The 256,641-nt window shown below is 37.9% G+C and overlaps 2 protein-coding genes across 9 annotated transcripts; both read left to right on the forward strand.

The window, feature by feature from the left end:
- The first annotated feature begins 32,853 nt into the window (after nt 1–32,853).
- Nucleotides 32,854–63,889, forward strand: LOC113434629 (melanopsin). 2 transcript variants are annotated; one of them, XM_087935907.1, is made up of 10 exons: nt 32,854–33,348; nt 45,814–45,950; nt 48,939–49,072; nt 52,536–52,739; nt 56,022–56,193; nt 57,516–57,674; nt 58,524–58,631; nt 61,119–61,290; nt 61,822–61,953; nt 63,337–63,889. In XM_087935907.1, exons 1-10 carry the CDS (start codon nt 33,328–33,330, stop codon nt 63,718–63,720), a joined length of 1,623 nt encoding a protein of 540 aa, XP_087792033.1. In that variant the 5' UTR covers nt 32,854–33,327; the 3' UTR covers nt 63,721–63,889. The 2 variants fall into 2 exon arrangements, with proteins under 2 accessions (XP_087792033.1, XP_087792034.1); XM_087935908.1 differs by having other exon boundaries at nt 33,081–33,348; nt 48,939–49,039.
- Nucleotides 63,890–97,798: 33,909 nt separating this feature from the next.
- On the forward strand, nt 97,799–237,648 carry PDLIM5 (PDZ and LIM domain 5). Of its 7 annotated transcripts, none has more exons than XM_087935910.1 (15): nt 97,969–98,172; nt 103,466–103,599; nt 141,544–141,695; nt 165,758–165,800; nt 167,787–168,202; nt 174,602–174,616; nt 176,245–176,262; nt 177,182–177,354; nt 178,986–179,022; nt 206,312–206,490; nt 224,725–224,881; nt 228,454–228,634; nt 229,740–229,860; nt 232,716–232,831; nt 234,269–237,648. In XM_087935910.1, the coding sequence occupies exons 2-15, from the start codon at nt 103,504–103,506 to the stop codon at nt 234,356–234,358; spliced, it is 1,794 nt and encodes a 597-aa protein (XP_087792036.1). In that variant the 5' UTR covers nt 97,969–98,172; nt 103,466–103,503; the 3' UTR covers nt 234,359–237,648. The 7 variants fall into 7 exon arrangements, with proteins under 7 accessions (XP_087792037.1, XP_087792036.1, XP_087792038.1 ...); XM_087935912.1 differs by lacking the exon at nt 167,787–168,202 and adding an exon at nt 173,905–173,921; XM_087935911.1 differs by lacking the exons at nt 174,602–174,616; nt 176,245–176,262 and having other exon boundaries at nt 97,799–98,172.
- The last annotated feature ends 18,993 nt before the right edge of the window (nt 237,649–256,641 follow it).

Consider the following 256,641-nt stretch of genomic DNA (forward strand, 5'->3'; position numbering starts at 1 on the left):
TTAATGAATCCCTGTTAGGGTATATTTCTACGTTTGGGGATAAAAGTTCTCTTAAGTTTATGGGAATAGACAGGATGCTAACTGTGAAGTGATTAAGATTCCTGATGATGCTCAGAATGCATGCAAGGCGTAGACATGTCTGGTCGGATTGCAATCTTATTAGTCTAATAAAGTGATATCTACCTTATCATGATCATCATCTTTTAATGACCCCATAATCCCTTGTGGGGTGGAGACTGGGCAGCTGAATGGAGCTGAGTGGATGCCCTTCCTGTCTCCAATGCGGAGTTATATTCAGCAGATACATACTCATCGTGCCAAGAGAGAACTAGCTACCTCTACCTAGGATCGAACTCGCAGCCTCCAGATTGTGAGGCGAGAGCTCTACCTCTAGGCCACCACACCACTCATCACAATGCTGGAGTGATATGCTTTGCCTTCATCCAATAGTGTAATAGAGGAACACGAAATCTTCACAGCTCAGCTGCTTAGGAAGTGGTAATCTAAATTGGGAAAATATGTTGTTAGATTTTAAATATGCTTCAATGTAACTTTCTGTATTTTTGATAAAACAATTTATGTGGAATGTTCTTCATTAAGCAAGGATGGACTAGTTTCCCCTGCAGATGTATTACAGTGCGTTTTGCATTTGGTCAAGCACAACTTTAGACTGGCTGGACAATTATAAATAAATATAAAGTAATAAAAGGAGATACATTTTCTACCCACCCACTCCCCAGCAGAGCTGAGATCAGAGAAGAAGGGATTACAAGACAGTAAACAGGCACACAGTGAGGAATAGCTTTAAATGCAATTCATCAGCAGCCACAAGCACACAATGGTTGCTAACCAGTGGGCTGGGGACCACTGGTGGTCCGCAGAGAAATGTCACACCCAAAGCACCCCCCAAAGCAATTAATCCAAGCTGCACAGGAACACAAGGCTGCACTGCCCACATGGCCCATGGGAACACAAAGCTTGCGTCACTTGCGTTGCAAACAACATGAGATAGTGAGGGGAGGGGGGAACTTGCACCACGCGCCCCACACACCTCGCCTGGCCACCAGGATGCTTCTTTCCGCTTCTGCTTTTGGCTGCATGCAAGGAAAGCAGCAAAAGTCTTACTTTCTCTCTCCCAAACTCCGCCAGAAATCAATCTTTGGGACCCTGAAAGACATCCTGCTCCAAGAGGCTGTGCCAGCAAAGACTCATTTTTGGTGGAGTTTGGGGGAAAGAAAGACTGCTGCTGCTTCTGCTTTCCTTGAATGAAGCCAAAAGTCAGTCTCTCAGTCTCTCTCTCTCTCTCTCTCTCTCTCTCTCTCTCTCTCTCCCTCCCTCCCTCCCTCCCTCTCCCTCTCCCTCTCCCTCTCCCTCTCCCTCTCTCCCTCCCCCTGGGAACAGAACTGGAGACGGTATCCTGCGATCCCAAATTGATTGATCAGCAGGAAAACAGGGTGAGGAATTTTCCTGCAGACTTTTGGGGGGATTTTCCCAGGGTCTCTGGTCCGCAGGATTTAAAATTATGAGTTTGGTGGTCCCTGAGGTCCAAAAGCTGTGCGACCCCTGCTCTGTGGTATACCAGCTTACTCTCTTGTAATCCCTTCAACTCCAATTTTCTTGTGGGAAAGTGAAGGAAAAACACAAGCAATTTATGTGAGCAATCACTTGCACCTGATACACCTACCTCCAACCCTGCAGAGTAGAGAGCTTAGAGAGAAAAATATTAAAAGACAGGAAGACAATGAGGAATACACCAGCCTATTTGCGTAGCATATTGCTTTTGATATGTATGTCCTGTAAATGCAAACATGAACTTGCTCCTTGCTAAATATCCAAACACTTGGGTAAGCATTCCAAAAGTTGGGCAACTGATTATGAGGAAAACAAAAGTGGAAGGGTAAAACAGATTAGTCTTGTCAGTTTTCAGCCAGCTATCTAGGAGGTAGTGAGAAGGAAAATGCAGTTCTGGTCGTACGATTTCCCACTTAACAACTACATCACTTAATGACAGAGCTTTCAGGAACAATTGTGGACCCAAAACAAGTATAAAATGTTTGCTAAATTACCCTGGGCCACATACTTTCATTTAGTCCAATTTAGTTCCCAGATTGTATAAAAGATGGGAATCTTTTGTATCTCAGTGAATAATTTTATTTATTTATATATTTATTTGATTTGTCAATTGCTTACAAGATAATAGGTATAAGTATAAACATAGTTATGAATACATGAAATGGATACATCTAAGAAAAATAAAAAGAAACAATAGGACAGGGACAGTAGGTACGATTGGTGCGCTTATGCACGCCCCCTACAGACCTCTTAGGAAAGGGGTGAGGTCAATAGTAGACAGTCTAAGGTTAAAGTTTTTGGGGTTTGGAGAAGAAACCACAGAGTCAGGTAGAGTATTCCAGACATTGACCACTCTGTTGCTGAAGTCGTATTTCCTGCAATCAAGCTTGGTACGGTTAACCTTGAGTTTGTATCTATTGTGTGCTCTTCTGTTGAAGCTGAAGTATTCATTGACAGGTAGGACATTGCAATGTATGATTTTATAATACCATACTTAGATCAGACCGAAGGCGGTGTAGTTCTAGGTTTTCTAGATCTAGAATTTCAAGTCTGGTGGCATAAGGTATTCTGCAACGAGTAGAGGAGTGGAGAACTCTTCTTGTGAAATATTTCTGCACACTTTCTCAACTGTGTTAATATCAGATACGTAATGTGGGTTTCAGATTGATGAGCTGTATTTGAGTATTGGTCTAGCAAATGTTTTGTATGCTCTAGTTAGTAGTGTGATATTACCAGAGAAAAAGCTACGTAGGATTAGGTTAACAACTCTTAATGCCTATGTGGTTACAGTGGGCTCTAGCACTTAGATCATCAGAGATGAGTATTCCAAGGTCCTTTACAGAGCTTGGATCATCAACAAGATCTTGACTATTCAGCCCGTATTTTATTTTCTAATTTATTTATTTTTTTGCCAGTATGTAAGACAGAGTATTTATTTGTTGAGATTTGAAGTTGCCATTTGTTTGACCGTTCTGATACATAGTCAATGTCTTTTTGAAGGGTAGCAGTATTGTCTGTGGTATTGAATAGCTTTACATCATCAGCGAAGAGAACACAGTTGCTCTTGATATGATCACAGAAGTCATTTATGTAGAGTATGAAGAGAGTTGGTCCTAGAACACTGCCCTGGGGGACACCACTTTTGACAGGTACAGAATTTGGTAGGACGCTCCCAATTTTGACCATTTGTTCTGACTTACCTTCTTCCTGACATGAATGGCTATGTTTGCCACATCCACATTAAAGTTGCTCCACAGGGAAAGTGGAAGTTAAACTAGATAAGGAAGCTAAGGTCACAACAGTGACAAAGCACTTAGCTGAATATTCTTAGAGCCTTAGTCACCAATGGTACAATCCCACCAGACCAGAACCTGGGAAAGAAACAGTGTTTCTAAACAATTGTTGCTTTTTTTTTTCATTCTGTGTAGGTGTGCTCAAAGGTCACTGAGGACTATCAATTTTAGTTTCTTTAACGCCGTGTGTTCAGTGGTGAAAAAACATTACCATAAGTAGAAACAGCCTGTACGTATATCTAATATTGTAACCCTTTATACTTGGGATTTCTACAAAGCTGTTCAATAGGTTTTTGTGACACGTAAGGAGAGTGCACTGTTCACATCCCTCTAATGCAAGGGTCCCCAAACCCCGATCCTCAGACCAGGATGGACAGTCTGTGGCATACCAGCAACCAGTCCGCACACAAGCGAAGCCCCATCCAGGTGACGCAGGCAGCATGCAAAACCATATATCCTCTGGTCCATAGTAAAACCATTCTCCAAGGTACTGGTCCCTGGTGTCCAAAAGGTTGGGGGACACTGCCCTAATGCACCATTGGGGGGAAAATTCTAGAGTTTTAAGTAGAAGCATTTTCTGATCTGGAGATTTCAAGTATCGAAGATGCGTCTATATACAGGGTTTGGGCTTCCTTATGCTCTCTCTCCTCTGGTTGGCCATTTGTATGCAAAAGAAATGCATATTCTCTTCCCTCCCTCCCCCTGCCTCAAAAAAGAGGGAGATAATGCAACATTTAGCCCTTCAGTAAATTTTTGCTCCTAAACATAATAAATGGTTCCTTTTGTTGTGTATCAGAGGAAGTAAACTTACGCTGAATCAAGCCATGCAGATCACAGTATTATCTTCATTGATTGATTAGCCATGGCTCTTTTTCATCCCTTTTTCCAGATGCCACAGACTGAACCTGGTATCTTTTGTGTGCTCAGCATGTGTTGTCGCCAAGCCGCTGTCTTTCAACCAATTCCATGCCTTCCTTCAATATATACCATAAAGGAGGCTGTTGTGGTAGAAGTTCTGTTATGGATCAGAGGTTGCTCTGGGAACATCATTAAGGGGAATAGCCTGTGGAGAGCCATATTAAATTATTGATCTCTGGGTTTTGCTACATTTTCTTCAGATGGTCACAATATTTCATACTGCATAAATGAAAAATGAGCCATCTATTTTCTGGAACAGAAAAGGGACAGTCCCAATTTGATCTGTTTTTAAGTCATGGGCAATTAGGTCTATTAGTGCCTATAGGAGAGGCAGTAAATATTTGACTCAAAACACTAGGAGTCCCTCTATTGTATGCTTCTCCTTCCTTTTCATGCAAACCATAGTACAATTATTGTGGACTTTAGAAAGAATTCAAGAAACCATGCCATCCTTATTTATTCCCCCCCCCTTTTTTTTTGTAAATGTGAAAATCAAGCAAAACATTGTTCTCCACAATTAGTTTCCAGTCTAGCACATCTGTGGTCTTCCACATTTCCAGAAAATATCTGATAAGCCACAGTGTCAGACTCAATTTCGTTGAGGACCACATCAGGATTGTGTTTGACCTCAAGGGGCCAGGGTGGGCATAGCTGGGGTGGGTGTGGCCAGCTTGACATCACTTGTTTCGGAGGGGCACCTGTGGCCTGAGCGCTCTGCCAATAAAAACGGGGTCCTGAGCTCCATTTTTGTCTGTGATGGCCTCCTGCAGCCCTCTGCCAGTAAAAATGGAGCTTGGGGCAGGGTGCACATAGCCTTCACGAGCTTCGTTTTCAGCCATAATGGCCTCCTGCAGCCCTCTGCCAGAGAAAATTGAGCCACAAGCTCTGTTTTTGGCCACGAAAGCCTCCTGAAGCTCTCTGTTAGCAAAAAAGGAGCTCGGGAGGGCCCTTGCGTGCTACGTTTTCAGCCACAACGGCAGCCTGCAACCCTCTGCCAGCGAAACCAGAAACCCTCCAAACTCCATTTTTGCTGGCAGAGGGCTGCAGGAGGTTGCCATGGCCAAAAACGGAGTTTGGGAGGGCCACTGGAGCTCCATTTTCACTGGCAGAGGCATTGTGGGCCGGACCTTCGCTGTTTCCAGGACGGCCCTACGGGCCGGATCTAAGCACCTTGAATTTGACACCCCTGTGATAAGCACTTGTAGCCCAAGCCTCTCAACAAGCCTTGGATCCTTTTTTTTTTTTTTTTAAATGGAATGATTGGAAATTAGCTTGATCAGTATATTGTTTTTGATCAGTGTACTGTTTTTCGATGCCATGAAATTAAAAAAAGTATGTGGCTTGCCGCTTCGCTGCCGTGGAAAACCTCTTCCCACCCATTTTGCCAGATGTTTCTAATTTTTCCTTCTACAGTACTTTGCACATCGCTCTGCAGTGTGCATATCCCTGGCTTTGTGTGAGAGAGATTTCCAAGCATAATCTGCAGTTTGCTCCTTTACTTAGAGTAGAAGGAAGCAGAAAACACGCCAAGAAGCATCTGTTATTTGTGGGTGTCATTGCCTAGCAGAAGGATATAAGAACTGCGCAGGATGACTTTTGCAGAATTGAAAGCAGGGGTCATATCGGACTACAGATTAGGAATGAAAACTAAAATGCATTCTGAGAAGCTTTCTTTAAAAAAATGAACAGCCCTCCCAGTATCCAACTCGTCTTGTCTAAAGTGACCATACATTTGTATTTGGTTTTATTGCACACCCTGGTCAAAATTAGCAAATACAACTTGTCCTATTTAATCATTGAAAGTAAGGAATGTTTACTTCCTTATTCCTGCTGGAATTGGGCATGTCTGCTTTTATGAAAAGAGGGACTAGGAGTAACATGATAGCAGTGTTCAAATATTTGAGGGGCTGCCACAAAGAAGAGGAAGTCAAGCTATTCTCCAAAGCACCTGAAGGCAGAACAAGAAACAATGGATGGAAAATAATCAAGGAGAGAAGCAACTGGAATTAAGGAGAAATTTCCTGACAGTGAGAACAACTAATCAGTGGAGCAACTTGACTCCAGAAGTTCCAAATGCTCCCAAACTGGAAGTTTTAAAGAAGAGATTGGATAACCATTTGTCTGAAATGGTATACGGTTTCCTGCCTAAGCAGGGGGTTGGACTAGAAGACCTCCAAGGTCCCTTTCAATTTTGTTATTCTATTTTATTCTATAGAAAATCCTTATTTTGTCTTATGGCCTTGCTGGCATATAAAACTAAAAGCTACAAATAGCATTCACCTCAGAGGATGAAGGTCTCCCTCATTTCCTCAGGAGAGGCCCATATTGCTTTCACCAAGAAATATGCTCTAACCATTTTCATTTCCCTAGGGATCTACTTGCCTGATATATGATTGCCTTTGTGTCTGCTTATCTCTAGACAGTCTATTGTGGTTCCGAGAGAGATTGCCTGTGTTTCCTTTCATTTTCAAATATTTCTCACGGAGCCTTTGGGACTGTGCTATTTTAAGAGCCACAATGTGTAAATACTAAGTAGGAATGGCTGGTGTGGGTTGTGTTGTTAAATTCCAGGTAGAACCGTAGTGGGGAAAGGTTCTTTTGACTTATGTGAATTAGGCCTTCTTTGATACCTCTGATTTTGTAGTCAAATGCATGCAGTCGTATATTTATGCACATCACTGATAAAAAATGCAAGGTTCTTGCACAGATGTTTCATAAGCACCCATCTCCATTCGCTATTCTAAATACTGTGAAGAATTTACTAAAGAACACAGTGCAACAACATAATGTCTGTAAGTTTTAGTTTACTAAAGTTATCAGAAGAGTTGGATTACTATCCTCAGCTGAGATCTAATGATAGTTTGTTCCCGTATGAGTCCTAATAGAAACAATCAAATAAGATTATAGTGTTCCAAATAAGAAAATTGAGAAAGCACAATAGGAACAAGTATTCAGAAGTCTATTTAGAAAGATGAAAAAGCATATTTTAGGCCTGCCCTCAGGAAAGAAAAAGATTACTTCAGAATGGGAGAACAGAAGAGGCACCAAATATATGAAGGAAAGGATTACTATGAGTTTTTAATAGCTGGCAATTCCACATTACAATTAAATGAGTAGAAATTATGGAGCCATCAGAATCTGTTTACAGTGCTGCATATGTCTGAAAAATCAACAAGTAAACTGATGTGAAATAATTCATAAGGAAGAAGCAGATATAGGGGATATGGAATGAATAGATTTAAAAACAGAAATAATTATATTGGAAAGGTATTTAAAAATTATTTTTAAGGATTGTATCAATTTATACCCCTTTTGAATATTTTAGTTGAAATAGTTAATGGATTTTATATCTAACTGTATCAAAGTAAGTTAAAAGTTAGCCTTTCTCTATTTCTTTCTTTTTTTCCCTTATTCCTTTGCACTTTCCCCTTTCCTATTGTTTTTCTTTAGATGTTGTGTGAATATACCATATTTCAAAGTGATACTTTTTAACAAGCATTAATGCCTCTTCTAAGCTGCTGCAGCTAAAAATGATTCCAAGGCTTTAAACTGAGCAGTTTAAACTATCCGCTTGATACTTTGATTCAAGTGAACAAAATAATTGACCATTTGCACTAATAATAGGTACAGGGCAGAGGTGTCAAACTCACGTCGTCATGGCAGTGTCACGTGACATATCAGGCCTTTTTTCTTTTCTTTTTTTTAGTATGTTTTATTTTTATCCATAAACATTTTGAATACAGTGTATTGTCAGAGTATATCATTTACAAAAAATCAAGAAGAGTACAAACATGCACACTGATAATAATAATAGTGGTGTAACTCAATAGTTTTAACTAAGTTTATCTTTATATTACCTTATTTATAGTTCTATAAATTATATCAACTTGTTTGTAATTATAAACCCTCTTATATATTTGATTCATACATAACAATAATCTTTATTCACCTATTTTTCTACCTCTTATCTCTATTGGGCCTTTCTTCTTCTTCACTAAATCGGTTGTGAGCGTGGCCAGAACGTGATGCATCTAGCCCATGGGCTGAGAGTTTGACAGCCCTGTATTTGGAAGAGTCAGGTTCTAACCCAATCTCAACCATGGAAGACTGGTCTGGGTGACTTCAGGTGAGTCATTTGTCTAATTCTAACCTACCTCACTAAAATATCTAACAAAGCTTGGAAACACAGTGCAGGAAATGTGACCACTATAGGAGAGAAGTTCCTGTTGTTAGTTGCGAAGGCATGTCCAACCCATCACGACCCCATGGACAACATTCCTCCAGGCCTTCTTGTCCTCTACTATCCCCTGGAGTCCATTTAAGCTCACACCGACTGCTTCAGTGACTCTATCCATCCCCCCCATTCTCTGCCGTCCCCTTCTTCTGTTGCTCTCAATCTTTCCCAGCATTCGGCTCTTCTCTAGTGAGTTCTTCCTTCTCATTAGGTGGCCAAAGTATTTGAGTTTCATCTTCAGGATCTGGCCTTCTAAAGAGCAATCAGGGTTGATCTCCTCTAGGACTGACCGGTTGGATCACCTTGCAGCCCAAGGGAGAGGGGAAAGAAGAGACCTCTCTTATTATTATTATTACAGAAAATATTCCTTAGTCCATGGGAGCAGGAAAGCGTGAGAAAGACACTTAGAGTAACTCCTCTGTAATTATACTGCATAAAAGTTGATCAGGAGAATTGATTTGGTAGACTTTTAAGATTCTGTCCAGTAACCTGTAGAAGTAAAGCAAGGGATCCAAATGATTGCTGTTTGCCAACCTTGGCCCTTACAAAGTCAGAATGTTTTAAATTTCTTTAACTTGCCATTCTTCCAATGTTGGCAGACAAAGCAATCCAAGTGCTTCTGTATTACCTTTAATCTGGGCATTGATGCTTAATTCAAAATTGTAGGACAGACACCAATGAACAAGAACACCAAGGGAGAAGCCAGGACAATCATAAATATTGAAAAAAAAGTTTATAAGAAAGCACCCCTGAACATACTTACAGCCTCAGAAGGATGTGATTCCCCAAACAGCCAGGTAAACCCAAATAGAGAAGATTTTGGGAAGACAACTCATAAGGAAACTGGGAAAAGGCAGTTATCATGAGAATAAGCAAGTACATAATAGGAATACATACTGCACCGGCTGTTTGATTAGTGTGCTCCCAGCTGCTTAAAAAGCAAACAAAAATCTTAAAGGTAGACTGATTAGGGACTAGCCAATTTCAGATAGGGAGTTAATTAACTTAACTAAGGCTACCTCTGAGCTTGTTAACCTGCATTAGCTCCTTTTAGGAAAGCTCTTTGCTGGAAGTAATAGCTGGTTTAATCAATCTTTTGCAAGGTGGTGGTGGGAAGGAAAAATAAATACAAAAATATAGGTCAGGCACAGGATACAGTGGTCTTTCACAGAATCTGAGAGAATATGTTTGGTTTTTTTTAAAATTTTAACATCAAATTTAGAAATTGCCCATGTCCCTCACGGATTCAATTTTCCCCTGTGCAGTCAGGTAAGACCCATTCTCCATTTGCAGGAACCAATACATCAGTCATTCCCCTGGCTACGGGTGATCTCATGTCTCCATAAATCAAATATTGTTATTGTGAATTATTTTCATTATTCTTCCATTCACTGTAAAAGAGTCCCGTGAGACTCTCTCTTCTGAGGTCCTTTCACTTCAAAAAAAGAAGTTAAAAATCTGCAGTCATCCTGTGGGGATTAGCACCATTACAGGCTGGAAAAATCATCTACTTCACTTTTGCTGTCTTCTCATCCTTCCGATGGATGTAGGGAGAAACAAGAAAAGAACAGAGACCGAATACAGTATCTAGGGAAGCCTTGCTGTTTTATTTGGAAGGACAATCTATAACTCTGGATTTGCTTTGGACAGCTGCATAAGAGGGTTTAATCCTCCAGTAAGTTGATTTGCTGTTCACATGATGTGCTAATTCCCCCCATCAGACCCAATTAAATGTGCTGTGTGAATAGCACCAATGAGTTCTCAGGGAGTTAATCTGAGAAAGATGAGTCCTGAAGTATGGTTTAAGGATTCTTACAGTTGTAGACTGACCCTCCAACAGATTTAATTAAATTGACAGAGAGGAAAGTTCCCGCAAGCTCCAATTATAATTTCTAGTATCTACAAGGCAAGGAATGCAAGATAGGGAGAAGAAAACATGCATTTTCAACGTTTCAAATTGTTGTCAAAGAGTGAACTAGAATAATGACCCAGTTACGAAATTCCTTGTTCTTTTGTTCACTCGGGTAAGAGTTCTGTTTAATTTCATTGAATTATTTTTTTCCAGGTAGTTATTGGATTTTCCCCCCAGAAAATTTCTTTTTTATGATGTTTCATAAGCTTTCTAGGATGCTTTTTACGAACCTCTTGATGTTTGAAATATGGCACATTATATCACTGCTCATTCACTAACAACAGAATACAAGATGTAGCCAATGTGTCCTTTGGAGCTACATATGGTGAGCCAACTTAGCACTTCTGGGGCCTTCTTAAAACTTTGAAAAGAATGGATAAAGACTATCATATAAATCTTTCCAAACAGGCTAATCCCTTTACTTATCGTCCAGCAATGTAAGTTTGTATTCACTGTACATGCAATTCCCATATATTACATTGCAGAAGTTCATTTTAACTGAGTCTATTAATCTGGTTCATCCAATTGATGTGAGTCCTCTTTATTTCCTCGAAAAATGTAAATATTATTCCATATTTAGTACATAATAACATGTATGCAAAACTTTAAAGATTCATAATAGAATAATGAGAACAGCTACTGAAAAAGAAAATTGGTATTAAATGTTTTATAAATGGTATCTGTAACTGATTATATCCATTAATAATTACCAAGATATATAAATCATAAAACAACAAATGTTGCAAATGTTACCACAAAAAAGAAGCTTCCACCACATGGGGTCATCATGAAGTACTAGAAAGGCATACTTCAAAACTTTCAGAAAAATGTAAACATTAAATTTTAACTGAAACAACAACATTTTTTGCTAGGAATAATTCCTGAAAATACAAATGAAAAGTAACACAATTCACTATGACATGTTGACAGCTTCAGGAGCCTATTTGGTAGAACACTTGAAAGGGAGACCAACATTGGAGACAGCATGCAATGGCAATACTAACTCTATGTATTAAACAATAGAAATTAGCTAAATTCAGCAGGGGTTCTAACTCATATACAACAAACAATGAGGCATATTCAGATATATCTAGAAAAAGAGTGAAGAGAACAATAAAAGACAATATATGAAAGACTTAGAGATAAGCTGTAATGTTAATATACAGTAGAAATATTAGTGGTTAACAGGTGTGTCAATACATGGAAAGAAAAGGAAGAATGTGTTACAAAACGTTCTCTCACAGACAGACAGACAGACAGACACACAGACAGACAGATACACACACACACACACACATATAGAGGGGGGGTTGTATCTTTATGTGTGTGTGTTTTCTATTTAACTATGTCAAAAGTTATGCAATAAAAAATAGAATTGTTTGGAAAAAAGACGTGGGTAAAATGTGGCCTTTTCAGGCTATACAGGTGAAACTCAAAAAATTATCTTGCAAAAGTTCATTTATTTCAGTAATGCAACTTAAATGGTGAACCTAATATATGAGATAGACTCATTACATGCAAAGCAAGATAGTTCAAGCTGTGATGTGTCATAATTGAGATGATTATGGCTTATAGCTCATGAAAACCCCAAATCCACAATCTCAGAAAATTAGAATATTGTGAAAAGGTTCAATATTCTAGGCTCAAAGTGTCACACTCTAATCAGCTAATTAAGCCATAACTCCTTCAAAGGGTTCCCGAGCCTTTAAATGGTCTCTCAGTCTGGTTCAGTAGGAAGCACAATCATGGGAAAGACTGCTGACCTGACAGTTGTGCAGAAAACCATCATTGACACCCTCCATAAGGAGGGAAAGTCTCAAAAGGTAATTGCAAAAGAAGTTGGATGTTCCCAAAGTGCTGTATCAAAGCACATTAACAGAAAGTTATGTGGAAGGGGAAAGTGTGGAAGAAAAAGGTGCACAAGCAGCAGGGATGACTGCAACCTGGAGAGGATTGTCAGGAAAAGGCCATTCAAAAGTGTTGGGGACTTTCACAAGGAGTGGACTGAGGCTGGAGTCAGTGCATCAAGAGCCACCACACACAGACAGAACCTGGACATGGGCTTCAAATGTCATATTCCTCTTGTCAAGCCACTCCTGAGCAACAAACAATGTCAGAAGTATCTTACTTGGGCTAAAGAAAAACAGAACTGGTCTGTTGCTCAGTGGTCCAAAGTCCTCTTTTCTGATGAGAACAACTTTTGCATCTCATTTGGAAACCAAGGACCCAGAGTGTGGAGGAAGAATGGAAAGGCACACACTGCAAGATGCTTGAAGTCCAGTGTGAAGTTTCCACAGTCTGTGTTGATTTGGGGAGCCATGTCATCTGCTGGTGTTGATCCACTGTGCTTCATTAAGTCCAGGGTCAACGCAGCCGTCTACCAGGAGAGTTTGGAGCACTTCATGCTTCCTTCCGCAGATGAGCTTTATGAGGATGCTGAATTCATTTTCCAGCAGGACTTGGCACCTGCCCACACTGCCACAAGCACCAAAACCTGGTTCAATGACCACGGGATTACTGTGCTTGATTGGCCAGCAAACTCGCCTGACCTGAGCCCCATAGAGAATCTATGGGGCATTGCCAAGAGAAAGATGACAGACATGAGACCGAACAATGCAGAAGAGTTGAAGGCTGCTACTGAAGCATCCCGGTCTTCCATAACACCTCAGCAGTGCCACAGGCTAATAGCTTCCATGCCATGCCACATTGAGGCAGTAATTGCTGCAAAAGAAGCCCAAACCAAGTACTGAGTACATGTGCATGCTTATACTTTTCAGAGGTCCGATATTGTTCTATGTACAATCCTTGTTTTATTGATTGCATGTAATATTCTAATTTTCTGAGATTGTGGATTTGCGGTTTTCATGAGCTGTAAGCCATCACCATTACAATTATGACAAATCATGGCTTGAACTATCTTGCTTTGCATCTAATGAGTCTATCTCATATATTAGTTTCACCTTTTAAGTTGCATTACTGAAATAAATGAACTTTTGCAAGATATTCTAATTTTTTGAGTTTCACCTGTAGTAGAATGACTTGCTCTTTTGGGATGTAGCCTGTGAGCTCTGCAGTTGGCATAATTGACCATTCCTGAAAAGATCCTTTTACTCACTGACAAGATTTGCTATGTTAGGGATGTAGCTTGTTGACAATATTGTATGTTAGTTAACAGAGACATCTGAAGCAAGATGGCCCATTGAGATAGGTAGATCACAGAGAAAGTAACATGTTTCCTTTACCATCTCCTATTCTTAAAAACAGTAAAGCTTTGGGCCAATGTGCCTCAATGTGCCCAGTGTTAGTCTGGGGCCCATTCACTCATTATCAAGAGTCTTAAACCTGTCCAGCTCATATAGGTTAAAAATAAAGACTTCTCCCCAAAATGCATTACTGGTCTAATCAGCACCCAGCTCATATTCAGACCATCACATATTTATTTATTTATTTGCTTCTCGTTGGGTTGGCAGGACCAACACAGAAGCCAAAAGAGAGCAAATTTAAAAGTTTTTGTGGCTGGTCACACTCAAGAAGCTGAGGTCCGAGAAAGCGAATGAATATAAAAATCATATTAGCTTTGCCATGCTAGAATTGTTCTGCTGGCAGAGTTTAAATGAGGTATTAAACGGATTGGCTGCCCATTCGTGTTAATGTTAGAGATACTATTGCACTATTCCCTTCCTCCCAGTGCTTTCTCCCAACATAAAAATGAAGCTGCAGTACTGTTTGCAGAAGAGCCATTCCGTCTGTGACGCACCTGCAAAACAAGGAAATCCTTTGCAGCATTCCGATTCATTTCTTCAAAGCAGGTCTTAACCCAGACTTGCAAATCTTCTTCGAAGGAGGGATCCAATCAAAGCTTTGTCAAATTAAGGCACTTTGTCAGAATTCTGCACTATCCTTATTGGAAATGCATTCCAAATCATAGATGTACGCAAGATTGAAATACTTCTATTGCTACTATTAATTATTATTATATGATTATTATATACTTCTATTTTGCTCTCGGTATTTCATTTTGTGTTTCCTGCTTGAGTTGTGTCAATACAATGTGTTAGGGGAGAAAAATGTTCATATTTACTTTCTCCATTCCATGCATTAGTTTGTAATGTTCCCTATAGATATCTATTTTCAAAATTCACGCTCAGTTTCAGTGTATGAAAAGAAACTGGGCAGAGGGGAAGAGGGAGATAAATGATAAAGTGTATTTATGGCCTGTGGGTTGGAAGATGGGAGAAACTACTGCAAGGGATTTCAGGTCAAAAGGCTCTCACATTGCTGTCTGTCTCCTGGACTGTTCTTTTTTATTTTTTAACCATTTGTATATTCCCTTGCTGATTTCTAATGGATGCTTTTCAGGTTCTGTTATGAACTGATACTAAGTTTTCCCATGACACAAAACTCTTCAAAAATACATTGCTTGAGGTGGCTTCTCACTTATAAAATTAAAAGCTAAACTGTTTGACCTCTGGAAATTTCCACAGGAGAATGTGATATAGTTCTGCAGAAACAGTCCTACAAATCTTCAATGCATTAAGTAAAATCTAATATACTTGGATTTACCAAGTATTCACAGTTCCCAAGGACTATATGCTTGCACTCATAATTGTGAATGCATTGATATTTTAGTTTTGCTTTAACTGCTGTAAAAATAGTTTGGTGATTTTCCATAATGATTTTACGCTCAGGATATTCTCATTTTTCTCCTGCAGAGAAAGCAAATGACCTCTTCTGGAAAAAACAGACTATTCTGTTTTGAAGTAAACACAAGATCAAAGTGTTATATTTGGATCAGCAAGGGCTCTGGCTAAATCCCAAATTATTGGCTATCTTGGAAGCCAGTTTCTAATGTAGCTCAGAGAGATATTATAAGATATTTCCTGGAATAGAAAAGAGGTGATTGCACTGGAAGGATTTTTTTAAAAAATATAGTTGCGATATTAAGTAATACAAAAAAGAAAGCTCCATTTGAAAGAGAAAAAGTTGTGTCTGAGCAGTTGTTATTCTACATAAACAGATTTAATGTAAATGTGTTAAAACCAATGATAAGGAAAAGATGTTTGTGGTAATGTGTAGATGTTGTAAAAACTCTAAGTTCATCATCCTTTACTAATAAGATCAATCACAAATAGTGAGAAAACTAATCTCTAGATAACTAAATATTTCTTTCTTTTAAAGCTGATGTTTGAACTAGACTCGAATTAATTTTTTTTTTTAAAAAAAAAAGCTTAAAGTTTAAATTATTTATCTTAGCAGATTCTAAGAAATAATTAAGAAAAGACAACAATACAACATGTGATGAAATTCTTACTCTTCGGTAACACAATACGAAAGAATAAGTATTTCATGACATGTTCTATTGTTGTCTTTTCTTAATTAGATCAAACTTGTTATTCTTTAGGATGAACAGTTTCTCCTTGTCCTACAATATTATAAATGGATAGAAGTAAAACAGAAAAAAAAACTATTTCTAGATACAGTACAAAGTAATGTCAAAAGAGAAAGAACCAAGGATGAGCACGCAAAATTTGAGAAGAGATTTTTAGAATCTAGTTGAAAATGGGTTTTCATATTTTGAGTCTTAATTTGTTTTTGTTTAGTGCTTTCACAGTCCAGAGCAAATGTAAGAAATGTGTACTACATCACATCTTTTGCTAGTTACATTATTCCATTTACCATCAATGGCAAGTGTTTTGTTTGTTTGCAATCGCTCTAGATGAATTACATCTGTTAGGAATATAAGTCACCTAACAGGCATTTGGGTTAGAAATATATAAACCAGGATAGACATTTTAATACTGTCTCTTTAAAAGCATGCTCAAAACTGCAATTGGGTGTGGTTACTCAAACAGCCATAAGATGGAGCCAGAAACCTGGGTTGTTTTAGTCTTAGTCTGAGTCTCAGAAGAGGGTGTGTCTGAGTGAGTATCTCTGTTTCCTTCTGTTGGAAAATATTGCCGTTCCTCCATTTTTCCTAATTGACTGATATTTCTGGATTTAATGTAAGTCTGATACTGAACTGTTTTGTTCACACTGGACTTTGATATTTGGATTATCCCTGGATTGAAAAACTGACTGATTTACCTGTGAATGAGTTTTGGATTGCTTATTTTGGACTTTGCTTAAACCTTTCTGGAAGTAAAAACCTACATTTACTGTATACTGTGCTCTGTGTGTATTATTCCAAGACTACTCTCTATACGTCTCCCTGTATGCGCTCATTCTCCTAATGGGGAATTACCTCAACAACATCTCCTTGACTTGGATTGTATAATGGGGACCTGACTGAGGGAGCTGGCTCATCTGAGCTGCATGAAGCCATAGTCACTTTAATAGAAAAAGAAACTCTAGAAAAAGTGCAGAGAAGAGCAAGCAAGATGATTAGGGAACTGGAGACTAAAACATATGAAGAACGGCTACAGGAACTGGGCATGGCTAGTGAAGAGAAGGACCAGGGGAGACATGATAGCAATGTTCCAATATTTGAGGGGCTGCCACAGAGAGGAGGGGGTCAAGCTATTTTCTAAAGCACTTGTAGGCCAGACAAGGAATAATAGATGGAAGCTGATCAAAAAGAGTTTCAACCTAGAAATAAGGAGAAATTTTCTGACAGTGAGAACAATCAACCAATGGAACAGCTTGCCCTCAGACGTTGTGGAGGCTTTCAAGAAGAGTTTGAACTGCCATCTGTCAGAAACAGTGTAGGGTCTCCTGCTTGGGCAGAGGTGGGGTTGGACTAGATGACCTGATAATCTGTAAAAGATAATACTCAAAAGTATCTGTTCAGGGCTGTAGATATTAGGAATGCTAGAATGTGTGACATACAATGAAATGCCCACATAAGTGCATATATATTTATTTAAAAGCATTTATATGGTTGGCCTATTCAAACTGGCCAAGAGGAAAAGGAACACATATGAAAACTGAACATATTATTAAAACTTCACAAATAATAACATGGTAATCAAGGCTGAGATAGTGATCAAATAAAACCTGACCTGCAAGAAGGCAATGGAATCTCCATTAATCTATTCCAATAATCACAGAGTTGCCCTATACTTAGAGACCCATGTCGGCTGCAGAATATATCCATCTAATTAGTAACTAGCCATCAGAAATTGAAAAACTTATTTTTTTCTCCTGCTGGACTGTTAACTATATTGTTCTAAGATTGTACCAATTCTTTGTTACAATCATTTCTTGTTGATGAGGAATGTACAGGTAATCCTTGACTTACAACAGTTCATTTAATGACTGTCTGAAGTTACAACAGCACTGGAAAAAGTAACTTATGACTGTTTTTGACGCTTATGGCCACTGCGGCAACCCCTTGGTCACATGATCAAAATTCAGGTGCTTGACAACTGACTCATATTTATGACAGTCGCAGTATCCCAGGGTCATGTGATCACCTTTTGTGACCTTCTGACAAGCAAAGTCAATAGGGAAGTCAGATTCACTTAACAACCATTCACTTAACAACTTAACAACCGAAGTGATTCTCTTTACAATGGTGGTCAGGAAGATCATCAAATGGGAGAAAACTCATTTAATAAATATCTCACTTACCAAATGGAAATTGGGGCTCGATTGTGATCATAAGTCAAGAACTACCTGTAGTTAAACGTGACCAAATTGCTCTTGGCTTTTTTTCTCATGACTAAAAATAATTGTCTCATCTCAAATATTAATAATAATAATATCAATGTTATTCTTCCTAAGGAGCATAATCATCTGTAGATGCTAGTCAAATTACCCACTTAGCAACAGAAATGTTGATCTCCATTGTGGCTGTAAATCAAGGACTACCTGTGTATAGGTATAGGTAGAAATAAATAGAATGTTTGTTTCATGAGCCCTATCCTTTTTCAGATAATCTTACATCTAAGATTTGGTGGTGGATTGGTCTACTTATTGGGCACATGGAATGTATTACTGGTATTTTCTCTTTGTAGATCTTGAGATACCCCCTTGTGCCATACCTACCTAGCAGAACAATATATGTCTTCTTTGTTAATGTATAGGGTGATGCAGTAATGCCTATAGGGTGATGCATTAATGTCCTTCCTAATTCTCATTAAAAAAAATAGGATCCAAGAGAACTTTCTGATGTCCACTAAAAGGATTTGGAAGCAGACACTGTACTAAATCCATGCAACGGAACTTTGAATTTCTTATGTTCTCCTGTCTGAAGCTTAACTCTGTTAGGAGAAATTCCAGCAGATCTCAGCTAATTTTATTTTTTTTTAAACAAAATATTTTTTTATTATTTTATATCATACATTTCCTTTCTACATTGAGCAGTGTGCTCTCTAGGTGTCCAAGGTAATAACATACAAACATGCAAACATCATCAACTTCATTATGATCATATATAAACAAATATGCAGTAATATATAAATAAATATGATAAGATCAATTATCTTCCACTCTAGTATCGATTATATAACCTTCAGAAATATTTATTCATTTGTTTTTCTTTCTCTTATAAAACATATTTCACCTAACTCGGCTAATTTTTCAAGTGCGGTTTTCCTACTGAAATTCTGTATCCAAAACAGAAGCACATATACACTCTCACTTTCTCTGGAAAATTCTTAGCGATGTTTTGCTTTCTGAAAACTATTTACACAACTGGATCTTTGTTTAGATAAGCCGTAGCTTAAATGTCTGACTAAGTATGAATTGCAGACACAGTAGTTATGGATTATTGCCAATAATATCTGCAGAAACTTCCTTTTTTATCTCTATTGCTCCCAGTGGATGGTATGATGCACAATAAAATCTATGTTACCCTTTTGTTGGTCAGATCCTCATGCAGTATAGATAGAATTGATAACAATACGACTCCTACTAACTGTTGATTTTCAAACTTTAGTCTGGTTTGTTTAATGTTAATCCAACTGTATTCTATTTAGGCACAGCCCCATTCTTAAGTGCAGTTGAATCTGCAAAGTTTACTCTGCATATCTAACTTAAGATAAGAGAAAGAAAGCCCAAAATAAGCTTGGATTAAGAAACTTGGAATTCCACATACAACACTAAAATTACGACTACTTCTGTTGTGTCTGAATAGCAATAGTAATAGCACTTAGACTTATATACCACCCCACAGTGCTTTACAACACTCTTTAAGCAATTTAGATTGCCCCAAACAATCTTGGTCTTCATTTTACCAACCTCAGAAGGATGGAAGGCTGAGTCAATCTTCAGATGGTCAAGACTGAACTCCTGGTAGTGGGCAGAGTTAGCACCACAATGCCTACTAAAATAATAAAACTGAGCCGTTGCACCAAGACACATTTTACTGAATAAACCACAATTAGATCACAGCATTGTGAAACCATGGTGCAAAAATTACAATTACTAGGTTCCAAAGAATTCATTCAAACCAAACAAAATAAACCATATTAGGTTTAGCATATTGTATACATATGGCCTAAGTCAGGGGTCTCCAACCTTGGCAACTTTAAGACTTGTGAACTGAAAGGAACTCTGGGAGTTGAAGTCAACAAGTCTTAAAGTTGCCAAGGTTGGAGACCCCTGGCCTAACTAATCAAGATTCAGCAACCAAAAAAAAAACCCAATACAACTTTATTTTATGTGTCCTTTACCCCTGAACTTGGAAAGTATTCAATTATTTTCACTCATTTAATTAAAATCTTTATTAATTAGCCTTATTATAGTAGGACATTTTGTAATTAGTTTTGAAGTTACCACTGTGTATAAGATACTGTTTCACCACTAGAGGGCAGCAGAGAAATAAAGAAAAGTAACTAAAGTCATATGATTAACAACAATATTTTTATGGCCCAGATTTGGTAACACTAACACTGTTATATGTTACTACAGCTACTGTACTATCACTACTATCATGAATCCATGAAATCATATTTATGCCATTCCATAAATGTTGCCACCTTTGACTGTCAAGGTCCCCCGTAGATTGGCCACTGTTCTTTTCCACTGCTAAGGCAAAACAAACAATTAAGATTTCATCTGGCATTCTGCCTAATGAACTTAGGGTTACTTTTTTGCATTTTGTATGTTGTAAAAGAGAAAAGAGATGTTCAACCGGCCCTCACACTTACGACTGACACAGTATCCATAGTCATGTAATCAAAATTCCAGATATTCATAAATAAATGTATTTGTGAGAGTGGCAGCATCCTGGGGTCATAAATTCACCATCCGTGACTTTCCCAGCCAACTTCTGACAAGCAAAATCATGGGAGACTTCAGATTTGTTTAACGATCCTGTGATGCACTTAACAACTTCAGTGATTTGCGTGGCAAAAAAAGTGTCATAAAATCAGCCAACTTCACTTTACAGCTGCCAATTCTGCTCCCAATTTTACTTGTTAAGTTGAGGAGAGGGCATGGCTAGTCTAGTGAAGAGAAGGACCAGGAGAGACATGATAGCAGGGGTCCAGTATTTGAGGGGCTGCCACAGAGAGAAGGGGGTCAAGCTATTTTCCAAAGCACCTGAAGGCCAGACAAGGAATAATGGATGGAAACTGATCAAGGAGAGATTTAACCTAGAAATAAGGAGAAATACTCGGACAGTGAAACAATCAACCAATGGAACAGCTTGCCTTCGGAAGTTGTGGGAGCTTCTGGAGGCTTTCAAGAAGAGATTGGACTGCCATTTGTCAGAAATGGTATATAGTGAGTAGCTTATCAGAAGGCATTGAGGAGTAAAAATTGACTTTAACCTTCAGATCAGATAATCAGAGTTGGAAGGGACCTTGCAGGTTATCTAGTCCAACCCCCCCCACCCAAGCGGGAGACCCTACACCATTTCTGACAAATGGCAGTCCAATCTCTTCTTGAAAGTCTCAAGTGATGGCATTCCCACAACTTCCGAGGGCAAGCTGTTCCATATAGGGTCTCCTGCTTAGGCAGGGGGTTGGACTAGGTGACCTACAGTACAAGATCCCTTCCAACTCTGTTAATCTGACTCTGCTTTTAGTAGCAAAGTACCATGGCTTCTTGACTTCACGAATGAGAGGGGAAATCACAGGAAGAGAGAGGAAGCAATTCTCTTTTCAGTATTATTCTGATTGTACAATTGACGTAAAATAGCACAATGATATTGTTACGATATGGGGGCAAGGTACTCCATTTTTAATTGGTTTAATTCTCTGTATGTAGAAGCTGGACTTTTGGCCTACTAAAAACACATTTCGTCTCTAAATAATATTGTATTTTCTGATGTAACTAGTTCTTCAGCAGAACTACAGAACCTGCTGTTAAGGAGTGATTCACAATCCTATCCTATTAGAAAGCCCATATATGTTTACTTCAAAGCGGCAGGAGACAAAAAATATTTGAAATTAAAATCTTGGGGTTGATATCACACAGGATTAGACATCATGAGAATGGAACTTTTCTTCACAGAAAATCTTCAAAAGAGATGAGATAACCAATAGATAGAATGAATAAGTATACGCCTGGTGAGCTCATAGTCACGCATAAGGCTGAGGAGATTTGAAGGATGCAAAATCAACTTCACTGTTTATTTTCTTACAGCCAATTACCTTCCCGAATATGCATTTTGGAAATAGCTACTTAAGGGAAAGAGAACAAGGTGGGTTTTTTCCCCCCAAATAGGATCATGAAGCCAGAGTAGTCACGGCAGATAATTTTGAATATATTTACACAACCTAAGAACCTACAAATATTATGGGCTGGAACTCCAGACCACAAATCACAACGTAAGTATTTTTAAAATGTAAAAAAGTGCTGCTACCTTCATGCTCAAAAGCATGGATAATCTCCACAAAGCATGACCAAATTTCATGAGATTTGCTTGCCAGGTATTCATCTAGAACAATGTTTCTCCACCCACTGATGATGATGTGGGAAGCCACCCCTTCTACTAGAAGAATGACATATTTTGAGGAATATTTAAAAAGGCAGATTATATTTTCCAAAGGAAGAAATGGAGAAAAATGTCTCCTTAGAGGCAGAAAGCAGCCTCCACTTTTTCTTAATACCTCACAGCAGATATCAGCACTTAAGAGATAAAGAGCTTATTGAAAGAAGACAAGTATCTAGATAGCTCTATTCATAAGCAAATATCCTCACCCAAGAACCAAACAGGACAAAAGCCATTAAGCCACAATAGGAATTACTCAACACCCTTTTCAGAACACAAGCCCCTTCATTGCATCACTTTCAGAGCAGCCCAAACTTCAACCAAACTTATCTCAAACACCTAGGATTTGTATTTCCTCTTTGCCTATAGAGCCTCTATGACCCTTACATAACCCCTACATGATCCCATAATGATACCCAGCCTAGTAATGAAACATCTGAATAAAACACTCAATCAAGAGATCACAAAGAACCCAGTCTCTATCATTTCAGATTCTCATTTTTTAATGTCAGCAGCAGTTATACAGATAAATTGTTTAGCATCAATTTTCCTTTTTTCTCTGCTCCAAGCAGCATATGTGACAATCAAAATAGCAAATAAAGCTTTCAGAAATCAGACATTTTGTTATATTGTTGTCTCCAAATGTAGCTCTCAGCGGTGTTTGGCAGTTTGGATATTACAAGCCTGTTCTTATTCCTTGAATCAATCAAGTGGAAATTATCTCTTCTGCTTTGTATATGTGTATAAATGTGAAGGAAGAGGAGAAAAGGAGGCTATAGAACGAAAGACTCCTAAAAGATATTTTTTTGACCTTCCACAGTTTGGGCTTCATTTCCACAAAGAACTGATTCATATTCCATCCTGTACTGACCCATAACTAGTGTTTTTAACAAGTTTCTGATGAGTCAACTACATCTCCTAACTAAGGAATGCTTATTTCTAATTAGCCATGTATGTTGTTAAGTCATATCTAATTATAAAATTCTGATAAAGGAGTATGTTATTCTCAGAATCTTAACCAGAAAATTAACATGTTTTTTTCATATTTCATTTGAAAAATCTGACAAGCTTCATTTAAGCATGTTCTACTTTAATTCATAATTTACAGTCAATCATTTTTAATAATATGTTTTATCAATATCAATATTTCATTTTGTTTCTGTACTATATAACCTTTCCCACAGGCTTTGTATTTAATGCACAATTATAAATGATTCCTATTATATTTAAGATTTATTGTAGCCCCCCTACTCCAAAGGGCTCTGGGTAGTTTACTACGTATCAACAATATATTTAAAATAATGAAATAACTTTAAATTATTATAAACAAAATAGCAAAGAAAAATAGAAGAAACATATAATCCTTTAAAGCTTAAGAAGATTCAGGAAATTTATTCTTAGAAAAATTAAATTTTAATTGCAATAATGATTAGTTCTTAATTATATATGCCAATGATTGTATCATAAAAGATTCAATTATTTTATTATCATCACCCAAAAACATTGTAGCAACCCACATTATCCCCACTTGATTTCAGAATTAGTAGTTCCTAAAATTGCATGCTAAGTGGAGGTCTGAACTTCTTGGCTTAATTCCCAATCACCCTAGCTTCTTCAGCTTGCATGACAGATAATTCCTTCCTGAGTATTGAAACGATTAATTGCAAAGAGGGGTAAAATTCAAACAAGGATCACATAGGTTTAAATAGATGATCATTAGTTACCCCTTCTGTGCTGTATGGCTCATTGTTACAATTTCATTGTTACAGCAAATACAGAATCTAAGTTTCCTAAGTTGACATAAGACTTTATTAAAACTTTGTGCAAAAAATAAACAACTTTCAGGTGCAAAAAATAAACAACTTTCAGGTGCAAAAAATGATTTATTTTGTCTCCCAGAAATCTGCGCGTATCTTTTGATCTATTCAGCCAATATCTGTAGATTACAAAACCCTTCAAAACTTGTTCATTTCCTAAGGTTCTACTTTGACCATCTTGTTTTTCTAGTCAGAAAACTGAATTGGAAAATATCAGGAATGAAATGCACAATACCTCAATCACTAATAAAGCTTCTTCAAGTCTTCTGTTTGTGTGCAAAAGTTGCTTTAAATTATTCTTACTTTCATTGGGTACCAAAACAGATACTTTTATCAAACAATATAAAAAAACTAAGATTTTCTTGTTTCACGTCTCCTGAGTTTACACAACTCACAACACATTTCAAAACGAATCTTGGATTTTGCTTTTCCTGTGAATGAAGGGCAGGTATATTTTCAAGCTACTATCAATTAGGTTAAAATACACGTTCTTGCCATTTTTAACTTAGGGCAAGTTAAATTATTGCTTATATTAATACATTTATTTAGAGCCCTAGAACAGCACCTTGTTAAGTAGGCCATTTGGCAAACAGCAACAGCCAAACTTACTAGGTCCACTGCAGTATATCTGACTTGTAATTGTATCTTTTATATCCCAAGACAGCTTTGTTTTCTTGTTTAGTGTTTTCAGTGTCGTATTTCCAATCTTGGATCAAACTGTTCTAGTAATGATATCCCTATGTGGATATTTGCCCTCTGCTTCCTTGGCTTTAAAATAACTATTTATAGCATACAGATCTGAAAAGAATTTTCCATCCTTTCTCATTTTTTATTTTCCAAGTAAAAAAAGAGGAGGCAGAACTGCCAAATGGCCTGTAGTCACATTTTTCTATTTTTTTTGTAACATCATCTGATACTTTTATAAATATCCTTTCTCAAAACAGATTATTAAAAAAACCCATCTTCCAGATATAGTAGAAAAGAAAAGAAAAGATCATTCACATCTAATGTTATAGTGGAATAAGTGTTCCAAGGGTACACTTTTGTTTCCAGTATTGTCTTTACTTTTCTTTCACCATATGAAAACTTGTCCTACTTGATTAAAAGTGAACCTTTGAAACTTTAGATTTTATTTCTCTTTCCTTCTAGAGAAGTCTATGAATTTGCATGGATTTGATTCTATAGAATTTGCATTAACTCGAATGAACATATTCTTCCACCTTAGCTCAGTCAAATCCAAACTAACATCTGCTTTGTTATTTTTTTCAAATTCTTATTTAAAAAACTATTGGGGGCAATTTCCTCCTCTCTTTGCTTTTATTTTATACAGCATTACATCTTACAGCAATAGTAAATTTAAAATTCAGTGTATATATATATATATGAAGACAAATGGTGCATAGTGAGCATGAGTTTATTGCATAGCTGCATTTTTTTCAGTATTGATTCATGCCACTGAAATTAAGTTGCTTATTATTATTAGCGATAGTAGTATTGATAGTTATATGCCAAATAATTGCAGTACGGTTCACGGAACAATTTTCATGATATCTCATAATTTAGGTTATACTTGATACACTAGCAAACTACATCAGACCTTAAACATCCCATTGTTTAGGTGCAAAATAAACAGGATCATTTGTAAAGTTGCAGCATAGAAGATGTATTCAAACCTATACACAAGAATCTAATGGTCAACTAATGGTCAGCAATAAACTGGCGCAAGATTAGGGTCAATGGAACTCAAGGAGGGTGGGACTGTGATCTTTTGTGGCAATTTAAAGCCTCTAAATTGTAAATTAATTTGTAATTATAATATAATTATAAATCACATATAATTTTAGAAGAATGAAAGTAATTATCCCTGGAGGATAAAAAAAAATTAACAAATAAAGTAACAAATCACTACAAAAAAGGAAGTGGCATTCCTCAAACTTATGAGCTATTACAAACAAGATATTTGTATGTATTTGAATGACACTTTGCTGATAAGGTATTCTCTTCACATTTCATTATAATTCCATGATGTCTTGAAATTAATGTCTATTTTTATCTAATTAAAAACAGAATGCTGGCTAGGCCATTATTATTTTTCTATTTTCATAAGATATAAGTCTGTATGGATTCCCAGTGTCAGATAACAGATAACAGATAATCAGAGTTGAAAGGGATCTTGTAGGTCATCTAGTCCAACCCCCCGCTGCCCGAGTGGGAGACCCTACACCATTTCTGACAAATGGTGTCCAATCTCTTCTTGAAAGTCTCAAGTGATGGCGCTCCCACAACTTCCAAGGGCAACTTCTGTTCCATTGGTTGATTGTTCTCGCGGTCAGAAAGTTTCTCCTTGTTTCCGGTTAAATCTCTCCTTGTTCAGTTTCCATCCATTATTCCTTGTCTGGCCTTTGAATGCTTTAGAAAATAGCTTGACCTCTTCCTCCCCATGGCAGCCCCTCAAATATTGGAAGACCGCTATCATGTCTCCCCTGGTCCTTCTCTTTACTAGACTAGCCAAGCCCAGTTCCTACAACCATTCATTGTATGTTTTAGCTTCCAGTCCCCTAATCATCCTGGTTGCTCTTCTCTGTACTATTTCTAGAGTCTCAACATCTTTTTTATAATGTGGTGACCAAAACTGGATGCAGTACTCTAGGTGTGGTCTTACTAAGGCTTTATAAAGTGGTATTAGTACTTCCCTTGATCTTGATTGTATCCCTCTGTTAATACAATTTCGGATTGCATTAGCTTTTTTGGCTGCTGCTGCACACTGCTGGCTCACATTTAGCTGGTTGTCCACTAAGACTCCAAGATCCTTCTCACAGTTACTGCTATTGAGCCTGATTTCACCCAGTCTATATGCGTACTTTTGGGTTTTCTTGCCTAAGTGTAGGACTTTACTTTTCTCTAAATTAAATTTCATTTTGTTAGATACGGCCCAGTGTTCTAGTCTGTCAAGATCCATCTGGATCTTGAGCCTATCTTCTTCGGCGTTAGCTATTCCTGCCAGCTTAGTAAACATAACACATCTGTCCTGTTTTTGTCCCTTCCAAATGTGCTGGACCTGTAATTCCAGAAGTCACAGATTTCTACCAACTGGAACATCTGTAGCATCATCATGCTATAATGGTGCAAATCAGAATTTTTCCTGCCACAGCTAAAGCAGATTGTTAAGATTGGATTGCTGGTTAATGATATCGTCGTCAGAAACATTATGTCAAAACTTTAAGCTGCTTAGTCAATGATTTAAGTAAGGATTACAAGCAGGGAAACACAGTTACAATCATTCTCTATACCTTCCCACCCCCCGTATATGTTCCTGTTGAATTAAGAAGTGTCTGTTGTGATTTTTCTCATCCACCAACATATACAGAAAAGCCACATGTTAAATTTCTTATGTAATGACAGCATAAGATGTCTTCCTAAACTACTTTCCTGAGCATAAATTTCATTGAACCAAAGCAAGTTTTCTTTCAAAAATTCATGTATAGAACAATTCAGCACAAATATACTGCAGTAACCATTTTTATATCCCATATGTTCAAGATGTTGCCCTTAAGTCATTCTTATCCTGTAGCTGAAGTATGAAACAAACCTATAACACATGTCAAGGGTGACACATCACAATATTTTGGGTGACATACCAGCATTCACCAACATGTGACAACTATTTTCAGAAGAATGTCCTATCCTCAAACAGCTTTCAGAGGCTGCAGAGGTCATGTGAGAATGCCATATGTTCTCCCATGGCTGCCAAAGCCTCCCCAAAACATGCAAGAACAGGGCATGATTGTTGTGGTTTTGCAGGCTGCAGAGGCCGTGGGACAGTATTCTCCAAAACCGCTTCATGAATACGTGCCTCAAGATCTTGTGTAATCCAGAGCTGCCTCAGCTAAGCCACAGGGAACTGTTGACAGAAAGAGAACAATAAAGGATAATATTTGTAGGTCAGGATTGAAATGAGAGGTCCTTGGTCAGTGGTGGGATTCAAAAAATTTTTACTACCTGTTCTGTGGGCATGGCTTGGTGGGCGTGGCTTGGTGGGCGTGGCTTGGTGGGTGTGGCTTGGCTTGGCTTGGTGGGCTTGGCAGGGGAAGTATACTGCAAAATCCCATTCCCTCCCCACCCCACCCCACCAACCTGCTTTCCAGTTCCATTCTCCTGTGCAGGGCAACAAAAGAAGACTCAGCCGATCAGCTGGGACTCAGGAGGCAGAGAATAGATGGGGGTGGAGCCAGTCAAAGGTGGTATTTGCCGGTTGTCCGAACTACTCAAAATTTCTGCTACCGGTTCTCCAGAACCTGTCAGAACTGGCTGAATACCACTTCTGTCCTTGGTGCTCTTTGAGCTTGCTTGTTTTCTTACAGACGTTTCACTACCCAAACCAGTACCATTATCAGAGCTAGCAGGATGGAGGGATGGGCATCCTAGATGTGGGGTTTGCAAGCACTGATGATGTTACCTAGTTTGGGTAATGAAACATCTGCAAGAAAACCGAAAGGATGCAAATGACCAGCTGTCTGCAAAGAATATCAATCTTTCCATTCCCCACCATCCAGTCAGACCTGAAGAAGCTTCTGGGATGAGAAGTGAAATGTCTTCAAAAGAAAAAAACAAGAAAGTCCAGTTGCTTCCTGAAAAAGCAACCATGACCTGGATGATTGAGAATCTCCACAGGGGTCTGCAAGCAAGCTCAGAGAGCGCCAAGGACCCTTCCGAAAGAGAACACCACCTGAAAATAAGCAATGTGGAATAGGTCCCGAGAACCACACATATGATTGACGGAATTCTTTTTAAACAATTAAATATGTAAAGAATTGTCTCTCTGGGTAGGGTAGCAGAGTCAAGTGAGGCATTGTCTGAGTTTTTGACACCAAAAGGCTCGCCATCCCTAACCTAAGCTCCTCTGCAGACCTCTCTTGGCCCACCATTAAACAAATACCTTGCAATTAGAAAGGCATTCTTAACGTCAGGGGAGAGCTAGGCCTGGAAAGCTACACAATACAGGTAGTCCTTGACTTACAACAGTTCGTTAAGCAACCATTCAAAGCAGTGGTGGGATTCAAAAAAATTTACTATCAGTTCTGTGGGCGTGGTATGGCTTGGCGGACATGGCTTGGTGGGTGTGGCAGAGGAAGGATACTGCAAAATCCCATTTCCTCCCCATCCCACTAACCTGCTTTCCAGCTCCGTTCTCCTGTGCAGGGCAACAAAAGAAGACCCAGCCGATCAGCTGGGACTCGGGAGGCAGAAAATAGATGGGGGCAGGGCCAGTCAGAGGTAGGATTTGCCGGTTCTCCGAACTACTCAAAATTTCTGCTACCGGTTCTCCAGAACTGGTCAGAACCTGCTGGATACCACCTCTGATTCAAAGTTACAACTCTACTGAAAAAGTAACTTATGACCATTATCATTACCGAGCCTTGGTGGTGCAGGGATTAGATTAACAGAGTTGGAAGGGACCTTATAGGTCATTTAGTCCAACCTCCCACCCAAGCGGGAGACACCATTTCTGACAAGTGGCAGTCCAATCTTTTCTTGAAAGAGAAAAGTGTTGAAGCTCCCACAACTTCCAAGGGCAAGCTGTTCCATTGGTTGATTGTTCTCACTGTCAGAAAGTTCCTCCTTATTTCTAGGTTGAATTTGTCCTTTTTCAGTTTCCATCCATTATTCCTTGTCTGGCCTTCAGGCGCCTTGGAAAATAGCTTGACCACTTCCTCTCTGTCAAATATTGGAACACTGCTGAGGTTTGGGTTTCTTCAGTGACAGACCGAAATCCGCGATCGTGCACAGTTTTGATCTGTGCTCACTGCTGGGGCACCCCGATCCTTTGGATTTGGGGCTGAAGCCACCCAGTAGAAGTGGTGGAGAGGGGGGAAATTGCTAGCCGAGTGGAGGGGAGCTACATCTTTCCTCCTTGGCTGGTCTAAACTCCCTTCCCTGAAGGAATTTGCAGCAGTGGTCAGAAATGACCACTTCAAAGAAGAACCTGACTGGATAAGATTGTGCAGGAGGAAGACAAAGAGGAAAGCAGGACAGACCGGGCTAAACAACAGAGAACATCTAAGCAAGGTACCCTGAATCTAAAAGTATTTAGAGGGATAATTCTGAAAGAAGATTTTTAAGCGATGAAGGAGAGAGAAAAGGAGGTTAAAACCCCTTGTTTTACATTTATATTGACAATTACAAATGGTATGGAAATTTATATTAATCTATTTTGACACTAATAGGCAACCTTAAGCTGAAATCTAAGTGTCAAAAGAAGAATAAAGATTTTTTTCTTCGTCATTTTAAAGCCCTAAAAAGGAGAAGAGTGGAGGCAAAAGGGTGGGACTTGGAATAATGCAAAAATTGAGAGCCACCTGGAAAAATAAAGAGGATTAACAGTGAAACTTTGAAAAGACTTCCAAATCTTTTACTATATTAAAAGATACAGTAACCCACAGAAAGGAAAAGTAAAGGAAAGAAATAAGAAGGAACAGTCTGGGATCATTTGGTGATATTTTTTAAAAAAAAGTTTTGGCATTGGTTTTTTCTTTCTTTTTCTGTTTTTACTTAAAGTCAATCGAGTGATTGTTCAAAAGTGTTTAAAATGGCATCATTTTAAATTGAAGGAATTGAAGATGAGTCTTAGAAAACAGAAAGAAGATGCAGAAAGGGGAGGAAGATCCTCTGGCTTCATATTTGAATTTTTTGAAATGGAGATCCTGAACTATGAAAAGCAAAAGGAAAAGCTTCAAGAGCAAGAAGAAGGGCTGGACAGAGAAGAAGCCATTTTCAATGATCAAATAATGCAAAGTGTGGTAAGGGGGGAAAGGAGTTAAAAGTTTGAGATCAAAGGGAACAGCCAAAAAGAAAAATAGTCTTAAAAAAAAGTATAACAGCAAGGAGAAGCAGAAAAGAACAGAAGGGAAAATTAGAGAGAGAAGGGTATAAAAAAAGGGATGAGAAAAAGGGGGGAAAGATAGAAAGGGAAAGAACTTATGAGGGACAAAAGCAGGAAATAAAGAAAAAAGGGAAACGTACTAGGATTAAAGGTATTTGCTCAGCTAGAGAACACAGAGACAATGGCTAAATTAAGTTAAAAGTGAGGATTCTGCAAAGGTACAAAAGATAGTGTTGTGACAGTAGAATACTGTAATGAGTTAGAAATGAAATAAGTAAATAATCTATGAGATAAAACTGTATTGTTATGTAATGGTATATTTATTTATAATTAATGCAGTTCGAATCCCACCAGGCTCAAGGTTGACTCAGCCTTCCATCCTTCTGAGGTCAGTAAAATGAGGACCCAGATTGTTGAGGGCAAGAGGCTGACATTGTAACCAGCTTACAGTGGGCTGTAAAGCCCTATAAAGCGGTATGTAAGTTTAAGTGCTATTGTTAGTGCTATTTTCAGTTTTTAACTTGTTGCAGCCCAGTCATGTGAATAAAATTCAGACACTTGGCAACTGGTGCCTATTTATGACGGTTTCAGTGTCACATGATCCCCGTCTGCGACCTTCTGACCAGTGAAGTCCATGGGGAAACCAGATTCCTTTAACAAACCATGTTAATAATTTTAACACCTGCAGCAATTCACACTTAATAAACGCGCCAGGAAAAGTCCTAAAAACCCACCTAACAGACTTCTCACTTAGCAACCCACATTTGGGGCTCAATTGTCAGTCATAAATCCAGGACTACCCGTATCAAGTTTAAACAAACAAGCTCGGCATGAGGTTAGAACCTGTCCTCCCGCTACTCAGAAGTTCCTTCATCTGACAAAAAGCTGAGAACAGTTCCTGCCATCTTTCCATTCCGACCTCTCCCCAGCAGCCCCCTCTGTTCTGCAACCCAACAGGGCAGACACCGACTTCAGAGGATAATTAGGACTGCAGAAAAAACAATTACTACCAACCTGCCTTCAATCGAGGACCTGTATACTGCACGAATCAAAAAGAGGGCTGTGAAAATATTTACAGACCCCTCACATCCTGGACATAAACTGTTTCAACTCCTAACTTCAGAACGATGCTATAGAGCCCTGCACACCAGAACAACTAGACACAAGAACAGGTTTTTTCCCAAACGCCATCACTCTGCTAAATAAATAATTCCCTCAACACTGTTCAACTATTACAAAGTCTGCACTACTGTTACTATTAATCTTCTCATCAATCCTTATCACCCCTCCCCTCCCACTTGTGACTGTATGACTGTAACTTTGTTGCTTGTATCCTTATGATTTATATGGACTGTTTTCTAGTATGATTTGATTACTTATTGTACCCTATGACTATCATTAAGTGTTGTATCTGATGATTCTTGAGTCTTGATGAATGTATCTTTTTTTTTTATGTACACTGAGAGCATCTGCACCAAAGACAAATTCCTTGTGTGTGCAATCACACTTGGCCAATAAAGCATTCTATTCTATTCTATTCTATTCTATTCTATTCTATTCTATTCTATTCTATTCTATTCTATTCTATTCTATTCTATTCTAGTCAACTTAACTCAACTCTACTCTACTCTACTCTACTCTACTCTACTCTCTGGCCGGCGTCATTTGACGGGCGCTTCTCTCCCCCGCCCCCCGCGACCCAGCCACCCTCCCGGCTTTCTTAGTAGCTGCCCAAGAAAAGAATCTGCAATCTAAGCTGGAATCGCTCTCTCGTCCCACCCCACCCTACCCCCGCAAGTGGTACAGTCCCACTCCGACTCCCTCCTTTCCACGCGCCGCACCTGCACTCAAAAGCCCGCGAAAATTCGTCCGGGATGGGGCTGCGCGCCGGTTTCTGGACTCGGAGCTTCCTCCGGGCTTCCCCACCACCCTGCCCTTCCCTCTTTCTCCGCAGCGCTGCCCTCCTTCGCTTCCCGCCAGACGCCCCGGACCCCGGGGAGTGGGGAGGCGGGGAAAGCCGGGCGCGCGTAGTGGGGCGTCTGCTCCGGGACGGAGGGCGGGGAGGGAGTGTGTGTGGCGGGGTGTTGTTAAATAGGCTCGCCCCGAGCGTGGAGTCTCCGCCACTGCCTCCGTTTCCCGGCCGAGCTGGAAGCGCCGCTCGCAGCCGGAGCAGCCTGGGGCCCTTGGTCCGCTAGGAGGGCGCCCGCGGGACGGCCGGACGAAAGCCGCGAGTTCGTCGGTGGAGCGTGGGAAGCGGGTTCCTTGGCGTCTTGCGTTAGCCTGCCAGGCACAGAGGCGCCCGAGGGATCGGAGGAGCGTTATGGAAGAAAGGTACCGGCAGGTAAGTATGAGGGGGTATCAGCCGTTCAAGCAAGAGGAGAGAACAAATGTTTATCTCTCCCTCCTTCCCTCTCTTTCCTCTCCTCTCTTCTTCTCTCTCCTTTCTTTCTCCATCTCTCTCTCTCCTTCCTTCTCTCCCTCTCTCTTTCTCTCTTTTCTCTCCTTCCCTCTTTCCCTTCCTCTCTCTTTCTCTCCTCTTTCTCCTTCCCTCTCTTCCTCCGGCTCTCTCTTTCTCTCCTTTCCTCTCTCTCATCCTCTCTTTTGTCTCCTCTCTCCTCTCCTTTCCTCTTTTCATCCATCTCTCTCGCCTTCCCCCCTCCCTCTTCCTCTCCTGTCTCTCTTCTCTTTCTCCATTCCCTCTTCCTCCATCTCCCTCCCTCTCTCTTTCTCTCCTTTCGTCTCTTCCTCCATCTCTCTCTCTGTGTGTTCCTGCCACTCTTAGTGCAGCCTTTCTTTCTTCAGAGCCTCCCAAGCATGCTGGGACCACAACTTGGAAAACTCTGCTCATCCATCCAGCAACACCTGAAGAATATAGAGGAAGGCTGCCATAAAAAGAAGAAGATATGCTTTGGGAGGTCGCTATGGGCCATCGTAGTCCTCTGCTTGTGGCTACAATTCACACAGAAATCCCTCCATACTGGAAAAGTATCTTTAATAGTCACTGGCCATTTGATGCCAAAGCCTAACCCTAGCAGGTTTCAGTGCCAAATTCCAAGCACTGCTTGGAAGCACTGCCAGTCGCTGCCTAGAGTGGGATTTGAAATCAACTTTTCTTATCCAGAAGAAGGCATGGATAAACCAGGAAGGAAACTTCTTGGAGTCTCTCTTGGATGGAGATTTTGCTGTAGTTTTTACTGCCTTGCTCTTAGACTTTGGGTACTTTCAGATGGACAGCTCCTAGCACTACAAAAAGCAATCTGTAACTACTCAGCCTTTTTTCTCTCAATTTCCAGATGAGATGATCATCTTCTTGTGAAATTCCTATGTTTCCTATGACCATTCTTAGAGTTGGATTTTTTGGGGAGGGTAGGACATTAAAAATGTGTTGAGAAGGGGCAGCTCTCTAGGGTGAAAGTTCTGTAGACTTTGAACAGTTGTGCCCAATAACAGTCTAATCCTATCTGTGTTCACATAGAAGTTTTCTATGTCTTACATCTTGTTAAGCAGATATAGGCATGTTTAGGGTTTTAACAAATAGGAATATATTCCCTGCTGAGGAACATTCTTAACTAAGGCATTAAGATTCCTGTCATATATCGTGACACAGAACAGGGAAAGGGGCCAAGTTCTAAAGGAACAAATTTCTTAGCTGCAGGGATTTATTAGAAAGATTTAGATTGCCACTTCACTGACTTCCAGATCTGTTACCATCATCAAAAAGATCTTACAATTTATTTATTTATTTTGGTAGTGGTAGTGAAACAACTTGTTATGATTAGGAATCTGTGGCATATTTATTCAGTTTCTACAGATGCCATCTCACATTCATGATTTGGGTCAGCTCACATAATTAAAACAACCACGCACACACAAAAGCAAAATACAGACCAATAAAACAATAATCCCATTAAAACCAAACTAAATCCATGACAATTAATTGAGCTGGCCTCATAACAAGATTCCCAAAACACAGTTTAGAAGAGAAAAATCTACTTGTTCTTCTGAGAGTAAGATCAGGCTAAGGAATAAAGTGGAATGTTTGTGGAGTACATTGTTGCATTTTGAGTTAATTGGTTCCCATCTCCCCTCCCAAAAGTAATCTAGAACTAAGGAGAAATTTCCTAATGGTGAAAAAATCAACTAATGGAATGGCTTGCCTTCAGAAGTTGTAGGTGCTTCATCACTGGAGGCTTTTAAGAGCAGACTGGACAGTCATTTGTCTGCAATGGTATAGGGTCTCCTGCTAGAACAGGGGGTTGGACTAGAAGACCTCCAAGGTCCCTTCCAACTCTATGTTCTATGTGAGCTTTTGTGAGCTTTTTCAAAAAAAAATATCCATTGAAGCAACAGTGGGCATATAATACAATTACAAATCAACAAAAGTTTATATAGTTTTCAGGACTTCCCTGTCTGCCTATGTTTCTGTTCATCTGTTAGAACTTGGAGCATTTACATCTTTTTGAGTTCTTGGTATAATTAATACTGTTGATGGAGGGATGTAAGTATTTATACAATTCTAGAGTACAGTCTTGAGAAGTGTAAAATGGAATTCCATTAACTGAACCAAGAGAGAATAGCAATTATCAGTTGAGTTGAAAGTTTAGAAAATAACTATTGTTCATCTTTTAATGGGGATACTTGATATATATTTTTGAGTGTGTAAAAACTTGATAAGGAATTTATGAGAGATCAGCCAAGCACAGCTTTCTGTTTTGCTGGGAAAGTAATGTAAATTATTATATATACCATCAGAATCTAGCCTCTTTCATATTCCAGGACAATACAGTTATAGATTAAGGTTAACATATGTACAGTTATAAATAAATCTCATTAAAAAAAATGTATCCAGCTTGTCCTATTTGCAGTTTGTTAAGTGTGCACCTTGTTGAGGTATTCCCCGTTAGGAGAATGAGTGCACTCAGGGAAACATAGTGACAGTGGTATTGAATAATACACGACCAGCATACTGATACACTGAATAGTAAAATGTAGGTTTTACTTCCAGTAAATTGGTAAACAAGGTCCAACAAACAGTCCAAATCATACACAGTTAAAGCAGTTAGTATCAGTCCAGGGATAATCCAAAAATGAAGTCTAGTATCATAAACAAAGTTCAGTAAATGGAGTTTGCTAACAGTTGGAAGACTCACAGCAATCCGAGCAGAACGGCGATCAGGCAAAAGGCAAAACAGGAAATTGCAAGAGAGAACAAACCAGGTTTCTGGCTCCATCTTATGGCCATTGGAGGAACCTGAGCCAATCACAACTACAGCAATCTCTTAAAGATATAACAGTATTAAATGACTATCTTGGTTTATATATTGCCAACCCAACTGTTAGGTGACTATTGTTCCTAACACACCTCATTTTAAAAATTACTGGAAGATAGCACTAGCACTTAGACTAATATATTTCACTTCACAGTGCTTTCCAGCCCCTCTTTAAGCGCTTTACAGAGTCAGCATATTGCCCCAACAATCTGAATCCTCATTTTACCGATTTTGGAAGGATGGAAGACTGAGTCAATCAGGATCAAACTCCTGGAGTGAGCAGTGAGTTAGCTCTGCAGCGTTGCATTCTAACCACTACACCACCATGGCTCTATGTAGAGAGCTGTATGTAAGATGTAGGCTTACATCTTTTGGCATTTCTTCTGTCATTGCAATGAATGGTATGGAAGTAGATTCCAGTCTACTGCCCTTTCTTTCCAGGAGAGTTATATTGCCCAGAGTGTAACGTACTATTTTTGGTCCTTATCTGAACTGGGAATTAGAGTAGCAATACTTTTTTTTCCTACAAAAGCTTTCATTGCATGTTGCAGACTTGGAATTGGTTGTATTAAAGTGTTAAAAGGATTTGATACATAACCCAGTCCCGCCTTTTCTTCCACACAGAAATACATTAAATGTCAATATCAAGTATCCACAGCTACCCAGCCTTCATTTGAAAGCCTTAAAGGAGATTCCACCCTGTGCAAGACAGATTGTTCTAATGCTTAAGAACTCATAATCAGGAAATTTCTTCTAATGTTTAGTTCAATGTCCCATTTTTAAAAAGGTCTTTCCTCTTCCCTCATTTTCAGAGGAGAATAAGCTTGCTCTCCTCTTTACTCACTACATTCTTTTCGATATTTTGTAGACCATTATCATGTCACCATTTTAGTCTCTTTTTCAAGCAAAATATAGGTAGGTAGGTAGGTAGATACATACATGCATAGATACATAGATAGATAGAACCTTTAATTCAAAAGTCTTGGTTTCCAGATTTTTTTTTTAAAAAAATATGTCCATCTTTAAACTTGTTCACACATTTCCTTTTCAATGATGGGACTCAGAATATATACACAACATTCCAAGGTCACATTTCTAGTCCTATATCTGTCTTGCTCAGATGCAGGACCTTGATAATATCACCCTATTAATTTGAGGTAGTGCCCATGCATACAGAGGTAATTTTAAATTTTGATTTTGCCTCTTACTTGTTAGCCAATGCTCCTAGTTTAGGTTATCTCTATCCTTTTCATTTCATTATCCCTTCAGTTCAGCTCCATCCTGTAGTTTACTTATAAATATCTAATAAAGCCGAATAGCTTTGGGACAAGATCCCTGGAGATTCCACTCAAAGCATAACCATTTACAAGCATTCTTTGGATGCATTTGTTACAGCCAATTGCAAATTCAGCAGACCACAGTACACTCATGTGTTTTTCTTGTTCAGAAAGATCTCATGGGAACTTGCCAAACCTTTACTAAGGTTATGGTATATTTCAAAAACATTTAAAATATTTGTCACAATGGTACCTTTTCAGCTCAGTTTAACTCTACAGACATTTAAATAATTTGGTCTTGAAAGAGACAAAATAATATGTAGCGATTTATTTATTTATTAGCTCCTCCGGGAGTTCAAGGTAGCATATGTATGTACCATTTTCTCCTCCAAACTGTCTGCCAACAACAACCTGATGAAGATTGTCTGGCTTAAAGTCACCCAGTGCACTTTCATGGCTGAAGATAGAACTGAATCTAGAACTCTTCAATCCTAATCTAACTCTAATCATTGTAGCATACCGGCTTTCAGTTTTCAGAAATTGTTAGAAAAAATATTAGGACCATGCAATGCTTCGTATAGCATTTACTTGCAAAAATGCATTGCAACTACTATGCATTTTTTCTGGCATTGTGTATTTGTCTTCAAAAATCTTTTATCTCTGAGAGCTACCTAAAATTTTCTTTAAAAAAAAAAGAATCTTTTAAGTGTTCCATCTTAGCTGTGTAATTAGAAGCAATGTTTTCAAATTTTATTATAGTTTACTTTTTAAAATTTTAATCAGAAGCGAACAGGAAAAATAAAGAGTTGAACAAAATCTGCCTTTCTATTTTTTGTTGATAAAATTGTGACAGAACTAACTAAGTACTAATTAATATATATAAACATTGCTCTGTTATCCAAACTATAAATAGTAGGTATCTTGGGAAATTTTTCCATCATAATCTGTGCCAGTATGTGCCTATCAGTGATTAATATATATTACTCGATGTTTAAATTATTTTAATAACTTTTGTAATTTCATATTATATCCACTTCCTCGTGTATTTTAGTATGGTAACTGTGCTAATAGGGTTGTTCTCTGAAATATAACATACACCAGATGATAAACATTAGAACTGACTGCCCTATACTAATTGTTTACTCCTATTATTGTTTTGTACCATTATAAATAATCATTATATAACAATCTTCTCCAAAGTGATATGGCATTGGTGACAGCTGCTATACAGCTATTACACCTATGTGACTTGCAGCATACATCAGGCAGAATAATATAAAACAAGGTTTCCTGTCCAGTTGTGTACAACTCTAAGGTGAGATGCTTATCTTCATGGTCATTGCCTATATGCCAAAGGCACCCAGAATTATTCAGATAGAATAGAACAGGGGTGTCAAACTCACGTCATCATGGTGGTGCCATGTGATGTATTGAGATTCCCCCCCCCCTTCGTTAAACTGGGCATGGGCCTGGCCAGCACATACACATCTGGCCTGCGGGCCGGGAGTTTGATAGCCCTGAGATAGAAGAATTCAGGATTTCTTTAGCCAGCCACAGCCTACTAGCCAATATGGTAGCTCACTGAAATCTAAGATTGGAAAAGTGGGAAAGTTCCCACCCCGGTGTAAAAAAATTATATAGTTCAGCACGCAATCTTATTTTTGTGCCTGCTCAACAAATAGCTAATTTAGTCTCTCCATCACTTCCTCTTTATCTTGACTTCATCTAAATCAGTCCTCAATAAACTAAAGTTTTGATCAACCAACACTTGTTTGGTTCTCAGCAGCTATTTACAGAGTAGAATTTATTTATTTTATTTTGTTTATTTGATTTGTCAATTGCTTACAAAATAATAGGTACAAGTATAAACATGAGTAAGAATACAGAAAATAGGTACAATAAAATGGGAACAATAGGACAGGGACGGGTGGCATGATGGTGCACTTATGAATGACCCTTATAATTATTCTATTTCCCTGTCCCCAGATAACAGTCTTGTCCTATTTCTGATATAAACAAAGTTATGCATAACATAGCCACATGTAGGATAGTTTACACTAACCTTCCAGGTACCCCCTGAGAACTCAGCTTTTTTCTCTTCTTGGTACCAGGTTGCAGAAGACAATCCAGATTTTTGTGGGGTTTATGGATTAATTTCATATAAATAATATGGTTAGGATACTTAATGTACTCATTAAGTGAAAATATGAGTTGCTTCATTGTGGTTAATCTTCCTTATTGTGATAGTTTCTGAACAATATTTTATGAGAGGCTAGCCTATGTCACTCATAAATCAGCTTTATAGGTTACTGCAATACAATTTTAACTTATTTAATAAGCAATGATTGAGTCATTTGTGGAATTACTTTGCTTTTTAGGCAAGTCCTCCTTTTCTATATTGTCAGTTTAGTTGCAACAGACAATGCTTGAATGAGGCAGAGAGAGAAGTCCATAGAGGTCTAGTAGTTACCATCAGATATGGAAAGAATGATAAATGGATTTAGCAACACAAAGTACAAGAACACCCATAAAATAATTAAAGCCGGTTTGTTGAAATGAGGGGAAAAATCAGTGCAGCAGATTAAAATAAATTAAACAGTCAAGTAAGCTGAAATAAAACTCAGGCTGTTTAATGTATGCCTGAAAAAATGCTCTCCTGACCAGATGGTGGAGTGAAAAAGCAAGGAAGTTAACTGAATCCGTTACAGGAGAGACTCTCATTCTTGGAGTTCTGCCATGCAGAGAAAGCAGTCATTGTGTCCCAAATACTTTTGCATCACTGATTATTCCAAGAAATAGGAGAGCCTCTCCTTCAGACTTTGTAGAAGGTATGGGAGATTATCACATTATTAGCCTTTCCCCCTCCTCTCTGTTGCTGTCTTTTTCATGCAGTTCTTCTTTCTTAATTCATTATATGCAGGCTGAGAGATTATACGTAGTATTTAGCTTAGGGATGGATGTTTAGAGATGTATTTGAGCGTAAGCAGGTCCCCAATCTGCTCCCTCCTGCCTTCCATCCCCATTATTGAACATTAAGCTCTACATTAGGACAGATTTAGTTTTTAAGCTGCATGTGCTGCTGCTGTCAGTTTGTTATCTTGCGTCCAGTGTGTGATTTCAGATTGTTTCAGACTCAGTGTTCTACCCTAAATATTCTCCGAGGTAAAAAACACAAATTAGCTCATTTCTGAACCTGCTGCTGCTTTTTAAAGAATAACAGGATTTTAAATTATATACCCTTAGAGAGAGAAAACAAAGACCGAGAGAGTACATTTTATCAAATTTGACTCAGAATATAGAAGAAACAATTTAAATGAACAAGTTATGCTTTCGATTCATGTCAAATTGGATAGAAACACCTCTTTGGAATCAGAGCTATAGAAATGGCTTGGATAACTGTCTGAATCAGAATTCTACCTTTGCCTCATCAGGGACCCAGAGATGCAATCAGAAAGAAATTATCTTGGATTTGTTGAAGGATTATGTGGGAATAGCAGTGGAATAGATAAAGGAAATGAATTTGGCTGCCTTCTTCTCAGTCTCCTTTCCAAGGATCTTCTAGATGAGCTTCATTTTCTCCCCCTGCTGGTTTGAAAAATATAACTTTCACCGGCCCACTTAGTGTGGGAGCTTTGGGGAGCCAAACAATGCAACAAGCTAAGACCTAGCTAACAAGAATGAAATTGGAAAATGCAGAATATGGCCTGGAGAAAGCGATACGATACGTTGCTCAGGCAAAGAGCAATAGGGAAGGAAGGGAAGGAATGGCGAGACACTCCATCAACTTCCAAGTAGAGAGGCCTGGCCATTCCTGCAGTTCAGAACATCAAAGATTAATGAAGATGGCGACATTTATTCTGTGTGGTGCTGAACAACAGGTAGAGAAAAGAAAGTGTAGCAGGTAGCCTTGATTACACAGCATCTTGATTGCAAAGAAAGTGTAGCAGGTAGCCTTGATTACACAGCATCTTGATTGTAAAGAAAGTGTAGCAGGTAGCCTTGATTACACAGATAACAAGTAGGCCAGGAACAAGCAGCCTCAGATACCTCTTTGTGGAATAAAAGGGAGGTAATTAGAATTTTGGACATAAGTAAGAGTAAAGAAATACCATTGTTGGGCCCCACCAAGATCTCCAGAAGTAGATTAAGAACTGTTCTGTAACACTTGATATGGAGAGGTTATAAGTGGGTGGAAAGGGTTATATAGAACAGTGAAGATTAAGGAAAAGTTATTCATGTTCCAGTCCTAATTTTTCTGGAAGCCATTCTGTTTGTCTTAATCCAAGAACGCTAAAAGGATTTTCCTACAGGTCATCTAGACCAGGGTTGTCACACTCCCAGTCCACGGGCCAGATGCGTCACATGCTGACCACACCCACACCCGATTTAGCGAAGGGGGGGGAAAGTCCCAATACGTCACATAACGCCACTGTGATGACATGAGTTTGACACTCCTGATCTAGCTCTTTGAACAAACTAATTTTGTTTAAGTCTGGGGGAGGTGTGTGACTTTTTTTTTTCTGTAATGTACTGTAAATGTTCGTGTACACGCACCCCTATCGCCAAATGGTTTGGACAGTTGCATGCAACATTTTGTTGGAAGCTCCAACTTTTTAGTTACCAAAATCAAAATACCATTTTATGTCTGCTGCTCCCTGAGTAGCTAGGTAGGAAATGTCTGTGTGTTTACAGAAAAAGAAATCCAGCAACACAAACTTATAGGGTCTGTTAGCTGGTACCAGTATTTACATTATTCACTTCTGTGTTCCATAATGCTTTGGTGTCAATCATGCTTATATAAAGCTGCCATATACTACTGTCAACCAAATCTAAAGAGTGACTCAAAATATTAATTTATGTGTGTCAGTGTACCAGGAATTATGAGATAATGTTAGTTACATAAATTGAGCTGTTCTGTTTGATCACCACCAAGCAGAAATATTTAGGACATATAAGTTATATGTTTTCTACACCAAAGCAGGGATTGCAGCTTAACTTTATCTGTTTCTCTTCACAATATATTCATATGCAACTGAAAGTCTTTAACTTCCATAAATTGTTTTCTTGCCATACTTTTCTTAAGCATTAGGGAGGTTAATCTAAAAATAGAAACATTATGCCAGTTCAACAATGAAACCGAAACAGTGCCTTAGTTTAATCCAAACAAAATTCTATCCAGTTTTGAAATACTAATCCACATTCAAGTTTAGTATGCCATTCAATAGCTTTTTAATTTTTCCATGAGGAAGAAAATGAATGGGATTTGTAGCTTATATAAGACGTCGAATGTATTATTAAACTCTTTAATGGGCAAATGACATTTGGACTGAACAGTAACAGATGGTCGATTGAGGATGTGTTTACTAACATATATTAAGCAAACTGTTACAACAAACAGTTTGGGTTTCTTTCATGGATTTTATTTTTCTCTCTATTTTGAGACATATTAAGGTAGTAAGACCCTTGTTCTTGGGTAACTTTATATCCCTTTTCTGGATTTTGACTCTCCAGAAGTACTTTGATATTATTTCAAGTGGAGAAAGAGTATTTTTCCCTGTGTACATTCTTAGTAATATATTCAAGCATTGCGTTTAAGTATCATTATGTTCCAAACTTCTCTTCTTCATAATATAGTGATAACTGTTCACCCCACTGTTCTACAACAAAAGATCATTATAAAATAGCAGTGTAGCACAATTACCAATCTTTACAGGGAGTAAAAATACCATCAGTTTGATTGATTGATTGATTACTGGTTTATGGTAGATAGACAGACAGATAGACAGATTTTTTTCTTTCTTCCTGTTCTTCCTTCCTTCCTTTCTTTCTTCCTTCCTCCTTTCCTTCCTTCCTTCACTTCTTTCATTCTTTCTTTATTTTTTTTGTCCAGGAGGATATGTCCCCATGATGCTCAGATCTTTACCTTGCATTTCTGTAATTGAGCCCTTCCACCTCTTCTGTATGTCCCCTTTTTCTCCTTCCTATCACCTTTCATAGCATTATATTCTTCTCTAATGACACATAAAATGCATCCAAAGTATAATTTGTACAGCATGTATGGGAACTCTGATTTGATTTGTTTAATGGACCATTTTGTTTGTGTTCTTGGCTAAAATACAAACATAATTTATCACTGGAACAATTTCAGTAGGAATCGTTGAATTTTGATAGAGTTCATTTTCTGTAGACTATGAATGCCTTTATTGGGGATCCTTAGGGAATGACTTTACCTGTGCACTACACCATACTTCAGTTTTGTTTAAAGAGGTAAAAATTCTGTCCAATCACTCCCATATCTTTGTGACCATATGGACACAGCTGTGTTATTTTCTTGGCAAAAAAATGGAAGTGGCTTGACATTGGCTTCCTGGATGCTAATCTACAGCCTTGATATTCCCTACTGTATTGTTCGATTTGAACCTGCTTAGCTTTCCAAAATCACTTCACCACCCACTAATCTTATATTTATTATTTTTATTTCACAATAAATTTATACTTGATAAACAGCATTGGAATTTGCTACAAGAAATGAAGCAATATAGAAATGTTTTTATTAATTATTTAACTAAACAATAATAATCCCTAAATATCTGTCCTCTGGCAAGTCTCAATTATTACTTGACTATTGTGGCTCATAATGCTAGTGTTACTCAGTTTTTACCAGTGTGAGGAAGAACCAGTTGTTGCAAAAGACTTTACACTTTGCGGGAAGTGCTAAAAAGAAAAAGTAATAAATTCTGTAGTTCCATGATGGGTCCCAGAAGGAATAGAAGATGAGACAGTGAGAGAATTTCTGTGGTGCAGTACCATTTTCTTCCCAGCTTCTTGTCCTTCAAAATTTTCTACTAGCAGTTTTTCTCCTTGAGATCCTTTTCCCCTTAAAAATAGAATTCAACATCTTGGTTAAAAAAAGTGGTTTTTAGCCCCACGAAACACGTAAACGGTCATTTTCTATCAATTCGTTTTCTGCATTAATTATGAAGCTCTTCCTCATTCCCCCTATAATGTACAACCAACCTCATATTGCTTTTCGTGGGCCAAAGAATTACAGAAACACAACCTTCAAATTCATAATCAGAATATGAGGCAGTGAGCCTACTGTACCTTGCTGATGCCATTGGAAGCTGCCCGCCTGCAAGGTGGTTGCTGAGATGAACACAGACCAACTGTCAACAGGCTCAAGCAACAGATTTGCAACTAATCGATCAGCTGTGATATTCAGTGTTGAATAATATGAGGGTGTCTCACAGAAACGACACATTGGCCTGACTTGTCCACCACAATGAGGCAAAGAAAAAAAATTTAAAAAATCATTTCTATCTTATCGCTGAGCAGTTGAATTCTGCTAGGGAAAAAAAACCCAACCATATAAATATGATGATATTTCCAGAGAATATTTTACTCCTTTTCAGTCCTTGTCACTGTAGCATCTAGTTGGGAGGTTCCATAATTGATTGGTGGGATAATTGATGAGCCAGGGTGGCGCAGCAGTTAGAATGCAGTACTGCAGAGTATTTCTGCTGCCTGCCGGCTGCCTGCAATTTGACAGTTCAAATCTCATCAGGCTCAAGGTTGACTCAGCCTTCCATCCTTCCAAGGTGGGTAAAATGAGGACCCAGATTGGTGGGAGTAATAGGCTGACTCTGTAAACTGCTTAGAGCTGTAAAGCACTGTAAAGCGGTATATAAGTCTAAGTGCTATTGCTATTGGACTTGGGATGCTCCTTGCTACTGATACAATATCTGTCCTTGTTAAGAAAAATAATTCAAAATCTCACTTCTGTGTATAGTGAAATATATTGTACCCAAGGTTGCTAGTAGGTCTGGTTAATTAAATGTTCCAAGATTTGATCATGGAAATAGAGCATTGGTTGGCTCAGAGTCTTCTATTGGAATGCATATACTCTTCTATTAATGTGTATGTGTGTTTGTGTGTATATATGTATCTATCTATGTGTGTATACAACATTAAATGTCTGAACCAGTAATAATGTCCCAAAGGTGCTGTTTTCAGGAGGCAACTGGACTTTCTTGTTTTTTCTTTGAAGACTTTTTACTTCTCCTCCAAGAAGCTTCTTCAGCTCTGACAGGATAGTGGGGAATGGAAGAGCTGAAGAAGCTTCTTGGATGAGAAGCAAAATGCTTTCAAAAGAAAAAAACAAGAAAGTCCATTTCCATGACCTGGGTGACTGAGAATCTCTACAAACCAGTAATAATTTTAATTTAATAATACTTTGTTCTTTTGCTATTTTACTTCCAGAACCACACTACGGCAAGTGGTCGCCTGACTAAAGTGGATGTTCCTGACCATGTCCTATACACTGTAGGCTCTTGTGTTCTGGCCATTGGTTGTGTTGGAATTATAGGAAATCTCCTTGTCCTCTATGCATTTTACAGGTATAGTTTTCTCAAGCTGGAGATAGGAATGAAGGAAGAGGGAAAAATTCACAATTAGTGGTCTGTTCAGCTAATAGTTCACCTTTGTTTTTTTATACTGCTTCCTTATAAGAGCGAACGAGGTGAGATTAAGTCGGGCAGATCTGACTGTTGCTCTTAACATTACAACCCTTTATTTAGCGATCATTTGAAGTTAGAAGGGGATTGAAAAAAAGCGACTTATGGCGGGTACTCACATTTATGATGGTTGCAGCATCCCCACAGGTTGTGATCAAATTTGGACCCTTTGCAAGCAGGATGTACAGGTAGTCCTCAACTTAAAAACAGTTCGTTTAGTGACTGTTTGAAGTTACAACAGCACTGAAAAAAAGTGACGTATGACCGTTTTTCACACTTATAACCTTTGCAACATCCCCATGATCACATGATTTACATTCGGATGCTTGACAGCTGGTTCATATTTATGATGGTCATGTGATCCTGTTTCGCAACCTTCCACCAGCAAAGTCAACGGGGAAGCCAAATTCACTTAACACCCAGGTTACTAATTTAACAACTGCAGTGATTCACTTAACAGAGAGTTGCGCAGTGGCCTAGAGGTGTAGCTCTCACCTCACAATCAGGAAGCTGTGAGTTTGATCTTAGGTAGAGGCAGATATTTCTCCCTCTGGGCCCGATGAGAATATATCTGCTGAATATAACTCCACATTGGTGACAGGAAGGGCATCCGGCCAGTAAACACTCAGCTCCATTCAGTTGTCCAGACTCCATCCCGTAAGGGATTAAGGAGTCATTAAAAGATGATGATGAATGATTCACTTAACAAATGTGGCAAGAAAAGTCATACAATGGGGCAAAACCCACTTAACAATTTTTTCACTTAGCAGCCTAAATTCTGGGCTCAGTTATGGTCATAAGTCCAGGACTACCTGTATTTACCACATACCGCAGTGTTTTCTGTGATTGCCATTTGTGACTTTTCCAGCACGATTCCGACTAACGAAGTCAATGGGGAAGCCAGATTTGTTTAGTGACCACATAATTCACTTAAAAGCGGTGATTTGCTTAATAACCATGGCAACAAAGGTCATAAAATTGGGAGTGACTGTCAACTCCTTGCTAAGCAATGAAATTTCTGGTCTCAATTGAGGTCATAAATTGAGGATCCCTGTATGGCCATCTCATATTTGGGCCTGAAACATTTTGATTAAGAGCACTGGAATTCCTCATTTTATTCCTCATGATAGATGGTGAATATCAATTTCATTTTTTTTTCTCAGTTTCTTCTTTTTGCAAATTGGACTTCATATTTAAAAAAATGTTGCTGCAAACAATACATGTAATTCTATACTGTCCATCTCCAAGCTCATTTAGTTTTGTTTGCAAATTTGCACAATATACACATTTTGTATAAACAGTTCGTAATATTACCCATGTTCTAAATTTGTCTATTTTTAACCGACATCTTAATAACTTATGCATGCTTTATTAACAAACTGAATGAAATATTTGAAATCTGTAGATTTCAAACAATTACTAATACATGATTTCATCTATTCCATACAGAGATGAAATCAGAAAAGGCAAGCTAAATTAGTAGTTGAGTGAGTTTGCATGCCTATAACTTGGCTCACAAATATATCCATGATACTTGGTTTGCTTATATTTTGCATGTGTTAAACTGCATGAACATGGAAGAAGTGTTGATGTGTGTGTAGGACTGTGTGTGTATATCTATTTATGGACACACATGCATACACAAACCCAGAATGAAATAAATTGATGCCATTAAGATGGGGGAAATTCTGCCTTGAGACTAAATGCTATCCTTGATTTGTAATTGTTTTTTTTACTAATTTGGAAATTAGAACGTTTTGTAATTATACTAATTTAACATATGTATTATGTAAGTGAATTATGAAAAATGTAATTATGTCAGCCCATCTGAGAAATGTTTTGTCCTCTTCTTTCATTCACTCTGAAGGAAAGCAACACAGAACTCAAACTGGATTTGATTTCTGGTTTGATTTTAAAAAGAATCACAATAAAGTTGGGGTGGACTTAAATATTTAAAGAAGAAGAAATAAAATAATGTTGAGAGATTTCAGAATTTGTTGTAGCCAAGGAACATGCAATTTCTGACTTCTAATTTAATGCATGAATTCTGCAGTAACCCAGTGCCCCGATTCTCTAATAACTTCTCCTGAATGTAGCCAGCAATAACTGCAATCAAAACATCTTTTTTGCCATACTAATAAGTTTTGCCTAGTAAGCCTCTGACGAAATAGAGTTGACTAGAATAGAATAGAATAGAATAGAATAGAATAGAATAGAATAGAATAGAATAGGAATTCTTTATTGGCCAAGTGTGATTTGTATACATAAGGAATTTGTCTCTAGTGCATAAGCTCTCAGTGTACATACGAACAACAAAGGATGATGATTATGATTATGATGATTAGATAAGATAGTAGATTTTAAATTTATTTCTGCCATTATTTTAATGTTTTGCTTTTGCCAAATAATTTTTCCAGTTTTCTAGGTACAGAAGAGTAGTACTTTATCAACATCAGAACTGTTTTATTCAGGATTTACAACATTCCTTAGTCAGGAAAAGATACGCTACAAACAATTTTCTAATTTTTATTTTAAACATTATCTGATTACTTAAAAATTATTCTCAGCTGCTCCAGTGTTGTATATTTACATACCTAGCTTATGGAAAGGACATAATCCAGAAAGACTTCACAACTACACAAGTGACTAGAAAACAAATTTAAACCCAAATATCTGAACCCTACTGTGCCATTATTTGCAAACAAACTGGTCCGTTATTGTTTTCTTCCTTTCAGGTTTCATTTTGAAAGGCCTCTGTGCAGTTTTATTCTGTGATGTATTGGATGAATGGTAGTTTGTAACTATAACCGAAACTAACAAAGCATTTTTTTCTCTTTTATATAATTGATGGTGATAATGATAATGGTGAAGCAACAAGAGGCTGAGGACACCTGCAAATTATTTCATCATGAATTTAGCTGCAAGTGACTTTCTGATGTCTGCAACTCAAGCTCCAGTCTGCTTTTTCAACAGTATGCATAAGGAGTGGGTACTTGGAGACGCAGGTACTTTCCCAATAGTTTTACATTTTCCAGCTGCATCAAGTTTCTCCTTGAAGTGTTATCTGCAAGTGGAATTATAAGGATCCTTTATCAACAAGGGTGTAATTTTTTTTAACCATCCCTGACCTTTGATCAACAAATTAATTCCTTTTTTCCTACCTCTCCCAAAGGAAAGGAATTTGTAATATCTAATGATTGCACAATTATCTGTTAACATGACGAATGATGGATAACAATAACTAGAAGTTCATTTCCCATTATTACGAAAAAGCTGTATATAAAAAGATGAAATGAGATATAACAAGCTAATATATGAGATTCATGTATTTGTTCGTTATATTAATATAACACCTAATTCCATATCTTAATCCTAAGAGCAGTCCTAGAATTATAGTTAAAATGGTCCATTATGACAATAAAAATCCATCAATTTGTTCAGTACAGAAATGCGAATTAAAGCAATCCAATGGTTGAACAAAGAACTTTTACTTGAATGTATCAGTAAAAAGGAATTCATTGTTCCCTAAGATAATTATTTTTATTACCAAATTGCTCTTACAGTTAAAAAAAACCTTTTTCTAAGATTCAGTGGAGTCTTCCTGCTTTTAAATTAACATCATTATTCTTTACCCAATAGTATTTGGAATCATAGTTGGAAGGGATTATTAATCCAACCCTCCTGTCCTGTGCAGGAATCCATTACTAAAGCATCCCTGACATACATCCATTCATCAACGGCTTAAATACATCCAACAAAAGAGAATCCAGTTCTTCCTATTATAGGTGGTTTCATAGGTGAACAGCTTTCATCATTTGGATCTATTTCCTGATGTCATTAAAATCTGCTTCTTTGTAATGGTTTTTCAAGGAAGGTTGTGAGTTTCTATGGAAAGTGCCTTTAAGTATTTTAGAATTGCTGCCATATCTCCTCTTGTTACTGTTCATCAAAGATGATATGCCAGTTTTTTTTCAGAACTTACTCTCAATACTTAATCTCCAGTACTTTTTGATCATCCTTCTTTCGCTCCTTTTCCTCAGTTCTATTTCTCTGATCTCTTTTAAAAAAAATGATCCCCAGAATAGTACTTAAAGTGGAGCCTCACTTATGCAAAATAGAGTAGAACTTTTATTACTTTGTGTATAGAATTGAATAGAATATTCTTCAGTCATAAAGCAAGATATGTAGATAAACTATGGATTAGCAATAGAATATAGTAAAAAAATAAAACTTGAACCATGAAGTTCAATCATATTAATCTACTTGGCATCAATGATTCCTAAGAATTAAATGTTTTCAGAACTTCTGAAAAAGATACATTTTTACAACTTTTCAACAGGTTAGAGGGGAGCCCCCACAGACATTGCACATTTTTGTGTCCCTTCTGTTGTACATTTTCATAAATGGGGGGCCTCCTCTGATAGTCTGAACTGAGTAAACAGAATCTGTTTGGTAATAGATATACAAACTATAATCCATATAGAACTTTATACGTGAAAACCAGCACCTTGAGCTACAGATCTCCCATACTTTATATCTTAAGAGCTGCCTTATCTTAAAATAATAGGCTATGTTTATATATCATGATCATATATATGGCATATATCCATGATGGCGAACATATGGCATGCGTGCCCGAAGTGGCATGCAGAGCCAACTCTCCAGACATGGCAATCGTCGCCCTTTGCTCTTCCAGGCACGTGCCAGCCAGCTGTTCTTCATGCGCGCAAGGGTTCTGGAAATCGGCAAAGCAGCTCCCTGGCACACATGCGCGCACCAGCCAGCTAGTCTTCACACATGCATGCGTGTTTGGAAGACCAGGTGGCCAGTGTGCATATGCATGCCAGAAATCTGAGCTTCCAGTTTCCAGCACTCCCCTGTGTGTGCACTGGGGAGCTGCTCTTCTAGTTTCCCATGCACATACTCCCGTTTTGGCACTCGGTGCAGAAAAGGTTCACCACCACTGGCATATACAGTATTTGTTGAATTAAACATTAATGACTTAATTTACAGAGTATGAAATCAAACAGATTACTATCCCCAAATCGAGACCATAACATAGTTCAAATTTTAGTCTTGATCAGTGGGATGGGAAGATCACTGAATTACCAATTCTAAGAGTGTCATATTCTCAACCTCTTGGCTTTTTGGGAGCAGGAAAGTATATGTTTCAGTTGAGCTATGCCCAGGCTGTACAATCTTTCTGAACTCTGGTGTGTTCCTTTGTCCTTTGAGTTGTTTCCAGTCCTGACATCACTCCTTCATTGTGACCTCCTGATGCAAATCGTCTTTCCAGGGTCATCCATAATTCAGGCCTATGTATTATATAATACATTTTTCTAAATCAGCACTTGCATAATAAAAAACAAATCATATATTTCTCATACTTTCTCAACAGCAAAACCCAAAATTACTAAATTTTGTCCATGGTCATTTCTGTACTTCCAATCAGAATTCTTTCAATGCAGGCACTCTTAACAAACCAATTTACTGTAATTTTTGTGCAGATAGTCCTTGATTTATAACCACAATCAAGCCCAAAATTTATGTTGCTAAGTGAGACATTTGTTAAATAAGTTTTGCCCCATTTTACAACCTTTCTTGCCATGGTTGTTAAGTGTGTCTCTGCAGCTGTTAAATTAGTAACATAGTTGTTAAGTAAATCTGATTTCCCCATTGACTTTGCTTGTTGAAAAGTTATAAAATGTGATCACATGACCTTGGGACACTGCAACCATCATAAATATGAGTCAGTTGCCATGTGTCTGAATTTTGATCACCTGACCATGGGGTTGCTGCAATGCAGTGTGAAAAATGATCATGTCACTTTTTCCAATATTGTGATAATATTCAAAATTATGGTTTGCTTACTGAATAAAGTACAAATGAATTTAGTTCATGGATTAGTTCATTAAAGTATTTGGACTTAAGAAGGTTGCAAAATGGGCAGAGCAATTATATATACATCAACAAGAATTTGCATTTGGAAGTTTTTCTTTTTTAATAATGTTATGCCTGTTTTACGCTTACAATTCATACATTTTCAGATTTAAAATCGCAATATATTCTGATGCAGTGTGGCCATTTTTCAGCAGTTATGGCGTCCAAGGATCATAAAAAGGAGACCCAAAAGCCTCGTGTATTTGCCAATCGCCATCTTTAATAGATCTTAGTGGGTAGATTCATGCAAGTCTGTTCAATCAAAATCAGACAAACCACAAAACAAATAAGCGATATATGTGACTTTACGGAAGAAATAGAAATCAGGAAATATAAACTTTAAAAATGTGGAAAAAAGTCACATGGTGTATATATAGTTCTATAAAATAGTATACGTAAAGAACTCCTTATCCTCTGAACTATGAGAAATATTTACGGATGACTTTTTCTTGATTTTTTCCCACCCTCCTCCTTTCCCATTGCAAACTAAACATCTTGTGTTTTTGTTTTGCTCTTTGTTTGCCCCAGGTTGTAACTTCTATGCTTTTTGTGGTGCTCTCTTCGGAATAACCTCAATGATGACCTTGTTAGCTATTTCGGTGGATCGCTACTGTGTGATCACAAAACCTCTCCAGTCCTTAAAAAGAAGTACAAAGAAACGCTCTTATATAATCATCATGTTTGTCTGGCTGTACTCACTGGGTTGGAGCGTATGTCCATTATTTGGGTGGAGTATGTTATCAGTTTCCTTTCATTTGTTTTCTTTCTTTCTTTTACTCTTGTATGTATATGTGTGTGTGCATATACTCACTATATGTGTTCTAATACTGCCCTCCAATTGGGCTGTACAACAGCTCCCACTCTCCCCATCAGAATATTGGCTGTATTTGTATATTTGTGTGGTATAAATCATACCGATAAGATTGATCAGTATTTTACTTGCAAGCTATTTTGGCAGGGTTTCTATTGTTTGGTTTATTATATATTTGATGAGTGTGTATATGTATATATAGGTATCTGGCATATATATTGGTATGTATAGGACAGGGGTGTCAAACTCGATTTCATTGAGGGCCACATCAGGGTTGTGTTTGACCTCGGGGGGGTGTGCGTGGCTAGGGGGGCATGGCCAGCATATCACTCACATCAGAGGAGGTGCCTGTGGTGGCCTGAGCGCTCTGGCAGCGAAAATGGGCTCCCAAACCCCATTTTCAGCTGCGACGGCATCTTGCAACCCTCTGCCAGCAAAAAGAGGAACTCAGGAGGGCTGCGCACGACCCTCGCAAGCTCTGTTTTCGCTGTCAGAGGCACCATGGGCCAATCCTTCACTCTTTCCAGGGTGGCCCCGTGGGCCAGATCTAAGCACCCTATGGCCCGCATCTTGCCCTCAGGCCTTGAGTTTGACACCTCTGCTATAGGAGGTTTCTACAAAAATACATTCAAAAAATGCACACATTTTTTTTTCTGCTAGAAACATAGGGCTACAGGTTGCTTTCTTGATAAGCTTGACTGAATAATTAGATTTTTTTACTCTGTCTTTTATTACTTTATAAGAAACTCAGGGAGGCAAACACACTCCTTCCTCCTCCTGTTTTCCCCACAACAACAATCCTGTATGATAGGTTAGGCTAACAGTGAGTGATTGGCCCAAAGTCACCCAGCTGATTGTTGATATCTAAAGCAAGACTAGAACTCACATTCTGCCGGATTCTAGCCTGGTGCCTTAACCATTAGATCAAACTGAACCTCCTTTCATATTAGTTGATTTGATTTCCAAAAATTTAAGTGGAACTGAGGATTTCTTTATTTAGATTGGAATAATATCATACACAGCAATAAAAAATATGATTTAATTAAGTCTGAGAGATCATGTCAACCCAAAAGACTTTTAATATATTTCTCTTAATAGATGTGCTAAATGCAGCTCAAAGAGTTTTAGTGTGGTAATAAAATTAAACAAATACAATTGGGTGACTGAAAGATCCAATTATATCATTTTTAGTAGCTGTGTTGTTCATTCATCTAGGTTTGAATAAGTTAAGTTAGAGAGTTATTGTCTCTGTTGTATGTTTCACCAATTAATATTGCATTTTCCTATCCTCCCCCATTGATGGAAAGAACATATTTTGCAAGTATCCAGAACCATATATTTTAATCACTAATTAATATCTAGTCATATTATTGAAAACTGACTAGGGAAGAATTGTTATCAATGGATTTAGTGACTCACAACTAATTCTAAGCAAAACTCTAATTAGCAGATGCTGAATTTTCAAGAGCCTTTTAAATCTTTATTTTTTCAGCATAAAAACATCTGGTTCTGGGTTAAATTAAAGGATTTACTGCAACGTCTCTGTTTTTTATAAACATCAGCTTAGGAAGATGTACTTTTCTCTCCATTATAACCTGAAGCAATAGGAAAGCATCACACATTGGCTTTGCAATGTAATTCCATATATATAATCTGGTTTAAGAATGCACCAGTGAACCTTCTTGGCATCTTTTGAGCTACTCGTAGCTCTGGTGTACTTAGCAGAACGTCTGTGGATACAGTGTTATGTTAACAATCAGCATTAAAACTTTATGGCAGTAACCCTGTCCAGATGTTACAGGTTTTATCTCTCTTAAGCTTAAATAAGTCACAGCAAGGGAGTATGACAGTCAAGATATCCCAGAATGACCCCAATTCTAAGGATAGTGGGGAATTAGTTAATGTTTCATGTAAGACTTTGAAACACTTCTCCATGATCACACCTCTTCTGGTTGCACTGCCAACAGAACAAAATCATGAAGGATTTTCATTAAAAGACTACCTTCTCTGTATGTAGAATCTAACTGCAAATTACAGGATTTCACTCTTTATATCCGGAATTTAAGTAGAAGTCCTGTCCTGGGAACTCATAAATTAAAGTATAAATCAATGTTAAAATAAAGTCCACAAATAAAATCTCATTTTAAAAAACCCTTCCTCAAAGGCAGTTTAAAATAGGCAAAATATTTTGCATACATGTATGGAAAGGTATAAAGCCACTGGGAGTGGAATTGCACAGCTGAAGGATCAGTTCAATCGTCAACTGACTGATGATCAAAAATGCTCCTGTTTGTATTTTTTAAAAACATTTCAATATTTATGAGCATAGAAGCATTAGAAATTAAATAAAATTATTCCATAATTTAGCCATTGCATTCTATACAAATCTTCTACATGGCAAACATACACACGTCTCCTATATTTTTAAAAGTTTTAAACCATTTTGAACATAGAAGAATCCAAAATGAAGTAAAATAAATCCTGTAGTTTAATCTCTGTGTAGTTTTCTGCAAATATTTTTCAATTTCTAGTGATTCTGCTTTTAGGACTAACGTCTGAAGGAACATTTAGACACAGCTTAATTTGTTCTGTCAAGACTAGCATCCCCTTGTTGAGATTCCATTTTTTTTAAAAGAAACCTCTGTTGATTTTCCATTTGAGTAAGTTCTTATCAAGTTATTAATAAGTTCTTATTCAAATATAAAAATAAGTTCTTATTCCAATGGAAAAATCATCAGAAATTTCATTTAGAAAAATGGTTCTAGGTCTTGAATCTCATCTATGAGATGAATTTCTCTGAATAGTGCAAGGCATCTGTAGGAACAGGTTTGGAAATGTCTTTACTGCAAACTAATCATTTGAATAAGTTATTTAATGTATACGTTCTGATTCAAATGGCCGGTTTGCAGTAAAGACATTCCCAAACCTGTTCCTATAGGTACTTTGGACTACCAACATTCAGAGCCATGCTCACTGACATTGATGGGTATTTTAGCCAATACAAATACTGTCAAAGGCCTTCTAGAATGTGAAACTTCATAGCACAATAAATAATTTTATATTTTGGGACTAAGATTTAAAGATAAGATGAAGACAACTACATCTATTGAACGGTGTTGCTGTTTCCTTCTTAAATAACAAATTCTTACATCTGTTGTTACTTATTTTATGCCCTATATAATAAACATTTAATTAATATTTAGGTTCCTATATCCCAGAAGGTTTGATGATATCCTGTACATGGGACTATGTAAGCTATTCTCCATCAAACAGAAGTTACACCATGTTGCTATGTTGGTGTGTGTTCTTCATTCCTCTTATGATAATCTTCCATTGCTATTTATTCATGTTCCTCACCATAAGAAGTACAGGCAGGTAAGTGTATGACTGAAAAAATTAACTATTAGGAATTCAAGTACATTCCCCTTGATTATAAGCTATAATGGTGCATTAAGAACTGGAAAGAGATTCATATTCTTACCAAATAAATATTCCTCCATTATCAGTAAAGACAATGTTATATTATATCCTATCACAGAGAAGCCACAACTAAGTGAATAAGAAAGTCTCTGCCATAGGAACTTAGGAGATCAAATTTAATTTGATCCTAATAAGTGCACCATAGTGCCTACCACCCCTGTCCTATTGTCCCCATTTATTCATACTTATTTCCTGTATTCTTACTCATGTTTATACTTATACCTATTATCTTGTGAGCGACTGACAAACCAAATAAATAAAATAAATAATTCTAGACCAGAAAAACAATCCAGACTCTAAAAGGTGGTCATACAAAATCTGTTAGCTGAAAGCTTAGAGATGAAGATCAGACTGTGATTCTTAGCTTGTCTCACCTTAATTTGAATGCTGAATGTATGGTTCGTGTAAATATGACTTTTATTAGTTTTGGTACCTTAGATAAGTTCAGAAATGCTTATTGTATTGAATCATGACATGCTTGGTTTTCTTTCAGTATTTTACTTATTTCCATTTCCTGTTTTTCTTTGTTTTTGTTTTAATTTTGCAGTTTAGTTTTCTTTTGAATAGATTAGATTAAATATCTATAAGCATTGTATTCAATTGTTATGGAGCGGTGCCTTAGCCTAGAGGTGGAGCGCTCACCTCACAATGAGCAGGCTGTGAGTTCGATCCTAGGTAAAGGCGGATATTTCTCTTTCTGGGCACAATGAGAATATATCTGCTGAACAAAACTCCGCATTGATGTTAGGAAGGGCATCCGGCCAGTAAACACTAGCTCCATTCAGTTGCCCAGACTCTATCCCGCAAGAGATTATAGGACTGCTAAAAGAAGATGATTATATTCAATTGTTATCACTGGTACTATTTAAATAACACTCAATATAAATTAGAAAAGGAACATTAAATAACCGACTATTGTTAGCTTTCATCCAAGCCAGCACACTATTTCATGAAGCCATGAAGAAGCAACCAACATCTTTCAAATCCCTATGAGTTTATAACCAGTATTGTAAATAATTGCCATCATTTTTCTTATTCCCAAGACTTTCTGGCATCACTTCTGAGTATTTAAATACAGACCGCCCAGCAACCTAAGAAGAAGAAAAAGTTAAAACTTTGGTGACTAGTATAACCTGCAGCGATACCAGGTGATTGATCCCCAGCATGGCAGAATGAATTCCTAATCAAAGGCCTGCTGTTTTCTCATTCTTTTACAGGAATGTTCAGAAATTAGGATCCACCTCTAAACGGAAAAAGTCAAGCTCGCAGAGCATAAAGAATGAATGGAAACTAGCAAAAGTTGCCTTCGTAGCCATTGTGGTTTATGTTGTATCCTGGTCTCCGTATGCTTGTGTCACCCTGATTGCATGGGCTGGGTAAGTGTCAAATCACCATCTCAGTCAAGAGTAGAAAAAATAGAAAAAGAGGATAAAATGAGAAAGCACTAAACTCTTTGACAATTGTCAAATATGTCTCTCACTTAGTTACTTGGTGAGTGAGGCATTAACTATAACAAGGTCCTTGGACTCTCTGAGCATGATTGTTTACTTGCAGACATTTCATTATGCAAAGTAAGTAATGCCACCAGTGCCCAGATGATATTACCTAGTTTGGTGATGAAACGTCTACAAGAAAACAACCAAGCTCGGAGAATGTCAAGGTCCCCTCATTTCAACCCTAGACTATAATATTCTCCCTTTGTCAGTAACTGTAATAAATATTGTGCTCTGCCAGGGCAAAAAAATCCTGAATACTTCAGTTTAAATAAATACCAAGTTAGACAAAGTATTTTTCCCCTTGAAATATTCTTTACCGAGAAATGCATCACAGTTGAAAGGAATAATTCATGGTTTATCTTGTTACTCCCCCCCCCCCAAGAGCTTCCTGCCATCTCTTTCTATTTTTTGAATTGTTTTAAAAACAGTATTGTGAAAACATGTAAAATATTTATTGTATGGAACCTTCTATTTTTAAAATATTTAAAAGCATATAAGAGACACATATGTCATGGAAAGTTTTTCAGTATCAGTATCTCCCATCTGCCCTTTGTATGTATCATAATGTCATATTTCCAATTTTCTCTCTCCAAATTCCCAAAATTAAATTTATAAAAAGTCACTGAAGACATTGATATATGTGAAAGCACTGCAGCAGATCATCAAATATTCAACCATGTGCTTAGTTAAAGGTCTAGCGATTAATCTAAGTTTTTTTCTTATTTCTAGTTATGCCAGGGTCTTAACTCCATATTCTAAGTCTGTGCCTGCTGTTATTGCCAAAGCTTCAGCAATTCACAATCCTATAATTTATGCTATTATCCACCCAAGTTACAGGTATTGTAAATTCACTCTTAACACACTACTTTTATACTCTGATATATTTGAAGTGAAATTAATCCACTGTTGGATAGTAGGGCATTTTAATTTAAATTACTTCATTTCTGCCTGGATTCCTATATTTTTAGCAATTTAACTAGTAACACTATCTTTTCTGTCTGTACAGAATTTAAAAGAAAAATGAGTTTAAAGTGTATAAGTTCCTCATCAAAAGACAGTAGCTCAAGGCTGATCTTGTCTGAATTTATCAGCTAAAATAGGGTAGACCAGCAAATACGTGAATGAGAGGCCTATCCCCTAAATATCAGAGTTTTAAACTAATCCTGAAAGTTAGAAAAACATCATGGAAGAAGGCTATAATAGTTTCTATATTGCTGTCAAAATCTACCAAATGGAGTATGGAATCAAAGGGATTCCAGCTCAATTTTGTCCTCTTTATCAGGACAATGCCATAATTTTCCAAACCGATGTGTTCTAGGTGTCTTGGAACCAATGATGAACATTGATTGACATACTGTTTGCCATAACCAGTGGAAGCATTATTAATGGCAAGAAGTCCATAATGTATGGGGCAGTAAAAGAACTTTATGGACCCCTTTTTTTGAAACTTGTACTCCCCAAAAGTCAGTTCAGTCTCAAATGTTCTTGCATTCCACATGCTAAATTGGTCCTAGTTGACAATTATGGCAATTTGGGATATTACATTTCTTATTGCTTTTTCTTTTTGTGTGTATGCTTGTTGTTCATTACTAAGATTCTTTCTGGACTGAAGTAGGTAGTAAATATTATTACATAAATAACATACATTTACAGAATAAATACTTCTTTATATAATTCCTTAATCTGCAAGATTAATATGGATAGCAAAATAGAATTACCTTCCGTGCCTTTTTTGAAGAACTTAGTAATATACTATTTTTATTCCATGCCTAATCTTATGTTGTTGTAGTGCAAGTTTCACTTTCCATCTTCCATATTTTCATATTCCTTCATCCCACATAGCTAATTATTTTAATTGGCTTTCCTGATCAGAAAGACTGCATTTACAGAACTGTGTCTGTGTGCCATCAACCCTGTTAATTGCTGTAATTTGCTGTAACCATACATGCAATATACAAGCATGTGGATTACAAAGTAGCTAGACTCAGAATAACAGGGGACTGAAAACATATGAAGAATGGTTACAGGAACTGGGCATGGCTAGTCTAGTAAAGAGAAGGACCAGGGGAGACATGATAGCAGTCTTCCAATATTTGAGTGGCTGCCACAGGGAGGAAGGGGTCAAGCTATTTTCTAAAGCACCTGTAGGCCAGACAAGGAATAATGGATGGAAAATGAACAAAGAGAGATTTAACCTGGAAATAAGGAGAAGCTTTCTGACAGTGAAAAGAATCAACCAATGGAACAGAAGTTGCCCTCGGAAGTTGTAGAAGAACCATCACTTGAGACTTTCAAGGAGAGATTGGACTGCTGTTTGTCAGAAATGGTATAGGGTCTCCCACTTGGGCAGGGGGTTGGACTGGATGACCTACAAGGTTCCTTCCAACTCTGATTTCCTGTTATCTGTTAACTACTAGGGTTAAGATTTTACAATGGCCTGAAGAATAAGGTAGTATTAAAATACTAAATTTCTACCAAGCCAGCTGTCTAGCTTGGAGTTGAAGGAAGAAAATAAATTTGCTGCAACTTGGCTAAAGATAGTTAAACCAATGACAAATTCTTATTTGTTTATAAACAAAGGAAGCAGTTTTTTAAGTTAAGAAAATGTCCCAGGTGAACTACATTTGTATCTTTGATGGCCATTATATTGTAGCTGCAATCCTTGAATAGGATCATACATTTACCTAATTTAATTTATTAATTTAACAGGCATACAAATTTAATAATAAATAAATAAATTGCCAAACATGAGAGAAATGATAATATGTTTTGAGACCTTGCCATGCATATAGGTCAATCCTCACCAAATAAGATTAAATGAACATGAACTATCTATGAATATTTCCTTTCACCCAGTTCTGAAAGGAAATATTCATGTTCATGTTTCATTTTAGACTAGAATAGAATTCTTTATTGGCCAAGTGTGATTGGACACACAAGGAATTTGTCTTTGGTGCATAAGCTCTCAGTGTACATAAAAGCTATAAGTGATAAATCGTGATCATAGTCATCATAAAAATACATTCATCATAAATCATAAGATACAACATTTAGTGATAGTCACAGGATAGTAAATAAGCAATCAACATAAATCATACTAGGAAACTAAATAATAAAACAATATAAATTGTAAAGATACAAGCAACAAAGTTATAGTCATAAGTAGAAAAGGAGAGTGGTAATAGGAAAGATGAGAAGAATAATAGTAATATAGCCTTACTAAATAGTTTGACAGTGTTGTGGAAATTAGTTGTTTAGCAGAGTGATGGCATTGGGGGAAAAACTTTTAGAATCTCATTTCTTTGTTTGTTTTCTGCATTTTAGGAAAACGATTCGAAGAGCTATTCCTTGTTTGAGATTTCTCATACGAATATCTGCAAGTGAAGTTTCCACAAGTTTTGCAACTTCTTCCTTCCGGTCTTCTATGTCTAGTCGTGTCTCTTTCGTATCCAAGAACAAAAGCAGCGACATTTCCGCCATTTCTGCTACAGAAAAAGTTAAGCTTGTCTCATGGAGAAGAGGCTGATAGTCTCTCAGAGAAAAGCTTCAAGATCACCTTGAACATGCCATGATTAATTATGCATGGGCACAAACATTCAGACTCATGTCTCTTTGGTACACTTCCTCACTCTAACCTGTTTCAAGGTTAATCCATGTAATGAGCATTTTTGTAATGGGGTTGTTCAAAGAAACTTCAACCAAATTGGTATTTAATTGCACCAATCTCTCTCTCTCTCTCTCTCTCTCTCCTCCCTCCCTCCCTCCCTCCCTCCCTCCCTCTCTCTCTCTCTCTCCCTCCCTCCCCCTCTCTCTCACACACACCTCTACTATCTATCTATTAAGATATCATTAGCTGTTCATCAGCCTACTAGCCTTCCATAGAAAATGAAGATAATGCTTTTGTTAATTAAGATCAGGACTATCTGAGAAAGGACTGTTACGCTAAATACTTCTATAGAAGAAAAAATATATATACTTCATCATAACACCATCCAATTTTTCTTTTCTTTTCTCCTTTCTTTCCTAGACTTGGAGTGATGTAGAGCTTGATCCTGTGGAGACAGTCCATACAAAATTGCAGCCACCTGAAAATAACTCGTTTTCAACAAATGCAGAAGAAAAAAGCGAACTGCCCATCAATGCACCAATTGAAGAAAAGGTTAAATCAATATTTTCTAATGTTCCTTTAAGTCTTACTAACAAATCTTTTGTGCAAGCCTAAAGGGGAATTCTTCCACCTATCACAACCTTATCCCTAACAAGAGCATAAAAATCAAATGCCAAGATAAAATACTAACATAATGAGTAGCACGTGTAATATAACTTATATTAACAAATAACAAAAATATAACTTAAGCTACTATAATATGCTAATTAACTATACAAATATAAATCTAAAATATTGCAATGTATGAATGCAGGTAACACATGTTACCTAAGACTGGCTAACTACATATAATAAAAAATGAAATTATGACTACAATAGAAGATCTTCCCAGTAATGTTACTTTACCCTTTTGTATTTGAATTTAATTTTTATTCATTTTAGTGGTTGTTCATCTTTTGAAAAGAAAAACTTGCCTAAACTGGATCCTTCCCTATACTGAGGATATGGTGTAAATTCCAAGAACTATTCCCTTTCTGGTTCTCCTTTTCATTTCTTCAGTTCCTAACTTCAATTGTTATATCCAGCTGCTTCAGATTCCGTACCAGGAATCAAAACAAAATGGCAGAACCCTCCTTTTAGTTTTTGAGGAGGAACATGAAAAAAGAAACTCCTTTTTTTCACAGAGAGTGGAAGTTTTGGCAACTGCTTTATGTAACTAAAGAATACAGAGAGCATCTTCTGCTAATACTGAACAGTTGACTGTAGAAGATTTCCTGAAATGTCAGTCAGTGATATTATTAGCTGGTGTGTGCAAACATATACCGTAGACCTTGTTTGAAAGATACTTCATTATCAGTGGGATTGAAGTCCCCATAAATATTCAGAGGAGTAGTTCAGAGCCTACTACAGCCAGTTATATGCATTCATTGGAAGTAACTGATACATAAAGCAATTCATGCATAGCAACTGACTAATTTTCTAAAAGAAATATGTGATTTCTACATCCAACTTCATCCTCCACCCTACACACTGTTCTTGTTGTCCTCTTGCAACAATATAGATTGGAAGCAGTCCAATAAATGTCTTGGTGCTCTGATTAGTATTATTTATTAGAAATCAAACTATAGCATAGAATTCCAGTGAGTATTTTGCTTCCAAATGAATAATCTGTATATCTATCTGTATCAATATTGAGAGAGAGAGAGAGAGAGGGGGGGCAGGCAGTTTACAGCAACAAGTTTATGTTTTATTCTTTTGTTAACATAAAAGGGAGGGGAATGGTTTCTTTTGAAAGAAAAGCCATCAGCTCCTTGATTTGGAAATTGCTGAACCTTTTGGAAACACTATTAGACTTCTTATCAATGTGAGAACAGCTCTCCCACTTTTGGTGGATAAGATTAATATTGTTAATTTCCACTGTTTTTCCCCCCACAGTTTTCAGTATCTCCCATCTGTCCAGAAGAACCACTCAAAAGATCCCTTAAACTAAATGCTCCAGAACTGCTTCTCTTAGCCAGCTCATTGAGAGCATCATCTCTTCCATTTGACTTGAATGCTAGCAGTAGAGAGAAAAGCATGGACACCTCTCAAGCAGAAGTCCACGAAGACCCAGTAAATAGCCAGGATTCCTTGGAAACTCCCATTCTCCCGCACTCCCATTCTCTTACCTCAGAAACTACTCTGTCTGAAGAGCAATCTTTGACTGAAAATATAGAGGAAGAAAACACTGGTCTGTACTCTGCTCCAGACAAAAACTACCTGTTACTCAAAGGAAGACTTCATTCATCTACTGGACCAGTTGAGAAGCTTGTGTCGTAAGCTTGTTTCTTTGAATGATGATACCAAAAACAAAAATTGCAGAACAGTTTAAATGAAACATTTCTTCGTGCAATGCTGAGGTCATTTCTGAACAAGACTGTCAACAAAACCACCTAGTAAATATGTCTTTATATAATTGGAATAAATTTTCATTCTTCCATTACTTTAACTGGAATGCTTAATATATGACTGTCCTATCACCAGTTTCCAAGAAAAAGTGTTAAGAGCATAAGTAGCTATTAATTTTAGCCTGCACACAAATTGTGACTTAATCTTTCCTCAGTTCAGTTATCAGCTGAAAGATGATGAGTCAGAAGGATGTGTTAGAAAATAGGCAGCAATCAACCAATAACTTGCTGACTTTTTATCCTACTAAAATAGTTAATTTGTCATCTGTCTTGAAATTGAAATAGTGACACAGAAATTGATTTGAAAATGGATGTATTTAAGGAAAAAATGACTCATGTCTTACTGACCAGCAGTCCTCAGTCCTTTTCATGATACAAGTGTACTTTTTTTAGGTTAAAATCAATTTATATTTAGATGATGGGCTATATTCATAAAAGTGAAAGGGGCAGGATAAAAATTAAATTTAAATTAAATGATAAGAGTTAATATTATTACTTCCCGTGTATTTAACTACAGAGGAGTGGCAACTTTTGGAGTGAAATCAGGTATAATCTGGGCATCCTCCTGGACTCATGACTCAAGAAACCAATGGGAGTCATGGCCAGGAGGGTCTTTGTGCAATTTGGGTTGTGTGCCAACTTATTCCCTTTCTTGGACCAACAATCCCTGCTCACAGTCACCCAATCCCTAGTCATCTCATGTCTTGACTATTGCAACACGCTCTTACATGGAGCTGCCCTTGGAAAGTATCCAGAAGCTTCTATTACTTCAAAATGCAGCAGCCTGCATGCTTTTGTACAGGTCTAGATGTTCACATCTGACATCTCTCTTCCGGGAGTTGTATTGGTTCTCAATGTGCTTCCAGGTTCTAGTCAAGGTGCTGGTTGTCATTTTCAAAGCCCTACGCATCTTGGGGCCAAGTTATTTAAAGGACCATCCTTTTCTGGTCACATCTACCCAACCCATCAGAATGGGGAGGCAGGGAATGCTACTGGTCTCCTCTCCAAAAGAGGTCTTTGTGGGCCTTCTCCATGGTAATTCCCTCTCTATGGAATATCATTCCCACAGAGATAATATTGGCCCCCATTTTGACACCATTTTGCGAGGCACTGAAGATATTTTGCCAATGGGCCTGGGGATCCCAGACTGGAATGGAATCCCTCAAATGGCTCATCCAATTGTTATCACAAGAATGTAGGGGATGATTATTGCTTTTTTGTTTCTATATTGGGTTTTTACCCTTGTAAGCCGCTCAGACTCACTGAGTGAGTTGGAGCGACGGCCATATACATTTTCTTAAGTAAATAAAAAAAGTATATGGGGATCCAAACATTTGGAAAGCGTCAGTTGACTTAGAAAATGGACATCATTCATTTGGCCAGAAAATAAGATTTGTTTAAGAAACTGTTTAAGGGCCAACTTCCCAATTAATCTGTATTATTCAACTTCATTTATAAAACTTTATGGCTTTTCACAATGTTTTTATACATACTTCTTTTCATTTCAAATGTAAAGGTGTCAAGCACATGATCAAACACGCCCCCTTATCCCATTGGCAGGAACTAGACAAAGATACCATACTACCATCTTTTGTATTTCTCTAGTATTATATCAGTAAGAAAATACAATATATATATATACTAAAAAAAATGTGTTTCATAATTCATAATTCATGAACTGCTGAACTCCCAAAATAAGCTTTACTCAAGAGGGACAATAAAAGCATTTTAGTGCTCAAATATAGTTGTCTCTTTTTGTTGACCACAAGTCGTTTATGGTTTTTTTCTCATGGACATTTGATTCTGGTTTCCAAAACTTTTCATCATTGATCATACTAGGGTTTGGATAGTGACAATGTTGGTAGGGCTGCCTTAAAAGGCTAAAATATTGTGCACATGTATATGTTAAAACTCTTGGCTGGACAGTCAGCTGCTGACATGCAGTTAATTCGATATGCATGAAGTATCTGTTGATGTAGAAACAAAGTTAGAATGTCCAACTGTGAGATACATATGAATGAAAATGCTGCTCAACATGTGTTTGTTGATATATACCGTAATAGCCACATATGGCTATTAGTTCATAATTATTATTCTATGTGGCTATGATTCATTGAGATCAAATGTCTCTAGTCTTTCTAACCCCAAATCGATACATTCAAAAACTCATTTGTTCTAAGACAATTGTTTACCTATGACACAGGTGGCAATTAATAAAAAAAAAGTGTGCTGTGATACAAATCCTATCTTTTACACAGTTCTGTATGAAAAAAACCAACACAAAAAAGGCAGAGCTTATATTGTGATGTCATTTCATCAATTTGGCAACATCAAAATAAATGGGCACAACCTGAAATGGAAAGAGAGAATAATACAGTCAGATGTGCCCAAAGAACATGTTCTGGAATAAGCTCAGGCCAACATCAGGAAGGAAGGAAAAATTAGATATGAACTTTACATTTCCTATCATTTGTGGGAAGAAGTTTAATGAACCATCACTTCTTCCTTAATGACTGAATCATATAAGGTATATGTGATGCCGGCTGGGGAATTCTGGGAGTTGAACTCCACAAATCTTAAAGTTACTAAGGCTAGACACCCTGGTCTAGGGCCTCATGTGTTCATTGTATTGTAAAACACTTTCAGCAATGTATTTCTGTGCCAATGCAGCCTTAGAGAGTCCACTGTGAATGCATCACATTCCAGTGTCCAAATGTTTAAGGATATGTGCCTACCTTTTATGGTTGGTGTGTGGAATTCAGTTTACTACAGCATGGAACCCAGATGTGGCTGAAAAACAACACTGACATGCAGTTCAATCAACTCTTTCTTAGGTTGCATAATGCTTTTACATCATTAAGTCCAGAGATGATGGATAACATGAAAACAGTTCTTAAAAACAGTATGAATTATTGTTATTGTTATTTTATTCATTAAACATGGAACTCAGTCAATGGAACATTTAAAAATGTATCACAAATATCATTGACTAGCTCTGATGATTGATATGGGTTGCTGCCACATCCTAGGTATCAACCAAGCATCTTCTTAAAATATACGATGTTCCGAGTTGTGCAGTTTTTTGCAGTTCCACTGGTAATGTTATTATTGTTGTTGTTTTCAAAATATTGGTAAAATCTCTATGTCCGTGTACATAGAGATTTAAAAAATACTTTTTAAGTATTGGTACCCACTGAGATCCATTTGCATTAGTAATTAACAATAGACCTAAAGTGAACACATACAAAAATGTTCATGGTGCAAAATTAAGCACAATTAAATAATTAAAAATCCAGCAACAATAACACAAGTTCATCTATAACTTAAATCACATAGCCACTAGGTGTCATCAGTGAGATTATTTTGAAAATTATCATTTTGGAATTGATTGTATTTCACTAGCAAGACAACCTGTTGCCTTTTTACTCTGAGTCAAGTCAAATTGTATTTAACATACAGTTGTTCTGCTTCATAGCTTCAGTTTTCAGTCCCAGAAAACCCAGTGACTGAAACATCCAGAGTAAGCAATACATTTGCATGAAAGAGATACAAAACAGAAAAAAGTGCCAGCATGGCTCTGATTAAGAATAAATTATTAATATAAACCTTAATGCAGATCTTAGGGTGGAGTAAGACTTAGGAAATTGAGCTCTACTCTCTCTAACAGCAATGAACCACACCTAGTTCACATGAGCAGGTATATCTCATTATTGTGGCAGGCAACTGCTGAATAAAGAATGCATTACTCAACAGGAAAGTACCATATTTCAGGTCAAAGGCTTTTATTTGTAACACTAGACAGACATATGCATGTTCATACTTATATCACTATCATCAAGTAAGTTTCCCAGAAATGCCTACATAAATGAAATATTGTTCCCATAAATAAGAAAATATAGCAATTTTAATGAGCATTGTTGATCTACTTCAGCCTGAAATCTACTTTCTACATGAAATTGGGTGTTTCATCATGCTATTCTGGTATCCAGGGTGGATCTAAAACTTTAGATGTTACGATCCTTGTTAAATGTTTGCAAATTGCTACTTCTACCAGCAGTTAATGTCACAGTTCAGAAATCCCCTTACAGCTTTCTTAGATACTTGGAGGAAAAAAAATCCTAGTTAATGGAAAAAAGAATTTTATTTTTTGTAGCACAGAATACGAGATAATTTTATTAACGTATTTGTACCGGTATATGTTGCAAAGAAAGCCTGAAACTTCTGTTTATTTCTTTTTTATCTTTCTTTCTTTTTGCACTTGTGTCTTTTCTTTATCACTCTTTTCCTTTCTTCTTGTTTTGTTTTACTTTATATGAGTTTCCATTAGATTTTACCCTTTTAATAATTTTAATAAAATTTAGGGATATATAAAAGAGAAATCTTCCAGCTCTCATAAATTTCCCACTGATGCAAAAATTTCCCTTAAGACCCCCGCCCCCCATTAACCCTGTGTCTTTCTTGAAGATGGCCATAAAAATTCCTTTCCAGCTCCTATTATCTTATCCATTTCAACAAAACTATTCAAAGAGGTGATGGCAGTTAGCTGCAGGTTCTCATGGAATAATCTCTGCTCATTTCAATCCATTATCAATCTCCTTTTTTAATTTGCACTAATAACTGTTATGGAGAGAAATTGCTGTAAACCATTCTCATGCCTGGGAAGCTGATACCTCTTCTATTTTGAATTTAGACTTTCTTGTCCTCCTAAAACAGTTTAATCAGCATAGATTCAGCATTCCCTGCTTCATCTACTGTGATGATTTGTGGACATAGATATTTCGAACATGCTAAATCATATTTTAATAAGCTTCCAGGTTATTGTATGTATTATAGTTGAGGTTCCCACTGAATGTGACTTATAAATTCACCTAAAGCAGAATAGATTTGCCAACATTTTGTTTAGCATTCTCATGTTTTTTTATACACCAGCCTATTTGCGTAGCATATTGCTTTTGATATGTATGTCCTGTAAATGCAAACATGAACTTGCTCCTTGCTAAATATCCAAACACTTGGGTAAGCATTCCAAAAGTTGGGCAACTGATTATGAGGAAAACAAAAGTGGAAGGGTAAAACAGATTAGTCTGGTCAGTTTTTAGCCAGCTATCTAGGAGGTAGTGAGAAGGAAAATGCAGTTCTGGTCGTATGATTTCCCACTTAACAACTACATCACTTAATGACAGCTGTCGGGAACAATTGTGGACCCAAAACAAGTATAAAATGTTTGCTAAATTACCCTGGGCCACATACTTTCATTTAGTCCAATTTAGTTCCCAGATTGTATAAAGGATGGGAATCTTTTGTATCTCAGTGAATAATTTTATTTATTTATATATTTATTTGATTTGTCAATTGCTTACAAGATAATAGGTATAAGTATAAACATAGTTATGAATACATGAAATGGATACATATAAGAAAAATAAAGAAACAATAGGACAGGGACAGTAGGCACATTGGTGCACTTATGCACGCCCCCTACAGACCTCTTAGGAAAGGGGTGAGGTCAATAGTAGACAGTCTAAGGTTAAAGTTTTTGGGGTTTGGAGAAGAAACCACAGAGTCAGGTAGAGTATTCCAGACATTGACCACTCTGTTGCTGAAGTCGTATTTCCTGCAATCAAGTTTGGTGTGGTTCACCTTGAGTTTGTATCTATTGTGTGCTCTTGTGTTGTTATGGTTGAAGCTGAAGTATTCATTGACAGGTAGGACATTGCAATGTATGATTTTATATACTATACTTAGATCAGACTGAAGACGGCGTAATTCAAGGTTTTCTGGTCTAGAATTTCAAGTCTGATGGCATAAGGTATTCTGCAACGAGTAGAGGAGTGGAGAACTCTTCTTGTGAAATATTTCTGCACTTTCTCAACTGTGTTAATATCAGATACATAATGTGGGTTCCAGACTGATGAGCTGTATTCGAGTATTGGTCTAGCAAATGTTTTGTATGCTCTAGTTAGTAGTGTGATATTACCAGAGAAAAAGCTATGTAGGATTAGGTTAACAACTCTTAATGTCTGTGTGGTTACAGTGGGCTCTAGCACTTTGATCATCAGAGATGAGAACTCCAAGGTCCGTTACAGAGCTTGGATCCTCAACAAGATCTTGACTATTCAGCCTGTATTTTATTTTCTGATTTATTTATTTTTTGCCTATATGTAAGACAGAACATTTATTTGTTGAGATTTGAAGTTGCCATTTGTTTGACCATTCTGATACATAGTCAAGATCTTTTTGAAGGGTAGCAGTATTGTCTGTGGTATTGAACAGCTTTACAACATCAGCGAAAAGAATGCAGTTGCTCTTAATATGATCACAGAGATCTTTTATGTAGAGTATGAAGAGAGTTGGTCCTAGAACAGTGCCTTGGGGGACACCACTATTGACAGGTACAGAATTTGATAGGACACTTCTAATTTTGACCATTTGTTGTCTGTTTGACAGGAATGCTTCTATCCGGTTATGCAGTTGTCCAGAGATACCATAAGATTTTAGTTTTAGGAGTAGTTTGTCATGTATCACTAAATCAAAGGCTTTACAGAAGTCTATGTAGATTGTGTCTATTGCTTTGCCCTGATCGAATTGTGTAGTCCATATGTTTTTGCAGTGTAAGAGTTGCAGATTACACGATAGTTTTTTCCTGAAACCAAATTGTTTATTGGAGAGTAGGTTGTTTGCCTCTAAGTGGAGGATAACGGATTGGTTAATAATTGATTCCATGACTTTACAGGTGACATAGCATAAGGAAATTGGTCTGTAATTTTCAACTAGGCTGGGGTCTCCCTTTCTGAAGATGGGGATGACCGTTGCTTGTGACCATAGGTTAGGCAAGGAGCTGGTCCTGAAAGATTTTTCAAAGATTATGCTTAGAGGTTCGGCTATGGCAGTGGGTAGCTTTTTTAAGAAGTAGACACATATTCCATCTGGTCCAATAGATAGAGATGGTTTTAGATTGCGTAGTGCTTTTTCAACATCGTCTTCTGTAAAATCGATATGTATTAGATCATTGTAGTTGTCTGTGGTTCGGCTAGGAAATACTGGGCATGATCCATTGCTGTTTACAAATACTGAGCCAAAGAATGTGTTAAAGATGTTGGCTTTAATGGTGTCATCGTTGCAGTCTTTACCATTAGGTCCTATCAGGGGTGGAATGGACCTTGAGTCTTTTAGTTTGTTTACAAAATTGTAAAAAGCACGGGTGGAATTGGTGCATAGAAGGTTTTCCTCTTGTTTAATGTGATAATTGGTGCATTCAGTCTTTATCTGGTGGCATAAATTTTTGTATTGGCTTTTGAAATTGGCAACGTGACCAGATTTGTTTTTCTGCCAGAGTGATCTCTTTTTGGATTGAAGTTTCCTTATTGTTATGGGTAATCTGTTTTTGTTTTGTTTTGTTTTGGGAGTTGTTGTTGGTACATATAGTTTGATGACTCTTTTGACTTCAAGTAAAAATATGTTGTAATGGTCTTCAACAGTTTTGCATCCAGTATTGCATCCAATCAAGGGATGAGAGATCATTGTCTATAAGATCATAGTTGCCTTTTTTGAAGTTATAATTGGGGATCATGTCATTGTGATGATTTTTGTGTCAATCATATTTCCCAAAAGTCAATCATATTGTGGTCACTGCTGGAAAAGGGTTCTTTAGTTTGTATTCCGTAAATTAAATTCAAACCATTGCAGAAGATGAGATCGAGACAGTTGTTAAGTCTAGTGTTGTTGGTTACTAGTTGTTCCAGTCCCAGATTTGTAACAGCATTGTAGAAGGTTGCATGTATGGGTTCAGTTGTACATTCATTTAGGGTCCAGTCAATGAGGTAGATTGAAGTCACCAAGAAAGATAAAAGCGTGTGGGCAGGATGCTGCCCATGTTAGTAGTGTATTTAGCTTGTTTACATGTTCGATGTCATAATCAGGTGCTCTGTAACATAGTAAGAATAGAAATGTGATATTTAAGGATAGTTCACAGACGATGGTCTCAGGAAGAGCAAGCTCCTGGGTAACTTGGATGTTTTTTAGATGTAAGGACTTTTTATAGAAAATAGCAACACCACCTCCTCTATGAATTTAGGAGAAGCTCATCTGTTGTCTGTTCATTTCCAAGATGAATTCAAGATATTGTATAGTATTAGTAATTATAATGCAGAAGCAATGATTATAGTCTTTGGGATAGCATACTAAAGACCATAAGACTGTCAGTTTCTTCTCCCTCAAGGAGGTCATTGACAATCAGTTGCTGGAAAAAATTATAAAAGAATGTGTGGTGATGAGTGAGATGAAAACATTTTTTTAATCTGCAAAGTTCTATGTAAAAGAAAATAATAATTGTTCCACTTCTCCTTGTTGGCCAAAATGTGCATTGTCTTTCTTCTCTTGGAAGAGCACTACTTTGCAAAATTGAGTAGATATTGTGGTAATGAAAGATATTTTATTTGCCATCATCACCTCCAAAACTAGACCTTGACATGACTTCTAGTCTTTGATTAATTGAATAACCATTTTCTAAGTCATTTTACCCTTGTATTACTTGTTTCCAGCTGTTTGTGAAGCTTAGTGTTGTGGTTAGCTGGCAGCAGGTGCAGACGGCTGAGGACAGCGAGGACTCAGATGAGGGGCCAGGACCATTAGGGAGTGGACTGCTGCCTTCAGAGATTGGGGGGGCTGGCAACAGCGATGAAGAGGTTCCTGAGGAGCCTATGCCAAGTGTGTGTACACGCATGGTTGCTCTCAGGAAAGAGCAGTTGCAGCAGCCTGGGCGACTCAGGAGTAAGGCTGCAAGATAATGGCCCCTCCTTCAAAAAGATAAAAGCCAGCTGTGAACGTCTTTGTAGGAAGCAAAGATGTTTTGAAACTCAGCCTCATGGACATTACAGTATCTTAAGTTGGTATTTGAAGACTCTTGTATTATGAAATATTTCTTATCTGTTATTCTTGGTAGACTCACACAATTTTGGCAAAGCTTGTGCTTATCAAAGTTGATTAGTTTGCAGCAGCCTTTTAACCAGGGATTCATAAGAATCTTTAAAAGGTTTCTGTTCCCTTTGGTTCGTGTTTGTTTTATTGGAAAAGGGTTTGGGTCAGAATACTTAGGCTATGGTACATGCTGTATGAAGATGTCCAACCACATAATTACCCTTTTTCAAAGACCAATGGGGGCCTCAACAGCATTAACAGAGACATCAATTGGATAATCATCAAAGACATCAAAGATCTGCCGGAATGCATAATATTAAAATAATGCCTTCCCCCTCTTGCATGACATCAGCTGTCAACAACAGCTGAACAAAATAGTAACAGCAATGTATTTTTCCTTACTTACAGATTGATATCATTTAGATCTAAATAGAACACCAAATCTAGTGAAAGTCCAACCAAGCACTTCATGACAGATGAAGATAGCATGGATCATAAAAGACATTAAGCTACTCTGAAAACCTTTGAAAGCCTGTTCTTTGTGTAGTCACACATAGTCACACATAGCTCCAGGCCCTTTGATTTTCTTCCATTTGTATATATTTTATTTCTGGTAGGCCACAATACTTTTACTCATTCTTGGGCAACACATGAGCAATGATTTTGATATCTGACATGTCAATGAGGGGATTATCTGTCTGTCTATCTGTTTATTTGATTGTTTGTTTGTTTGGTGGACTCGCATCACTAGGGACTCCTTTCGCCCTAAATTAAAATTATGGCTGTGGGCAGCACAGAGCTTCTTTCTTTTGGCATCACGTTGATGAAAGGATTATAAACCTCTGGGATTGAGTGGGCTCAGGTTCCTTATGAGAAAGGGCAGCTGGGAGTGGCACATTCTTTAGATCTTATGTGCATAAAAGGCATTGATTGCCTAGATGGTGCATCTGAGCCAATGTTTCCATGGAGATTACAGGCATATGGTCAGCCTAGTCATTGGGTGAGATAAACATTCTTACAGAAGTGGCAAACATGGGCATAAGTATAAGAATGTCATACGTCATTCCAAGACTCTGAAGAGATCTGCTTAGATATCTAAGACTTATTCTGGTGGAAGAGTGCATAATTATTGTCTATGTTAAATAAACCATATGTCTTTGCTTTATATTTTTAATACCAACAGAAGTTTTGTTAATAAGTTTCACTTTTTATTTTCAGACCAAATCAGTGTTTCACATTCATGCTAGCTATTTGAATGTATCCATTTAGCCAGACATAATTATGCTTCTGAAATATAATGGTCCTGGTCTGTTTCATGCAGGTTTCTCCAAACTGGCACCCTCTCTCAGGAATTTTGGATTTGCGATCTAAAGATCGTGTTATGGATAACATGGTTGGAGGACATTATTCCAACAACTTCATCATGATTGCAAATCTAGTAAGAATATGCAGCTTTTTTGCCCACAATTTATTCATAGATCTTTGGATCATTTTGCTTATTCTCATTTCTTCCAGGACCAATTCTTGTGATCTCAGCCAAACTCATCTTGGCCAAACGTATACCAAAAAATTCTACCATCTAGTTGTATCTTTGCAGATACTTTACATAGAGACTTAGTACTTTTGAACTAGAACAACAAGTAAGCATATTTTGCCCGAGAATAGAACAGAATAGAAATAGAATAGAATAAAGATATCTTCCATCTGAGTTCCAATTATTGCCTTTTAAAGTAAGTAAAGTCAGGAAAAGAGTACCTTGGGATTTACTTTGGTGCAAATAGAGTACTATAAAAGAATCTTGAAATTCTGACACAGCCCTCACTGAGTTCAATTTATATCTGACAAAATCAAGACAGAATTGTTTAGATTTTTTTTTTCATGCTTTTGTCTTTCCCTGGATTCAGATCACTTTTCTGTAATGGCTTGGCATTCCCTTCCTTCTTCTGTAAATCAAACTTACATTCCTTCATACATATAACAGGAGATGTTTATAGACCCCATATCATTTTTGATGGCTTAACAAAAAGGCACTTGGCTCCTGCAAACACATGATGCTGGACTAGACTTGGCCTAAATCCATCTAGTCATGTTATTATTCTTACCCATGCCAAATCAAATCAAATGATGGAATGTGGCTATTTTAATTTTAAACAATTGTATTGGGTTAGAGAGAGCGGTTGTGGTGGTCTAAGGGTGAAGATGCTCACGTCCCACTTGGAAGGTTGAGAGTTCAATTCTGGGCAATGACAGATGTTTCTCTATCTGGGTGCAAAGGAAAAATATCTGCTGTGAACTTCGTGTGGCATCAGGAAGGCATCTGGCCAATAAACACTCAACTCTATCCAGTCTTTCCTGACCCTGCCATGAATTAAGGGATTACAGGGTCATAAAAAGAGTTTTTATATTGGGTTAGATGAGATCTATAGCCTCTTTCCAGTGTAACTAAATTTTATCTGAAGAAAGGTCAGCAGGAAAGGACATTGGTCCTCAGTGGGGTTTTTTTTTTTTTTTGCAGTGATTAATCCTCTTTCCATAGAGCTTTGAGAAAAGTCTGTAAGAATTTTAATTCACTCTTTCCTTACCTGACGACCTGTGGGAGTTTTGCGGCTCTAATTTTCTGAGTGTTAAAATGTTTTAGTACCAATAGCTTCTTCTTTTCACATACATGTATAATGCTTCCATCACTGTCCATTGACTTAATTAAGTGACATTCAATGAAAAATTAAATAAGGGAAAAGTGTTAGTGGAAAGAGATTTTCAAGGTCAATTACAATATTCAATCCTGAAATATCCAGAATTGGAAAACAGTTTCGTTTAGTCATTTGGGATGGAAACTGCAAAAAATCTGTAGTATGGAGCTACAAGAGAAATATTTGGTTTGGCATTTCTACCTTAAAAACAAAAACCAGTCCACTCTGGTTGAAACCTCATCTATCATTGGATAAATAAGAGTCCCTGAAGAATGGCTAGATACCTTGAAAAGCATTTAAAATTCTAGATATGTTTGGGGCTCAATCAATCTTTCTATTAAGGAGGATTTTATTCTGCACTGTTTTGGAAAAATGCATTAAGATCCCTTGGTAAGGATTTAAAAAATTATCAGTTTGGTAGACAAATTGAAGAGATTTTAATCATTTCATAATACTAGAATAGTGTTTCCCAGAACTGTTGAATTTCCAGTCAATTACAATTCATTCCTGGCCTAGATTATGAGCCTTCTGAGGAGATTCTCTTTTTAATATTTTGGCACAGTATATGCACATTAATTTAAGTTGGTAAGGCATTCACAGACAGTATAAATTATATAAACTTCCTTCTAACCTCTGACATTATTTTGAAAGTTTCTAATGACCAATGCACTTTTTTTTTGCATTTTTACCACTCAAAGAAACTCTCTGTAGCAGGAAGAATAAATATAGCACTTGTAACAATACATACTAATAATCAAGAAAGAAATATTTATATTACCTTTTCCTATCCTAAGTGCATAATAAGCAAGGCAGATATGGCAACAGAGCTTAACATGAGACTAGACAATGACAATTAAAAGAAATGAGTCAATAAAAATGCATTTTATTGACATATTTTGGCATTTGCTCCTCTGAATATTCACGGAAACTCAAAGCTAAAACTAAGATAGGAGATAGGAGAAATAGTATCTTGGTGAGATTAGGAAACCTGCATTATGGATTTCTTCAGGACCAACACACAAGCAATCAATTCCAAAGGATTGATAAATCAATAAATCAAGCAGTTGTTCCCTTGTAAATATGAACCTCAAACCCAAATTCAGAATAAATAACAGAAGTACAAAGAGGCAACCCTTCCACATTCAAGAGATCTAAGAATAAGTGGTTGTTTTTTAAAAACAACAACAACAACAACTATTTCTATGTACTTGTGTTCTGAATGTTTTGAAGAACTGCTAGTAGAATGGCAGAGGGTTGCACTAGAAGACCTCCAAGGACCCTTGCAACTCTATTATTCCATTTCTATTTCTATTAAATATAAGGACAGTGCTTCTCTACAAACCTAAAAGTCTCGTGTTAAATTTATGTTTAAAACAGGCTGGTTTCTTTTGCCTGTCTGAAGATCCAAAATCTATCCTGCCCCTTTCTACTCCCCAGTGTCATGAAAGGAGAAAACAAGACCTCAGCAAAAGAGCCAGTAGAGTATGTTCCATGGAACCAAAGTAGCACATATTAATAGCACGCATAGCCGTCCTCCATAGGAGCCTGTTAGAAATGACACTCATTCCTGGAGATCATTGACTAGCTATTTATCAAACCAGAAAGACTGACATCACTCCCCGCTATGAGGTGGTCTGGTTTCATGTTGAAAATAGGTAACGCCATAACTCTCATTCTACTCAAATTAGCTACCTAGTTTCAGGGAACAAACAAACAGGCCTTAAAAAAAACAGGGCATAAATTTTAACTAGGCTCCTTTGAGCCCTGGATTGTTCCTGGGCAAAGCAAGCATCCACTGGAACAGGAAGAGATGACAAATGTCCTCCAGATAGAAGCACATAAATGATTGCTATTGGGGGTATCAGCTGACAGAGCTGAGGCAGAATGTGAAGCCAGGCGTGCCAGTTTTTAAATTTAGAGCTTAAAAGGAGAGAAAGGGCAGACAAGTTCCAGGTTTTCTCACTCAAGAGTTTGACTTCTCCGGGCATTTTCAGAGGAATAAATCAGGCAGTCTTTTATTTTATTTTGCTGTTGGTTCCCCCCACCCTTCGGTTAATAAAACATAGAAGAAACTAAAAACGGGAAGACAGGCCCAATCAAAAATCCTACCACCCATAGCGCTCTCTATCATTTCTAGGTGCATGATGGTCCCGTCAAGTTTTAGTTATATTATGAGCTCATCTCATTTTATTTTCCAACTGTTTGTCTTTTGCTGCTAAACCAACAAAGGGCCTTGTCAGCCATTATGGAGTCTTTTGAACGCTGAGATTTGCAGTTCTAACACATCTGGGAATGGCAAATTGGGCAGATTTGCTAAAGAATCTATCACCTTGTAAGGGAATGTTGTAAATCTTTTAATAACATCATGAAGTTTTTTTCCCCCCTAGTGTGGTCTACAAAACAACACCCCCCTTTCTCTCCCTCCCTCTCTCTCTTTCCACACAAACACACACACAAACACACAAAGGTGCTTCTCTAATTCCAAAATTTCCCATTACTGTTTTGGGCCACGACGGTCTCCTGCAGCCCTCTGCCAGCAAAAACACAGCCCGGGGGGGGGGGGGCTGCATGCACACCCCTTGTTCTTCATTTTCGCCAGCAGAGGGCTGCAGGAGGCCGTCCAGGCTGAAAACGGGGCTTCTCCTGACCTTCACTTTTGCTGGCAAGGTACCGCGGGCCAATCCTTCACTGTTTCCAGGACAGCCCCGCGGGCCAGATCTAAGCACCTCCCGGGCCAGATCTGGCCCGTGGGCCTTCAGTCTGACACCCCTGATCTACACTATTACAATACTACATTACACTATACTTCCAATGTTCTTTCAGCTTTACAATTAGCCATTACATACAACTTTGCATATTCATACACCTACCTTTTTAAAATATATGCTCAGTTAGCAGTCTCTTATCTAGCTCTTTACAGTTGGGTCAAGTCAAATAACCAATCTCTTCCAGATAACCTTGTAACAGAAATTCTGGTCCTTGACTTACTATCCTGGCATTACAAATATTATAATTATTTGAATATTCTATCTCTTTATTCTATCAGATGATAGGCCGTGGAAATTAAAGATACTCATTTGTACAAATGCATCTAAGAATCAGAAATAATTGAGTGGAAGAAAACAGAATTCTACTATATACTATATTCAGAGTGACTCTGGATTCTTTTACTGGACTTTATATGGGATTTCACTAACTCAAATGAAGTTAAAGTTTAAACTTTAAGTTTAGTTGAAATTAAATATCATTACTACCGTAATCCCCTAGGAATGCATTTTATATTTTTTCCTGTTTCATCACATTAAAAATTACAGTTCTGGCCTTTTGGGCATTATTCCATTTCATCCTAGAGCGTCTTACTATGCAGTTGTGCAATCTTGCATAGTTCATCTATATCAGGGGTATCAAACTTGATTTCATTGAGGGCCGCTTCAGGGTTGTGTTTGATCTCAGAGGGGCATGGGGGACATGGCCAGGGTGTGTGGTCAGCTCAATGTCACTTGTGTCAGAGGTGCTTGTGGTGGCCTGAGCACTCTGCCAGCAAAAACGGGCTTCCGAACTCTTTTTTTTTTTTTTTTTTGCTGCGACAGCTTCCTGAAACCCTATGCCAGCAAAAATGGAGGTTGGGAGGGTCACACACAGCCCTCCTGAGCTCCATTTTCAGCTGTGACAGCCTCCTGAAACCCTCTGTCAATGAAAACTGAACTCGGGAGGACCACATGGCCTTTGCGAGCTCCGTTTTTGCTGTCAGAGGCACCACGGGCCAGGACGCTGTTTCCAGGATGGCTCTGTGGGCCATATCCAAGCACCCCATAGGCTGGATCCAGCCCCTGGGCCTTGAGTTTGACGTGCCTGATCTACATTGACAACCATCTCCAGATCTTTTCTTTTATTAGTATCAACTGTGCCAGTGGTGGGATTCAATTTTTTCTACTAATGGTTCTGTGGGCGTGGCTTGGTTGGTGTGGCATGGCTTAATGGGCCTGCCTTGTGGGCCCGCCTTGGTGGGCATGGCAGGGGAAGGATACTGTAAAATCTCCATTCCCACCCCACTCCTGGGGGAAAGTTACTGCAAAATCCCATTCCCTCCTCACCCCATTAACCTGCTTTCCAACTCTGTTCTCCTGTCAAGGCAACAAAAGAAGACCCAGCTGATCAGCTGGGATTCGGGATGCAGAGAATAGATGGGGGCGGGAGCGGTCAGAAGTAGTATTTGCCAGTTCTCCAAACTACACAAAATTTCCACTACCGGTTCTCCAGAACTGGTCAGAACCTGCTGAATACCACCTCTGAATTGTGCCCTTTCCTTTCTTCCAGTTTCTAATGCCATTCTACATGGGGGATTTTGCTCACCTCCACATCTCACATTAAACAAAATGAGTATGTTCATTTTGCTGCTTTTAATCTACACTTCCCCTTAAGTTTACAAGCAATCTCTAAGTTTCCTTCTAAGTTTCTTTCTTTTTCCAAACAATCCTGTCTTTCATTTCTCATTTATATATTAAATAAACTCAAGAAAGTAAAATCTAGCCTTGTAAAGTTGATACAACTTTGTTAGACTGATGTGCAGGGAGGGTGAGGGGAATGAAACATGTTTCTCATTATTCAATAATATCTTTATTATTATTTACAATAATTTCTTGTCTCTGAAGGATTTAAATCTACCCCAAAATCTGACATAATTACATGACTTATATATGGTGCCAAAAATGAAAACATGAAAGGAAAAGAAAAAAAGAGAAATACTTTCACTTAGGTTTGCAAGCAATCTCTTTGCGTCTTTTTGTCTATACATTTCTTTCTTAAGAAAATAATAATAATCCTGTTTTTCATTTCTCATTCACATATCTAAAATCCAAAAAAGTAAAATCTAGCCCTTGAAGTTACTATGACTTTGTTAGGCTGACCTAGGGGTAAAACATGTTCCTCATTATTCAGCAATATCTTTAGTATTATTTCTATAATTGCTTGACTCTAGAGGGTAACTCTACCCCGAAATCTGAGATAATTACATATCTTAGATTTGATGCCAAAAATGAAAACATGAAAGAAAAAGAAGAAAAAGCTGAAGAATGTTGCCTTTTTGTCAAGATAAAATCTTCCTTAATGATACAAAGAGTCATAAAAGATACAGGGATGACATTGAATGAAACAGTTCTAGTGTAATACCTAGTCCTCAACTTAGAATAGGAATTGGGAGCAAAATTTCTGTCAGTAAGTGAAATGGGTATAAAGCACAATTGCATAGCAATAGCAGCTCCAGTTGCCATCATTAACCAAATCCCATAGTCCAGGGGTGGGCAAACTACGGCCCGTGGGCCACATCCGGCCTGTTGGTCATTTTAATATGGCCCGCCTCTGAAAAAAAAAAATCCCCTCTGAAAAAAAAATGGGGGCCAGCCAAAAGAGACCCCGCGCCACACGCCATAAAATCGCACACACAACACGGAGCTGGGCAGCCGCTTCCCTGGTGGCAGGGCAGGGCCAAGGTCGCCACCCAGGGAACGCCCACTGCTTTCCCTCCACCCGGGCTCCGCTCAGGTGTCCGGCTGGGGCTGTCAGGAGTTGCTACCGTGGGCGCAGCTCCGCGCGGCTCCAGTCCTGCGTTGCCTTGGGAAGGGAAAGGCAAAACCAGGAGCCACTGAGCCTGAGCCTCCAGTGCCGCTGCTGCCGTTGCAAAGCGCCACCGCGGCTCTTCCTTTTTACCTTTCCCTTCCCAAGGCAATGCGGGACTGGAGCCACGCGGAGCTGCACCCACGGTAGCAACTCCTGACTCAGGGGGCCTCCGAGGGGAGGGGAAGGAGGAGAAGAAGGGGGGGAAGGGGGGGCAATTCCCCAAAAATCTTGTGCTGACCCGGCCCGTCTGTCAAATTTTAAAAGTCAATGTGGCCCCCGAGCCAAAAAGTTTGCCCACCCCTGCCATAGTCACTAGGCAAGGCAACTTTTTTCTGGCTTCCCACAGCCAGGTCAGTTGGGAAGCAGACAGGAAGTTACAAGTCCAAGGTGGCTTGCAAGTAAATTGACAGATAGGTCAGTGGCTGCTTCTTGGTGGAAAAACATGTGAGGAAAGCCTAAGGATCAGATAGGGCAGGGGTGTCAAAGTTTCCGGACTGCGGGGTGCTTAGATCTGGCCCACGGGCCTGCCCTGAAAACAGCAAAGAACCAGCCCACAGTGCCTCTGCCAGTGAAAATGGAGCTTGGGAGGGCCACGTGCAGCCCTCCCAGGCTCCATTTTTGGCTGCAACGATTTCCTACAGTCCTGCCAATGAAAATGGAGTTCTGAGAGGCCATATACAGCTCTCCTGGGCTCCATTTTCGGCTACAACAGCTTCCTGCAGCCTTCTGCCAGCTCCATTTTCACTGGCAGAGGGCTGCAGGAGACAATCACAGCCAAAACCGGAGCCTTGATGAGTGACATTGAGCTGGCCACACCCATCCTGGCCATGCCCCCCAGCCCCCCAAGGTCAAACACAACCCTGATGTGGCCCTCAATGAAATCAAGTTTGACATTCCTGAGGTAGGGTGTATGGGAGGTGCTGCCAGAATTGGAGAGAATGTGTGAGGTTGCACGAGGCTAGAGGTATGGCAAGGGTTGGGGACAGTACACAAGAATACACAATGTGAAGGAGGCAGGCAAGCTTCAGGGAGTATGTGTGAGGTGGTGAAAGAGTGAAAGAGTGTATTCTAATGCATTTGACAGTTGTCTTTGTCAACAATTCAAAAACACATTTCAGTTTTCTTCAAAATATTCCTGCAGTTTGCTGCCTTTATTATTTTTTAAGTGCTACAAAAACATTTTATGCAATTAATTATTAATATATTGCTTTATTATTATTTTTTAAGTTTAAGAAAAAAGATGGTAGCGCACTCAGGTCAATTAGTGAAGTCTTAAGCCTCAACCAATCAATGCTTGGCTTTTGCTGTAAACATGCAGAAATCATGAAAGAAAAGAACTTAATCTCTCACTATGTTGAGGTTGGTGTTTTTCTACAATTTAATCATCCAGATCACACCTTCTCTGATTCTCAAAAGCTTCCCAATATTAAATTTCTTGTGGGTGGGTCATCTGAATGGCATTCTGCCTTAATGAAAAGGCAATTTGTTTGATTTGTTTTTCATGTGGACTTCCTCCTAGGAGGTTAAGGCAGACGAGGTACGTTTCTATCTCATTAAATTGCCATAAGTGTGAGGCAAAGTAGTGACTGCTGTAGTGGTTTTCAGTGACTAGAACTTTGAACCGGGTTCCTTCAATCCGTGATGCACACTCTATGGCCCAGGTAAGTCATTGTTTTCAATCTACATACACATAGACTTCCTTAGACAACAAAAGTGACTAAGAAGCAAGTATAGTGGAACCTTGAGTCATACTGTTCCAGGACTTTGGTCGCAACCCGATTTGGTCATGACCAGAAGCGAACCTGATTGAGTGCATGCGCAGAAGGGGAAATCGGTGCGGCAGGGAAAATCACCGTGGCTGTGTTTGATTACACCTGAGCATGTGTTCATGATCAGAGTCGAACATTTTGTGGATTTTTTGGTCAGCACCCGATTTGGTCGTGGTCAGAAATTTTCATGACTGGAGGTTCCACTGTACTGGAGCACATAACATCAGAAGGCAAAATCATAAAAATGGGTCTCACTTGGTCATGTCATGTGGGGGAATTCATTGAAGAAAGCAATTAGGCTTGGAAGAGTTAGAGGTAAAAGGAAACCGGGGTGCCAAAGAATGTGGTGGCTGGACACCATCAAACATCAGACATAGAACAACTCAAAGAAATAGTTGAAGATTGGAAAATGTGGAGCTTAACTAGCATTTTATCTGAGAACTGTGAAGACTACAATAGTTTGTTGCAGAGATGACCTTTGAATATCTCTGTCCAAGTTTAAAAGGATCAAATGGATCACTCGGATCCTTCTCAATCCACCATCTCCCCTCCTTCTGTTCTGTACTCTGGATCAGGGGTGGGATCCTACCGGCATAACAACCGGTTCGGTGAGCACGTGCAAAGCATGCGTGAAGTACTTGCAAAACAACTTCTCTTGCAAGCAATCACCATCTCCTGCTGATACATGGCACTCAGCTGTGCAGCACAAAGCAACTAAGGTAAGAATAAAGGACAGCCTAGAATCCAGGTGGGAGGGTGGGCCCAATCCCAAAAAAGAAGATCTTCGGAGAGAACCAGTTTGGTGTCAGCTGCTCTTCGGAGCTACCAGTTCTATAGAACTGGGCCAAAACGGTAGAATCGCACCCCTGCTCTGGATCTTCTAGCCTACTCCTTTCCTAAAATTAACTTGTTTCATTTAACAGATTAACAGATTTGGAAGGACCTTATAGTTCATCTAGTCCAGCCCCCACCCCAAGCAGGAGACCCTACTCATTTCTGACAGTTTGCAGTCCAGTCTCTTCTTGAAAGCTTCCAGAAATGAAGATCCCAAAACTTCTGAAGGCAAGCTGTTCAATTGGTTGATTTTTCTCAGTGTCAGAATAATTTTCCTTATTTCTAGGTTGAATCTCTCCTTGATCAGTTTTCATCCATTGTTCCTTCCCTGCCCCATAGAATTGCCACAAGTTGGCCATGACTGAATGGATATCATCAACTACTATGGTTGTTGCTGAGAATTTTAAGAATTGAAGTCAACATGTTTGGAGGGCATAAAGTTATGTTTACATAAAGAAAAAGGAGTAGCTAGAAAAAGGTAGATTTTATCTTGAGGGGGAAATCTATTTCCTAACAGCAAAGCCAATTATCCTGAAAAATAATAAGTTTCTCATCATTGGATGCATTCAAATGGAAGCTATATTGCCATCTCTGTGGAGGCTTTAATTTAATTTCTTGCTGTAAACAGGTGATAAATTAAACGGTCTGAATGACCTCTTCAACCTCTGTTGAAGAAACAAGAACAGAAACAAGAATAAACATAAATCTAAATACAAGAAATTGGAACTAATAATTGGAGACAATAGGACAGGGACAGTAGGCACAATTGTGTGCTTATGCACACCCCTTACAGACCTCTTAGGAATGGGGTGAGGTCAATAGAGGTTAGTTTGAGGGTAAAGGAGTGGGAGTTTGAGCAGGTGACAACAGAGTCAGGTAGTGAGTTCCAGACATTGACCACTCTTGCTGAAATTGTGCTTCCTGCAATCGAGTTTGGAATGGTTTACATTTAGTTTATATCTGTTGTGTGCTCTTTTGTTGTTGCAGTTAAAACTGAAATATTCATTTTCTGGTAAGATGTTGTAACATACGGTTTTATGTACTATGCTTAAGTCTAATCTTAGTTGGCATAGTTCAAGATTGTCTAAGCCTAGAATCTCAAGTCTGGTGGTGTAGGGTATTCTGTTGCGAACAGAGGAATGCAGTACTCTTCTGGTAAAATATTTCTGGACTTGCTCAATTGTGTTTATGTCTGATATACAGTGTGGATTCCAGACAGCAGAGCTGAATTCAAGTATTGGTCTAGCAAAGGTTTTTAATGCCCTAGTTTGCAAATCAGTATTATCAGATGAGAAGCTTTGTAAAATTAAATTTACGACTCTTAAAAGCCTTTTTGGCAATACTGTTGCAGTGAGCTTTGGCACCTAGGTCATTCGATATAAGAATTCCAAGGTCCTTGACAAAGTGAGGGTCATCAACAAGGTCATATCTGCCTAGCTTGTATTTGGTATATAGATATTTTTTTTTACCATTGTGTAGGACAGAGCATTTGTTGGTAGAGATTTGAAGTTGCCAACTGTTAGGCCATTCAGACACATAATCAAGGTCTTTTTGAAGAACAGTTAGGGTTAGGGTTATGTAAGAAAAAGAAGAGGCATGTCGACTTCTCTTTCCACCATCCTTATCATATGATCATCACATTTGGGGTACTCTTGAAGGTTAAATGGGGAGACAATACATGGCTGAATGTACAATGCTAAATAGTGTAGGGTAAAATGTCTGTTAATGCCTGTTAATGATTTTTTGCATATGTATGAGAGGGAGTGTAAGTAAACATTCCATCCATGCTATGATGATGGCCAAACCCATGAAATTACCTGCCTGTGAACATATGAGTGCAATTTGCAATCAAATCTCTTCTTATACTTGCATCTCTTGGTGGCATTTGATAGGATGTGATGCATGCAAGAATCTCCCAGGCTCTTTCCTTAGAGACCAGTTCACTGTTTCAAAGGGATGATAACCATCTTCATTACTTCTCATTACTCCCAAGCTATAATTTTTGTCATCTCTTTCATGCTGGCCCAGGAGAATAAACTCCCTGTTCTGCATATGGCATTTTCAATTCACCTGGAAGAATCTGCCAGAGCCCTTAGATGCAGTTAATCAAGATTTGGACTGTTTTAATCATTGCTGCAATCTGGGATGTTATGTGTCCTGTCTATGAGCCAGAAATATTGGCCTGATGCAGGTTTCATTTTCTGCTGACAGTGAACAGATCCATTTTATTGTAAACATGGTATTTATCCACCAAGTTAATGAGTGTTTTGATGAATTGTCTAGCTGGGGAAACTGATCTAATCTTGGTATTTATGTTCTGTTTAAAACTGGGGTGTCAATGCAGCTTAACTACGTATGTTAAACATTTCTCTTCCCAGCTATTCTTGTCAGCTGGGCTTTTATTTATTGTGGGAAAGTAGATTTTGGCCCTTCTCATCTCCTTTCATGTTACTAAGTTCAACAGCCATAAGTATTATAAAGCTTACAGAACAGCATACTGTGTGTGTATGTATATATTCTTATACCAGACTGCATATGAGCAGAAAAATACCATTAGGCAGTAACTTATTTAGTCTGGCTCCGCTGCTCAAAAGGCCTTTGTATTGTTCAGGTAGCCTTAACAATTAGTTTCAACCTTAACCTTCCTGAGATATTTCCTCCAGCTTTTCCTCAGAGCTGAGTTCTCATCTGGAGAACTCAATTCATTTTGCTCCAAATAGCTTAATGACTGCAAATGAATTAGTTTTTTTTACTTTATGTACCACGTTGCATTCTGTGGAATGATTGAGGCTGTTTCTGACATCTACTTGAATTAATTGATGTGGAAGAAAGTAAATTGTCTACTTTACAGATTTTGCTTGGGAAAGAGTAATTCTAGTGCGGTATTTTATTTTTATGTTTGTTCAGGCAGGCGGACTATATTAGTCCATTCTTTTCTTAATTTTCAGAAAACCTTAAAATGGGAGTTGCTTGATTAATGCAAAAATAAAGTTAACTACAAGCCACCGCATTCTTCTTTACAACAAAGTTGAGACAATGTACATTGTCCTAATCGAAAATATGACACAGCCAATATATGTGCCTGGATTGCTGGTAAGGGGCAGGAATAGGAAAAGACATGAGCCATGCATATACCATGGGCCTGTGAAAAAGGTTTTCATAAGGATTACGGATTTTTCCCCTAACTAATTTGACCTACTATCTATTTACTGTTAAAAAAAATTCAATTCACAGGCAAAGACAACAATTGACCCTTTTAATATGTCACCTTAAATATCCTTGCAATATAGGAATAGAATTTAGACTTATATACCACTTCATGGTGCTTTACAGCCCTCTCTAATCAGTTTACAGAGTCAGCATATTGCCCTCAAGAATCTGGGCTCTCATTTTACCAACCTCGGAAGGATGGAAAGTGGAATCAACCTTGAGCCAGTCAGGACTGAACTTCTGGCTGTGGGCAGAGTTAGTCTGCAATACTGCATTCTAACCACTGTGCCAATATGGCTCCTAAGTGGCTAAATGAAATGCAATAAATGGAGATATATCTGTACTAAATAGTAACCCAGTGATATATTTCATAAACATCTTTCACAACGTACCTCTTGCAAGGTTTGGACTCAACAGTTTGAACTCTAATAATTCTAATGAGTCAGGATGACAGATTGCTTTGTGGCAGTGACTTATTTGAAATTAACATAATACCTTCTGTTGCCATATGACTTTGATTCTATGGAAACATATTGTTATTTAGTTGTCTGGCCACTTTTTTTCATGACCCAATAAAAACATTCTATTCCTGTGAAGGGTTAAGCCTAAGAAGATACAGCCCATTACTTCTTTCACTAATTTGCAATACGTTGGTATTCGCAGTAGATGTAATTTTGAGGGTTCTTTTTTAATCTTCAACAACATTTTCATTTACTCCCAGTCATCAAAGTAATATGATCAGCATATTATTGTGGTTATTTCTCTCAGAAAATTTAATTCTAGCTTCTATTTTTTTCTATTCCACCATTTTTCATGATATTCTGTGCATATAAGTTAAATAGATTGGGATACTACGTACAACTTTTGTGCATTCCTTTCACAATTATGTAAAGGTAAGGGTTCCTCTCGTACATATGTGCTAATCATTTCTGACTCTAGGGGGCAGTGTTCATCTTCATTACAAAGTTGAAGAGCCAGCGCTGTCCGAAGAAGTCTCCGTGGTCATATGGCCAGCATGACTACATGCCAAAGGTGCATGGAATGCTGTTACTTTCACACCAAAGTGGTCCCTATTTTTCTACTTGCATTTTTACATGCTTTTGAACTGCTAGGTTGGCAGAAGCTGGGACAAGTAACGGAAGCTCACTCTGTTACCCAGTGCTAGGGATTTGAACTGGTGAACTGCTGACCTTTCTGATCGACATGCTCAGCATCTTAGCTACTAAGCCACTGCATCTCTTTCACAATTACGAACTAATACATTAGCCATTTTTTAAAAATAAATTTTTTTATTGATTTTTAAAAACAAACATAAACAAACAAAACAAAGAACATAAAAACATAAAACATATTTTTTGAAAGCAGCTTGATCCCGGGTTACATCTCTTTGTACAGACATCAATTCAAATTCACGTTCATTTTATATACCATTCCATATCTTGTTACCATTCTACATTTTCTATATAGCTTCTCCCCTCTTTTGACTTTCTTAATTTTATTTTATTTATTTCATCTCAGTTCAAATCATTATACTGATATTCTTTGTCCGTCCTGTTTCCAGCTGTCTATTATCTTTTCTCATTTAAAAAAAAATTCTCCTGTAATCACTGATTGGAGTATGACGCCTTTATATCTTTCCCCTAAATTTATAACACTTAGTATAATACATAACTTCCATTCGGCTTCTGCTCAGTACATTCTAAAGTTACACACTATATTTTAAAAAGAGAAAAAATTATAAATATATAATACAATTAAAACAACAATCCATACCAATTCAAATCTATTGTTAGTATTCATTTAAAACCTAAACATTTTACACATTACTTTTCAAATAAGTATCATACTTCTATGGGAACACTTATAAACTTTCCATAGTTACTTCCTCCCACTTCACTCATATTTTAAAACATTATATCATTAATGTTTCCATTCCTTCCTAGTTCAATTCTCTCATTTATTTCATTTCATTTATTTTGTTCACAAAAGTTTCACTGAATTACACTATTTTATCCCACTTTTTAATCATATGTTGTTTCCAATTTTCTAACATTATTTCTAATACAAATATAACAATAAAATCTTATGTACCTTTGCAGAATCACTTTTTCAGTTAAATTTTTACCCACTGTCTCTAAATAAGTCCTGTTTCTTTACATTTTGCTCCACACCTTTGTAGCTTCTCTTCCCTTCCTTCCTCCCTTGCTTCTCTCTGCCCTTTCTATCCCCTTGTCTCTCCACCTCTATTTCCCTCTTCTGTGTTCCCCTTTTCTGTTGCTTTCTAACACTATATCCACTTTTCACCTTATTTTTCCCTTTTTTGGTTGTTTTTGGGGGTCTTAAAGTCTCCATTCTCTTTTCCCCCTTTCCCCCTTCTTCCCTAAGTAAAGTTACTTGTTCGTCAAAGATAGCTTCTTCTTTGTCCCAATCTTCTTTTTGCACAGTCTTTTCTTGTAGTTTCTCATAGGTACAAATCGGCATTTCTAAGAATTGAAAACCGGAGCCAAGAGAGCCCTTCCCTTCTTGTTCCTCTTTTTTATATTTTGTAAATTCCATTTTCAGTTCATCCACAAGTGATGCCATTGTAAAAAAAATTCAGACAGCCACCCAAGTGTTTTTAGTCATTCAAATATAATTTCCCAAAGTCCCAAAGTCACCAAGCAATCCAAATACACACAAGCTGTTTTTTTAAACACTTTCTTCTTTTTTCACTTTCTCTTCCTGGGATTACTATTTAGTTACAAAGTTCCAGTTAAGATGTATCTTTCAGAAGTCTTGTTAGAATTTAATCAGATTCTTTTAAATTCCAGGCAGTCTCCTCCTTCCAAATCCTTCTCTTATTCTTTTCCTCTCCCTTCCTGCTTACAGCAAGAATTTTTTTTTTTAATATTCAGAAATCCTTATTGTCCCCTGACATTTAATTATCCAGTTTAATTACTTCTTGATGCCAAAGCGGGTTTTTCCGATTTCTCATTCATCCGTGTTCGCTGTCAACGTAAGGAAGGAGAGTGCAAGAAAAAAAAAACTTTCCCTTTTCACTTTCATTCGCTGCTTCCGAATCTTCTTTGGGAGCGATGTATCTTTTTTAAAATTTAAATTCCAGGATACCTTGGTTGTTGCTTCTTATCCCGGTCAGCCAAAACTTTCACTTCTTAACTTCCTCCTGCATTTTCTTTTCCAGATGAGTGCTTCTTTGAGGCAGCCATTTCTGACCGCCACTCATTCGCCTTTGGGAAAAGGAGTTTAGCCAGCTGGGGAGGAAAGATGCGACTTCCCTTGACCCTGCTGGGATCTCCCTTCTCTTTGCCACCTCTACGGGGTGGCTTAGCCCCAAAGCCAGACTGGCTCGGGACACTCTAGTGGTGAGCCCAGGCAGAAACCACGCATGATCGTGGATTCCTGCCTGCCGCTGAAGCCCTGCAAACCAGAAGTCATAAATTAGCCATTTTTGTTTGCTTTCTGATCAGCATAGAAATATTGTACTATGCAGAGGTGCATTTTAAGAGGTATCCATAATTCGTTGCAGTCTATGCAGTCCAAGACTTTAATTTAAATCCAAAATAAATGTCTTTTTGCATTTTTTCATTGTCCATCAGGTATTTGTAGTCTAGTGCCTGTGCTGTTGCCTATTCTGAAATCAGATTTTAGTTTTGTTCATTTTTATGTCCAGTTAAAGTTGTGAGGATAAATTTTTTAGCATTAATGAACTAGCATGTAAGATAAATGCAATGGTGAAGTAGCTAGAGCAATATTTAGATCTGCCTTCCTTTTATACTGAAATATACAATATCATAAATTGTAGTTCTGAATTCTTTATTGAAATAGATAATTGTAAAACAAAATATGGAAGGTAATAAGAATTTGACAAAATCTAAGATCATTACTGTGTTTAAGCAAACAATTATCTTTGAATATGTTGAGTTATTGTTTACTAGATAATTAAGAATCAACTTAATGGCAATGTTATGCTAGAATGATCTGTTCATTTACAAACATAATACCAGAATGAACAGGAAGACATTCCATTCCAGACCAGTACTATTATATGAAAGATGGCATGGAGATCTTGAGAAACGAGACCAAATGATCAACAGCCAACTTCTCATTTTGATCAATGAAGTTATTGTGAGATAAGTACCTGAAGATGACAGTCCTAAAATCAGAAGAGAACAACTTCTCCTAAAATCTCCCTTCCATACAGAGAAGTAGATGATTATGATTTTATCTGTTGTTTAAAAATTGCACTTTAGGATGGAACTGTTTAATTTCAGCTTTTTTTTCCGACCGGTATTTGTTTGGAACGTAGATTTAGATTCCGGTAACTTTGAAAAGCATCTTTTGAAAGGCGTTCACTTCAGATTGAGCCTAATCCTGTCCCTTGCACAATGATGACAAGCAATCTTTTGATAAAGATAATGATGATGGCTACCTAATTTCTTATATGGTTTTCTTTCCAAAGGTATAATGTTTCCCTGCTGTATAGTAGCCATTCCATCTGATTCCTTTTCAGTTCACTGATTCCTAACGTTGAATGTCAGTGGACAGTTTTGACATTTCTATGTTGACATCAAGTTTCCCTGCTTTATAACTCTTGACATGTACCAGTGATATACATAATGTCCTAGTGCTGAGCTCTTTGTTTTTGAGCAGAAAATTCCTTACTGCTTTAATTTATCCACATCATAAATACTGTTACTATATCTACTTATAAGTACTGTTACCATTTCTACTTGCTTCCGCTCTTCCCCAGCTTGTGAGTTGGAAAAATCACTCTACTTCCCACCTCCTGGGGTTAATTGTCTTTCTTATTCTGAACTTTAGTGATGCCCTTCTCCCCTTCTCCCATCACTTTCTTGCTGTTCTGAGTGAGGACTTTTGTGAGCTCCCACAGAACAAAATCTTGGTTTGATGTTTCTAGTTTCCTCTTGCAACAACGGCAAACGTGATGAGAGTGGAGTATGGGATTGCTAACATCCATATTTAGCTCTCCACTATTGGCCAGTTTGGAAACAGCACTGGCCAGTTCAAGGGAGAAGGTAAGGTATGACAATTCATCACGGCCAACTCACCATAGCCAACTTGCCACGGCCAACTCAGTTCTGGCCAACTGAGTACTGGCCAACTCGTCACAGGACAACTCACTCCAGAACAAGAGTTAAACTAATATCAAAGAAATAGTGGAATAGAATCATTAAAGAAAGGATGAAAAAGAAGGGACAGAATGGAAAGTGAATGGCAAAAATTAAAATATCTTTTATTTTAAATAATTAAAAGAATTGTTAAATTGTTCCATAGTGACTTGTCCCACCACAATTGGTCGTGATGAGTTGTAGCGAGTTGGCCATGGTGTCTTGGTTGTGACTAGTTGGCTGTGGCGAGTTGGCTGCAGGCTGTGAAAAATTGTCCCATTCCTAAGGTAAGGAGACCAAAGGAGCATTGAGAGCTGGTGAAAATGCTGCTGATTCTCTAGAGCAGGGGTACCAAACTCAAGGCTTGCGGGCCAGATTTGGCCCATGGGATGCTTAGATCTGGCTTGTGGGGCTGCCCTGGAAACAGCAAAGGACTGGCCCGTAGTGCCTCTGCCAGCAAAAATGGAGCTTGGGAGGGCTGTGTGCAGCCCTCATGAGCTCTGTTTCCACTGGCAGAAGGTTGCAGGAGACAGTCACAGCTGAAAATGGAGCTCAGGAGCCCATTTTTGCTGGCAGAACATTTGGGCCACCATAAGTGCCCCCAACACGAGTGACGTCGAGCTGGCCATCCCCACCCGGCCATGCCCAGCCCTCGAGGTAAAACACAACCCTGATGTGGCCCTCAATGAAATCAAGTTTGACACCCCTGCCCAAGAGTGTTTCTTAGCATTGCTGACTAAGGTATTCTGGGAATTGACATCATGTCTTCACATTGCCATGCTTGGAAACACTGCTTTACTGACCAAATCTATGCAGAAGATGCCTTAAACCCTTTTGGAATTAATTTAAGTTTAACATGATTTGTTGAGCTTTGGTCTAGTTTGATGCATGACTCTTATGCTACGTCATGTGGCACTCTTATAGATTGGGGGCAAATAATCTCATAACACAGTACAATAGAAAATAGAAATATTTGTTGTTAATAAAACCTATTAAATGCTAATGTACTCTTTGAGTCATCACTAACATGGAATGGTGACAACTAGGCAGTTTTAAAAGAGAATTAAAGTTTTTCATCAGCTATGGCTAATCTTGACAATCTAAATTAGTACTTGTATGGGAGATCACTGTTGTCTAGATAATACTATTAAGTAAAAAAAAAATCAGACTAAGACAATAGCAAACCTTCATATAATTGTAAAGAAAACTATATTGACACATTCATGACTTTATCAAGCGTTTAACCTAAATTGAAGAAGATTTTACATTATATATAAACATACAAAATTACAAATTACATTGCATACAAAATGATTATTAATACTATTAACCTATAACCATTGCCAGATCTCAAATTAAAATGTCTTTTCCATCTCTGTAAGGCATTTATTATGGCTGAGCTGGCAAGATATAAGGTTATGCCATTAATTTATAATTATAAATAATTAAATTCATTAGCTATCATGCTATGGCATGCTAATGTTTTCTTTTCTCCTTGGGTAAAATAGTAATTAGATAAATGTTCCTCTCTCTCTCTCTTTTGCACAGCACCAAACCTAACAGGTACCTGATTCTATGTGTGTATTATATTATTGTATGTAGAAATTGAATCTGTATTTAGATATTTATTAACTGGTGTCATGGTATGCAGCAACAGGACATAACATTTACTCGTGAATTGTGATGACTAGTCTTGCCCTTTAGAAGTGAAGCAGGAGATTGTGTACACCCATCCTTGTTGTCAAGGTGAAGCAACTAAACAATCATTTGGCTTCAGTTTTGGAGAGTTTGATGGTAAAATAATGCCATTTCTTTCTTGCTGCACATAAATCCGTGTTGGGAATCCTCATCTAGCTGCAGCTTCAAATTTCACAAACATTAGATTAATTTTAATCTATTTCCTTGACTTTCATGAATATAGTACACAAAACAAAACACACCCACCTGAAAGTATTTCTGCTTGACAGTTACCCTGAATAACTTTTAGTGAGATGGACAGCTACCTACATTTTCTAAAGAAACAAAACGAAAATCATGTGGATTGACTTCCTACAGCCTGTGAATAATAATCTTGGATTGATATTTTTCTCACAGGACATGCAAAGTGAAGGTTTTCTCTTTCAGTCTCCCTCTCTCTCTGCATTTTCTTTTGAGCTCAGAACAAAACTCTGGTGCATAAAGTTTTGCTCTGAGCTATTGTTACGGAATGCTAAACATGTAGATGTACATAACTCTACACAAACATAAATATATTGGGAAAGAGGAAAAACATGGTAAAAGTGCATGGCAATAACAAGTCGGGACTGGCCTGTCTATAGTCCAATAATTAAACCATATGGTAGCTTAGTTTACTGTGTGAACAAGACTATATATCTGGCCTTCACAGATATTTTGCATCCAAGGCAATAACATAATCATAATACTAATGGAGCTGCAACTAGAATATCAACTGGAATATAATGTAGATAGGAAAAACCAAGACAAATTCCTTGTGTGTCCAATCACACTTGGTTAATAAAGAATTCTATAATGAAAAAAAAGTAATAAGCAGTCAGACAAAATGACACAAAACAAAATTATAAGTTTTGTAACTGTAACTACATAGCCAAAAAGTTATTAGGAGTTGTTAACCTAATCCTACGTAGCTTTTTCTCTGGTAATATTACACTAATAACTTGAACATACAAAACATTTGCTAGACCTTGAATACAGCTCATCAGTCTGGAATCTGCATTATGTATCTGATATTAATACAGTTGAGAAAATCCAAAAATATATTTCACAAGAAGAGTTCACCACTCCTGTACTCGTTGCAGAATACCTTATGCCACCAGGCTGGAAATTCTAGACCTAGAAAACCTAGAACTATGCCACCTGTGGTCCGATCTAAGTATAGTACATAGAATTATATATTGCAAAGTCCTACCTGTCAATGAATACTTCAGTTTCAACCATAACAATACAAGAGCACATAATAGATACAAATTCAAGGTAAACTGCACCAAACTTGATTGCAGAAAATAGGACTTCAGCAACAGAGTGGTCAATGTCTGGAATACTCTACCTGACTCTGTGGTTTCTTCCCCAACCCCCAAAAACTTTAACCTTGGACTGTCTATTGACCTCACCCCTTTCCTAATAGGTCTATAGGGGGCGTGCATAAGCGCACCAACGTGTCTACTGTCCCTGTCCTATTGATTCTTTTTATTTTTCTTATATGTATCCATTTCATGTATTCATCACTATGTTATATTTATACCTGTTTTCTTATAATTGCTTGACAAAATAAAAAAATAAAGTTGTATTGCTCACCAATTCACGATTAGCAGATCTGCAAAACTTTAGATTTAGATCTGCAACCAAGAAATAGATTTCTCTGTCCCTTTACTAGTTGTCCCAATTGCGGTACAGAACTGACAACCTTAATTAAGCAGAATTTGTCACTGTACTCTATGAATCAACAATAGGCCATGCATGTTCAGACAGACGTTTTTGTGAACTCTGATCTTCAAGGACATAACTGGGAGGACTGAATGGGCATCATAAAAAAAGGAGGCAAAGATCTTGTTACAAAGAGAGGCCAAGATAGCTTCTGCTCATTCCTGTGTGGCCAGAGACTAATGTCCTTGGAAGCGAAGAGAATAAAACCTTTTGTGCTACAGACAAGTGAATTAATTTTGTTCAGGCCAGGAGATGATGAATTTGTACGTCATGGTGGGTGGTTAAGCAAGGCAGACATGGCCAAGCATGTTAGGAAGTTATTTTTAAGGCTGGCAATGTAATCTGGTTCAAACAAAACTTTTGTCAGCAGATTCAGGACCAGGCTTGCATTTGTAGAAGGCTGCATTAAGCAGGGAGCACGGACAATTTTTACCTTAACTGGTTAGCAGTGATGATTTGTCCTGGTCTGCTGGATCCCGACTCCTGCTCATTCTTCATCTTTGGCAATCAATTGTAAACTGAAAATTGTGACCAGAAACTCTACATTGAGTTCCCGTATCGTGCAAAGGTATAACTTGGTTGGATTTAATTAGATCTGCTAGAAAAGAAGGACCAGGGGTGACATGATAGCAATTTTCCAATATCTCAGGGGCTGCCACAAAGAAGAGGGAGTCAAGCTATTCTCCAAAGCAGCAGAGGCAGGACAAGAAGCAATGGATGGAAACTAATCACGGGGAGAAGCAACCTAGAACTAAGGAGAAATTAACAATTAATCCGTGGAACAACTTGCCTCCAGAAGTTGTGAACGCTCCAACATGGCAAGTTTTTAAGAAGAGTTTGATCAACCATTGGTCTGAAATGCTATATGATTTCCTGCCTGGGCGAGGGAGGGGTTGGACTAGAAGACCTCCACGGTCCCTTTCAATGCTGTTTTGTTCTGTTCTATTCTATTCTTATTGGTAAAGCATAGTGTATAGCTCAACACAATATGTAAACCTTGTGACTTATTCATTGAATGACACTTAACCCAAATCATAATTTACTCAATGTGTGTACTCACTCCCATATATAGTAACGCTGGCAGTTATCATCTGAAATATCGTCTCTGTAATGGCCCTTACAGTATCCTCCTCTTCATGAAGTTTCAGATTATTCATTAATCCCTAACATTTATTATATGAAGAGAACAAATGTTGGCCTACAAATCAGGAGATGGTAAGTTCTAGTCCTGCTTTAGCCACGAAAACTGGCTGGGTGACCTTGGGCCAGTCACACTCTCTCAGGCCAGCCCACCTCACAGGGTTGTTGTTGTGGGGGAAATAGGACGAAGTAATGTTAAATATGTTTGCTGCCTTGAGTTACTTATAACAAAGGTGGGATAAAAACCAAATAATAAATACTATTTCAACTACAGGTAGCTCTTGACTTTAAAAACACTTCACTTAGTGACTGTTCAAAGTTACAATGACAGTGAAAAAATTGACTTATGGTCATTTTTCACACTTATAACCATTGCAGTAAATCACCCTGGTATTTATATTTGGATGCTTGACCACGGACTCATATTTATGATGGTTGCAATGTCCCAGGATCATGGGATCCCTTTTTGCAACCTTCTGATAAGCAAAATAAATGGGGAAAAACCAGATTCACTTAACGAACGTGTTACTAATTTAATAACTGCAGTGATTCACTTAACAAATGTGGCAGGAAAAGCCGTAAAATAGGGCAAAACTCATTTAATGAATTTCTCACTTCGAAACAGAAATTTTGACTCAATAGTGGTCATAAGTTGAGGACTACCTTTAATAATACTACACATAATGTAATACTACTATGCATAATAATGCATAGTCTTGTCAACCCTTTCTAGAACCCTGTCCTAGAAAGACATTCTGGAAATTGCGTAAATCTATTTCCTTCTACAAAGGAAAAAAAAAAGCAAAGCTTGGTCAACAGCAACTAAATAATCAAAGTTGTGTCTGTTGCTATTAGTGAAACAAAGGAATGCTCTGCTTGAGAAAATCCATACAACCACACGATGGCAGCAAATATGGCAATAGTCCAGAATAACAATGACCCGCAGGTTCCCCTCTTGCACGTGTGCACGCAAACACGCATTTTGCTAGCTCTCTTCTTCCACGGGTCGCGTACGCTTTTCATGCGCATTTGGAATAAAATAATTTCGAAATCGATTTGGAGAGGCGGACGAAGTTCGCAGACTCTGCGTAATTCTCTGAGGTGGAAACGTCAAGCCTGTTAAACGTGGTTAAGGCACTTGATGAAAAGTCCAGCCTGTTAAACGTGGTTAAAAGGCGCTTGATTTAGATTTCAGATCTTTCCCACGGAAGCGTGTCTCTTATTTCTTCGTCCTCGTTCAGCCGGCAATTCTGGTCGGGGGGTCCATCGCGGCCAGCAAGGCTGCGGGCGCCCGAGGCTCCGCCGGGAACGAAGGCGCACGCCAAGGCCGGAAAGTAGCCCGCTGCCCCCGCCCGCTTCTCCTCCTCCTCCTCCTCCTCCTCTCGCTCTTTGCTGGAGCCAAACCTCGCCGGCCCTCCGGAGCCGGAGCGGGGAGGAGGAGCGAAGAAAGGGGCGGAAGTGCAAACAAGAGCTCGGGGCGAGAGAGCTTCTTCGGGCTTGGACTTTGCGCTCTTTCGCGCACACGCCACTTTGGTGGGAACCGCTCGCGCGCCTCTCCAGCCTCTCTCCGCCTTGGAAAGTGAGTCGCTTCGCTGGGGCTTCGCTGAGGAGAAAAGGAGGGACGGAGGGAGTGGGAGAGAATTCCACCCGCGGCCGTAGGAAAAGCTTTCCCCGGGAGCGGGGTCGCGGGAAATAAAAGGGCGCCCGAGGCGGGCGGAGGAGGCTTTGCGCGCTTAGACCCAGGGCTCTCAAACCTTGGCCACTTTAGGCCGGGGGGAACTTTAACTCCCAGAATTCCCTAGCCAGCTGGCTGAGGAATCCTGGGAGTTGAAGTCACCCCGTCCTCCGTCCCCCGGCTTAAAGTGGCCACGGTTGGAGAGCCCTGCCTTAGAGGAGCAGCGCGCCCGCGGCACCTTGCGGAATTGGGAGGGCTGGGTGGTGGAGGCGCCGGCTAAAGTTTGCACGGAGTTTGGGGACGGAAGGGGAGCCGTGGAAAAGGGCTGGGGGAGCTGCTACGACTACGACCGGAGCGCCCAGGGCAGTACCAGACGGAGCTAAGATACAGAGAGCATATCTTTTCGCCGCCCTAACCCTGTTGAGTCCCTTTCCTAGTTCCGTCGCGAAACGTTTCCTCCCCCACCCTTTTTTTTTTTTTTGCAGCCGGCCTTTCCCGTGGCGTTGCTTTTTAGCAGACGTGCCTTTGAAAGGCTGCTTTGAGGTGACGCTTCTTCGAGTCCCGACCCTTCCCCCCTCTTTTTTAAAAAATCCAAGAGTTGAAAAGCGGCAACAAGTGTCCTCTTTAATATTGGCTTGGTCCCCCGAGATTAGTTTGTCAGATTGTGGTTTTTCTGTTTTTCTTTCCCCTCCCCGGTCTCTCTCTCTCCCTCCTCTTCCTCTCTCCCTCTCTCTTCCTCCCCCTCTCTTTCTCTCCCTTCCTCCTCTCTCTTACTCTCTCTCTGTCCCCTTCCCCCTCTCCCTTCTCTCTATTTCCCTCTCTCTTCCTCCCCCCTCTCTCTTTCTCTCCCTCCCCTCCCTCTCCCTCTCTTTCCCTCCCCTCCCCCCTCTCCTTTTTCTCCCTCCCCTCCCTCTGTCCTCTTTCTCTCTCTCTTTCCCTCCCTCCCTCTCCCCCTCCTTTTCCTCCCCTCCCTCCCTCTGTTCTCTTTCTCTCCCTCTCTCTTTTTCTCTCCCTCCCTCCTTCTCTCTCTGTCCCTCCCCCACTTCTCTCTATCTCTCCCCTTTCCCCCCTCTGTTTGGGGGCTTCCCACACCTCCTTTCCTCCCTCCCCAGCCACCAACCCATTTCATCACAGCAAGACTTTTCCTTAAGTGGCCCCGACTGCCTGCCTGTTGGTAAATCAGTAACTCCGGGCATGTTTAAAAGACAATGGAAATAAAATAAAATCAACCAGGCCAATTTTTTCTTTTTCGTAGTAGGGCGTGAGAAATTTGCTTTCGTTGCTCTTTGTGCTCATGACTTTTTTGGGCAGCTGCAAAACAATCTAGACCCCTTCCATATATGTGTATTTCCCCGCTCCCCTTTCTCTCAACTTTGTAGCAATTGGTATATTGTCCTTTAATGTATGGCACCAAATGGGTAACATTTCTTGAGATGTCTGCTTACCAAGATTTAATGGAGCTCTGGGGTTTCTGTTAGTGCATGCAGATAAATGCAACTTTTGCATATGTTATATGTGCATAGTTGTGCATATTTGAAGCTACCAATTTCTTCCATTGCTCTTGTTACCTGGAGGAAAATGTAGATTTCATAAAAGGATCCACTGGCAAGCTAAACTATTCAAGCACTTTTATTTTTTAGTACATTTCTAATGAGTGCTTTTCAGTAATACTTTCAGGTGCTATTTTAAGTATGTGCTTGCGAGGGGAATAAGAATAAGCATTTGGAAGCTATCACGATGCCATGGAATAATAGATACGAGATTATGGATTTAAGAACCACTATTTAATATTCGATTAGTTCCAGTCTCCCTCCTCCTCCCACCAGATTTGCATGCTTAAACATCATCAAAAAGATATCTGAGGCTAGAAGAGAAATATTTTACTTTCCAAGAAACTTTTTAAAGTGTTTCATTAATGCCAAGTAACTTTTGCGCTGAGATAGACTGTTTATAATAGTTGTATGCTAGTGTGTTTGTGCTACAAACCCTAGTGATTCCCATATGTTATTTCAAGTACTTATTACAAGGTATCCAAAACCAGTTAGCCTTAATTATTTGGTTCCTAAATGACTGATGATAAGTTGAAGACCACCTGTATTTATAAAATGACACGTGAGATAGAAAGCAAAGAACATTACTTGTAGAATTCTTTCTGACCCCTTCATAATAGCTCTATTAGGGTCACAAAGGGTCTTAGAATGGAGATGTCTATTCAACCTTCAGAGATAACATGGAGGGTTCGATTTCTTTCTCTCCAGTGCCTAATCAAATCTGGCCCATTTTCAAGCTTAGTCTTTTGCAGGCTTTTTTCCTCAGAACAGATTTGCTCCTATTTTATTGACTTTTTCAAGAATTATCCTGCTAACGTATAGACAGAATCATGAGCCCCTTTCCATAACTCCTTTTGAACATTATGTTAAGTTGGAAAGAAAAAACAAGATAGGATAAACTTGCAGATCATTCATTCCTTGCTGGAATTTCTTACAGCCTCTTTGCCAGCAGTGGATATAAAGGCTCCTGCATTTTCTTTGTTATGATATAACAGGTTGCCTCTGCGTAGGTACATTTGGAAGTATCAGACATGCTGTATACGGTCCATGGTAAGTCATAACTATAGAAGGGAAACTACAAGTGTGGTAGTAGAATGGAACAGTTGGCAACATATAGAGGGGCAGCCGGATTGTATCTTTCCTAGTTATGTACTGGGAAAGTAAGAGGTTTTCCTTCACAACCCCTGCAATGTTATTTGGCCTATTTTTGAACTCCAGCTTTCTTTTGCTGGCACTTCTCTCTACACTAAATTTAGGCACTTTAGTTTTTGGACAGTTATTCTGTGATAGCTAGACAGATATAAACCGACCTCTTCTAATTTATTTCCAACATTCTGTTGGGCTGGAAAGACTAAAAAGCTTATTTGGCATACTGCTTATTCTTTAGTCTGCGCTCAGAGCCTCCAGCTAAGTTATAGTGTGTTTTGATCATAAATCATGTTTTGTGGCTTAGCGCAAGGAAGATACCCAGGCGTTCTCCATCACCGAAAGATGAACCAATGGGAAAGAGTTAACTATTACCTCTTCCTGATAGAGAGTAAGGGCTTTTTTGCTTTCCCAAAACAAACCTCTCCCTGTCAACCTTAATTCTGCCTTCTACAAAAATGGATGGAAAGGAGATTCACGGAACTGAAGATCAGATTACAAGTAGCACATGCCAACTGTAATTGTGATGGATTTAGATTGAGTTTCAGTAAAGAAAAGGTCAAATTACACTCTATTGCAAATGAAAAGGGGAGATTTCCTCATGGAGGAGGAAGAAGTCTTAAGCCCCGCCTTTGAGCAGGCAGAGGTGGAGTTAACACTTTCCTATCAGGTTCATTTTTCAGTGACCAAAATAGTTTAGGTCACAGTTCTGACCTATCCCTCAAGCCATGTTATATAATATATGTGGGTATGTGCATCGTTTTATTCATTTATTTTTTCATGTTTATGTAGTGTAGATTGGAGGTATACCTTTGAGAGCTGTATACAGCGAAATTTCATTTTAATGTATGCTAATCAGTGTATGTTTAAAGTGACAATAAAGTTATTATCAGTCTTAGTTTTCTATGGCTAAATAAGCCATGTCTTAACCTTGTTAAGGATAGACCACAATGGAAGCTAACTTGAATTAATGGAGTTCTCGTCCTGGGTGACTTTAGAATTGCAGAGAGAAAACAAATCATATCTAGAAAATTTTATCTGCTTGGTTTTCAGCCTACTTTATTTCAGGCAAACATCAGGTGTTTTCATAATGCATCCATGAAAAGCATTTCCGCTTTGTAAGAGAATGAAATACCTTTCCTAGAGGTAATGTCGTAGGTATTGTTAAATTTGAACTGTGGATATTGTTTAGAGACTCTAGTTAAGCTAGAGTCTCTAAACAATACCCATGACTTAAATTTATTCTGCATTTTACTCCTGAAATCTATTTTCAGAACAACTATGCTCAGGGAGAAGAATGAAAAATAAAAAAAGTGGATATATTGATGAAATTAGGGCCGGGTGTTTTTACATTTTGAGATGCAAAGATGTTTGTAGATTTTTTATGTTCCCAATTTTCTGCCAGTAATGACACTATAATAATACAAGTAATGTAACATTGGCACGTTTGTGTGTATACGTTGGGGCGGGGATAGCAATTCAGAACCTGCAAAATGATCTTCAGACACTTCATATGAGTTGAAAGTTGAGAACCACTAATTCTGACTAAGACATTATTCATGATTTCAGTGGCTATTGTGTGCTGGCTTGCATGGGGACTGTAAAAAAGGAAGCTCTTCTCAAAAACCAGGTGAAGGTTGAGAATGCCCATTTTTCTTCTGAAACATCATGGATAGCAAGGGATCAGTCATTCTGCATCTGAGTTGTTTGTATAGACAGGAAGAGAGAGAGAGAGAGAGAGAGAGAGAGAGAAAGAAAATAGACTGGCTTGAATTTTACTTTCTGCTAAGTTGACATTTGTGCTTTCTTTGGTTCAGGCTAGCCTGATGTGTAAATCTAGTCATGGCTCATTCAACAAATAATTAAAACACATCCCCCTTTTGTTCCTATGGAATGTTCAAGATTCCTGGAAGGAAATATATAAAAGCTGATTGTGTGGTTGTCCATTATAAATTTTGAGGGAAGCTTCCTAGTTTCTGTGGTTGTCCTAGATCAAGGGTATCAAACTCAATTTCATTGAGGCCCAAACTAGGTTGTGTTTGACCTCGGGGACCCCAGGATGGGCGTGGCCAGCTTGACGTCATTCATGTTGGGGGAGAGAGCTGTGGTGGCTTGAGTGCTCTGCCAGCGAAAATGGGCTCCCGAGCTCTGTTTTCAGATGCAACAGCCTCCTGCAACCCTCTGCCAATGAAAACAGAGCTCGGGAGGGCCATGCGCATCCCTCGTGAGCTCTGTTTTCGCTGGTAGAGGCACTGCGGACCGGTCCTTCGTTGTTTGCAGGACATCCCCGCAGGCTAGATCTAAGCACACCGCAGGCCGAATCTGGCCCACGAGCCTTGAGTTTATCACCCCTGTTAGATTATATGCTTTGTATTAAGATATAAAAATTACTGTGGTTAGTGCAGTGTGTGAACCCAGTCAGAACATTAGCACCTGATCTAATTATTTTGGATGTTTGGGTTGTGTTTTTAGCATTCAGAATCTTCAAATATCTCTTACAGGTTGTTCCCCTGAGAATTATAACCAACTGCAGAAGACCATGAATAACTACAGTGTTTCACTGGTGGGTCCAGCTCCTTGGGGGTTCAGGCTCCAAGGTGGGAAGGACTTCAACATGCCTCTCACTATCTCTCGGGTAAGCATGTTTAAAAAGCCTTTTGAGTATCACCTGTTATATCATGTGACAATACAGGTAGTCCTCGACTTATATCTACTATTGAGCCGCACGTTTCTGTTGCTAAGCGATAAAGTTGTTAAGTGAGTTTTGCCCCATTTTACGATCTTTCTTTCCACAGTGGTTAAGTGAATCACTGCAGATGTTAAGTCGAACTTCGAATTTTGGTCACTAAATGAACTGTTGTAAGTCAACTACCTGTAAAACTTTTGTTAGTAAGTATTTTAATAGCAATATTTTTGTTGGTTGCTATGACACCTCCTATGAGGTATGCAATTTTGGAATTTAGCTGAACTTTAAGAGAAGTAATGACTTACTGGATGTGTCAGAAATGGACACTTAAGTAATTTTTCTTACTTAAAATTTTATTTCAAGGGCATGCTCATTTCCTCTTGACCTCCACTGAGAGGAAATGGGCTTGGTTCATACTCTGGGTTAAGACCTATGAGATATGTCTAGTTTTGGATCGAAGTTAATCCAACTATTTAATGGTAATCCAAGGCCTGTGGCCTAGTGACAATTAGTGTGATTAATTCTATAAAATGTCTAAAACACACCATAGTTTAGTGGAACCTACACATCCAGACACAGACTATATTAGCTAAATTTGGTTTTTCAAAAGATAGAAAGAGAGGGGGGGGAGAGAGAGAGAGGGAGGGAGAGAGAGAGAGAGAGATTAGTGCTCTTTGAGCCTGGTTGTTTTGCAGATGTTTCATTACCTAAACTAAATACAGGTAATCTTCAATCTATGACCACAATTGAGCCGAAAATGTCTGTTGTTAAGTGAGACATTTGTTAAATGAGTCTTGCCCCCATTTTACGACCTTTCTTATCACAGTTGTTAAGTGAATCACTGCAGTTGATAAATTAGTAACCTGGTTGTTAAGTGAATCTTGTTTCCCCATTGACTTTGCTTGTCGGAAGGTCGCAAAAGGAGATCACATGACCTTGGGACATTGCAATGATCACAAATATGAACCAGTTGCCAAGCATCTGAATTTTGATCATGCAATCATGGAGATGCTGCAAAGGACTTAACTGTGAAAAACAGTCATAAGTCACATTTTTCAGGGCCATTGTAACTTTGAACGGTCATAAATGAACTGTTGTAAGTCAAGGACTACCTGTAATAGCGTCAGAACCAGATGATGCACTAGCACTGATGATGTTACCTAATTTGGGTAATGAGATGTCTGCAAGAAAATAACCAGGTTCAGGCATCAAGGACTCCTCTTTCAGCCCTGAGCTACAAATAGTCTCCTTTATCAATACACAGGTGTTTGGGAGGGGCTGGTTTCACTGAACACCCTATATCCATGATGGCGAACTTGTGGCCCGTGTGCCAAAGGTGGCCTGCAGAGTCCTCTCTGTGGGCACGCGAGCCATTCCTGCAGCTCTACTCCACCACACATGGGTGCCTCCTGCTGGCCATCTGGCCTTCAGGTCTCTGCCACGCATCTGCGGGGACGATGTGCATGTAGGGGACATGCACACATGCGTGGGGGGTGGGGTACATGCAAGGGAGGATGGGGCGCATGCACGAGGGATGTGCGCACATTGCATTTTGGGGGTTTGCACACGCACTTTGGGCACTTGGTGCTGAAAATGTTAGCCATCGCTGTCCTATATCAATCAAGCAGATGGGTAGAGATTGACTGCTGAGGGAAGAAAACAGTGACCTAATTTGGGCTGGGCTGATCACTAACTAGGGAAAATCCTACATTGCTTGGGAGAAAGAAATGTGGCTATGGCTTGGGAAAGGGCAATTCTCTGCCGCCTTTAACCAGAATGCGTTTCCTGTTGCTATTTCAAGCTACCGCATTACTTTTTGCAAAGCCAGCCGCTTTCAGTAAAAAGGAAGCTTAAGTTACTATATCTATAAAAGGGCCCTTATTGTGTGTGATGATAGTCCAACCGCAGAGGAAAGCATCCTGACCTTCTGAGAGCAAGCAGGTGGCTATCACAGACAATGGAAATATGAAAGAAATGCAAAAAGAAAACATTTTAAAATGTTTTCTTCTTCAGTGAGTCAATACTTTCAAGGAAACTTCACTAAGATATTTTAATTCGTCCTAGATTGCCTAGTTTCATGTATTTTGTAAGGGCTGTCTTTAGAATAGAAGATGCTATATTGACCTCTTGTTATCAGGTAAAGAAGAAATGTATGAGTTCATTGTTTTGCTTCGGGAAATATAGCTAACTAGCAACAGATTGAACAAATCTATTGAAATGCATTGTGTTATAGCTTTTTTTTACAATTTTACATAAAAAAACCAACCCCACAATTCAGAATATAACCTGTATTATGATAAATTCGCTAGATCACCAAGAAGAGAATCTAGAAAATTTTAAACAGTTGCAAAAATATACATATTATCAGTACTGTCTGTTAACAATCAGCATCCATAACTATCTTGTGGAATATCTAAATATCTAAATTTGAGTAGTTCATGTTTTTTGTCTGTCTCATGGTTAAGTATATTATGTTAGTACCAAACAATAATGTTTGGAATTAATTCTGTTTATGAACATATTTAGAAGTATGTTATTGTAATATTTTTGTTCTTTTTGTCCAAAATGGTTTATTGCTTTAAAAACATATATTGATTAATGTTTGATTCACTAAACATTAACTATATATGTATCTCTATTTTATATTTACCTACCTACCATCTATCTATATCATCTATGTCTCTCTCCCTCTCTCTCTCTCCCTCTCTCTCTCTCTCTCTCCATCCTCTATCAATCATCTATCTATCTGTCTCTCTATCTACCATCTACTGGTATCTATCCATCCATGCATCCATCTATCCATATGTCCATCCATCCACCCATCTATCCTCTATCTATCTATCTATCTATCTATCTATCTATCTATCTATCTATCTATCTATCCAACATCTGTCTGTCTATCACTGACTATATATAAATAGGGAGCAAACCTCATCCTCACTTGCACCGGTGTTACCTAGTTGGTTAATAATGGAAGATGCTACATTGTCCTCTGGTTGTCAGTAAAAGAAGAAACTTATGAGTTTGTTGTAGCTAACCAGCAACAGATGGAACAAATCTATTGAAATGCATTCACAATTGCGTTGACAATTGTGAATGCAAACAACCAACCTTAGAATCCCTAACCATAACCCTAACCCTCAGAATCCCAAGGACTCCACAGTTGAACCCTGAGCTATAGATATTATATTCTGCTGGAAGCTGTAATCACTAGTAATCTATTCTCCTGATAGCGAAGAGAGTTCTAACAACTTTAATACCTGAAATAGATACCTTAGTATTTTTAAAAACAGTTGGACACTGTTCTCAGAGCCTACCTACTGGTTTCCAACTTTTGGAGAATCAAAAGGGTACATTTCAGCTGGCTGATGTGGGGGAGAAAAAGCTAAATCAGAAAGTGATTGTACATCATCAGGAAATCCCAAGACTGTAGGCTTGACTGGGAAACTGACCAAACTATATCCTAAATATGCAAACAGTGTGTGTAACCATCCCTCTCACCACTCTTGATTAAAATTAATGTTTAGTGTTGATGGACACTGCTTTTTAGTCTGGAAATAATGTACTTCATTCTGGTATACCAACCAATTGCTTCTTTGATAATAGAAGGGAACTAGGTTGTGTTTTAGCTACATCAGAACAGAGTGTTCAGCACTTTCCTGTTCCAAATACAATCAGAAAGGCTAGTAATGATATGTTGATAAAGAAATGCAAGACCAAAAAACAGGGCTCTTTATATTCTCCTGCTGTCTGTTGTGACCTTCTGAGGTTTGGGGCACTCATGCATGCAGTTGATTTTAGTGTGCGAATGCTAGTTATTTTTATGGCCTTTGTTGGGAGTTAGCATCAAAACACTGGTTCAAGCAGAGTTACATTTAAAAGCAACAGTAAATTAAAATTAGTTTTTGTTACCCATGAAAGCAACTGCATCCTTAAGTAAATTTCTAAAACCAATTTCTAATACTGAAATCTATCAATTGGGGTTTAGTAGAATATAGTAGTGACCTGTTTGAAATTGAAAGCATGATCTTAACCTTTGTGCTTGGGATTTGCATGAATGGATGATCCAGTGGTTTTGATGTATGTTAATTGCACATTCATGAAGACGCAGATAAATGTTATGAACCATTATTAATATCAAATGAATAGGCTTCTGGGTTTTTCTTAATGTGTCAAAGATCAGCTATGTTCATTCTGATGCTTACACGTTAATGGACAGCAGTTGTTTTCTGATTTTCTCACACTTTATTGTTCGAAAGGAGGTAATGTATAGCTGAAGTTTTTTTCCTCAGTCACAGCAGGTGACTTCAACCAGCCTTCCAAAAAAGCTAAGCAGGACTGTAAATTGTAACTGGTGGGATGGGAAACTATCAGGAATTCCCACTGCTGTAGGGTAAACTTGGATGCTAAAACTGTTTCTTCCCTACTGTTGTCAAGAGCTCCATGCCTGGATACCATTATCTTGCTTTTAGGGCAGTTTTTTGCAGCTCTTTTGGGTTGTATCTATATGCAGTCTTGATAGAAACGCTGTAGAAAAATGGCACACACACAGAGAGAAACTTCAAACGGTATGCAGTTGGGGATGATTGAGAACAGTGAAATTCATGTGCTCTCTTGTTGATCCATGCAGCATAACAACCCACACTCCTTTGGGTCTGTTTGCAATTCTTCTTCCAAATAAGAACATCTTAAAGTGGCTTAGCTGCAGAAAAAATAGTTTGAAAGAAATCCATTTGAATTCATGGTGTTTAAGGAAAGCTAAGAAGAGTGAGAGGATGGTTTTTTCTCTTCCTTTCGCCCTCAAGGACTGAAGGCTTCAGTCAGTGCCCCCCCCCCCTTTGAATAGCTATTTTTAGTCACCCTTCTCCTCCCATTTATTCATTTGCTGATTGTTATCTTTAAGGGCATTGTGAGAGGTGATCTGGTGCTGAAAAGTTTGTTTGTTTGTCTTGGTGGACAGCCAGGATATATATGAGTTTCTAACTTCTTTTAGGAGGAAACAAAAAGTGATCCCACTATCCATAAAAGGAAATGCATGATAAAAGCTTAAAATAGGAAGAATACTGGTATTTCCTTGACCAAATGAAATGTTTTTCATAGTTGGCTTATGAACCCTTGGAATGTAATATGGCAGACCTTAAATGCATGTCAGCTTAGGCCCTAAATGCATGTCTGCAATAACTTGCAAATTGTACACTGTGTTTTGGTGTCTGAATAACTTTGTTCTAAAGACCGGTCTCTATTAATTTATTTGAATGTATTTGCATTACTCTAGTTTTCTAATTTGCTTAATGGAAATGACGACCCACCCATGGTAAATGGTTCCTGCATTTATAAAAAGTAGATTCTTGTTTGTTCTCTCTGTAATGTTTTGGTGTTTCTATTGTGTCTTTCTTGACCTTTTCATGCAACGGATTAAAACAAAAGATTAAAATAAAAGGGTTAAGGGTTAAGAGGAACTCTTGTTCTAATTCATTCAAGAGACAGTCTAAACCATAATGGCTTAAGGTACACTGAAATCCCAGCCACTTATGATTTCTTAAACCATGATCTGAATTCCGTTTGGGAATCTTGGCACTAAAATGGAATCTACAATAATTGAAAACTGCCATGAGGCTTTCAAATATTTCAGAAATATATTAATATTAAAATAAGCATTTCACTTGCATTTCCCTCTAACACACTATGAGGGCTCTCCTGAAGGATTGTAGGAGGACTTCATGATGATGCTGGATTGTTTCAGTGTTTTGGATGACTAAAAAACTTTAGTAGCTTCTTAGTATCATTTCTAAATAGGGAGAAAATAGGCCAAAATGAGGAAGAGGGAAGGATGTTTGTTTACATCAGGAGTCTACAAAGTTGACAACTTTAAGACTTCAACTCCCAGAGTTCCCCAACCAGCAAAGTTAAAGTACACAAATCTTTACAGTTGCCAACTTTGCAGATCCTGGGAAAAATGAACTTTACTGATTGGTACTCCCAAAGATAATTCCACAGTGAACTTCTCAGCTAGATACTTTGTAGTACTCATAAGCTTCTTCTATCTTGTTAAAAATTTTCTTTTCAAAGATGTGAATTTTGGTTTTGCGAGAGCCCATGATGTCTATTACATAAGCTTCCATATATGTTATGGTTAAGTGCTAAAGCAAACACTCTCAGGCAACCCAAATATCTTTAAAACATATGCTTTCTTGGCTTGTATAGCCTCTTTGTTCTCTCTCAGTTGCAGATGGGACTTAAGGGAATTAACCTTTCCCATTTTCAATCAACTATTTGACAGCCCTTCTGTAATATGCCCAAAATTCATTAACAAATCATATAAGTAGCGAACAGGAAATCTTTTACTTTAGAAAAGTAGTAAGCTATATGTTTTGTGTTTGCTGCTGCTAAGCATATAGTGGCCAAATAACATTGTGTTTTTGTTTTGTGTTGAAGGCTTATTTTTGTTGTGCTTCTTGATTGTATTATAGTTTAGTTGCAACAATGGGTTATAACTAGCACAAGGCAAGGTATTATTGCAAACTACTAAAAGTAGTAACAATTAAAATAGCTTCATTTAAAAATGCTTTTTATCAATATATTTCCATCATAAAGTGCTTCTACAGAATCGAAAAGACGGATAGGTTAATAGAATTCTACAATTGGGATGAGTGAACCCAGTTCACTCTTGAATAATGGGACTAAACAGAAAGTTGGTCTCATAATACGAAAGGAAGCTTATGAAAAAAAGGGAAAAGTAAACTCAAGTATTTTCAGAAAAAGAGACCAACAGAAGCAGAAGATAATCTGTTTCTCTTATTTTGTTTATAGATTTCCCCCACAAGAATATTCCATAATTTTTGATTTGAAATAACAAGCTGCATTAAAGTTGTATAGCACTGTTTCTATCAAATTACTCAGTATATTATTACACATTCTGTTGAATAAGCAATGGAATAATGTTAAAAATTATTATTTTCATCTATCCTTAACTATAACATTTCCTTAACTTGTGGAATGTAAATGCAGTATAAAAGTGTTGTAAGATAGCTTCTTCATGCCCTGTTACTGTAAGAAACATTACTCAGATATCTCATTAGTAATTAAATCTAATCTTCCTCCTAAAGGTATTCTATGTTTTTAGTAGACCAAGTGAGATTACCACTTATGTACTTTATCTTGATTCTTTGGGCTAATGATGCTAGTTTTGTGATCAAGTCTCAAGCAAGGCAGTGGCTTATTTTAATATTGTTGGACACAATTTTGGCTTTAAAAATATGGATCTATTGGGAGTTTGATGTTTGTTCAGTGGGTCTTCTGTTCTGGTTGAGAAAGTCATTTGTTACAAAATACGTTCCCTTCTACCAGTTCTTCTCATTTATGGGGGAGTTTTTCCTTCATGAAATCATCTATCATGCTATATTCTGCCTTATGGCATGTCAGTAGTTTATACAATTTATTACTTAAACCATGTAAATTTCTTTAAATAAGCCATGGCTTAGTATGTGTGTGATAGTGGTGGTATTCTACCGGTTCGGCCCGGTTGGGCTGAACTGGTAGCTCCGACAATAATCTTTGAGCGAACCAGTTCATCTGCCCTGGCTCTATACTGACCTTTATTTCCTGCTTTTCAACCTCAGCTGCTTTGCGCGGCACAGCCGATTGCCACACGTCAGCTATTTTACACATAGGTTTTGCAGCAGAAGGTGAGTTGCAAATGCTGCATATGATCAAAGTGTGTGCATGCGCGCAAAGCACATACTCACACTGAACCAGTAGGAAAACTTTTTGAAACCCACCACTGGTGTGTGTGTGTGTGTGAAATCAGTGAATGTTTTAGAAATTGCAAGGTACAACAGTCAGTTGCATGTCACTTCATGCCCTATGACAGCATCCCTTTAAATTGTACGTTGTTTCTGCCAGAAGTTATTTCTAATTTCTGCATTAAGGGTGAGCACTTTGAAACGTTCTGCATTGCCCTTACACTTAACTTATTATTGATTATTTGCTGATTGTCTTGACTGTGGTAAAGAAAAAAAAAGTGCATGATATAAGGTGAGATTGCGGTAATTATTTCCAGATTTGTCAGTGTGGTCCAGATATCCTGAATGACCTTCCTGTCCTCTGGTATGTATCTGTTCCCAAGCCTCTTTAAGTGGCAGACTGGTATCTAACCAGAAAACATTGCCTTTTTTGGAATTTTGTGAAACTGTCCACTGAATCTGAGAAAGAAACAATGGCCATTTGCATTTTTGTACTTTGGAAAAGGAAGAATGACTTTAAAGAAAAAAAATAACTATTAGGTTTCTTGAGAAAACAGTTCACATTTTGATCCTGTTAAAAAAATATAGCGTATGAAGGAAAACAAGATTTTCCCAGTTTTCTGATTTAGCTTCTATATTGATGCAAATTGCTGAATGGTATTTGCTTAGTATTAGCAGTTTAGTATTTTGTTTTATTGTTTATTGTTTATTATTATTTATTGATATATTATTCATTAGTATTATAATGTTTTAGTATTAGCAGTATTACTATTAGGTAATCTGATGCTTGTTAACTTTGTGAAGATAGTATTAGATTTATTTAATATATATTTTATTTCTCATTTTAGATAACTCTTTTCTCTTATTTTCCTTGTTACCTATATGACCAAAAGGTCTGCAAGCCTCTCATATATTTTTTTTAACATTGACAGTCTCCAGAAGCTCTTGTACAATTTATTTTTTTCAATAGATGTCAGTGGTTGGGTTCTGGTATCACATTAAACCCCAAACTCCTAGTTTGGTTTCAACTGTTTCTATACATTATGGTTTGCAGACTTGTGTGTTGTGCAAATCACAAGTTTTTTTTTTCATTTAGCTTCTTCCATTTAGCTAAAAATCAAACCATGACATCTTTCCTGGGGGAGGGTACTTTCTAAGGCAGCCGATATGCATCAGCAAAACAAACCAATTGTTATAAATTAATTAAGAAGATAGAATTTCACTTTCTCAGGGAGGCATAATAAGGTTGAGCTTCTGCTTATTCACAGAGTTCACTTTCTCAAGGTTAGAGAGCAGAAGGAATTAAATGGAGAAGTTGCATTGGAGGTGAAGGTGTCTTTTTTCTCAATCTAGGCAGCCAGATTTCTTTGCATCAGATAAAACTTTCCATGGCAATAATTTTTGCTCCTGCAAGTTAACACACAACTTTTGTTCATTTTCAGATAACTGTCAGGGTTTAACTTTTGTGTTTGGGTGTTCAAAAAAAAAAAATCTCTGAAGTGTAGCCCAAAACATAACTCAGCATGTTTTGAGTCCAATTTTAAGGTGTTTCAATCCTTTCAGCTTTCAGGACTGTCTTTTTTTCCATAGAGCTGTCTCGAGTGTCCAGGTTGGGAGGAGCTCCAGTCTCGGCTCTCACAGGCTGAGCTTGAGATTGAGGAACGCCCCTCACCATCACGTGGTCCTCCAGGCGCGCCCCGTTTTTTTGCTCAGCCTCGTGGCAGTCAGGCTGGTTTTCCTTTTGCTCCTGGTCGTTCTAGCACCTCGTGTTTTTTTGATCAACTTGGACTCTCAGACAGCGCAGGAAACTGAGGTTTGAGCTCCCTAGGGAGCCTTTTTCTTCTAAGGGGAATTGTTTCACTATCCTTTTAAGGGAGAATCCAGCGCTTCGAGCGCTGCCCCCCTGCTCCGATTGCCACCTTTTCGCTCCGTGCGAAGCTGCATCGTTTCTTTCCTGCCTGGTTTTGTTCTTTCGCCGTTTCCCCCCCGCGAACGCCATCTAACCCAGGGAGATGCTTCCCTGCCTCTCCCAGGTACTTCTTTGTGGCCTCCGGGCCTTTTTAACTTCTCCTGGGTGATAGCCGCCGCTGGGGATTGCCTCGTCATTGCGCCCTCCATTTTGGGCTCCCTGTGGCGTCAGCCATCTTGGGAGTGGCAGGAGTCGCCACCATCTTGTGTGTGGCCGCATGGCCGGCGCCATTTTCAGAGGCCTATAACAGGGTTCTTCTTAATGTTTTATAGGCAGACTCCGGACTGCCTATATCCTTGCCTGTTTGCGCTTGGTTTCTATCAGGCTAACCAGGGTTAGTTGGCTCTGTAGCCCTTCCCCAGCAGGCGAGTTAGCAGCTCTGCCATCCCCTTCCCGGTCCGTCCGGCAGGGGTAGCTGCCTGGCGTTCAACTTTTGGCTAATTGGTTTCTGGGCTAGGCCCTGCTGTGCAACAGCCTCCTATTTTAAATACAAAAAAAATTTTTTGATCAAAAGGAGGGTGCGAAATGTGCGCTAGGATCCCCGGCCTCTACGTAGGCCGCATCCAAACGTGCAACTGTCCGAGGACCCGTGATGGCACTTTACTTTAAAATTTTTGGTTGGTAGCCCCAGGGATGCCTGCCACTGCTCGAGGCCTACCTGCAGGCCGCATTGTGTTTGATTCCTGGGCAGATCCTTGGAATGTCCAAATCCCTGCTGGTAACTTGCAATCCTGCCTTGGTACTCCTCTAGATATAGGAGTCTACTGGCTACACAGTCTCTCCCCAGCAAGGGAGGTAGCAGCTCCGCCATCCCCTTTCCCGGTCCGCCCGGAAGGGACGGTTTTTGGCGTCCATCTTTGGCAATTGGCTTCTGGGCTAGGCCCTACTTCTCAACAACGTGCAAAGCACCTCTGTTGCCCTTGACCTAGGGGGGTGCGAAAGCAGTACTGGGTTTCCGGCCCCTGCTTAGGCTGTGTCCAGACTTGTTAATCACCTCACGTTAATCAAGAGCTTTTCCTCCTTTCTCCTCTCCGGATGGCAGACGACAATGCATCTCGTGGCACTTCCCTGAAGGCCAAGGCTAAGTCTCATCACCTGCGCAAACAAGCACAGGAAACATCCAAAGCCTCTCAAAGGGATGCCCTTAGGCGACACAGGGCCCTTGAAAAGGAGATTGACAGACGCTCTAAGGAGTCAAGCTCTGTGCCTCTGGACCCTTCCAATCCCACTCCCTCTACCTCCACCCATCCTCCCTCCTCCCCTGCTTCTGCCTCTTCATCGCAGCCTGGACAGGCCCCTGAGGCCACCTTCCCCCCGCTGCTGCAGGTCTGCGCCCGGAGGAGCCTCACCCACCCCCCACGGTGGAAATCCCCAAAAATCTCAAACAAGCGATGGAGCTGGCCATCCGGCACGGGATAGCACAACAGTTTCAGCAGCTGACCGGTCTGGCCCCTAGGCCTGAGGCCCCCGAGGCTCGAGGATCAGCAACTTCGCATGGTCAGGTAGCTCTCCACGGGGACTTGACCCTGCCCTTGGAGATGGAGGAGATGGAGGCCCAGGAACTCGGGACCCTACCCTCTTTGGGGACGAGGAGGATCTCGAATTGGGGTCTATCGTAGACAGTGAACTCCTCTTGGGAGCAGGCCCCCAGAAGGGGACATGTCGGAGGACAGGGCCTCTCTCCAGGCCAGCCCGCGTTTCTGGGGCTGTTTAAACCACATCTATTTAGGTCCCTCCTGTTCAAGGCCAGGAATACCTCGGGCCTGAACCCTCCCCCCACCCAACCCAGCGGCATCGGGGTTCCTTCCGACTCTATTTTCTCCCAGCCTGTGGTGGAAACCGAAGTGATTCCTGTCCCACCCATATTCTCTGACATGGTCTCAAGGCAGCTAGCCTCCTCGGGGCCTCCTTCCTCCCAACGCCCAGGACAAGCGGTTTTTCAATCTTGAACCGCAGTTCTCTATCTTGCTCGATCCCCCCTGTGGACGAGCCCGTAGTAGTTCTGGCCTCCCGCTGAACTCCCAGCGAGTCACTCGAAGCTCTCCAGCCCGAGGACAAACGAGCTGAACTGGCCCTGCGCCGCGCTCATCTCTCTGACGCCTGGGCGGTCAGGGCCTCCACGGCCGCGTCTTTTTCACCAGAACCTCCATCAAGTGGCTCCAGCAGCTCAAGCAGCACGCACCGCAGCTAATCTCAGAGCGCACCAGGATATTGCCAAGATCCTGGCAGCGGCCGAGTTCTCTGCAGACGCCACCTTCCAGGCTGCAAAATTCTCCACCAGGGCCATCTCGTCCCAGGTCACTGCCCGTCGCCTTCTCTGGCTCCGCCACTGGCAGGCGGACGTAAAAAACAAGGCTAAGCTAGCATCAGCCCCCATCTCTGGGGGAAGCTATTTGGACCGGTTCTCGACCCATTCCTGGCCGAGACCCGCAACAAGCGCAAATATCTCCCTTCTCTTGCTAGGAGGTCTGATTTCAGAGGTTCCTCTCCCTCTTCTCGCCAAGGTTCTTCCCGCTCTTCCTCCTTCTCCAGGTACTACCAATCCTCTCCCTACAGGCCTCCCGACCGATCGGAACCAGACAGGTCCGGAGGCACCTCGCCCAGGAAGCCCTCCCGGGATCCGGAGAGGTTCGCTCCGTCGTTCCCGATAATGCAGTCGCCCCCAGGTGGCTGCCCCCCAAAAAAGAAAGAAAGAAACAAGTATAAAAACGAGGAGAAGGAGAGCGAGAAAGCCAATCCTCCTCAGGCTTCTCGCCTAGTCTGGCTCCACTCTGACACTTAACTCCTGCAAAATCTCTTTCTCTTCAGCCTTGCCCAAACCGTGGGGAAGCCTAATCCTCATATCTGCCTTACCTCTCCATACCAAGACTCCTGGTAGACCATACGGCTCCCGGACGCAGGCTCATAGTCTTGAGCACCCTTGTCCTCCTCACCTTGCCCCAGGGCATCTGGCCGGCAACACATTTATCCCCACCCCATGTTAGCTGGGGTTCCTCTCTGGGCCCCGGCCCACAGCGTCATAATCCAGATACACGGACCCCTTGCCCTGGTCCTCACTACTACCCTTAGTTCCTCTGGGGCGGTCCTCGGTCAGTTGGCTCTTGAGCAGGGCCGACCCCGCCTCGCTCTGGGCGGAACCAAACTTGGTCCCCACTAGCACAGGTCACAGTTTGGGAACTCCTCACGTCTCCCCTCCATCACTCTGACCTGGAGTTCTCTCAGGGGGTTCCCAACAGGGTCATCCCATAACACCCTAGGGCGTCCCATCGCCACCCTCACAACGGTGACCCTCCGGTTATTGAGGGCGCCTCCCCTCACTCTGGCTAGGTCTTCTCAGGGGAACTTCCATCCCCGCCTCTGCCCGGGCTCCTCGTGCGGGTCCCTAACAAGGTTTTGGCCGCTCTACCTAGTCTCCTTGCCCCACGGTCTCAGTAAGCATCCGTGGCGTCCCGGCAGGGCTACCTTTAGACAGCCCGTCTCCTTCATCAGGCCCTCTCGTTGAGGCATTCCAACCTCCGAGGGGTTCTCCTGTTGGGCGTGTCCTCCAGCGGGTCATCAGGGTTCCAGGAGAGGTCCCATTCCAGACGGGAGCCCACCCGCAGGACTAGCCAAGCTTTGGTATGTCCCAACCTGGACACTCGAGACAGCTCTATGGAAAAGGGCGTTGGTTCTTACCTGATACGCTTCTTTTCGTAGAGCTGTTGAGAGTGTCCAGCCCCACCCGTAGGCCGTCTGGTGGGAAACCCTGCTGTTCGACCGAGCAAACTAATATTTTTTCCTGAGTAAGATGAGAGACAGGACCTTCCTTCTCGTCTTCGCAAAACTGGGGCGCGCCTGGAGGACCACGTGATGGTGAGGGCGTTCCTCAATCTCAAGCTCAGCCTGTGAGAGCCGAGACTGGAGCTCCTCCCAACCTGGACACTCTCAACAGCTCTACGAAAAGAAGCGTATCAGGTAAGAACCAACGCCCTTCTAGGAAGAATCTGCCTATCCTGTATGATTTAGCAGAGAAGAAAGGGATCAGGAGGACTAATGTCCTTTAGAAAAGTAGTAGATGTCTTTCTTTTCAAAGACATTTAAGCAGTTTTCTTTTAAGCAGTTTTATGAGTTGACATACACAGTGAAATAGAGAGTTTGTTTCTCTGCAGACTATGATGAGGTTGTTGGAAGAAATGTCCATCTGGGTTCAGTTCCAAGTGGGGAGAAAGAGACTGGAAACATGAAGGCTGGTTGGAAAGATGGTTTATTGGTGAACACATGGGTTTGAAGTCCTGGGTAGCTGACCACATGGAGTGGAGAGTGAGTGTTATTTATACCCTTTCTTGGGCTTTGAACTTGAGCTTCTTGTTCCTGTGGCAAGGGCATGTATTCTATTGGTTGCTGTAGTCAGACTCCCATGTGGAGTTATGTTTGTCTGAATCAAGTTTGGTGGAACCTTGGGCTTATGTAATGTAGTTCCTATTGTGGCTGAATGGCTTTGATAATCTCATCTTCCTGGAGCTGAAGGCCTTTTGTCTTGTAGATAGGCTGGCCCAGTCTTTTGTTTTATAGATAAGCTGACACGAAAATATCTGCCGGGGGCATGGAGCTGGGGCTGACTTTCTGTCTCCAAGAGCATGTTTCTCAATTTCTCATCCAGGAAAATATAATATTCTGCCTTTTTAATATTTCCTAAAACATTTCATTCTTCTAGGAGAGAGGTGGGTCTAACTTTCTACAAGTTATTGTCTCGTGATGAAATAGGCAGAGGTTTTTTTTTAAATGTCCTGAATAAGGTTGCTACATTAATGGGCATACTGATCTACACTGGAACATTGTGTCCTCAATTCCAGGAGTATCTGCTTGTGATATGAATCATCTTTCTGTACAAAGTGATAGAATCTAAATTCCAAAGTCTACGTTGAAATGCCATAATCGGTAGTATTGTATAGGGAATCTGGGCATGTTTCTGCCTGTGCCTGTTTTTTAGTAATAAAAATCTGTTTTCTTGTTTATCTAACAAAAGAAGAATTTGGGGAAGAATTCTGGGAATTCCTTTGAAAAATTTTTTTTGGGAAGGCAGTTGCATTAATCAAAAGCAATTCTGCCTTCACATACAACTTTCTTATCTGCAAAAATGAACTGATTGTAATAGAGTAATCTATTGGAAGGGGGATCAGAATTGTATGCAGTGCACTCCAGAACACTTGTGGGTGTTTCAATTCCATGTAATACGTGAATCTGATGATAAAACTCAACATACCTGTGCAAATTTGTCTATATATGCGGTATCTGTTGAAGAGCTTGTGAACTTTGGGAATGTAGAATTTAATTATGTAGCCAAGCTGAAACTTAATCTGTAAGGCAGTGTGTAAAAATGAGATGCCAGCATGTTAGGGCTCAAAATAACTTTTGCACTCCCTCTCGAGTCTGTTTTATAAATTATTGGTGGAAGTAGAACCTATGGCTTGGAATGGGTGGTTAGAAAACTATCTGTTTTAATATATAGGACAGCTGTTCCATAGGTCTGTCTGTCCTGCCCTACCTAAGAGGTACTACAGACAAAATTAGTAAGATACTGCACAGACATCACATCAAGACTGCCTTCAAAACAGACAGAAAAATAGCAGCCATCCTTAGAAACCCCAAAGATAAAATTGACCTGGAAAACCAAGGCATATACGAAGTCCCCTGTGCATCATGCCCGGCCACATACATTGGACAGACCAATAGAAGAATAAGTACCCACCTGGATGAACACAAAAATGCAGTCAAAAAGCTGGAACACACTTCCTCACTAGTCCAACACATGGAAGCCACAGGTCATAGCATCAACTTCAATGGCACCCAAACCCTAGCCACTATAGAAAACCCCAGCCACAGAATAATCAGAGAAGCCATAGAGATTGAAAAAAGACCAGAAAGCATGAATAGAAGAGATGATTCCACCAGACTGTCAATCATTTGGAAGCCTGCACTCACAAACAAAAAAATCTCCACACCACAAGCCGGGCAAACACCTGGACACAGACAGATCCCCCCTGATACCTCCAGCTCAAACACACCCCAACCAGGCACCCAGATGAAACCTAGCTTCCTAACTAATGATAGCCGTCCATTTACCCGGAGCCAAGCTGCACTAAACGCCTCCAATAAAGCAACACAATGTTGCCAGCCAATCAAGAGACAAAAAGAGCCAAAAAACAGACAGGAGATATTAGAAACGCCAATCAAGCAGAACACAGCAAACTCCAAGACCAATAAACACAGACCGAGACTCCCAACCAATCAGGGTGAAGAAAAAACCATTCTGGCACAGCAATAGGCTGCCCCAAATTTAAATCTGAAACCACTATAAAAGCCTGACTCACAGATGAACACTATACAGAAGCCTGATGATGGCAGATGAGATTCTGCTGAAACGTCGCTACAACTTTAAAAGCACAACTACAATGACATGGGAAAATACCCAAACAAAGTTGAATGCCATACATGTAAGTACCTGCTTAGCTGTTTGGCGTGGCAGAGCGGATTGTTGTGCTAAACAGCTGAGAGGTGCAGTAGCTTAGTTTTTACTGTTTTAATGTGTGCACAAAGTGCGTGTTTGGTGCACGCGCATATGTGAGGCAAGCCACTTCTGAAAAACTACAGGAAGTTGTTCAGGCAGTCTTTGAGAATCAGATATGATACAGTAAGTACAGTATATTATAGGGATGTCAAACTCGATTTCATTGATCAGGGATGTGGTTGACCTTGGCCAGGCAGGCGTGGCCGACTGGCTGGGCGTTGCCAACTGGATGGGCATGGCCAACTTGATGCCACTCATTGGGCATGGTTGGCTGGCTGGGCGTGACCAACTTGATGCCACTCTCTAAACTACTGGCATGTTTCCTCTTCGCATTGGGTAGACTGAGCCAGCCCCTTACATTTTCCAGTACAGCCCCATGATATATCACATATTGGAACTTGCATCAATTTTAAGGTTTAATACATGTTTAATATAAACTTCCCTTAACCAAAATCCTCTAATATTATGAATAGTACAAATCTGAAAGCAATGTATTAATGTTTTGATTACTGTAGTATTCTGGGTTCCTACCATCCCATGAGATAGAACTAAGTGCCAATGATAGAGGTTCCCAACATTTTCTGCAATTTTGGAGTAAGGGAGGAAACTCTTAATTTTATCACAATCACCCCTAAAAATCGACTGTCCAAAGGTTTTGTATGCAAATTTGCTTTAGCTGCTAGGAAACCTTTCCAAGTGCAGAGATTACACTAATATAAATCCTCAAATTGCTGGGTGTGACACTTGAAGGAGTAATAGAGAGCAAATGCTTTTTTGCCTTCCTTCAATCATGCAAACACCCTTTCAAGTTAGAATTCAGGGTAAGAAGGAAATAGGCTTATCTGGATAATCAAGGGTGATCCTTGGAATTCATGATGGGACCCAAGTGCTGCGAATGATTGTAGTTTCCTGTGTTTACACCCTTAGGAGGGGGGAAATGTGCTTCTGCCATGGTCTTGGTATGAAGAGCAAACTCTTTTCAGCCCCAAATCCATTCCAGCTGTGTCTCTCAATAGGTACATTACAAGGCACAAGTTACATTAGGAAAGTTGCTAGGTTTCCATTAACTTATATTTTAAAAGCTGGTCCTTCTGCATGTCTCTGGCATTTATTTTTCTTGTCCCAAATATCAGGACTGATGGTAAGCCACTTTTGAAACTGATGGTTTAAAAGCAGTGATGTGGCATAGCTGTCTGCGGTTGAAAACACCAGATTCCCACTTGGTCTACTAATCCCCTTGTGTGTGCGGAAGGAGCTAATTGTGATATTTATGTCCATGACCAGTCATCTATAATTGCAAGTTCAGCTTCTCTGGATCTCCTGAGGTTATCCTTTGCTTGCTTCAATCTTGCATGCTCTGTATAGTAATTGGACTTACATTTTGGGACTTTCAAAAGTTTGAAGATCAGTTGCAAGCATCATTTAGTATTTAATGTTCTCCAGGGGATTTCTTATTGGACTTCCTCCACCTGTTACAAGTAGAATACTATATAAATCTGTGTGCCGTATTGTAAATTAAACACCACAATTAAGAGGATTATAATTAATAATTTTTTATTATTCAGAGTCAGAATAGACAGATTATCTATCCCTAAGTTAGTAAGCGGCTTCACAATTCTAAACCAGGGGTGTCAAACTCGTGGCCCGCAGCCAGATGCATCACATGCTGGTCACGCCAACCTCCAGTTTAGCAAAAGGAGAAAAGTCGTGATATGTCACATGACAACAATGTGACATTGTGAGTTTGACACGTCTGTTCTAAAGTATTATATTTTCCATTGTCAGTGAAGGCTGATGATTATTCTCATCATTGTCCATATTGGTTTTGCATCCTTCCCAAACTTTTCTCCAATCAGTATGAATTTACCTATGCTGTTTGGGATGATTGTTTTCTTTAATGGCAGGTTTATGGATCGCAGTGGATTTTATTCAGAGATATAAAGCTGTTTCTATCCTTTTTGTTCTAATGTCTTAACATCCTGTTCCTTTGTTCTAGCTTTATTACCATTTTGAAACCTCCCACTTCTCTTTCACTTTTAAGCTTTTCCGGTACTCACAGCTATGTAATTTCTTATTGTCAATTCTGTTGCATTTAAATGCACAGTTTTGCTCAGTTTTGCAAGACGGGATTGTTGGACCTTTAAAAACTTGTTCTGAAGTGAATTTACAACTGCCACTCCTTAAGTGTTTTGAACTAACATCTCTATAACTCTTGAAGCTAATTAATACAGGAATGTCGCGTTGAGCGACCGGTCTGTTGTTTCGCCTTTCTGGTTGATTGCTGAATTCCTCTCAGAAAATAACCCTCTCCAGGGTGAGATTTAAAGTAGCCCTCTCAAGGGCGAGACAGTGGGACCCTCGCAAGGGTGAGGCTAGGCAAGACTCACAAAAGAGTGATTGCCAAGCAAGCACAAGAAATAAAACACACAAAACACAAGAAATCTTCAAAATGAGGCAGCACTTTGAGCCTGGGGGAGATGGGATTCCCTGGCTGCCATGGAACAGATGGAAAAATCCAGGCTTCTCTCCTCCTCCTCCTCCTTTCTTCCCCTTTTTCCTTCTTCTCTCTCTCCCAGGCTTTTTGCTGTCCTCTTTTATTGTGCTAATTCAAGGGAGGGGGTCAGAGAGGAAATTTACAGAAAGGTAAAGAGATGCAATGTTAATCTTTTTAGACCAGTTTACGTGACATGAGCCACATCCTCTATAGCTGCTATAGACAGGCATATCTTATTTGAATACACATTATTGTCTCGGGTTATTCTTTTATTTAACTTCCTTCTTGTCAGTGCTTTCCTGCTGAGCTGAATACGTGCTTTCCAGCAAGATTTCTTCTTGTGGAAAAATACAAGACAGAACCAAGGTAAAATAGTCACAATTCCTCCTTTCTTTTATTTTTTTTTTGTGCTCATGACTCTAGATAGAGTTCTTTCTCCTCCAGAGTAGTCTCACAAGGTGGCAACAAGCCCTTCGGTTTGTTGATGCCTTGCAGAACCAGCTCATACGAGGAGAAGTCTTCATCCCCCGAGTCGTGGCTGGACCTAGTTAAGAAATTTTCTTTGGGAGAAAAGAAGTTATTAATGTTTATTTCCTCCTCTGACTCTTGGTCAGAGTACCATTCCAACAGCGGTTTTTTGACCAGATCTTTTGATTCAATGCTGGATGTAAGAAAGCTAACTGTTTTTTGAGTATTGTTAATTTCATTGTCAAGTGTTTTCAAACGATCCTTCAATAATTTTAGTAAACGTCCTATTACACATGGACCAATAGTACATGCAAGAAGCAATAACACAAGAGGACCTATTAAGGCTGATAAGAGTGTTGTTAACCAGGGAGAAAAATTAAACATGCTTTGATACCATGACTGTCCTTGTTGTAATGGATTCACCTGAATATTGGGTTTTTGTAGAAAGTTTGATTTCAAATTGTGATTGGGACCAATATCATAATTAGACATAGATATAGAAAGACGAATTGTAAAAATATTCCCTTCATCTCCTAGACCATCCCACTGACGTCCTCCCCAAGTAAACCCAACCATCCATTGTTTTTTTGTAAGTGTCTTTCCTTTTGCAGTAAATGTGATTCTGAGTGGATTTAGTCTCTGTCCACAACAAGGCATTGAAGAGCAGGGAAGATGTTCTTGAGCACGGGTAATATGAATATAGTCATTTTTGGTAGGTGCTTCCCACCAGATATGACCTGTGGATACACAACTCCAATTTTTACAATATCTGTCAACTACCCCACCGCAGGCAGCACGAGAAGCACCAGTACTGTGAGCAGGACAAAAATATAGTCTAAAGTTGTGAGCAGGTGCTGGAGAACAGGAGCCTTGCTTGTCCCATTTATCAGCTTGTAGTTCTTTATCTGCAAATTTTTCTACTCCTGTCCCCATTTCAGCAAAATCCATGAAAAGCTGAGGAAACCATGGCCATCTAGTATAATTAGTGGTGGTGTTTAAAATATTTCCTTGAAAATCAAGGATAGTCCAGGTATATTTTTGAGGTTGATGTTCATTTGTAGAAGGTTGTATGCTTCGAGGAATGCGATGATAGCCAAATCTTGGAACAGCACGAGATGCAGACCGCTTAGAGATGGAGTTGTCAGCGATGAAGACAGGATACCCAAGATGGCGAGCTCGAATGGGAGCTGTAGTCTTACGATGAGTGTCATCAGGGATGAGGTGGCATCTTCGCACGACAGGTGTTTTGTAGTGAACAGGAACCCAGGAAGATGAATGATGCAATATGCATTTGGTGACATCACAGGGTGGAAAGCAGCAACGAAGATGCCATTGCAGTTTGTCTCCAGGAAAAGTTGTCTCAGAATTAGCTTGAGATGGCAATGTAGGAAAAGCAGAGGATAGTGGAGGAGATGCCAGTGAAGGAGTGGAAAGTAATAGAACAGTGTGATTAAAGTATGTGTGATTGTGAAAAATCCTAAGCAAGAATAAGATCCTATAGTAGATAGAGTAACATGTATAGTTAAAAATATTAAACAAGGAGAATAGTAATAGTGAACAGTAATGTCAGAAGTAGGCGAAAGAAAGCTACCATTGTGTTGGAAAACATAATTACATGTAGAAAGGAGATTATCTTTAAAAATAAAGGTAACAGTGTCAGCAAGAAAAGTAAAAATAGCATCAGGAGATGTCCTGAATTGAGAAAAGACAGGAAATATTGATATCAGAAGAAAAATTAGAGTTAGAGTCAGGTTTGCCATGGTAAGGTCTGACACAGCGAGCAGGAACCCAAAGCACTCGATCAGGAAGTTGGACAGCAGCGTAACCTTTTCCCCAGGTGATGAGCTGTGCAGGACCTTTCCATGCAGGATCTGGAAGCTGTCTGAAATAAACAAGAGGACGGGAAGAGGGAACTACTGGCTTGGTGAAGTGGCGAGAAGCCGCTGTGGAAGAAGGAGAGCCAGTAAGATTAAGAAAGTTAAGAGAATAGAGAGTAATGTTCAAGATGTTTTGTAACGCCGGGAGGTTCGGGGCCTAAGCCTTTTTCCCTATTTGCCGATCAAGGGCATTTTTCAGAGTTTGGTTTGCCCTTTCCACAATAGCCTGACCTTGGCTATTGAAAGGTATGCCAAATTTATGTGTGATGGCCCACTTATGGCAAAACTCAGCAAAGGGAGAACTGACATAAGCAGGACCATTATCTGTTTTGAGAATTTTTGGACATCCCAACGTTACGAATGACCGAATACAGTGATTAATAACATTTTTAGTAGCCTCTCCTCTTTGTAATGTTGCCATAATAAACCCTGAATATGTATCAACTGATACATGAATGTATTTCCAGGGAGCAAAGGGAAGATAATGAGTTACATCCATTTGCCATGTATCACAGGCTTGAGTACCCCTAGGATTAACACCTTCAGGGATACCTTTGGCCTGCAAGCTACATGTTGGACATTGTTGAATTATTGCTGTGGCTTCTTGATACGTAATCCCAAATTGTTGTACCAAGGCCTTCTTATTTTGATGGAAATAGTCATGACTCTCCCCAGCTGAAAGCTGTTGTGGAAGAGGAGAGGAGGCCATAATTTTACAAGCCTCATCTGCCATATGATTGCCTTCTGCCAGGAATCCAGGCAGTTGCTGATGACTTCTTATATGAGCTACAAATAAAGGTTTCCCTCGCTTTTTCAGCAGTGTCTGAAGCTGTAAAAAAAGTGTCATGAGAGAAGGAGGGGTAACAGGAGAAATATATGCATCGAAAATATGAGCAACCATCTGAGTAACATACATGCTATCAGATATTACATTTAAAGATTCCTGTGGAAAAAGAGACAAGGCCAAAGAAAAGCAGCTAACTCAGCTTGTTGTGCTGAGTTCTGTGGGGCAGTTAAACGTTTGTTCCATTGAGCATTTTCACACCATGCACATGCTCCAATATTTTTTGAACCGTCAGTAAAGACAGTTAAGCCTTCCTTCAATGGCTGTTGGACAAAAGGTGATTGTAAAACAAAAGGAACTGTCTTCAACACCTGCAGTCTTGAATCAGATGGAAGGTGGCATGACACTTGGCCACACCAATCTTCCAATGCATCCTGCAGTGTTGTGGAAGTCTGAAAAAGAGGTTCCCATTGACTAACCTTAAAAGGAATATACAATGTAAAAATATCCATTCCCATCAGGGCTTTGGTTCTCTTGCGCCCTTTTTGTATAAGAAAAGCCATTTGTGCTGCTTTAGTAAAAATAGAGGTTTTTGGAGTATGTGGTAAGTGTAACCATTCCAAGAAATGAAGATTTTTTGCATTAGATACTTGAACAATTATTGCAGTCAGTAGTTGATGAGTGGAAATAATAGCAAGAGAAGGTGGTGTGTCTGCAAGTGCACGGTTTACCCATTGAGTTGCTAGGGCTGTGTTTACTTGCTTTAAAGCTTCTAGATGCTGAGCTGAGAGATAGACCTTATCTGCAGGATTTTTAATCCTACTAGTGCTTGAAAAAGCGGTGATAGCATCTGTGTGGTTAGAGCAAGATATGGTCTAGCCCAGTTAATAATTCCCAAGTACTGCTGTAATTGAACCAATGTGGTTGGCTGTGGAAGTGTGAGTGAAGGAATATGTGGAGATGCTGAGGAAGCTAAAACCTTGTGACCTAAATATTGCATTGGGTAGTGAGACTGGATTTTTCAGGTGCTATATGTAACCCTGCTTTTGCTAATGTGGTCAAGAGGATCGGAAAAGTTTTTTGTACCGTCCCCTTTGGCCCATCAGCTGCAATTAAGATATCATCCATGTAATGATATACAAGAAAATTAGGAAATTGAGATCTGTAAGGATGCAGAGCCTCATTGACAAAATATTGACACATAGTTGGTGAATTAAGCATACCTTGTAGAAGAACTTTCCATTGATACCTAGATGTGGGTTTAGAGTTATTGAGTTCTGGCACTGTAAATGCAAAGATGATTCTATCCTTTTGTGCCAGAGGTATAGAAAAGAAACAGTCCTTTAAATCTATTGAAAAGCAACGATCTCCTATTGCAGCCAATGCAAGATTATTAAGAGCAGAAGAATCATATAAGTAAGGAGCTGCAACCACACCCTCTATTGTAAGAGAAGAATTGGGAATAAGCAAGACAGGTGTGGAAGGAGGAAGAGGTTTGAAAAGCGTTGCAGTTAAAGGAAGAGTAAAAACAGCACCAGGATCATCATACACAAGATCCTCTAACAATACCACAGGAAACGTTGTGGCAGTTAGTTCAGCCTTTGTGGCGGGGCTAGCTGAAGACCCCTCAATTAGTATTCAGATTGCCACACAACATATTGTGCTGGAGTCATAAGCATAGAAAAAGCATTTTCCAATCATACAATAACATAACTGTATTAGCTGTAACCAAAGAATCAAGTATTCCCCTAGTAAAAGGAGAATGCAATCCATAAGTTGTAACTGCATCTTTTATATTTTTCAAAACTTTGAACTCAATGTTACTATGAACATTGCCTCCTCCCCCAGGGATGATAGTCATAGGATAAGCAGAAGGTTCTTCTGTTTCTAAAGATAGAGGTGATGACAAAAGATTGGTTATGATTCCTCCCATAGGATTCATAACAGGAGAATCAGAAAGAGAAGGAAGAGCAGGAGGAGGGGGAAGAAATATCTGAATAAGGAGGTGGTAAGGAAGAGTTTGATTCCAAATGAGCTGCAAGAGGCTTAGAAGTTTTTGAATTAGAAGAGTGGGAGTCAGAAGAAACAGGAGAAAAGGAATTTTCAGGAAGACTAGAAGGAGGATATATAATTGTAATAGCAGCCATTATTGCTTTCCAAGAAATAAGTATATCCATGGGAGCTCTGGGAACTTTATGTAAATATTTTCCTAATTTTTCCCAGTCAGAATGGTTAAGAGTTCCAGCAGATGGATAGGCTGGACAGCGTGCCTCAATATAAATTATAAATTTATTTAAAGATTTCTTAGAAATAGGGTACACAGTGGTACCATTGGTTTTTTGAAAGGAATTAGCTTTCTTCACTAGATTATAAAGTTCGTCCCTATGCCCTGACGAAACTTGAGAAATCGAGGAGCCCATTCTTACCTTTTTTGTCGACGTAGCCTATTCCAGGCGAATAAGAATGAGATGAAGAAGATGCACTTCTAGACAAAAGTCACACCTTGGAACCTGAAAGGCGAAGGGATCCCAGATGATTAGAGATCCCGGACGAGCCCCCAGCTGTCGCGTTGAGCGACCGGTCTGTTGTTTCGCCTTTCTGGTTGATTGCTGAATTCCTCTCAGAAAATAACCCTCTCCAGGGTGAGATTTAAAGTAGCCCTCTCAAGGGCGAGACAGTGGGACCCTCGCAAGGGTGAGGCTAGGCAAGACTCACAAAAGAGTGATTGCCAAGCAAGCACAAGAAATAAAACACACAAAACACAAGAAATCTTCAAAATGAGGCAGCACTTTGAGCCTGGGGAGATGGGATTCCCTGGCTGCCATGGAACAGATGGAAAAATCCAGGCTTCTCTCCTCCTCCTCCTCCTTTCTTCCCCTTTTTCCTTCTTCTCTCTCTCCCAGGCTTTTGCTGTCCTCTTTATTGTGTTAATTCAAGGGAGGGGGTGAAAGAGGAAATTTACAGAAAGGTAAAGAAATGCAATGTTAATCTTTTTAGACCAGTTTACGTGACATGAGCCACATCCTCTATAGCTGCTATAGACAGGCATATCTTATTTGAATACACATTATTGTCTCGGGTTATTCTTTTATTTAACTTCCTTCTTGTCAGTGCTTTCCTGCTGAGCTGAATACGTGCTTTCCAGCAAGATTTCTTCTTGTGGAAAAATACAAGACAGAACCAAGGTAAAATAGTCACACAGGAAGCTTATATTGTCAACAAGAAATTGAAATTAAGATGCATTTGTGTACGCATAAAACATGGCGAGAGATGTGAATGCCAGAAACAGCTCCAGGACACATTAGTCATTTGCATGTCAACTGAATGCAAACTTCTAAGCTTCTGTGTTTTATCACAACATGTCCTGTTCTTTGTCTCTTTGAACTTTCCTTTCAACTAATCTTGTTTTTCCAAGTCAACTTTCCCAACTTGTAAAAACCAGTAGTTTTTAATTAAAAGAGTTAAAACCATTTTCTCTACAATTTGCCAATTCTGTAATAGGTATTTGAAAGGTCAAATTTTGCATTAGCGTAGTTTCACATGCCAGTTTGTATCATTAGATGTAATTTTTTAAAAAAACATGCATAATGTAGACGAAAAGTCTCTTTCAAGTTAATCTCAGGTCTCGGTAACTTCATGGATCAATCCATGTACAGCTAGTCCTTGACTTACAATGGTTCATTTAATGACCACTTAGCATTATATACCGCTTCACAATGCTGTTTTACAGCCTCTCCAAGCAGTTTACAGAGTCAGCATATTGTCCCCAACAATCTGGGTCCTCATTTTACTGACCTTGGAAGGATAGAAGGCTGACACAACCTTGACCCTTCCGAACTGTTGGCAGTCAGCAGAATTAGCCTGCAGTACTGCATTCTAACCACTGCGCCACCGCAGCTCTAAATCACAGCGCTGGTGATCTCTTATGACCACCTTTTGCCACCTTCTGGCAAGCAAAGTCAATGGGGAAGTCAGAGATTCACTTAACAGTCGTGTTACTAATTTAAGAACCACTGTGTTTCACTTAACAAATCTGGCAAGGAAGATCATGGAATGGGAAAAAACTCGCTTAGCAAATTTCTCACCTAGCAACATAAATTTTGGGCTCAGTTGTACTTTAAGCCGAGAACTACCTGTAGTTTTCTTCCCACTCTTCTTCCAGGAAGCTTTTTTCTTCTAATTTCCCAAGTGCTAGCTTGCCAGCCCAGTATTCCCTTAAGGAATCTCACTCAAGTACTGACCAGGCCTGACCTTGCTTAACCTCGGAGAACACACAAGGTTGGTCAGCATTGGCTTAAAATGGAATTGCATATTTCATTTCACTTTATTGTGGACATCCTGCTGCCTGAACCAGGCCTCAATGTTAAGTCCAAAAGCCCTTACAGGTAATCATCGACTTATAACAGTTCATATAGTGACCGTTCAAAGTTACAATGGCATGAAAAAAGTGACTTATGACTGTTTTTCACAGTTACAATCTTTGCAACATCCCTATGTTCATGGGGTCAAAATTCAGATAACAGATAATAGATAATCAGAGTTGGAAGGGAACTTGTAGGTCATCTAGTCCAACCCCCACCCAAGCAGGAGACCCTACACCATTTCTGACAAATTGCAGTCCAATCTTTTCTTGAAAATCTCAAGTGATGATGCTCCCACAACTTCTGAGGGCAAGCTATTCCATTGGTTGATTGTTCTCATTGTCAGAAAGTTTCTCCTTATTTCCAGGTTAAATATCTCCTTGTTCAGTTTCCATCCATTATTCTTTGTCTTGCCTTCAAGTGCTTTAGAAAATAGCTTGACCCCCTCCTCTCTGTGGCAGCCCCTCAAATATTGGAAGACTGCTATCATGTTTCCCCTGGTCCTTCTCTTCACTAGCCATGCCCAGTTCCTGTAGCTGTTCTTCATGTTTTAGTCTTCAGTCCCCTAATCATCCTGGTTGCTCTTCTCTGTACTTTTTCTAGAATCTCAACATCTTTTTTATAATGTGGTGAACAAAACAATGCAGTACTCTAGGTGTAGTCTTACTAAGGCTTTATAGAGTGATATTAGTACTTCCCTTGATCTTGGTTGTATCCCTCTGTTAATACAATTTAGGATTGCATTAGCTTTTTTGGCTGCTGCTGCACATTGCTGGCTCATATTTAGCTGGTTGTCCACTAAGACTCCAAGATCCCTCTCACAGTTACTGCTATTGAGCCTGGTTTCACCCAGTCTATATGTGGACTTTTGGTTTTTCTTGCCTAAATATAGATGCTTGACAACTGATTCACATTTATGATGGTTGCAGGATCATGGAGTCATTTGTGATCACCTTTTGCGACCTTCTGACCAGGAAAATCAATGAAGAAAACAGATTCACTTAACAATCATGTTACTAATTTAGCAGCAGCAATGATTCACTTTAACAAATCTGATGAGAAAGGGTGTAAAATGGGGAAAAACTCATTTAACAAATTTCTTATTTAATAACATAACCTTTGGGCTCAATTGTCATAAGTTGAGGACTACCTGTGTTCAGAGAAGCAGAGTGTGTTACAACAGAAACTGTACTTATTGCGTTTAAAGCAGATTTAGCATATTTTATGAACCTCAATGCTGAGAGTCTTTTCGAAATCTGGGATGATGCCAGGAAAAGGGTCTTCATGTTTATAGTCTTCTTTTAAACGGTATTGAAGATGAAAATGGAATGTTTCCAAAATTGAAATATTACCTTGAAATCTGCCTTATTAAATTAAGTGGGACTGACATCATAGGATGAGGAATAGCTTATTTCTTTGATCTTATAAAAAACAGAATTAAATCTGAATTGCGTTGTTTCCAGAAATGGGAACATGAATAAGATGTCATTGGGATTGAAATGGTATATAGGATTGGATTATAACATTAACAGTATTAGAGTTAATGCTTCTTATTACTTCCTTGCTTAATTTTTCTTATTTTAAAGTAAAAGACTAAAACTTTTTTTTTATTAATTTGGTAAATTGATTGTATAATGGTAAAGTGATAGGTCAATAATGGTAAAGTGACAAGCCAATTCCTGCTGGAAGATGGTGGCTGCATAAATTTGGTTAATAATTTTTTTTTCCGCACGATATAAAATAACAATGAGATCATTCCAATACCCATAACTATAACTTGGTTTTTCATCCTCATATGGTTTTTCCTTATTTGGTCTTTTTTTGTTCTTGGCACAACAGACACAACAGTCTTGTCAAAACCTGAATATATTGTCTGTCATTGCTTTATTATAGTTAGCTATTATATTGTTTGAAATATTTTTTTCTTTTTCCTTGTTGCTCAGCATTAAAAATTCCTTATGTTGACAGCTGATTTGAACTGTTGATGTGTTTTGGGGTTTTCCAATAAAAATGCTATTTTTTTCTCATTTTATTGTAAGCTTTGTGTGTGTGTATATACACATACATACATACATACACACACACACACACACACGGAACATATTGCATACTTAGAACATATTGCATACCAAGTATGGACATATAAGAGAGTTGTGTATTACAAACCCTTTTCTTAACATGGCAAAATGGTATTTATAACATTGGTATAGCCATGTATCTTACAACCAACTCTGAATGGCCCTTAATCAAAAGTTAAAACAGCATAAACACCATATTAAAATTATAAAAACTAAACCCATTAGAAACAAAAACCTGCCTCCCAAGTCAAACTTCTGATGTGCAATTGAACCCAAAATTTCCATTGTTAAAAAGGTAGTTAAGTGAATTGCATCTGATGTTTTTCATCTTTGCTGCCACAGTTGTTAAGCGGATCAGTGCAGTTGTTAAGTGGACCTTGCAGTTGTTAAACAAATTTGACTTTCCTTGCGGGAAGCGGGCTGAGAAGAATGCAAATGGCGATCATGTTACCCCAGGACAGTGGAACTGTCATAAATACAGGACATTGCCAAGTGCCCAAATTTTGATCAGGTGACTTACGTTGATGCTGCAATGGTCATAAGTGTGAAATCTGGACAGAAGTCACTTTTTTTAATGCCGTGGTAATTTAGAATGATTACTAAGCAAAAGTTTTTTAAGTTTGACTATCTCTATAACCCCATGCCCTCCAAATTAAATAAAAATTGCATAGTACCTTTGGTTGAAAACCAGTATGATAGTAACTGATTAAGCTACTCGCTGACACTAAAAGACCTAATGTCTTGTCTCTTCTAAATTGGGCTTTGAGCCAGTCACTCTCTCTTGATAGAGTAGTTGTTAATGGGAAAAAGTTGGAAGACAGAGTGCTGTCTAAAAACTAAATAAATCTAAAAAAATAAATAAATCTGCCTGAATAAATTTGAAATGAACGTTCCAAATCAAACAGCTACTTTCAAGCAACATGCAGAGCTGTTTACTGTGATCTTATTCTAGCCTCACATCCTTCTTTGCACCTGCCATTGCACCAGCCATTGTTTTTGGACAATATAGTAAATATTAACATCTGGAATTTGATTATTATTGTTATTATTCTGCTTAATAGTGGCTACACTGGATAATGGAAGGCTGCCAGTAATCTATTTATAGTCTTTAAGATCTCTTTGCCTAGCTGAATATTGTCACTAGAATATTTATTTTTGGCTTGCCAGATAATGATATATGCTAGAACCACTTACACAGGGCAGTTTATAGCCACGTTTAAATAAAATATCAGTTAAAAAGTGAATTAAAGCAGAAGTTGAATTTAAGTTTTATTTTTAAAAAAAGAAGTTAAACCACCTTATCTATCACACATGGAGTGCTTCAGATTAAGTTTGGTTAATTTCAATCATAATTTGAGAGAGAATAAGAATATGCTGGCTTTGTGCTCTGACGAGCACCAAAGACATCTTAAAAGAAAAAAAAGAAATCCAGAGTACAAAGTGTTAAAAAATACAACATAAATTATAACACATCTGTAAATATTTAACAAAGTTCATGAAAGGTATGTTTTATAGAGTTCCTAAATACTGAGAATTGGGGGCCAGATGCAATTCACAAAGAATGTTTTCCATTGTCTGAGAGCAATTCAGGAAAAGAAGAAAGAGAGCCTTTGATAGTTGGGACATCTTTAAAGGGAACTTTTCCAGTGGGTCTGAACACCTGGATGGATTTTATAAAGTGACCCTCTCTGATCAAGCAATGAAGGCACCAGGGTAGAAGCCATGCATAGGATTTTAGCTTTTAAAAGTTAGCATGTACTAGCTTGTCTAATATACCACCCATTTTTAAGTAAATACTTCATATTGTAACCCCATTTTCTCCTCTGCAGTCTTGGGTCGCATGTCACGTCTTCACAATAATTTTGTCAGCTTCTTTCAGTAGAAATTTCAAAGGCTCATTAGAAAAACAAATTTGACAGTATGTTTCCTAGGAGAAGTCTATCTTTCAAGTTTTTTGAAAGTTGCTGATAGTGTCCTTGCTAGCCACACTAAAGATGTTAAGATTCTAGAAAGAGTGCAGAGAAGAGTAACCAGGGTGATTAGGGGACTAGAGGCTCAAACATACGATGAATGGTTGCAGGAACTGGGCTTGGCTGGTCTAATAAAGAGAAGGACCAGGGGAGACATGATAGCAGTGTTCCAATATTTGAGAGGCTGCCACAGAGAGGAAGGGATCAAGATATTTTCTAAAGCTCCTGTAGGCCAGACAAGGAATAATGGATGGAAACTGAACAAAGGAGAGATTTAACCTGGAAATAAGGAGAAACTTTCTGACAGTGAAAACAACCAACCAATGGAACAGCTTGCCCTCGGAAGTTGTGGGGTGCCATCACTTGAGACTTTCAAGAAGAGATTGGACTGCCACCTGTCAGAAATGGTGTAGTCAGGGTCTCCCTCTTGGGCAGGGGGTTGGACTAGATGACCTACAAGGTCCCTCCCATACCTGTTAATCTGTTGTTATTGAATGTACACAAGTTGCTTCAAAATGCAAGCTATTTGCCAAGAGGAAGTTGGATTTTTTAGCTGTAGGAACATAATTCTTGGAATAATGATCTACATTTTGAAGCACATGGGTGCAGATAGAAAATTCTTGAATGGTTCTCCATGTCTAGGAACAATAAATAAAAGATATAGAACAGTAATATATATAGAAATTAGATTAGCTTAGACCGGAGTTTAAATTTGAATTGGACAGCCTGAGTTCCCCTAGCTTTTTGAGTTGTTTGTATGATCACATTTGCAAAAACTAAAAAATAGATTTTTGGCATTTTTGACGGGAAATGGATAATTTAGAGTGTAATTCCTGAAGCAGATATATTGTACTTAAACAAGTCCAAATTCTACCCCCATCTGTCTCCACATGTGGCTGGCGCTCTCCTCTGTCTTGACCATAAAGATTTGCCTCATGAAAGGCAGAATATCAGTCTGCTACGTCTGGCATTTCCTGAAGAATATATAGGATCTCTATATAGTTTGCCATGAATGAAGTAAAATAAAATAAAAATAAATCTATAAATGAAATGAATGAAGTTACCTCTGTCCTCTGTCCATATTATAAATTTGTAGACTACACAGAATACACAAAAATAGATAAAGGTTTTTCTTCTTCTTTGTGTATTAAATGACATGGCACAACTCTGCTTTTACAAAGAAAACCACTAATGTGCCTCCCAGATAAATGTTACTTGAAGCTTGGCAAGAAGAATGAAGAGTATTTTGGAATCCATATTATTGCAGACTGACATACTATGGCAGGGTATGTGTCTAATGACATTTACAGTAGTAGCAAATGTCATGTACATTTGGGCTTTGGGCTCAGGCAGTCTTGCTCAGCAGTAAATATACTGCAGTGATGCAGTATCTCAGCTATGAAATATCCAAACCGGCAATATCCTATGTCTCCCGGCAATATCCTATGTCTCCTGTCCATCTGGGAAGCCAAATGCTTTCTCAGCTGATTTGTTCATTAGTGACTCATTAAGAATCTTTGAGGTGTGAAAAATAGTGCCTTACCACAAATCGAGAAGCTTGAATGCCAATAAGACTTGAATTGTAGTTTTGATTAGCTAATACTCTGCCAAAAAAACCCAACAACATTGTAGAACTTCAAATGTTCACAGACATTAGAGTTGCCTCATTCAAAAAGATAATAAATGTCAGCAAGTTGCTTGGAAAAAAACAAGGGGATTCAAGAGGCTTGCTTGTTTTAATTAGATGATCAAGTAAATTAATGGCAAAGGAATAGCTTAAGGAACAGTACTTCAACGTTTATGCACACAGGTCTTATATAACCGTCTGTAGTATAAAAGTGCACTTTTCTCTTACACTTGAAAGTAAAATAAAAATGTCGTAAGAAATGTGAATTCCCAGCAAACTCGGCATTTATTAGCTATGTTAAATATTTGGAATTCACATTTCTTGCATTTTTAATTCGTTTCTAAGTCCAGGAGATTTGTATTTTAAGAAAGAATGAATAATTTCAGAACTGTTTGACTGCAAGCATGCAATGTTATAGACAAAATGAATGGATTTAACACTTGATACAGAAAATAAGCACTTGTTTGGTCTTTCTTATCAACAATGATTAAGATTGAGGTGTTGTGTGGCCAATACTTCTTATTTGAATCCTAAAGCATTTTAGCTTCTTGATTTTCTATTACTTTATCTATTTTGTGGTCCTAGCAGTTCTTGATTGCAGTATTTCTTATAGGTATTCCAATGCTCCAATCTTGTTTTACGATGCCATTGTTTGTAGTCAGTCTGTGAGATGTTCTTGCCATAGCCAACTAAGTGGTTCACTGTTTCTTTAGCTTTGCTGATGGCATTTGCTGTCTGTTGCTGTCTTCTAATTCTGGCCTTGAATGCACTTGTTCTTAAGGCTTGGTCTTGTGTAGCCGGAATTATCTTCTCTGTCACTTTACTATAAGATTACCCAAAGTAGAATTCTGTTTTTATTCTTAATGATATTACGTTAGCATTAACTTGCAGCTGGGGTTCTTATATGGTTTGACCCTTTTCCTGGTCTTGAGTAGTGTCATTAACTTTTCTTCCTCGCCACCAAGGAATTATTTTACACAAATGCATTGGCAGTCCCAAACTGCAGCTTTGACTCGCAAGCACATGGTTACTAATTGTTCCATTATCTTCAAGTGTGCCCAAAATATCCTCCTAGGGATAATTGTCCCCAGTTTATGGGCCACTGGCTTACAAGGAAAGAGCTGAAATTGAATCTAGTGATTTGACTAGCTGTCCCTTTCTTATCAGGTTAGGAGAGGATACATGAGAAATAGATAGCGGGGTCTTTATAAATAGCATTTGGCTGAGTATGCATTATCTTCCACAAACTATTCCAAATCAGACATTGACCACTACCTTGCCAAAAAGCAGCATGTGTTCACTAAAAGGAACAAACACCGATAGCAGTAGATCGGAATATGTTGTGTGGTAGACACAATCACGTGAACGAGTTACTTTAAGTATCCCAGTTTTCAAATGGTCTAAAGCCAATGTACTTCAAATGCATAGAATCCATGATATTCATTTTAGACAGAAGGGGAAAATAACAGTACCTCTTTCAATAAGCAAAGTCCCAGCAGAAAATGAAGGACAGCTATCTGCTCCTTGATTAAATGTAATAAACCAAAGATACATAAATGTAATGGACCCAAGACAATGGAATGTCACAAAAATTGTCTTGCATATCTCAGCATATCCAGCAGTAGAAATAATTATCAAATGAGTAGGGCAACCTTTGGTAGAGGTTTTCAGGAACAGTTGGGTTGATGTTTTGACGTCCTGAATTAAATAATGGGAATGCCTAATTTTCCTATTGTTGGCATCTCTTTGTTAGTTGGATAATTTTGAACTGGATAAATTGGTTGTGTGATTTCAGGTTCACCTTCCTTATGAGAAAACAGTTATAAGCCCTCCATGGCATGGAAAACCTGGATGTGCAGAAGGATTTTCTCCCCTTTATAAACCTTAGGATTAAGTGTCATCCCATTAAGATTAATTGGAAAATGATTTAAAACAAAAAGTATACTTAACTCTATGTAGTAATTAACCCATGGACTTCATTACCACAGTATATAGTGATGGCTGATAACCTAAATGGCTTGGAAGGAAACAAGTCTGTACGAGCAAGTCTGATCAGATCTGAAGATTCGTTGTTTGTTCCATTTGAGGGACATTTGTTTCTAAATATTAGTTTTAGGAGACTAGCTGCCTCTGCTTATAAACACCCCAAAAATATCTATGAAGCCATTCTGAGAAACAGTGTTGGAACACAATTTCCAGTTCAGAAAATTTATTGCTCAAGGCTATGCACAAAGTAAAGGTAAAGGTTCCCCTTGCACATAACGTGCTAGTTGTTTCTGACTCTAGGGGGCGATGCTCATCTCTGTTTCAAAGCCGAAGAGCCAGTCCGAAGACATCTCCATGGTCATGTGGCCAGCATGACTAAACGCCAAAGGCGCATGGAATGCTGTTAGCCTACCACCAAAGTGGTCCCTATTTTTCTACTTGCATTTTTACATGCTTTCGAACTGCTAGGTTGGCAGAAGTTGGGAGAAGTAACGGGAGTTCACCCCGTTATGTGGCACGTGAACTGCCGACGTTTTGATCAACAAGCTCAGTGTCTTAGCCACTGAGCCACCGCAAGAGTCTGGTCAATTATTGGAAGGCAATAAATTGGCACTAGATAAGAGTTAATAGAATTCAAGTGGGGATAGACTTGGTGCATTTGTGGTCACATAATGATTCTAGGCTGAGTCCTCTCTGTCTGCTCTTCTCCTTGTCTGTTTTATGTATTAATGGTAGGAAACCAGATCAGTTTTTTTATATACTGTATATAGCACTAGCATTAACACTTAGACTTATATACCACTTCACATTGCTTTACAGCCCTCTCTAAGCAGTTTACAGAGTCAGCATATTGTCCTCAACAATCTGGGTTCTCATTTTACCTATCTTGGAAGGATGGAAGGCTGAGTCAACCTTGAGCCTAGTGAGATTTGAACTGCCAAATTGCAGCCAGCCGGCAGTCAGCAGAAGTAGCCTGCAATACTGCACTCTAACCACTGCACCACCGCTGTTCATATATTAGAAAGTATTCGGGAATGTGATGGAAACTGATTTAAATCAGCTTGGCAACACATCTTTTCTAATTATAGTTTGGTTTGTATTCAGAATATGGACCAAATCTGAACATCCTTTGTTGGGGTAAGTTAGTGGATTTGTTAATGCCAAAATTTGGACCATTTAGGCATTTTATTAGCATACATTTGGATGTGCTAACATTGTAGGTAAATAAAAAATATTTAAGTGTGACTAGACATATGTGACATTCCTGTGGCCCATATCCTGTGTAATTCAGGGTTAGTTTGCAGTCTGAAACTTTCCTGTGGCCTCATAAATTGGAGCCCAGAAATGCAGAAAGAAGAACTTTTAAGAAAAATAAACCTAATTTATGATCATGAGTAAAGTACAAATATGTTGGCAAAATTAAAGACCTGGAATCCAACATGAATCATTATTACATGAACGGTGGCTAAAAGAACAGATAAAATTGTTGAGCAATTGAATGTCTTTTTTCAAAATAAAGATAAAATAGTTTTATTTCAATAGGATATAGTAATTACATTCTCACCAATGTTCTGTATCTCATTATGGCACTATAATGTTTTTAAGTAAACAAAAGTCCATGAACCGTACTTGAAATTAGATAGGATAGGAGCCCATGCATGATATAGTAGGAAGTAATCCCACATTGGCAATCTGCATGGAAAGGATAATCTGTTTTTTCAATTTTTCCTTTCATTTAAAGTTTTTGTATGGTGATACCATTCATGAACTTGTACTGTTTCATTTCTTAGCCAAAGAGTCTGCAGATGTGAATAGTTTGGTTAGAATCTTTCATAATATCCATATTGCATGGAAGGCTGGTTTCTAACTTTTATTATATATTATTATGTTACATTGGCGATCATTAACTTTATTCTCTTTCCTTGTGTTAGAATGCTTTACTCAAATCCTAAAATTAATTCAGTTTGCCCAGTGTACACTGGATTGGAGCTAGCAAATTAACTCCTGTAAATAAATAATATATATACTTTTTGTGTTGTCCGAAATTGCAAGTTCTAAAGTAGTGGGAAAATACCATCTTTCTCATTCTATCTGGTTTGAATGAAACAAAATTGAAATAACTTTGTATTTTTAAATTGTACATATATAAGACATGAGAAGATCAACTCAAGTTCAAAGGGAAAAAAAGATTTGAAAGGGGACATTTAATTTTGATTTATTGTCAAAGAGGTTTAGTTTTATACTTAGGGTTTTGATACCAACTAAATGAACTGTTATGTGAAATAACAATTTCATCTGGCTTAGATCCTAAGATAAGTAAACTTAAAGGAATTTACAAAGGAATGTTTGCATTCCCTCAGCTGTTCTTATTCTATCTAGCAATCTTTCTTTGGAAAGTTACCTTTTGGAAGAAATATTGTGTCCGTAAATACCTTTAGTAGAGGAGAAGATACATGTCCAAAATCAGATGTGAAGTTTTATAATAAATTGGCTGAAGAAAATTTACAATAAGGATGTTTCTGCACTCTTCCTTTCCCCAATACTCCAATCTGGTTCTCTTCAAACTTTTGATCAGTTCAAGGAACTCCATGGAGAAAGAATACAAGATGCAATAATTATTTTCTGTGAGTTGATTCACATCTTAATAACCAATTTCTACATGCAGGTTGAAAACATTTGGATTTCTTGGACCTTTTCTTAAAGAACTGAGTTGTCTAATTCAGGCGTCCCCAATCCCGGCCCTGGCATGCCAGAAACCCAGGACATGCAAATAAAGAAATCCCCATCCGCAGGATGCAGGTGGCTTGCGAAACCACGCCTCCTCCAGTCTGTGGAAAAGCCTCTCTCCATGGAACCAGTCCCTGGTGCCCGAAAGGTTGGGGGCCACTGGTCTAATTGGGGTTTTTCTTGAACCCAGTGCAAAATAACCAAGAACTTGTAGTCTTCAGTTTCTGCTTACTTAGTTGACATGCAAGTCCTGCAATGATAAGTTTTTATCAAATCCTGTGATAATTATATGATTGCTATGATCAATTTACACTTTATTGTATTTTATGATATATTTTGTACATCAACTATAATGAATAAATAAGAGCATTGCTTGTCTCTGGAAATCTACTGTGATCCTGATAGCAGAGGATTGACTTTTCTTCGGATATACATGAAGTTTCTGGTACCCACAGAAACAGACTTACACAACCTAGATGGGTGTTCTACGATAGCCTTCGAGGCGTGAGGGGTGGGGGTCGCTTCAGGAGGTGGGACCGCGTGGTCCCGCCGTTTGCCGCGAGGAAGCTGTTCTCCACAGGAGTGCTCGAGAGCAGGGCCGTGGTGCGCGGGAAGCGCGGTGGGTGCCCGGTGGGGGTGGCCGCCCGAGCATAGGAGCGGGCCGGGAGGCCAAGGGTGGAAACTGGGATGGGGCAAGGAGTTATATGTTTGTTAATGCATTTCCAATTTGACCATTATTGGTAACCCAGCCTCCTAGTTCAGCTTATTATTCTAAGACAGGGATTGTTTTCTAAATGTCTTCTATAAATTTGCATTTGAATCTTTAGGTCCTTGTGTTTGGTTTTCATTAAAAAATTATGCCAAGATCATGACACCTTAAAATGTATGGAAATGCATGAGTGATAGACAAACTGTGGCTTATTTATAATACATAGTTGATTAGTCTAACATTGTAAATTAAGTAAACCAAGCTATTCCATGTGTTATGAACCACTGGGCTGGTTTCACTAAACAACCTTAGCTAGAAATGAATAGATTAGGTTTTGGTTTAGTATAACATCTGAACCTGGTTGATTTCATGTACTGTTCACTCCATCCTAAGAGGATCTTATGCCTTTCCCACAGAGTCGTTTCATTATAAGAATACAGTATTCTTTTCAAAGTTTATATCACTTTGAAATGTTTGTCATTCTTCTTCTTGGCTCTCATGACTCTGTTCTTAAAATGTGAATGAAAATGAATAATGCTTATATTACTTTGCAGTTGAACGAGGGAGGCAAAGCAGCTAATGCAAATGTCGGAATAGGTGATGTGGTCCTTAGCATTGATGGGATAAGTGCAGAAAGTATGACTCACCTGGAAGCACAAAATAAAATCAAGACCTGCTCGGGAAATCTGGTTATGAATCTGCAAAGGTAATTATCGTGATTGTTGGTATTACCATGACTATTATTGAATAACATCACCTTAGAAGAAAAAAAACATGCATTCTTCTTTCCCGGAATGCTTATGCTTTTTCTCTAACCTTGATTGTACCCTTTGTTTGTAATAATGAGAGCTTTGTATGGCATCATCAATTTATTATTTAAAAAAGAATCAAACAGCTGTATGATGCAAAATTGCAAGGACCTATGTTATACCACTTGCATCTATTTCCCAATCCTGATAGAGAACTAAAATGTCATCTAACTTAGCTTTATTTATAACAACTCTTTAAATTACATATCCATTGTTTCTTCTTTAAGTTCCTAAGAAAAATATTTTTAACATATTACAAAAAATAAGATTGGTAAACATAGACCCTCTTTAAAATATTCGGCTTCTAAGTCTCTGTGTGACAACTATGAGAAAACCTTCAGATGTACTCTTATTAGTTTCCTTTAAAATTTAATAGTCTTAACACTTCTCTGTATTTTTAGCCAATGATTTGGTTCTGTTTATTAAGGGTTAGTGGTAGAATGCATTCTTTAAGTACAGAATTTAAATCAATATTCTAAACAGAAGAACAATGTTTGATACCGTATGAGACTCTATCCTTGTGATTTGAAAAATAGTATGAACTTATGCAGTGAATTGAATTGTACATCCCAGTGACATATAAGCTATCATTAGGAGTTCTTATTCCAAGAAGTTTTCTCTCCATTCCGCTGGCCATAAAGGATCATATAAAATAAAGCACTTTCAAGGAGGAAATAGATCTACTGCAATATTCTTCCAAGAAAACCAAATGGACATACATAAGGAGGACAATGTCAACATCAAAGTCTCCCTCATTCAGAAGATATCCAACGAGTTTCTGGGGAGGACAGTATAGGCCAAGGGTCTTCAAACTTGGCAAGTTTAAGATTTTTGGACTTCAACTCCCAGAATTCCTGAGCTAACATGATTGGAGTAGGAATTCTGGGAGTTGAAGTCCAGAAGTCTTAAAGCTGTTAAGTTTGAAGAGCCCTGGCATAGGCTGTCATGTAGGCTATCTTTAATAATATTGCAAAGATGCACATTGTCGGGGTTCCAAGTAACATACCCACAGCAAACAAAACTCTGAGGCAGGTAGATTTCTCAAATAATAATTATATTGGCACAGGCTGGGGAAAACCGACTCTGACACTTTCCCAAAACAATCAGTCACATGGTCCAATCATGTTACTCTCCAGTTGCTAGGCGACTCCAGTCCCCTCCTTCCGAGCACCTGCAATAATGTCCTTGGTTCCCAAGATAAAGTTTTGGCTACAACACCCCAACTATCTCTGTTCCCCTCTCCCTGTCTCACTTCAGTTTGTCAGCGCTGAAATCTCAAAATGGCCTCAGTCAGGCCAGCTTCAGAGTTGACACATCTATTACTAATACGTAGAATGTTGGAACCATAAACCAGGACAAACATGATGTTGCCAGAGCAGAAATGTCAACACTGAACATGGACATTCTGGAAATCAGCGAACGGAAAAAAATTTCAAATGGCAGATCTACCGCAGACAAGAAAAATACAGCAGAAATGAAGTAACTATCATTATATATACAAGTGATAAAATCAGTGTTTAGATATGTTAGAATGATTAAAAAGTACGATAAGATGATCTTAAAAAATTTAGAATAATCTCAAATTTGATTCCAAGAGAAGCCAATTGGTATCATGCTGATTCAAGTCTTGTGTTGAACCCACAGATATGAAAAAGGGGAAGTTGAAGTGTTCTATAATAACTTGTCAACATCACACCAAAAAAACCCACAGCATGTTCATTATATGAGACTGGGTGCTAAAGTTGGAACTAGAGTAGCACTGAAATAATGGAAACATTACGTTTCTATGTATAATATGAAGCAGGAGACAGGCTAACAGTTGTGCCAAGAAAATTCAATATTTATAGCAAATACTTTTTCCCCAACAACCTAAAGCTGAGTTGATACCCCACATCAACAGATGGATGACACCAAAATAAAATTCATTATGTACTCTGCAAGAAAAATGGAAGAATTTCATTAAGTCAGCAAAAACAAGATTTAGTACTGCCTGCGGTTCAAATCACACTGCTAGATCTTCTTTTTTTTTCTCCTTGAAAATATATTTTTAAGTTGTAATTTTGCAAGGGGTTTGTGATCTCAGCCTTATTGAAAAATTACAACTTAAAGAAAATCATCAAACCAACATAATACGATGGTTTCCCTGAGAAAATGTGTTGAATGTATTTAAAGGGTGAGATCTTAAAGGGAAGCAAACCCAAATTGCAGATGTGCAAAAAAGAAAAGAAGCAAAACGGTTGTTTGCTGGTAGGTTAAAAGTATCCTGCGCCCTTCAAAATGGAAGCAAAAAGATGACAAGGGGAGGAGGTGTCAAAACAAATTCATATTCAATAAATTTTATAGAATACTGAGTTTCAGAAAGGAACAGGAAAGCCCAAGAAGGTACAGCTAAATGAGCAAAATAAAAACATGAAGGATAACAATCCAATTAATAGGAGATACCTTATGGAAAAATGGGAACAGAAATATTTAAGAAGAGGATAGAAAGAAGAGATGGTATAAATATATGGAAGAACTATAGAAAAAATGACAGATATGAATTATTACTGATTTAGGATGGGTCATTATAAAAAGTGAAGTTAAATGGACCCTATAAAGTGGTGCTAACAACTGCAGTAATTTTATTAAGTACTGATCAAATTGTTTAAACTTTTCAAATTGCATAGATTTGTATGGTGTGCAAAATAGAGCAATGCTCTAGGGATGCAAAAGAGCAATTTAAATTTCAATTCCAAGTATTGTCTCTGCTAAAAACTACAAAATAATTGTACTTAGTCTGCATTTTGTAGGACAGAGCTCAAGAATTTACAGTGCAGACAACACATGGAATGAAAACTGACAGATGTTATATTCAGAAAATACAGACAAGGGAAATCCAAAAAGAAATGTGTCCATTGTTTTACTGATGATATATAAACACTTACATAGACCAAAACAGATTGACTAGTCCTTAAAAACCTGATCTATCATACCACTTCATTTGCCTGTTGAACAATCTGCATGATGACCAGGAAGCATCAACTAGAATAAAGAACAACTAAATTGTTCAGAATTGGGAAACATTGTCCACTTGTTCAATTAATATACACGCAGACTATAAGATGAGAAATGCTTGAGTAGAAAAAATAGCAATTGGAATTAAATTGTTGGGAGAACAACTTCAGACATGCTGGATATTACTGAGACTGGAAGTGAAGGACGCCTAAGGAATCTCTGATTAAAGATAAATCGAGAAAGTACAGAAATGATCTATTGTTCAGTATTTTTTTAAAAAGATTCATCAGATAAATAATAGGCTTATTTGATCAAAAATAATAATTGATCTCTTGAGTCTCTAGCCATAGACCAGGAGTGTCAATCTCGATTTCATCAAGGGCCACATCAGGGTTGTGTTTGACATTGGGGGACTGAGGTGGGTGTGGCCAGGGTAGATGTGGCCAGTTCAATGCCACTCATGTTGGGGCATCTGCGGTGGCCCGAGCACTCTGCCAGCAAAAACAGGTCCTGAGCTCCATTTTCAGCTGTGACAGCCTCCTACAACCTTCTGCCAGCGAAAATGAAGCTCAGGAGAGCCCCCCCTCCCCTAAGCTCCATTTTTGCTAGCAGCGGCACTGCAGGCTGGTCCTTTACTGTTTATAGGGTGGCCCGCAGGCCAGATCTAAGCACCCCACTGGCTAGCTCTAGCTCCTGGACCTTGAGTTTAACAACCCTGCCATAGACTGGGTTGACCTGAAGCATGACTAAAAAGAGATTTGGTATTACAGTTCTTATGAATCAATTATGTAATCAATTACATATCAGCTATTGAACTAGTCAACTACAATTTAGACTGTCAATATATACCTCACCAGAAATATCTTCTGAAGCTAGTAGACCATCTTTTGAAGTAATACTTTCAAGAAGTATCCTATGGAGTTAGCAGCTTAGAGATTTTCTTCTCTAGCATCAGGTACTTGATCCTGAAAAACCCATTTACTGCAACAAATAATCTTTATGGAGGACTTTTAAATACATTCTTTCTGTTTTATTTCTATCCTTGTAAGAATCCATTCAGTCTGCAGTAATGAAGGATTTGCCAACCCAAAATACATGAATTCAACTCTATTCATTACATGTGATATCCACTGAGATTTGCAGGAGGAATTAAATTTCTGCTGAAAGCTAACTTCTGGATATCTAAGAAGCACAGTGGAATAATGATGATTAATATGGGGTCAGAAATAACAGAAACTAGCTTTTAGTTTTTTTATTTGATGGCTAGTTTAGCAAACCCTTGGACGGTTTTTGTTATTTGATAGAAAATGAGTCAGTGTTTCACCCCCGTACAGGATGTGACTCACTAGTGACTGCCACCTTGCAGCTGGAGTAAAGATTGTACAGAATTAGGCTGGTAAAGATCAAATGAAGAGTCCTTGGAATCAGACATGGCATCTTAGCTTTGTTTAAGAGGGAATGATGTCTTATGGTCTTAGGCCAGTTTCCAATCTTATATTTTCCATCTGTTTTTAATCCTTTTTTGCATCCAAGAGGCATTTGACAATGTATTTTTGTAGCTGTGCCTATGCAGTATTTTTCTGCTACCACAGATAGATAGTAAATGCTTTCAGCAATTTTTACAAACCCAAGTAATTCAGAAGATCCGGCCTGAGAGGCTGCCTTAAATATTATTGACTGTTCATAGACTGTAGTTCATTTCATCAGATGCGCCTGATATATTTTTTATAGTTCATGTATGTTTTTTATCAATTATTTTTCTGAGTGTCCACTAAAATTGTTCTACATGTAAGCCCTGTTTGTTGCCATATTTCATTTTTTACTGACCTTGATTGAATTTTTATAAATTTATAATTATTTATTAAATTTCTGACACCTTACTCCTACAGATTATATGCCTATTGGAAATTATACGCCCAAAGCCTAACTTTTGAACAATATTAAATATACAGATGGATGTCACATTATTATATTTTATTGCAACCTATTTCTATCTTAGATTTGTAGCTTTATGCTTTAGTTTTAAACAAATAATACCCGTGTTTCCCAAATAAGACTGGGTCTTATATTAATTTTTGCTCCACAAATGTATTAAGTCTTATTTTCTGGTTAATCTTATTTTGGGGGAAATACAGTACTAAATGCATCTGTCTGGCTGAGGATCTTAAACTGGGGATTATTTTGGGGGTAGGGCTTATAGTACAGGCATCCTGAAAAATCATATTTTTTGGTTGGGTTTAATTTTCAGGAAAACATGGTATTCTGGTTTTTTTTTTTTTGTTCTAGAGACATAGTTTACAGTGGTAACACTAGTGACAATACATTCTGTATTTGTTTAGCTTGTGTTTAATGTTTTTTTTAACTTTCAACCAGTTGGATAGTTGTTTCTATACTACTCTTGGACTGAAATTCAAATTTGACTAAAGATAAGCTTTTACCATATCTCAAAGTTTTTTTTCTGGAATAAACTGCATCATTGATCATAGTTAGTCACAGTAAGACTCACCCACTAATTTGCAATTTGTACTTGCATTAATTTTTTAAACGCAATGCCCGTAATTAAAAATACATAGGATATCCAGTTACAGGCATCAAATTACTTACAGTTCATTTATTACTTCTACAAAAAATAAGTGCATTGCTTTTTTGTAGAATAGTTGCTATACTAGAATTGAACCAGATTTTCAAGAAAAGTATAAAGCACAATATGGGAAATCAGAATAATGAACAAGCTTTAACTTTTATCCCTACACTTTCTCTGTATGGATTTCATCCCTAGCAATCAATCCAGAATGGCTACCCTGCCTCACAATCTTTTGGTTAATTGAAAGATCGGTGGCTATATAAATGTTTTAAATAAATAAAATAGCTTTAAGTAATTTTTATACGTTTTTTGGATTTTTGATTGGGGGCCACCCAGAGTTGGTAGAAAAGTGGCTGGCTAAATAAACATTTTAAATAAATAGGTTTAAGTGATTTTATATGTTTTTCAGGTTTTTGATTTGAAGCCACCCAAAATTGGTTGAAAGATGGTTGGCTATATAAATATTTTAAACAAATAAAATAGCTTTAAATGATTTTATATGTTTTTTGGATTTTTGATAGGAAGCCACCCAAAGTTAATTTAAAGATGGGTAGGCTATATACATGTTTTAAATCACTAAATAAAGGCAAAGTCAAACTGTAGTTGTTCATCTGAGACAATTTAACAGTAGTTAGCTAGAAGTTCTGAATTGAGTTGATACCAAAAAACGGATGCTAAACTTCAAATAATGATTTAAGTGAATTTGTATTGTATTGTATTGTTTAGTTGTTGATACTGTTTTTCTCATATTTAGATATTGGAAGAGAATACCTGAATTCATTTGTGGGCTAGGGTATATTATAAGCATCAGTATAATCTTTAAATATTGATAAAATGTTGAGATCTGCAAATTAAATTATTAGGAACCCTCTTTCTCTAATAGTTTGCTATTAACCTAGTTTCTCTAAGTTTCTATTTTCCTTTTAATTACAATATACTGTGCCAATTTATATTTAAAAGTTTTATGTTTCTTATAACAAAGAGCTGCCTGAGAAAAAATAAATTTCATACAACTTGAAATTGCAATTTATTCAAGCAGTAGAAGCTATATACTATAAGCAAACGGCAAAGGTAATGATAGAGGGAGAACTGACAGACTCTATTAATATAAGAAAAATCAATCATTTGACTATACTTTTATTCATTCATGTTTTCCAAAATGATCATATTTTACTTAATTTGTTTTATAACAATTCATATCATTGTCTCTGATCTATCCTAGAATCATTTTGTAGATATAATTAGAAAAGAATACATCTTTATATATTTATTATTTTCTAAAAGTCTACATATTTCATTACTATATTTTATTGTCTAACCATTGATAGAATAGATCCCAAATTTTATAAAATTGTTTATCACCTTGTTCTCTAATTTCAAATGTCAATTTACTCATTTCAGCACATTCCAATATTTTCTTAATGATTTCCTCCTGTGATGGTATTTTCTCATTTTTCCAGTTTTTAGCAAATACAATCCTAGCCACTGTAATATAATGTAATGATTGTAATACATTTACAATCAGGTATTTCAAGTCTTTACTATATATTTCAGGTAAAATTCCCAATAAAAATATTTCTGGTTTCAAATCTATATGCTTTTTTGTCATTTTTTCCAACCACGTGTGGATTTTAGTCCAGTATTTTTTAGCTCCTGCACAAGTCCACCACATATGGTAATATCAGCCAGGTATCTGATGACATTTCCAACATTTTTTGGATTTATTCTTGAACATTCTTGCTATTCTTGTTGGGGGAAAGTGCCACCTGTAAAACATCTTATACAAATTTTCTTTATATGCTGTTGACATTGTCATTTTATAATTTTGAGACCACAGTTTTTGCCATTTCTCTAAATCAATCCCATATCCAAAATTCTTCCCCCAAGCAATCATAGTTTCTTTAACTTGTTCTTCTTCTAGTTTAATTTCTAATAAATATCCATATAATTTTTTAATTACCTTTTCATCAGTACCTGTCAAAATCTTATCTAAGTCAATCAGTTTATCATAGAAACCTTCTGTTTTAGAATCTTTATCATACCTTGAATGTATTTGGGCATATGAAAACCAATTCATCTTTATACCTTGTTCCTCTAGTTTTTATATAGATTTAAGTTCACCCTTTTTATTCAATATTTCACCATATCTAACTGTTTGTTCCTTTTTGTATATTTTGTATATTCAACTATTTTCATATGTAATTTTTTATAAATTCTTCTTGATTGTCATTAGGGGCATAGATTGCAATCAGGAGTGTTTTCTTATTATTGTCCATTATTTCCACCATTAATATTCTTCCGTCATCATCAGTATAAATCAATTTTGCTGAGATGGTCTCTTTAATATATAAAACCTCTCCTCTTTTCTTACATTGTGTCAAGGAAGTGAATATTTTCCCTAATTTTGGCTGTATCAACAATTGTTCATATTGTTTTTTAATATGTACTTCTTGTAGGCAGATTATATCAAATTTTAATTTCTCTAATTTATGAAAGATTTTCCTTCTTTTAACGGCTGAGTTAAATCCATTTATATTAATTGTATTCAATTTTTTCTCTTCCATGGTTATATTTTGTAATTAGGTTTGACAGCTCTCGTGGATCTTGGTTCACGCTGTTCTTTGGCTTCCTCCTTTCCACCTACTACACCTTCTTCTTTTTCAGTCGTCATTTGGGAGTCCTCTTGGAATTCAATTAGTGAAAAAAAATTTCTGCCTCTTCCTCCCCTCTGAAAAATTCTGTGAAAAATGATTCAGCTTTCTCAATTGAATCAATTCTGTATCTCTGTACTTGCTATGTAAACATTAAACCTTCAGGAATCAGCCCAGCTTTGTCTGGTCAAAAGAGAGAGAGAATATTTCTAAGCCTCTAGTTGGCAGTGTTACAAAGTTTCTTTAGCTTTCTCTTTCCCCCTCCTTTTCCAAGTAAAATATAATAAGAATTAATTAAAAAAAGAAAAAGATTTTTAAAAAAATAACTAAAAGGGAGTCTCTGGCTTAAAATATTATAAAGTCAAAAAGGAGAAAAGAATAGATAAAAAGAAGAGAAAAAAACCAGTCGAGTTTCAAAATATAAGATCATGTGTAGAAAATCCAGCAATGAAAAAAAAAATACTTTGATATTCCTGTTTAAAATTGCTGCTTAATCAATTCTGTCAAAACTTTCACAGATCCTTCCTTTACTTAGGGTATCCTTTCAAATCTTAAAATTAAAAAAAAAGTTCTCACCAAACCGGCACACACTCTCTTTCGTTTCGGAGCTGTCCCAACTTCAGCTTTAATGGCTGCCTCTTTGCCACTGGCAAAAAGAGCTTCTCCTGGATCTACCAGGGACTTTGCGGTATCTCTGGGATCTACAGGACGCGCCCTTTACATTCACCATCTCTTTGGGACGGTTTAGATCCACTTGAACTGTCCAGGAGCAAACATATCGGCAGTGAACTCAGACTTCCAAGATCGCATGCTGTATTGTCGTGACGCCAGCTCCGCCCTCTCCTAATAATCTTTTTTCTTTTGATAATGTTCAGAAGACAGCTGAGCTTTTCAAACCGAATGCACAAATGCATTGTTTTTCTAGCCAGTTGTAGCTTTTATCTGTTATCAGAAGTTTGTGCATTTGGCGTGTTGCAAGATAGGCATGGATCAAACTGTGGCCACTGAGTCAATTGTAGGTGTGGATTTTATTCACTCACACAATTATCAGTTGCACAAAATCTTAAAAGCTACAGTTTGAAATGTTCTACTTTATCTAAATTTGTAAGGTCCTCATTCCTTCCTTTCAATTAATTGCTGTCACTAAATTCTATATGCTTCTCCTATTATAGGTCTTCAATAATCCATATGTCTAGCATTTATTGTTGTTAATCCATAGAAAGCATAAAGAAACAGGAAGAATCCTGTTACTTATAAGTAGTTCTTGGCTTACAACAGTTCCTTTAGTGACCAATGGCACTGATCAAAGTGACTTATGACCATTTTTCATAGGACAGTTGCAGAATCTCTATGGTTACATGATCAAATTTTAGATGCTTGGCAACTGATTCATATTTATGATGGTTGCAGTATCCCACGATCATGCGATCACCTTTTGCAACCATCTAACAAGCAAAGTCAATGAGGAAGCCAGATTTCACTTAACAACCCTATTACTAAATAACTGCAGTGATTCACTGAACAACTGTGGAAAGAAAGATTGTAAAATGGGGTAAAACTCAATTAACAAATGTCTCACTTAGCAACAGAAAATTGGGCTCAATTGTGGTCACTAATCAAGGACTACCTGTATAGCATTAATTGACTCCTATTGTTTGTGAATACTTTAAAACGTACCAAATCAGCTTCCACTCCACCCTCTGTCCTCACTTAGTGATGTTCTCACTTAGGAGGAATCTCTACCTAACTCATAGTTTCTGATAGAGAATGTAGAAGATTAGTTGGCTTAGTTGATTTTCTAGATAACATTCAGAACATGGCACTATTGTCCTTGTACATTTATTTTAAGCTCGGCTTGTTTGGATATGGAGAAGATGACAAAGGGAAACAATGTAAGTTTGGCTAGCATTTATCATAACTTCTTAAAATAATACAGATGACTTGGTGCATGAGCTCTGGTGACATTTAGTCTTGCTAGCATTCTTTTTCCCTCCCCTTTTAAATAGTTAGTTGGTATCACAAATAACATTGAAGTTAAATTACATGTTCTTTGAACTAAGAAACAATATACCTTTATCCCGATTGAATATCTTCATCTATGAATGCATTTAATCCCTAGAAGTTGATGGTATGTATGTCAGAGAAGACAATTTACAGTCAAGAATGCCTTACTGTGTCATAAATGGATATAGATATGAACACATTTTACCTATAACCTTACTGTTAAACAGCCAAAGGAGTTGTGGTATGGAAAGTACAATGAAAAGACAACAGATTTTAGTATATATTATAAGTGTAGAAGCAATTCATGAATGAATTAAATTACTAAGAGAGCAGGGGACCAGGAGATCGAATGATCTCCTTATTTTAATAATACAGAGAACTGAATTACGGTAACCTTTTCTTGATCAGATATTTGATGAGTGAGCAACAGTTCCTTACTACGGAATATGATAACTTAGTATTAAGAGTTGATTAGTGCAATTTTTAACTTTCTGAATTGTTCTTGGAGGGCCTTTGTTCTTGTAGTGGTAGAAAAGTGCTTCAAAATACCGGGTATACAGTGGTACTTTGGCACTTGTCATTACTTGATTCCAGGAGACACTATGAGTACTAAAAACAATGCGTGCCAAACAAACCACGTGACTTACCATGTGATCCTTTGTTTCAGTCAGAAAGGACTTTCTGCTGGTCCCTTTTTTTATGATAGTGACATTTCCAACATGGCTGAATTCTTGTCCACTGTCTGTAGTCATCCCCTCTTCCTTTTGCAGTGACCTTCCTGGGATGGTCGATTTCCTGTTTGTTCTCCACATCCATCCCCTTTTTCCCACCACAGCGCATCAAGTACCAAACAAACAATGACTATCGGGGCAATATTTTTGCACCAAAATGCATCATGCAAAAATATTTTTGCATCAAATTCCATTAGTTTTGAAGCAGTCAAGTACTGAGATACCACTGTACCAAAAATTACACACAATTTGTTATATAAATTATACTAAATGTTAATATTGGTTGCCATTTTACTCATTTATTTATCAAACAAATTAATGTTGGTTGCTATTTTATTCTAAGCATTTCTGTACCTGTTTGACACATGGTTTTTGAACTTTCCAAGAACAATATCATTTTCTTTGGGGAGGGGGAAATAATAAGACATACTGTGATTACTAATGAGGCTTGATTCTTTTTGGTTCATCATATTGTAACATAGAATGGTTATTCAGAATAGTTTTCTCTGGATCTTAAAGGTCTCATATTTTGCTGCAGTGTATATTGTACACCTGTTTTTAATTGAATTGTAAGTAGCAAAAAAGTATGTTAATATGCTGATCATTTCATGCTAGGGCACAAATTTCTATTGGGAGGAGCTAAGAACAGTGTTTGTCCATAAATAATACATCGAACCATACTGTCCAAATTGGACAGTATTCTAATCCTCTCCCAAAAAAAGATTGTTGTCATAAAAATTAATTTGCTTTAATTTAAATGTCATTAAATCAAATTAAATAGTTTTAGTGTTCTCATGCATTTCAGATTCATAAAAGATGAAAGACTCAAAGTTTTAGGGAATTTTCATGAGCCAAATGCTGCACCCTGCTCTTCACATTTTCGTCAACGCCCTTAGTCCTCTGAGTAACAATTACTTCAAACTGAACTTGACTCCTGGTGATTACATCAACTTGGTTGGTGGAGGTTTTTGTGCTATTGCCTTTTAAACCTTTTACTCCCTTCTCTGTAGCCCTGGGATTCCTAAGTGGTTACCATGTCCTAATCATGGCTGACCCTGCTTAGCCTTTTTGAGTTCACTCAAGGTTTACCGCATGCTGCCACCTGATGAGGCCCTCTTAACTAATAACTGGGATCAGAGCCTGCTTCCTTGTCAATTGTGCAAATAAAGAGAAGTTGATATTAAAGATAAATTCATCTTGTCATAGAAGAGGGTTGTTGTTGTTAGTCATGAAGTTGCGTCCGACCCTTTGGGATCCCATGGACAACGTTCCTCCAGGCCTTCCTTTCCTCTACCATTCTCCAGAGTCCATTTAAGCTCATGCTGACTGCTTCAGTGACTCCATCCAGCCACCTCATTCTCTGCCGTCCCCTTCTACTGCCCTCAGTCTTTCCCAGCCTCAGGCTCTTCTCCAGTGAATCCTTCCTTCTCATTAGGTGGCCAAAGTATTTGAGTTTCCTCTTCAGGATCTGGCCTTCTAAAGAGCAGTCAGGGTTGATCTCCTCTAGGACTGACCGGTTGGATTGCCTTGCAGTCCAAGGGACTCACAGGACTCTACTCCAGCACCATAATTCAAAGGCCTCAATTCTTAGGTCCAACTTTCACATTTGCCTTTTATGTTCTCAGTCTAGTGGCGACCAAAGCAGAGACTTCTTGTTGGCAGTAGCTCCTGGCAGCTATCTGTAGTCTCTTCCCTATGACATTATATATTTAAAATATATTATTACACGTGTTTGTTAAACATTAAATATATGTGAATAAAATTGCACTTCTTGCCTGTTCTTTCTTTAAATACCCCACGATAGTAACAGTTTCTAAAACAAATCACAAACAACTCCCAAGAATATTGAAGGAAGGCAATTGAGACTCTTTTTTTCCCTGTAGAGAGACCAGGGATTGTATTGACAAATTTCCCATATGTTTAAGTAACATAATATTTGCAAAAGATACGGGAACTAAAAGGATTTTAAAAAGAACTTGAGGCACCTTGAATATAAGACAGTAGTTTTTGATTTGGTGAAATTGAAATCCCTGTCCTCCTTGTATATTGCTTTCAAAGCATTCTCAAATCTTTGGTTTTTGCATAGTCAGATATATGAGACGTTCTTAGGAATGGGAAGTGTTAATATCTATATCAAATCTGGTATGGAGCCAGGATTTTAGTAGCAGTGCTTCATTATAAAGAAATAACACTTCAGTAGGGCTGTTATTTGTCTGGAATAACTGCAGGGGAAGAAACTAATTGTCATTAGAAGAAGCAGTCCCTTTTTATTATCTCCTGTTTGTATCACAAAACTTAATAAGATGTAGAGATCAGAGTGGAATTTTTATTTTTTTGTTGTTAAATTTTATTATTCTAATTTAAGCAAATATTTTACTTGCATAGAAGTTTATATTTGTTATTTTGGATTCTTTAGTAAGCCGTCTGAAGGCCATGGAGTGAAGCAGCGTAAAAAAAAACCTTAATAATAAATAAATTCTACATGAATGCGTTTCCTAGTCTAAAGTTTGTTTTGCATGTGGAACATTAACTTCATAAACCAGTAGTCATACTATTCCCACTAATTGAACTTCCCTGGGTGTAAATTTTATTCCAGGCTAACTACAGAAACTTGACTATTTCTAATGTCTTCCATGGCCTCAAACTTGGCAACTTTAAGACTTGTGGATTTCAACTTCCAGAATTCTTTAAGTCTACAAGTCTTCAAGTTGCTAAATTAGTTAGTTAGTTAGACCTCTGGCCTAAAAGCACCCTATAAATATGCCAAGGCATTAAAAAAAAGGTGGTTGTTTCTTGGAGTTAAATATGTTTATTTTCTCAGTAGACAGCTCAAATGCCTTTTTTAAAAGCACTATCCTTCCGGAAAATTGCTTGTTTCTATCATGTTTGATTTGCTTTTTATTGTACAAATTGGAAACTGTACAAGCCACTATAAAATTTCCAGAAGTGCTTAGAATCCATAGCAAATAGATGTATAGTTTGAAATTTGTGTTACATAATCTGATTTATTTTAAGCTTAAGGTGTTGAATAAACCTTGTCACTGTGATTAATAAGTCAGGAGTTGTATCCTAGTGTGACAGTTGCACTTTTCAATTAAAAATAATTAAACAAATCATATCTTAGTATACTTATTAACTTGGTTGTTTGTTTCACTTTCCTCTCATGAGCAACGAATTCATCACTGGATACTTGGAAGGATATATTTAGAGATGAAAATTATATTAATTTCCTGGACACAAGCATTTGTGTGAGCATTAATTAGGAAATTATTTGCATTTTTATCTCCTATATATAGTTGTTTGAGGGTGTATGAATATTCATCAGGACAATCACACAGTAGCCAATTTTATAATTGGGAGAGATACTAGATGTTCTCTACCAGATGTTCTTTACTAGATGAACTTAGAAACAGAATTTGTTTGTGGAAACGCCTAACATTAGAACAGGGGTGTCAAACATGCAGGCAGTATGTGTCATGGGCTGGCCACGCCCACCCCTGTTTTAACAAAGGAGAAAAAGTCATAATTAAAATAGTCGTTCCTACACTAGGTCTTCATATTTAGTTTTCGGACATAGCTAACAAAATAGTAGATGCCCTATGTTGTATATGATCTCCAAGGATTGCCTGTCAATTAAAGTTGTGCAATTACTCAACAACTCTGCACCAACAGGGTCAGTCAAAAGGCCACGGTGTACTGCCAGTGCTGAGGTTCATCTTACTAATAGCAGTACTGAAGACCTTGGAATTCAAAGTATAAGGTCTCCAATAACCTCCTGAACACTTCATGTACCTAAATCACCTTTTCTTACAATGGCTACCTAGTAGAATGATCAGTAAGTTTAAGAGAGATATATGGGAGGAGGTTATCACCAAATAGAGATTGCAATTCATTATGGTTTACCTTGTAGTTTTGAATTTTGAATTACTAACTAATTAGTTTTGAATTACTAACTTTAAGACTTTTTTACCCTACTGCTTTACTGAGGGAATGTAGCTACATTCGTAGGCAGCTGATGAGTCATAGCCAATTTTATAAACCTTTTTTGCCACAATTAAACAAATTACTCAGTTGTTAAATGAATCACACAGTCATTAAGTGAATCCAGTTTTCCCCATTGATTTGCCTTTGGAGAGCTGGCTAGCCCCCAGAGACGCTGCAATGTAATTGCAAAATTTGCCAATTACCAAATTTTGATCTTGTGACTGTGGGGATGCTTCTAAAATCATAAATGCAAGGACTAGTCATAAGTCATTGTTTTCAGTACTATTATAACTTCAAATTCAAACTTCAAATTATTATAACTTCAAATTTTTATTACATGAATGATTGTAAGTTGAGAACTATCTGTAGATGAAAAAGAAAATCTGGCTTCCATGTAATAGCTGTGATTTTTTTTCATATTTTTTTTCCCTTTTTAAAAAAATATTTACTGTGTGAAGAACAATTCATGAAATTATACCTTTATATTTCATATGTAGATTTTATGTCTAGAGAGTTTATAAGATTATTTTGAAAGTGTTTAATTAATAAGACAGATATACAGGGCTTCATTAGAGCTCCATGTTTTAGCATGCCATAGTAATACCTGTGTTATTACCTGTGATGTGCTGGTCACACCCACTCCTGGTTTAGTGGAGGGGGAAAAAGTCACGATACGTCATGTGACAACATGAGTTTGATACCCCTGCTCTATATTGTGGAACACAAGGTGTCAGTGGTGCTATTTGATCCAACTTTCTGTAGGAGATGAGCAGGCTGAGGATAGGGTTAAATGTATCATTAGTTTGGAGTCACTGCGCTTCCACAAGATATCCAAATCCAGCCCCCATAAATTTCATTGACCCCTAGCTAGCACCAATTTGCCTTAATTATGTAGTCCAGATTCTTGTGTATAGGTAGCACGTAATAAATTTTTAACACAACTGCTATCCTAATTATTTGTGCCTGACATTTGTCAATCTGGAAGATTGTGAAACCATTTTGTTTTAGTAGGCCGTCAAACCCAACAACCCATCGGCAATTCTTAGGCAATCTTTATTACTGTCATTGGGAAAGTAATTGTGATTTGTTTCTGGGAGGTTTTTTTGTGTCCTACCCAGAGCCAGTTTTTGCAATGAAGGAACGTAGAAATATTGTAATAAAAAAAAAAATTATCAGACCCAGTAGTTGCATAGATTTCTTAGTGTGTTGATACTCTGAGCTAGACCCGAGAATATTGTGAGAAGATTTCCTGGGTGGGTTTCCCAGGGACAGGGCTGGAAATCTAGCAAGTAGGATTGAATGGAGAGGTGTCAGTAAGACTTTCACCCTTGATTGTCAACAATTTCAGCAGAACTGAGTTGTAGGTCATGGATCAATTTTAAGAGACATCCATACTCTCGTGGCTTCATCTAGCTTTGAAACCAAAATGATTACTCCTCCATGATATATTTGTAAAATCTCTGAATTTCCCTTTAACATTAAAAATAAATTAATACTTTGGCTGGTAGGCTGTTGTACTAATGAACGACTAGCAATACTAATACTAGCATTAATACTACTAAGTTCTGCTTAGTTTCACATAACCTTTTTACTACTACTTTCATAGCTTTTGTTTTAAAAGATACTGATTAATCTTGTTGTTAAATTTATTTGCCAATTGTTTCTACAGGTAGTCCTCAATTTATGACCACAATTGAGCCCAAATTTCTCTGTTGCTAAGTGAGACATTTGTTAAGTGAATTTCACCCCCATTTTATGACCTTTCTTGCTACAGTTGTTAAGTGAATTGCTGTTAAGTTAGTAGCACGGTTATAAAGTAAACCTGGCTTCCCCATTGACTTTGCTTGTCAGAAGGTCACAAAAGGAGATCCCATGACCCTGGGACACTGCAACTGTCATAAGTACATGCCAGTTGCCAAGCATCTGGATTTTGATCATGTGACCATGGGGATGCTGCAAAGGTTGTAAGTATGAAAACAGTCATAAGTCAGTTTTTTTGAACAGTCACTAAATGACCTGTTGTAATTTGAGGACTGCCTGTATTTAAACAGCACAACAACAACAAAACCATTAGTATGCATCATTTTTAAAGTAGTGTACCTTCTTTTAGGAATTGTGACAAAGGAGAGAGTTCAGTTCAGGGAAAGGCCGCCGAGAACTAGAAGATGGAGTTCAATTCTTTTAAGGAAGCCACCAGTTTAAGCTCCTGAAGAAGACCTTGTTGGTCAAAATGCATTTGACAGATTTGGACATTTTGGCTTTCAGTTTTAATTTCTAATAGCACCATCTACTCTTGAGTGTGATGCCTGTTTGGTAGCAAGACTGTAGATAACACATTTATCAGACTGTTTTAAATGTTCTGGAATTGCATTAATCTTACTCATCTATCGTTTACATAAAAGTGTTTTCACCCCCCACCCCTCCAAATGACTGGTTGTGTTATTCAGGCTAGCTGCCATATTAGCGATTTTATTTATTCTTGATATTATCTAGTGTATCTTTTGAAAATGGAAAAATAAATCAGAAAAATGAAACCTAAACTCGGTTATTTTGTACATGTGATGAAGAGCTAGTAATGTACAGTTGCATTCTGAATACTCAGAACTAAGAAAGGGAGGTTTAGACTTTTGTTTAAGGTGAAAAGTAGAAATGAATGTTACTCCCACCATCCAATGTTTCTTATTTATTTGTTGATTCAACTCTCAAGGCATGCCTCCTGTCCAACTCAAATATATATTTGTAGAAACTGGCCATCTGCTAAAGCCCCTTTAGGTCAGGTGTCTTGCTTATTTACATGAATGATTATGCAAAAAAAATGCACCCTATTTTGTTTTCATTTTTCCAGCACTGAGAAGATTGGCCTAATTTTTCTATTTTATGGATATGTACCAGCATGCAGACTTAGCAAAAGTATGTCTGCTCTTTTACTCACGCCTACGTTTGTTGATCAACTTCTTTCTATAATTAACTCAACTTTTTTTCCTCCCTCATGTATTTTCACTTCTTCTTTTTAGTGTTACGGCCACCTCCAGATTCTACTTGTCAATAGTACTTCTAATTTCTTCATAGAATTTCAGAATTTCTCTATTTCCTGTTTGCTAGTATTATTTCTTCCACTAATCCTGACAATAATGTCTAGATAATCTGGCTTGTATTTCACTTGTCTGACCTTTGTTTAGTCTTGGAAGCTAAACTGGAGCATGTCAAGTTACTGGTTAAATTGGAGACTACCTGGAAACTGCAAGATTATTGAGCAATTGAGGAATTTTTTTAAAAAATCCCAGTACAGGTAATCCTCAACTTAAGACCACAATAGGCCAAAATTTTCTGTTACTAAGCAAAACATTTAAGTGAATTTTGCTCCATTTATGACCTTTTTTTGCCACACTTGCTAAGTGAATCACTTCAGTTACTAAGTTAGTAACACAGTTGTACAGTGAATCTGGCTTCCCCATTGACTTTGCTTGTCAGAACTTCTCAAAATTTGACGTCACAATTGTCGTAATTATGACACAGTTGCCAAACATCCGTATTTTGATGCTGCAATGGTCAAAAGTGTGAAAAACAGTCATAAGATACTTTTTTCAGTCCAATCGTAACTTCGAACAATCACTAAACAAACTGTCATAAGTCAAGGACTACCTTTAGAAAGTAATGGTAAACCTCTTCCGTATTGTTGCTAAGAACACTAAGTGGCTATGTCCATGAGTTTAATTCTGAGGAGGCTTTACAAGTTTTCATGGCTTTCCTACACTGTAACATTAACCATTTTTATTTTCTCCATCTCTAATTCCTTCAAATTCTTACTTTTTCAATCTAGTGCTTTTTGTACTTCTATTTTATAATCCTATCTGTTCCATCTTTAATTTTCCATCCTTTATGTTGCTACTTATACTAGCGTTTGGTCCACAAGACTGTGATTTCTGGTCTTCGTCTTGTGTGAAGATCTGGTTTTGTTCACTATCTGATCAATGCTAACATAGAAAATAAAACAAACAGCCATGGGAGAAAAATATATTCAATAAAATGAGAAATCTGTTGCAATATTACTCAACTAGCTTTTTGGAGTTAGGAGTTATAACTGTAAAACGTCAACATAGAGAATTATGTACCCAACTGCCTTACTACTAATTAGCAATGTGCAGTATGCTATGTAAAAGAACGGAAAAAATTCAATGGAAAAAAAAAACCATTCCTGTAAAGTAAATCAAAGTGTAACGTGTGCACATCCGTACACGCATATTCAAAAAGATATTGTTTACAAACTGTGTGTATAACTAATAGTAGGCTGTAATGACAAAAAAATCCAAAAGCTTTATTGGAGTAATCTCTTTGAATGAACACAAAAGTCAAAATGTGATATTCCATTGAGGACCTATATAAAGCATGAGCCAGAAAGAGGGCTGTGAAAATATCTATAGACCTCTCGCATCCTGGATATAAATTGTTTCAACTTACCCTGCACCTCAAAACGACACTATAGGGCACTGCACATCAGAACAACTAGACACAAGGACAGTTTTTTCCCCATGCCATCACTCTGCTAAACAACCAATTCACACAACACTGTCAAACTATCTAGAAAGGCAGTATTACCATAATTATTCTCATTTTCTCTTACCTATCTCCTTATTTTCTTATATGTTGCTTGTATCTTACTATTTATATTGTTTACATAGTATCCTAGTATGATTTATGTTGATTGCATATTTAGTATTCATGACTATTACTGACTGTTGCATCTAATGTTTTATAATGAATGTATGTTTACAAATTCCTTGTGTGTCTAATCACACTTGGCCAATAAAGAATATTCTATTCTATTTTATTCAGCATCTTTTGATCTGTTCCTGTTAAACAGAATTGAGGGGAGAGAAAAGCAATACTGAAGTGATGACATTTAACTTAGTTTTATGATAGAATATGGTAATATCCCATCATAAAATAGTGCCAATATTGATAGGAAATTGTACTTAATATAGTAATTGTAGTTACACCCAGGATTGTCATTGTGATTGCCAGAATGATATATTAACTCTCAGGTTGTTCTCCATTTTTCGTTTCTCTACCTCTGTAGAGGTAGTTAATGTAACACTGGTTACTGTATTAACCCATTTTCTGAATTTCATAATATATTAAGCTAATCGTGAGCTTCTGAGGGCGGGTTTTTATTTAATTTGTCAAGAAGTCATTGTGCAAATAACATGGCATCTTTGTGACTTATATGGGATACCTGTGCATCGTTTCTAAGCCTCAATATAATTAAACTAATATATTGTCAAAACTGCAGGGTGTTACTTGACTTTACTTGGAAGCATGTTGAATGGACCCAGCCTCTAGAAATAGAACAATTTCAGATAATTTATGTGTCTGGCAATTATTGAAATGCTGGCATTGTCTGTGACATTGTGGAATATAATGCTTGCAACAAAATTGTATAGTAAAATAGCCATTGGGTCCACCCCAATGTTATTTAGCTTTTTTGCTTGAGTGTGGTTGCTAATTTCTGTCTTCTTCAGCCAACTACTAAAAACTATTGTGTTACGACGTGTTCCTCCTTTTCCATTCCCTCTTGCATTTCAGCTTTTTTTTTTTTCTTTATAAAGCAAGTTGTAGCTTTGACTTGAAACAAAACAGTTTTGTCTTGAAGCAAACGTTTCCAGATTGCTGGATGGATGACTTGGCATAGTTCTCCATATTTTTTTTAAGTCTCAAATAAGCAGGAAAAGATGAACCAAGCAGGAAAAGGTGAACAAAACAAAAATGTAAGGAATGAAGAGTTTGTTGGTTTATATTTCCTGTAGAGAAAGTCACCTTATTTCGTTACATGAAATAGCTAATATATTGGTAGAAAGGGTTGAAGTGGATTTATTGATATTCTCTCTCTCTCTCTCTCTCTCTCTCTCTCTCTCTCTCTCTCTCTCTCTCTCTCTATATATATATATATATATACATACATATACATACATACATACATACATACATACACATACACACACATACATACATACACACACACACACATATGTATTTGTTTTCGTTGCCAAGATACTCTCAATCTTACATGCGAAAAGACCCAAATACACCAAGACCTGCGTGCGTGTGTGTGTGTGTGTGTGTGTGTGTGTGTGTGTGTATCCATATCATATTAAAAGGGAAAGGGATAGTTAGGAGTAACTGTTGCAGCAGAAACAAATACGGTTCTAAGACCTACTGTACCATTGACTGTTTTTGCTAAAAATATAACTGACAGATTAAGCAGGTTGTGATCTGAAGGCGCAACCTATTTTTTTAAATTAAATAGATTTAGGACTGAGTGGTTGAAAAGCCATTAAACTGTCCATATAATAAATGAGTTGTTTTAATAGATTTTGTTCTTCTGTTTGTTGTAGAATTCATAAAATCTGGTTGGTTCTGACACAGATACAGCATTTCCAATTAGTTAATTGAGACTGAAGAAACATAGAGCAACTGCTTATTTCCTCCCAATTTTTCCATTCTTGCAAGAAAACATTGTGTTCCTGCTTTTCCTTTGATATAGATTTAATGTATAATGCTCTTTATATTAATCACGATTAATTCATTAATCATTCACTTAATCAGGGGTGTCAAACTGGATTTCTTTGAGGGCCGGATCAGCATTGTAGTTCTCCTCCGCAGGCCGGCTGGGGGAGGGGGGGAGATGGGACAGAGGCATCCTGCAGCTCCCTGCCAGCCAAAATGGGGTGCAGGGGGGTCTCACACGCCTACCCTTTGCCCTGTTTTCAGCATGGATGGCCTCCTGCGGCACCCTGCTGGCCGAAACAGTGTGTGGGAGCTTTGTGCGCTCCCCCGTGCCCTGTTTTGGCCGGCAAAGTGCAGTGGGAGGTCATCCAGGCCGAAAATGGGAGGTGGGGGGGCATTTGGCTGCCAGAGGCACCGTGGGCCGGTCCTTTGCTATTTGCAGGACAGCCCTGCGGGCCAGATTTAAGCATCCATGGGCCAGATCTGGCTCGCAGGCCTTGAGTTTGACACCCCTGACTTAAATGATTGGCTCCTTGTCAAACTGAGAGGTTGAAACTGACTGAAATACAGTCAGTATATACAGAAAGCAATCCTAATTTGGTGCACCACCCCTCTTTCTGTAATAAATTACGAATAGGAAAAATGATTTACTCCAAATTGAGATAATAGAACAGAAGACAGGTCCTGTGGCATTATCCACACATATGTTCTGTTGGTGCAGACTTTTATACTATAAATTATAGTGATAGGATAGGCAAGCTCTTGGGCACATAAAAGGCTAATTATTGTGAATGGGGCTTAGTTAATGGATAAATTAACTTATTTCAATCTGCCCAGTCTTGATCTATGAGGACCCAGTACACCAAAAGCTGTCATTTCTGCCTGGCTTTGTTTATTAACTTTTGTTTTCACAGCCACATCAGTGCCTATCTGTGTGCGAGCAAGAATGTTCCGGGTTTTTCAATCCTGAGTAATAATCACTAGACTATTTCAGGAATCTAGCCACAAAATGCATTTAAAATATGCTTTTGTTTGGAAGTAATTGAATCAGCCCATAATACATAAGAAAACTGCTTTCAGGGTTTTTTTTTTAAGTACTGTTTTTGCCAGCATAAGCTCTTTTATTTTTCTTTACTCCAGCCGTAGCAATCTTGCTTCCTTTTTTTTTTTTTTTAAAGGATTGGATAAAGCTAAGGGTTGTAAGTTGAGAGGGGAAGGGGAGACAGCTAAGGTATAAATGAATTTCTCAAGTATTCTTAAGAAATTATTTCATATTAGATTAACTGAGCATTACTTTTGTGGCTTAAATGCAATAATCAACTCAGAGCACCATTAATTTTTAATCAGAAATGAGGATCATGCTCAGGATATTCAGAATAATTTAATATACTGTGGGTGAAGAATATGCGGCTCAATACATTGAGCTGTGGTGACGCAGTAGTTAGAGTGCAGCACTGCAGGCTACTTCTGCTGGCTACTGACTGCCTGCAATTTGGCAGTTTGAATCTCACCAGGCTCAAGCTTGACTCAACCTTCTACCCTTCCAAGATGGGTAAAATGAGGACCCAGATTGTTGGGGGCAATACGCTGACTCTGTAAACCACTTAGAGAGGACTATAAAGTACTGTGAAGCAATATGTAAGTGCTAAGTGCTATTGCTATTTTATGACATCTTTTCCAAAAATCGGTACTGCATCTTGGGGTCCCAGCCATGTATTTAGGAAGTCATTTCAAGGAATTGTTGCAACTTGCGTGCACTTTAGAGCTGAAACAGCACACGTATTGTAAAGGGAAACTGCTGTAGACAATGTGTGTGTGTGTGTGTGTGTATAATATGCGAACATTTTCTAAGAAAGTATGATAGCTGGTTGAAAAGTAGAAGAATAGCCATCACCATAAAAAAAAAAAATTGAGACTCTTCACAGATGTGCTGTGCAAGGAATGGGAAGAAGGCTGTATTTTTAAGCTTTTATTCATGAGGCAACCTCCAAAATTCTCCTTCAGTTTATTTTAGGACTAATTCATTGGCGGTCTGTGCCTGCAGTAAGAAGTAAAGCCAGTTGGATAAATGAGATGATGCCATATACATTGTCACTATTGTATAAACTGAAAGCAGTGTGGTTTTTGTTAGTACGTTGGAGTGTTTTATCGTTCATGCATGGGCCCGTTGAGTTGTAAGTCCATTCAATATACAAAGCCGTTCTTGTTTAATTTTAGGATGCAGATGGTTTGCTCTTCAGTTTTGCTTTGCTGGGTGGAGCTGCTTTGCTGCTCAATCTACTGATCTTTGGTTGTTTGAAATAAGACTTTGATTAACAGCTGATGTAAATTTGGCTAAGCTGACATGTCCCACTGATTAGCATTATCAAGCATGAATTAAGTCAATGGGACTTCAAAAAGTGTTTGATCTGCATTGTGATTTTAGAAGCTACATTGTAATGCACCCTATGGGACTTTGGGATAAATTGTTTTAGAAGCCATGTAATCTGTTTCCTTTTCTCTTTCAGAGCACCTGCAGCTCCAAAGCCAGATCCAATTCCCGTGCAGCAGGTAAGGGGTTCTTCCCCAGTTCCCAAGTACAGGAGAATTCCTGTTGTAGCCAATTTACTCTTTCCCGTCTCTCAATGCTCTGTTTAATCAGTGCCGTCGATCTGAAAAGCTCTTCCAGTGCAACATGGTTGTGTTGTATGTCCCATTTCATGCATAGGGTCATACTTCGAAAGATGCTATTTTGGAATCCTTGAGATATGCTATTTTCTTTGATCTAAACATTTGGTGCTAAGGTGTAATTTTTGGCTTTGAAAGTCCTCCTTACTGCAGCTGTTTTGGCATTGGCCAAATTTATATCGGGTGACAAACGACCAATATAAAAGTTATAAGGTTTCAAAATCAAGAACTAACATGGGAAAATATCTATTGTAGCTCTTTCAGACTTTTCTTTGAGTTGAGTTCAACTCCTGGGGATTTAATGATCACCCTTCCACAGCTTTTTTTTTTTTTTTTGTAACAGTGAAGAAGTGATTTGCACAACTTTTCCATTCCAATGTATTTTCCCTCTTTCTAATCTAGTCTACCATCTTGGAATTTCCTAATCATTCTCCATCCCAATGCTAACCAGCCCTAGTCCAGTTTACCTTCCAAACTTAGATAAAAGTTAAAAAACTGTTCCTACTTATAGAGATCAGCCATGTTCTTAAAAGGCCCTGTTCAATTCCCTAAAATTCTAAGAGCAACTGACTACAAGCATGTTTAGTAGGAGCTTTATAACAAGGTGCAAATGAAATTAGATAAATAGGTACCACTTTTGCGGGAAGGTAACTGTGTTCTGTGTGCCTCATCATCTAATCATGCTGGTCACATGACCACAGAAGGACCATGAAAGGACCGTACAAGTTCCTTCAGCTAAGAAATGGAGATGAGCACATAATAATATAATCATGCTGTCCAAATGACCACAAAAGGACGAAGCTGGCTTCTCCCGCTAAGAAATAGGTGAGCATCATGTCCTAGAGTTGGACTTGACTGGACAGAGAAAATGATTACCTTTATCTTTTATAAGAAGGTGGCTTAATGTAAGACTTTTCCTGCCAGATCTCTAAAGATATGATACAATTATGAAGAGGAGTCTGTAAAGATGCAAAAAGATTTGCTTTCCTTAGTAGAATGTGATATCTAATAGGTGCCTGTTGATTTGCTTAACTACATTACAGATAAAATTCATGTACAGCAAGTCTGATGGCTATTGTAGTACAGTGAACTGAGTAAAAGAAGACACACTCACATTTTGTAGCAAAGATAATGTGAGTTTGCCTTTAAGTCAGGCCTATCAAACTGGCGGCCACACCCACAAAAAAAACATCCCAATATGTTGCGATACAGCCTGATATGTCACGATACGGCCCACGGTGCGATCGGTTCTGAGACTCCTGCTTTAAGTTAAGTTAAGATAGTAATGGCTTTTGAATGAGGAGAAGGTAAGATGAAGAATACTCAGCCTGATTATATGCAATAAAACTTGTAATTTTCTTTTTCTCTGGTGTCAGAGTTTGATACGACTTCATACTATTTTCAAAACTAACTTCTAAAAAAAATAAATTGGTCATTTGTCACTGGAAAGTAGAGACATGGTTCCAATATAGTCCTGTCTGAGACACATAATCCTTTAATAAGTAAAAATGTCAGTATGAGGATTCTGCCTTTCACTGATAACCTGTAACCCTTGCACTGAAGGGCTGCACTTTTCTCCTAATTGTTAGATCCAATTTTACAGTGACATTTTTGGCTAAAATAAATCTAAGGCTACCAGCTCATGCATGGTTTTTTTGTTTTATGTTTTCAATGACGCACGCTGTGTGATGTTGGCAGTCAGTGCTTTACAGCCAATGCTGTGTACTTGTGCAACCAGTCAATCATCAATTGATGTTTCACAACAAAACCGCTACAGATGCCGTGGATATATTTTGCATGTGTATGCGCATGTGTGTGTGTGTGTGGCTTTCTTGTGTATTTTTTTTTTCCTGTTTTTATTTCACCTAGGTAGAGCCCAAGGACCTAGTTAAGCCTGTGCCCATTGCATCTCCAGCCGTGCCCAAAGTTTCATCCACAACCAGCGTGGCCTTCAATAAGGCTCCCAGGCCCTTTGGAGCTGTGTCCTCCTCCAAGGTCACTTCCATCCCATCACCGTCATCTGCCTTCACGCCCGCCAGTTCCAGTCTTCCATTACATGCTTCCCCTACACCTCTGGCCACTGTCACGCCTCCCCCGTTCACTGCCTCAGGAGTGCATGTTAATGTCAAAGCTAACGCTGACCAACGTTGCCCTGTGCTGAGTGCTGCAAATACCCCATGGCAATCCCCACACAATGCATCGCTCAGCGAAAGGGCCCCAGAGGTGACAGAGGGGCAGCAAAGTGGATCCAGAGAGAACCAGGGTGACAGTAATCAGCAAAATGGGTAGGTCGTTTTAGGGCAGTTTTTTTCTCCTCCTCCTCCTCCTCCTCCTCCTCCTCCTCCTCCTCCTCCTCCTCCTCCTCCTCCTCCCTGTTTTAATGGTCTCCAAAGTTCTTTTTTGGTAATTCATCGATTGCACTTTCTACCTGAAATTACAAATGTTAAAAAGTCAGGTTAGTTTATAAAAGTGTAATCTGGGCAGATCTATACAGAAGGAAATTGTTTGATTTTATAAATCAGATTTATAAATTGAGGACAGTGCTGAATGTGCTCTGCTGGAGACGCCAAGTTGCTATTTTCGAGGGTTCGCAGCAATTTAAGAATGACCATTGAAGATTTAAATGCACAGCAAAGCTCATCCTATCATAGATGTGTTCTTGGTTTTAAAAGGGGGAAAAGGTTCACCTGTTGTGGAAATTTTCTTTTCATCTTTCCAGCCAAGCATTTTCTGTTCTATATTCTACCCAGTTTTCTTCTTTTTCTTCATTATATTAGTACAGGGCTTTTTCTGTACTTAACAACTTCCCCCTACAGCTTTTGTTCTTATTCTTCTGCAATTTTCATTTTCTTTTTAAATTTGCAACTATATTATGGTTCTTGACTTACATTACCAACAATATGGATTTGTAAACATAATCATAGTACATATATAAATGTATTTTTATATTATAATAATTATATTTATAATGTAAGTATAAATATGAGCTGTGGTGTTGCAGTGATCAGAATGCAGGCTAATTCTGCTGACTGTCAGTAAAATGAGGACCCACATTGTTGGAGGCAATATGCTGGCATTGTAAATCACTTGTAGAGAGGTCTGTAAAGCACCATGAAGCAGTATACAAGTCTATTGCTAATTCTGCCAACTGCCAGCAGTTTGATTCTCACTGACTCAGGGTTGACTCAGCCTTCCATCCTTCTGAGGTCAGTAAAATGAGGACCTAAATTGTTGGGGGCAATATGCTGATGCTGTAAACCGCTTAGAGAGGGCCGTAAAGCACTGTGAAGTGGTATATAAGTCTAAGTGCTATTACTAATTCGGTCAACTGCCAGCAGTTTTATTCTTACCAACTTCGGGTTGACTCAGTCTTCCATTCTTCCAAGGTCAGTAAAATGAGGACCCAAATTGTTGGGGCCAATATGCTGACACTGTAAACCGCTTAGAGAGGGCTGTAAAGCACTGTTAAGCAGTATATAAGTCTAAGTTCTATTGGTAAGTGCTTCCAATTTCTGGCAGAAAAATGTTTTGTCAAATTCCTTTGTTATTGTGAGTAGCCATGAAGCTATTAATGGGAATCTGAAGAGACAGTTACAATATGTACTGAAAATAATTATATTTCATTTTGAGGAAGGCAAGATGGTAGAAGAAAAGCTCAATCTCTCAATTCATGCCTTTTAATTTCCCATAGTTTTATTTTCCCTTCTCTCTCCCACTTAGTACATTCTACTAGGGGAAAAAAAAGAAGTTCATGATTCTGTAATTTATATAGCTGATTGTCAAGTATGAGTCCCCGAAGACTGTAGTTCTGGCTTATTGGAAGAGATACAGAAAATCAAGGATCTGAGAGTATGAGCTTGTGAAACCCTTGTCAGTTTTAGTAACTATTAAAAGAGTGGATCAGAATCAGGCTTAACCACATCTAAGACTGCTGCTCTATTCCCCGATTAGAAAAGATTGGCACTGGTAATATAAGATAGGCACAAAAGAAAAACAAAAAATGGTGTGGGAAAGCAAAGCTAAAAAAATGATTTCACAAAGTTTCAAAGTTACTTAGGCATGGTTCTAAAACGGGTGTCAAACTCTAGTTCATTGAGGACTGCATCAGGGTTGTCCTTGCTGCATCAGATTGAGTGGTGGGTTGGCTAGGGTGGACGTGGCAGCATGATGTCACTTGTGTTGGGGGCGCCTGTGGTCCAAGCGCTCTGCCAGTGAAAACAGGCTCCTGAGCTCTGTTTTCGGCTGTGTCGACTTCCTGCAACGCTCTGCCAGAGAAAATGGAGCTGGGGGAGCCACGTGCATCCCTTGAGAGCTCCGTTTTCAGCTGGAATGGCCTCCTGCAACCCTCTGCCAGAGAAAATGGAGCTAAGGGGGCATGCGCGGTCCTCGCAAGCTCCATTTTTGCTGGCAGAGGCACCATGGGCCGGTCCTTTGCTATTTCCAGGGAAGCACCATGAGCCAGATCTAAGCACCCCATGGGCCTGATCTGGGCCCCAGGCTTTGAATTTGACACCGCTGCTTTAAAAGAAAGAGAATCACTGAAAGGACTGTCAAATACGTTGCATAAAATAATCCATCACGTTCCAATTTGCTTATTCATAGTTGGTTTCATTGCAGCAATGTGTATAGGTCTCAAGTTATAGATTGTTGAAGCAATTGACCTTTTGCGTGTTCAAATTTTTTTCCTCCGACAACTTATTGCTTTCAATATAATACCTACTATGCAAAAATGTCACACATACTACGTTACGTAGGGGGCACAGCTATTGTTATTAGCCTTAAGGGCATAGCGTTGTATGCAGCCACCCTATCTAAAATAGAGAGGATGAATTCCTGGTAAATTTCTCAGTACATATAAATATATCTTGGCAATGCTTCAGGCACCCTGGCACAAGGGCTTTTGCAAATTTAAAATACAGCCCTGCCATTCAGCTGCATTCATTAGCATTCAAAAATAATTTATAACAACTAAAATAACTTTGTACTAAGAAGACAAGCAAACTCTTTCCCCAAGGCAAGATCTAGTCACCCACTGTAATTACAAACAATTTTCTCTACAGTTAATGTATGCAATTGTTCCCTTTGCTTTCCGAAATCTGGCTATGAAAGAGCTTTTGCCAGCTATCTGTCTATAAAGAAATCCTACATTAGCCCAGACATTTAGATCTGTAATCCTATCTCCATTTTTAAAGTTTGTTGGTTTATCGGTGTGGTTTGGATTGAAGGCTTTTTTGAATCAAGTTGTTGAACTAAATTACGGTTGTCAAACTGGATTTCTTTGAGGGCTGGATCAGCATTGTAGTTGTCTTCCGTGGGTCATCGGGGGGGAGGGGGGTAGACAGGATGGATGGCAAACGGGACGGATGCCTCCTACAGCACCCTGCGGGCGAAAATGCCCATGCCCCATTTTGGCCATCCAGGAGGCCATCCAGGCTGAAACCAGGGTGCAAGGGACCAACCCCCACATCTAGTTTTTGTTAGTAAAGGCACTTAGGACGGTTCTTTGCTATTTCCAGACTGGCACCATGGGCCAGACCCCTTGAGTTTGTCACCCCTGAACTAAATGGTTTTGATTTTTCAAGCTTTTAAGTTTCATAATAAATGCAGCTGGTAGGGTCAACCCAAGTGTTATCTCTCTGTTCTTTAAAACTGACTGAGGTGTCCTGACAAGGTGCAAAATCTTAAAATATGGTTTCAAATGATGCTTGTGCAGTTATTTGTGTAAGAAGAATTTGCTTGCACATGAAAAATCTGCTGCTGATTAAACACTGAGATGTGGCACTGCCCTTTTTTACAAATATATTTAGCGCTTAGTAATACAATCTGTTTACTGAAACAGTCATAGATGGTAGCACTATATCTTTTCAAGCAATGTAGTTTGAGATTGAACTCTAGCAATTAAAATGGCCCTACCTTTGTATCTTAAGGAATTGCTTGCAAAGATTACAGATTAATTCAGAGAAAAGAGTAGTCAATTTGTCAGCGTGTAAAATGAAAAGACTGGTGGCCCTTGCATCCTCGAATGAAATATTCTCATAAGATTAACATGAAATTCAATACTAAATAAAGATTTATATTATAAAGGGCATGCAGATTTTTAAAACAATTATATGCAATTATTAAGCCTGGCACAAGTTTATATGCATAGAGGTACAAGCCTGTTGAAAATCAAAGGTTTTGCCTTAGGGTAATTATGTAGATAATTATAGAGATTTGGGCTGTGTTTGTGTTTAATATTTCTAGTTTTTTTTTTTTAAAAAAATATTGTTTCCCATTTCCTTTTGGAGTCTTTTTGATCCAAGACACTATTGTTACCTGATGTACCTGATAGTAATCATCTAGCACAGGGGTGTCAAACTGGTGGTCCATGGGCTGGATGCATCACACGCAGGCCACGCCCACCCCAGCTCCACAAAGGGGAAAAACATTACAATATGTGATGGCAACATGACGCCGTGAGTTTGACACCTGTGATCTAGGGAAGGTCATGGTTGAATTGGCACTTTAAAAGCGTCTACTTAAACATTCTGCCACATCAACTTTGAACAAAAATGTATTATAATGACTCAGCAGTCGTGAAACTCTGGAATACTTTCCTTGAATCCAAGAGATTTAAATTTTAGGAAAATACAGATGTTGTTGAAGCCTTTATCCAATGTTGTTGAGTCTGCTTGTTCTTCTGAATGCACTTCTCTAGTTTTTCCAGAAAAGATACCAGTTGTATCTTTGGGATGAGAATTTTGTTCATCAGCCACTTGTCATAGAGTCTGAAGCTGATTAAGACTGAGGTGTAACTCAACCAAAGTCATAGGTTTCTGTAGCTAAGGAAGAACTAGAACCTGATGTTCTTTGGTTCACCAGCTTAATACCACCTTAGTCCAACCACCAACTTATGCACTGTACAACATACTTCTTCCCTATTTCTGAAAATATATTGGTTTCAAAAACTAAATGAACTCAATGTCTATGGAGATTCTCAGTCATCCAGGTCTTGGTTGTCCCAAAGGTGCTTTTTCAAGAGGCAACTGGACTTTCTGGTTATTCTTTGCAGATGTTTCACTTCTCACCCAAGGAGCTTCTTTTTGGATGAGAAGCAAAACATCTACAAAGAAAAACCAGAAAGTCTAGTTGCCTCTTGAAAAAGCACCTTTGGTATAAATGAACTCAAATTAAGTTTGTTGTAGAGTAAGATGTATGATTACTGATGCTTTATTTTTTCTCAAAGATAACATTAATTTCTAAGTGCATAACTGCACCTCTTAAATTCATTTAGCTAAAGTTGTCAGATAAATATAATAATATTAGGATTTGTCATGTTTGTCTATAGAGATAGAAACTGCTATTTCCACTTCACCAGTATCAAAAGTAACTCAGTAGTAGGAGCATAGGACACCTAGTGGATGGATTAGCACTTCTTAGACCAAAATGCAGAAGCAAATGTTTTAGTATCCTGTGCAAATCAGTCACTGTGTAATCAATAACTGAAGTAAAATGTTTAATCTATCCCACTTCCTATTTAAATCTGTCTTAAAATAGAGTGGTTCTTAAATTTTGGCAGTTTATAAATTTAAAATCAACATGCATGTTCTAAGAGCACATCTTGAAAAGAGTTTCTGCTATGGGGCAGTGAATAACTAATCCGGTGTTTCTGAAACTTGGCAGCTTTAAATGTGTGGATTTTAACTCTTGGCTGTTCACTGGAAAATTCTGTGAGGTAACGATCCACACAAGTGTCAGAAACACTAGACTAGTGGTTTGCTTTTTAAGTGCATGTGTGTTTGCTTTGAATTGCTTTCTTAATTCATGCATGGAAATTTTGTATTAGATGGACCCCTTGAGCTAATCATGGGATGAAATAGATTATTTATATTGGTTTGAAATGTGTGAAAACACTTGAACTTTTAAATGGTTTGGGTATGATAAAGTAAAACAGTAGAGAAGTTGCTGTAATAAACATATTGACATATTTTTTCAACCCCCTTTACAGGTTACGACAGTGACAAAGTTAGTATTCGTTTCACTAGAATGGAGTTGTGCTTTAAATAATTGGCATGTGTGGCTGTCCTGGAATTAAAATTAAGCAAAATAGAGCCTTGGCTTTTGAAGTTAAAGCAACATAAATTGTTTGCACTTTCACTGGTGTGTTGGTTTTAATTACAATATTAAATTTTGTCATGAGTAACTGGCAAACAGTAGAGATAACAGCGAAAGAGTCTCTTTAATGTATGTGATTAGACATTAAAATGGGTGATTTTTTCCCCCCTATTGAGATAGTCAAATGTTGCTAAATGCAGTAAAAATGAAGGCATTTATTAGAATAAAATATAATTCAAGGATTTTTCAGCCTCTTTCTCTGCTCTTCCCTTATTCTCCTATTGACTTCGGGAAGAAGTAAATTTACCATGACTTTACCTTAGCTTGTGCCACCACCTTATGGCATGATATGGTAACTGCTGGTAAAAGTCAGCAAGAAATTATTCTTGAAAAACCAATTGGATACTGTTAGCTTTACCTGATATTTATGATTTAAATGAAACTCTTTTTTCCTATCTGTCTTTAATATTACAATTAACTTTCATTAACTATTTTTTTTGCTCCCATTTTCTATGTTATTCCTTATCTGTACTTGAACATCCTGGAATCGTGTCCATTGTTTGTCTCTTTTCTGTCCCTCATTCCTTCAGTAACCCTGATGAGGTGTAAGTACTTTACTAATCACTCTCTTAATGTTTGAGCTTCAGTTTATATAAAATAATTGCTGTATTCTGTAGACAGACTTTTTGAATTAACTTCCATTTCCTCTAAGTTTGGTAATAGGTTTTGTAATAATATTTTTTGTTTTGTTGAAAGAATTGAAAAAAAAATGCAGTAAATTAACTTTCTCCAGTCGCTGTTCTCCAGATGTGTTGAACTAAAATGACCACCTCTCTGTGGTGTATTCTATGACCTAGGAATGATCAGAATTGTTGACATTGTAGTACATTAGTAGAATTGAGAAAGATACTACATTGGGTAAGGTTGAATCTGAAAATTATATCCTTTCCTCTTTTTTCTATTCAGTATTTTATTTAGAGAATTTTAGTCTGTAAACAGGGGTACATCTGTATTCATCATTAATTGGTTCCAGGAGGTGTGATGAGTACCAAAAATGATAAGTACTATACAAATTTTTCCCATAAGCTATAATATAGGAACAAGGCAATCGACATCGGATAAGTTATAGCTTATGCATTGAGTATCAAGCAAAGAATGAGTACCGGGACAAAATTTTCACATCAAAATATGTTGAGTACCAAATTCAGTGAAGACAGATTTACAGATTAACAGAGTTGGAAGGGACCTTTTAGGTCATCTAGTCCAACTCCCCACCCAAGCAGGAGACCCTACATCATTTCTGACAAATGGCGGTCCAACCTCTTTTTAAAAGTCTCAAAGCAGTTGAGTACCAAGGTACCACAGTAATTACTTTTATTTTTTTAGTGTAAGATGAAAGTATGACAAAGAGAAGTAAATGTATACACCAAATTACTGAATTCACTTGTAAAAGAGAAATACAGTATCCGAAAGTTTAGGAAGGAGTTTGATACTAAACAACAGAAGAAAGATCTGAATAGCAAGAGGTAGCTCCAGAGTGAACATGATGAGTTTCTGTGCGATAGAAATTGTTAAGCAGAGGTAGGAAAATCACCTGGATTTTTAGATGGTCTTTGTGATCTTCTTATACGAGATTCTATAATCCTGTTCAGGTATTGTAAAAAAAGGACCAGTCACAGTCGGGGTTGCAATGAGTAACCTATCTTCTCAGTAAAGTTGGGGGTTGCAATGAGTAACCTATCTTTTCAGTAAAGGTGAGCTGATGTCTATGAAGTTGACCAGGTAGAGGGTAGTTAATAGTGGAGAGCCTTTTCTTATTCAAAAGTAATTATAAAGGATCCCACATTTTGAAGAAAAAAAAAACATCAATATGCCCAGTAGAATCAAACATGGGGGTTTTGTTATTGTTGCTTGTGGAGTAATTGGCTACATGCATATGATTGTTTTTAGTAGCTATATAAGCTTCAGTGACAGGTTGGGAGTTTGCCAATTCATCCCTCAGGTTTCTGCCAAGCTTAAGTGAAGAAATTGAGAGGGTGAAATGAGCCTCAAGTAAGCCAACAGGTTTTTTTCCTTGGGAAAATAAAATAATTATTAAATTATTTTGTTTGGTGACTTGTTAATAGTAGCAGCAGTTAAACGTAATACTTATAATTCTTTTCTCTTTCTTTCTCCTCCTTACGCTGGAACTGTCTTGTATTCTATTGCCTTGCTCTTTCCAATACAATAAAAGGAAAAATCCACCTAAACGGTAATAGCCAAAATCATGCCTTTTTGAAGTTCAATATTATGTGCTGTTTTTAACTGTGGCCTTTATTTTTGATCAGGGTGGGGATGGGGAGAGGGAGTGAGGTGTGATAATTTACAGTTTGCCTAAAATGGTTCTGCACACCCATAACTAATTTTTGTACCATTCCAAATTCTACTTGTTATCTTTTCTACCAATTTAACTATTGCCTTTCTCTCCTTACTCTTTGCTGAATAGTAGTAATAGGATTTCCTTCCTTCCTTCCTTCCTTCCTTCCTTCCTTCCTTCCTTCCTTCCTTCCTTCCTTCCTTCCTTCCTTTATTTGTATTTATCTTACCAATTGTTTTGTATTTAAGAACCCACCCCCCAATATTAATTCTTTATCTACCAAACAGTGTGTCCATACATTTAGGGTCACATAATCTCAGTACTGATTAACATTACAAGTTAGCCATCTTTAACATTTGATTGACTTCTTAATATTTTTAAAATCACTATTAAATTAATATAGTAAACTATATTTTAGAATAGGTATAATGGGAGTAAAAAAGCACAAAAAAAGCACGTGTCTGGACAGTATTTTTTTCCTAGAAAATGTAATATATTTTCTTTTTCCTAGAGCCCAATACAAGGAGATACAGTTATGTGCTATCTTATTAAAAAAAAAAATATTGAATTAAATGGAAGGATTCTATGAATTATGGTTGCGGCTTACATTTCTTGAAAAAAGGAACAGCTGAAACCTGGGTGCCATGCACTTCAATGTTTTTATCTAAACCTGAAAGAAATGAAAATTTACTCCAGCGAGATTTATATTAAATACATATCCTTAAAATCTTGGCCTTGATAAATGTAAATGAAAAGTCAGCGTCATCAAGATTTCTTTCACTTATGGTTTTATTGTTCTTATGCATTGTATTAGTCCACCATGGAAACACGTTGTGTACAGAAATACAGAATTTTTCCATCCACCGGTTCATAGCAACAACAGCAAGAAGAGACTGATTGAAGATACTGAGGACTGGCACCCAAGGACCGGAACCACTCAGTCACGTTCTTTCCGTATCCTTCAACAGATCACAGGCACTGAACGTAGTAAGTATTTAACGGAAGAAAATAAAACTCAGGGTTGAACTGTATAACTCAGGGGTGTCAAACTTGATTTCATTGAGGGCCGCATCACAGTTGTATTTGACCTTGGAGGCCATGGGGGCCTGGGCCGGGGTGTGTGTGTTGCCAGCTCAAGGTCACTTGTATCGGGGTTTCCTGTGATGGCCTGAGAGCTCTGCCAGCGAAAACGGGCTCCCGAGCTCCGTTTTCTACTGTGATAGCATCCTGCAGTTCTCTGCCCGTGGAAAATGGAGCTTGGGAAGTCATGACCTCCTTTTTTGGCTGCGATGGCCTCCTGCAACTCTCTGCCAGGGAAAATGGAGCTTGAGAGGGCCTCTTGCATCCCTTCTGATCTCCATTTTTTGCTGGCAGATGCACCGCGGGCCAGTTCTTTGCTGTTTTCAGGGCATCCCTGCAGGCCGGATTTGGCCCCCGGACCTTGAGTTTGACACCCCTGATGCAAGTCCTTGGTGCTCTTTTAATTTGGTTGCTTACCTGCAGATGTTCATTACCCTACTAAGTAGTGTTAGACAAGCATGCTCTCAGGTTCAGCTTCTGGTCGCTCACTTGTACAATCACAGGCCTAGAAAATTGCCACACTCAATCCCAAATCAACTAAACACTGAAGCACAATCTATTCTTTAAAATAAACAGACACCCAGTAAATTTAAAATAACAGCCCTGTTTTACAGCAATGATGGTTCTTACGTTATCAGCATATCAAAAATTCGGAAAATGCCCAACTTGACTCTGCTGGTATGTCACATACACACAGACAAAAGAGAAACAATAACAAATATTTGCTTTGGATAGTCAGATGCGTGGCACATAAAATAAATACATTAATTGTAAGCATGTTTCAGTTTGTGTCTCAGAAAATTTTTTGCTTCCAGTCACATAAGGCTTTTGGAAACTTCAGAGAATGGTCTGTGTTTCCGAAAAGAGTGGGAAAACTCACCCCATTCTTGCATGCTTTTTGGTGGTTCCAGAGGCCACATGAGAAGAAGGCCCTCTTGTGCGACTTCCAGAGGCTTTAGGGACCACATGACAGTACACCACATTCTCACATGACCTGTCAATGTGCCATCAAAAATGACATGGCATGTGTCATAGGTTCACCAACATTGTTTTAGACCAGTGGTGGGATTCAAATTTTTTTACTACCGGTTCTGTGGGCGTGGCTTCGTGGGTGTGGCAGGGGGAAGGTTACTGCAAAATCCCCATTCCCACCCCACTCCTGGGGGAAGGTTACTGCAAAATCCCATTCCCTCCCCACCCCACTAACCTGCTTTCCAGCTCTGTTCTCCTGTGTAGGGTAACCAAAGAAAACCCAGCCGATCAATTGGGACTCGGGAGGCAGAGAATAGATGGGAGCAGGGCCATTCAGAGGTGGTATTTGCCAGTTCTCCGAACTACTGAAAATTTCCACTACCGGTTCTCCAGAACTGGTCAGAACCTGCTGAATACCACTTCTGTTTTAGACTATCATAAAGCATTTGTAACAATAGGATGCTTAGATATTAGTCTTGTCATAAATTAAGGATAAAAGTTTCATGGATCGGTAAGAAGAAATGGCAATTTCATGGAAACTGAATGAATGGTTTATTTTGTTGCAGTGAAAGAACCGGAATCAGACAATCTAAAGAAGGCAAAGTAAGATAATGATTTTTTTTTAATTTTTAAAAAAGATATATTGCATGGTTTTGCTTTGATGTATTGAAAAAAGATGTTACAAGATTCTTTCGGTTTTCCGAAAGAAACATTTTAAAATTCTGGTTCAGGTTTGTATGGCATGTTTTTGTTTTTAAATAAATTGGGATAGGCCTAGAATTTCCCATTTAACATTATTTTTTAATGAATATGCATAAAATTGAATACTTTATATAGACATCTAAGGTTATTAATAATGCTTACATAAAAATGGAATGGTGTCAGCAGTGGAAAAGAAATGTGAAAAAGATATAAATATTTTTTTAAAAAATAGAAGTAGTAATCAGAAGTTTAGAGGTAATTGTTTAATCTTTTTGTGATGTTTTAGAAGTTTGATATTTTTGTTATATTAATCAGATTTAAAATTATATGTTTTACTACTGACATATAGGCCAAATTCCAATTTTAAAATAAGTTTTTATGACAAAACTAACAAGAATTGAAATGCTAGTGCATCTTTATTAAAAAGTGATATTACCGGTGAATGAGGCTACTGCAATTCCTAACATCCTGATTCCTTTAGCTTGTGAATATTTGAAATTTTACTGTGTCTTTTATCTGTCTTGAGCTGGGAATAATCCTATTCACTGCAGCATGTAAGCATTTAAAAGCAGAAGAGTCTGTAGCCTTATTTCGTTATTTTCCTTTAGAAAATTTTATTATTAAAAACTATACTCTGGTCATCATTATCAAGTTTTCCACTGATCACGCTATAAAAAAGTTCAAACCAAAACAATAATTAAATGAACAATATATGCGTCATAGCAGAATCGCAAAGCTTCAGAGAAACACAAAATATAAATATGTAAAATATAAATGTTTTGTCTGCTTCCAGAAAGATAGACAAACAGGGTGCTAAGTATCCTTTCTGGGTAGAGCGTTTTTGCTATTGTTAGTGTATCACACCACAACATGTGGTTTCATCTGGAGCAGAACCTCTGAAGATGACCACAGAGAAAATGTAGGATCATATGGAAAGAGGCAGTTTTTGTCTTGATTAAAAGGCATTTCAGTCTTGAGTGCTGTACAGAATTATAAACCTATATTCTGTGAAAGTGCTATAAATCAAAGTTTCTTCAATTATTGCTAGCTGGTATTTGGGCAGTTCTGTAAGATAATTCTGTAAGATATGATAGTAGTACTCCAATATCTCAGTGGGTGCCCCAAAGAAGAGGGAGTCAAGCTATTCTCCAAAGCACCTGAAGGCAGGACAAGAAGCAATGGGTGGAAATTAATCAAGGAGAGAAGCAACCTAGAACTAAGGAGAAATTTTTTGACAGTTGGAACAATTAGTCAGTGGAACAACTTGCCTCCAGAAGTTGTGAATGCTCCAACACTGGAAGTTTTTAAAAAGATGTTGGATAACCATTTGTCTGAGCTGGTGTAGAGTTTCCTGCCTAGGCAGCGGGTTGGACTAGAAGACCTCCAAGGCCCCTTCCAACTCTGTTATTCTATCGTAAGTGCTTGAGATGTGTGGACTGTGTAGTATTTTGCTTCTGCATTTTTAACTGCAATTATACACAATTGTTCTAGCACCAATGTTTATTTGTAGTATCAGTAATAGTACTCACATTTTTTTCAGTAAAAAATTGGGTTCTGCATCAAGATAAACTAGCCTCATTAATTTTACCCAACTTATCTTGCATATCTCTAAGTTTATTAATAATGGAAGGAATAGCAGCTTCTATTCTGGTGTTTGAAAGTCAGCAGACATTGTCTGCTTATTTAAAGTGTCAATTCTCAACAAGAAGCAATAGAAATTGGTTTACTCATCAACGTCGACAGGTTTGTACTGAAGTGCAAGGACAATTAGTGTAAACTAATTCTGATTCTGAATTCTGCATGCTTTTGGTTTGTTGTGTAGAATGGATTGAGATGCAGACTTCCTTCCTCTTATCTGTCTTCTTCTGTTACTTCTTCTCTGCAGGGAAAAGATCCCCCTCCACATCATAGGCCCTAGATACACAAAATTACGTGACTGGCACCATGGCGTTTCAGCCCGTGTCCTTAATGTCCAATGATTTGCCAAGTCCTAAAATTTGAATGAGTCCTTTTCTTCCAAATGCTTTTGCAAAGAAAGAAATGACAAACAAACCAGCCCAGCTTTGAGAAAGTCTAGCCTTTTATCTATCATTTTTTTTCTCTTTAAAAAAATTTCCCTATTTGTGTATTAAGAATGAGATGAACCTGTTTCTGCTTCTACAAAGCCAGCATCTCTGTAAAAACCACCATGCAGATAACAGGTGGCATAGAAAATTCATACTGACTTGAAAAAAGTAGGGTGCCTTTTCTGGCAGGGAACCTGGCTCTTATTTGAAAAAAGGTGCTATGTGCTAAGATACAGAGAAAGTTACAGTAATGCCTACGTTGGAAAACATGGGTAATAAACTATTTAAGTGTCATTGTGTACTTCCGATACGGCTCTGGTTCGATTCAGTAAAATCAATGTTTGTTTCTGGTGTTGGATATATTTAATGGCTGAATGTAAATGTTTTCAAAGAGGTAATGGAAGAAGAGGGTTTTTTTATGTTAGTTTATGGGTCTTAGCAATAGTTGCGTTATACAGCTCATGTTCTACTTAAGAAAAATGTTCTGAAATCATCTGAAGTCTTCCAGACACAGATCAAAGTAAAAATTATATTGTAGAAGAAGCCATGTAAAACAGCAAAAGAAAATAGTATGACCTAAGGGAATATAGGTTTTATTTATTGTGAAGTGGGTTGTTTGGATCTTCTTATTAATTTTTGATCATACATATTAATTTGTAATATAATGTATTATAGCAGATGCATACTTATCTAATTTATGCTATGTGGGGCTCGAAATGACTGAATAAATATCGCATTTAATTTACTTTCTCTTTTTTCTTTATATCCATTCAAAGTTCTCATGTGTAGGTACCAAACATACATTTAATTGAAAACATTACTGGAAAAGGAAACGATAGGAAGGGGATGCTGGACAGTGAATACAAACAAAGGATGCATTTCTTTGGTTCATTTTTATTTTTTAACATTTAAAAAGAGCTCCCATCATTCTTACAAGAACTACAGGGACAAATTCTTTGTTTACATTCCTGTGTGTAACAAACTCAGATATAACCTTTGAGGGGAAATGCCTCAAACATGAACATATTCTACATAGAATTTTCTTCTGATGTTTATTTTGTCTTTTATGATAGCAGTTGTCACTTTTTATTTGTTGACACTTTAGGGAAAGTCAAACAGAGAACGGAGATCTAAGGTAACTTAATTTTTTAACATTAATAGCACATGTGCACAAAAATTACCAAATACAGTGGCAGTGGTACTCATCACGCGGTTGAGTTCAGAACACCAATGCCTGATACCTTCTTCTTAAAGTCTGTACTATACCAGTTCTTTACAAGACAGTAAATTAGTTAACTGATGCTTCATTCTTTAACTCATAGAATTGCTAAGCTTACAATATAATAAAACCTCACTTCTGTTTACAATGCATGTGCACCAAATTAGTCTTCAGTGAGTACACAAAATAGTGCAATGTGACACCTTGATTGTCTAATTGTCCCACCTGCTTGTGGAACTGTTGTGTAAAATGCTGTTGTGGCTTCTATTTAACAGTTGTGGTGATTTTTGCTACAACACATCCGAGATGTCAAGATTTTTACTCATGCTAAGAGTACATTTTTGTAATTATATGTTTAATTATAGGCTGCATATAATTAAGCCTGTATCTTTACCCAACCTTATCTTTAGTTGATATTAGTGTTCTACAGTAGCATTGGATCAAAAGCAAAGTAAGTCCATTATATTATGTTATAGTGTAGGTCCAGTACATATACATTAAAAAGCTTCTAGTTGGTATCTAATTTCTCTCTTAATTTACTATATAGGTTAACGTATATCTCCCCATCTGCATTATGGGAGTGATGATGCTATAGCGTAAAGGAATGTCCAAGTGAACATTGAACACTTGAACATGCATTATTGTATCATCATACACTATGGGACGAACCCTATCGTGTTTCTCCAACAATACGGCCTCCCCCAATAGGAAGTCCCAGCATGCTTTATAGGCATAAAATCAAATTAAGCCCCTCCCCCCAAATTAAGGCCCATATTAAACATGCGAAATGGGGGGGAATGGTGGGGCCGTTAGGAAGTACTTTTGTTGCATACCCGGATACGGTGCTGCCTGCGTTGACCTCGGCGTTGGTGGGGCACTTCGTATCGGGAGACCTTCTGCCATTGCTTTCCCTTCTCCCCGTGCTACCGCGGCATTTAAAGCAATGCCGCAGCGTTTGGCGCAGCCATGCACGGCCAGCCAGGGCTCCTCCCTGCAACCGGAGCCCGGCAGAGACACTCTGCTTCAGGTGCTCCTGTCGCTGCCTTCCCTTTGCCTTCGAAGGCAAAGCCAACCTTGGCAACTTTAAGACTTGTGGACTTCAACTCCCAGAGCAAAGCTAGCTGAGGAACTCTGGGAGTTGAAGTCCACAAGTCTTAAAGTTGCCAAGATTGGAGACCCCTGATCTAAGGTAAAGTGGAACCTCTGGTCACAAACGTTTCTGACCACAACCAAAGCAGGTTCCGATCAAAAAATCCACAAAATTTTTGAATTGGTCACGATTCAAAAATCGGGTGGCAATCAATCATGTCCGTGGCCAATTCCCTTTCTGCAGCGATTTCCCCGTCTTCACCATTTATTGGTCTCACTTCCGGTCACGACCAAAGTTACGGAATGAATTATAGTCATGACCGGAGATTCCACTGTATATTTTAATGGTACAGTGAACAGTTTTAAAATCCACACCCATGGGTCTTAGAAGTGTCCTAGTTAATTTTTGATATTTGAATCAACATTTCAAATTTATGGGAGTTTGTATTAGTTTTACCACCTTCAATTTTGGACTATATTGAACTTCACAGAAGTTAAAAAACACTTAATCTTTCTTCTGATAGAGCCGACAAATTGAGGAGAGCCCGTGGCTTAGAGGTTAATACATCTACCAAATATACAAGTAGCCTTGGTTTGAATCCCAGAAGGGTATGGCTAGCTGATGAGAGCTAAATAGTTTGAAATAGATCTATAGTAGTCTCCCTTTATTTCTTTGTTGGTAATTCAACCCAAAAATACTTTGTCACAAAAGCAACTGCCTGTGAAGGCTCGTAGATTGGGGCTGAAAGGTAAAAGTGGAAGCAGTATGCTCCATCCAATAATTGGGTAGATCAGGGTTACCCTGATAAAAAACACTTAACAGAAAGTTTTGTAGCCCTTTCAAGTGATCTTCTGGATGATTTTTACTGAGGAAAAAAAGTTATGATTAATGTATTATTTATAGGCTGTTACATCTAGTGACTTTACCTATCCACTTCTCCCCCCTCCCCCCCGCTCAAAAAAAAAGAAAATAAAAAGAAACTTTGATTAAAACAGAAGACATTGATTCAGCCCAGGTCATGTACCTTCTACTGTTTCTCAGTCTGTGGCAAAGGTATTGATTTTGATCCTACACAACACAGTTCAATACCTCATTTCATTAAGGTCTGAAGGTTCCATCACTAAATTAAATATATTCTTGATATCATTGCATTACCATTTGAAAGATTGGAGAACTGTTCGGTTGTTTCCATTTTTTAAAGATGAATTTTGATTAGACCTATATATTTATTCATTTTCCTGCCACAGTGAAATCTGGATGCTTGTTCTTGGGTTGTAAGACATGAGCATTATAAAGAGCCATCGATATTGTTCAGTGTCAGTCCCTTCTCAGAGATCCCTTGCCTCCCCCATACGCTATTTTAATTGAATCACTATTTTTTTTTTTAATCTCCAAAACCCCAAGTCCTTTTGTAATCTAATTCCAACTAGATCTTTATGTCCCAAACCATTGCTCAGGTAGCCATTTTGGTGTAGTGGTTGGAATGCAGTATTGCAGGCTGATTTTGCCCACTGCCAGGAGTTCGAGCCTGACTGGCTCAAGGTTGACTCAGCCTTCCATCCTTCTGAGGTTGGTAAAATGAGGACCCAAATTGTTCAGGGAAATATGCTGACTCTGTAAACCGCTTAGAGAGGGATGTAAAGCACCGTGAAGTGGTATGTAAGTCTAAGTGCTATTGCTATTGTTTCTACCACTTTTTTTCTATTTTCTGATAATCCTTGAGAATGCTTTATCCCTGTTTGCCAAGTTCACTTATTATAAAGTTATTTTGCCAGGAAAAGGATGCAGATGGGTGTAACTGTCCCTACCGATGGCAGCTGCAATAGTCTATTACAGGGCGTACAAACACATATACACCATGTACATATTCTGGCTTTGTAGAGCAGAACACATGTTAAATTTGTTTTTCTTTAAAATTAATCTGTAATGTGGTTGATTGCCCTACTGTTGTTTTTATTCTGTCAAAAGTTGTATTTTCTACAGTAGCTAGACTTGAAATTACAAGCACTCTATTACTATTATTATTACATATAAATCATATCTAGAGATCTAATGAATGGACTAGAAGCTCAGCACTCCCATTCTGAAGCTACTCAGGTCTGTGAAATATCTGAAGAATTTCAACAATCAGCACCACCACCACAACCTCAAAGGTTGGCTCCTCTTTTGTGATTCCGTCAGTTCACAGGTCTCACTCATGACTTGAATGTTATTACGAAAACTCATCTGCACCATGTAGTAATATAATTATTAATAACATTTTTAAAAGACACCGGTATTCTTGATTAAGGAATTAAGCACATTTGGAAGTCAGAGCATTACGTTTATCATCACTTTACTACTAATTATTATTAGATTCCAGGCTGTGGGGAAAGCTACAGTTGATTCTTTTTTGCATAGAGGGCATGTTCACACACGATAACTCTTCATAACATCCTTTTTTAACCACCCCACAATCCCTTGCAGGGTGGAGTCTGGGCAGCTGAATGAAGCTAGCAGAGTATTTTAATGGCCAGATGCCCTTCCTGTTGCCAATGTGGAGTTTTGTTCAGCAGATATATTTTCGGTGTGCTCAGAGAGAGAAATATCTGCCTCCACCTAGGATCGAACTCACAGCCTCCTGATTGTAAGGCAAGAGCTTCACCTGTAGGCCACCTCACCATTCCACACAATAGCTCTTCATATGTTTTGTACATATTGCACAGAAAGTTGCTAAGTGGCTAAGAAAACCATGGAAAACATATAGTGATCTCAATTGCTAAGAAAAAAAGACATGTTACTGATACTCTTCTATTGTGAGGTTAAACTGGAGGCAAAAAGTAGGACTACTGTATCAAAGGGACATGATGTGCTTTTTTTCAGCATCTGTTAGGCAAAGGTGAAACAATTTCTGTTCTAGGTCTGATTAGGTTTGCATGCTGCATTTTTATTGAAACTTCCAGTATTTTGAGAATGTCTTCAGAACATTAAAATGTAAAATAAAGCTGGGCATCATGAAGATTATGTTATCTTATCAAATTAATTATTGAATTGCTCACACTGATCTGAATTTTATGTATCTATTCAGTTTTGACTGTTTTAAAAGAATGGTAGGAACTCTATAAAATGCAGCAAACTTCAAAGTTAGCGTGGATACTAATCAAATGTTTCACCCAACTCAAAACAATTTCGCCCTAAGGCTAAAGAAATGCGTAGGTGCAGATTTCAAATAATTTGTTTTGAACATTTGACTTATTCTCTGGTTTGTGATGGAATGGAAACAAACTTCCATGAAACAGCGCAGAAGCAAATTCAACTAGTTCTGTGACCATAGAACCAGCTCTTACTACCGTTTCTTCTACCACACTTTCTGGACCTAACCTCTCTTCTCCATCTTTCAGGAGGTAAATACTTCATGGTTTCTTCAATATGTAATATGTTCTTCATTCACCTTGTTTTTCTATTACGTGATGTATTGCCTATATTTGAACAACAGTTTTATTGGTAGAATTCCATAAACTATTAGGAAATATTATCTCAATATTAATAATAAAAAAATCTGAAGGAATGTTTTATTATTCTGAATTTGCATATGAACATCAATAGGAATTTTATCACTTCTAAAAGAGATATATACAATGGTTGGAAAATTAAATGTCAGTCATGGAACCAAACATAAGACTGGTCTTTTAAATCAGAGGTACTTTGGTAGACATAATTTTCATTTGTTCCAATAATATAAATATGGAGTCTTCACGGGTAGCAGTGCCTTCCCAATCTTGATTTATTTCAAAAATTTAGTAGAGTTAGCTTTAGTAGTACATGGACCATGTGGGAATTCAAAGGAATTTGGCTAAACCAGGAAATTAAAAAGTTACCTTGGAAGAAGGCACACTTCTTCTGGTATTGCCAAAAAATACTTGAATGAATGCCATCAATATGATTTGTGTTGATTCAAATGTTTACCTTTTTAATATTGAGTAAATCTGGAGATAATCCATTGTAAGGAATAAAAAGCTGTAAGAGTAAATGCACAATGTAGTCTATCAGCATTTTACTTTCAGCATTGACCAAATATTTGAGGAAGATTAAGATAAATGTAGCTAGTTTTGTAAAGGAGCTATTTTTTAAAATAATTGTTGAAGTATCTCCTTGATATGATATCAAATTACATAAAACATGTATGTATGTATGTATGTATGTATGTTATTCAGCTTTGTTCGGGTATTTTCCCACGTCATTATAGTTGTGCTTTTAAAGTTGTAACAACGTTTCGGCAGAATCTCATCTGCCATCATCAGGCTTCTGTATTGTGTTCGTCTGTGAGTCAGACTTTCACAGCCGTTTCTGTTTTAAATTTGGGGCTAGCCTACTGCTGTGCCAGAATGGTTTTTTCTTCATCCTGATTGGTTGGGAGTCTTGGTCTGTGTTTATTGGTCTTGGAGTTTGCTGTGTTCTGCTTGATTGGTGTTTCTAATATCTTCTGTCTGTTTCATAGCTTTTTTGTCTTGATTGTCTGGCAACATTGTGTTTGCTGTATTGGAAGCTTTTAGTGCGGCTTGGCTCTTAGTAAACGGGCGGCTATCATTTATTAGGAAGCTAGGTTTCCTCTGGGTGCCTGGTTGGGGTGTGTTTGAGCTGGAGGTATCGGGGTGGGTGGGTGTCTGTTTGTGCCCAGGTGTTTGCCTGACTTGTGGTGTAGAGATTTTTTTTGTTTGAGAGTGCAGGCTTCCAAATAATTGACAGTCTGGTGGAATCATCTTTTCTATTCATGCTTTCAGGTCTTTTCAATCTCTATGGCTTCCCCAGCCACAGAATTATCAGAGAAGCCATAGAGATTGAAAAAAGACCTGAAAGCATGAATAGAAAAGATGACTCCACCAGACTGTCAATTATTTGGAAGCCTGCACTTACAAACAAAAAAATCTCCACACCACAAGCCAGGCAAACACCTGGGAACAGACTCCCCCCAATACCTCCAGCTCAAACACACCCCAACCAGGCACCCAGATGAAACCTAGCTTCCTAATAAATGATAGCTGTCCATTTACTCGGAGCCAAGCCGCACTAAAAGCTTCCAATACAGCAAACATAATGTTGCCAGACAATCAAGACAAAAAAGCTACGAAACAGACAGAATATATTATGCATTGTCGCGCATTAGGAGGAACCGAGGGCCAACCGCACCAGCATATGGTCTCACAAGGGGTCTGAGGATCTCATCTCGGTACCTAATGGCAGTCAGGCTAACTCTGGCGAGCATGGAGGGCTGTGCGGCCCCCTAAAGAAATGCCACCCCACACCATTACTGACCCACTGCCAAACCGGTCATGCTGAAGGATGTTGCAGGCAGAAGAACGTTCTCCACAGCGTCTCCATATCCTGTCACGTCTGTCACATGTGCTCAGTATGAACCTGCTTTCAACTGTGAAGAGCACAGGGCACCAGTGGCGAATTTGCCAATCTTGGTGTTCTCTGGCAAATGCCAAATGTCCTGCACGGTGTTGGGCTATAAGCACAACCCCCACCTGTGGACGTCGGGCCCTCATACCACCCTCATGGAGTCTGTTTCTGACCGTTTGAGCAGCCACATGCACATTTGTGGCCCGCTGGACGTCATTTTACAGTGCTCTGGCAGTGCTCCTCCTGTCCCTCCTTGTACAAAGGTGGAGGTAGCGGTCCTGATGCTGGGTTGTTGCCCTCCTACGGCCTCCTCCACGTCTCCTGATGTACTGGCCTGTCTCCTGGTTGCGCCTCCATGCTCTGGACACTACGCTGACAGACACAGCAAACCTTCTTGCCACAGCTCATATTGATGTGCCATCCTGGATGAGCTGTACTACCTGAGCTCCTTGTGTGGGTTGCAGACTCCCTCTCATGCTACCACTAGAGTGAAAGCACCGCCAGCATTCAAAAGTGACCAAACCATCATCCAGAAAGCATAGGAACTGAGAAGTGGTCTGTGGTCACCACCTGCAGAACCACTCCTTTATTGGGGATGTCTTGCTAACTGCCTCTGCTTTCCACCTGTTGTCTATTCCATTTGTACAACAGCATGTGAAATTGATTGTCTATCAGTGTTGCTACCTAAGTGGACAGTTTGATTTCACAGAAGTGTGATTGACTTGGAGTTACATTGTGTTGTTTAAGTGTTCCCTTTATTTTTTTGAGCAGTGTATAATGACGTGGGAAAATACCCGAACAAAGCTGAATACCATACATACATATATATACATATTATATGTTATACCAACATACATATTAATATTTAAGGTCAAGACAATTTTTAATTGTAACTTCATAGCTAATGTTAGAAAACTTACATTCTAAATTTGTACCATACATTTTTTCTTCAGAGAACTTTTTATCAACAATCCTCTGGAAGCCTTACCCAAGTGTGCACCTCATCCACCTGTGACCATCCATATTTTGAGTATTAACAGTCAAGTAGCCACCTTGTCTAAAACAACACCAGTTATTGCTAGGTAGTTTCAAATCTATCAATTGGATAGTGTTCGTAAAATAATAGAATGCATATTGTGGAAGATTATCTAGATTATAGTCCTAGATTATCTAGTCCAATTCCATCTCAGTGCAGGAATTCTTTACATAATTCTTAACCATGGCCATCCTGCTCCTTTTTAAAAATCCACAAAAACTGCTATTAAGATTGCAAAATGTTTGTCGCCTTGGGAAACTAGGGAAAAAGACAGATAAAATTTTTTTCTTTTTTAATAGTATTTTGACTGCTTTTTTTTCCTCTTGTGACAGTCCAGTTTGCACACTTCCCTTACAGAGAGGGGATGTTCTGCATGTTTTCTGTGCTTGCAAGAGAATTTTGTGTGATAAAATGGAGAAAGGAGCATTAAAAGTCTGCTAGAGGTTTGGTAATGTTCATCCTACTAAAGGTGTTTTATTCCACCAGAGGGCAGCAGTTTATTGAGTAAAAAACAAATCAACCTGTACAGCAGCATATTAGACAATCCTTGAGCCCATATGTTTGTGGTCCTTTATAGATAAAATAAAGATGTCAACATTTTCATACAGATAATCTTCCATAGATTCATAAATTGCTATTAAAAACCACAAGTTACTATTTCTTCAGAATCAATTCCCATCTAAAGAAAAAAGTTGCATATCATGTATATTTAATCTTCAGTGAAAAAAGATCCATCCTAGAAGCATATAGTTTAGTTCCTTTTTATTAATATCTGAGTGACCTTTCTGTGGCACGTCAACTGACCTTTATATGATGCTCCCATCTACCAGATTTTGTGAAAGGATTGTAACATATAGTTTGAACAAATGAAAGTGGCCTTAGATGCAACTCAGATGGGAAATTTCGATAACATGATTATATTCTCTTATTTCTTAGAAAGTGGATTATTTTCAGAGAAAGAAAGAACCTTAAATGTGAGATTCATGTATACTGTCCTTCTCCAATCTGCAGGAGGCCCATAAATTGTAGAGTTTAATTTTTAGAATTCTTACTAATAGGACCACTGCTGAGAGAATTTTGGGAATCTTTAAAATCCAGAAAGTGTTTAGGTTCGGAAAGACTGTTCTAATCTAGTTCACAATGTTAGTTCTTAAAAAAAAACCTCCAGTGCTTTAATTATTTCCTATTGCTTATTAAGCAATTAATATAGTGTCTGTTTAAACCTAACTCTTAATTGATCAAGGTCAAGAAGTCTAAAAACTCAGTCTTCTGAATTGATTGCCCCAGTTCCAAAGCTGGGAACAAATGAAACTGAACATAAAAAGAACCTACCCATGATGAGTACTGTGGGAACTCAGACCTTTGAACCTCTAGTACTTTCTCTTGCTTCTGTGGAATCCACTTCAACAGCCCAGCCTGAGAAATCTACACCGGAGCCTCCCTTTATTGGCAGGTACTCATATCCTGGCATTATTAAGACTTGCTTAAAAGACTTAGAGACTCCTTGTTTATCTTATGGTTGTGTGCAGCAGTTATGATAAGGAAGAAGACCAGCTGCTCTCTACCCATCTTAGTTTTCTATCAAGGCGGAGATTGAAAAACAGTATTTACTTTCCAGAGTGCTTTCCAGCATGCTCAAATACAAGTATTTCCAGTGAAGATAAAATATTAGTAAAAAATAAATATGAATGACTATAATTTCAATAGCAATAAGTCCTTCACCAAACAAACTGAAACTATTTGAAACTCAATACTAAGTATCAACCTTACCTATAGTATATGGATTTTTTCCCTAGGAGAGAAACATCTTGAAATTATATTTACTCCAAGAACTTCTTAAGAGAGTGTTGCTCAGCATAGCTTCATACATTTTTCTTCGTTACTACTTGTTTTTTCTGTGAGAGATCAGCTACATTTTTAAACACCTGAAGTGAATTGTTCTTTAAACATTATTAACTATTGATCCAAATCATCTGAAATAAAATGTGCTATATTAAACTCAGGGGAAGCAATCAGATTGCATGCTTTAAAAAAAAGCTTTTGACAAAACCTTTGCGGTGACTTCAAACTGCAATTTAAGAATGCAAACATGTAGTTTGAAAAATCTCTTCATTCAAGATGCCACACCTTAGTAAGATGGAAGATGCTTTTTCTCCCCTATGAAAGCTTCACAAAGTGTCCAGACTGATCTATTAGTGCCTGACATCTGGTAGTAGGTAGAAATAAAGTGAAAGGATAAATAGGACCAAACCCATATCTTCTTTTTCCCTACGCTGTTTTTCTGTTCAATTTTTTTCCTCCTTCTCTAGCTAGCTTCCAGAGGACAGTTATTCTTCTAAATATTTGAACTGATAATCTTATAGAGGATTTCTGAAATTAAGCTGGAGACTGTGTAAACTTAGATGAAGATCTTTGTTAACTATGGAGTTGAAGACTACTTATACTGTTAGTGCTTAGTGCAATTCCAATCATACACCTACTGAATATAAATAGCGGATGCTTCAACACCCTAATGAGGATGCTTTAAATAAGTATGTATGTAACACCAGTCAGTTCCTCAGGCTGGTATTTGGGTCATGTATTTCAATCATAATCGGATGCACTTTTTTAATTAAAAAGAGATTACATTATTAAGATCACTGCTTAATAATGTGTTTCAAAGCAATACTGTTCAGGCTGCAAAGCCAAGCCCATTAGACATTAACTGGACACAGGTCCCACTGAATAAATTAGGAAAAGTAAGTCTATAAAACTCTGTTTCTAATGCATTTGGAAGACTTCAGGTAACCTAAATGCAGTTTCCCAAAAGTGTCAAGGGTAGAAAGATACCAGAATATAAGACTCTGACTTATACACTTTTTAACATAGGCAACTTTCAAGGTGATGTTTCTATTAAGGAACAGTTTATCAACGTTTCGGAAAAAGTTGGTACGTTGGTGTGTTGCAATTAATTCTAAAATTGTATACATAACCTCTGCTTATCTACAATTATCTCAGATTCAGTTTTGTTTTCTTCCCTTGGACTGAATCTTGCATCATAGGAAATTGCTATTGGAAAATCCATTGGGAAGTTGTTTAACGCATCCTCAAATGCCCTTCACTTCAGTTCCAGTGGAGGCAACCACACATGTTAGGAGCAGTGCTGCTGTTGCTGTATCTGCCGCTGTATCGATGCGTTCCAGGTAGACATTATGTTGGAAAGGAATATCATGAGAGAAGCTCAAATTGCACAGAAGCACAGAAATATGTGAGATGTAATTCTGAGTGCTTTTAAGATAAGAAATATGTTCTAGCACTCTTAATGCAGTTAATTCACAGTGTTGGATCATGTGATTAAGTCTCAATTTCCCCCCTTTTTTCTTGGAATAGATCAGGGGTGTCAAACTCACGTCTTCACGGCAGCATCACATGACGTATTGGGACTTTCCCTCCCTTTGCTAAACTGGGCGTGGGTGTGGCCAGCACGTAACACATCCAAGCCCACAGGCCAGGAGTTTGACAGCCCTGAAATAGATGAATTAATTGGATTTACAATAGAGAAAATTGTGGGGTCCTCTCTGAGCTTGGTTGTTTTCTTGAAGACAGTTCATTACCCAAGCTAGGTAACATCATCAGTGTCAGCCACTGAAAATAGTTTCCAGTTATATAATCTGTCACATATATGTACATATGTATATATCTGACCTCTTCTATCCCAGTGAGTTGGGATTTTATGATAATTCTGATTTTATCTTGAATTGATTGCTCTGAAAAAATGTCAAGTCTATCATCTTTAGATTTTGTAAAGGAGTTGTAATCAGGATGCAAGGGGGAATCATTCTAATTATTTAAATGAATTCATAGAAGGTAATTGAGCAGCTTCTGTGTTTGAAATTTAAATAACTATTTGACCTAACTTTATAATTTTGACATTCCAATTTTGCTGAAATCTGAATTATCCTGTTGGCATATAATTCTAGTTAGGCAGTCTCCGAAGCTAAGTGGGGTTGGTCCCAATTAGCGCTTCGTCAAGGGACCAGCTGGTAGCTTACCTGGGAAATTGGAAGAAGCCCTGGATTGAATCAGTGTAAATTGAACTTAAAGCTTCCTTTATGTATTTTAATAATAGTACAGTATTTCATGAAGTCATTAGGTCATCATATAGAATTTCCAACTTCATAATCTTCATAAACAGTAATATATTTTTCCAGGATATATTTAGATTGAACATTTCTTCATTGATATGCTTAATATATCATGAAAAATACAGGATGAGGAGACTTTTGCAGATGCTTTAGATTAGGGGTGTCAAACTCAATTTCATTGAGAGCCACATAAGGTTTGTGTTTGACCTCGGGGGGCATGGCCAGGGTGGATGTGGCCAGCTTGACAGCACTCATGTTGGAGGTGGGGGCACCTGTGGCCCAAGCACTCTGCCAGCGAAAATGGACTCCTGAGCTCTGTTTTTGGCAGTGATGGCCTCCTGCAACCCTCTGCCTTCTCCCCCAAGCTCCATTTTTGCCATCGCAGCCCTCCCAAGCTCTGTTTTTGCTGGCAGAGGCACCACGGGCTAGACCTTTGCTGTTTCCAGGATGGCTCCGTTGGCCAGATCTAAGCACTCTGCAGGCCGGATCCAGCCCATGAGACTTGAGTTTGACACTCCTGCTTTAGAGTTTAGTATGATTGAGGTACAGATTCTTTTATCCAAGATCTGAGAGCATTATTTGGTAATATACATTGTTTGGTTGATTGAATAACAATGCATGTTAGTCTCTAGGTACTAGAAAATGAAAGAAGCTATTTTCCTCGTCAGTTTTAGCATGGATAGCTTTCTATTTAATGTATAATGATAATTAGTTTTCCTTTTCTCTTTAATTTTCTCTTTAAATACTTACTAGACTTCCAGATTATAGTAGCTATCGTTCTCTGTTGGATGCTCTTCTCATTACTCCTATTATTAAACACCCACTTCTGGAAAGCACAAGGCCATCAAGGAAATCTACAAGTGTTCTGGAAGTACAAAGGAAATTGAGGTAGTAAAAATATAGCAAATTTTCAAGGCCACTTCTACCTCATCCTCATACTTATATCTAACTCACTGGCTCTTTGGATTGTTTTGAATTTCAATCCCACTTACACTATTGTAGTAAAAGTTGTACATTTCTTTTTGCTTAAGTTCTTCATTTTAAAAACTAAGAAAGGTATGTCACTGGTTTATTTACACAAAAACTTTTGTGCATGAGTATCAATCACTCACTACTAGCATAGTATCTGTATCGGACTAATGGAGGGGGAGAGAAAAGTCATATTTTAATGTTAAGACTATGCTAAAATATTTCAATCATTATAGCAAAATGTTTTATAAATGGCTCATGTCCATTGCTGGTACCACGTTATTCAAATCAGGTTAATTTAAGATATTTTAGGTTGATGGTGGTCTTCCAACTCATTTTGAATTTATGATGTGATTCATGGCACAGAACCATTTTCCCTTATTTAAAAAGTATGACCTTTCAGTTAACTCCAAGGTGGGGAAATATTACTAGAGTGGAATCAATAGGTCTGGATTGAGGTACTGGCAGTGTTCCTCCAGTGTGGAAACCACATGTTCTAAAGAAGTATTATTAGAACAGAGAGGCTTTTTTTCTTCTATTCCCCTGGTATTTGCTGACTTAGTCTGACTGCAATAGTTGGGAAATGGGACAGCAAATAAAAGATTATTCACACATTTGCCACCTACTCTGTAAAACACTTCACGATTCCTGGTGGGGTGGTGCGTTTTGCTTTGTGTCATATTTTCTGACCACAGCTATGATAACATGAGAACCAACTTTTCTGGCAAGTTTTATTTTAACCAACAAAGCAGAGGTTTTGATGATTTAAATGCAGCTCGCTCATTTATTGTGTCTAATAAACTAGTTCCTTTGGGACGCTTGGATGATTTCACTGTTAAAATGCTTCATAAGTACATATTATTCAGATTAGCCAAATGTGAACACATAAAAGCTTATTTTGTGAAGATTTTAAAAACCTTCTCCATAATCAGTGAAAAGTCACTTTTTGTACTTTCTGTCCCTTCCTTCCTTCCTTCCTTCCTTCCTTCCTTCCTTCCTTCCTTCCTTCCTTCCTTCCTTCCTTCCTTCCTTCCTTCCTTCCTTCCTCAGCATAAACCTTTGTAACCCAAGTTGGGGGCAATATGCTGACTCTGTAAACTGCTTACAGAGGGCTGTAAAGTGGCATATAAGTCTGCAATTGCTGTTGCTGTATGATCCTTCCCAAATCTGAGTTCAGGTTACCTTTGAGTTAACCTCATAATGTATGAAAATGCTACTCTCTATATTTAACAGTAGCAAGATATAGAAAACTAGAATCAAAAACCTTTTCTACTTGTGACCTTTGCAGCTTTAAGATGTTTGAAGTTCAACTCCTAGAATTACAAAGGCAGCAGGAGCAAATTATGAAGATGGGCAAATATTAAGACTGAGGAAGGGAAGGGAGTCTTATTCAATTTCAGAAATTCCACATTGCATTTCATTCTTAAAATATTTTTGGCCATCTTTCTTTTGCCAAACCTTACTGATGGCTCACAATCCACAATGATAAAAAAACAACAAGAAAATGATACAACACACAGTTTCACCAGGCCTTCTTTTCTGGAACCTATTTGTGTAGGCTTCCAAAGCCTGCAAACTCCTGGCACAACTTTGGAACACTTTAGAAACCCAGCATAACTTTGAAAGGCTTCAGAGACTCCACAAGAGTTCACACACAGTTTCTAAATGCTTCCCAAGTTGTGTAGGGTTTCTGAAGTCCCCCCAAAGGTGAGTGATACTTAGGAAGGCTTTGGACCCCTGGTTTGACAGACTCCCAAGACTCCCCCACTATCAGGAGGCTTTCAAAACTTTTCTGAAGTTGCATCAGACTTCCAAAGCCTTCCAAAATTGCGCCAAGTTGTTCTGAAATGTTCAGAAGCTTTGCACAAATTCTGCACAAACAGGTTCCGAGAAAGAAGACCTGACATGACTGAGCTGCCTTGGAGAGGTTGTAGATCAGAGGTGTCAAACTCAATTTCATTGAGGGCCACATCAGCCTTTGTGTTTGACCTCGGAGGGGACAAGTGGGCAAGGGAGAGGTGACGTGCGGTGGGCATGGCCAGGGTGGGCATGGCCACCTTGACGTCCTGCAGCCCTCTTCCAGCAAAAACAGAGCTGGGGAGGGCCTCCCTCAGCCCTCACAATCTCCATTTTCACTGGCAGAGGCACTGCAGGCCAGTCCTTCACTGTTTCCAGGGCTGCCCTGGAGGCCAGATCTAAGCGCCCCATGGGCTAGATCCAGCCCGCGGGCCTTGAGTTTGACATTCCTGTTGTGGACACTTCTCCATAGCAGCAGACAAACAATGGAAAATAAGTGGTACCTGGCAGATCCTCAAGAGCACTGAGCAGTGGGACAATTGCACCATTCCTCGATTCTCATGTACCTTAGATCTGGAGTCCCTGATCTCTAGGTGTCCCCAACCTGTGGACCGGGACTAGTCCGCAGCATTCCAGAAATGGGCCGCACAAACAAGCAAAGCCCAATCCATGGAATGCAGGAAGCACATGAAACCGTGCCCCCTCCGGTCCACAGAAAAACCGCTCTCCCTAGATCAGATCTCTGGTGCCCTAAAAATTGGGGGCCACTGCCTTAGAGAACAATGCAAGGTGGTATTTGTGACTGGCAGTGGCAGAACTAGGGTTTAGGCTCAGTGGTATGACTAAGTACCACCTTATAGAGCAGGAGTGTCGAACTCAAGTCGTCATGGTGGTGCCATGTGATGTATCGGGACTTTTTCTTCTTTGCTAAACCGAATGTGGGCATGGCCAGCATGTGACACATCCGGCTCGCAACCTGAGAGTTTGACAGCCCTGTTGCAGAGCAACCTAGCTGAAGATGAAGATAGGTAAGGGAGATGCAGCACCTCTGCAATGATAATGGTGGGCATGTTGCCAATGCTGAAATTTTGATCATGTGACTGCTGGGTGCTACAGGGGCTGTAACTTGGGGCAACAGTCATAGCTGCTATTGTTCAGCACCATTATAATTTCAAATGATCGCTGAACAAACAATTGTAAGTTGAGGACTACGTGTGATCCTACTAGCATCTTCATAAATTTTAATTTAATACAAAAAAAAAGAAAGAAATATGTTTATTGTTTGGAATGACGTTAGAAAGCTATTTTTTCAATATACTCTGTATCTGAGAAAAAATGTAAGAACTTTGAATAATTTGGATTTTCAGACTTTTGCATATTCATTTATCAACTCAGGAGGCAAAACAATCTTGAGTCATTTTGCCTTATTTATCTTCCCCACTTCTATTTTTTCATACGTCTAGCTGTTCTTTCCCTTTCTTTAGATTCTGCTAGAACAATGTTGCCTTTAGCAATATTAAACATTAATCTTTGCAATTTTACAGTGGAGAGTTATTTAAAAGGAGAGAAATATGAATCCCTTCTGTAGAATTCCTTCTTTGCGTTTTTTGTGAGTCTGGCACTAAGCATTTTTTATGTTGCCATATGCAGACAATTTTTCCAAATATTTTTCTCATAGCTACAAACATTGTGAAACGATGGTTATATTTTAAGAATAGTTTCCTTTGTTTAAAATTCCACAAATTGCAAAACAGAGGATATTTTAAAAATGTATTAGAGTAAGACTTTCAAAAATAACAATTTTAGATGTATTGAAGAGAAACTATTCCTTAATTTTTAGTTCAAATATTGATTCCACATTAACTCTTAAAATTGAAGAAATCTGGATAGTTTCGATCAATGGCCATTTAGAAGTGACACTTCATGAAAGTCTCACATCTTATGATCTATCCTATCATTATGGCCTCACATTTGGTAAATCAGGGTTCCCGGACCAGTGATTTTCTTATAATATTGAGTAAGAGAACGGCATGGATATCTTTCAACTTTTCTTTTTCATCCTGCTCACTCCCAGAATTATATTAAGTGAAGTGTTTCTTAACAATTAAAATTGGAGTTCTATAAAAGAACTAAAATAAGTTGAAATTATTTTTTTTGCTATCAGCAGTTGAAGATGAAGTTATTGTTTTTTTGTAACTCAGATGCTTTTTAGATAGAATATTAGAATCTGATTTAAAATTCTCATCCATCATGGGCTTATGACATTGGCAAAAGAAACTGACTTCATCCTTCCTGTGATTATAAATTTATCCTAAGCATAGGTAAGATTGTGCTATGCTTAAAATATTTAAATTTCTATGTGTTTTGTTAAGATTTAAGAAATGATCATCTTAGTCTGGGTGTTCTGTAAATGATGGTGCATTAGTTTAGAGACTGGGCAAGAAACATAGCACTTTGCCTATATAGATGATGGATTTTGTTCAATTTCCTCGTTATTATTAAGAAAGAGAAGGAATCTGTCCCTGGAGTATTTTTATAAGACTAACAGAAAAATACCAGTATATGAGATTCTAGGACATTTTCTAGTTACACAATGCATTATACAACCTGACATTTTTTTCTTCGGTCCAGTTTTGAGGCAGCACAATGCCTTGATGAGTGAGTGGCTCGGGTATAAATAAAGTAGGGGGAGAAACACCCATAAACATACATAAAAAGAGCACCTGGTTGACCTTGAATCGGCCAAGTGAATCAAGGGAGAAAGTTAAATGGGTTAAAAATAATTATAAAACCAAAGGAATCCTAGATTAGGGGTGTCAAACTGGCTCACGGGCCAGATCCGGCCCACAGGGTCCTTAGATCTGGCCCATGAGGCCACCCTAGAAACAGCAAAGGACTGTCCTGCGATGCATCTGCCAGTGAAAACTGAGCTCAGGGGGGCCATTGAGGCCCTCCCAGGCTCCACTTTTGGCTACGAGGGCCTCCTGCTGCCCTCTGCCAGCAAAAACAGAGCTGTGGGGGGCAACAGAGCTCAGGAGCCCATTTTTGCTAGAAAAATGCTCGGGCCACCATAGACTCCCCTGACACAAGTGATATCAAGTTGGCCATACCCAGCATGGCCACGCCTCTGCTGGCCCCTGAGGTCAAACACAACCATTCCTGTATTAGATATATACTAGATACTGGTTAGTAGATACAGTATACGAGATACTGGTGTATTAGACACTAGCTTTTAGAACTACTTGTGTACAAGTATTTTTGAGAAGACTGATCAGAATATGCAGATCATATTGGTAATGGCTTTGTGTGTGTCTTTAGCTTGCAGAGGTCATTGAATCAGTTTTCCATTTTAAGTATTTTGTTTTTATGTCAACTTATTTATTTCTGGAAATCTTCTAATTTTGGGAACATTCACTTGGAAAAAATACAGCAACATGGCCAGTTCCAGGCCAGACTGTTTATGGGGAAGCCAATTCTTCTTGGCAGAGGGCCTAACCTAGAAGAATTATGACATATAAAAACCAAAGTGGTGGTCCTACTGAAATGTTGGCACTTTCTTTGATTGTACACCCCTAGCAGATGTCTGACTCTCTTTGGAAAATGGACAAATAGCTTTTGATAGTTTTGAGGGAAGAGGTATCTATCTTATTAAGTATCTCACAATTGGAATCTAAATTACTGTTCAATCTAAATTTCTCCATCTTAAAATGTCTTTCTTCCCTAAAAAAACAACATGGTCTTGCATTGCATTAGATCTTATTTCCTGAATTTGATGCACAAAGAAAGTGACTTGGGAAGTGACAGAATCTCTCTTTGTTCCCTTTTAAAAGACCTGTTCTTTAGAACAAAGATTATACTTTAGGACAATGGGAAATTAAACAATTATTATCTGGAAAACTGTATCTGCTTGATAAATTTAAGTCTACTTGGGGGGGAGATACAACAAATGGAAAAGTAGGTAAGATAGGGTTCAGTTCTCATGTATCTCATTAACTTTGACTTACATGTCTCTATTGCTCTAATTTATTAGTCACTGTAACTAAGTTAAAATATACTAAATGTCATTAATGGTGTTTTTGAGTATTCCATTGCCAGACTGCTGCACTTAGTTCTAATTTGATTTTTTGGATAACTTAAAGCAAATTTCTTTATCCTGAAACGATGAATACAGTGATTTCACATATAACTTCAGGTAAAAGTGCTATATTATTGAAATTCAGGTAGTTTGTTCACACATAGGTTTCTGTTATAAATAAAGTTAGGTACTGTAAGAAATGAAGACCATTGTAGAAATGAAGACCACCATAGCCCAAGTATCAAGGTGGGCTGAGACTTCAAATTAATTCAAATTAATAATAATTTTTTTGACCACACACATTTTGTCTTGTCTATGGACACTTTTGGAATTGGCCATTCGAAGCAAAGAACTTCTGCTTTACAGTTTTGATTCAAATTGGTAATTTATTAATAGAAGAAGGAATCCTTATCAAGAGAGTAATTAATGTGCCCCCGCCTCTCTTTATTCCTTTTCCTATATGTGGTGTAGCTAACTGGAGAGTTTTCATTTTTGTCTTTTCCCATGCTGTCCAAGGAAGATGTAGTATGGAAAATGGGAAGAATGCCATTGTTCTGACTGATGAGTGCCATAGTGGATCTGAATCAGAGGTGGTATGCAGTTGGTTTGCACCAGTTCTGGCGTACTAGTAGCAGAAATTTTGAGTAGTTCAGAGAACCAGCAAATACTAACTGTGGCTGGCCCCACCTGCCCACCCCCACCCTATCTGTCCTATATTTCCTTGTTTTTTTTAGTTCAGCTGATTCACCTGGCAGAGCGGGTTGCCGTGCCTCAGCTGAGCTAAAAAACAGCTCATTTCACTAACACTTGACAGAGGGCGGTTGTTGATTGCTGTGTACGCAAAGCACGCTCTCATAGAACCGGTACGAAAAAAAATTGGAATCCCACCACTGGTCTGAATAATTCATAGGAAGGGCTGGAATGGCATGGATGTTCATTACTTATCATACATTTCCTCTCTATCCAGATGTAAAAGTATTATGTGTAGGAGGAGTGAAAGAGAATGTGATAGCATGTTGCAGAGGCATATGGGTATGCTGGTTATATAACATCGCTTTGTAAGCTTTGAAAGTTGGATCTTACATAAATTAACAGATTGTCCATCTGTTATGGATAGCAAAATTAGATTAAAATACAATAATTAATATGCTCTAAACAGTTGATGGAGGTCTTGAAGTTCCAGATAGGAATTTAAATGAAAATCCTGTTGAGCTCCAAAGGATTTTAAATACAGAAGGAAATACAACTTACTTACTTACTCCCTCTCTCCCTCCTTCCTAACTTCCTTCTGTCATTCCTATATCCATCCTCCTTTCCTCCTTCCTTCCTAACTTCCTTCCTTCTCTCATTCCCATATCTTTCCTTCCTTCTTCCCTCCCTACCGCCCTTCCCTCCTTCCCTTCTAACTTCCTTCCTTCTCATTCTCATATCCTTCCTTCCTAACTTCCTTCCTTCTCTCATTCCTATATCCATCCTTTCTTCCTAACTTCCTTCCTTCCTTCCTTCCTTCCTTCCTTCCTTCCTTCCTTCCTAACTTAATTCCTTCTCTCATTCCCATATCCATCCATCCCTTCCTCCCTTTCTTCCTTCCTTCCTTCCTAACTTCCTAACTTCTCTCATTCCCATATCCTTCCTAACTTACTTCCTTCTCTCATTCCCGTATCTATCCTTCCTTCCTTCCTTCCTTCCTTCCTTCCTTCCTTCCTTCTTTCCTTCCTTCCTTCCTTCCTTCCTTCCTTCCTTCCTTCCTTCCTTCCTTCCTTCCTCTGAACTCTTTCACGATGATGAAAATAGATTTACTTGAAAAATATACCCAGTTGCCCTCATGTGAACTCTGGTATCTTTTTGCTGGATATGATAACTTGACAGATGCCCAATTCTTGTAGTCTTTTCTTCCCTTACACCATGATCCATTAATCAATCTCCAATGCATAGAATTATACTAGAAAGCAAGCTGCATTTTTTTTAAAATCAGCATGTTGCATATTGATAACATTTCCATAATTACTTAAGTACGATATGAAGATTAACCCTGGAAGGAAACCCGGAGGGAATGCAGCCACAGGAACTCAAAATGTTCTCTGTTTTGGTAATGAACGCCTTACAAAACTAGTTCCAATATTATTGGTGTGTGAGGTCTACTGCAAATGTTGACAGAAGGACTCCTGCCAACCTCAATAGGCATAGCGTGTGTCATAAATCAAAAGTTTCATGTGAGGCCAATTGTTCAGCTAAACCTCAGCTTTCCTCCCTTTAAAATGCCCCCAGTTTCTAGTTACATGCCTCTAAGTTTAGCTTTAATAGCATGGGTCGTGCCACTTTTCATGTATCTTTCTGTATAAATTCACATGTTTAAATGCGTTTGGCAATACAGATAGTTCTCACCCTAGAACCATTTGTTTAGTGTCTGTTCAAAGTCTATTTATTTTTATTTATTTATTTGGTTTGTCAATTGCTTACAAGATAATAGGTAAAAGTATAAACATGAGTAAGGATACAGGAAATAGGTATGAATAAATGGGGACAGTAGGACAGGGACGGTAGACACGATGGTGCACTTAGGCATGTCCTCTTAGGAATGGGGTGAGGTCAATAGTAGTTTGAGGTTAAGGGAGCGGGGATTAGAGGATGTAACAACAGAGTCAGGTAGTGAAAAAAGTGACTCTTTTTCACAGTTATAACCATTGCAGCGTTCCCATGGTCACATGATCGAAATTCTGACCCTTGGCAACTGACTCATATTTATGTCTGTTTCAGAGTCTTGGGGTCACGTGATCACCTCTGGCAAGCTTAAGGCAAACAAACTCAGTGGGGAAGCCAGAATCACTTAACAACCATGTTACTAATTTAACAACTGCAGGGATTCAGTTAACAACTGTGTCAAGGCACATCATAAAATGGGACAAAACTCACTTCACTGTTTCAACAACAGAAATGTTTTGGGCTCAATGGTGGTCGTAAGACGAGGACTACCTTGAATGTCTGGTCATAATTTCATTGAATTCGTGTATTGTTCAGTAGGTTTCGTGCCTGCGATATCTGGGTTAAGATAAAGCAGTTTTATCTTAACCCAGAGAGAGTAGGCATGAAACCTACTGAACAGTACACAAATTTAAACAAGAGGAGACCAAGAGACAGCAGAATTCTTTATGTTACTTTGTTGGTTGCCCTCTCCCCTCTTTGGAAGAGCTTTATAGCTCCCGCTGCCTTAAGAAAGTTCAAAACATTCTCAAAGATCCATCTCATCCTGGGAACCCTTTTGTTGAACTGTTACCATCTGGCAGACGGTACAAGACAATAAAAACAAGGACAAATAGGCTGAAAAACAGCTTCTGCCCCAGGGCAGTAGCTCTTTTGAATTCTGCTGTATAGTGCAATGTTGGTGCGGTATCGGGGGTTTTCGGTTCAATGAGTGAAGGGTGAAGGATGTGTGTTTGTGTTTATTTTCATGGTCATGGTCATGATGTGCACTGAAGATGGGGTTTGATTTCATTGTACGAGGTGCAATGAAAATAAAATAAAATAAACCATATTCTTCAGCAAAATCATGCTTGAAGCCACTTTCATATTTGTTAGTCCATAGACTTAATGCAGTCTTCATTGTTTAGCAGGACTTCCATAGCAATGTTAAAGGGGAAAAGGACTTTCCTTGCTATTTTTTAAAAAAATCATACACTTGTAGAATGGATCTTGAAAGATACATAAAAAGACTTCCATGACGATAGGAACTTTTGTTCTATTAATACTTTTGTGGAAACTGCCACCATCAACCACAGGCAGAACCTTAAAGTCTACATAGCTTTACTACCGGAAGTCCTCAACTTACAGCAGTTCATTTAGTGACCACTCAAAGTTACAACAGCACCGAAAAAAAGTGACTTGTGATCACTTTTCACAGTTACGGACTTTGCAGCCTCCCCATCATCCATCATGTGATCAAAAGATGCTCGGCAACTGGTTCATAGTTACGACAGTTGTAGTGTCCCAGGGTCAAGTGATCACCTTTTGCGACCTTCTGGCAAGCAAAGTTAAGTGAGGAAGCCACTTGACAACCAGGTTACTAACTTAATCAATTGCAGGGATTCATTTACAAAGTCGTAAAGTGGGGCAAAAGTCACTCAACAAATGCCTCGCTTAACAACAGAAATTTTGGGCTCAATTGTGGTTGTAAGTCAAGGACTACCTGTATTTAGAAAAGAGCAAGCCAAACGCTGTAATTATTGTAATGTATACTTTGAGGATGCTTTCCTACAGTTACTTATTTTGGAATATTTTCAAGCAGATTTACTAAATCAGACCAATGTTTTAATTGTGAAATTACAGAATTTCCAAAGTGACTTAACCTGTATGAAAACTTAGAACTAAATCCAAGAGAAACTTGTCCTTTCCCAAAATGTAAACTCCCTCCCACCCAAATTGCTTCAATTCTCACTTTCTCTAAACCAGTAGATCTTACCAGTTATGTATATGATACACATAGTATTTTCTTGCCGTAAGACATGTTAACTCTTTCATATTTGCTGGATTTAAATTTTAATCAGATAAATGATGGATATTAAATGCAATCAGTAAAATATATTCTTGCTGCACTAATAACCAGAACCATTTTTTGAGGTGGAATAAATGAACAGGAAGGCCCTCAAATGTTATAGGCTTGGTTTAGCCTTCCTTATTTTAAAGAAAGTATAATGTGAACACATGGACTGGTAGACAGTTATATTCATAATCTTAACTCTAAACTTGTGGGTACGTATCTAATTGTTGATTTTCTAGTCTGGGGTTGAATTGTGAAAGGCAGTTCCTCTTTCTTTGGGTGCTTACATCTGAAATTTTGTTCATGGTTTTGAAGAAAGTAGTTTTATACACTGTGAAAATGAATCCTTCTGGACTTTGAAAAATACCACTATATTTATTATTAAAAACAAATCAATCAAATGTGTTTCACATGAGCATGTCTTAGCATTAACTGAAGGCTCAGAATTCTGGGAAATTGGAAAGGGAACAACTATCTCTGTCATAAAAAGCAATTTAAACAAGATCTTTATAAATTACAATGAACGATACGGATATCTGAAACAGTTCAAGTATGGATGACATGCAAAGAGTATGGATTAGGGCAAGGGTCTTCAAACTTGGCAAGACTTGTGGACTTCAACTCCCATTCAATTCCTGAGCTAACATGACTGGAGGAGGAATTTTGGGAGTTGAAGTCCACAAGTCTTAAAGCTGTCAAGTCTGAAGACCCCTGGATTAGGGTGTCCTATGGGATTTGCAGTAGTGTGTGCAAAATTGAGAACAAACAGTGAAGGAGCAGCCTTTCTGATAATAAATTAAAATAATTTTCTTTGTATTTATATAAAAGAACATTTCCATTGAATCATTGTGCTTGTTTGGGGATTGTGCTGAACTAATATTTTTTTTTCTTCAAACAGCGATTCTTTGGAACCCACACAATTTACTACTTGTACTGCTTCTGCAGTAAGAAGCATGCCTGAAAACCCAGAAAATGGTGCCAGTAGAACTATTTCAGCTGAGTCTGGAGCAGGATTCAAGCCCAAAGGACCTCAATATGCTGAGAAAACCTCAGGCTGGGAGTCTTCTAAGCAACCAGGTAAATTATTCAAGGTTTTGATTTGGTTGCTGATTTTGAAATCAAATGTTTTATATACAAATATTGATGCTACCTGATAATATTTGATGCCGAGTCCAGATTTGTGTGCTTTACTTTCCTTGAAAATTTAGTGTTCAAATGCAATGCAAAAATATAGAATAACAAAATTAATAAAATTCATTTTCACCAATGGATCCCCTGTAAAGTAAAATTGTTGTGAAGAATGAAGACTGCCATTTTAACACAAGAAGCATGGAGGTTGGTTTTGCTTGATATTGAATTTATTCATATTGATTTGATGTGTTGGTATTATGTACCATATGGCACAAAAATATACCTGATGTCTCCATACATCTCACTGCACATATACTTCTAGTTAGAACAGAGCAGAGATTCAGGGCTGTCTTCATATGTGTAATACCATGACCCAGATATTACAATTCTATACGTTGGGTCAATTTATATAGACATGAGAATGTGAAATCTTAGTTTGTGTTGCCTTGAATTTAATAATGGAAGAAAAGTGAGCTCTCTTCTGCAAGGAAGATGGGTTATAGTCTCAATATATAATAATATATAGAATAAGGAGAATGAGGGAAAAATCAGTTGCCTATGGCATGGATATGATACATTGGATGAGACTGCATATTGAAAGACTCTTAATCTTGATAAGTTTTAAATAATTATTTTCCATAGATAGGGGTCTTTCCCCCTGGGGAAAGTTTTTCCAGGGAGAGCTGTTTCTTTTGGAGAAAGAAGTTAGAAGAATTTCCTTCTCTGTCCTTCCCTTTAAATCTTTTTATTTTATTTGTTTTAGCTCTGCTAAATCAAGGAAAGCTGAAGTGAGATCATAAGCACAGTCAGTTTCATTGAGCAACTACTTCATTTGACAGCTAATTTGAAGTCACAAATGTGGTTTCTAAACAAGAACTACCTGTTTGTTGTACTTAGAAATATGCAGAATTGAGTAGCGGGTACATATAGTTTTACCATTGTTATCAAGGGCCTAAATGAACACATTAACCAGGAGTATCTGTCACCAGCTTAGTTGTTATATCAGTTATGTTCTTTCCCATAGCTGATATAGTCACAGGGCTGTCCTATTCATGTACTGTACTAGTAATGTTTATTTAAGTAATTGCAATGTGCTTTGCTGCTACTATTCCTGATAGAATGTGGCGTTTTCAGTGGGACATCCTTTTACACAAAACTATTATACATGCCATTAGCTACTAAGCTATTTTCAAATAAGGTAACCAGTCTGGCATATAACACAACCAGTGTTGTGTTAAAAAAAAAACTTGCTAGATTTTTTTTTAAGACACTAATAATCACAATAAGTTTGCTGTCACTTGTAAGAGCATTATCTAGGAATAAATAACTCCTCTAAGTTTGATTTTTTGGACAGTATGACCGACCATTCTCTCCTTTGGTATTTGTGAAGCTGCTATTTCAAGATTTTAGACTTATAGAGACCTTCACTGTATGAATTTTAGGTATGCATTGATTTTTCTCCTCCCTGAAAGTTCCTCCCTGAACTTTCATTCAGTACAGTACGCAGTGAAGGTTTAAGCAACAGTAATTTCATGCTGTTGTGTTTTAATCATTTTTTCCCCATTCAGTTGAGCTCCATGAAAGTTACGGTGCTTCAAAATAAGACTTTAGCCTAGAATTAGATTAAATAACTAAATAACTAAATAGGGCACCATTACACTAAAAATCAAACTTGTAATTATTGCTTTTTTCCCCCTTATGTATCTGTAGGTAGAACATACACTTATACACATAGCAATTTGGTAATTCTAAAACGAGCATATTAGCAGTTTTCAGATCTTCCATTTGTTTTTCCTTAGGCTGCAATAACACAACAACAAAGCAAACTTACTAAAAGGTTGACTTCATTAACTCGGTGGGAAATTTCCAAGTGAAAACGTATTGGATTGTACTGCTGAAATCTAATAAAGAAAGAAAACTATAGGCTGTTAAGCCAAGCAGGTGGTCCTTGACTTACAGCCACAATTTGGACCAGAATTTCCATAGTAAACTGGTGCAGTCATAAAGCAAGTCATACATAATTGGACCTTATTTTATGACTATTTTTTACTGCATTTGTTAGGTGAATCATTGTAGTTGTTTAAGTGAATCCAGCTTCTCCAGTTGACATTGGTACTGGAAAAGTTATAGATTGAAACTATATTTGCTCAGGATGCTATAACCGGTCATAAATGTGGGCCGGTTGGGAAGTACCCAAATAGTGATTACGTGTCTGAGAGAGACAGTCATAAGTGACAAAAGTTATAAACACTTTTTCTAAGACCATTATAATTTTGAACCATTGTTAAACCAACAGTTGTAAGCTGAAAATTACTCATATATCTTAATTTTTTTTTCAAATGCTTTAGTAAATATATTTCCAATCGAATATTTCAATTCATTTGCATAGTAAACTCATAAATTAAACATACTTAATTGATTCTTGGCATGCTAATATTTGACTTTTGTTTAAAATACTTTTGGCTATGTGTAAACTGGATATGATACACGTGGTTCTTTAGACTTTCCAAATTATTTTAGAGTGATTATTTTTTTTGGGGGGGGGCGGTCTGGGACAATTTATCATTATGTGGAATTCAGATTCTTCACTCTTATAAAAATTGTCAGTCCTGAATAAACTGAGAATTTATGTAGTTTAATTTTCCTGATGTGTTTCTCATCTAAAGTTCTAGAGCAGGGGTGTCAAACTCAAGGCCTGTGACCCATGGGGTGGATCCGGCCAGTGGTGCCTTTAGATCTGGCCTGTGGGGCCACCCTGGAAACAATGAAGGACCGGCCTGCGGTGCCTCTGCCAGTGAGCATAAAATACCACCCTGGCTACGCCCACCCCCCTGGGCCCTGAGATCAAACACAAGCCTGATGCAGCCCTCAATGAAATTGCGTTTGACATCCCTGCGCTAGAGAATGTTTTCACCCATGATTTTACATTTGCATGGCAAAATTAAGGGTGCAATAAAGAGAAGGAAAAACAGATTTCTCCAGAAATTTGACAACTTTTTCCTGCCTGTTTGGCTGATCTCTGTCTTCACACAAAGGACTTTTTGCAAATCTTCTGGGATGGTTCTGTTGTGGTTATGCAATGTGGAGTCACTATCTGATCATTGTAGGAAGGTCTGCTGACTTTAAAATTGTAGGACTATCGGCTTGTTTTGACCATATGCAGAAGAGTTATTTTCAATATAAAATACCTCTTTGCCACCACACTTTGTAACAATCTCTTTTGTTTTCTCCACTGAGATGGTAAAGATTTTCTACTTGGAGGAGAAAGATTAAACCAGCGCCCCATCCCTTCCCCTCAAAAATCCCCTTTTGCAGAAGGCAAAATTTAGCAGAGAACTGTTCCATACCCTCTCTGTTTCATAGTAAAAGAAGAAAGACCTTCTGAGTTACTTTAAAAAAAATACTAATTTACTCTTTCAAGGTATTTTTAATTTATTTAGAACTGTTCTAGTTGTAAAGAGAGTCAGTTACGGATTTAAACTGGCATAGGCAAAGCCCAAGTTCTAGCTTACCTCAGATATTAAAGCTCAATAGGTATTCTTTGGACCAGTCAATCTGTGAGTCCAACAAACCTCACAGAATTACTGTTATAGGAAAAATTAGAAGGTGGAATACTATGTATGCTGTGTGCAGAAAAGAGAGGTTCGAAATCAATCAATCAATCAATCACTCAATCAAATAAAGCAATTAGATTCAATCACACTTATGAATGGATGCATTTTTTTTTGAAAACTCATTGATAGGGGAAGGATTCATAATGATTCCTAGTTACCAAAAATGTATGTTTGATGTGGTAGGTAGTTTTAATTGGGTGGCCCAATGACTATGTTTGACGATAATTTTAGGGGGGATTTGGAGGTGTGATGCCTCAAAATACCTTGAGGTGGCGATAAATCACTGCATTTTGTACTTTCTTGAATGGTTTTCTTTCTCTTTCTTCTCTTTCTAATGAGAAATGAAATAGAGGTTAACTTTTAGAGGACAACCTATATTTTGAGTGTACAGTGTTCTTTCATTTATGGTACATTTAACAAATGATCTTTAATGTTTAACTTGCAAGGTATTCTGGATGGTGGTAGAAGTAAGTGTGTTAACCCCATGTATTTTATAACAAAGGCAGGGCAGTATTTCAAATGTGTTTTTTTTTTAAAGTTTCTCACGAATCTCATTGCTTATAATTTATATTTATCTGCTGAAGTTTTTTTCCTTTGTTTTACTACTTTGTTTAATGGAATTAAGCTATTCTCAAGCAGTGAGATTTGTTTTGGAAAGCTTGCCTTTTAAACTGAAAAAAACCAATACAGGAGTGAAAAAGTATAAGAATGTTTGGGGCAGACAAATCTGTGTTTGGCTGAATGTTAAGAGTACAATATAGGCATGTGATTCTGCTTGCTTTTCTTTCCATCATTAGGATGGAATCACTTTATATGCTTTAAAAGATATTTTGGTTGCAGTGATGCTAAGTGATAACCATGCTACTCCTCAAATTTACCAGAATTTGAAAATCTGATTGCAACTGGAATTAAGTTTGGCCTCTATATAGCAGGCTGAAGTGATATGTATTACAGTGCTCTGAAACATGCATTTCTTCTCTGCAGGCTTTAGAAATGTGAAAAAATTATTTATGTATTTATTTTGTGTAGTTACCCATCTCACAATGGTAAACACCTCCAGTTCAGTTGAGTCCTAAGTTACCAATATTCTTTTCTATCTATAAGTACCGTCTTATTTTGTCTCCCAGGCACCAGATCTGTTGTAATACCCCGAAAGGCACATATTTTTTATAAAGTGGACTTTTAAAGTTTTCTCTCTTTTAAGAAGCAACAACTTCTCCATGCCACTGCAAACATAGGACAGTGTCTGGATCAATGCAAACCAAGTATTTCAAAACTAAATAAAGAACCACAGTGTTTATTCAAGTCACAGCATTTTGTCATTGCCTTCCTATTCCATTCACCAGATCTTAGGCTTCGGTCTCTTAGTTCAGCAGCGCCCAAAGTTTTTTTTTTGCAGCGGGGGCAGTTTCAGGGAAAACCATTTTTCCATGGATCAGTGGCAGTGGTGGGGAGGGGATGGTTTTGCGCACTATCTAGATCTCACACATGCACAGACAAAATTCGCTTTCTTGCATGGCCCAGTTCCTAACAGGCTGCAAAACAGTACCAAGTTGCAGACTGGTATCAGACCACGGGTGGGGGTTGTCTTAATTCACTTTTCCCAGTGTTTGAAAATCTTACACGTTGACCTCTATAATTAACTCCCAAACCTGGGACTGACTCTATCTATCTATCTATCTATCTATCTATCTATCTATCTATCTATCTATCTATCTATCTATCTTCATAAAGAGTATGTGAACAGATATCGGTATGTTTGTGAATTAATTTTGAATTTTTGATATGGTATGCAATTCAAGAGAAGCTTAATTTCTAAACCAGACTAATCTTTGAAATACAAAATTAAAACTTAAGATTGTAAGAAGCATTCTTAATATGTTTTAAGACTCTTATTTGTAAATTAGTTTATGTGGGGATCTTCCCAGAGTTTTTGCAAATCATGAATATCCAACTTGGCAGAACTTTAAACTGCTTATAAAAAATACTGTAGACTTAAAACTATCCAAAACACGTTCCAATAATGTGGGAATTCTACACGCTGCTTATATGTCTGGACCAATTAGTGAAATCAGAACACTGATTAAACTTAAGTTGCTGCTTTGTAGTGTCAGTTGATGCAGGACTAAATGTGCTGCAGAGAAATGAAGAGAGTGTTATTTGACACGAGAGTGGGCAACATCTTTAGGCACAATCACAACCATTTTGAAAGACAGGATGTTGCTCATTCGTCACAGGACTGCCAGCATAATATAGCCCAAAGTATAACACCTATTTATCTGAATGCAAATGGATATGTTTTTTTTTTCTTCTAGCTTATCCAAAATGCTCTCTCTGATTCTACTTATCTTTATTCTTTTAATGGAAAAACGGGAACATTTCCAGATACAGTAATGAGCTATCTTCCTTTTTAAAATTTCCAAAATGCTTATAATTGATAAGATGCTGAACAACATTTTTAAAATTAGGATGACACTGTGGGGCTGGTATTTTATACATACAGTTTGTGATTCATTCAATAAAGTTTTAAAGAGTGGACAGTTTCAAGAGCCAAAGGTAGCAAATTAGAGCTGTTTGGCTAGACTTCTGTACTTTAGGAAGTTAGATTCATGAGATTAAAACCCATACAGTATTGGTGGATTTAATTTTGACCTGGTTTTTATAAAGACTGTTTGCTGCATTTCATCATCATCATCATCAGATCTTTTTTGGGTCATAGACCAGCAGCATGTATTTGCTGTATTTTGAAACTGCGCAGGACATTAATTTAAATAAAAGTGTCCTGAAAGAATTGAATACGTTTAAAGTTCAATAGCAACATCAGAGAAGTTTGCTCCTGACAAATAGACAGCCCAGTATTAATAGTACTAAATTGTTTTGGCATACCACAGGCTGTGACAGGTTAATGAATGTGAATTCCAGTGTAGCCAAGCAAAGTGTTCTGAAACCACACCAAAGCTCTCCGTAAAACATCACCTGTTGAAGCTGGGGCATTTCCTTGTGATGTGAGATGCTAACCTGTTGCAAACATCGTGGGACAGAATGTTTTTTTTTTCTTTTCCCTATATAAAATACGATTCTGATTACGCAACTCTCTTCCCACCAGAAAAGCCAGTTGATAAGTTTTCACAGGTGGCCCTGGATATTTGCAATGGTTTTGTTTCAACTTGCAGATAACAAAACCATGGCTAACGAGACCTTTAAAAACTTGCTTTACTCTTGTACAGAATCCATCCACCATTTTGCATATGCAAAGAGAAGAGAGACAGATAAAGAACTGCAAATATATGAAAGCCATACTTGCTGCTAGTGAGGTCTGGTCTGTTTTTATTAACTGTAGACTAAATCATGATTGGTGAAGCCACGGATACAAAGGCACCTGTATGTTGTGGTTAAATGGATTTTAAAGATGTGTATTATTCAGATCTAGTATCTTGCAGAGATAGTTTCAGGTTTTTTTATTTGGAATGCTCTTCTTTTTCACAACTTCAATCTCCTCCCACATCAGATGTAAATGAACTGGGTTAATATGTTCCATCTCATTTTCCTCCTACTAACAGTGAGGCACTCTCCCACCCCAGCCTCTCTCCATCTTGTTGTCAAGAAAACCACAGCTTCATTTCTTTATTAACTTTTAAAATAAGACTCCCTATTCATTGTCTTGTTTACAGTCTGCCGCTTTCGGCAGCCAGAAGGAGTCAGCATTCTCCAGGTCCAGCCCAAATACGGCAATTTGAAATTAATGTGCTTTGGAGGATTATTTTACATATGGCATAAGTAGTCCTCACGATAACTATAAGTCATTGTTTTTTTAATCTGCATAACTTTCAAATGGATGAATTTAAATTCCTAGAATTCTCAGAAATGTCCAGTCCATCTGTCAGAAAGATCCACATAGACTTTATAATCTCCAACATGTGACTTCCTTCAATTCATTTAATTACTGACTGTATAGTCAATAATTCCCTCTCGTGTGTGTGTGTGTGTGTGTGTGTATACACCTTTGAACTAGTATTGACTCCTGGCAACTACCTGGACCAGACTCACTGTCAGAGATGGTGTTGGGTTTTCTGTTGGACCAGGGGAAGAGGATGTTGAACTAGATGACCTACAGTACAAAGTCCCTTCCAACTCTGTTAATCTGTTATCTGGACCAGTCCCTGCAGTGGTCTTGGTAAGATTTCAAAAGTGGTTTGCCATTGCTGCGTTCCTAGGTCTGAGAGAACAACTGGCCTAAGGTCACCCAATTGGCTTTGTGCCTAAGGCAGGACTAGAACTCATGGTCTTCCAATTTCTACTGGATTGTGCAATTCTGGTTTAAAAATTAAACTGAAAAGATGTTGGAAGTGCATTGGCAAGACTTGAACCACTGCCACCATAATTATGGCAGCTGTTTTACAACAGTTATCCCGTATTATAAAATGGAGGGCAATCATGACACTCGTCCATAAATTCTTTTTAAAAAAAATAAGTTTTATTGATTTTACAATTAAAACAAACCAACAACACATACATTAAATGAAAGAGAGAGAAAGAAGAAAGGGAGAAGAAAATAGAACGAAAAAAATAGAAAACAGTTAAAAACATTCTCATCTTCAACAGTTTGTAAGATCTCTTTTTTATCCTTATTTTATGCCATATACACACACCTAATCCTTACATATATCTGTGTATCACTGCTATGGATTTATCCTATCCTCTTTTGCCTTTTAGTGTGAAGTCTATCTTTGGTCTATCCATTTGTACCAGCAATTCCAGCTGTTGTAGTATATTGAAGTGTCTTTATTTTTTAATGCCAAAGTTAATTTGTCAATTTCTGCACAACTTGAAATTGATTTCGCTGATCCCGAAGGAGGATTCGGATCCCCGATATATACATAAATATAGGCCAATTTCACTGTTAAATACTGATTACAAAATATTCACTTCTATTATAGCAAGTAGACTAAAAAGAATGTTAAATGAGCATATATATAAAGATCAGAATGGATCTCTCCCAACCAGACAAATCAGGAACAACTTAAGAATAGTACTAGATGTCTTAGAATTTTACGAAGTCCACCCCGAAAAACAAATTGCACTTATGTTTTTAGATGCAGAGGCCTTCGATAATTTAAATTGGCAATTTTTAATCCAAAAAATTTATAATATGAATTTAGGCATCAAATTTGAAAATATTATAACAACCATTTATGATACACAACAGGCTAATATTATATTAAACGGGGAATATACCCACCCAATAAAAATAGAAAAAGGAGTCAGACCGGGCTGCCCACTCTCACCTCTGCTCTTCATATTATTATTAGAAGCATTACTAATGCGAATTAGACAGAACCCAGACATAAAAGGATTAAAGGTTAAGAAAGAAGAATATAAGTTGCAAGCGTTTGCGGATGATACAATTTTTTTTCATTGAGGAACCAATAGAAAGAAGAAAAAATTGATGAATTAAGTCCTCCAGTAGCAGGACTTAAAATTAATAGGCAGAAAACAAAATTAATGACTAAAAATTTAACAGAAAAACAGAAAATAGAACTAGAAGAAGTTATGGGAATACAAGTGATAAAGAAAGTTAAATACTTAGGAATATGGCTAACAGCACATTGTAAGACACTTAAGGAAAATGATTATGATAAATTGATGCAACAGGTGAAGAAGGATTTAGAAACATGGGGCAAGCTGCAACTTTCATTATTAGGCAGGATTGCTGCTATTAAAATGAATATTCTTCCAAAATTCCTATATATATTTCCGACGATCCCAATCAAAGTACATAAACATTTTTTTGAAGAACTTAATAAAATAACTGTAAAATTTTATCTGGCAAAGGAAAAAAAACTAGAATAAATTTAAAGGCAATGCAGGATATGAAGAGCAGGGGAGGGCTGGCACTTCCAAATTGGGAGTTGTATTATTGTGCAGCCTCTTTAGTAAGGTTGAAGGAATGGGTGAATTTAACCAATAAGAGAATATTATTCTTAGAAGGCCATGACTTGCAAAGGGGGTGGCATGCTTTTTTATGGGATGTAGGGAAAACTAGCCAGAAATATTTTTACAGACACCCAATCAGAGACTCATTATTAACTAATTGGAAGAAAATACGGAAAAAACTCTATTTAAAAATACCAATTTGGATTTCAACAATGGAGGCGATGATTCACCCAAATAATCTGGATATCACTAAAATGATTAAATATAAGGATCTGTTGGATACACAAGGAAATTTGAAATCGTGGCAAGAACTTCAAGAGCGGGAATTAAAAATTGATCAGTAGGCATATCTTCAAATTCAAAGTAGATATAAACAGGACAAGAAAGAATTTGGAATTAACAATAAACTCCAGCAATTAGATAAAATTTTATTAGGATCAGGCAAAAAAAATATAACAAAATTTTATAATTATTTATTAGAAATAAAATTAGAAGAAATTGTAAAAGGGAACATGATAGCCTGGAGTAGGAATACAGGACGTAGCATCACCATAACAGAATGGGAAAAGGTCTGGGGTAGAAATAATAAAATTACAAAATCGGTAGCATACAAAGAAAACGCCTATAAAATGTTTTATAGATGGCACCTTCCTCCTTCGAGATTAGCGAAGATGCACCCCAATATGAGTCTGAATTGCTGGAAATGCAAAAAAAAAGAGAGAACTTTTTTCCATATGTGGTGGTCCTGTACAGAAGTTCAAAAATATTGGCAGAAACTTAGAAATTGGCTGGAAGAAATGACAAGAGAACAGATTGAATTCAAACCACACTCATCCATAAATTCTTAAACCAATATATGATCCCTGGAAAAGGTGTGGCAGTTTTAAGGAGTTGGAAAAGATCCTACATTCTCGCTCCATGCTATTCCAGAACACCTTTTTGCCCTCCTGATTGTAGCAACCATGAATTTAATGGGATAGTACTCCCAATTTTCTTCCTTCTGAGACTGACTTTGGAAGGAACAAAGAAAATCCCTCAAATTTTACTGAATTTTGACTGACCCATAAACACTGCAGATGAGAAAATGACCTGACCCAAGCCAGCCCAGAATGTTCATTTTAATTAAGAAACTTTACAGTCCATTTAATCTGAGCGCTTTAGAGATGAAAGACTAGCTGCTGCGGCAGGAAACTAACCTTCTGAAATTGTAACCCAGCCTCTGATGCACCTGTTGTGATTTTTCATGGTGCACATTCTAGCTTTCCCAGACATTTTAAGAAATGATAACAGTGTAATCCTTCCTGTTCTGCCTTTCATCATAGGAGGATTTAAAGCTTTAATTATATTCCACAAATCTAGCAAAGAAAAAAAAAGAAATGGCTGTTGAAGGCTTTGCTTTCTCTCATTGCCTAAGCCCATGCCTTTTAGGGAAATGTTCAGAGCTTGAAATTTAGTTGGTGGAGTTTTTTTGTGGGAAGGAGGGAATATTAATAGCATTTAGAACTCATCAATATTCATTTATCCTTGAAATAAGAGCCAAGGAGTTATAGTCTATTAAGTAATAGGAACATCTATTTTCACCCATCTGTTGTACGGTAGTATGATTGTGGTTACTTAAACCACTGGACGACAGCATTTTATAATGAAATTCTGGCACTTGTATGTCTAGAAGTATCTTTATTATTATTTATAGACTTCATATGATGCCTGATCTTATGTTTAAGTGAGTGTTAAATATTCCGTCTCAGTGGTTGCTATGGTCAGGAGAATATCTGCCAGAGAAGGGTTGGCTCAAGTAATGGACTTTACATAAGATTTTAATTCATTATTAATGTTTAGCATTAGACTGTGCTATGAATAACACCTTGTGTGTTCTGAATATTCTCATGTTTCTCTAGAAGATAGAAGTATTTCCAGGAAAAATACTGTTCTTATAGAAGAATAATTACTCCATTACAGTCCTCTGAAATAGAGTATTTTATTCCATTTAGGATGATAGCCATTATTAAAAACCTTAACAAATTAAAGTGTACCCAGAAAATAATCCTCTAAAATAATGAAGGGTCTGTTCCAAGTCTTACAAAGAGCAGAAGAGAAGAAAAAATGGGAAACCTTCATTATCTAAAGCAGGGCTGCCAGAATCACAGCCCATGGGTTGGATTTGTCACGTGAAGTCCTGATATGTCACACAAGTTTGACAGCCCTGATCTAAAGGGTTAAAGATTCCAATTGGTAGACATAGAGAACATTTCTCCAGTGTTACTGCAGAAAGTAAGTCAAGAACCGGGAGAGGAAAACTGCAGAATTATATATTTTGGCTAAACTATAAAAGATACTTCTTATGAGTGCCAACATGGTGTACTGGTTAAGATCATGCCCCATGAACAGGGACTCAGGTTCTAGTTCTCTTCTAGAAACAGAAGGCAGTTAGGTATTTTGGGTCAGATGTTTCCTCTCAGCCCTAATCTTATCTTGGAATAAGCCAGCTGAAAAATACAAACTAGTTTTGGTATCACTGATTACAGGATAAACACTAAGAACATTAGGAGAAGCCAGCAGGATGACTATGGCGCAGCCAGTCCCACTTAACCCAATCCACTTCACAGGTTGGTTGTTGTGAGGAAAAAAGAAAAAGAAGCAGGAGTATTAATTTGGAGGTGTGTCTTTTTTTTTTTTTTTACTTTTAGGCTAATAAATAGTGTGTTATGGCTGTCATTGAAGACAGATCTAGACAATTATGGTTGTTGAAGATTAGCTTCTGGTTTTGGGAAAGCACTTGGGTGGCTAATAATCCTAGAATGGACTGGACAATGTTACATTGTGTACCTTTGTTGTGTTTATTGGTTTGAAAGAAGACAAAGAGAAGGACCCACGGTGGAAAAAAAATCTTCCCTGTACAGTTTATCCACCAGAGATTGAAGCAATGGAAGATAAGAGGTTTACCAGCCAGAGAAAGACAGCTGTCGGCCTGGACCAACAAACAAACTGCCAACCAGTATGCTTAGGCCCTTTCTGAAAATGTTAGTTTATTTTGTGTTCTACGGTGAAGCTAGTATCTCCCACAGACATCTTTATCTTTTATATCCCAAACAACAGGTGGTATTTTGTGTTTGTGTCAGTCTAAGCTGTCCTTGAGATTCAAAAGTATGTATGGAGTTGTACTGTTCAAACAAAACTTCTCACATGCAAACAACTGACACAAATGAAATTGAAGTATTTACTACCTAATCAAAACACGGTGTATTTTTGGAAGGAATGGAATGGAATGGAATACAAATAACATAACATACATAACATAACATAACATAACATGACATGACATGACATGACATGAGAAAGTTTTAGTTAACTGAAACAATGCTCTGTGCCCAACAATTGAACAAATTGTAGGGTAGTCTCTAAATGTATTAAATAAACTATGAAGCTGTTGCAAAGAGTAGCATATATGGGTAGCATAAAAGGGTTCTATGGTTACTTTTAGAGATCTATGGTTAATTTTAGGTTAATTGTCTTACTCTGGTATACAATTGTAAAGCCAGAATAACAATAACACTAGCAGTTAGACTTATATACTGCTTTATAGTGCTTTACAGTCCTCTCTAAGCAGTTTTACAGAGTCAGCATATTGCCCCCAACAATCTGGGTCCTCATTTTACCCACCTTGGAAGGACGGAAGGCTGGTGGGATTTGAACTGCCAAATTGCAGGCAGTTGATAGTCAGCAGAAGTGGCCTACAGTACTGCACTCTAACCACTATGCCACCAAGGCTCTGGAATATGTTCTAAGATTAATCTTCCCATGAAATATACGGGAATGCATGTATGTATTGCTGCTTGCATACATTTCAAATATTGTCCTCTTCAGCTTGCCAGTAACCTACCAGAACAATGATATTTTTTTTTCAGTGCTATTGTAAAATCCATTTTTCACACTTATGACTGTTGTAGCATCCCCATGGTCATTTGATCAAATCGTGGGCACTTGGCAACTGTATTTATGACGGTTGCAGTGTCCCAGGGTTATATGGTCCCCTTTTGCGACCTTCTGACAAGCAAAGGGGGAAACCAGATTCATTTTAAATCATGTTACTAACTTAGCAACTGCAGTGATTCACTTGGTAAAAAAGGTTGTAAAAATTCAGGCAAAACTCACTTAACACTTACCTGACTTGCCTAGCAATAGAAATTTTAGGCTCAATTGTGATTGTAAGTCGAGGACTAGCTGTGCTGGTAACTTTCCACCCTTTTCATGTTAATGATAAAGACAAGGACATTTTTCCTTTAGAACAAAATATTTGACACCAGCTGTAATACATTATGAATTCACATTTTTATTTAATGCTTCGCTTCCCAAGTGCAGTTCAGAATTCATTATTGACTTTCACGAAAATGATGTGCAATAACATGTTTTTATTTCTAACCTAATTGGGGGAACAAAATCACAGCAGACAAAGTGTGACTTTTGTGGGCTATTAATGAGTCTCATGCCTCCCAAATCATGCCTGTCTATCTCTGTCCATCGCCTCTGAATTGTTCATAATTCCAGACGCTGCAACAATCCAGCAATTGAAACAGTGCTAATTAATGGAAATTGTACATTTTAATTGGAAGTGTTGGGCCAGGATCAAGACAAAGAAGTTTTAAAAGGGATTGGAGAATCGCAGAGGGGATACAGCTCATCAAAAGTTCAGTGTCATCGTCCATAATCATTTCCAGGTTTTACCTGGAATATACGAAGAAAATGAGGTCCCAGAGGTTCTCCTAGGTGTTTAATGTTACCCGAGTAGCAACACTCTGCTCCTATAAAAATCTAAGTTGGATAAGTGCAACCTTTTAAAAGAGAACTTTTCAAACACAATGAAAATTCTCAGCAAATGCATTAGACTGCTACCTGGAGTGTTATAATCAGGAAAAATCCATAATTACACAGTTGCTTCAGTAATCTCAAGAAAATGCTCTGACAATTTTCCTGTTTGCTGGAAGTTGAAAATGAAGCGGTAAACTCTCAAAGGTAATGTTCAAAAGTGCCATTTGTCAGAAACAACAGCACTCTTCAACATTATTTTTCTTGCTCCCCTTTTATCTGGTGTTTATTAGTAGACCTGAAGAGCATTTATAGTTCAAAATAAATTACTGTAATCACTGGGTCACAATGGAATGCCTCAGAGACAGAAAAGAGCCGATTTTAAAGAATATGGCATTTCTTTATAGTGAAAAGCTGACCAATTACTTATTTATTGTACCCATTTCTCTAGAAACCTTTCCTATTTCTTTTACTGTCGTTATTTATTTGTCGGGAGAAGGTTATCCTGATGCTGCATCATAAATATCTACAGGTGTTTATCACACTTTAGTGAAAAGAGGTTGAAAGAAAATTATCGACTGTTGTCACTTTAGGGCTGAAAAGATTTTAGAAGGTGCCAGTCTTATCTCTTAACTTCAACAGTTTGTTAGACTTTGAAGTTTAATCAGGCAGAAAAGGTGTGTGACTAAACTGCCTTTGATAAGTACACGTTAATGAATTTGACTATAGGCAGAATTAAAAGCATGCCAAGATATTTATTATGGCAGAAAACGGAGCTGTTTTTGCATTATTTCTAAAAGAAAAGATGCAAAATAGGGACTGTAGGACAAAAAATAAGGGGTGGTCTGGTAGAATAAGATAGGGGCTGTTTGTGTTGAACCTCTGTTCAGATATGGCTGTAAAGTTAATGCTACTTACTACAAGGGCCTGTCAGAAAAATTGAAAAGCAAATAACACACTTAAGAATTTAGGACACCTAATTAGCAGGGGTGGGATTCTACCAGTTTGTACCTATTCGCTAGAACCAGTTGTTAACATTCTAAGCAGTTCGGAGAACCAGTTGTTAAAAGAAATTACTGGCCTAATCCTGTAAGGAAGGCAGGAAGGAAACATTCTGGAGTTGCTTACAGAAACTGCCTCTCCATTAACCCTTGTTACATTCTTGGCAGGATTAGATTTCCTGTCTCAGGAACGTCTCTGGAGTTTTTTTTCCTCTCCTTTGCTGGTACTTTGCTTGTGTGGAGTGACCATTCAACGTTACAATGGCACTGAAAAAAGTGACATGATCATTTTTCAAACTTATGACTGTTGCAGCATCCCCACAGTCATGAGAAGCCAGGCGAGGAGATGCATGCCTCGATGTGAGGGATATTGAGTTGGCCACACCCAGCCAATAACATGACCAATAAGCCACGTCTACCTAGTCACATGACCACCAAGCCATGACCACCAAATAAGCCACACCCACAGAACCGGTTGTTAAAAAATTTCAATCCCGCCCCTGCTAATTGGTGTTATCTTTTTTTTGGGGGGGGGGGCTTGGGTGGCACTTGATGGCTCCATGGTTAAGATGCTGAGCTCATCAGCTGGAAAGCTGGCAGCTCATGCTCTAGACCCGAGTGCCACATGATGGGGTGAGTTCCCGTCCTTTCTCCAACTCCTGCCTACCTAGCAGTTTGAAAGCATGGAAATGCGAGTATTTTGGAGGGAAGTTTTTTTTTATTATTATTATTTATTTATTTATTTATTTATTTATTTATTTATTTATTTATTTAATTCATTTTTATTGCTGCCTATTTGCACATGGTGACTCATGGCGGCTTACAGAATATAAAACCTCATTTAAAACAAAACTAATAAAAAAGAATCAAATAATATAGAATCACCCCCACCCCCCACCCTGGCAACAGCAGATCACACGAGCCATTTAATGGGGCTCCATCTTGCTTTGGGTTCCCCAGGCCAACTGGCAGCGTCAGGTCTTCAGCGCCTTCTGGAAGAGAGTGGGAGCCATTTTAATCTCTGGGGAAATGATGTTCCAAAGACAGGGAGCCACCATGGAGAAGGCCCCTTTTCTAGGTCTTATCCGGTGTATCTCTCTAGGGGATGAGACCCGCAGTGTTCCCTATCTCCCAGCTCTGATGGGTCTGGTAGATGTGACTGGCAAATACGGTCCGTCAGATAACTTGGTCCCAAGCCATGAAAGGCTTAGTTAACAATACTCCATGATTACTATGGAAATGTCTTCAGACTGTGCGGCTCAATGGCCTTGAAACTAAGTAAACCACCCCGCTACAGTCGGCAATGTCTAGCAGAGTAAAACCCGCAGGGACTCCTTTACATTCGCTTTACTTTATTTCTTTGTACTAGCTAGCAGTAGTTATGTAGTGTTCCCAATAAGATATTTTTTCCAGATCCTCTGTAGAGATGAGAAAGTCTGGACTTGGACTTCTTTTGCATACAAAGTATTTCTACTTCTACTGATGTTCTTTACTTTGAATTATTTTTGTATTATGTTCATTTATTAACCCTCTTGTATGTTATGGTTATCTGCCAGTAATTCAGCATTTCAGACATGGTTGACTTTTACCCTGCTTTTTTTGTTGAAATCCTTTGTTGCTTGTTCTTTAATTTCCCTTTTAGCTGCATGCAATGTTGTGTGGATTTTTTAAAATTCACTGGGATGTTCCCAAGGGTAAAAGCACTATTTTCAAAGTACACAATCCTTATGTGAAGATCCTCTTTGAAGGAATTTATTTCTGATGCATATTTCAAATATCCCACCACTTAGGATTTCTTTTTAGTGTACTACAAAGGGAAAAGTATGATTAGTTCTTTGCCTGCTAATGAATACATTTTCTTATTTGCTTCATGTAATTGTCCAGCTGAGATAGAATAAAGTTTATTTAATAAGCCTTTCTAGAATTAGAATTAGACAATTCTGGATAAACTGTTTAATGGGAGTTAGCCTTTAAAGTCAAAGTAATGCAGATTTACTAGAATACTTTAATATGCTAGAAATCTCTTACCAATTACAGTTTTTTTTTTAAAAAAATGAATTCCTTTGTCCATTTTGAAGGACATTTTTGCAATACAACTAGACTTTAAACTCCATTCAGAAATGTAGTCTTTATATACTTTTTTTTAAAAAAAAGTTCAGTTATATTCCAAAGAATATGTTCAGTCTTGAATCTTATTTTTTTTTTAATTTCCTTTTTTTCTTATGATTATGTCATGTACGTCTTGGACATGAGATTCTAGAGAACCAAAGAATGAATGTTTAAATTATGTTAATTATAAAATACAGAGGGTCTTAGAGGATACAGATAACCCGGATACATGATAGTCTGGTCTCAAGTCCAGGTATGGGGTGAGAACCCTCATAGGAAACAAGGAATTCCTGTCAAGGAATAATTTATATCACAGTCATGAAAATAAGCGTTTCAGCATTATCTCTCTGCCAAGGATTTGAGGTTCTTTTTAACCTGAGAGATTGTGAATCAAGCACATCACAGTTTATTTGCATCTCTTGGTTTGTCGTTTTGAAAGCATCTCTGTTCCATAAAGGGCATTCATGCATATGCAGAAGCAACCAGAAACAACTTTAAAAATGGTCACAAAAGTCTTGCAAAAGATGTGCTTGAATTCATCACTCAAAGATGCTCACAGGTGCTAAGTGAAGCAAATCGTTTGAATGCTAGATATATCCCTAATGATTGCATACTTATTTATATCAATATATTTCTTTCTGCATTTATATACTAAAACATTGGGGTTGCTAGCATTTCTCCTTGTAAGCTCAGTTTTGTCCCATTTCGATTCATGGCAGCTGGAAGTGGATGGATTTCCAACAATAATACAACCTCTGGTGAGAAAGCTGCAGCTGCACCTCTGCAAACCAATGAAGATACTTTGGTTCAGAGAGCAGAGCATATTCCAGCAGGCAAGCGGACTCCAATGTGTGCTCAGTGCAATCAAGTCATCAGGTTGGTACTATTTTCTATATACATGATTGTTGACGGCACCTCTTATTCTACAAGGAACTTGTATATGAGTAATTGTAACTCATTGATTGAAACTACTTCAGTGCTATTCTTGAGTTGAACTCTTGAACATACTGATTTCATAATACAACAAATAAATGCTACTTAATAAGGTTCATACAATATGGTCAGTAAAATGAATACATGCTTCCATTTGGAACATAACAGAAAGCTGAAGAAGTATCCATTTTGGTCCACTAAAAATTGTGCAAGCATGTGAATTCTTACTGGTTATCATAATTGTCTCAATCATCGAATCCAGAATTGTTTTATTGAGTATTGATTGGTATAATATCAAGCTTATGGCTTATATGGGCATATTATTAGAAGTGGATGTTCACACAGGGTCAGAAAGTAAAAGAAAAGACAAGTAAGAAGGTTATATAGAATCACCTGGCATTCTTATAAAGATTATATCATGTTGTTTCCCTACTGCTGCAGTACAATACTTTGGGAAGCTTATGATAGCCTTCAGCTTTTGGGGTTCAGGTTTTAGTATAATTACAGTTCATGCCCTTTGAGGCAGTATTACCTGCGAAAAGGTAAGAACTGGATCAAGTGACATTCCACAGCACACCTGTGTTGCAGCCAAACGCATTGTACACCTGGTTACTTTACACTAATGCATGAAATAACCATGATGTACAAGTCCCCCAAATTTAAGATAGAGTATCTTATAACTTTTTAATTAATATCCTTAAATTATTGATACATTTATCTAAAAGTTACCACACTTTTTTGCAATCTTATTACAGGCTCTCGTTCTATTTTGCAATATCTAGATCTGGTTTTTCCTGTGTATTATATCTGAAATGTTTGTAGTAAAATTCTAATAGATTGCTATGTGCAACAGCTGAAAAGTCTCAGAATATCATTGAATTAAATAATTAAACTTGTCAACTTAGAATCTTGGTATTGATATATTTCTGCATCATTTACATGAAAGGGATTTTTTTTTTAAAAAAAGTATGAATTTCTTTAAATTCTTTTTCTCCCTAACTAAAGAAATTTTCTTCATGATAAATGAGAAATTAAAGTGCAATTTAACTGTCAAAAGAAATGGAAAACTCTTGGGAAAATATACTTAAGATAAAGTTGCATTTTTATCATGCCTTCATGAACCTTTAAAATCATGACAGCTTCTGGTAATAGATCAGCTACTTTGTACTTACTTAATAGTCCCAAAAGTGCTTTTTCAAGAGACAACTGGACTTTCTGGCTTTTCTTTGAATATGTTTCGCTTCTCATCCAAGAAGCTTCTTCAGCTCTGAGAGAGAGTGAGAGAGAGAACTGAAGAAGCTTCTTGGATGAGAAGCGAAATGTCTTCAAAGAAAAACCAGAAAGACCAGTTGCCTCTTGAAAAAGCACCTTTGGGACAACCATGACCTGGAGGACTGAAAATCTTCATAGACATTTGCTTACTTAATAGTATAAAAAACACCAATTTAAGCAACCGTTTTCCAAAGAATATGGATTTTCTATATATACCTTTTCACTCATTGTCTTGCATAAATATTAACAGTTCCAGCAGATGACCTCTACAGAAGAATTTTTTCCCAGCTATGGAAGCACATCCGTGACTTAACTCAATATTTTACTTTCCATTGACGTAGTCATAGTTGGCTACCTCAGACTACAAAAAAGCTATGCATTTATGCATTTCATCCAAATATTTTCATTCATGAAACAGAACGTTGACTTGATTTACATAAATTTCATATTTAAAAGGATTACTGCTGATGCTGTCCATCTTTGCTTGGAATATAAATCTAGTTGATGCTTTTCTGTCAACTATACTATGTTTTCTTGCCCACGTGTGATTTCCACTGAGTTCATGCACAATATTTACAATAAAATCATTGAAAAAAATTCTATGTTCACTTCCTCAATGGTAGTCTCAGCTGCAGAATTTATTGATTCATTCAAAATTTGAAATACTGGAAATAATAATTTGCTTTTTCCACACTGGAGCTTTACTCCTCTTCAGGTATAAGCTTCAAAATATTAAGATTCTGAAATGGCTGAAGAAAATTAAAGCACACCAAGTTCAAATATTCTCTGCTAAATGTAGCTGGTGGTATCAAAATACTTAGTCGTCCTTCCGAGTTCCTATTATGTTTTCTTCCAAGACTGTACTTTTAGTGCAGACAATTGGAAACTTGATCCTAAGTAGGGCCAGAAGTCCTACTCAGACTTGGTGTTTTCTAATGAGCCTCATAAATTAGCCTGTGCTGTGAGAAGAGAGCAGTTTGTTATACATAAGGACTTAAATTGGATTTCTACATAGCTGAAAGAGCATTGATGTTAAAAGGTGCCTGTACAGAGGTTAGAGGGTATCGAGCAGGACCAGTTGTTCAGATAATCACAGAGCAACAAGGTTACCTGTAGAATTCAAGTGTCTGTATTTTTCAAATGATTTTTAAAGGTTCAAACATGGGGGGAAACACTGCTTTGTAATATTTGAGAAATAATTAACCTGTGTTTTATACATAGGCAGAATATAGTTCTACAGATGAAATGGCATGCATTCTTTTTTTTTGAAATTTTTAGAACAGAACAGGATAGAAGAGGAATAGAATAAAATTCTTTATTGGCCAAATGTGATTCAACATACAAGGAATTTGTCTTTGGTGCATATGCTGTCAATGTACATAAAAAGAAAAAAAATACATTCATCGAGAATCGTAAGATACAACACTTAGTGATAGTCATAGGTTACTAAATAAAACAATATAAATCGTAGAGATAGAAGCAACAAGGTTATTGTCATAAATGGGAGCAGATAGGTAATAGGAAGGATGAGAAGAATAATAGTAATACAGTCTTCGTAAATAGTTTGATAGTGTTATGGGAATTAGTTGTTTAGCAGAGTGATGGCATTTGGTTTAGCAGAGTGATGGCATTTTCACTTTGGTTGATTTAATTTTGCTTTTTGGTTTAGAGGAACTAAACAAAAACAATACATTCAAACCTTATGGTGAACATATCAGAGTATAAGAATTTTCTATCACATGTCTAGATGTATCTTGATAGAATTAGAAAGGTCTACCTTATTCTAGAAGCATTTTTTTGGGGGGGGGAATAAAATGTTTCATTTTAATTATATTAAAGCATAAGCTATTCCATTCCAAGGTGAAGCACATTGTGAAATCCGTATTTATTCCATTCTTGGATAATATATAGTGTACTTCAAATATCTCTTACATCACTTTTGGGTCTTCAGGATCTTATGTGCCAAAACTGGGTTTGTTTTTAGATGCTGTGCTTTTTTTCAGAATTTGTCTTTTAAGAGGTGAAAATATCCATTAATTGCTTACTTTGAATGATACCAAGACAAGTGCTTGTTAATGGAGTTAGTTGTACCTCGATATTTAAAAAAAATCCAGTAGAAGTTTTTTTTCTCTTTAGCAATAAATTTTGCCTTCTGCCTGCTGAAAGAAGATAGAAAGTAGATGTTCGATTGCATTTTATTAAACATGGAGTTTAAAATTAATGTTCATTTTTATTTGAAACAGAGGGCCTTTCCTCGTAGCATTGGGGAAGTCCTGGCACCCTGAAGAGTTCAATTGTGCTCATTGCAAAACTTCCATGGCTTATATTGGTTTTGTGGAAGAGAAGGGAGCATTTTACTGCGAGGGTTGCTATGAGAAGTTCTTTGCCCCAGAATGTGCCCGATGTCAGAGGAAGATACTTGGAGTAAGTAAGATGTCAATTTGTAATTAACATTATAGAGTAGATAACTCACATACTCAAACTAGCTGTTTCTGTAAATATTGATGCAGGAGCAATAAAATAATTCCTTAATCTCGGTTTCAAAATTAGAATTATCTTTAGAGTTGTGCATTGCCTTTCTCTAGTGTTTTCTCTTTCCAGAATATCCTATTGTATCTTAATCCCAGTCTCAGCACCTGGCTACTGTTCTCTGGGATTGGAAGCAACCTGGATCTGGTTAATACTTGAATGGAAAACACCAGGAATTCCAGAGCAATGGATAAGTCTGGAAAATAGAAAAACATCGTTGAAGGAGGCAATCACAAAACTACTATGATAATACTGACAGGAAAACTGCATAGATGTATCTGTAGAGCCACAAGGAGTTGAGTTTGAGAGTAACTTTATCAGAGGAGCTGTGATGACCCAGTGATTAGAATGCAGTATTGCAGGCTAATTCTGCCCACTGCCAGAAGTTTGATCCTGACCAGCCCATGATTGACTCAGCCTTCCATCCTTCCAAGGTTGGTAAAATGAGGACTCAGGTTGATGGGGGCAATACCCTGATGTTGTAAGCCACCCAGAGAGTGTTGTAAAGCACTGTGGGACAATGTATAAGTCTAAGTATATATTGCTAATGCTATGTAGTTTGGGAAAGGCTACACTGGATGTGAAAGCCAAAGTTTTAGCTTCAGCTCTTTTAAGAAGAGGTGAATAGACTCATTATGATTATCCTCAGAAGTTGAGGAGGGGATAATTTTTGAAATGTATCTTTCAATGTCAAGTGGAAAGCCTTTCCAGCATTTAAAAAGGTCTCAATTTCTAAAATACCGTCAATGAATGTTTTGGTATTTAAAGCACAAGGTGTCTAGGACTCATCCTTCTATCGGATTTTCAGTTCTTAGCTTTTCCTTGAATAGTAGCTGTAGAGTTGATAACATCAATGCTCAAAGCATGTATTTCCCAATTTTTATGCTTTTATGCTGTTCCAAAAATATACAGAAAAAGCTATCTAATTCAAATATTCAAGTACTCACACATAAATCCTGTTTGTGTGTTTTGCTTTGCTTTGCTTTGCTTTCTATGCTAGGAAGTAATAAATGCTTTGAAACAAAGCTGGCATGTCTCCTGCTTTGTGTGTGTGGCCTGTCACAAGCCCATTCGCAACAATATTTTCCATTTGGAAGATGGTGATCCTTACTGTGAGACAGGTGAGTGTTATCCATAGCAACCCAAATAAGGAAAATAAACAGGTGAGAAGACATTTATATTTAAAAAAAATACAGGGCTATTCTTTCCCTGCTGATGGGAATCTACCAATTCAGCTGATAATGTTTCTATTTTTAACATAACATTTGAAAACAGGTCAGTTTCATGCTACTAGTGGCATCTGAAGTGGGGCACATTCAACTTTTTTATTGTAAGATTTGTTTGTCTTTGTCTTTATTTGTTTAATAAAGAAACTTTTAATTAAAAATAAATAAATAAAGTGGGGCGGAGTGTCCCCCAGTTCATTTGAACTGAAATGCTGTTCTTGATTTGATAGAAAATATGAGGACAACTTAAAATTATTAAATCTGGAATTTAAAGTTAGGTAAACAAGTCATCAGGTATAGTGCTCTCTGTAGAAATGAAAATATTGGTGTGGGGGGGGGGGAGATCAACATATCTAAAATGGGACATTATGTATTTATGGAATTTCCCACAGCAATTTATTAGTCATTTACTGTATATAATGTATCTTGCTTTCATAGATTTTTTTTAAAAATAGTTATTGCTTGGGCTTGCTTTCCTATTTCATTTTTTCCTTTTTATTTTTTTATAGATAATTGTACTGTGTTCTTTTATTGCAGTCCTCTCTTTGTGAGGAAATTAATCACACTCTTTCTTGCTTGCAATTGAATAAGCAAAAACCAATGGACATCTTTCCTGGCAGAAGGCAATAATTGCTTCACAAATAAAACAGATGCCAGAAAGTTGTTAAATTTTTAAAAAAGTATAATACAGATAAAGGAGAATACGAGTGGTCCTCAACTTATGACCACAATCAAGCCCAACATTTCTGTTGCTAAGTGAGACATTTGCTAAGTGAGTTTTGCCCATTTTATGACCATTCTTGCCACAGCTGTTAAGTGAATCACTAAAGTTGATAAGTTAGTAATCTGGTTATTAAGTGAATCTGGCTTCCTCATCGACTGTGCTTGTCAGAAGTTCGTAAAGGGCAATCACATGACCTTTGGACACAGCAACAGCCGTAAATATGAACCAGTTTCCAAGCATCTGAATTTTGTTCACGTGATTGATCATGAGGATGCTACAAAGGTCATAGCTGTGAAAAATGGTCATTAAATCACTTTTCAGTGCCATTGTAACTTTGAATGGTCACTAAGTAAACTGTTGTGAGTCGAGGACTGTATTTGTAGTTCAGGGTTGAATGGTCTTTGATGCTGAGCTTTGTTGTTTACCTGCAGATGTTTCATTACCCAAACTAGGTAACTTCATCATTGGTAATAGGAAGTGGGGTTTAACCAGTGGTAGGATTCAAATAATTTAACAAACGGTTCACCCAGGGTCAGTAGGAGACATGCCCCATCCCTGTCCTCCAGCTCCACCACACATGGGACAAGCCTCCTGTGATGGATGGCCAACCTGACCCTGGGTGAACCGGTTGTTAAATTACCCCACCCCTGCTATCAAAGTAGATCCTGTTGCTGTGCTGCAATGGAGAAATGGGCATTGGACTGGTCAGCATGAGGGAAGGAGAAGGAGCAGGGAGAAGAAAGAGGGAAATTGTTGCCTGTTTCTCCATTGCAGTTCAGTGCCCAAAATCCACTTTGATTGCGGGAGGGAGGTATTTAACAATCGGTTTGCTTGAACCAGTCCGAACCGGCTGAATCCCTCCATTGGGTTTAACCCAGCTTTCACAACTTGAATGGAAGTAACAAAGCAATAACAAAAATAATTGAAGTATTCATCCCATGAGTTTTCGTGGAAGGTCCCTCTTCAGCTGGAATTTCAGGTGAAAAATCAAAGATACAAATTCAATGTCCACACTTGGAAATCATGCATCTCTGATCTGCCTTTCGTGGACTTTCCTTGCACAGATTATTTTAGGCTGCTGTTACCATGGTTAATGTAACAGGAGAAAAATCTTAAGACTATGTGTCTAGGGTTGAAAAGGAAAGAAAACAGAAGCTCTTCAGTCTGTTCTGGCTACTGTTCCATAGAAAGCTTGTAAACCTCTTAAAAGTCTAAGCAGGAGCCAAGTTAAACAGATCTACATTCATTTTCAGTATGATATTGTGAGATGAAAGAGCTTGTCAGATTTAAAATAAACATATTTGAATAATGTGTCATATCAAAGATAGCATACAAATTTGGCAAGCTCCTTGAGTTGATAAAGTACTTCTCATTTAACTTCAAGCATGGAGTTGGTAGCTGGAGAAATGGGTGTACTTGATTGTTTATATAAATCACCATCTATCTTAAATAAATTGTGCATAATTTTAATTTGGCCCCTTCACCTCTGCAATAAATAAGTTATTGGAATACATGCATACAATGTGTACTGAATACTAAAAAAAATGTACAAAATAGTCACATGGCTTAGGAAAGCCTTTGATAAATTCCGCCCTGCATGTGATTCTTTTATTATATCTATTACCATATGAATGGTATTTCATCTTGGTCCTTTTACAGAATCAAATTGTTTGATGCAAAAAGTTTATTTGGAAAATCACAGTGACCCTAATAATTCCCATATAGCTACTTCGCTGTGATTGTTATGCATCTTACCAAATCGGGACAGACATTGGAGAGCAGCAAAGAATTATCTATATTTTCTTTGCTGCCATCTGGTGGTGATAATTTAATTTTATACCCTTAATCAGATTGCCAAATAGCAAAATATTTAATCCTCCTACAAGGAATAGTAGCTTGTTAAACTTCAAAGAGAAAAAGTGTACAAAAATTTTGTCCACTGTTGTAGGCATACAGCATTTATTCTCTTGTAGATTTGCTGAAATTGCTGTTATTCTTTTAAGTGTCCACGTTATGTATTCTACAGATTATTATGCATTATTTGGTTCCATGTGCCATGGATGTGAGTTCCCTATTGAAGCTGGGGACAGATTTCTGGAAGCCTTGGGCCATACTTGGCACGATACCTGTTTTGTGTGCTCAGTAAGTATAAAAACCGTATTATGAATGTGCAGGAGGTGGAGAAGAGTGGAAAGATAAGAATAAGCCAAGCTGGCAGAGCAAAATATCCAGCATCTAGTCCAGCATTCTGTTCTCCACAGATTCTAATGAAAAGCCCACAAGCAGATCATGAATGTGACTGCAGCTTCTTGTTAACAAGAACATGAAGAAGTTCAAATGTGCAAGCAATAGTCATTTAAACAGAACTCCATTGTTTAGTTCATCAGGGATTATAATTGTTGCTACTCAGTTACTCACACTTTGTTCTTGTCCAGGCAACATGTAATGTGTTAGATGTTGGACTATTATTACAAAAGGGTTTAAAATTTCAGATGCTAATGAAAGCTTAGTATTTAGCATTGGTTATTCCTATATTATGTTCAACATTAGAAACAATTATTATCTTATTTCCAGGCCTATTCATGGTGCTAGTGTTGACTTTCAAAGACTAAAAAAATATAATGTAACACCTAGTGTTCCATTGCGGTCTTATTATTTGATGTTTATTATACAATTTTGTTAGATTTCTGTTTTACCATGTATCACTTTGGCATGACTGCAATTGTAAAATACAGTTTAGAAACATTTAATAGCAACAATCAGGAAAAGTAGTATAAAGATGGGGAAAACTATGCAAACATCAATAATAAACTCTCCTTTTTTATGACCCTGTAATCCCTTAATTTGGGATATAGCTGTGGCAACTGGATGGAGCTGAAAGTTTACTGGCCAGATGCCCTTTCTGACACCATGTGTAGTTTGCAGCAGATATATTTTCTTTTTGCCCCAACTGCCAGATGCTGGACCCACAGTGGTCCATAGCATGCCAGAAACAGAGCTACACAAACAAGCACAGACCCATTGGCGGGATGACGGCAGCACATGAAACCACGCTCCTTCTGGTCCATAGAAAAACCTCTTTCCTTGGGACCAATTCCTGGTGCCTAAAAGTTTGAGGGCCACTGCCCTAGAAGAGCAATATCTGCCACTACCTCAGATTGAACTCTCAACCTTTTGAGTGAGAGCTGAGTGTTTTCACACTAGACCACTGCCCCCACAGAAGTCAACAATATACTTAGAAAAAATTCTTTAAATGTGGAGCAAAATTCTGAATTCCTGATAGAGAATGAAAAATTGTTAGTGGCCATGGAACGTGGTTGATTCTAAGCCAGACAAAAGAAGAAGAAAACTTGAGAAGATGCTAGATTACAAAACTTGGATGTCAATATCAAGATCTGAACAAGAACATTTTGCATCACTTTTCTTGCAGATCCCATTTTTATGTAATAATTCACAATGACAAAAAGCAAAGAAATCTAGTTAGTTCAATAAGGCATTGAGTACTGAGATGACCTGTATTTTATGTATGTGTATAAAGTTTTAGAACACTGGCCTTTAATTAATTTTATGCTATTTCAGGTTTGCTGTGAGAGTTTGGAGGGCCAGACATTCTTCTCCAAGAAGGATAAGCCTCTATGCAAGAAACATGCTCACTCTGTGAACATCTGAAACATTAAAGGTTATTCCAACAAATGGGAGAAAAGAACATGGCTGGGTATTGGTTTTCAAGATGTATTTATATAAACTTTAAATTTGTAGAAGCAAAGACGTGGGAAGAAGTAGGGTTTATGACTTCACATGAAATAGAAAGAGGGATAACTAATTAGCTTTGCTCTGAGAGCTTTTGGTTGTGTTTCAGTTGTGAAGCTGAAATTTTCAATCCAGAATTTATTTCATGGGCACAAGGTTGGAAATGAATTAAAGTATATAATAAAAGATTGAAGCTAGATGTTTGTTGTTAATGAGAGTAAATCTAAAAAAAAGTGGAACGTTGCTGATTGGTTTTTATAATCAAGTAATACTCTGCCTTAATCCAATACTTTGTAGCAAATTTTGCATTATTATTTAAATGCCATAAGCGATAACAGCTTCTTGGATACTGCAGAAAGTAAAGAGGGTGGACCCTGATACCTAGCAAATTTAGAATTCGGTTTGTAGCTGCTTTCCAGGTAGGGACAAACATTTTGGTTAATTGATCAGTTCAGGTAGAATCCAGCTCTTTATCAAAGAAACATTTGTCAGTGAACTGAGAAGAGTAATCTTTATTAGGTCTCTTCTGACTTCCGACATCTTTGTGGGTCCAATTTTGCTTATTGGGGTTTCCAAATCCCTTTTGAAGGCAGAATTCTTATGCTTGTATTCTGCTCAATGAACTACTAGATATTTAGATTTTCTAAACTAAAGCTAGCAAATACGACTCCTGGCACAAAAGAGAGCACTAATGTTTTTTGAGAAAATTTGAAATAGTTATGTGTCCACATAATCCCTTTAATTCCCACAGGGCATACATTTGCCTTTTCCCTTTACTTTTATTTAATTTCAGAAATAATGCAGAAAAAAGTAAAATAAACTTTACTTATCAAGTATTGAAATAATCACTGAGATGAAAAGTTCTGTAAGTGTTCAGGAAGCATATGCACATTATCTTGAAATAATATCAGATAGTAAAAGAAGTCCAAGTAGTACACATAGATAGGATTGAAGTAAGATCAGATTTACATAAATTAAGTCCTTACTAATCATTTACATTGTGTGCACATAGCACTTATTTTGTTGTTGTAACATACAGAAAAAAGGTAGGGGATTTTAATTCCAGCTTTCTTAGATAATAAGCTGTGGTGGCGCAGTGGTTAGAATGTAGTACTACAGTCTAATTCTTCTGCCAGAAGTTTAGCAGTTCGAGTCTCACCAGGTTCAAGGTTGACTCAGCCTTCCATCCTTCCGAGATGGGTTAAATGAGGACCCAGATTGTTGGGGGCAATAGGCTGACTCTGTAAACTGCTTACAGAGGGCTGTAAAGCACTATGAAGCGGTATATAAGTCTAAGTACTATTGCTATAGTAAGTACTGAAGGTTTTTATTTTCTTTTATGGTTTGGTCATCAGCTGCTTTAATCATGTGTATGTAAAATACATACTGAATTATGTTGAAATGCTTGTTTGCTTCCTCTATGTGCATTTGTGTATGTATAAGTACATTTATGAACTAATTTTTCATCCTGTATATCTCAGCTCCTCTTTCGATAACAGTAGGGAGAAGAGACAAAAATAAAGACAACTGATAGCATAATATGTTCTTTAATACAAAGATTTAAAAGAATAAGTGGATAGGTTCCCAAATGAGCAAAACATTTAAATAAACTGTAAGTGTTCCATGAAGGCTGTGTCAAGGATCTTTATGAGGGTAGGAGAAAGGTCAAAATTTGCAAGATATGAACTTAGTGTCATGGTTCATGCTTCCCACTTTTGTGTGACATTGACACTTCACATAAATGGAATGGAGTTTGGGTCACATTGCTACACCTGCCATTTACAGCTGTTGATCTTGGGAATCCAGAGAGACATTGGCTGCTACTATTTTTTTGGAAATTCTAACCTTACTGAAGCATTAAACAAAGAAAAGCATAATTTGAATACATTAACATTTACAACTTGAAGCCCTCTTGTAGTCAAGTTGCCCTCCATAATATGTTTTCAGAATGGCCACGGGACTCCTAGTGGATGGTTTTGATGTGTACTATGGATCAGTGATAGCTGAACTATGATAATTTTGCATAATAATATTTCCATATTGGAACCAATTTAGAGTTCCCAAGTATTTACTAAAGAGAGGAGGATTATATTGAATTTTGTGTAAGTTGTGTCATGCGATGACATCACAAAGTAAAAGTATTCAATCAAGTAAAATTATTCAATAGTATTCATTCCAGTGTTGTAAGTATTCCAGCATTTTCATTTTACAAGCATGGAATAAATAGACTGGATCAGAGTTAGCCAAAATAGTCTATTATAACCAAAGGAATTTAAATTAACCATATTTAATTTAGATTCTGTTGTTTTTTTATGGATCTGTTCTAAGTCTGTATCTAGCCCATACATACGAGGTTTATTCTCTATTCCTATCTAGCCCATACATATGAGGTTTATTCTCTATTCCTTAACTTCTTTAGATTTTTTTCATTCATTAATAATTATGATTCATTCATATATAAATACCACATTTATGTATTGTAGGAGAAATATGGTTACCAATCAGCATTTCACAGGGCAAATTACAATTTGTAGAATAAGGTGACTTTGATTTAGTGGCAAATGTCCAGAATTTGAAAAGTTATTTTGCTCTGCATTCAGTAAATGCATAGCCTTCCCGTAACTGAGAATTTGGAGAACTGAAATTTCAGCCTCTGCCAGATTGAATAAGATTTGAGTTTGCTGCTGCTATTAAAAATGGAAAATAGGACACAGGAGGAGAGGGGGAGAGTTGAATGGATAGTTTATGAATACTTTCCATAGCTAATAAGCCACTTATTTTATAAGACAGGATTTATGAAAACCTATTTATGCAAGCTGTTGCATATTGTAATTAATTAGTACATCATTCTTTGTAAATAGACCAATGTCCCTCTGGTACAAGAGCTAAGTTAAAAATTAAAGATGATTTGGTCTTCATATCCTGATAACCAAGAGTTTTGGAGTGATTTTCAAAAAGCAAGATGAAGAAAGTTGGATTTGGTTATTCTGCATTTTTTGTGAAGTTAGTTTTGTTTCAATCCATTTATATCCTAATGATCTTGGTATCAGTTCTCATTTTATTGTATTGCTCTGTTTTAAAACTTTTCACCTTTGCTAAACACGTAACTGCTTCTATTGTCATTTGTCTATCAGTTCAGTTGTTGCAAAAAAGCCTATTCATTAACTTGATCAGATGTACACATCAATAAACATATCTGTGGAATTATATTTTCAATGTTTTGTTTTTATACCATCTCTGAGCTTAATACCATCACAGCAAAATGACCATATATCTTTACCTGTAACAAATTACAGGGAGTCCTTGATTTACAACAGTTCATTTAGTGACTGTTCGAAATTACAACAGCATTGAAAAAATAAGTTTTGACCATTTTTCACACTTAGGACCTTTGGGAGCATCCCCATGGTTACGTGATTTACATTCAGATGCTTGACAACTGACTTATAGTTATGACCACTGAGGTGTCCTGGGTTCATTTTGCGGTCCTCTACCAAGATGGAGAAGCCAGATTCACTTAAAAACTGCCACTAATTTAGCAACTGCATTCACTTAACAAATGTGGCAAGAAAAGTTGTAAAATGGAGCTTAGCAAATTTCTCACTTAGCAACATAAATTCTGGGTCAAGGACTGCCTGTATTTGGTATTTTTCTTTTTTTTTTCTTTCATCAGCAGGCAGAAAACAATAGCTGACAAAGTTGTGTGCAAAGATTGCCTGATGTTCTTTCCAAGCCAGAGACCATCAATAGGAACTGCAATTCTATCTTTTCCAATGAGGTTTATCTGATACTGTATTTAGCCTTAGCACAAAGCATTCTCTGATTTCACTTTACGATACTTAACCATCTATAGTAACGTGGTCAATTACTTCATGAGAACAGTAGCTCCTGGGATTCTAATGAGCTTGGTATTTTTTTCTCTAGGAGAATGTACTGTTGCTTTCAACCTTATTTGTCTAACGAAAAAGTAACACTGCACATGACTATAAAAAGCTAGAGGTTGTTTTACAGGAATCCAGCCTCTGTTGCAAGTGTTTAGGCTACTATGATGAGGAACGCAAGTCTATTTAAACAGTATATTAAACTCCAAAAGTAAAATTATTAAAGGCATCAAGACTAAGCTCAAAGCTTTGACAGCAGAGAGTATGTTTTTCTATCATTTTAGCAACAAGAAACAAAAATATTAATTAGAAAGTTAATCTAGAATAATATCTATACCTCTAAAGTAGGGCTGTCAAACTCCCGTCCCATGGCCCAGATGCATCACGCACTGGCGACGCCCATACCCGGTTTAGCAGGGGGGGGGGAGTCCCAATACGTCACGTGATGTGAGTTTGACCCCTGCCTTACAGCTAAATTTCAAAATGTAAGCCTTTCATTGTTTAACCCAAGGAAAAAAACCTTCCAGTCAGCTGACTGGTTTACTGTGTTAAGGGTCTTCAAAGCTTTTCTTACAGAACTTGGCATAAATTCCTTTATTCAATAAAACCTTCGTTTAGGGCAAAGTTTTAACTTTTCTGGGAATATTCATATCTGTCTTCAGATAAAGTCTTGGTAATATTAGAAATTCATTAAGATTTCATTATTTTCTAGTGTTAATTAGGAGTTACCAGAAATAGCATGATGAAAAAAATAATTAGAAGATTACACTTTACTAATGGCAAAGTAGAAGTGACCAAAAGATCATAGCTTTCACTAAAACCATTTAATAGAGTATTACAATTCCTCTAAGAAACTGTATGTTGTCATGGGACCTCTCAATCAATGGTATACTTTGTGCTATTTAAATTATGAAAGTGAAAAAAAAAAAACCCTGCCACTTCCTATCAAAGCTTCCAAAATAATTCCATTCTGAGAAGTCCTTGTCTTATACTTAGTACAGAAGTCTTGATTTTACAGTCAAAAATCAGCATGTAGTAAGTGTCCTGACCTATTTAGTTTTTTAGTTCATGAAGAAAAAATATTATTAAACCTGAATTATTTTGTATAATACACGATGTACTATAAATAAATTTTGGATGTTTCTTTCCCCGATCATACATCATAGTGAAGTTTTATTCATCCTTATTTCAATTTGAAAATCTTTAAATTTTCTTTAAACATTGTATATAATATTTTTAGAAAATGGTTCATTGGTTTAAAATGATTTAATACAGTTTATTCATTCAAATACTTGTTTTCATAGTTCTTCAAGAACTGAAACTGTTCTCCTCTGTATGATTATTCAAAATTGATCAGGTTTTACAGAGATCTAGCTATTAAAATAGGGCAGTACTGCCCCATTCCTCTTGGTTTGGCCTTTTGGTTATTTCACATGCATTATAATAATTTTAAAATGTCAAGTTAGTTAGAAACAAACCTGAAAATTCCCATAGATGTAAAATATAATCTGTGCATTAGTTCAGGAATGCCATGTCAATCAGATCAGGATTAGGTCTATAGTAGTTTATTTTGTTCATTTAGCTTCTCGAACAAACATTATCACTTCACTGAGATGGTGGGTACTTACAATACAGTAATAGGAAACAAACTCACAAGATAATAAGAGACTCACATGGGAAAGCTATTTAGGGAGAAAGTGTAAAGTCAATTAAACATTCACAGTTTTAGTTACATCCCAATTGATATTCTAGTCGTGGAACAAAGCTAAGCAAGCCATTGGAACTGACCAAGAGAAGTGCCTGTTTATACTGTAGAAAGTGAATGTTGATCTGTACTTATTGAATGCAATATCACTTAGAAAATAATAACTAGGATTGCAAAGCATTCAACTGGAACTTCATAAAGCCCAATGGTGCGAGTAAAGTTCCTCCTCCTCGAAGTATTAAAGCAGCTGTTCTCTCTGGAAGGTCAGCTCAGCTGCTTTGAAGATGTTTCCTGTTATCTGTACACATATACCTACGCTGTGCACTAGCGAAACCTCTTCACAGTCCACCGAGGGTCCAGTAGAGAGAGTGGTTTGTGCATTTGTGCATGTACACACAGTGAAGAAAATTTTTAAAAACAGCTGAGCCAGTCCTTCTGGAAGTTGTAGCTCCTTTAGTGTGTTTGAGAAAGGCTTTCACTCCAAAAGCTTTAATATTTAACAATAATGATATACTTGACAGCTAGATTTTTTTTTTCATATACTGTATGGACTAATTAGTATGAAACTAATCTACTACAGTATATTTACCTGCAACTGTTTTTAATACAATTGCCTGGAAAATTAAGACTTTTAGACTGGCTTCACAGTGAGAATTGCTTGCTGCAACTCAGATTCTCCTTTGAATTAAATGGTATCTGATCTCTCTCTCTCTCTCTCTCTCTCTCACACACACACACACACACACAGTCACAGAACTTTGTTTTCATATGTGGAAAGTGCAACAAAGCTATTTACATGTTCAAAAAAATGGAATGGCTCAACAATACCTACAACAGAGGAATGGTTGGTGGAGATGAAACTTGCAAATATAGCTAAATTTGATTAAAGAAGAAATGACGCCTAAGCTTTTAGGCTCAACTGAAAATCCCTTTACATGAAATAGAAAACCTGCGCTCATCATTTGTGGTTTTGATCATTAGGGGGGGAAAAGGATGATAAAAAATTAGGGATTTTGTTGTAACTGGAGTGAGAGAGAATTTTGTAAATATAATTAAAGAGAATTTCTCTACATTTTCCTTTTCTGTTTATTGCTTTTGCAGTCTGTTATATTTTATGTGTTTTGTAAAAAAAAATATGGAAAAAATACTGTAAACAAAGAATTCGGCCACTAAATAAGGAGTCGATGTACCACATAACAAAAATTACAACCAGACTTAAAAGGTACAATGGAATGAAGGGTACAAATGAAAACTTGCATAATAGAAAACCATTCAGGTATTACAAAGCATCATGGATGATAACTTAGGTTTTATCCCAGCCTCCTAGAACAAATAAATCTCTTCAAAATGTACTCCTGAATCGTCCTTTGGAACAAAAAGATGCTGGGGTTAAGGTACAAACCTTCACAGACTAACTTCTCCCACCTTCTAGGACAGGGGTGTCAAACACAAGGCCTGTGGGCTGCATACAGCCCATGATGTGGTCAGATCTGGCCCATGGGGCCATCCTTATCTATCCAGTGTGAACAGGAAAGATCAGGCCAGCATAGCTTTGCCCCAGGATACCCAGTGTGAAGAAGAAACATGGCAGCTGTTTGGGGAGTGGTGTCAAGCTGGTCATGTCCTCCCAGTCAGCCATTCCCTCCCAGTCGGCCATGGCCGTCCAGTGCCCCAAGGACAACCACAACCCTGATGTGGCCCCCAATGAAATTGAGTTTGACACCTCTGTGCTAGGACCACGCTGTTCTTTCATCTTGTTTAAATGAAATATTAAGAAACGCCAATATGGTCTTAAATGCTAACTTGTAATAGAGCATATCTGAACAACACAAGACTGCTTTTATAGAATCTCGTTCATTTTCAGTTTACTGCAAAAATGGGTTAAAGCCTCTGGGAGCTTGCAGACCATGGAAAAATGTTTCTCTAATTAGAGTAATAACCATAAACAAGTTGTCATATATATCTATCTATATGTATATCTATATGCATATCTAACTGTATATGTATGGTATTCAGCTTTGTTCGGGTATTCTCCCATGTCATTATAGTTGTGCTTTTAAAGTTGTAGCGACGTTTCGGCAGAATCTCATCTGCCATCATCAGGCTTCTGTATTGTGTTCGTCTGTGAGTCAGGCATGCAGAAGCCTGATGATGACAGATGAGATTCTGCCGAAATGTCGCTACAACTTAAAAGCACAACTGTAATGGTGTGGGAAAATACCCGAACAAAGCTGAATACCATACATATAGATACCCGCAAAAACTTACGAAAATTAAAGTTGTGCTACAATTTTAAAAGCTGTAGCTTTTATATATATATGCACTGCTCAAAAAAAAAAAATAAAGGGAACACAAAAATAAGACATCCTAGATCTGAATGAATGAAATATTCTCATTAAATACTTTGTTCATTACATAGTTGAGTGTGCTGACAATAAAATCACACAAAAATTATCAATGGAAATCAAATTTAGCAACCCATGGAGGTCTGGATTTGGAGTTACACTCAAAATTAAAGTGGAAAAAAACACTACAGGCTGATCCAACTTTGATGTAATGTCCTTAAGGCTCAGTAGTGTGTGTGGCCTCCATGTGCCTGTATGACCTCCCTACAATGCCTGGGCATGCTCCTGATGAGGTGGTGGATGGTCTCCTGAGGGATCTTCCAATGATGCACCCATGAGACTGTAATGTGTGTGTATATATATATATATATATATATGTATATGTATATGTATGTATATAACTTTGTTAGATATTCATATATAGATAATTCTCGACTTACAACTGTTTGGTGACCATTCAAAGTTGCAACAGCAATGAAAACAGTGACCTTAATACCATTTTTCACACTTAAGTCTATTGTATCATCCCTATGGTCACCTGATCAAAATCCAGATTTGGCAATATTTATGATGCTTGCAGCATCCCACGTGATCCCCTTCTGCCATCTTCTGACAAGCAAAGTCAATGGGAAAACCAGATTCACTTAACAACCATGTGACTAACTTCACAACTGCACTCATTCACTTAACCACTGTGGCCATAAAGGTGGTAAAATGGGGCAAAACTCACTTAACAAATGTCTCACTTAGCGACCAGACCACTTAGGCTCAATTGTGGTTGTACACTGAGAAATAAGTGTACACAGATGTACAATATATGCACCTATATATGCACACATATTTAAAAAATAGCATGCTAATTGTTTAGTTCCTGCTTCATATCAACAATTTTAATCATTTTTATTTTATGCTGTTGAAGTGAATGGCATTAATTGCAACGGAGAATTTTAACAATTTTAATCATTTTTATTTTATGATGTTGAAGGTGAATGGCATTAATTGCAACGGAGGCTTTAATAAAAGTTTCCCACGTAGGCATGATGAAAGAATTTGAGCTATAATGGTCCAGAATTCTACAATAGAATAGTTCATGATTTCCAGTTACCATAAAGTCCCCAAACACTTGCAAAACTCCTTTTAAGTTTCTCCTGAGGGAAAAGAAAAGCCAATATTTCCATTTTATATTTTTGAAATGTTTGTCCATGGAATGCAAAAAAGATTTTAAAAGCAAATAGGAAACTTGATATCTTCTGCCATCTTAAGTTTATGAAACTACTATAATTTTTCATTTTGTTTTATTCACCGTCTCTGCTAATACAAAAATTGCATTGCTGCACACAGAATATAAGCCTATCAGTAAACTTCCAAACCTCCATGTCAATGGTGCAGCTGCTGTGGAAGATTAAATAATCCTAAAGGTTAGTTGTCATGGTTCACTGTATTAAACAATCCCCACTGTGTGTTGATGGTATGGAGATTATGTGCTTCATCTGGTGATGCTTCGCTGCAAACATTTGGTAGATTACTTTCCAGCATTCCCCAAGGAATCGATGTTCCAGGATCCCTCAGACCCTAATTTCTGGCTTGATACACTGCCGTGTCACTTGACAGAAGATTGGAACTCCTTTGGAAATTGTTCTCCACCTGGAATAGTTTTCAGCTACAAAATGGAAGGCAGCCAAGATATTCGGCTGCATTCTCTCTATCTCTGTCCCTATGGTGGTGTTAACTTCTTCCGGTGGGCACTTAGCTTTTGACAGCAGTTGAATTAAACCTCAAGGAAAAACACATTTACATCTAACTTGGAGAAATTCACTGAGCTCTTGTTATATGCCTTGCACAGTGCATTTCCAAGAGGGAGGAAGATAATAGCCATTAAAAGGAGTTTATGTCACTGAGAATAAACTGTGAGTATTTTTTTTTTTCAGAATAAATATATCTCAAAATCGACAGACAAAACGCTTTGCTTTAGGAAGAATGGCTGATTTGGGAGTTAATTCTTTAATATTTCTAGATCATTGTGTGTTGAGCTAATTCAGAAAAAAACAACAAAAAAGGCTTATGCAGACTATATAAATTGAACACATTTATTTTGGAATAAATATACTACATATTTAATATAATTCAAAGCTTCAGATTTATATTACCTATTGTATGCAGCCTATATTTTCAAAGTAGAAACCAGTCTTCTGAGTGGGAAGAATGAAATCTAGAAGGATTTGGAATGATCCAAGTCTTAGAAGTTTGAGTTAGAGTCTCCAATGTAACATCAAAGGCACCAGATTTAGAAAAGCTGCCTTGTCAATCTTTTTTTTACTTTATTCAAAATATATCTATTGGAAGAATGAAGCAAACATAACCTTCAATTAGAACATGGTTCAAGTAAGTGAAATCAAATATCTGAATTACAAATTAAAACAATAATGGATGTTGATTTGTGGTCTCCTACCAACCAACTGCTATCAGTTTCCTATTAAACTCTAGTGGGTAAGATGAAAGAAGAGTGGAAAGGGAAGGCCAAATAACTGAAGTGACATTTAGTTCTCCAAGGTGAGGCTGCCAATGATAAACACAAATAGAACCTAGTGATAAATCCAAGAAGAAATAATGCCATTCAGACTGAGTTTCAGAACTGTAATGTGGCATTACAATTCTCATGAGACAATAAATTACTTTCTGCTTTATCTAGCTGGGTAATCTTGGGCCACTCAACTCTCTCTCCATCCAACTCATCTCACAGGGTCACTGCTGTGGAGAAAATGAGCAGGAGGAAGGTGTGTTGGATATGTTTGCCCCCTTGAGTTTTTTATAATAAAGATGAGATATTAGTAAGTGTATAATTAGTAAACAATGAGAAATACTTTTTTGCAAACCCAAATTCAACCCTAATTTATAAGAAAACAATACTTGAAGACCATCAAAGCTAAACCTGGACAATTGATCCAAACTTGTGTTGTGACAAGCAACAGTTCTTCAGCCTGAGTTATTTCCAATCATTTAATCCCTAATCCTGTGCATTAAAAAAGTGTGAGATCTGATGCAAACCCAAATCAATAAACAGCAAAATATACTTTCTTGGAAATAAGAATCAGCTATTTCTAACTGTAAAAGAAGAAGAGAAGTTCAGGTACTAACTGTTCTGAGAATTTCTCTTCCAGCACCAAACCATTATCATTGAACAAAGTGCTGAATGCAAGTTTAAAACTTTTTTCTATAGTAGGTTTAGGCACACAATTCTTACAGGCATTTCTGTATTTACAGGTATTTCCCTTGAAGTGTCTTCTACTGAAGATTTTCTATACAAAGCAAAAAACAAAACAAAACAGTATTTATTTACAGGGATCCCTTGGACCTAGCTTAGATGTTTTTAGGAACTAAAATAGACTTAATTCAAACCTAATGCTTTTTTTTTTTTGCAAGTGTGACATGACTAGAAGAAAGATAAGATATTTTTTAAAAATGAAGAGTTTAAGAGGCAGCATCCTCTGGAAGAGGGGATTGAATCAGGAAACATGATAGATTTCTATTTGTGTGTGACCTCAAAGTTTATAGGAAAAAGGAAGACCTTCAATTGGGTTGTTCTGACCAGCATCTTGCTTGTTTGGACTTTGTGTCTCCTTTCTGCAGATGCCCACTCAAGATAGACGGGAACATCTCGTTCTGCCTTCTGTGAAATGTACGTTTTGTAGCTAGATGTGATTACAATGGCATTCATTATGATGAAGGAATAAATTGAATGTCACCCATTTTATGAGCAAAGCGCTTTGTTTCTTTATATCCTGCTTTTATTATTTCTTATAAATGATATGCTTTCCCTTATCCATTGGCTGGAGAAAGTTAACTTACCCTATTGTAGAATTGGGAGTTAATAGGAAAATCTTTGGGATCATTTTGGGCTGTAGTGGAACTGCTAGTTGCTATCTCTGGAACTTTTTCAATCAAAATAGACATATCCTGTTACAGGCCATGTCAAATCATTAACCTACTGACTGAAAGGATTTGCAGCTGCCTGACTGCTTTCATGTGGGACATCTGATGATTAATTTTAAATACATATTGTGGAAAAAAAAATCATGCTGCTAACATTTCCCATAGTTTTACCAGAGTTTTTTAATGCACAGTAAGAAAGGAAATATTAACCCTTCTAACTGTATTTAGATAAAGAGTATTTCATCAAGTTTTAACATCTTGAGACTGTTGTTTATGGGACTAAAAGGTCTAAAACAGGGGTATCAATCTCATGGCCCAGGGGCTGGATCCGGCCCACGGGGTGCTTAGATCTGGCCCGTGGGGCCACCTTGAAACAGGCAAAGGAACAGCTCGCAGTGCCTCTGTCAGGGAATACAGAATACAGGAAGGCCGCATGCGACCCTCTGGCACTCCATTTTTGCTGGCAGAGGGTTGCAGGACACTGTCACGGGCGAAAACAGAGCTCAGGAGCCCGTTCTCAACTACTCTCTGAGCTACCCAAGCAGATGAGGCGATAACAGCAGACATGTTGCTTTTCAGACAAACAGCAGCTGTTTATTCCTTCGCAGCCTTAGGGACAGCAGGAAACAGCAAGCATGCAAAACAAAGTTAGCATTGGTAGCTTCGCCTACCAGCGCTTCATTTATCTATCCCACCCAGTCATTATCAGTGCATTCCCCGACATCCAGCGGCCCCACCCCTTTGTAGCCACCCCACATCCCTTCTCTTTTCCATCTTTTGACACTACAGCGTATGCTAATCACCCTTCACCAGCTCGCACCCAAGGCGTGATGTGTGTGGAACCCTCCACCAGTTCACGGATTGTCTCTGCTCTGCTTATAGTTAAAAGGTCCTCCTAGGATCGGCTCTTTTCCCCCCCATCTGCTGGGTGTCGCATCATGGGCTGTTGATGCATAGATGACATCCATTGTGCACACTGGCTGCTGCTGCAGCTCATAAAGTCTTTCTGCAGTCCTGACTAAGTAAGCATGGTCAACCACCACCCCTATTGCTGCATCACTATTGTGCTGTCGATTCTCCCACCCCTGAGGTGATGAGCTTCAGCTCGAGCCGAGCTTGACCCCTGTTTTTTTCTGGCAGAGTGCTCAGGCCACCAGAGGCACCCCCGACACAAGTGACATTGAGCTGGTCACATCCACCTGGCCACGACCACTCCAGCCCCCCAAGGTCAAACACAACCCTGATGCAACCCTCAATGAAATCGAGTTTGACACCCCAGGTCTAAAAAATTGAAGCTACAGTATGCTGTATTTGCTAATCATGTCCTCACTGGGAAAAGCCACTTAGCCCTTTCCAGATGTTATGGCCTGCAACTCCCATAGTCTTAACCCATTGGTCATGCTAATTACAACTGGAGGGAATTGTAGACTAAGGTGTATGGAAAAAACAGTAGTTTATTCTTTTTCCTCAAATTAATTTCATTGCTGGGGCTTTGCTCTATGGGGTACATTTGAAAAATCCTCACGATGGAAAGTAGACAAATCTCTTTATCGTTCTCCTTTCCTGCCCTTTGATGCAAGTGCAACAATTTGGAAAAAATTCATAGTTGCAATCATATTCGTTTTCTTTTAGTAGTTATTTAGAAGAAAAAATAGTTTTCCTTAAAACATGAACTGATTTAATTAAATCAAAAGATATATTAAATGATGTCTGTCTGTCTATCATCATCTAGCTAGTTGTCATCCAACTCTCTCCCCCCCCCACACAAACACACGCAGCAAGGGATACAGTAAAGTTTCCAAGAAACAAACCCATAGGCTTAGACCATATCACCTATAATGATTTTCCAGGAAGGTGGAGTAGGTGAGCATGGAAGTACTGTACACAGATAGGGCTACAAGTCATAATACAATTGTCAACCAATTAACTGCCAGAAAGTCAATTTAGACTCTCTAATGACCACATAGATCTTCACCATGAGATCTTCCTAATCCAGGGTTATTAAACTCATGTTGTCACATCATTGTCATGTGATGTATTGGGACTTTTTTCCCATTTGCTAAACTAGAGGTGGGCGTGGCCAGCACATGATGCATCCAGCCCGTGGGCCAGGAGTTTGACACCCCTGCCCTATTCTTTCAAGGCTCCCAATGATACGGTCATTGCCACTGTATTTAGTCTATCCTCTTTGCTACTCATCGCTCTTCTCCAGGTTTTTCTTTCCCTCTATCTTTATCAGCTTTAGAACCTTTGCCCAAGAGCTAGGTCTTCGCATAATCAACTATTTTTTTTTTCTTTTTAATTGAAATTGCTTTAAAAGTCAAACTGAGATAATTCTATCAGTGTTCAATCTTAGCATTTTGATTCTGACATTAGGCTTTAACGTCTAACATTCTTCCTTCCCAATGTAAATATGTTTTTGCACTGTGGAGCTCTCTTTCCCTCTAGACATCCTTCGATTTTAGTCCATCCATATCACAATGATCAGTGCCACATGTATTTGGCCACTGGTACTGCCCAGTAGTTCACTGGATATTTTCCAGACTTGGATAAAGAGAAAGTTAATTTCCAAGCAAAATGCTAATACTGTCCCATTTTGTAAATCCCTGTTGGTTTTCTTGGCAACTACTAGAGTGGATTGTCATTTTATTTTCCAATTAATCCTATTTATTCTGATCTCTTTTCTATCATCTGCCTATCATGTGGGATTTTCCTGAGAATGCACACACTCCCAACAATGTACTTCCTAGCATCAGTAAGATACACAGACCAGAAACCATAAGAGATGATTTAGCATTCTTATTGTTAGAAACATTTGAATAAGCTTGGAACTTACTATATTTGGCTCTTATTCTACATGGAGGCGCAGTGGTTAGAATGCAGTACTGCAGGCTACTTCTGCCGACTACCAGCAATTCTCACCAGCTCATGGTTGACTCAGCCTTCCATCCTTCTGAGGTGGGTAAAATTGACCCAGATTGGACCCAGATTGTTGAGGGCAATATGCTAAGACTGTAAACTGCTTAGAGAAGTCTGTAAAGCACTGTGAACCTTGAGCCTGGTAGGATTTGAACTATCAAATTGCAGGCAGCTGGCAGGCAGCAGAAATAGCCTGCAGTACTTCACTCTAACTACTATGCCACCTTAGCTCTTATCCAGAAAACCATCTCTTTCCATAGCCTTATTGGGCATGTTATTTAAAGTTGCTGAGACTTGTGATTTGGTGACAGCTGACGGACCTTCCCTGCTGTCAAAGTGAGTGATTGTGAAAGAAAAGGACTACAGTTATTGCTTCCAATACTAAGTAGGAATGTTGGGATTTGCAGTGCCAACACTCACAGAGCATGAAGTTGGAAAAGCCTAGGATAATAATAATATTATTAACACAAGAGTGACAGTTCCCTCCAAACCGGTATTGTAATCTACAATTGCTAATTGGCTTTTATCTCTCTACATTGCATTGTCTTAAGCATTTGAGCACTTAGTAAGTTTTCCAGGAAAAAAAAAACATGAAGCTTAAAGGAACACATAAGCAGTCATACTAGGGTGGATCCAAACCACTTTGCTATTTGAGACAAAGCTTTAAATGTCACATACAAGGACAATGTTCTTCCCTGCATAAAGATAGGAGGCTACCTTAAAGGAGAAATGGAAGGCAATACAAAACACTGTATTTTATTGAGAGGAAAAGCCAGGAAGTTCAAAAGGGGAAGGTATATAATGCCTTGGTAAGACTACACTTGGAATATTGCAGCTAGTTTTGGTTGCCACAATATAAAAAAGATGTTGAGACTCTAGAACAGGGGTGTCAAACTCGATTTCATTGAGGGCAGCATCAGGGTTGTGTTTGAGCAGGGTGGATATGGCCAGGGTGGCTGTGGCCAGCTTGACATCACTCATGTGGTGACCCAAGTGCTCTGCCTATGAAAACAGGCTCCCGAGCTCCATTTTTGGCTAAGATGACCTCCTGCAACCTTCTGCCAGTGAAAACAGAGCTCAGGAGGGCCGCATGTGGCCCTCCTGAGCTCCATTTTCACTGGCAGAGGCACCGTGGGGCAGTCCTTCGTTGTTTCCAGGATGGTCCCTTGGGCCAGATCTAAGCACCTTGTGGGCCAGATCCAGCCCCCAGGCCTTGAGTTTGACACCCTTGCCCTAGAAAGAGTGCAAAGAAGAGCAACAAAGATGATTAGAGAGGCTAAAACATATGAAGAACGGGAATTGGGTATTCCTAGTTCAATGAAAAGAAGGACTAGGGGTGACATGAAAGATGTGTTCTAATATTTAAGGGGATGCCACAAAGAAGAGGGAGTCAATCTATTCTCAAAGCATCTGAAGGAAGAACAAGAAGCAATGGATGGAAACTAATCAAGGGACCTAGAACTAAGTTCTAGAACAACCTAGAACTAAGGAGAAATTTCCTGATAGAACAATTAATCAGTGGAATTATTTTCCTCAGGAGTTGTGGGTGTTCCAACATTGGACATTTGTTAGAAGAGATTGGACAACCTATTCGACCAAAACAGTATAGGGTTTCCTGACTGAGTAGGGAGTCGGACTAGATCTCCAAGCTCCCTTCCAACTCTGTTATTCTGTTATAGATTGGTATTGCCATGTCCTTATATTATATTACATTATTACCTGCCCCTGACTCAGATAATATGATTTCTAGTGATTGATCTTGCTGGAATCATCTTGTTCTATTTAATAGCAAAAAAAAGCTGTATCTCTGAGTAACTTTTCTACCCCATCTTCATTCTTCAGAGCTTCTTGGGTGCCACAAGGTGTACTATAAAGACTAGTTCAGAAGTGTGAGGAAAGACATCGGTGTCTATCCTGAGCCTATTATTTCTCTAAATTCCAATCTGTGATCAAACTCTTCATTGAATGTTTTTTTAAATGCATTGGACCACATATCTTAAGAATTGTTAACCGTCCAGTAATTGGAAAGGCATTGGGGGTAAATTAAACCCCTAATTTACTCCACAGTAAAATTCAGAAAAGGATTCTAATTCAAAGGGTAACAAGAACTCTTGGGACCCAACAGTTGTGAAGGTGCCCTGATCCCAAACTCTCTAGGGTTTCAAACATAACTACACTGAATTGTGCTTAGAATTTTTTAGGAAGGAGGAGAAAATGGGGAATATGTTTTCCCCAAATATTGGCTTAACCTTCCTGCCATATTAAAGCTCACTATTGTATATATTGGCTCCTATCTATAAGCTAGTCTCCAAGCCGGTCCATTTGTTTAGTCTACAGAAGCAGGACTTATGCAAACAACTTCTTAACATTTTTAATTAAATCCACCACCTTAAGGATCAAAGCTACAAAAATATGAAAGGTATCACTTGTGCACAAATGTGAACATTTATTGCATTCCTTAGGATATATTTGTTAGCAGCGTTTGAAAATAGGGCATTGGTATGTTACAAACAAGACTTTTATCTACAAACCTATTTCTGACCTGCTCAAAAATATTCAAAGGCAAGACTCTGAGTGGCCTAAGTGTGTGTGTGTGTGTGTGTGTTTTATAGTATCTTGTTATAGATAGATACATGTTGCCCACATAAAGTGGAAATTCTACTAATCTATTTTAAAATAAAGATCTAAAAGAACAATGTAGCATTCTTTTCAGAAATGAACAGTTACTTATATATTAGCTTTGTACATCACTCAGTGCCACTGTTTAATTAATCATGGTTTTACCACACTAAGTAACCAATTATGATGTATAAAATTTAATGGCTGGTTCATACAAGCCAGTTGAATTCGCGCATCCTACCCAGCTTATATTCTGTAAATCCCAGATCTTCACAGTTTACTTTCAATTAATTTTTTTTGGTTAGACCTTGCAGCTTTCCAAACAAAACCTGGGTAAATTAGCTTCATAATTCATACAGGGTATCTCTTATCCTCTTGAAATTGCAGCTACTTGGTAGATTGTCTGGGGACTTTGAAAGATAGTGGAAATAGGTTTGCATAATGGATTTCCGCAGCGTGGGAGTATTTTGCTCCTCCATCACTAGTTTCAGCCCTTACACCACCCCACATCCATTTTGTCCTTTTCATCTGCTTTTGGGTCTCTGAACTGTAGACACATCACCCTCTTCCTCCTTCTAGTTTGGACAGCCAAAAGTTGTTATGATCCTCCTTCCACCTCCATTTTTCTTTGGCTGATGATGGTTGGAGATCCTCTTTTTCAAATCTTCCTTCTGGCTTAGGATAGCACGAAGGCTGAAATATTTGAATGGATCAATCTCTGTCTCTTTTTCACATTAGTCACACAATGATTTTCTCTCCTATCAGTGAGAACATCTGGCAAGTTAAAAAACAACAACTGGCATCTATTTTCTTAAATAACTATGTGGATATTTACCTGCCATGGACTTATATGTTCAATCAGAAAAGAGCTGGAAGGGATCCCAGAGGTCTTCTAGTCCAATCAGGAGATCCTATACCAATCAGGAACTTAATCAGGAGATCCTATACCATTTCAGGCAAATGACTGTCCAGGCTCTTCTTAAAAACTTCCAGTGATGAAGCACCAATGACTTCTGATAGCAAGCTGTTCCATTGGTTAATTGTCCTCACTGTTAAGAAATGTCTCCTTAATTCCAGGTTGCTTCTCTCCTTGATTAGTTTCCATCCATTGTTTCTTGACCTGCCCTCTGATGCTTTGGAAAATAAGTTGACACTCACTTCTTTGTGGCAGCCCCTCAAGTAATGGAATTCTACTATCATGTCCCCCCTAATGTTTCTTTTCTATAGACTAGCCAAATCCAAATCCTGCAATGGTTCTTCATATGTCTTAATCTCAGGCTTTTAATCATCTTAATTGCTTTTCTTTGTACTTTTTCCAGTATCTCAACATCTTTTTTGAAATATGATGACCAAAACTGGATGCAGTATTCCAGATGTAGCCTAAGTGGTACTAATACTTCACATGATTTTGATTCTGTACCTCTGTTTATACAACCAAGGATTGTATTAGCCTTTTTAGGTGCTACTGCACACTGGTGGCTCATATTTAAGTGATCGCAATTAAATGACATTAGCTTAGTATGTTGAGTAAAATCATTATGTTTCTAAAGTTATGATCACTGCACACCAGAATAACTAGACACAAGGACAGTTTTTTCTCAAGCGCCATCACTCTGCTAAACAAATAATTCCTTCAACACTGTTCAACTATTTACAAAGTGTGCATTACTATTACTGTTAATCTTCTCATCACTCCTTATCACCCATCCCCTCCCACTTGTGAATGTAGGACTGCAACTTTGTCACTTGTATCCTTACGATTTACATTGACTGTTTCCTAGTATGATTTGATAGTTGATTGTACCCTATGACTATCATTAAGTGTTGTATGTTATGATTCTTGATTCTTAATGAATGTATCTTTTCTTTATGTATACTGAGAGTATTTACACCAAGACAAATTCCTTGTGTGTCCTATCATACTTGGCCAATAAAGTATTCTACAATTCTACAATCAATAGCTTATTTGTATTGGTGCACGGAGTCATGGAGATTATATTTATTTATTTATTTATTTTTGTCAATTGCTTACAAGATAATAGGTATAAGTAAAAACATAGTTATTAATACATGGATACATATAAGAAAAATAAAAAATAAAAGAAACAATAGGACAGGGACGGTAGGCACGTTGGTGTGCTTATGCATGTCTCATGGGGAAAAAATAATGGGGAAAAATAATTAGAAACTGTTACAAATGTGCAGGAGCATGTCCTGAGCCCCAGAAAAGGAAAAAATCATTAGGAAGAGACTCAAACTGACTCCATAACTGATTTCCTGGGATGTAAGTTTGAAGGAAAGGAAAATACAATCAGACTTTCAAGATTCAGTTACTGTATACTCAATAAAATATAATTCTAGTTTTCTGGTGGAATCTGGTTCCTAACCTGGACCACATAGAAGAGTTGGCCTTTACTAACCCAGCCAACCGTTCATTGCTCAACAAATTTGAGATCATATAATTATGTGAATCCAGATAGTAGATTTGAAATATTGATTGATTGATTGGTTTCTATAGCCACCCATCTCAGCAAATGATGCATAGGTCCTTGTATATTTCAGGAGGCTGCATATTGTGCTAAAGAACTATCAATGAAATTAGCCTGTGGCAGCTTCAAAAAATACATAGTTGCAAGCCAAATATGTTCTATTCAATTGCCATATATCTATGAGTGTCCATGATGTAACAAAGGAGGGGGAAGGAGAATGATATAACTATGACAAAATTTTGCCTTTGCATCTGATATTATGACACAAGTATAACACTGCATCGGGATATCACAATGTATATTTTTTAATTTGGTGCCATCATGGTTAGGAGTAGATACACATCAACATCTGGCAGATGTTAGATACCCAGTAGGACACATTTGTAGGCTGATGCCCTCTATCTCAGAGTCATAATTTTCCACTACAATTCAGAGTGAGTTGTTGCAGTAAATGACATTGATTGATCTGTGTTGCTGAGTAAAACCACAATTGTGGCTAGTAAAACCCACATGAGTCAGTTGAAATAGGAGAGAATCCATGGAAGACATTTTGTTCACAGTGGTTTCCTACCCCAAAGACTTACTATATACAATATATACTCTTTAAGCCCACCTATCCCCAAAATGTATTGAACCAGAAATGATATTCAGCCAGTTCTAGAGAACCAGTAGTGGAAATTTTGAGTAGTTCAGAGAATAGGCAAATACCGCCTCTGACTGGCCCCACCCCCATCTATTTTCTGCATCCTGAGTCCCAGCTGATTGGCTTGGTCTTCTTTTGTTGCACTGCACAGGAGAATGGAGCTGGAAAGCAGGTTAGTGGGGTGGGGAGGGAACGGGATTTTCCAGTAACTTTTCCCTGCCACGCCCACCAAGCCACACCATACCTACCAAGCCACACCCGCAGAACCGGTAGTAAAAAAATTTGAACACCACAACTGTATTAAACCAGTATTACATTATTATCCAAAAGCACTCATGGTGTTCTACTAGTGTAATTCAACACGACAGCTTCTTTTGTTAGGGATGTTACATTCTTTTTAGAAGAAAGAGTGATATAAATGAAATTTTGGTACCATGAAAGACCCCAAGCCCAAAATTGGGCATCCCTGCTTGCCAAAACTTTGGTATTTGGCAAGATATCTATGCCAGTCTGGAAATTGGCAAAGAAAAACTGACCTGTGGCCAACCCAGTTTTAAATTGCTTTCAGAATAAGCTTTCAGTTGTCAGTCAAGCTGTTCAATATTTAAATCCCATGTGAACTTTTTGGTAATATTTGGCAACCCTTTTTATATTTACACAATAGTAGGTGGTTTTAGCCTTTGAAAACTTGAGCAGAACGTGTATCTCTGCTGTTTGCTTTAAAAAAAAATATTTTCAGTACAACTCTGCCTCCATAGTGCTGGGTTTTATGAGCTTGGTACACTCAAAAAGGCCCTGGGATTAAGGTCGTTTCAAAAACTTTCCATTATAAATTCTTGATGCTAATTTTTATGTTGCAGACATACAACTGGGCCTTACCTATATCCTGCTATGGTTGCTGTTGTTTTATTATTATTATTTGGAAAAAAATGATCTTTATAGGAAACTAATGTGGCTACTTTAAAGTGGCATCTGTTTTAAACACTTTTCTGCGCTGCTATAATAAATCATATTTTTATTGAAGTGAGAATTTGATTTTTGTAATTTATTGTTACTTTCCTCGGTTCAGCAAATGTATTCACTGATTAAATAGCGGTCTAAAGTCATAAAACGGGAAGATGCTCACAAACAATGTAATTTAATTGCCATTAAGAACTTGTAAAAATTTTTTTAAACAGACAGACAATGAAAAGTGGCTGTAATGGCTTTTAGGTGTAATTTTATACGGCTCTTTAATTCCATGTTCTGATCTGTTTGGTAGTCAAAATCCTTAATGGAAGAAGTTTCCCTTGTGATGAACAAACTTTGTTGGATAAAATTAAATGGAGATAACTAATGATGTTCCGACTAATTAATTTTTATCTGGTTGATTGTCTAGATGCAATTGAGAAAGGCAGTTTTTGATTTACAACAGTTCATTTAGTGACCATTCAAAGTGGCACTGAGAAATGTGACTTATCACCCTTTTTCACACTTATGACCTTTGCAGCATCCCCATGGTCATGTGATCAAAATTCAGATGCTTGGTTCATACTTATGACGGTTGCAGTGTCCCAGGGTCATGTGATCAGCTTTTGCGACCTTCTGACAAACAAAGTCAATGGGGAAGCCAGATTCACTTAAAAACTGTGTCACTAATTTAACAACTGCAGTGATTCACTTAACAACTGT

This window comes from Pseudonaja textilis, chromosome 6, assembly GCF_049901715.1.
Source record: "Pseudonaja textilis isolate UNSWEBS1 chromosome 6, rPseTex1.2, whole genome shotgun sequence".
Lineage (NCBI taxonomy): Eukaryota > Metazoa > Chordata > Lepidosauria > Squamata > Elapidae > Pseudonaja > Pseudonaja textilis.

What these genes read in the sequence shown, in the direction of transcription:
- PDLIM5 (XM_087935909.1), top strand. An exon ending in ATCCAATTCCCGTGCAGCAG is followed by an intron (nt 165,801 to 167,786) that starts GTAAGGGGTTCT and finishes TATTTCACCTAG; the next exon opens with GTAGAGCCCAAGGACCTAGT. An exon ending in ATACCTGTTTTGTGTGCTCA is followed by an intron (nt 232,832 to 234,268) that starts GTAAGTATAAAA and finishes ATGCTATTTCAG; the next exon opens with GTTTGCTGTGAGAGTTTGGA.
- LOC113434629 (XM_087935907.1), top strand. Translation starts at nt 33,328, where the DNA reads ATGGAAGAAAGGTACCGGCAG. An exon ending in ATGTCCATTATTTGGGTGGA is followed by an intron (nt 52,740 to 56,021) that starts GTATGTTATCAG and finishes ATTAATATTTAG; the next exon opens with GTTCCTATATCCCAGAAGGT. An exon ending in ACCATAAGAAGTACAGGCAG is followed by an intron (nt 56,194 to 57,515) that starts GTAAGTGTATGA and finishes ATTCTTTTACAG; the next exon opens with GAATGTTCAGAAATTAGGAT.